Here is a 223,206-nt window from a genome sequence, read left to right as displayed (position 1 = left end):
CCTATGCAGCTGAAGCTGATGTATCAGGACATCACTGTCTTCTACACATTGTAGATATGTACAGTCACATATTGATGCTGTGCCTCACTTACTCACACACACACACACGGACACATAGACACACACGCCTTTTGCTCAGCCCTTAATCTGAAGCACGCTCATTTTCTCTTTATGTTTACCCAGACAGATCGATACAGCTGATCCTGCTGCTGCCGGACCTTGACCTTAAACTAACTCTGACAGATAGAGCTCCTCTAAGAGGATGTGCTCACTTTACTGTGTGTGCAAGCGCGGAGCACACTTAGTATGTTTGTATGTGCCATAACTATGGATGTGATGTGTGGAGAATGTGTGTGTGTTTAAGAGGTGACTGGTACTAGCTAACTTGAATGAAGAGGTTAGGTGTATAACTAATAGTGCACGCAGTGGCCACCCTTGTGTCTAGTGGTCCACTGAGGCTAAATTCATCGTTAGAGGTGTATCATTATGTGGGTGTTCTTGCACATGTGTATACATTTGCATCTGTCTGCATGCTTGTAGGCAGAATTTTGTTTCTGTCTGCATGTGTATTGGTTTATGGTTGCACATATATATTCTATTGTGTGCTCAATCTATACATGCGGCTGCATGCCTGCATACTGTACATGTTTCAAGCCATCTGTGTGTGTGTGTGTGTGTGTGTGTGTGTCTGCCTTTGCATGTGTGCGCCAGGAGCATGGGTTGTAACTCACTCTGACTGTGAGCCGAGGCCCCTGGCAGGGAAAGCTGTGGGTCTGGCAGGTCTCAGCAGGGCTCTAAAGCAGCTCTGCAGCTCAGCTCAGCTCCGCTGGTGGCTGCAGGCCCGTCTCGCTGTCACAACGAAGAGGTACTCAAGAGAACTCCTTACTGGGCGGCCTCTGTCGTGAAAGCGGGACAATGTCATCATGTCTTATTGTTGGCAGCCATGTTAGTTCCACAATAGGGTTGGAGGCACCAAGCTGAAAAGAAGCATGGACATTTATGCCAGTTGATTTGCACAGTGTTTGCCATTTTGCCATGATGAATGGTAGAAAAGAGCACTGTTATACTTGCTGCAGGCTTTCCAAGTCAGCCTTAGAGAGCAAGCATCAGTGTGTCATCTCTTAAATCTTAAATCAAATCTGTCGCTGGCTCTCTAATGGTTTCTGAGCAGTAATGTATCACATTTCCCATAAGCATATGCAGATTACTTGAAGAATATTAGATTGTAGTAACATGTTGGGAGAATCAAGCACTGAAGCTTTTTACTGACCAACACCCACTTCTGCGAGTTTTGTTCGAGGTTAACTTTTCCCCTAGAGATGAATGATTTTCCCCTACAGAAGATGATTTTTTAAGCCTATCAATCCTAATTCTCAAAAATACAGCTCATTCCTCAGCAGCACCTGAATTTTTAGCCCTGTGTAAGCTATGCAGTGACAGTTTGCTCTTTGTTAACTTTATGAAGTAGAACTGAATAGACTTGTTGTAACACTCATAAGTCATCTGGCTGCCATTGGACCTACACATGAATCATAAGGCTGTTCCTTGCACCGCCTCCAATTTTCTTAATTCCTCTTGGGAAAACATGAAGTTAAAAGTTAAAAATCCACCATTGTGCTCTCAGCAATTCTAGTTCAGTGCAGCATTTACATATGCAACATTTTATACTGTTATTACATTTTTCACGTTATTCACTTTCAATCCATCTAATGTGATCTTCATTCGAAGATGCACACAACACAAGCAGACAGAAAAGCTGTTGCCTCTGTGGATGGCTCAGGCAGCAGATGCCAGGCACCGCATATGGAGAGAAAGAAAGAGGGAGGGAGGTAAAAGGAGGGAACAAAATGAAGACATGTGGATGTGTACAGTTGGGGAGGAGATGAAGCTGTGTGGAAAAGAGAAGACAAAGAGTTAGTGGGGTGCAGAGGGGGAGTGTAGAGCAACAGTGAGAGAGAGAGGTTACGGCTTGGACCCTGACCCAGATTTTAAATATGGTCTCTGACAACCTGATCTGACCACGCTGCTGTGTGGTCTTCCTTTCTTTCCACTCGTTATGGATGTATGATGACCACATGCCTCTCCTCTGTGCAGTCACTTGACGAGTGAAAGCACGTTCATTTAATGCAACATTAAAATCACGACAAGTTCGAGGTCAGAGCGTCACCAGGCTCTCTCTTATGGCGGTTTTCAGAAACCACATTGCTCCTCTCAACATATGCATGTGCTCATCAAATGCAGATTACACCTCAGGCTAGAAAATGCAGCTAATGTTAATTGCATTAGTCCATAGGTAGCTGCTTTACAACAGGCTTTGCACATCTTTAAGTGTTATGAATAAAAACATTTTTCATACAGGCATAAAAATCCAGTAATTCAAAGACGTAGGCAGAAAATTTCTCTATGTACCAGTAAGAGAACAGTGGGTGCAAGCTGAAGCCTTTGGCAGAGGTTGTTGGCATTCATCTTTTGCTTTTGCTGGTTTGTTGGCAATGCACTTGCCTGTTTGGTTATTTTATGGCCAAGCAGGAGCTATAACTAAGCCAATTCTTTTAGAAAAAGAAATCAAGATTTTCAATGTTTGGCAGAGTTAATGGGATTATTTTTTAATAGCCAGCATTAATAATTCATAAAATCATATCAAAGAGACACTTTATCACAATAGTCTGTTGTAAAGCTGTAATTATTATTATTTTATTATTATTCACCAAGTCAAAAGGTACATCTTTACATACAAGTATTCTAGTCTAGCAAAGTGTCGGTGTACATTTCTTGAATTTATAACCGGCCTGCCTGGATAAACATGAGCACACACACACACACACACACACACAAACACCTCCTGTAATGTGTGCTGAGATCGTTGGGAGTTAGGTGACAGATACTGAGAATGTTTGGACCTAAATTAAGCCCACTGCTTCATCAAAAACATCCTGCCTTTCTGCATGGGCCGAGACCGTGGTGACTCCTGATTGGACATGCAGGTAAACTCGTGGGAACAAACACACACACTTACTCACACACATGCGCAAGGATTCAGCACTTCTGTGCCTGGTGAGACAAGTTTAGTTTAACTTTAAACTGTTATTTTCTTGTAAATTAGAATACTGCCATAAGCACTAGTTTTTACTCATACTGCACCATGCGCTACAGGGAGGAACCACACCACATGCACAAAATCACAGTGTACTGTATGGATTCTATAATGTAAAAGATTACAGTGCGTAGGGCTTTGGCTACTCATTCAAAGACACGCATGCACACACAGAGATAACATGTGAATAGAGTGGAAAGGAGCACAGCAGAGTACAGTGTCTCAGTTCATAGTAAGTTTAAAGTACCACAGAATTGTGCAAACTTTTCAGTTTCAGTTTTTCACTTCAGTTTCAGAACCATAATCTATAATGTAGAGGTTACGGGAAAAAAAGAGTTTTACAAGCAAAATATATAACAAGCCAATAAAGCATGATGCTTCAACACTGTATTGTTAGACAAGCTAAAACTTCACAGGATAATGAATCAGGAGTTTGAATTCTGTAAGGCATCAACTTTTGCCCTTTTGACACACAAATGTAACATTGACATACATTTATGCAAGTGTGGTAAGACCTTTATTTTAAATGCAGCACTGTTCCACTGCGTTGCCGCTTTCACTTAAAGGTAAAGGTTTGAGCACTGCTTTCCATATGCTCAGTGGAAAACATATTTACGGGCGTGTACACACAATCGCAGCATGACCCATATACAGTAACAGAGAGCCAAAAAAAAGGGTGGGAGCAGGGAGCAGAGGCGATGGAGGCAGGGAGAAAGGTGGAGGAGGAGGAGGAGGAGGAGAGCTCTGCACCACTCTGCTCCAGCTCCACTTCCACTGGTGACCCCGTGGCTGTAAATCTGAAAGTAGAAGACCATTTCTTACTGCATGATTTTTTTTCCTCTCTCTCGCTCTTTACTTTCCAGCGCAGCACATATCACAGAGAAGAAGTGACTGTCACTTATTTAATATGGGCTCGTTATAACCTTTTGGCGAGTCAGAGTCAGATGTTAATCTGTTTGACAACTGAGTTCAGAAGGTGAAATCTCAGTGTTTGGTTGCACATGTTTTGGACTCGTTCACAGAAAGAATGACATTGATATGATATATATGATCTGACAAAACAACAAATGTCACTGCTGGATTTTATGTTCACAGACAACTAGGGAATTTTACTGCCTTCACATTCCGTTCAGTTAACTTTTTTTTTTTTTAAAAAAAGAAAAGAATTAAGTCATTTTTACTCTTGCTTATTAAGCATGCATGTCTTCTTATTTACACCTGCTCCAAAGCCATCTGTGTGACAGTTGCCAGTAAGAAAGAAAAAATTGAAAGAAGAGGTGAAAATAGAAAAGAATCTCGCTAATACAGTCCACTTCCAGGACAACTAGAATGTGAGTGCTTAATTATCTTGATGCCTGCAACACAACACATCGACACATCTCTCTGAGGCCGGGCCAGCCAGATCAGACACAGAACCAGACAGTTAACAGAGTGGTTAAAAGCTAGAGTGAAGTTTGGCTGAGGCCTGAGGTCTGAGTCTTTTTTATACAGCCCCTATTGGCTTTGACAACTAAGAGTGGATCGGGTTGGGGTTGAAATGACTCCCAAAATGACACTAAATATATTAGTATCTGCAGCAGTATTACCGTGCCAAAGTCCCAAATAAGTCTTCGTAAAGTAACGTAGTCAGGATGAAATACTGTTGGCCTCTAGATTTGCAGCCAACATGCAGATTTGATGTTTGCCTAACTAATTGCCTGCAATATGATCTAGGAACTGAGAGGAAAGAAACCTGCCGTAAAAGGGACCCATGTTTCCAAATCTTTAATGAGTTGGAACTTGTTGCAATAGCTGTCTACCTTAACTATATCAGCATTTGTGAAATGCAATCCCAGGTAATCCCTGGAGTCTCGGGCATGTCTCTGTTGGTTGGTATTACTGGATTTGAGTACCATGTTCTAATGAGTGATAAAGCCAATGTGCAATTTCCAGGTGTTCCATGTGCAACACTGGATATGTGTGCACCAGTCTTCATGTAACTGCTCCACTCACAAAGAACAAAGGACACGCCCAAAGCTGCTTCACAAACCTTTCTATATGCTAATTGCTGACAGCTATGTGTTGACTGACAGCAGCACTTCAACAGGAATCTAAAACAACACATGGGAAAACTGTTTTCTCAGATTTCAAATAAATCATCAAATTGCTGATTCTCCTCAGCACTGGCTTTATTCAGTGCCTTGCATTGATTGTTTGTGATGTTTGCAGCCAAAAATGAGTAATCTGTAGCTACTTTTCTGAGAAACATCAGGGCATTTTATGACTCTGTAACTTAATTTGTAATAAATTGAGATAATATTTGAAAATGGTGAAAGGGTTTCAAAAAACTGAAAGCACACACTGGCAAAAGTATAAATGGTCTTCAGATGTTTCTGCTGGTGCCTCAAACATTTATGCCGAGATCATGCTTCAGGATAAAGTATCGGCCCAAAAATGGCCCAACCCAACAGATGTAGGTTGTTGGGAATGAAAATGAGCTTCAGGTGTGACAGTAACTCAAGTGACGCAGCATCTGGGACAACTCACAGTGTCAAAGAAAAACAGACTTGTGTGTCTCTCTGTTATCTCTCTTAGTTTGAGAACTTCTGTGACATGTCCTATGATTTCAAATACATATTCTGCACCCAAATTAAATCAGCCGTAATCATCCTATAACATCCTGCATGCCATATGCAAGTTGATAGTTGATGAAGTTTCAAATGGCTGCCTTGGTAGAGCTTGTAGGGGGTTGATGCACAGTAAGTGCTGCTTTAGAAACCAACCTCAAGTGACTGGTAATCCTCTAGGCATTAATGTTTTTAAAATAACGTTTGGTTCACGTTTGATTTTAGTTGACCTTTGCTTATTGTGGTTTTTCTGAATTGGATTATTTTCTGTGAGAAAATGCAGTGGCTGGTGAAGTCTGCAGCTCTTCAGACAAAAACTGCAGACTCCCACAAATGAGGAATGGTTGGATTCATGTTAATTATTCCTGGAGGGACTGTTTATTGTATAAAAGGGTGCTTATTCAAGCTTTTGACATTTTATATAATGAAATGAAGCTGCTCAGGTTCTTTAATAGCCTTTTAGACACAGACCATGTTAACTTTGCACACTGTATTAGAGTAGGTTAATATGGATGGGGGGTTGGTATGAGGTCAGATAAGGGGAATTTGGGTGCACTGACAAAGTTAAGCTGAGTTTATCCCCGGACTCCATCACTCTCTGACACCCCCACCCCCACCTCGATCCTCCCATGCAGCCTTGGGAAAAGGGAGTGTTAATTCCACTATGTATATTTTCCTTTATAACCAATTGAAATGCCTGCAACTGTTGCTAAGTTTCTACTGGTAGGAAAAGAACTGTATGCTTGTTACATTCATTTTAGTCTCTGTCTCCCATTTTTATGATGTTGATAAAGCCATAGGCTATTTGACAATCCACACAGAGAGTTTGAAATGTCACCATGCGTGAGCGCACTGAGAGGATGTGAGATCAGACTATGATGGAGGTGATCAGTGTTAACACAACTCACAGTTTCAGAGGTACTCATAGGTGCATTTAATTTCCTTCAGACTGTGCCAGACTAGCCGTTTCCCTTTGCTTCCCGTCTTTATGCTAAGCTAAGCTAACAGACTGCTTGCAGTATCTTAATATTTTAATGTGTAGAGATGAGAGCCATATGGATCTTGTCATCTCTGAATAATTCCCAAAAAAATTAACAAGATGCAAAATAACAAAGTAGTCGATGTGGAAAGTGGTGACTTGACAGTCTGACATAAAAATGTATGTACACACAGCTCCTGCGTGTAGTCATACTGTATGTCATGCATATTGTTGATTTGACACATCCACACTGCCCAAAATAACCCATCCTGTATACCAAGGAGATGAGTCAAGTATAACAAGAAAACACAAGTAGGCATAAAAGAAGAAAAATAAAATGCTGTCAAATAAGAGTGTCTGTTCGGGATGCAGATGTGAAATATATTTCCAAAACTGTTGGTTTTGGAGTCAAACGTGTGCTGCGCCACTGTTCTTAAGCCCAAGGAATGACATGCACGTTCCAAGAAAGCACATTGCTATGCTTAAGGTTGCCTTGGGGTCTTACTGTCACATTGTGGCGCCCATCACTCTGGTGCCAACATTAAATAGCCCCTTAATTCAACGCTTTACAATGTATACTTCACAGACACAGGCAATTTATTTATTACCACATCAGTTGCAAAGGTTACAGTGAAAAAAGAAATGCAGATGTTGATATTTCACAGACCTGTCAGCTGCACATGTGCTCTGCAGTTTAATACTAGCATACAATGCCAAAGAGTATCAAGAGAATAAAAACACAGGCATGCAAAAACACAACACTCATACACACAATCTCACTTGATTCTGAAAACCAACTATGGAAGGATCATGCTGTCCTCGTGATTGATGAGTTTGCCAACACGAAGACCAAATAAAGCAGCAAATAATGTTTTCCAAGTGGCTTGAATAACTTCCATCGACAACTTCGATAGAAGCGGAAAACCTCTTTTCTGTAATGGAAGAAGGTTTTGGGGAAGATGGGTTTTCCCTTTTTGTAATATCCTGCGAGCCAAGCTTGGCACATAGGCCCTCTGGACTGGAGGATGTTGGCTTGGGCCAGACAATGGGACTTCAAGTGAGCCACAGTGATTTGAAAGAAAAGATCAGAGCAACCATGAGGCTCTGTCATGCCCCTGATTAGCTGAAAATGTTTACTTCATCCCCCTGTTAACTAAAAATATTACACAGAAGTGTGGGGAAATGGCAGCTTACCTCCCCTGCTGTCTCTTGTTATTTTAAACAAGCACCACACTGAAACAGGCCCACCACAGCTCATTGTTAGCCCTCTTAGCTCACAAAAGAGTTGTGAAGAGGTGGGAGTGAGGAGTAAAATGGCCACCTTTCCATTATCACTCCTAGAGAGGCTGGACGGATAAAACACTCACCGCCGCAGGTTTGTTTGGTGAGTTTTTGGCAGTGTAACCACTTCTTTGGCAAATGATCTTTCTGCCAAAACAAACACCCTTTTTTCCTCACCCCTTATACACATACACACGTGAGCACACACATTTCACTTGCTGACTCCGCACAATGGCATGACTGTCTGCAGCATCAAACAGGCATCTGCCAATCGCCCCGCGGAGCTCATTGTTACTCAACACTGGGGCACACAAGCACTGAGCCGAGTTCAGACTCCAGCAAATTTTGCAATGCAAAGAGAAAATGCCGATGAGGTCTGCCAACATGCATCGGTGACCCCAAATAGCCAAGAAACAACTGGAAACTGAAGTTCCCCTGTCTATGGTTGGCAAGGGATGGAGGAGAAGAGAGGGGGAATGACTTTTCAAAATATTTAGGCTGATCACAAGGTCGGGCAGTGGAGTACATCTTAGCTACGAGGGGCTGCATTTCTCCTCATACTATAACAAATAGTTTCACACAGTACATACAGTACATCATCACGAATGTACATGCAAAAACAATCATAAAGACTAACAGTGGAAGATGGGGCCCAGCTGCTGACTGAACTGAGCGCAAGCTGGTACAGAAAAGTGAAATACCTGTAAGCTGATTTGACATCCCATATAAAAAGCAAACAGAGTACAGGAGAGGTTGAGAGTCAATGTGTCTGGTTGTGTGCATTTGTATGAGTGTGTGACTGAGTATACATATGTGTTTACACAGTGCTGACCCCTGAGTCTAAAGATCTTGTTTAGACATATATGTGAGAGACAGAGACACGCCTCATACACCTATAGCTGAAGCCCAGGAGCCTCTGTGGTGTTTGTTTTGACCTTTCAGTCTTCCCTACTGCCTAAACCCACTGCAGTGCGCAGCACGGCCTTGTTGTGTTAGTTGTTATTGAAGCATTCTGCTGTTAGACCTTTTCACAAGGATCAAATGGAATTTGGGTCCTCCAGAGTTTGTTTATTGATGTTGGAATCCATAATTGGGTCTCTCAAATCAAACAGTTTCACAGGACCAGGACTGGGTTGTACCAGCTCTTCCTAAATCATAAATTAACCTGCCAATCATCTGTAGGTAGCACTTTTTATTATTTATATATGCAAACAGTGATACATTTATTTTCAGAGTTAGTAACATGTCTGTGGTTTTAAATTAGAGGGAAATATCAGATTATGCTAACATAGCCTAAGTTATGTGATCATTTACTGTACAGCATGTCAACAAAGTGTTTCAGCTACATTAATCAATCTATCTTGCTTGTCTCGCACCTTTTTATGTTTAAGTCTATTTTCTACTGTTTTATGCACCTAACCTCAGAGATTATGTGTTGGACTTTTAAACACAACCAAACGTGGGTGACTTATTAGTATTTTGCCTGAACGCATCCTGTGCAGACACAGATGGAGAACCGAAGCTACTGCTGACCTGCTAACATGCTATCGCTAAGCAGGCTGTGTATATGAAATGTGATATTTTGTAATTTAATATATACTGTGTGTGTTTTTTGAGAAATTTCATTTAAAATCTTCCTAGTTTGCATAATTTTACACCATTTTTTAAGTGTCTGGGCCACATTCAGTTTACATAAGTCATCTACTAGCAAGCTAATGTTATCTTGTGACCTATTTCACTTAGCTACTTAATAGTTACACTTAGCAGTTATTGGTTGTAAATATTCAGGAACAACTAATCTCCACATCAGAACAAGTTTGTATGATGCAACCGCTTTTAATTTATTAACACATAAATCTTCACATAGGCGAAATTTAACATCAAAATGAGGCTAAGTCTGAACTCCAGAAGAGCCGGTGCAACCAGTTCCTGAGGATCCACAAAGCCAATGGACAGAAACAACAGCATCACATGATTTTGGCATAAGGTATTGCTAAGACAGAAAAATCACCATCACAGATATATAATGGTTGATTATCCTCCTCTCTGTTTACTCTAGTCATACCAAAGCCCAGTCTCACAGACCAGGCTGATTGGCTAAAAGCAGGTCAGGAGGGTTCGTTCTCATTTTTAAGAGGGGTGCTGGAAGGATCCACACAGGGAAGGTCTGCTCCAGTTTTTCTTGCCCTCTTGCTTTTGTCTGCAGTGTTTGCTCTGGATTTGAGTGTTTCTTATGGTGCTGGAGCACTGACAGTCCACACCCAAATGGCAGCCTGTGTTAGAGAGAGATCTGGGACTGTGCCGGCACTGGTAAGAGGGGGGGTATAAACTAGTCCTATGGGTGTGCCAATTTCACCTGTTGAGTCATGCCACCATGTTGTACTCATCACCATCTTTTTGCTGCGTACGCAAATATCAAAAGTGATTGCCTGTCAGAGAACAGCTGTACAGGAGACATATACACATATAAGAATCGGGGTGAATGAGTCCGCAGTCACACAAAGGTTCTACTGACACCTTCCCCCTCCACCACTGAGCTATGTGTTAACGTCTACTTCAACACCACTCACATTCAGAGACATCTGCAGGTTCATGCTGCTGAGTCTCAAATAGATAAAGAAAAGCCGCGGTGCATGTCATGCCAGTAGCCCTTTCACCTGTTTTCTCTTCTCTGTTTTGTCATCACTGAATACGACTTTGTCATCCACAGGCTCACAGTAGTGGCACATTTATCACTGTAAAGATGGATTTACACAGCCATGAAAGAGCTGTTTTGCAAGCTGAGCGGCAGAGAAGAAAAGAAGCTACAAGACTTAAAATGTCACCCTGTGTATTCATAAAGCAGTTTTCAGTTCTCCTTTCGAAAGGTCCCTTTGATTAAATATTTTGACACTATTGTCTAATTTGGAACAAGAGAAGACCAACCTGCACCAACTTACTGTAATTTAAATCTCAAATATAATCAGAAAGGGACTGAGATGAAATGCATGACGATACATCTCATTTTTGATTTAAACCAGGACACACGTCAGTCTGGCTTCCCACACTCAGGTGTTCCTCGAAACCATGATAGCTACTCCAAACAGAGCTACTCTATGGTAGCTACCGCTGGGCCAAGCCAAACTTTAGCTCTATGATCTCAGAAAGCTGAAACATGCTTATCAGGAGGGCTGCTCAAACCTCTACTCAAATTCAAATGGTTTCGTCAGATAATGATGTAGTATTTCAGTCGCACAGAAGCTGCAGAAAGCCAGGTGACCGAGAGCAGATACATTTGGGAGGCAGGGTACGTCTCAGCGCTACTATAGTGGAATCAGCTTTGATAAAAGAGTTAAAAACTCCTGTGCCTCATGATACCCCAAGATGCCCAAACGGGACAGCATCTGGCTTTGATTTTTAAACAAACCTTTCCTGTGTGAATCTGACCCTTCACTCTGTTCTCAGTTGTTAAAAGCGTGGCTGACTGGTGTTCAGCTGGTGCCTGAGGGAGTGATGGCAGCCATGGGGGGAAGCACACTGTCAGTCCTGTGATAGCTGTATGAGATTCCACATGCTCTGATGAGTAATTCCTCCCTCCCTCCTCCATCGCCATGTGGTTCGTGGCCCTGAGTCATCGTCCACACTTTCCCTCACTCCCCTTGTCTGTCTCTCTCTGCCTCTTTCCCTCGATGTGAAGAGGATTCTTCCTTCCTTCCTTCAGCGGCGGCCGTCCCATAGGGAAACTCAACAGAATAGCCTCCCTCCGATGACTCACTCACCAACATCGAGAGCTCCACTCCACACCACCCGCTCTCCAGCCATGACAGCCCACCTCACCACACCCAGGCCTGGATCCCAGTCCTCCGCGGCCTGCTTGCTCTCTCTGCTCTCTGTGTCTCTCTTTCTGTTTGCCTGTATCACTGCATGTCTTGTTGTCTCGCTCTCTTCCGATGTCTTTCCTGGTTGCCCGGTTGCCATTTTCTGTTTTTCTATATCTCGTTGTACTGTTGCTGCCTTGTCAGGATGTTTCATTGTTTACCTGTCTTTATACTCCCTTCTGCCTGCCTGTATTTCTACCAGCCTGTACTGTGTATCTTAATATTCTCTGAGTTTGTTTAGGTCTGCATTTGCTGCTTGCCAGCCTGACTTATTTGTCAGTCTACCTGCCCTTCTGTCTCTGTTTTTCAGGCAGTCCCTTGGCACTCGATTGCAAAGTCAAAATACAGAAGGACGCACCGTCTTGACTCCCCTGTCTGCATTTTAAACTATGAGGACTTGGGCAGGAATATGATGATGGTGTAATTCATAAGTCTGCCAGAGGGAAACATTGGTGTTGTTAGTTAAGAGATGTTTTTCATTCTGCCAGTGCAGCTCCCAGATAGAGCTGTTAACACATCCGACTTTGTGGTAATCGGCAAATATGTTGTGAAACGTTCGACAAAGGTTACTGTTCTTACTGTTGGATTTCAGCAGCTCCCTGTGAGACCGGATCCTCCCATTCACGTGTTCTGCAATTCAATAAGCGCTTCTGACTTCTACAGTTGATTTAGCTGGAAATAAAGCCCTAAGTGTAACCTATGCAGCCCATACGTTCAGTGTATCTGTACCTGTACATGGCTCGGCAGTGCGACAGGTTGTTGATGTGAATCCCTGCACTCCCTTCAGAGATCCTTTACATGTTGTAACAGGAGATTTGTTGACCATTGCAAGAGCAATAAGGATTTTTAGGGGCATTATGACTGGGTTAATAAAACACAGCTGCCCCTAAAAGTCCCTCACTTTTCTTGCTGCCTTTTCTTTCTCTCTCCCTCCCTCCCTTCCTAATCTTTCTATGTCTCATTCCAGACTTTTGAGATCAAACTACAACATTTTGCTGGCTCCCTGAGTGTGATTTGGTGCATAACTTTGGTATCTGTTCAGTTATGGCTGAAGAAATGCAACAACCTGGAGTGACCACAGTGTCTGATGTTTGACCTTTTAAGGGAGCCTGGGTCATATATTTCATGAAAAGCGAGCATGTTTTCCATTATTTATGAATTGTATATTTATAATGGCAGAGTTTTATTGGGTTTTGCAGTGACGTTTTTAAAGGGGGTTGAATGAGTTCAGAGCAGAATTTCCGAGAAGGAGCCCTCTGTGTTCATTAGAAGTTCAGCTTTCACAGAAAAGGTAAACACAATCTGAAGGCTTTTACCTTAGTAAACTCTTCTATATGATGCTCACAATAACATGCACAGATATGGTCAATTTGAGGACTATGTGAACCCGGCAACCCAGAGCAGAAAACAAAGCTACGAAATGTAGGGAAAGCCTATTTAAAGTAAGTCTCACAACCGCGCTAACTAATGGCGTGAGGAGAGATTATGAGACAGCCGTGGTAGAAAATAAAAAGATGTAAGCAACACTGTGCAGCAAGTGGCGAGATGAGTCCGATTGGGCCTTTTAAACAATGTGAAATGCCACTGAGAGAGAGAGGCTTGGCAGGCGGTAGCAGCTAGCACTGTTTAATATCACAACTTTAATCAGCACACTTGGTGACTATCCCAGAGCTCCCCGTAGCCATGCTGCTTATTCAAACCAGGCTCATTCCACCAAGCCTCCCTTACTAGGCCCTCAGCTCTCATACTCGCGCTGGCTCGTGCTCTCCTGCAGCATATATGGAGAGCTTTTGGCTGGAGTGGCTTTATCTGCTTTCTGTGATGTGTCATCGTGCTTTAGTGGGCTACATTGGAGGCCCACTAAACTCATGTATTCTTTGTTTTTGATTTTAAGTGTGTTTTGTTTCATTAATTTTCTACATTTTACATAAATTAGCAGTAGTGCATAGTCTACAGTCACAAAGAGTTTAATTCGCAACAACTTATTAGGGACAAAACAAGAAATAGCAAGCTTGTAAAAAAAAAAACAAATGACCTGCCAAAGATCTGTTAATATGCAGCTTACAAATAATGTATGATCAAGTATTAACTTCTCAAATAAATATAACTGACAGAAAAATTTAGCAGCTTCCCACCACCCATGGTGTCAAAGTGGTCTGTTTCATTTACAGGTCTGTTTTAGGTGTGTTTTAATAATCACTGAGGTCTTGTGTTTTTAAAATAAAAATCCCATGCTTCAGCGAATGTCTTACTTATGTGTCACTGGCAGCACAGAGATGCCACCGTGGCCCTCGACTCTATTAATTACATAAAGCATCTAGTGTCAGGATGCTAAATTCATTAGTGAGGTATGTACGGCATGCTAGGGTCAGGACAGATATAGAAACAGGCCTCCAAAACAGCTTCTTCCCCACTTGACACGTTTGTTCAACATAATAAAGCCGGGGCACTTCGGTTTTTTTATCCGTTTCACTGTGTTCTTGTTGAGTTTGGGCCGTAAGCTTCTATAAAACTGGTTGAACTTTAGACTAAATTGCGAGTCTAAATTCAAGGAGGATGTGAGTAATTTGCTTGCAATTCAGGTTTTGATTACGTGTTTTCTTTGAATCGAATAATTCAATAAGTTAACTATGTTTCCCTTTAACTTTTCCTCCCATTTCTTCTATTTTGACCTATTTGGCATGATGAAAAAAAGTGAAATAATTGATTTGTTCTCAGAACTATTTATCAAGAGCCATACACCAGAATTAGGCCAGCTGAGGGATGCAGAGGCACTTTTTTTCTAGAGAAAAGGCCTGAGAAAGTTGTTCATCACTGTATGCATCAGGCAGAAGCAACCGCTGCTCTGGTTTTCTGTAACTCTCTTGAGAAGCAAGCATCTCTTTCACAAGGCTGTAAAGTTCAGGTCTGACTAATCAAAGGTTTAAGTCAATTATTAAGCAACGACATCCACTGTTTGACCCTGTGAGCTATTGAATATTTCATTTGATAGACCTTTTCATTTCTTCTGATTAAATACCTACAGCTGTTTGCAAATGCACTTCTTGTACTTTAATTTCTCATGTAGTGCTTACATTAAACCTTTGAAACAGTGAATATAGTATTTGTATAATATTAACTGTGGTCTGTAATGATCTTATTGTATTTATTAGTATCACCGCAAAATATACCCACAAAATTATTATTGCTCACATTTTGTGTCCGCAGAATCAAATGGTTTTTTGACCTTAGTGAGACTTTCATCTCTTGTGATATCTATTTTGTCGCAATTGCCTGCTTGTGTTCTTCCCATCTCTTCCATTCTGTCTTTTTTTTTTTTTTTTCAAGGCTTAACATGCATCAGAAATATTTTCTACAACTTGGTGGTCACATGAGCCAGAAACTGGGACTTTGTAGGCCAGTTGAACGAATTGAGAACTCACCTTGCCCGCAAAGACCCAGCCTCTGACACACACCATCATCATCATCATCATCACCATCACCACCTTCAGCCCCACCGCTGGGGACTCTATGTGGAGAAAACTCCAGAGGTTAACCTATGGATTCTGAAAAGGGTCTTTTGTTCAACAGGATTTTACTTACAGGCGAGGTAATGAAGGAATGTTAAGGGTTTACTCAGTGGCCGCGCCGATACATACCCGCTCATCTGCTGCTTGCCGGTGTCTGAATAAGTAGGTGATGCTTCCTGCTTGGTATTACCTGCGTACCGGGCAGGTGTCAGCATCCCGTAGCCGTATGGGGACTTCGCGTAATAAGCGCCGACTGTCTGGTTGTGTTGTCTGGCTGCCTGGAGGAGATCGCGTCTGCGAGCGAAGTTCAACTTCACCGTCCATCCACCGCCAGCGCCAGTACCACCACCGCCCCAGTAATATCTGATCACTTGGTGTTGCTCGCATCCCAAATTTAGCAAGATTATCCTTTTGGGGGTGGAGGGGGTGGGGTGGGTTGAGCGAATTGTCTCTTGGAAGAAGTCGGACAGTCCCCCCCCAGGCCTATGATTTTCCCCTCTGTCCAAGGAGAGAAATCATGCAGACGCAACAGTGTCGCGCCTTGTGCCAGTCTCCTCTCCCCCTCCCGCTCTCCCACCCTTCAAAGCAAAAAAAAAAAAAGCTTCTGCGTTTCCCACCGAGAGATTCCCGGTGCGCACCCAGCACCCAGCCAGTCACCCCATATCCATTCTGGGAAGAGAGACAACCGGGAAGACAGGGAGACGGAGTGAGACAGGAGTCTGTCGTTGCTACTGCATGCTGCAACCTCGATATTATGAGTAGGGTATTCCCAAACAGCTGGAAGGAGCTGATATATGGTGCTGCGCCCTCGTGTCGGGCCCTCCCCAAAATGGACCGGTGCTAAGTGGTAACCTGGTTATTTTCAGCGCGTCACTGGCTCGTCTCCAGTTAAAGGTTTCCATCGGGAAAGAGGAAGGGAGGGGGGGGGGCAGCGGCAATGTGGCCCCATATTTCCAATTATTCTGAAAAAGGACTTAAAAACGACCAAGCGCACTACACAGAGTAATGTCCGAGCATGTGTGTTTGCCTGGAACTGCACACATTCCTGCGGTGTGTTGGCTCGCCCGTCCACATGCGGCACACACGCCCGTCCCGCGCTCATCTGCGTCTCCGGCGGCTCGTCTGCGGCTCTCTCAAGGTGTTCCCCTCTTATATCGATGCTGTTCAGGAGGCTATGTACATCCCAGGTTCATCACACCTCTCATGTTACCTCCCTGAGCAGCAACATGTTAGTGTGCTGCGACCCCTGGTGGTAGCGACGCGCCATGAGGCTTCGCTATATGCATATGTGTCAAACACAACTTTATTTATTTATTTATTTATTTCACCTCACCGACTGTGGTCACGTGAAGCCACACAACAGGACGTAATTACAGTGACCCAGCTTGATGCTTTTGGACACATTTAATCAGTTGCTTTATTACAAATGTTATGTTCAGTCAGCAAAATATCTGTTCTGTTTTATTAATAAGATAGGCCTTTATTAGTCCTTAACATGGGGAAATTCACAGTGTAATGAGCTCCATAACTTGACTGTTTTTCTACACTATTCTATCACATTCTTCATGTCGTTTTTGTATTCTATTATGTTCTTCTTGCAGTGTGTCTTGTTCTGTTCCTTCTCCAATTTAGCATTTTTCCTGTTACATTCTGTTCTGCTATATTGCAATTTCTGCAATTCTGTTTATTCTATTTTGGATTCGTTTGGAAAATATTTGTATTTTTTTTTTTTATTGTGATACATTCTATTCTATTGTATTCTATTCTATTCTGTTCACGAGGTCATGCTCCACTTTTCGTGCCTATGGTGACGCGCTCATATGGCATCGGTCAGCTGCTTCACGTAGACAAGAAGCCCACAACAACACCGGAAACTGGGCGCTTTTCTTGTCAAAATAAAATATTCCAGACGTTTGAATCCACCCTCTTCGTCGAGATATAGATACTGTCACACAGGAAAACAGTATTGTCAACAGGCAAAAATAAGATAATTAATAAATAAATAATAGACAATAAATCTTGAGTGTGTAACACATAACCTAATAATATTATTAATAATCATTTGAATAGTGTAGAATAGAATAGAAGTGTAACTATGTACGTGCTGTTGTATTTCTTCCATCCATACCCCTTTATGTTCGCTTTGTAGTTGATGACGGTATACAATATTTTTTTTTTTTTTTTTAAGGGTTTGACCGGAAGCGTTGGTTTGATTCAGGCTGACTTGACACCAAGTAGCAATGTCCGACTTTGTGCCTGTCAGGAACAGCCCGGTTTCTTCTAAACATGATATTTCATCACTCCAGCTACAGCAGGACGGATGTTCAGCATAATCTGTATCGCCACGTCAACATCTGACACCAACTGGTGAGTTCTGAGTCCATTAACAAATGTCTTCGCCATGCAGCGTGTGTCTGATCTCTGTGTACAAAACAGTTCTCCGTCCTGTCCCCCATTTCGCTCAAACTCGGGTTCATTTAACACCGCAAATTCGGAGATTTTCTGATCATACAAGAGACCAAGAGCCAGATCAAGTGCAGCCACTTCAGTCCTGGACCAAGTTTATTAATACTGTAATGACGTCAGCATGTGTGGAAGGAGGCACTGAGTCGACTAGCAGGGCACTGACTCGGAAGCAGGATTGTAAAGACCTTTAAATACACAGGCAAGACCCCAAGTGATGTCTAAGTTGTGTCGCAGGTGTTACTGAAACACATAAACAAATACCCCAAAGTAAACATGCAAGTCTTATTTAAGTCAAAGTGCTGTCTTAAAGTATCAAAAGCCAAATCATCCACAATGACTGTTAAGATTTAATATGTATTACAGTGGATTACTAGTAGTGATGCATCAATGCATTAAGACATCAAGGCCGTATTTTAATGCTGAAGCAAGATGTCACATCTTAAAAGCAAAATACATATTTTGGATGAGAACTGGTGATCTGAAGAGTACATGCCAGATAAATATAGTAGTAACATAAACATGAAGTAACATAAAAAGAAATTCTCAAGTACAGTTATCTAATAGTTGTACTTAAATACAGTGCTTGAGTATGTTTCAAACACACACAAAATGATTGAATAATAAAACCACTGTGACACGCAAGAACAATGACACACAAGGAAGCGAGAAAGAGGAAATATAAAGTTGAACGTTCATCAGAAGTTTCACTCTCCCACAGTTTATGTTTGTTTGTTTTTAACAATCTTCTCAGATGAAGTCTCTCAGGATCAAATGGTGTGTAAATATGTGACTGCGGTTGCTGTTTTGGAGGCTGTGAGTATGCCCACACGATGCTTCCTCCTCACTGCACCATGTGTCACCCTCTTCTCTCTCTCTGTAGTGCAGTGGGGCCAATAAGCAGCGGCTGCGCCTGGCGCCCAGCTGCAGGCAGGCCCCTCCATGGTCTCTCCCACTATGAAAGCGTTGGTGGATGCTATATGGGCGGTATGGAGCATCGGGGCCTCTATTTATGACTACATCCACACCAACGCCATGGAGGAGCGGATCCACGCCCTGGAGAATGTCATCACCATCCACCAGTGTGTGATCGGACTGCTGTCCGCAGGCGTACTGGCCCTCTTCACCTACATCGTCTTTAAGAAGCTCTGAAGATGCGCGTGTGTGTGAAGGGGGGCGACATGGTGAAGGTGGACTGACCAGAATTAGACTTGGTGTCTAACACGGTAAAGCAAACGCTCATCGGACAGTCAAAGAGGAATTTTGATACGTGCAGGCTGATCAGAGGTGGAAGTTACATTCAGCACATACCTGGGCACACTGTCTTTATTCAAGGTGGTAGGAAGATGCAGCAGTTAATTTCTCTCTTGTAGTGCCACATTTTTCCAAATTTTGGGCAAATGCATTGAAGTTCATGTCCTCCATTATTAATGTAGTGGCTGAGGAGGAGGTAATCATGTGGAGCCACAGGGTCCAGTTGTTTTTAAAGGTCTAGTTTATCGAGAGTTTTTGTACTCATTATGACAGATTTTATGTGCCAGTATTCGCTATCTTTACAAAAATAATACCTTTAATATAATGCCTAATTGTAAAGTATTTGCTGGCTAAAATATTCATCGTTCCGCTCCTAATGTTCTGTTCTTAACATTTTAATTATAAATTAAAATACCCAGAGTAGGCACAAACACTACTTTACATCGGCAGTAAATAACTAACCAATTTAAAATCTTTTGAGTAGCCCACTTAGCTCTATATATCATCAAATCAGGGACCTCATTTATAAAATAATTCTTGGATTTATACTTGAACATGGATCTAAGATCATTTCCAACGGTGTGCTTATGTTCGACTCATGTAACATTGTTTATGAAGCTCATGCAAGTTCATCCCAGGCTTGGACACCTGCGCATCCCAACAGCAACACCCTGACACCCAGCAGCAGAAAAATTGATCGCTCAAGTCCAGACTTTGCTTAGACAAAAGATTATTTCCATGTCAAAGGAAGGGTTTACAAATACCTACATGTACATGGTCAAGTCCTAGATTTCACTGACACAGGCAAACTTCAGCAGACAGCATGTATCCAGGCATTGCCTTCACAACATAATTCGCTAATTTTCTAAAGGAATAATTATTGAAAACAACGATGTGCCGTAACAACCTCTGCCTTAAAGCAAATTGTTCTCACTCACTGAAAGCCTGACTGAGATGTCAGGTGAGAGCTCATTTCCTGAACTAGAGTCTGTGGAAAAGGTGACTGGAGAGCGCCGAGGTACTTTAATATCTCAGAGTGTCATTTCTATCAATAGATTAAATTTATATCATATACAAAGTGGGTCCACGGTTCTCTTGGGAACATGTCTTTCAGTGAATAGAGGCGTTCGGATAGTAAGATGGTAACATGTTTAAATTTTCCACAAGACCTTTTCTATATCAGATGAGAGAAAAGACATCATAAAATCCCTTGTGATACGGTTTTATAGGTCTATGTGTGTTATCTGCATTATTAGACTTCATGATGCATTACTGTAATGCTTTTTGCCATTCATGTTTTATATACCTCATGGCTGTTACATGACTGGAGGTGCCACCATTGTTAAAAAGAAAACAACAACAAAAAACAATGATTTCAAGTGTCCTTAAAAGATGTAAATATATTTAAATGCTAGCTGGCCTTTAAAATGTTTCACAGATGTGCAACCATCCCATAATACTGCTGCTGCCTAAAATTTATGGTTATATTTTTTTAAACAAAGGTGGGAATATAATTGATTCCTGGTACTGAAACATTGGATCAGCATGTGAAATGAGAATTTCAGAAGATAAAGGATGTTTTTTTTTCTCATAGTAACTTAAATTTATGTTTACAGAAGTGGTGGATCATTGAAAACTATTGCCTGTATGAGTCATGAGTTTGAAAAGAGGGTGCAGTGTGTGTTTATCCATATACAGTTGTTATGTCACTGTCTCAGAGGGACCACAGCACCACAGAATAACAGACTACTTTAATCATTATAACAGCATCAAAGTTTGTTTTCTCAACTAAATTCCAAATAAATGTGGAATTCAATTCAACTGGACATCCTCGCAATTGTACATGTGCCCAAAATCAGTCTGGTATCAAATACAGCACAAACTGCCGTAAGTACAAATGGAAAGAAGGTACAAGTTTTAAACAGCAGCTGTAAATAAAAAAAATTACTGCTTCTAAAGTTGCATTGGCCAAACTGAAGAAAATCTCTCCTCAATACCACTGGAACCTTTTGAAGACGAATCAACAGGAGTTTTACTGATGAGCAACCAACTTCAGAAATGACAACGGTACTTTTCCACTTGAAGGCCTCATAAATGAACACAGCACCAGACTCCCATAGGAGACAAGAGGAACACCTCCTCAGAAAACATGTGCTGCTTCTTCAGCTCATATAACTTCCACACAGTTGCTGAACATTTGCTGAACCTCCAGGCCATGATCTAAGCTACCGGGGCCGCTTCAGGGCCACTCATAAGTGTCCAGTCTGAAACAGGGTATATCGAGAAGTGAACCTCTCCACACTCTCCCCCTCCAGAAACTTCATGGCTCTCCAGTGGATCTTGCCACAGTTCTCCGGCTGCCCGAGAGGCCCCAGCTCCTCCTGGATGTACTGCAGCCACAGATCTTGAGGAAAATGAGAAAAGCACAGCTAAACTTAAAGCTGGGAATTGTGCAAGGATGCTCAGTTTAAATAATATGACGCTCGAAGAACAAGGGTTTTTCAACTTCCAACACCAATTGACAGCTTTCTTTGATGGCCTGGAAACCAGACTTGTTTGGGAGCAAGCCTCTGATGAAGAATGTATTTTCACTTTGACCTTCAAGACAGATCTGAGCTACATCTGGTCAAATAACTAGTAACGTATTCATCATTGACATGAATTTAGTCCTTGATACTTGAATAACAGAAATAAATACTGTGAACTAACTCTACTTTTTGTTTTCACTCTTGTTGCATTTAAACTTTGCTCACCATCATCTGAGGTGCCAAACTCCTGCAGGGCCCTCTCATAGTAGTCTCTCAAACCGTTCATCTTTGGAGTCTCCTGGAAGAGAAAACAACATTGTTATCACAGCTCCAGATTGTCCCCGCTTATCAATAATGCAAATAATCACAAAGTCCACCATCTATCCCTGCAGTTTTGTCTTTTTTGCCAGGGTTAAGACTTCAAACTATTTGTTATTTGTAATCTGTGCCCTACCTGAAACCTAAAGGTTTCAGATAAAGGTGCAGGTTTCATGTGTGACATACAGTACAGCTGCTCTACTTACTTGTTCCTTCTCGATCTGAATCATTTTGGTGAAAAAGGCCTTGGACAAGGGACGGTTTTCCTGTAAGCTACAGAAGATAAAAAAAAAAAACAAGCTTTGTCACAAAAGACCCTTACAACCTCATGAGTTTATTTTGCATTTTCTGATGCTGTGTTTTGGCCCAGTAACATTTTTTATTCCTATTGTGTTATTTATCATTTCAATTAAGGACAATGTGAATAGACGATACTTTACCTTGTAAAGGTCCTCCTTGCTTTCTTGTAGCCTCCGGTGTGGTACGACCAATCAAGGTAGCACTCTTTCATCTCCATGGCAACAGCCGCCACTGCAGACAGCACGCCTCTCTGGGAACAAACGAGAAAAACAAAACTGTCTGCGCGGCGTTCTCATTTTAGAGGACAAAATACTGTGCAGACACAAGGGGGCTGTTTATCTTTTCATCTGCAACTATTACCAAGAAGAACACCTTGAGTTGATCTGCATGCAGTTCTTACATGGCTGAGTAGAAAAGTAACATGGCTTGTGCATGGGTTTTCATTTTATGGTGCCATTAATCATCCATGTGGGTGGAAACCAAAAGGACCTGTTTACCCAGCCAAGTAGTATACACAAGCATTTCATTGTGTGTTGATTGTTTACAGAGAACAGCCCTTCCTGTCAGAATGTAGTTGATGAAATAGTGTAAATGCCATGAGAAGCTTGGATTCAGGTGGACTACCTTGAAGACGGCTTCTGTCTCCTTGGGACTCTGGTTGGACACGCTCCACTGGACCTGCAGCTGCCAAAGAGGAAGACTCTCCTGTTAAGACAGAAAAGATGCAGCTGTTAGCTTCTAACCAGCATCTTGCTTAATGGTGAGTTCACTTGAATGTGGTCCTTATGGAGTGATGAGCATAACTGTGTGACTAAGTACTTTTACTCATGTACTGCACTTAAGTATAATTTTGGGGTACTTTTACTTTACTTGTGTATTGCCATTTTAACTACTAAGCGTAACTACTATTTGAGAGGCAAATATTGTACTTTTCATCAAGTTATTTTTTCAGATTATTTTAACATTCAGATTTTCAAAGATTTTACATTTAAAAACATGATAAGTCCATGAAACAGAATATTAAAGTTTGACATGTAACAAATTACAAAAGCACACAGGTGTAAAATGACTGTATATGAATAATTGTTCACCCGGATCAGCCACAGGCCTTACTGCTGATTCTTTAACTACATGATATGGACAAAAGTATTAGGCCACCTGACTGTTACTCCCACAAGGACCTTAATGACATTGAATTCTAAATATGCGGCAGCTTTGCAGCTATAACAGCTTCCGCTCTTCTGGGAAGGCTTTCAACAAAAGTGTTTCTGTGGGAATTTTTGTCCATTCATGTTGTAGAGTATTTGTGAGGTCAGGCACTGATGCTGGATGAAAAGGCCTGGCTCGCAGTCTCTGTTCCAGTTCATCCCAGAGGTGTTTGATGGGGTTAATGTCAGGACTCTTTGTCAAGTTCTTCTAAAACAAACTCATCCAGCCATGTCTTTATGGACTTTGCTTTGTACACTCAGGCACAATCACGCTAGATTAGAAAAGGGCCGTCACCAAACTGTTTCCATAACATTGGAAACATAATATTGTCCAAATCGTCTTGGTGTGCTGAAGCATTAAGATTTCCCTTCACTGGAAGTAAGGGGCCAAGCCCAAGCCCTGGAAAACAGCCTCATACCACACCCAAATTCAGTAGTAATGAGGTGTATCCCAATACTTTTGTCTATAGTTAAAACTAGCTCCACCTTGAGCAGCTACAACAGTAAAATGCTGCTTACAAATGGTGCATCAGTAACAACAATCTAATAATTCACCCCTATCAGCCACAGGCTTTACTGCTGATGCTTTAACTATATTCAGCTGATAATACTTGTGTATTTTTACTTACTCATGATTTAAAATGCTTTTGTTTGCAATGGAGTATTTTTGAAACAGTGGTGTTGGTACTTTTACTTCACGATTTGAGCGGCTCCAAAAACTTTCAGCCCCAAAGCAAACTTACCAAAGCATCCAAAGCTTAAATCAGACTCATGTTTGCAGATTTAGCTGTCATGTTTTCCCATTATATGTAAAGATTTTAAAAACGAGTCACGAGTGAGTATCTGAGTGATAAATCACCTTGCTTCTTACCTGACAGGTCAAGAAATATTGAGAAAGTCTATGAGTACACAAGTGGATTAAGAGAGATTTTTTTTCCCTTCATTTTCAAATGCATCTATACTTATGTGCTGTGCAATAAAGATACATTTTATTCTTTGACATACCAAATGCAATCCTGCTAAGGGTTTACGCCATTTTGCAACACTTAAGGAGTGTTTATCTTGAAAGAAAAGACTTACAGTGTAGTAATCCTCCTCACATAACTACTTCTCAGCGCAGTAGTCTTAAGAACAGCTATTCTGCTCATGATTATAAAGGCCTGTGGCTGAGTCAGAGCGCGTCAGACAGAAGTATGCTGTGATGCACTGCACAACAAGAGAAGGGAAACACGTTGTTGAAAAGTAAGAAAAAGATTAACAAAAAAAAAAAGCGGCCTGTGTTTCTTTAAGTTTTTGAGTTGCGAAAGTTAAAGCATGAGAAAATCATTAAGACCACCCTCAAATGTCTGAAGGGTTGCACAGGATTTCTTTGGATTAGTTCATTCTCCAAAGTTTAGAAACCTGTCAAGAGTATAGAATTAAACAACAATCCAACAATAAATTTAGCTAATGTGTGATGAATCTGAACTCACATAACTAATAATTACACAAATTCTACACAATCACTGCATTTTCATTTTGTGTTTAGAAAGCTTAAAATGAAGTTTCTTTTGAGTCAGAATCTGGTTTATTGTCTTGGTATACAAATAATAATGTCTTGGATGTTTTCAGCTTTTCCTGCATATAGATGTGGGTGGAGGAGGCCATTTGAAGAACAGAGAATGGAATAGAGACTAACTGGGCCAAGGAGATGGCCCATTTACACGGTAGTACTGGTGACTGCATGTGTGTGTGTGTGTGTGTGTGTGTGTGTGTGTGTGTGTGTGTGTGTGTGTGTCTCTAATCTCCAAGGAGAACAAATAAACCAAAGAGTGGGTAGACAACAGATGTGGTGTCAGTACCAGCAGAGAAAATGACCAAACAAGTTAGACTCAATGTGTGTGTGTGTGCGTGTGTGTGTGTGTACATGTATGTGTGACCTCTATGCACCTTAGGATTAACATGTGTGAGGGCGTCCTGGAATAGCCTGCCCACGTCTCCACTCCCCAGCTGCGTTAGTGTCTGCAGACACAGGCTCCAAGCTGACACCGATTGGCTGTAACGCTGCGTGGCAGCTCTGGCAACGCTGGCCGCTCCCTCAGCATCTTCTGATGAGAGCAGGATCTGCAACTTCATTTGAAAATCAAAATTAAATCAAGCAAGACTTCTCCATTTTTTCTTTCAGCCTCATTTCTGCAGGTACCCAAGTATATACTATAGGAATGAATAAATGAACAGCCAATCTCCCCAAAATAATAAATAGGACTCCCAAATAACTTAAAGAGTTTTGATAAAGTGATTGTGGCAGCAAGAAGGCATCAAAGAGAGTTTTCTGTGTTGTTTTATGGACTTCTTTTCTCTTAATTAGATGATTAACAGCAGAGAGCAACAAGAAATGTAAGGAGAAGGCTAGCATGAAAGGTTCTTAGTTAGATTCAAAATCAAGAAGGCTGCAGAGCATGAGCTTTTAACCACTTGAATAGCAGGACATCCTGTTTTCTCACTCCTCGTGAGGAGGACTGAGACTGAGGGCCCCTATGATCCCAGCTGCACAGTTACTAAAGCCATTATCTCACCCAGTTCTTATAATAATCCTCCTTCAGCAGTGAGAAGTCGTGGGCACGCTGCAGCACTCCCAGCAGCCTCTCCTGCCTCTGCAATACACAACAAAAACCATGTCAGGACTTACCCATTACCCACCTCCAAAGACACTGAAGCCACTGACATTTTTCCTGTTTAATTCTTATCCTAAAGAGCAAACAAACTGTCACAATGACAGAGTTATTAAACAGATTCATTTCATACTGAAAAATGATTCTCTTACCTGTTCCTTCAGCTCTTGGACGTTGGTCTTCCTCTTCAGCCTTTCCAAGCAGAAGGCTGCATAGCAAGTCCACATGGGTTCTGAAGAAAAAGCACACAAGCAAAGCAACAGTTTCTTACTCTGTAAAACCTGTAGGCTGTCTATAAGCAGCACTTCCAAATTTAAGGCTCAATTTAAGATGTTTTAGAACTTTAGGTTCTAAAACAAGGTTACCGATATCAGATTTTTTGACATAAATTTGGGAAAACCAAATTGGAAATGACATTGCCAGTGTGTGCAAAATAAACTCAGGGAAGGGAATTAATAAGTAAATTAAAATCATATGCAGTCCAAAGAATTAGAATTTAGGATTTTTTAACTGCTTTTAATACTTTTTATTTTCCATACACAACCAAAGAGCCCTGTAGTAAAATGTTAACAATAGCCATTCATCAAAATCCACACTGCAAAGTGCTGACTTTTGGAAAATATCCCACGTAAACACGTTACGCTTTTTGTATGTATGAGCTCATACCGGAGTTAAGGCTCTTGACTCCCTCTTCGTAGACCTGACAGCAGCGCTCCTCTCTGCGGTTGATATCGGAGGCCCGACCTTTGGCTGTCTGCAGCTCCTCCCCTGCCCCCGGAGCCTCCAGCTCCCTCCTCGCCATGAAATCCCACGTCAGGCTGTCTTCTGTGTAGTTAGCCTGTAAGCTACAAACAAAAGGAAGGGAGAAGGTACTTTCACGCTGAGTGAAGTGAGAAGTTCTGTTAGATTTCAAGAACGCAGAGTGTGAGTGAGACAGAGTGAAAAAAGAAATTAGCTGGTGTCTTACTCTTGCAGGATGAGGTCCTGGAGTTCTTTGGTGAAGTCAAAGATAGCTGCTATATTCAGAAGTGAAATGACAAACTCTGCTTCTGTCGGACAAAAAAGATCAACACAAAGGTAAACTGACCTGACCTGGGAATGTCGGTTGTTAAAGGACTGTTCCTTTAGACATTTAAAAAAAAAAAGTAACATTTTCTGACTTTTTGGATTTTTAGATCTTTTTTGTTTTTGCATTGGAAATCAACTTAAAAAAGCCTACCTTTGATTTTCCCTGTTGCATCCCTGTACACGACCTCAGCCAGTTTAGCACTCAGGATCTCTGGAGAAAACTCATATTCACCCTGGAAGGTGTGAAGAACAGATGTTCAGGCACTGGATAGAAAGTAAGAGCTTCTCTACAAGTGCGTTGTTACTTTTTTCATTTCCCACATTTTGTGTCTGATTTGTAAGAAACTTACAAGATCCATCTCAGCTTTCTCCAGCTCTGTCTTCTGCTTCCTCAGTTTCTCACAATGCAACAGCTCCATACGGAAGTACTAACACAGAGTTGTTGGACAAAAGAACAAATAAATATCTGACAAATGCACAGTCATTACTCTTTCAATAGCAGCTAAAACCACTTTTTACTCTCTTTGCTTAAAAAAACAAAACATATTTTGCTTCTTTTACCTCCTGGTAGACTTTCTTGTTGTTCGGATGGAAGCGCAGGGCCCTCAGAAACAAGTGTCTGGCACTTTCAGAGGAACTTCTGTCCTCCAGCTCACTCTTGGCTGCCATGATCCACAGGGCTTTAAAAGGAAAAGTACAAAGTCTTTATTTCTGGTTGTAGGTGACTCCACCAGCCCATTTAGTCTGAGCTTATACTTGTTCTGTCCGTCCTTATGATTGGGACTACTACACAGTACGACTGTGAGTTACAGCCGACTGAAAAGCACAGTCCTCTGTACCTGGCTTATCGGGGTGTATAGCAAGCATGGCTGAGAACACCTTGCTGATCTGACCTTTGGTGGCCTGAGGAGTGAAACCCAAAAAAGAGAGCATGAGAACACACCTTGTTTGGCCTGAGTTGTTCTTAAAGCAAATGATGAGATCATCACTTACCCATTTCTTACAAAAAGCAACATGTGAGAGCCACAGCTGCACATCATCCTGTGGGAAAAGAAGACATTGGCATCATGTACATAATCAAAGCAATTATTTAAATGATACACTACATAAGAATAGCATAGAAACGTTTTGCATGCAGTACCTTCCACTTATTTGTTGCTCTTCTGAAGACACTGTTTATTCTATGGATGATGGGGTACTCAATCTCCTCTTTTTTGAACTGGTAATGTATGTGCTGCAAAAACAAGTAAGGCACAGTGAAATGATGCAACATGCATCATGCTAATACCATGCATGTATGTTAATAAGCCTAATTTAACGCTAGAACATAACAAAATATGTCAACTTTCATGTGGATCCTATCCAAATATTAACATGAGATAAAACCATACAATGTTTCACTTACCGCTCTTCTCTTCTTGATCAGCTCTAAAATGTTGATTTCATACTGTAATTAAACAAAACGCTAAAGTTAGTGTTTTAACCATATCACTCACAGCCTTTATGTTTTTGCCATGGCACTCTACCTGAACGTATGCAATGAAGTCCTCTTTTTTCACAATCAACCTGTGAAGCTTGTATTCCAGCGCTGTTGCTCTTTTGATTATGGATCTGAAATAGGGAGAGAGAGGAATTTCCCTTAGATGAAAATTAGAGGATGAATTGACTTAGCCAACTGTGCCTGAGTCACTGACTGACTCAATGGGCTCATTTATAGGTTTTATTAAACAATATATGTTATTTTATATGTGTAGGAGGACTCCAGCTGTGGATCGTAAAATGCACCTAAACCTTTACAGACACTGTTTTACTATTCATCAGTACAAGAGGAAGCACTGAGATCCTTTACTAAAGTAAACGTACTGACACCACACTGTAAAAATACGTTATGGCAAGTAGAAGATCCTGCATTGAAAAGATTATAGAAGCAGAATTTTGCCGTTGTTGTTGGTTGAGGTGTAGCTGGTTTTTAATCATTTTGTATTGGACTCTATGACACTCATCTGATGTGCCGTTTAATACAGATGCCATCTTACTTGACTTCTTTCTTGGTGAACAGCCCCACTCTCTCCAGCTGCTCCAGCTCAGGGATTCTCTCCTCAATCCGTTGCTGAACGATTTCCGCCATCCCGTCGACGCAGCTTTTGCAGGTTCAGATTCGACTATTATTTATTTAAAGTTATTAATGTCAACTTTAAACTGGTATACCAGTACAATGTGGTCAAAAGGTCTGATTTTGTACTCCACACATGTGTGGAAGTTGTGATTCGCTCGCGTTTCCGGTTCCGTTCTGCAAATAGTTCCGTCAGGAAACACTGTCCAGTGTCGAAGTGGTGGCAAAAAAAATCAAACTGGCTAACATTCTGATACGTTAATACGTTAAATACTCCAATACTCTAATACGTTAAACTAAATACAAAACTGTTCAAGGTGGTGTGTGAACATATGTTGATAAATATAGAATTAGTTTAATATTGTTATATTATTTGAGGTAATTTTGGTTTGATGATAACACTCATACTCAGTGCTTTTCAAGTTTTCCACTACTTCATCCTGGCCCTCTTGACAGCATAACTGATAAGTGTCTGTACTGAAATGAAAATTGAGATTATGAAGCCACTGAGGAACCAAGGACTTTTTTTTGTCATCTTGCTGTCAAAATTTCAAAATCTTGTTTTCATCACCATGTGCTATACTGTACTGACACACGTACTCTGCATACTCCAGTAAGCTCATTTGTGCTGTTGTAAAGTTCTGTTTCAATAATGTTTTAAAAAATACAAATATGATGCAGTAAATACTATACAGTATGGTACTATTATTTGAAAAGTAATACCACACAGCTCACATTTATTCATTATATCACTTGTACTTGAAACTTATAAAGTCTGGACAGCTCGATTGTGTGATTGTAGATTGATTTATTTCAGCCCATAGTCGAATTTTGTCGTTGTTATTTCGATGGAATTAATTCCTTTAACAACATAAAATCAGATGGAAGATATTATTGTACTGGAACTTATAAAGTCTCACATGACCAAGAGACCTTTCGCAGCAGTGTCGTCTTGATGTGAATGCTGATAAACTATTTCCCGCAAAATCGTGTAAAGCGAGAGCGGGTTGTATGTCACCTCCGGATGCCAGCAGCCAATCACATCGCTACATTCTCTCAGTCTATCTCCCATTGGCTGACAACCGACTAATACTCTGTTGTTCAGTACAAATTGAAGGAAATCACACCGACAATAAATTACAGACAGATAATCAATAATTTGATCCAAAATATTCTTTTATCAAGCTACATTTGCAACAGTTGAATGCGAGGGGACCTTAAGCGCACGGAGGTTGGATTTCTACTCAACCATGCTAGCACTGTTAGCTAACTAGCAAGCGTCTCGTCGCCTCCTCTTCATGGGTTTCTGCTGCTGAGTCTGCCAGGCTTGTGCTGGAGGCAGCGAGGCTGACAAATTAATGCCATCGGCCAGGGTGGGTATCCTCTATTTATCCCTTATATCTATCACATGCTGATTGTAGGCCTTTCGTTAATCGTAGTCTGAATAAAAAATTGAATACTACCCTGAAATACCAAGAGAACTAACATGTTAGCATTGTGCTTTTAGCTGAGCTAGTTAGCTAGCTCGACTGCTAACGCGAGTACTTGCCTACTGGCTAAGCTAACATGTTGTGTTGCCACCATTTGTTTTATAACTTGTGTATTGACCCGCGCTGTTGTTTTACTCGCAGAACTCAGGTCATATTATGAGTGGGGCAAGTTGCAAGGCTAACGGCGCTGTGTACCCCGCCTCATCAGCAATGATGAACTCTGTGAAGAAGCCGAAGATGGAGCAGATTCAGGCCGACCATGAGCTGTTCCTACAGGCCTTTGAAAGTGAGATTTCACTACTCGTCACTTTGTAATGCGGCTTATCTGTTTCGATAACACGAGAGTAACTTTTCTATGCTTTCAATAACCATTTCATTACCCGCTTAACTTTACAGTTACTTATTTTATTTTCAAGATCTGGTTTTGGCTGACATGCCTGCCTTGTTTAACTGGTTCTAATTCTAATGGGAGCCCCATATTTTGCTTTTTTTTTTTTTTTTGTAAATGAACGTGTCTCACCGTAACTGTATTTTGGTAGCAACCGTCAGACTGGAATTAATAAATACAAATGTGTTATTTATTGTGTGCTCTGTTATTTCTTTGGTTGCTGTATGTTATGTCTAAACAGCCACCACCTGTTAACACCCCTTCTTATGACATTTGTTGGCAGTAGTATGGATTAATGTTTCTGATGCCTGATGTTAAATGAATGACAGCAGACTGATGGAGGACTGTCCAAATTAAGCATCATAGTAACATTTTTTCTTTTTTCCAGAGCCAACTCAGATATACAGATTTCTGCGCACAAGGAACTTGATTGCAGTAAGTGACTTATACATTCCTTTGAGCCACTTTGTGGATTAGCCAGCCCGATTAAAGTGAGTGATGATTTTTTTTCTTTAATTCTATGTTTTCCCACCTTTCTAGCCCATATTTTTGCACAGGACGCTGACCTTCATGTCTCACAGAAATGGTCGAACAAATGCTAGAAGGTATGAAATCTGGTGATGTGTTTGAACAGGGTTCCTTTCTGCTACTTATGATGATCCGTTGACAGAGTTTTAAAAGGTGTATTAATTTATGTTCTGTCACAATACTTCCTCCCAGGAAAACATTCAGAGTGGATGACATGTTGCAGACAGTAGAGAAGATGAAGGGAGAGCAGGATTCCCCAAGGTGAGACCGCTCTACAATAGCTGTTGGGCCCCTTTATTACATGATCATTTTGAGGGACTAAACTATCAGAGAAATCGTAGTGACACAAATTCTGATTATTCATTTTAACAGTCAAAAAACATGATATTTCTTTTCTTTTATATTTATATTTCTTTAGTTTGTCTTCACATCTACAGTTAACCTTCACTGGGTTCTTCCATAAGGATGGTAAGCAGATTTTACTCATCACTGAGGAATTATGTGTTTGTGTGTTTGTTTTAAATGGAAGCACCCATAAATTAGTAGAAAATTGGCTGAGAGAAAAATGTTTTTTTACACTTAGACATGCTCTGGCTGGCATCAGACATTCCTAGAATAACCAGTTGTCTCTGACTGCATTTACCTGCACACTAGTGTTCTCCCTGACAAACCTGGATATGCCACCTGTAGTTCTCTGATAGAAACCGTGATGATCGTCGTTTGTCACTGCAGAACATGGTAGCTGAGATGGTGAGAAGTCAGGACCCCACAGCTCAGAAATCTGGATACTGTGACTGTTGGCTGTTACTGTTAGAATTATGTCTACAGTGATATACAGTATATACACAGTGAAGATCTTGTGCACTTCATTTGGAAGTTTTGTTGTGTCAGAAAATGGACTGAAGAACTAACTAAGCTTTTGTTGTCTTGAAACAGAAAAGCCATCTCAGAATTCAGAAAATGAACAAAATTCCGTGTCCTTAGAGGTGCTACTTGTCAAAGTCTGCCATAAAAAACGCAAGGTAAAGTAGAATATTGCTGAGCCAGTCGTTTTAGCAGAAACTTATGTCCATGTGTCTGCGTTTGTTCAATTACATTTAGAAATTTGGTCTTTTTCCTTGCAGGATGTCAGCTGCCCGATTAAGCAAGTGCCTACAGGTAAAAAGCAGGTGCCTTTGAATCCTGACAGTAACCAAACCAAGCCGGGCTCCTACCCTTCCTTACTGGTCTCAAGCAACGAATTTGAGCCCAGCAACAGCCACATGGTCAAGTCTTATTCGCTGCTGTTCAGGGTGTCGCGCACAGGGAGGAGGGATACTAATGGTCTGGTCAATGGAGAGGCCAATGAGAACATTGGTAGGAAATCTGCGTTGATGACTTTCCTGTTCTGTCTTCTTTGAAGGAGAGTTTGTGTTGGGATGAATAATTTAACAATCTGTATTGTTATGAGATCAGAATAAAGAGATTGTTATAGCTCATACCTTGAGCACAGCAAGCTGCTCTTTTTAAGGTGCCAGTTATTCTCTGTATAACTGTGTACATCATGTTCTCTGTGTACATCATCTAAAAAAAACAACACCGGATGTAACTGAAATCGTTGCATATGAAATTTCTCTCTCTGTTTTTCTTTTTTTTTTTTTTTTTTTTTTTTGGTGCAAAGATGTAACTGATACTCCTACTAGAAAGAAGAGAAGTTCATCCCACAGGGAGGAGGGAGAGACCATGGAGACTTATGTTGCACAGATGACTGTCTTTGATAAGAATAGGTGAGTTTTTATTACAGAATTTGTGAAATCATTTTTCTTTTTTGTCTGCACCTTTATAATCACTGCTCTTGACCTGTTCTCTGCAGGAGATTGCAGCTGCTGGATGGGGAGTATGAAGTTTCAATGCAAGGCATGGAGGACAGCCCTGTGAGCAAGAAGCGGGCTACATGGGAAACCATTCTTGATGGAAAGGTAGGAGGATTTGTACATGTGTTGGTTCAGAGTGTCTACAAACCTAACCCTCTGCACACCACCACACAAATGACCCTTATTCTATGTCCCACAGAGACTGCCACCATTTGAGACATTTTCTCAGGGACCCACATTGCAGTTCATTCTGCGCTGGACAGGTGATGCTAGCGGAAAATCCACTGCCCCCGTTGCCAAACCCCTTGCTACTCGCAACTCTGACAGCTCTGGCCCCATGGAGACTAGGACCAGCAACCACCGAGCTGCCCTCATGAGTAAGTAGGAAACCACCCCAGGACACCTTGAACTTTAATTTAAGATGAAGCTGATTTTAGAAATGTGCTGTGCTAGGGAGGCTCTCTGTCAGTAATCTTGTATGAAACCAGCAGTTTTTACAAAATCCTTTTATATTACAGCTTGAGTTATGCTTAATACTGTATAGCATTAAAGAGCAGAAGGTGTAGTTGAAAGGTGGGAGGGGACATAGTTTACAATTCTACCTTCTGCTTTAATGAAAGTTTAAAAAAAAAGGTGTTCATAAAGGACACCGAACAAAGAAGATCATTTATTTTGTGCCAGATTCTGGGCAGTGCTGAATGGGTCATGGTTTTGGATTTTTCACCCACTGTGATATTGGTGTGGGATGGTCTATTTGTAACTGAATCTGGCAAAAGCCACTGTGAGTCATAGCTGCTGAGTCCTTTACAGGCATGCACTTCACTCCATGAATGTGCTGACAACTTAATGTCACTCTTTCATTAAAGACCTGGCCATGTTTCAATAGAAGTCATGACGTAAGTGTGTTTGAATGTCCAGCAAAATGCTTGTATACTGAATGTTAGCAAACAGGAAATATGAGACATTAACTAATGTGTTGTCATTTTTAACTGTTCAGGCTGTGTGAAATGGGCAGTAGATTCTGTATTATGTATAACAAAAGAAATTGAAGAACTTTGTGAGAAAATGTATGATGGTGTCTATAGAGTTGCTTAGGAAAGTGAGAAGTGAGGTTGAGCCTCCCTCCAGCAGTAATGATGCATGATGTTTATGGAGCCACAGAGAGACATTGATTTAGTTTTAAAATAAGTTTTTAATAATCTAATGCTGATTCAAACCATGAGAGACCTGTAAACACACTTCTTCCCTTTTAGTACATTCAAAATGTTGTGGTTGGAAGTAATGGGCCTTTTTGTCACTCTCTTGTGTACCAGAAATACTACATAAACATTGCTGCTCCATCTGCAATAGTTCTGAACTTCTTGATAACGGAGACCCATGTTTGAAAGCCACAAAGCCCTTTTTTGAACAGCCAGCAATGTCTGCAACTCTCTGCAACATAGTCTTTGTCTGAAAGGGGCTTTTGCAGCAGTCGTGTGTGTGTGTGTGTGTGTGTGTGTGTATGTGTATGTACTGTAATATCAAACCTTGATGTTACGAGTGAACAAATGCAATTTCCACATTTTCTCAAATAGATACTTGATACATTCCAATCAAGTCGAATTCATGATTTGGTGATTATCCAAGAAATAACCTCCATCTGTTCCCGTCAGCAGTGAAAGAGTCAGTCAGCACAGACATTCAGACGAGGAAAGAGCAGGTCCCGTGTGAGCCGCGGCAGAAGCTACGTATATTTTATCAGGTACACCACGCTACAGTAAGAAAATCCTTTACAAGACACTGATTTTCAAGAAAGCTTTGGTGAGGTGGCTGCAAAGCAAAATGTCATTTTAAAAATACTTGGAATTTCTGTCACATTTTGAGACCCTTTAAACATAGTTTTAACGGAACTGGTTCGACCTTGTTCGGCACTCGGCCCTCAGGGTTGGTGTACCAAAATGTGACAGTAACTCTGATGTTATTCTAGTCCTCTCATTCACTCATTTACGTCTGCCTTCACTGGTTTACCTTGTCACTAATGTTATCTGTCCTTGCTCAGTTCTTGTACAACAATAACACACGGCAGCAAACGGAGGCAAGAGATGATCTTCACTGTCCCTGGTGTACCCTGAACTGCAGCAAGCTGTATAGCCTGCTCAAACACCTCAAACTCTCCCACTCCCGCTTCATCTTCAACTATGTGGTAAGGAACAGAGTGGCTTTGTCTGACTTAATCATGTGTCCTCATAAGACACGGCCTGATTTCAAGCAAGTCTATAAATATAAAATAACCGAAGATTCTGTCTGTATCAGCTCTTGTCTGCATTGGTCCTGTGTGTGTGTGTGTAAAGCCATAACTCGGTATCGGTACTCAGTATCAAGCACATACAGCTTCGTGGATGACCGGTAAAAGCAAGAAACCAGTGTATATTGGTTAGTTTACTCTCAGACTACTCTTGAATGATCTGTATCAGAGAGACATCACTGCCTACTCTGAGGGACAATAATGTGTTTGCACTGCTCAGCTTGAACTGAGAGGAATCAACAGCACATGACTACAGGTACTTTGTAATGAAAAGTGCAGCAGCGCTTGTGCATTTGCAATGTGTTTTGCAAGAAGAGTGTTTTATCATACTGATGAAGCTGATGAATGATGAATCTATACCAGGCTGTATCTGCACAGACAGTACTGGTCGGGAGGATGGAAGAATTTCGGGTTTTGCCTTTTCTTGACTTTTGCTTCAATACTCAATGACTCAAGTCAGTATTGAGACACTGAGTCAGGATTGCCTCTGCTCACTGTGCTTTTACACAGTTTGCAGACCACCTACAGTGGACCATTAACTAGCATTATGTGGTGTCTGTAGAGGACCTCTTATTTCTCCCATGTCTCATTTATTTGAATAGGCACTTTAATCCAAAAGCATAAAGTTTGAATAAGTGTGAAATATCTCACTTCTGAATTTGATGGTTAGTGCCAGATTCCCCTTGATCGCAATAAGTACCAGGCCTAATGTGTTTTTGCTGCAGCTGTGAGTAGAATTTCACTTAAAAAAAATAAATGTTTTTTCAAAACTGCAGCCTCACCCCAAAGGAGCAAGGATAGATGTGTCCATCAATGAGTGCTATGATGGCTCCTATGTTGGCAACCCTCAGGACATCCACAGCCAGCCTGGCTTTGCTTTCAGCCGCAACGGCCCAGTCAAGAGGACAGCTGTAACACACATACTGGTGTGCAGGTAAACTTGTGACCTCTGAATGTAAACATTGCTACTGAGCAAAGTTGACTCTTTTCAGACGGTGTGATTAACCCTATTTTAAATGACTGCTTTAATTAGCTTTTCATTTAGTCTGCTTTAGTGATGAATTGATAATTGATTGAATTAGCTTTAATGAACTGTTCATGAGCAATGAGCTGAGTTAAAAGGCATTCAGTACACGAACAGTTTGTGGCAAGAAGATGACCCTAAACAGATCAGCTCCTTTCGGTTTGGCAGGTTTCTCATATGGGTGTGGTAAATAAAAGCATTAGAATTCAAGATGTGAAGTGGGGTTGGGCAGTATGTTAATATTTTCCAACCAGCCACCATCAGCCCAACAAATAAACCAAATCACCAGATTTACACTGAGCCCATATAGGTGCAGCCAAGTCATTTTCCCCTTCACTCACTGTAGCATCAGTCCTGAAGACAGCGATGGTTCTTTGTTTTATAATAACTCGGGAACCATTGCTCAGATTCATTTGTTCCCAGTAGTTACTGTGTAACATATCGTATTCAAGTGAGTGTGTCATTTCGTTCTTTTTAGAGTTTGTGAGTAAGGTCCTGAAAACAAATGTGACATGAGTGAAAATATAACCCAAAATCCAGTATTAAGTTGAGTAGGTGAATGTATTGTCCAGCAAATGAGAATATGAAGATTTCAAATTTCAGCGTGTAAGTTTTCTCTTCCCTCCCTGCCAATAGACCTAAGAGGACCAAACCAAGTCTGTCTGAGTTCCTGGAAACTGAGGACGGAGAATTGGAGCAGCAGAGGACCTATGTCAGCGGACACAACCGTCTCTACTTCCACAGTGACAGCTGCATGCCCCTGCGGCCCCAGGAAATGGATGTGGATAGTGAGGACGAGAGAGATCCAGAGTGGCTCAGAGAGAAGACTGCCACGGTGAGAGGCCATTATTCAATCTCATTTAGTGTCTGGCTTCACTAATCAATTAAGGTGTTAGACAACTCATGGAGACCACCTCAGAGACTCGCCTCTCTGTTAGCACAGCTGAATTTATGCTTTTCGTGTTTGGTTTTTAGAAATATTTGTTGTACTTTTAGTGACTTATACTAAGCAGTGATAACATAGGACTACGAGTCACTCATCAGCGTAGGGAAATGTCCCACTCAGCTTTGTGAACTTTGCTCCTGTTGAGTCTGCTACCGGGCTGGTTGAGGTTTTCAAATGTGAACGTTGACATTGAGGAAAGGGTGGAGAGGATAAACACCAGCTACAATCTTGAGAACATGCACGAAGTCATGTCATCGGAAGAAACACCGAGGACAGCGTGGGGGGATTAAACATCGGCTTAGATTCCAGCAACATGGATCCTCTCTGCAGACCATCGTGCTTGCCAGTGTACAGGCTATCAGTGATAAACTGAAGAATCTTCATGCCTGCATCACTTTCCAACAAGATGTCAGGAACTGTAATGTCGATTGTTTTACCTCAGAATACCAAATGTTGCCATTCACCCAAGTGTTCTGGCCACACAGGACTGTGGCAATAAAAAAGAGGAAGCATGTCTTTTATAACAAATAATTATTGGTGTGACAGTGGGAATATTAAAATGCTGTCCTGTTGGTCCTCACCTCATGTAGAGTTACTCTCAGTCAAGTGCAAGCTGCACTTTTTAACAATTTATTTACATCAAGGCTGTCTATGTGCCACCAGAAGCGATTGTAGAGGCTATCCTGTAACATCTATACAAAGACTCCAGCTGATCACAGAAATACCAAGAAAGCAACGGAACCAAACACTGTCGTTAGTTTGTCTGAAAGCGCCTGGCATGACACTTTAAAGGCTCCACAACGCTGAATATACCATAGGCGTGAATGATATTTACACCGGGTGCAGCAAGAGTAAGGCTGTCGGGAGGAAGGTACAGGATACATCAGACTAGCACTGAGGCTCAGGAACAGCTTCTACCCTCAGACCACGAGCATCCTAAATGGGGTCACTGCCAAAGACTTTGCCCTACCCCAAACAATGTACAAATATTTATATACTAAACCACCCCAAAACTCTGGATATATTTAATGTAGAATTACTGTTTATCCTGTCTTATTTTGTAGGACTAAAAATGCTCTTGAATATGTGGCTGTGTGTGAGTGTTCTGAGATCTTAAGATGAGGAGGCAAAAAAAAAAAAAAAGAAAACCTCCTGATTTTGGTGCCTGATTGCCATGGCAACAAAAAGTCAAAGCACACGAGTGAGCCCTGCTCCCCATAAATAACTTAAAGGTGCTCAAAGCAAACACTATTGGTAACACAAACACTTCCTTGGCTTGTTGTTATATTTTTATCGCTCCAGTATTGATTTCTGAAAGCTGCTAACATTATTTGCTCCATTCTGTGTCACCAATTTCATTATTGGAGCCAACAAAAAATGTCTAAAATGAAATGATTATCATGAAAATTGTTCCATTGCTCTCAAAACAATCTCAAACAAACAGTACTAGAGTTGTACATGTATTATGCTGTTGGAGCACTTTGCTCATGAATGCACCCAGGCTAGGTGATCCTTCTTTATTGTTGTATTTTACCTGATGTGTATGTGTTGTAGCATAATTTGTAAATATGTTTTGTTTTTGTTTTTTTAATTGCAGCAACTGGATGAGTTCACAGATGTCAACGAGGGAGAAAAGGAAGTGATGAAGCTGTGGAACCTGCATGTCATGAAGCACGGGTATGTTCGGCGCAACAGTACTGAGGACTGGCGGACGTTACTCGATCTTTATACAGTATTCCTGAAGCTGATTTTTAAGCAATAAAGGTTATGTGATGTGTATATGTCATTTAGTTTATTTTTGATTGGTAACACACTTAAACTCTAAAGATAACTTTGTTGCAGCAGGTGAAAGAATTTAAGGGCCATCAGTAACTGCGCCTAAAATTCCATGCTAACATACTTTTTAGTTGGCTTAAACAGCGTGAGCTTTTTCTTTTGAGTATGTTCAAAACCTGAAACCAGTAGTGTGCTGAATGCATATTCTTTCCTGGGAAACATTGCACTCTGCAGGCACTGGACACTGCACTGGCATAAATGTCCCACATTGCAATGCAGTAGTGGTGATGACAGCATCATAACAGGCAGGAGCAAATGGCAACCAAGACGGCTCTCGTCGAAACCCTTCTGTTCTCTCTTTTCCCTTGCAGTTTCATTGCGGACAACCAGATGAATCAGGCCATCATGCTTTTCGCTGAGAACCGTGGTGCTCACATCATCCGCCGTAACCTCTGCCGCAACTTCCTCCTGCATCTAGTCAGCATGCACGACTTCAACCTGGTGAGCACAGCCACCATTGACCGTGCCATGGCCCGTCTGCGACAGATCCAAGAGGAGCTGCCTGACGCTGAGGAGGAGCAGCAGGACCAGACTCTCGTACCAGCAGGAGCCTGCAACGGCAACGCCGTCGCCTCCGCTGGGGGCAAACAGGGCAAGAGGACAAAAAGCGCACTAACAGACTGATGAAGGGTGGATGGATGGATGGATGGATTGTTTAGTTTTTTTGTTTGTTTGTTTTGTTTTTTTTCCTCTCCTCTTCAATGAACATTACCAACCGTTTGGTGCTTCGATAGGTGGGAGATCTGGTCACTGGAGGATCTGTCCTGTAGCAGACCAGTGAACAAGGTAAACAAGTTTTTGGAACTTGAGAATTGAACCAAATATGAACAATATAAAAGTGAATCACCCACATCTACACAAACCAGGAATTTAAGGACTGGATGATGCAAGGTGAACCTACTTAATATGCATTTTGTAGGTGCCACTGATCTGTCTTTTGGGGTGAGAGTGTGAACAAACTGAGAGTCTTCTGATGTGGCACGACTGTCTTTGGTATGTCTTTGTTCCAGACAACTGTACCAAGACTACAGTTAAAACTGTACTGGTAACCTTGTCACTCTTGAATATTTGTACACATACACAATAACCTTGTTGAAAACGTATCCTTTTAGCTGATTATTTTAGCACTTGGTGTTTGTATTTAGAAAGCTTACCTTGAAATTGTCTTTTTGTTTTGTTTTTTCACGCTGCGCCAAATCTGCAGTGCGGGACTTTTACATATAAACAAAAGTCCTTTACATTCAGGCCCTCACCAAACAAGTCCACACTAAGCTGATAAAGCCTGTCGCCACCACATAAATGTCGCTATATTTTGGAATAACTGGAGTTTATAAATTCTGAGTCTGTGGCGACTCTCTCGTTCTGGCACACTGGCGGTGATGCATTTTATGTCAGCCAGTAAAGATTTGGTTTGCCAGAGCTGTAAGGGGGAGAAACCATCAAGACAGAGCAGGCTACAGCAACTATGAGCGTGGCTGTCAGCATGAATCGACGGTGTTTGCGTAATTATTGTCACTGCCAGGAAGGGGGAGACAGAAGTTCCGCGCTGCAGGTGTAAATGCAGCTTTCCACTGTCATCAGTGGAGAAACTTTAGAGGGTTTGATTTCGCTGTTGTGAATGACATTAAATTCGAAGGGTCACACAGTTAAGAGAACATTACAGTAAAAATTTACACTTGGCATCATTGTCTGGAGTATATAAGGCCTGTAAAGCTTGTGTTAGGGCCCCACAGTGTATTGTGGGTTTTGCTGGTAGTTTGCCATGACAGTAGTGTGAATACTGTAAAGCCTTGGATCCAGGACAAGAGAGAATAAATTCAAACCTCCCACTTCATCACCCCTAAGCCCTTTAGCCTGCATTGATAATTTCTCAAGGAAAGCCAGGGAACTCAACTTTTCTGATGATTTACTTACTTTAACAACCAGCAGTGCGTCACCTCGTGCATCGTATAGAGTGCATAGCATTGAAGATATAAAAGTATAAGGTATTCTGATTATACTGGCTCCTGTGGTTACTTTTCACATTGAGGTTTGAACATGTTAAATGTTTCTCTTTAAACATGGGTTGTGAGTTTGAGTAGCTGACTGTCAGAAGTGTGTATACATGTATTCAGATGTTAGCTGTTCCCTCTTCTGAATCCAATAATTAACAGATTGCAGTCATTCTCTAAAAAGCAATATGCTGTTTATTGGATGGTTGGTATTCAGGTCCAAGTCAGTTGTCTGTCTTGTTAGGTGCAGTTTATGCCAAAGGGGAATATTTTCATCAGTCTCTAGTTCTGTGTATTTTTTTTTTTTTTTTTTAGCATCTTTCTTTTTGTTTCATTCCATGATGAGTTTTTTTTTTTTTTCTTTTTCTTTTTTTTTAAATAAGGCGGTTGTAGTGTTTTGTAGTGTGCACATAAATTGGTGGTCATTATCATTAATTATTTCATCAGATTTCCCTTGTGGACAACCAAATTTTAACAATATATTTTCCTCCCTCCAGTCTTCACGGAGGGTTTCTGTTTTCATCTGGAAAAGGGACACATTCACTATTGTTCAGACAACCTGTTGAAAATTGTGAACTGTACACTCTGGCGAAGGGGATTTTTATATTTAAAGAAATAAAATACATTTGACCTTGTTCGTGTGTAATGTTTTAGCGATTTGACAATTCTTGCGACAAAAAGTTTAATATTTCATGTGTAGAATGAAATGTTTGATTTTTCAGAAGCTGTTTCATGAAGAAATGTTGAGCTACATGTTCTGTTATACATCTTTATGGCTGACAAAATCAACACCAGCAAAACACTTTGCCACTCATCAATAAAACTGATGTTAAAATTCACTCGCTTGTTCTGGAGCTTCTCGCAGCACCACACCGTCGTCGTACTTAGATTGACTTTGATTGAATGGTTGTACTCGAGAACAAGTCAGTTAAAGTGAACCTTGTGCGTTTCTTTTTTTCCTCTCAATGTTCACTTCAGACATGCAGACTCTGTTAAAGACAGAATCTATTTCTCTCACAGGAAAGAAATACTCTTCTCTTTTTGTCTTCTCAAAAGTGTTAGAATTTTTTCTTTCTTTCTCAGACTTCGGGAAGTTGATGCTTCATGTATGGTTACATAAAGCAAGAGTTAAAATGATTCTGTCCTGTTCTGTTAAATTTGTCCTCTCTGTCTTCACTTAAGAAGGTCAATGGAAAGATTAACATTGGGACCTTTTGTTAGTTTTCCCCTTAAATCCATCACTGACACGCACCTGGTTTAATTTACTGTTAAGATGTCTAATGACTTAAACTACCACATAAGCGGTGTGCTTTTCAAGGGGCAAACAACTAATTGTTGAGCTCCAAACATAGCATCTACAGCTCTGCAATGAAGGAGCGGGTCAGCTTCTCATATTCTGTCACACAAAGCTGTTTTCGTAATAAGAACAAACACAGTAAAGCAGATGAAGAAAAACACAGGGCGTATCGAGGTAAGAGCGGTCACTCTGCACTAATTCTGCGTGAGTAATGGTTTTGTAGGAAATTCCTTTGTGAGCTTTAAAGTTTATTTATGCCTTTAGCCTTTACTAACAGCGTTTAGGTTTTCTGTTTGCTTCACTCGCTAAACTGTACGTCAAGCACTGTGTGAGACTGTGTGATTTGTCCGTGAGTATACGATCTTTGGCTACACTGAACCTCGTCGCGCTTGATTTATACGTCAGTCCAGATCATTTGGGTTGTTTTCGACTCCGCACCAACAATTAAAGTGTTCTTTTGTGTATTTTTTGTGACGTATACATTTTTACAGTTTTGTGAATTTAACTGGCTAAAAAATGCACGGTTGCCTAGCTTTGTCGGTGTGGAAGAAAGTTAACGTCGCATAAACTGACGTTGCCTTCTCATGCATGACAGACAAGCGCCAAAGTCAAAATGCTACCGGAAAGCCTTTAAATTCGAAGTTCTTTATGATGCTGAATAAACTCAAACGGGACAAGAAATGCAAAGACGTTTCGTGCCCCAGCAAGCAGCAGCCGAGAAGCGCCGACGGGATAAAGGTCGAGTTATCAGAGTCGAGCTGTTCCGACGACCAAACAGACGCAGCCTCGCTGGCAGCAAAGGTCACGTATGGTTCAGACGTCGCTGCAGCAGGAATCCCCGCTAGAAAAGTTAGACCACAAAAGGAACGGATGAAGACTTTTTGTGCAAAAGACATAAAAATTGCACCTATTTTCTTGCAAACAGCACAACACAAACACAAGAGTAAACGGATCAGTGATGGGAAGCTGGATCAGCCTGCAGAGAGGGTGCAGAAACCAGTGCTCCCTCCACTGTGTGAGGATGTGCAACAGCTGAAAAGTCAACAGCAAGTACCAACAGTTTTTCACCTACTCGAGAGAAAGGGGTCCTGGAGAGGACAGTTGTCACCGTCAACTCTGTGCAGCTGTCTGGAGAGCATCCAAACATCCAACCCTGCATTTCCCGTCCGAGCAGTGTTCAGCACTTTGCAGAGGAAAGCGAGTCTGCAGGATGCAGGTGAGACCGAGCAGTAGTCGATTATTTTTCTGAATGTGCACTGAAGGTCATAATCCAACTCAACACGTGCAGCCATGACCAGTCATGTCTCTCTCTCTTCTTTCCTTAGCAGAAAACTTCCTGAATCTGAACTCCCCACAGAAGCACTTAAAAGAGAAGAGGAAACGGGAAAATGAAAGCTCTGACAGGGAGCCCAAACGTCTGAAGTCTGCTGTCATTACGGAGGGTGCTGTTGGTATGGGTCACTGCCACACGTCAGCACAGGGTGTCCAGGATCCTGGTATTGTTGTGATGGCCAGCAGGCAGCCCAGAATCAGCAAGCTAAGTCGCACTCGCAGGCTGAGGGAGCAAAGCAGCAGCTCAGCAGTCCTGGTCTACGACTGTGACTTGATGAGTGGCACACGGGACTCCAGCCAGTCGCTCAAAACTTCTGATGTTCTCCAAAGGGGTAAACTTTTCATATACTGAGTGTGTTTTTTAAATACCTATTGCATATTTATACCTTTTGAATTGCAGAGAATATACTTTTTCCCATTTCTTTTCCATCTAGATTCCAGTTTTGAGGATGTTCTCTGGACAGACAAATACAGTCCTCAGCATTCAAGTGAAGTCATTGGCAACTCTGCCTGTGTGAATAAACTGCAAAGGCAAGGTTTTTATAATGTGCTCTCTCACCCTTTCGCTGATTTATCGGATTTCAAACCTAATTTTCCCCCTCTGGAATTCAGCTGGTTGAAGAAATGGAAACTAAGAGCCATCTGTGACGAGAGGAGAAGAGTGGAGGAAAGGAAACGAGAAGAAAACAGCAATGGTATGAGCTGGCATTAGTCACACTCGGCAGTTGCTCTTATATCTGAGCTCAAGGTCAAAATGTGGCTTTTTTGGGTGTCCGCATAATGACGAGTTTCTCCTTTACAGAATTTTCTATGAGTGGGATTTTTGGCTGGAAAAGTAATAAGTGTCCTCCTGTGTAGACTCCTGGGACTGTGGAGACTTCCAGGGTGAGGCTGGGGTGGAGGACGCCAAAGAGGAGCCGCTGTGTAACACCATGCTGATTACAGGACCTCCAGGAGTGGGCAAGACCGCCTCGGTGTATGCCTGTTCTCAAGAGCTTGGCTTCAAGGTTGGAATCTTTGAATCCACGCTATCAAATAATCTGCACCCATAGGATATTTTATAGTATAACCTGTCAGAATTGTGAAGTTGTCATCATTCGAACCAAACATTAAATACTTGGCAGGTTGACAGATCAGGGTATTTGCTCAACACTGAGAACTTTTAAAAAAATATGTCAGATTTAATCCAAATTATGCCTCGAAAGGTGCCTCAGAAGAACATAAAACATTAAGGTTAAAGGATTTCCACATACAGCCATGTAATTATTGACTGTACAGACAGCAGCATTATCTTTCAGCTCTGAGGACACCTTATGTGATGGCCCTGATTGAGACTGGTGAAAGACTGATAAAATATAAACTGATGAAACAGCTTGTTCAGATCTTCAGAGATAGAAATCATTTATATACTGAAAATGAATGTTTTGCACACTGTTATTAAAATCTAACAAACAAAAAACATTTTTCATTAGCAGGAAGGCTCTTTGACATGCAGTCATCATGCATCAGTCAACCACTGGACAAAACAATTCGTAATATAAAATAGCAATATACCACATGGGTGTGTGCTTTTGGGCATTTTACTGTCTATACAAATGTCATATCAGATACTATATATTTTTTTTTCTTTTTATAAGCTCCTGCGTTACATTAAACTGATAATAACACTTTGTTTGGTGTTCAGTCTGCCATCCTGCTTTACTGCCACCTCTTTCTCGATGAGGTTTTGGCCTTTGATGGTACATGTTTTCTGTCCTACACAGAAATACAATCACAGCATGATTATTTGTGCAAAGCGTTCAGCCCCTGATGCTCATGAAGTTTATGTAGCTCCTGTGAGTCTTTGGCTTTCAAAATCAGAAGATCAAGAAGGGTTAGGGTTAGATTAACCCTAACCCTTTAAAATACTTTGTGTGGCCATTTGGTATTTATTCACAAAAATCAGCTCTCACAATACTGCTGATGCTAAATGAATCAAAGCCACATGGCAAATTTGAAAGTGATCACCAAAATGAATTACAAATATTGATATTTTGTGAGAAAACAGAACAGAAAACAGAAATTGTCCTTCTTTTTCTTGTCTGTTTCGATCAAAGGTATTTGAGGTGAACTGCTCCTCACAGCGCAGTGGCTGCCATGTTCTGTCCCAGCTGAAAGAGGCTACCCAGTCCCACCTAGTGGAGATGTCAGGGAAGGACGCACTGAAACCAGCTTACTTTAACAACTACAGCTCTGTATCTAAATCTGGTAGGACACACTGCACAGGGTAAAGACACAATCTTCACTGAAACCCAAACAATCGTACAAAATCTCAGACAATCTCAATCTCTGTGAAAAAGTGAACAACTTTATGCTGTCGGGCTTATGTAGCGTTTAAATGTTTATCTGTAGACAATAAAGGAGGCCTCAATGTCATATTAACATGCTTTACAGACTTTTCTTTTCTTTTCTTTAACAGGAAAAACAGTGCCACTGAAAAATGTCCCCTCAACCTCCAAAAAGAGAGCAGCACAGAACTTTGGCCGCTCCAGTCACAGAGGAAAAACTAATCCAGCCACAGTCACTTTGGCCAAATACTTTAAGATGAAGGCCAAAGCAGATCACTTACACTTGGGTGAAAAACCAGACAGCAAGACATTGGGCAGCCAATCGCCAGGCCCTGATCAAACAGAGCCGCAGGACAAAAAAACAGCCACTTCTCTTATTCTGTTTGAAGAGGTAAACCATTCGGCAACCCCACACTCTAAGACATAGAATTTAACAGATGTGAGAGTGCACATAACACGAGTTTGGTCTGCGCTGATCCATTTGCAAACTGCCTGCTCCCACAGGTTGATGTCATATTTGATGATGATGTTGGTTTCCTCGCAGCCATCAAGACGTTCATGACAACCACTAAAAGGCCAGTTGTTCTGACCACTAACGGTAAGCGTACGTGCTGTTATTTTGAATAGAACAGATCTGAGGACAAGTCCTGATGTATATGAACTGTCCTCCTCAGATACCACATTCAGAAAGAGATTCAACTGCAGCTTGGAGGAAATTATTTTCAAAACCCCGTCAGCGGTAGGTTTTTGTCTCCCTGATCGCCCTTGTGCTGCTTTAGTGTGAAATGCCTGCCTGCTTCCTGAGGTAGTTCACAAATAAAAAAAACTTTGCTGGCTGTTCAGCGTCCCACCAAGTGGCCCCCACACATGCAGACTCAAAAGACCAAATTTATGCAAAAATAGTCCAGTTTATCATAACTTATTTCCATCTGCCTCCAAGGTGAACGTCTGCAGCTACCTGCAGCTGGTGGCTTTGGCTGAGAATGCGCGGCTGGAGTTGGACGACGTTAGCAGCCTCCTCAGGTTGTCCGGAGGTGACGTCAGACGCTGCCTGCTGCAGCTGCAGCTCTGGGTGCAAAGCGGTGGAGGGCGAGCATCTGAGAGTGGAGGCTTGCATCAGGAACTGACTTGTGTACAGGGTAAGTTGCTTTAATAAGTCGCAGTTTATATAGAAGGATTTTATCACCAAAAATGTTCAAAAACCAAACAGATTTTCAGAAATTTTCTCAATTTTCTTATCTAGACTTGAGTGTTACTGAAAGAGGAGACAATGCAGACTCCCGACTTCCTCAGTGTGACACAGGCTGCACTGTGAACATGCTGGGACTCTACTCTGTGACCAAAAACCAGCTGCTAAACCTTCTAAAGGCAAGTATGGATAGCATGAACCCCCCAAGAGTTTTTTCCAAAGAAAAATGAATTTTCATTTTCTCTATTTAATTTGTCAGTGTCAGTCCTGGTCTGAAGTGGACATCAAGCTCCTGAGGCTCCTCGCTGAGAGCTGGAGAGGAGGTGTGCCTCTTCTGTACTCCAACCTGGAGCTCCTTCTACCCATTGCAGCCAAGGGAACTTCAGTCCACTTCCAGACAGCCTGTGATCTTCACATCCAGCACCTGGATGGATACGTCACTCTGAAGGCCACAGCCACCGACTGCAAATCTGTTAGGAATATCTCCAGGCTTAGCAGAAGGAAATCTGTCACAACTATGTTTGAAACCACATCATCTTCCAGTTTGGCACAAACTCCTAAAAAAACGTCTTCATCATCAAACAGGGCTCATTCAAGAGCTCTGAGTTGGAGACACAAGACACAACAAAACACAGCCAAAGTGGCAACCGACTGTTTGGACGCTTTGGCCGATTTCTTTGACCTCATGTCATACCTTGATGCCACGATGCTGGCTGTTTCGGGCTCATGCAGACCTGAGGCGTTTGTCTGGACAGGAGCTGAGGTAAAGGATGGCTTGTTGGATGAGATGAGGGAGGACCACAAGGCCAGCAGTTTGAGCCAAGAGACTCTTTTGGATATTCAGGCTGCTGTTGAGGGCTTGGGGTGTCGCAGGTGTCTGCTGAGAGTGTCTGATGTGTGGACTGCAGCCCAAAAATACAGACAGGAACTGGGAGACACAAAGTGGAGGAAGCTGGTGGAGGGACTGAAGTTACCTCCTGCCTCTTCCCAAAGACAGAGCCTCAGTTTTAGTTTTCCACCTCCGTGTGCACCACGGTGAGTCTGTTCTCCACGCCCAAATACTGAGCCAGTTAATTAGAAGTGTTTAAAACAAAGCACGTTCAGTGCTACAGTCAGACATAAAAATATAAAATCTGAAAATTTTAATTCAATATATAATATATATATTTAAAATATAAAATATATGACCAAGCAGTTTCCATTCATGTAATCAGTTTAAAAAAAACCTTAATAGCTCTATAGCTCCTTTTTCTTGAATCTGGAAAAGCGCACCCGAGGCCCCTTTGAGGTTGTAAACACAAAACAAAAACTTCATACACATGCTTGTCCCCACCAGTGTGTCCCAAAGGAGGTACGAGCTGAGCAGGACAGTGCTGGGCAGTAATTCCTTCGGCCTGCTGGGAAACAGGAAAGCCGTCAGCGTCGACTACATGCCGGTCCTCCGCTACATCTGTCGCTTTCAGAGAGCACAACGAAAGAAAGAGGAGCCACTCAGGTGAGGCCGACACAATACAGATGATAATTCACTTTCACTTCAGGAGACTGGCTGTCGCCAGTTCAAACAGTGGATCATTTAGAATGGTATCATGGTCTTACTTAAATGACATTAGTTTAAATCCGTTATTGTAAATCTGATCACATCCAGGCAGTCAGCATGTCAGTTTTGTCTTAAACCAAACTATTTCCTCTGTATTTTTTTTTTGTTTGTTTTCCACATCTGAGCCAAGTTACCAGTCAGGTCTTCCAGATGAAATTGTTTTTTCCAAGAATGAAACCCAAAATATGATCATTTAATGTGATTTTGTAAAAATACTCTGTCTGCAGACAAAATTCTAATGATTCTTTCCCCACATTAGGTGTCTGAACTACCTCAGCAGCCTAAATCTGGGTCTGTCAAAGTCAACCATTCAACTCCTTGCAGAAGATTTCTTGTAGAGAAAAGTCTGGAAAAATACTGTAACATGTCATATCCTTATTACATCACCTTACTGCGGTCAGTATTTATTTTACTGTGTACTCATTTTAACTGAGTACTGCCTGGATCTAATTACTGTCAAAAGAAATTAATGCACTTCAGATGGGAAATCATGTTTTATTTACATGTACATGCAACCATGAAAAGTAAATAAATGTATAATTATTTTAATCTGTGTTTTATTTAGAAAACCCTAAGACATTCTTAACCCAAATGAGGAGCAGAAAAAAAATCCTCAGACAGAAGGAGATTGTGGTGTTTGTTCTTTTATGTAAGTGTCCAAACAGAACAAGCAGGAAGCAGCAGGAATAACAAAACATGACAGCATCTGTCATGCTCAGCAGCCCATAAAAATCAGCATGACAGTGTTTTTATCGAATAGTAAGAATATTCAACCACCATCAAATGAGTCCTAGAGGTAAAACGTGTGGTAAAAGTCCAAAAGGGCTAAGAATGCCCCTCCGGGAGGCTTGTTTTCATGGATGTGGTGCATGGCTGCTGCAACAGATTTTTCGATGCAGCAGCTAACCAGAAGATTCACTGAGCAGCTCAAAAAAAGCCACAGCCTGCAGCAGGGCATCACAGAGTTCCTCCCCTGCTCTTCTGCTGCCCATCTGGAAATAATCCCTGTACTTCACCAAAAGCTCAGGGGGGAGGTTTATCCGGGGAAGCTTCTGTGTCACCGACTCAGCCATCAGCTGTCGGACTGTCTGTGCCCCACTAGTCCGCGACTCGCCCACCATGAGTCCAAAATGACGTCCCACACAAGAACGCATCATGTTCAAAACTCTGAAAGAAATGAACGAGGGAAGACATTTCATGATCCTTCATCAACCTGAACACTTTTTCAAACAACAAAAATGCCAAAGGACAAGCACATGTTTTGTGCAGAATGTTTGGTGTCTTTCATTGTTGAAAAGTCAGGAAGTGGCTTTTTCCCCACCTGGGAGGAAGGTTGGACTCGGGTGGTAGGTTTCTCGGCTCAAGCAGAGCGAACAGCATGGCCTCCACGGTCCTCATGTGTGCCATGACAGGGAACAGAGCCGTGTTCTGGACTGAGATGGAGGACTTCTCTATTATATAGAAATCAGCTGGTGGGAGGAGTGACACAACTGTGGAAACCTAATAGCAGGAAAGGAAAAACTACAAATTGTGCCCTTGTATATGGTTTCATTTCTGTTCCATGAACTCCAGCCAAATGTCAAGTTAAAAACAAAAGCTACAAAAACTTAACTCAACTGGTCAAGTTGCTATGTGTAACTTAAATAACATGAGCTCCCACAGTCATACTCACATCATTCAAGTAAGCAGAAGCCATGTATATTCCCTTCAAGAAATTTGGACATTCCAGCTGTTGCCAGTCCAGCACCGTCATTCCACGGTCCACATGAGTCCAGGCGATTTTATTAGTCCCACAAACTATTGACACAATGGAACTGGCATCCTGAGGAAATAAATACAGAATATGAGAGGTGGTCGCAGTGAATTAAACTGCCTTCTCTTTTGACATTTAACAGGTCGCAATTTAACAGCATGTGAAAACAGTTGCATAATGTCATCTGTGATTCATCAAACGATATTAGTTGAGAAATCTCAGTTTGAGGACCACACATTTTGAACAAATCCTGCATTACAGACGGGACAGTTTAAAAAGCACGGGAGTAACAAACAATAGTGATTGTGGGAAATATAGGATGCAACGCTATTGGAACTTAAGCCATACTAGGGACAACAGGTTAGGGTTTAATTTGCATTTCACAGCTTAATGGAAGTGCATCCAAGACCAAACCGCCAGATTACAAGGCTTATATAAGACCAGAGCCTGCTCTGCCACTCCTCTTAGGTTCATGTTTAAAACTTTGGCTCTGCAAGGACAGGTATGTGAGAGTGTGGTAGTAAACGCATAAGACGGGAATCTCACCTCCAACCAAGACCTGTCAACCTCTGGCCTGATAAATTTCACCAACTGAATCCTCGCTTTCCTCTCCTTCTTCACCGGGTTGAGAATAGAGTTGAAAACCGTCACTGCACTTTTGTGTTTCAGCAGCGGTACGTTCACCACACTCTCCAAAGTTTTAAAGGGTCCGTTTTTAGTCCTGTACTCAACAATGTTGAGCGACTTGCGGCCTCTGAGGAGCTTGACGCCAGCAAGCTCTGACAGTGTGGCGGTGTTGAGCAGCTGGAGGATGGCGTCTCGCTGCTCTGAAGTGTAGCAGTCATCCAGCAGTCTGCTGTCGTCTTTGCAGGCTGTAGAAGTGGAGGTCAGGGTGGAGTCCAGGGTCTCAAAGTCCAGGGTCCCTGCCACGGGAACCCGGCTCCGCCAGCAACACGTGCACTGGAGATACCGAGGCTCCAGCTCGGGGAGAGAGCAGTATTGAGGGCGACGGAACAAGCCAGGCTGTCCTCCATACCGACCTGCAGAGCCAGTACCAGAGAGAGCTTGTGTTTAGATAACTAGAATATGAACTATTACAAGTCCACAACATGTGAGTATTGAACTCTAGTTTAAGTTAATATGAACTACAAACAGATGCCACGTTGCGTAGATTCACGAAAAAAAAAATTAAAACAGATAAGAATGCCAACATGGTCTGTAAATGTTAGCATTTACATTGGCTAAGTTACATTAGCTTAGCTTTGCTAGTATGTGAATTCGAATACATGCAAACAGTGAGTACAAAACAAATCGGTTCATTACAAAAAAACCTACTTCTATGAGCGATCGACGACAGAAATCTCCTGGTTAACCACATCATCCTTAATTAAAATAAACTTAACGTTTTAGCTACATCATACATGTTACACGACTTTGCCTTCAGGTTGTTGTCCGACAGATTTCAAACGACCGGCCTGATACAAGAACACCACCTTAATTGGTTCCGGAGCTCTTCTTCTTCTTCGGATTGTGGACCGACGTCAAACGTGTATGCCTTCACCTAGTGTAGAGCAATGTATGTTGGTGCATCACTTCATATGTTGCTTCTTTTTTTGTTTGTTTGTTTTTTCTTTTCTTGCTATTAAGAAAGGTATGCTTGGTAAAGGAAAAATAACAATTCAAGGATGTGTAAAGCCTCTCAAAGTTCACAAGTCTCAAGAATGGATTTTACAACATGATCTAAAAGATTTCTACAGCTTGCAAAGAGTCGTATTTAAGTGCTTAAAGTTTCAGTGTATTTATATACAAAGTCTTCTATACTAAAGGCGTGATTTTATTATGTCTACACTGCATTGGGATTAATTGCAAAATTAATGAAGATTTTATTTTAGATGTTTACAATGGACCTCTTAGAACATGGCAGCTCCTTGCCCACACCATTTTGTAAGTTAGTCTCTTTTTTATACAGTGACGTATGTTTCACTTCCTTTCTCTGTTATTTCTGGACCTCTGTGTTTGTGTGCAGAACAATAAACTTCATGATGCTGTGATGGTAAGAGGAAATGCTGGTCCGCTGGCCAGTCAGAAGAAATTATGTTTTTCACCTGCTACAGAGCTCTGTATCATTCAGTGTGTAGAATGAATATGGAGTTAATACCTAGTAGTTCTCTTGTTGCGACTCATCTGTCAGTCTGACCTTCACCGATGGCCATTCTAGAAAGAAATAACAAAATCCTGCTGGATTTGGTGCGACAGCCAGGTAACAACTTGTGTGCCGACTGTGGAGCTCCAGGTGAGTACGCTGATTAAAATTCGTAACCACAATATGCTCCATTGGTTTATCAATATCTTTGAAGTGATTTCCAGCAATTCATGTTTTATCAAAGACCATTCTACCTGATTTCTGCGAGAACTAATACGTGTCCTTCATTAAAAATGTAAATAAAGGTAAACAATAACTTTTGTCGATAAGCCACGTGATGTTGTTTGTTAACAAAACTTTATCTAAAGCAACATTTTATAGTCCGGTCACGTTTTATAATAAACTTTCACAAGGGGAAGTGGTGCCTGCTGCATATACTGTGGCATGACCTCATTGTTCCTCCTCTGAGGACACTTAATGGATGTTTGTCTGTAAAGACAAACAAGAAATTGAATACTAAAGTTAAATCCACCTTTTAATTTACACACAGATGTTCAGCGCACATTAGCAGACACTTTATTGTATTGTGTTCTCCACTTGCTCCTGATAAAACATATGTGTTGTGCCTTGTTTTTCCCTCCCTCTGGGAACATTGGTTCTATGCATAACATCCAGCGTGTAATGTATTTAGTTCCTGCAGTGTAAACTCTATGATGTATCTGTTGCTCACAGAGCCTGACTGGGCCTCCTACACTCTTGGTATCTTTGTGTGCCTGAACTGCTCAGGGATGCATCGTAATCTGCCTGCTGTCAGCAGAATGAAATCCATACGTCTGGATCACTGGGAGGATTCCCTGGTAGAGGTATAGATTTGTGCTTTGGATTCACAGCAACAATATATTCATTGTTGACTCAAATTAAGTTTTTATATATTGAAAATTTGCACAGTCCTCCTAATACTGGGCCAACATATGTATGTGTTTATATCTTTTTGATCTTTGAGTTTTTGTTTCTTTATTTTACAATTCTTTATTTCAAACTTGCAATTTTAGCATTGCCTCAAATGTTACCCTGCACTTCAGTGCACGTATTGTATGAAAAATTTTGAATCTTGCAACCTAATTTGTCCACCAGGCTCTAGGTAATTGTTGCAGGGATTCATGTTTTCTTTATAATCTCATGAGGTTTGCCTTGGCTAACAAAGCCACAGTCGCCTGAGTGGCCCTGTTCTGCAAAATGAGGTCCTACAAATACAAAAATGAATGAATGGATTGTCTCACCATAACTTTTTAATTGTCATGTGCTGTGGTTAAAGTTCATGCGGGAGAGGGGAAATTCTGCTGCCAAAGCCATTTATGAGAAGTATGTTCCTGCCTTCTTCTACCAGCCACAACAAAAAGACTGCAAGTGAGTGACTGTCAGCGTTTTTGCCTCGTTAGCGGCTCAGTGGAAGTGCAGTATCAACTAATCGTTTAGTTAGTGAATGGGACTTATGAGTTACAAAAAAGGAATAAACACTAAGAGATGGTTACAGAGGTGAGATGGTTTTCAGCAGCTGGTTTACTTAAACTCTTGTTTTTCATCCATAAGGTAAACTGTAATGAGTGATTTGCTTTTCTTCTAGTGTTCTTAAGGATCAGTGGATCCGTGCAAAGTATGAGAGAAGAGAATTCACTGAAGAAACCAACTACTATCAGCAAGAATATTGCTCAGGTAATTATCCCTATATTGTTCCCATCACCAGAGTTCTGCATTTATTTCTATATGCATGTATGCAGTTTAATTGCTTCTCATCTCTTTTATTTCTTTTATTTGGTTTATCTAACCCAGACCTGTTTGAGTCGACACTATGGAAGAAGGGCAAAGACAACAAGCAGTTCCTCAAGAGGATCTTCCTGCTGTCTCGGAAAGACTTCACCCTCAGATACTTCATTAAAGAGGATGTGAGTAGTTCTTTTGTCATGTCATCACTTTGTCTGCCATAATCTTTTTATTCTAATCTTTTGAAATCCCTCCTCAATACTCTCATTGACACTAACCAAGTCCAAGGTTCCCAAGGCTGTCATTTCCATGAAAGACCTGAATGCAGCTTTCCAGCCGGAGAAGATCGGTCACGCTCACGGTCTGCAGATCTCCTACCTGCACGACGAACGCATGAGGAATCTGTTCGTTTATCACGACAATGGACAGGTGAGTGCTATTCAAGTGCTATTTTGGTTCCACTTTTAACTGATAAATGTCTTGATTTGACAAATGTAGCAATGCAAATGTTGCTGTTAGACCTGAGGAAAAGTTCAGCAGACCCTGTAAAATTGTCTTCCTGTCCTGGGTCCAATGGCTTGTCTTAGATGTCCTGAAATACTGTCCTCATTATGCCTTATAGGTAATTGTATCCTTGTTCAACGCTATCCGGGCAACACGCCTGGCATACCTGCAGAAGAAACATCCCACTCTTCAAGATAATGACGTAAGAAAAATATTTAAATATTTAACTCCGATAGATTTTTAAAGTTATAGAGTTGTGAACTACAGCTTTTAGTCATTTAACAGTGTTGCTTGTCTTTCTTTGTACAGTTAATACCTCAGATAACGAGACATTACCTGAAGGAGGGGTACATGGAGAAAACTGGCCCGACAGTCCGTCAACTTTCTTACAAAATTCAATTGGATTTTCATTTACTTCTGTTTTGTCTGACAAATTAATTTGATCTATTGTTTCCTCTCCGTCTTTCTTTCTTACTCCCTGTGTCTATGTCCTCATGTGTGGGTGATTTCAGCAACGGGAGCCATTCAAGAAGAGGTGGTTCACACTGTGCTCAGTAAACAGAAAGCTTCTGTATTTTAAAACTCCACTGGTAATTAACAGATAATAACACAATGTGTGTGCAAAGTAACTAAGTGAAAAAATGTGAATACCTCTTTTGTTTAATGCCAAGGTATGAGAAAATTTAAAAAATTGTAAAATATTTACCTGAATATTAAACAGTAATTCCAACACTCAGTTATAGGAAATAAAATGTTTCTGTAACAACATTTTAATCACATGCAGACATCAGTCTGATATGAAACAATACGTAGTGTTTGCAGTTAATTAGAGTCGTGCTCCTCTTTGAGCGCCTCTCTGTGTTGTTTGTTTTCACTGTTAGGATGCCACAGAGCTGGGTGCAGTCTTCATCGGCACAGAGAGCCATAACTACTCTGTTTCAGAGAGCAGCGGCAGGAGCACGAGGGGAGGCCGGTGGCACTGCGGCATCACGCTGCAGACCCCAGGCAGGCAGTTTGTGTTTATGTGTGAGCAGGAGCAGGAGCAGAGGGAGTGGCTGGAGGCCTTCAAGAAGGTCATCTCTCAACCCATGACCCCAGAGGACTATGCTAGTAAGATACTGTAATTACCCCTGATACAGCACAGCGCCCTGTGTTAATCAGAGGACATCAACATGAATGCACTTCTAACTTTCATTCTTTGATATACTGCAGATGAGGCCAACTTGAGAAGGGGGAAATGACTGAAGGAGATCTATCTGCTGAGTTGTAGGAGTTTAGGACGCAATAATTACCCTTCTGGAAACACAACAGACTGAAAGCCTTACCGGCAAAAGATCCTGCTCAACCTGTCAGTGAAAAATAGAGAAAAACTCTGCTCAACATCACTGACGAATGATCAACTCTAACTTTTCTGCTCAGACTTCAATGGGACCTTGAATAAGCATGAATTTTGAATGTTCATGAATTTATTGTTGTTACCACAGTGACACCAGAATTCTTCATAATAGATTATGAATATGCTGAAACTAAACATTGCATTACTAACAGTAAGGAGTGGGTTTTATGTACATTTTGCATTTTTTAAAAATAATTATCTGGTATTTTTTGTTAGATGCTTAACTCAGTTTGCACATTTTGTAAAGTTTAGGTTAATCTTTCTCACACACTGTTTTGTTTTAGCTGTATGTATAGTTCTGTGAAGCTGAACACTTTGTGATTTTAATAAAAATTTGATTAAATTTGCATACTGTAAGAGATGTATCATGAATGAAAGCTGAGGACTATATCAGACGTTGCAGAGATGCATCTATTGCGATAGAGTAAAGAGTCCAGGTTCCACCACATAGCAATTAATCTAAATTTGTTAATGCTGTAAAACACACTATGAACTGAAAATATCCATAAGGCCTTTAATACACAGCCAAAAATTTAGTTTAGGTTGTTCATATGCAGTTGCTGCTGTTAGTTTTCTTTAGCAGTGGAAAATATTATAACTAAGTACCCGAGTAAAGTACTTCACTGCACTTTTGATACAATTGAACTTTACTTAGGATCTCATTTAAAAGCTGTTTTCTACCTCAACTTTACCACATTTCACAGTGAAATTGTACTTTTCACTCCACTTCATTTATCCGACAGGAATGTGTGGTAGTTTAAATCAGCTCCCTTTCGACAAGCTACAACATGAATAGTAGAGCTACCATATCATACACAATATAGTGTATGATATGTTAGCATTACAATGACAGGGGGCATTCTGTTGTCTAATGAGTACTTTTACTTTTGATACCTTTAAATACTTTTGTTGCTGAATTTAAATCTTTGAACGGATAATGTTTACTTCTGACAGACCGTTTTTATAGCGTGATATTGCTACTTTTACAAAAATGAAAATACTGGGGCTGTCGAGCTGGGGAAAAACACAAGACGTCTCACTCTGCGCTATTCACCTGGTAGCAAAAACGTCACCAAGCCAACTAATCGACGTCGCAACGTCTGAAAAACGTTAGGACTTCGGCTTGTTTTAAGTCGGAATTATCATAATATTATTCGCTTGAAAAACCCCAACGAGTGTTTGTGCCGTGGGCTATTATATACCATACGTTAATCTTGTAACAATATACGATCTTTGCTCCCCCCAGTCAGCTGATTCAGAGGGGCGTGGCTGGGAGCACGCAAGCGCCCGCTAATGCTGTAACGGCCAAGTTTAGCTCTGTGGCTGTGCTGAGCGGGTGGGGTACAGTATAAACACCTAGCTGGTATCCTGGATATCTAAAGGTTTGTGCAAATCTTTAATGGCGTACCGCCTGTTCTGAACCAGCTTAAACCGAAGCTGAAATGCGAAAGTAGTCGTTAGCAAAGCGAGCCAGGCCGAGGACAGCTGGCTGGCTTTACCCTTCATCCAGACAGGAGCATAAATGTTTCACACATACCAGTTTACCGAGTTCGTCGACGTTGGAGAGGATGCGCAAGGACGTGAGGATATTATTACTGGGAGAGCGTGAGTCAAGCCGTCTTTTACACCTTGGTCAGCAGTTGTCTGCAGCGTCAGCCTGTAGTGTTCACTTTGCACGGATGCTACCAGCATGTGATGCTGACAACCAGAGCAGACCAGCGTCTCATGATGTCTGCGTTAATGCTAACAATGTTCTGTAAAAGTCCTGGAAGCGTCTTGCATTTGTCCAGACAGAAAGGCGTTTCATTTTATTTTACACTTAAAAATGTTGATGTTTGGATGTTTAGGGCTCAGTGTATAGAAAGACAGATGCAAGCCGAGTGTCCAGAATATTGAAATCCCTGCATTGTTTCTTCCTGTGTTTTTCTCTCATTATTGGACTCCTGAAACATCATGATCTTTATGGAGGCATATAGACTTATAGAACAGTTTTATTTTCCTCTGCAGGTACTTCTCCACAGAAGGCCTTCCTACTTTGGAAAGTGGTCTCTTCTTAGGTTATCAACAGAACAGTTAGGAATAAAGTTTGCAGTTTGCAGGTCTCAGACTTAGTAGCAAGAAATCACACAGAGGGCCAGTGGTTTTAAAACAGAACCAGGATCAAAGCTGCGATTGCTTGACTAAAATATTAATTTGACCTGTAAGGAGTGTAATGACTTTTGTGCTCTCACTCCTCTTGTCTCTTCCTCCATTGACAGCCAAAGTGGGGAAGACGTCTCTCATCATGTCCCTGGTCAGCGAGGAGTTCCCAGATGTGGTATGGATAAATTCTTATTATGCCAGATGTTGAAAACCTTGATTATGCCTCTCCAACTCCGACTTAATGAACACTTCCTGTTGTAGTGTTTGATTTGACTGTTGTATTGAAGTCCTGTAAGCAGCTGTAAACATGTAAGTGATAGCCAAGTTGTGTTCAACCAAGGTTCCCTACCGAGCTGAGGAGATCACCATACCTGCAGATGTCACACCTGAGAGAGTGCCCACACACATTGTGGACTATTCAGGTACTTTAAGCCCATGATTGTTTCTTCGTTTGACTTTGTTTGCAGTGACTGGCAGATTAGAAAAAGAAAGTCTTTTTAACTGTACACACGTCTCTCTCCTACAGAGGCGGAGCAGACAGATGAGCAGTTGTTTCAGGAGATCTCCAAGGTCAGCCGGTGCTTTATGCATTTATGTTAATTCGGAGAGAAATGCTGAGTCCAGATAAAAGCCTAATGGCCATCTGTGTCGGTCTCTCTCATAGGCAAATGTGATTTGCATTGTCTACTCTGTCAACAATAAGAAGTCCATAGAAAAGGTGAGTTTGCCTGTGTTGCTAGCATTCCCAGAATTTGTTTTTATAGCTATAAACAGAATAATCTGTGAGACCGTTAGCATGTACTGCTACACATTTTGTTTGAACTTTTCTGCCTTTGTTATCCATAGGTGACCAGCCACTGGATCCCCCTCATTACTGAAAACACAGACAAGGACAGCAGGTGTGAACTTGTGTAAAAAAAATAGTTTGTCAGCTCAGTTTTGAAATATGGAGCGAAGAGGCTCCCTCTTTCTGCATTTGCCTATGAGAATGTCAAAGCACAGCCGGCTCCTAAAGCACAATCAACCTTGTGAAGAGTGTGCAGATTTTCTGTAGCAAAAGGCCAGACGTGGAATTTTTCTACTCACGGCTGACGTGATGACCCATAGTCACGGCGTGGAAAATGTCTCACCGATGCTTCTCTGTAAGCAGGGAGCATCAGCGGAAGAGCAGCGCCTCACACGAGCAGATTCAGCCTCGTTCTCCCTTTTTTTGTGGTGTGATATTTTCACTGTGAAATGAGTCACTGCTTTTTCTGTGAGGGGAAAATACTGATATAATGAAAGTGAAAAGATTTGAATAAAATACACACTTGTGTCTGATGAATTTTTTGTTATTTATCTGTATTAATACAATGCCCTGTGTGCTTCTGCCCAGGGTCCCTCTGATCCTGGTGGGAAACAAGTCAGACCTGGTGGAACACAGCAGCATGGAGACCATACTGCCCATTATGAACCAGTACAGTGAGATAGAGACTTGTGTTGAGGTAAGGTGGTGCCCCTTCTGTTGATTTCTCTGATAAATTCTTCCACATTCAATTAATGAAGTGCGAATCGTGTTGATACAGACATCAGACAGACACACGTGTGTGTTGGCCAGTGCCACAAGGTCAAAAGATGTTCATTGCAATGGAAATCAATATCTTCGCCTGTCGTCTGCTCATTAAACAGAACATAAAGAAGGGAAGAAACATGACAGGAGTTCAACAATAACCGGAAACTTTGAGGAGGCAAGAGGAACAGCTTTGTTTTTAGGTCAACAATCATTTTATTTTAATTTATCCACTGACGTTACTGAAATTGAACGTTAAAATCTTGGTAAATAGAGGTCAAAAAGTTTTCCATATGATGATAATAAAGAATAGCTGCATTATATAAATTATATATATTCTCTTCTTGTGTCTTAGCAAAATCCTTAGTTTTAACACTTATATAAGCAAAAGTCTTTACAACCTCTTACATGCTTAGTCTCTACCTTGCTATTACACTAACTGAACGTGTGTTCCCTTTGTAAAGTGTATCAAAACAGTCAGTTGTCAGTAATGTGAACTTCTGAAGTGCCCAGCTGTGGAAGTCTGTGACCTTTAGATAATATTGTCAGTTATACTGATTGTTCTTATGCGTACACATGAACCTGCCTGATGTTTTACTCTTCAACACCGACTGCTATATCTTAACAGGACTTGTGTTTCTTCAGACTGGTTAATTAGACCAGGCGCGTCGCTCAGACAGATCCTGTGTGTTAATACCCTGTCTGGGCCTCACTTAGCTCACGCACACAGTATATACAGACATACTGTATACACACACAGGCAGGTAGCTAAACAGACATGACCCTACTTTGCTAGTGTCACGTAGTAAAGGCATTAAGGTTTTTATGTGCTACAGGAGTACGGACTGCTATATGTGGTCTGCTATGGAGCCGCACTGCACTGTTGAAAATCAATATACGTGTACGTGTAGTTTACCTGCCTTTCTTTGTTGTTTCCAGTGTTCAGCGAAAAACCTGAAGAACATCTCAGAGCTGTTCTACTATGCCCAGAAGGCAGTTCTGCACCCCACAGGTCCTCTCTACTGTCCAGAGAAGAAAGCTGTAAGAGTACAAGTCCACTGTGTGAATTCTGCACTGCTGTTTTGTCATCCAGTACAGCTTGTTTTACATCAAAGCCTGTGTTTGGAAAATCTCTATTAACCTAAATTTGAGAGAGTTATGTTGTGCAATCTTTGATTTTGGTTTGTTAGCCTACAATTCTGTCTGAAATTGTATAAGTCATAGGCTACTTTGGGGTTCAAATTGAAGTTTAGGTCAATAACAAAATCACTTTGCTGAAGACACTTTGGATGGGCCTCTTTCCCAGATGAAGACACTTTGTGTGAAAGCCCTGACTCGAATCTTCAAAGTGTCTGACTTAGACAATGATGGGATTCTCAACGACAACGAGCTCAACTTCTTCCAGGTAAACTGGTGACTGCCGTAGCCGAAGCTGTCGAGGTAAACAATGGGTTCAACCGTTTGCACGTGACCTTCTAGTTTTTACAACAAGGCTGTTTTTGTTTGACGGCTCTCAGAGGACGTGCTTCAACACCCCACTGGAGCCTCAGGCGCTGGAGGACGTGAAAAATGTGGTGAGGAAGAATTTGAGTGATGGAGTGTGTGACAACGGACTCTCTTTGAAAGGTAGGAGTGGATGGACTGGCCATCACAATCAGAGACGTGTGTGTGTGTGTGCACATCAACATGACTGCTCTGTTTGGTGTTTCTGTGACATTCCTCTCCAGGCTTCCTGTTCCTCCACACCCTTTTCATCCAGCGGGGCCGCCACGAAACCACGTGGACTGTGCTGAGGAGGTTTGGATATGATGACGACCTGGAATTAAATCAGGACTACCTCTTCCCTCCGTGAGTCTCAGCTCGGCCTTTTTTAAACGTGTCATTTTAATTCCATTCAAATGTACTGCAGATGGTTGTTATCATATTATTTCCCACATATAGGGACACATGTATTTGTGCACACCATTATTAGTAAATAAGGATTCATTGGTAGATTCCTTTTGACATGAGGTTTGTCTTGTGTTCTGCCTGGGCTCATTTACTTTGCACTCTCTCTCTAGGTTGAAAATTCCCCCAGACTGCACCACAGAGCTCAACCACAATGCCTACCTCTTCCTCCAGAGCGTCTTTGACAAACATGACAAGGTACAATCCTGTACACCTGGATCTGTACTTACTTTAGCCTTTGCCCCGGTGAGGCACTTACAAGAAGCCGCTCAGTATGGAGCACCGCACCAAAATACACTGCCACAGCCAACACTGACCACCTGCTGGGACGTGAGTTAACGTCTTGTCACTGAGAAGGGATTGACAAGAGTATTAGCCACGAGGTTAGAATGAAAGTCAAAGAGTGAAAGTGGCAGCTGGTGCCAAGATCTGCTTTCTGTTGTTGTTGCTGTTGTAGTTGTAGTGAATGAGTGCTTCAGTCGTGTTTGTTTTCTCAAGTAGAAATGACAGGCGTCCAGCTGAGTGAATTCTGTTCTTGAAAACAGTGGCAGCAAGGGAAGTTCTTTAAGTCTTTTAAAATCCCATTTGAATTATTTCCTGCCTTAAGCACTATTTTTGTTGTTTTATGCCTATCAGGACCGTGACTGTGCCTTGTCATCAGGGGAGCTGGCAGACCTGTTTGATGTTTTTCCCTACATGCCCTGGGGTCCAGATGTCAATAACACAGTTTGCACTAATGAACAGGGATGGATCACCTACCAGGGTTATCTCTCCCAGTGGACGTAAGAGGCCATTAATAGTCCTTTCACATTTAACAAAAAAAACCCACTAACATTCACTAACATCTGGCTTTTGTCGTCAGTGGGGAAGGGTACAATCTGCATTCATTTCTGGGTCAAATATTCATTCAAGTAGCACTCAAACAGTTTGAAAGAGAGTCTGAAGTAAAAGATAAACAAGCCCTTAAGCTTTCAGCAGGTACTTCCTGATATAACTTAGAAATTTGCTTTCTCAAACTGCATTTTATATTATTTACAAATTATATTGTTTTATATATCTATAAAAATTAAACGCTTATTTTAAAATAATATTTTTTTTCCTAATTAGGACAAAAACAAAAATTGCCATTATAGTAATTCAAAAGATATAACAGTTGCATAAAAATTCTACACATAGTGGCTTTCAACAAAAAAAAATGGTAATAATTAATAATGAATCATTGTACAAATCTGTGTGGATATAAAAGATGGTGGTTTCTGTATTTAACAAACCTTTGCCTTCAACTCACATTTGTCCAGGTTAACAACATATCTGGATGTCCAGCGATGCCTCGAGTATTTGGGTTACCTTGGTTACTCAATAATTGCTGAGCAGGAGTCCCAGGCAGCAGGAATCACAGGTAAATAACTTTATTCCACCTTTTCCAGTTGTTACATTCAAGGCAAGCTATAAATTTTTCTAAAAAACAAAAAAAATCATATCAAAATTTGGCTTTATATGTTGTTGATCTGTCTCAGTGGTGTCCGTGATCACAGTGAATCAGTGCAGTGGTGATGCAACAGTTTGCTAACTGACTGCAGGCATGTGTTGTGTACAGCAGTAGTCTAAAACTGATCCTCTGATGCCCGTGTGTGGTTTTCCCCCCTGCAGTGACCAGAGATAAGAAGATTGACCTACAGAAGAAGCAGACCCAGCGCAGCGTCTTCCGCTGCAATGTCTTTGGAGACAGTGGCAGTGGAAAGAGCGGCTTCCTCCAAGCCTTCCTTGGTAACAACCTCATGGTAAATGGAAATGAACACCAGCACTGACGCATTTCAGTGCCTACTTTGCCCTCACAAGCCACAGAGAAACTGCAAAAAGCAAACATTACAGCACATCACATGTGTGGAAAGTATTCCACTGAAATAATTATTTCATGATCTGCTTTTACCTAATTTTTCTCCTCTTCACTCTTCAGCGCCAAAAAACAATTAAAGAGGAACACAGATCCTACTATGCCATCAGCACGACATATGTTTACGGCCAGGAGAAATACCTTCTTGTGAGTATCAAAGATACCGCTAATATGGCTTTTTAATAATAGTAATGCACAAATTCGCTGATGTATTTGATGTTTTTGTGTTGTATTTAGTACATAATAATATTCAGTGTATGTGAGCTTGTCAACTGTGAACCATCAAGGCCAGCCCAGGCTGGCTGTGCTTACGTGGCTGTTTATATAAGCTTCTTATCATGTTCACCTTCGCATTACACTCCTCACTTGCAAACACCGTCGGCTTTGCATGTGTTGTTGGTGCTACTGCAATATATAGCTGAAACATGTTAGTTCACTCAAGCACATACAGCAGTACATCAACGGCACTCTTTTCTTGAAGGCTGTGAAGAATGTTTGATATGCTGGCACTTCCATCTGCTGGCATCCTCACTGATACTTCTGTCAGCAGACAACTGCATTAATACTGTCGTGATGCCTTCAGGCTCATGCTGCTGCAGGATCAGTAAAACAGCAGTCACTGAATATTCTCAGCATAAGACCCTTTATTTAAGTAATTTTATGTTCAAATTTCTGACAATATATTTTAAACTTAACAGTAATCCCATCCTGTGTGTACATAATAAGAAATCCTCAAACAATGTGCATCTTCAGCTGCGATTGCTGACTGAGCTACAGTGATGCCCCACAAAAAGCCGAGACAAACACATCCTGCAGTTCTTTGCACCACCCATTAAAGCCAGAAAACGATGGCTGCTGGTCGCTGCAGCTGGCCACAGTGATGCAGTTAACGTTCATAACAAATGTTGAAACCCTGCAGTGTTCTTTTAACACTCAGCTTATCTTGCATTCAATGTTAGAGGTCCTTTTATCCATGCTGAATGTATGCAGCTTTTTTTTTAATGAACCTCCTCTCCTTTCAGCTTCATGAAGTGTTCCCTGACTTTGACTACCTGTCTGATGCTGATCTGGCCTGCGACATTGTCTGCCTGGTCTATGATGTCAGCAACCCTTACTCCTTTGAATACTGCGCCAAAGTCTTCAAGGTAAAGCTTTATATCAAAAGATAAATATTTACCTGTGAAAAACATCTAAACCATGATCGCCCATCTCTTTCAAATCTCAGCAATACTTTATGGACAGCAAGACTCCATGCATGATGATAGCTGCCAAGTCAGACCTGCCAGAGATCAAACAGATGTATGGCTGCAGTCCTCTGGAGTTCTGTAGGAGGCACAAGATGCCACCTCCCCAGTCCTTCACCTGCAACACTGCAGCAGCACCCAGCAAAGACATCTACACCAAACTTACCACTATGGCCATGTACCCGTAAGTACACACACACAGACACACACACACACACCTGATCTAGATTTGTTTAACTGGCACTCGTTATTTTTAGGTGCTCCAAATGGAGACCACTATGAAGTCATTTTTATCAATGTGTGTATTGTGTATTTGAAGCTACAGCTGATATCATAACAAACCCAGTACTGCTTCATAGACTGGAGTTGATTACAGTGGCGTTCAAGTGACAGGACTTTCTTACCTCTTTACTAGACACAACGTTCTGCTTTAAAATGGTCCAAAGTTATAGGAAGACATATTATTATTATTTAATAATTTATGCATTAAGGTTATAATGTTCTGTTTTTGTTGAGAATATTTTAGAGACGTGTGAACTGTATTGTGTCATACTGACAGGTGTTATTTAGCCTGCATTCATTGATATAACTCAACAGTTTTGACAAAAACTGACAATTATGTCCTTCGTAAAGGACTGATATGTTTTACTGCATTGTTTTTAGGTAAGTGTATCTAAATAAACTTGAGTGTGTACAAGTAACACACTTTTTATTATTCCATTATTCTTTCCTTTTCCAGTCACTAAGCCTACCAGCTAATGAATGAACTATAGCATTTGGTTATGATGGTTCATCCACTAGAAGAAAGCTTTTTAATTCTTGCTCCCAATAGTGTTAAAAAGGGACACACAGTGTATTAACTGCAGCTTCAGTCTTTCCTTCATAGTGCTGCACATGGTCTGTGCCTTATGAAGGCCAGTGTGCACAGTCTGTGTCTTTGTGTATGCATCCCCCTGGGTCTGTGGAGAAATGGGCTGGCAAACTTACAGACTTAAAAAATCCTCAGCTATGGATCATCTGATGTAGTCGCTTAGTCACCGAGTGCTCGCTTTCTGATGTTAAATATTTTTAATTCTGTATTTCTGTACGCTGGGAAGATTTCCAGCTGATTACGAGTCACCTGCAGAAATATGAAACAGGTGGAATAGATGGATATATTTTTTTTCCTTTTGCAGTCTTCTTCTTTTAATAGACTTTCTTTCAATTAATAGCTTATACACGGAGCTGTAGTGTGTGTTATTTCAGTCGATTTACTCCGTGTCTCAGGTTAAAGCTTCTCCCTGTGGGGATGTTCCTCCTCTCTGCAAGCGTCAGTATCTGACATGATGTACTTCAGTCCACATTAACGCACTTCACTGCCCTCTAGACATGTTGCACTTGGTCTAATGCCACAGTGTTTTTCCTTGAGCGTGAACGGGTTTCCCCCGCTGAGCAGTTATGTTGATCTCTCCCAGAGGCTCACGCTCCTGCAGTCAGTCTTTGTGCAGTGGGCCGTCAACACACAGTGTCTCTCTGCACGTCACACAGTTACATACTGTTACACACACAGCAGCTATTGTAAGATTCTGAATATTTTTAGTTTAAATTCATAAATTGTGTTTGTGAATTACATTATAATTGTAGAGAAATATTTGTCACGTCCTTATGCCAGAGAGGGATGTTTTTTTGTGTGTGTGTGTTTTAAAATGTGTTAACATGTATTCCCCATTATATTTACTGATAAATTTGCTGTGATATAGTAATGCAGCAATGTCATAGTTTTTGAGAGGATCACCACTATAATGAACTTGATTCCACATAAAAAAAATATGCCGTAGTTACAAAGATTTTTTTAGTTGATTTGGAATTTATTGGACAGTTCATTCTGAATACTGTATCTTGAATTGTATCTACTGTATCAATAATCTCGTTACAATGATCTTTTAGAGATGAGTTTACACCATTCCTTTTTCCCACATAGCTTGAAATAGTTCACTGTTGTCAAAACCAATTTTCATTCTCTTTTGTGGCTTCTGGTTCCCAGATGATGAGTCACAAATGATTCATTTCATGGTGGTGGCGTCTTAAACTCTTCTTCTTCCTTTTGTGTGTTCTGTATGTAACCTGTGCGTCGGTGGTTGTCTTTCTCCGTATGTCTCCTCAGCCACGCCCGGCTGCGCTGCATGTGCACTTGTAACCGGTGCACCTTCTGCTTGTGTCAGAACTTCCTGAACTCTGAGCTGCTGCAGATGGTCAGGGCCAAACTCTACGCTGTTGTACTCAGAAGGTCTTTTATTTTTTGTTACCTTTTCACAAAACTTCTCAGTCTCTGATGACCTCTCAGATTTGTTGCCATCATCATCCAAGCTTGCCCTTTTTGTTTCTCCTCGTTTTTTTGCTTGCCTTTTTTTGCAGTTTTTTTTTTAAAGTAATAATAACAATTTCATGCTGCCACAGTCCTTTTGATGTTATCCTTTTCTGCTCAGAAGCCAGTCTAATTTTCTTCCTACCTTGTGTGACGTGTTTGCTTCCTGTACTTGCATTGAAATCGTGTACTTTTCTACATCAATCTCATTCGCATTGTCATTTGGTCAGTGTCGGCCTTCTTGTTGTCTTCTTTGCTCATGTCACTGTGTCTCAGCCATCTTATTTAGCGGATATGTCATATCTAATATCTGGTCTTGTTGTCTCACGTCGTAAGTGTAATCATACGCTTCCCTCATCTGTTTGACTGGCTTTTGTTTTCCATATTTTCAACTTCTGTCATCAGTTCACCCCTGATTTCTTTTTCTTTCTTTCTCTTTATGTTCATGTTAATTATTTAAGGATAATTTAATCCTTTGTAGCAACACTTAGACCTCAAACATCATGTGTTTATAGTTGACAGATATTAGTGTAAGAAATAGACGGAATATATTTATCTTGTAATTTATAATGTTAAAATCTCTGTCTCCGTCTTTACTGTCCTTCCCTTCTGTCTGTCTCTGTATTTATCTCATAACAGACATGTGAGCCAAGCAGACCTAAAGAGCTCGACCTTCTGGCTGAGAGCGAGCGTCGGGGCCACAGTGTTCGTGGTGCTGGGCTTCACCATGTACAGAGTGCTGCTCAAACCCCGGTGATCCTCGGGCGACCGGGGTCCACCGCTCTTTACACCCACGACACATACAGAGCTATTTTGACCAGTCACAAAATAAGGCTTTCTCACTTGCATTCTGAAGAGGAAACATTTGTTAAAAATCCACCGTTGTTTTGTAGTTTAATGGATCCCAGTTGAAAAATAATGCATTTTGTTTTTGCGTGGGGAAAATAGTGAGTAAACATTCATTTTCATTCCACTGGAAATTTCTCTTTCTGTGGATAAAAGAGAACCAAATATTTAATTTTGTACCAAAGTTGCTAATTTGCTTAATCTGTTAGTCTTCAAGTAGTTGCAAAGTAACATATATATATATATATATATTTATAATGAAAATGATGGTAAGATGCTGATGAGCCATGATGAGTAACATATGAGTGAGTTACATGTAGCTATTTTTTGGTTGCTTGCTGACTGAAATGAAGAAGTCTGTGTCAGTTGTAATGGGGATTTGTGATTGTGTGAGGTGAGCATTGCTGCTTTCATTTGGGTGAGCAATATGTAAATAGTGTATATAATATAATAGACTGTACTTTTGTTAGTCCCAAAGGGCCATGTGTGATTCACGCTCAAAACATCATCGACATCAACCGCCTGGTCATGAACTTGCACAAATATTAGCATTGATTATTCACACTGACAGATACTGGTTAGCTTTTCAAGGCCAAATGCTTGGGCGCACACTTTATTATTATTTTTAAATGTTACATGATCCAGTGTTGTATCTGAGTCGGTGTTTGATCGGTGGATGTGTAGCAGATCTGCTGCTCTCTCTCACTCTCATGTCTTCCGATGTTGGTCACTTTGTCAGCACAGGCTCAGCCATGCTTGTGTACAACCTCGAATCCAAAAAAGTTGGGACAATCTAAATTGTGAATAAAAACAGCATACAGTCATTGGTAAACGAACAGTTTACAAAGTGTCCCCAAGTCAGAGTAGTAATGACCTCTATTCAGTCATGTGTTTCACAAAGTGGCGAGCCTCTTTGTGAACAGCTGAGCTTTTCAAGGATGCCCCCTTCATACCCAATCCTATCAGCTGTTACCAGCGAACCTTTTTACCTGTGGGATGTTCCAGACAGGTGTTTTTTGAGCGGTACACAGTATATGTCTAAAGAGATTGTGAGATTATTACATCCAGTTTGGTTTTTTTTATGTTTCACACAGTGTTCAGACTTTTTTGGAGTCGTAGTTGTACTGAGATATTGAAACTCTACAGTTGTACAGCCATTCTGTACATTTTGTGTCTGCATGCCTCAGAATTACTGACCCCATTCCAGTGTTTTCACTTGTGCATTGCTGTCCAGATCCCCAATAACCCAGGGATGTAGTGAAGTTTACAGTTGGACAGAAGTTCTGAACAGAGTGTTGAGTCACACTGAAGTCTGATGTTCATTTGACCCTTGTTGTGATTCCTGGTCAGCTCTCCCGGTTACAGAACATGCAATAATGCGGCCCTGGATGTTAATTTTCACACAGCTGCGACTGCTTGCCACAAGGCTCAGTTTGATTTATTGACTCATCCCTGCCTTTCCAAAAGTTTACAATAAATAAACATGTCTGTTACATCAGGTGGAATTTATTCTTTTCAGTTGACCAAAAGAAGATTGAACATGTTACCATTACTCGCTTTCCAAGTAGCATTCTCCACAGGGCAGTGTAAGGCTGGGAAGGATCATGTGTTAGCCATAGCGAACATGATGAAGACAGCTTCGTCAGTTGTTACCGCCGTGGTGACATCCAATCACATGACCAACTTTATTTTTGTCATTTAATTAGATTTTAAATATGAAAATTTGATTCAAGCGGACACAAGAGGGCAGCATTGCCCAAAAATAAAAGATAACTCACCAGTGGATAAAACCTGGCCAAAGTGAGTGGCTGCCTTGAAATGTTGAAAACCAGTAAATTGAGGCCTTTTTTTATGCTTAAGTAAGCACACCAGCTTCCATAATGAGCCATGATGGAAGTGGAGATGGACCAGGTTGAGGTTATGACTAAGTGTTTAGACTGTGATATTGTACAAGACGTTTAGGAAGAGCTGCATGTGTAATCACATTGATGAGTACTTTATTATTTTAAATGATATTGCATTAATGTTCCAATACAGTACAAAGACTTAATCAAGACATCACATCACCTCAACTCACAAATCCCATTTTACTCAACAAGCCTTTCTCTCTCCCGATTAAAAAATTATGTTAAATATGTTAAATTATAATTTAACATTGAGTCATCACAGTGAGTGCTGGGCTAATAACAGAAATAACCCTCATGGTTGGTATTTTGTCAGATTCAAAACATGTTTCAATTCACACTGAATATTAAATCATCTTCTATTCTAGCTTTGTCTGAGTTTTACTCATTTTTAGGCACATACAGGTCCAGCTGTGGTCGAAACAACTGGACAGCATGGAGTAACATGAGGGACGTAGTAGAGGGGATTTTCTGTTTTATTTTCGTCTTGTTAGACCAAATCGCTAACCCACACACTTTTTCAAAAGCAATCACGCAGTACCCTGGGCCTCAGAAGAGACACTGAAAGGGTTGGTTTGTTAAATCCATATCGTTCTACGAGACACAGCATTTTGACGTCTGGAGCTGGGCTGTCTGGTGCAGCTGCTTTGTCAGGACATTTAAAGCCCCACTGGTTCTCTCACTAACGAGCATCAGTAATTATGTGAGACAGACACTGTGCTGCATGAGGAGTCCAATTTAACCCTGAAAATCAAGCTCCCTTCTGATAATGTCTATGTTCTGGTGATACCGCCTTTTAGATTGGGAACTAATGTCTTAGAGAACAGTTAGTGCCTGCAAACAGCTTTGAGAGCTGATGAAAGAGAGCAATCCTCCCCAGCTGTTAATTGATACACAAGCAAAGTTCTCCCAGAGCACAGCAGGTGTCTTTCCCTCCTTCTGTCTAAATCCCCCTGTCTCATCTGCCTCTCGTGTTACAGCTCCTCGGCTGGTGTTGGCACATGACTAGCGAAAGCAACCACGTCAAAGCTTCTTTTGTCCAATTAACTGCGTGATGCCTGTAACGAAACAAGTGAATAATTCCCCTCAGTCACGGTAATATGAAAGATGGGATGTGACCCGTCTTAAAGAGATTGTGACAAGGTTTATATTTAAATTGATTTATTTGCTTATAAGTCGTTTTGTAATCATGGGACTAAAATAAGAAATTTTCATAAAATTGTTAAGCATCCGGGGCATGCGGTGTTATTATTCTATCTCTTCACACACAGTTGTTTTTAGGGAAGTTACACTCTTTTCTGTGGATGAAGGATTTTATATCTGGTTTTTCAGGAGCAGTTGAAGATGAATTAAACCGAAATGTAAGTTTAAGTTCATGCAATTAAGGTAGATATTGCATCTTTTACAATCCGTACAACTTTATGCTTTTAAGTCTTTATAGTCTATTTATTTAAGAATGTGTAACAGCAATTCTCTCCCTGAAACGTCAGCCATGAACTGATTTTGTCTGAAGTTGTGTTGTTTTTATGTTTTAATGCTTATCAGTAGTTACAAATCTGAGTTTTCAATGAGCCCACAATAAGTTCATAATAAAACTTATTTCCTATCCACAAAAGACCACATAAAAATACACAATCTGAACATATGGCCATTCGGTGGGCTGATCTCTGACCTCAGAAACAGAAAGGCTCCTGGGTCTTTTTTTTTTAACAACATAACAAATTCCAACTTCAATCTAACACGGCTGTGTGGGAGTCACGAAAAGACCCCTAAGGTTAAAAATATCAACCGACCATATCGTTTCCATGGCAATGCTATCACATACTGTACTTGGGGGAGTTTCAGAGGGAGGATACTGATCAACCTACACACTGCAGACCACACCGCCATCACATAATTTCTTCTCATAAATGACTTCAACCCAACTATTAGGTTTGTTTGATGTGTCTGGAGGTAATAGGTAGGTGTTTATCTGAAATGGGGGCCCATCATTTGGGTGGATGTAGCAGCAGACTTGGAGGGGGCAGTTTATATTCCCCACAACAACTCGGAATTTACAACCTTGGACACTCCCCTCTGAGGCTTTGAAGGAAGCAATTTAAGGGTTTATGCATGCTGTTCTTGTGGGACTTGATTAAGTAGTATTTATAACACGAGATGAGATCACATTAAATGTAAATGAACCCCTCTGAGAAATTGGGCCATTGCAGCAGCAAATATAAACAAACAATTTCAACAAATGAGCAACAACACAAAAAAATGTATTTAGTAAAGAAAAAAGTAGCATGTGAGCAAAAGTGAATCATTCTGATGTGAGACAAATAGACTAAAAATGTTTCTTTTTTCTGTATTGTGTGAAGATATTTAGTCTGTATGGTAGGAATATTTTGAAATTCATTAATCATAGGACCTAATTAAGAACAACTGAGACTTTATCTATAAGTTGATCTGAAATGTAGTAACATGCAGGTGTTAAGTGCATTTGGACTAAATAATCAGAAATAATGCACATACTGAAATGGTGTAATGATTGATTTGAGCTGTTCGCCCCCGACAGAGCTGTTCCTGTGTAGTTTCTGCATCTGCTTTATTTAATACATACATTTTGATTTGCACAAACTCACTAGAGGACCATACAGTTGGACTATAGGTTTGATTGGTTGATAATATTGATGTTTAACATAGACACAGACATTACACAGTAACAACTCTACTGAAGATGAGCAGAAGATGAATTGTAGCATGCAGTTGTTTAATTCAACTGTTGTTTCCAAGGGTTCAATAAGGCTTAGGCCCAAACTGTATATGTCTAGCCCCAGCTTTGAATGATACAGCACAACCCTAACACACATTTTATATTTGCTGCTCTTCATACACTATATAGACAAAATTAGTGGGACACTGGACGATTACACCAACAGGGACCTTAATAACATCACATTCTAAATACAGAAACAGCTTAGCAACCCTTACAGCTGGGAAGGCTTTACACAAGGTTTTGGATGTTTCTGTGGGAATTTGTGCCCATTCATGCAGTAGAGCATTTGTGAGGTAAGACACTGATGTTCAAAAAAAATAAAGGTCTGGCTCACTGTTCCAGTTTATCCCAACAGGTGTTGGATGGGGTTGAGGTCAGGACTCGTGTGTGGGCCAGTCAAGTTCTTCCACACCAAACTCTTTATGGATGTTGCTTTGTGCACTGGGGCTCAGTTATGCTGGAATAAAAAAGGGACTTCCTCGAACTGTTGCCACAAAGTCGGAAGCATAGCATTGTCCAAAATGTCTTGGTGTGGTGAAGCATTAAGATTTCCCTTCACAAGAAGTAAGGGGCCCAGCCCAACCCATGATTGGCAGTCCTACCACATCTGGATTCAGTAATGAAGGTGTGTCCCACGACTTTTGTCCATGCAGGGTACTGTAAAGCTTTTATTGACACATTATAGTAATTTGACTGTAAATTTGTTGGGGTTGGGCTAAATAAAATACAAATCTGTAGTACTGAATATTTTCTTTGCCATTTTCTATTTGTCACGATGGTTGAGGCTGAATGCAAATAACAAATGTTAACTCAAACAGTGAAATTTTGTTACCTCCTAGACATTACTTTCCTGTACGGCATCCTTTAGTAAGCACTTAAGTTGTAATTAATGACTCAGTGGTTAAAAAATATTTTATTAATGCTTTATAGAACAGTTACAATCCATTAATAAGGACAACTTTGGGCTTTCCAAGTGGTGACAAATCCTTTTGACTGGAGTTTGTCCTCCTTCACACTTTCTTCTCTCTTTCATTTGTTAGACCACTCCAATGGGCCATGAAACCATTTAACTTATAGGAGAGGTTTGCAGAGCAATAGGACCAAAAACCATTCATTAACAGCTTATTATAACTGATTCGATGAATTATCGTAAAACAAGTGTGAAACTTGTTTTGTTAATGGATTACTAGCATTTATAACAAATGTTACTGGTCTCCAACTGATCAGGAAGCATTGATAAATGATTTATTTACTATTATTAAGGACTGGTTTATAAACTGCTTTATTAAGGGCTCCTTAATAAAGGATTCCACTTAAAAAGTGGCAGGATAATACATAATGGAATGATGTGTAGTAAATTACCATCTAATTATACAACTGCTAGATCTTGCACCAATAACCAAACGACCAAACACCCTCTGAGCCAGTGAGGCAGTGACAGCCAGCTGTTCACCCAGGGATCCGGAGTTCCGCGAAGCCCCAGAGCGGGGGCGGCTGGTGATCTCTCCTCATCGTCGTCCTCCCCCTCCTCCCTCCTTCTCTCCCTCTCTCTCTTTCTGTGCCTGGAGGGACGCATGCGGCTGGAGCAGAGTCCTAGAGACCCCTGGAGCTGAACCAACCATCCCAACGGAGGCGTCCGGCGTGTTGCTCCCACCCCCTTTAGAGGTTTCCTGTCGGCACGCGGAGGAGAGAGCAGACGTGTGTCCCCGCGCTGCGCTGCGCCGCGCCACCGAGTCCGACCGTCAGAAAGCAGCTTGCCAGGTATCATGACGCACCAAAAAAAAGTCCACTTGCTTGGACTTCTCTCTCTCTAGGAGTCTTCCATGTGACTGTGCCCACGCTGTTTGAGTCGAGTTTCACCGACTCCCCAGGATGCTGGCAGCCATATGAGACTTGTGCGTCATCCAGTCCGGTTTGTCATTTGTGTCCCGCGTTTCATGTTGTTGTCAGTGTTTGATGATGTCATTATTTCTTTCAGACGGATCTGCTCTCAGCTCCTGCTGCTGCTGCTGCGCTGCATCTCTCCAAGTGAGAAGACTCGCTCTGCATGCGCGTCCCCTGCCTCACAAACTTGGACCGCTGCCTCTGTTCGTGGCGTGCGGGACTCAGGCACCTCTCCGGCTCTGCAAACCTCTGACAGTAAATGTAACGATGTGGTGGATGGTGGTGTGACACTCGGAAAGGGATTTTATAGCGCAGAACTATCACTAAACTATTACCAAATCAACTTTTCCTCCGCGGATGAAGATTAATTTGTCTAGTGTATGTGGAAGTGCGCAGGGAATAACTGGAGTACGCACACCTCTTTAATTTCAGTTATCACCTGGACTCATCTGTCCGTCAAAGAGCCAAGAAAGATCCGACTTGAAGGGATACGATGGGCATGATGCTCAGCTCTCCTACCCTCTGTCGCTGCTGACGCACACAAGGAGCGAAACTGGATTGTAAACAATGTGGAGTCATTCCTGAGAACTGAATCGCTGCTCTCCGCGGGTATATGGAGAAGGGCAGCCCGAGGATGACGAGCGGAACCCGGGAGACGCCGGTGAACTCCTCTCCGGCCGTGGCGGCCAACGCGGAGGGCGAGGAGATCGAGGTTTTGGAAAGCACCGACGTCCTCCCCGTGGCTTCAGAGGACGTAAGTCTAAACACAACACAAAGAGACCTCAGCTGCACACATGAGCGCCCTGTCACCTTTTCACATTTTTACATTTACCCAGCAGGAACTTCACTTTTTTTTTCCCCTGGAGCAAATTCACGTAGAATATTGTAACATGGGGCTTAAATACATTTTAGGAGGTTGTTTATTTAAATATCAATCCATAATTTATACTAGAGATTGTCGAGAGAATACGAACAGCCAGAGGCACACAGCGCACCTTCTCTAGGAATATTACAATGATCTTTTCAAAGGAACACACACTCTCTGTCTCCCCCTCTCTTTCTGTCACACACACACACACACACACACACACACACACACACACACACAGCCTACTCTTACTCAGACCCCTTACACATGACACATGATGATCCACACTGTGGTACCTTATTATCTTTTGCTGCGGCTCATTGAGCATAATGATCAGATAATACTGGCATGTGATTGCAAGACTGCAATTAAGGTGGATGCTAGCCAGAGAGGAAAAGTCCTTTTGGCCATGATTCATCATTTCCAAACAGGTGCTCCTTTCTGCTCTGGCACCTGTTCTGTGAGATTTTTCTTAAGTGTCCACCTTCTTCTTCTTCCTCTCACTTGTTCCTCCTTCACTTGCTCTTTTCTTCTCTCTTTCCTTGTCTCAGCAATGGAAGTCTCTGTTTGACAAGGTATGTAGTGCAATTTACAGTGGCTTGAATCTCTCACCATATGCATGTTTCACTCATTGTGGAGCAGTTTTGTCCTGAAGATGCTCATCTGTGTGTGAACTGTTGGTGACCTTTGACATAATCTCTGTGATCAGCCTGAAGCAACACAGATGTGTTGAAAGGATGAAACACTGGATTATCCCGCTTAAAGGTCATGAAACATGGGGAAGATTTTGACTGAAGGGACATGCAACATTATACTATAAGCATTAGGGTTAATAAGAAAACTGGATACAGTTGCTTTTTAAAGTGATAAAAGTCAATATTTGGTGCTTTTGTGTAATGCGTACCTTTAAATTACTTTTAGTGGCTGATTTTTAGAAATGTTGTCCATGCATCATGACCTTGACATTGCAATTGTGCCATAACACTGGCTTGATGACTAATGGAAATGACTTAAATCTGCACAAGGAAATTTTGCACATTGGTACCAAGAGAGAAAAATAACTTTTAGTTAACTTCCATGCCTAGAAATTGCGCATCATGATGTTTAACTAAACACAGCTCACTTATGTTTGTTTGCTATCCTAATCAGTGCTCCCAAAGCATCCCAAAAGATCTCATGCTGGCAAATACAGCTATTCGTTGCTGTCTGTTGTTTTTATATCCCTGATTCATTTTGATTAGCTTTTTTCTGAGGGTAAATATACCCAGCATTAGAATTTCATTTGGCTAGATAAGGTGAAACTATCAGGTCTCAGCTGGTGGAGAAGGCAAAGTGTTCTCTCTTTCAGCCAGCTCGTGATTTAGGCTGATTAGACAAATGTATTTTTAGATCAAAATCTTGACTGGTGCAGCTTTAAATCCTTTGCCTGCTGGGTTACAATCATGGAATAACATGCAACCAGGTCACGGCTTCCTCGTACCAAACGCCCCGTGGAGGCGAGAGCATCAGAGGCGCGTGCTGGAGGCACGCGTGCGCGTCGTCCGCTGACATTGACCCTGATGATGCAATTAGGGTGATACATAATGCGAGATGCATTGATCTGTCAGCCCGCCTGATCTTGTAAGAAACACATACAGGCGTGCACACACACATGCACAAAGAGGCACACACTGATGCAGCCAAGAAACCCCAGGAGAAGAGAAACACAGACTGGCTGATCATGCAAGCAGAACTGACAGACGGCAAATGGACCCCCTACGATCCACGCACATGCTCTCAAACGTGCGCACACACATATGTGCATACACACATGCACATTTATATACCACCAGTCTGTGGGTTGCTGCAGCACCTGCCTGCCCCTTCCCACCTCCCTGCTGTCTATAGGGGGGGAATTGTATGCGTGCTTGTCTGTGTGTGTACGTGTGTGTGTGCAGGGGGTTAGCAGGGATGTTTCGGGTTGAGCCAGAGGCTCGTGTCAAGCTCACTCTTTCAAGGGGAGACTGAGGTCCCCTGGGATTACGGGAAAGGCTAGCTGGGGTGTGCTGTGTTAGTGGGTGTAGTTCTGATGGAGCATGTTCTATGGACAGGCATTAAGTGGGCCTCTCAGTCTGCTTTCTTTATGTGTGCAGCACAGCTTTGAATTTCTTCAAGTGGATGTTGGTCTAAAAAAACGTTGGTTTGTCTGAACTGTGAGGTCGCTGCCCGATCTGGCAGCAACAAACGTCCTTTCACTCTTTTATTCTCCTTCCTTTCTTCCTCCACACAATGAGTTGCTACATTTGTCAAGGGGCTGACCTCAGTCTCCCCCAGTTTCTGTGAAACTACTAAGGAAGAAAAATGATGGGCTGCTAAAGACATGGAAAAGGAGGATTTTAAACCAGTCTGGCAACCTGCGTCACTACATGAGTGACAAAAGACAAAGTCTGCGTGAAAGCAGAACAAGGTGTGGGCTATTATTTGACTAACGCAAAGATACACACAGCGAGGTCTAGTGTATGTATTGTTCAGATTATTTGGCAGCAGTATGATGGGGCAGATGTAAAATTAAAATTACAAATATCAAGGATATCAATATAGGACACTACATGCACTGCATTTACTGCCTTTTACAATCGGTTTTGGTTTCAATCTGAAACCAACAATCCAAACGCACCCACTTCAGGCAGTGGCCAGGTATGCAGAGGTGCTATGGTACTATGTTGTGACACCATCAGTGTCTTTGAGGAGAAACTGACTGAAAGAGTGTGTCATCATATTCATTTCATTCTACGATGACAAGCTTTTCATCACTCCTTCAAGTGTGACCAATCAGAAACTTTACAGCACACCATAGCCTTTAGATGTGATCGAACGAAACTTGCTGTGAAGTAGTTTCTTCATGCTCCATTCTTTTCCCTTCCAAATGTCCCGTGAGCCACAGTTTGACCTTATAGACAGTGGCTGTCTTATTCAGTTAAATGAAATGTTCCAGTGAGTGTAACACATTGGCAAGATAAGATGGGGAGAGATGAAGACAATGCTGCATCTCATGTGTTAATCAATTCTGGCATCTCTGCCTTGTCAAATGCTGGCCACATTCATTTCTGTCCATCCCATCAGGGATGTTTACAAAGCAGAGAAAAAGACAGCATCATTTTCTTTCCCTCATCCTTTTTTCCCTTTACACCAGGCTGTGCTGTGTGCAAAACCTTCCCCATCATATCATTTTTACCTGCTCCCATGTGAACTTGGTTCATACAGCTATCAATTTCTGGACTTCAGACCATCGGGAGCTGGGCTCAAAGTGCTGCGTTGCTCTGTTCACATTTCCCTTCACTCCTCTCTCGTGTCCCCGGGGAGGATTTTGTTGCTGTATAAGTGCTTTCCTCCGCTGTGTCCAGGAAGTACCTCTGAATGTTTTCATTCGTGTTGTCCATCCTCTGAAACAAACATTAGGACTGGACACAGAGGGGACATCTAATGAAGCAGAGAAGATGCTGGAGGATTGCAGCTGCACTACCCTCTCTCCCTCTCTCTCCCCCCCCCCCTCCCTCTTTCTCTCTCTTTCCCTCTCTCTCCCCCCTCTCTCCCTCTCTCTCTCTCTCTCTCTCTCTCTCTCTCTCTCTCTCCCCCCCTCTCTCTCATAATCAAAGTGTCCCAGCCTCTTTCTGTCCTCCAGACACAAACAGACCAATCTGGAAAGACTGCAGTCATGGTAACCAGATTACAAATAATATGTGTGTCACCCAAAGGAAGAAAGAGGGCCTGTTGAAATCTCAGTCCTGTGCTAACTGACATGCACATGGACCACTGCTCCTTGTTGTTGTTGTTGTTGTTTTTTTTTTAAGGATTTGTGGGGATGTGCAGATGGACACACAGTTTATGTCCAGGATTTATCTGATAAACCATATTAAGTGTGTTTAAATCACACCCCAAAATGAACCAAACACATTTATTTAGTGCTCCCTCGGAAGCCACATCAGATGCATTTCCTTCAACGACTGTAGCTAAATTAAGAATATTTTACAAGAATTGTCTTTCACCTCATTCTTCTCATGTTTGTTTGTAAAAGGTGAAATCTATAAGGCTTCTCTATCTCTTTGTACCTTCAGTACGGTGAGCGATTTTGTGCAACATGGAATAATTAAGGGCTGCACCTACAGCACAAGACGCACTAAGTCGTTATCTACGGAGGATGGGAATGTCCCAGCGCGTATAAAGCCTGAGACTGGAAGTTCCCAGGTGTACAGCCTGGAAATTTTGCTCAACTTAAAGTAGGGACGGGGTGTATACAAACCACTCACGCAGTTTTTGTGTCTAACAGAAACATGTTTTGTTTTTAATTGAATGGCTCTACCACTACTACTGCTAGCACCACTATCAGTGAACAGTGACATTCCTTTGAATTTGGGCTTTATGTGAGAGAAATCCTTTTGTCTGTCCAAAAATGCCTTTCTGTTGACAGCCTGCTCCTAACAGCATGTTGAAATGCCCCAGGCAAGCGCCTGCAGGAGCTTAGTGATTAAACACTTTCACATGGCTGCATAGTTTCCATTGAAGTGTTTTCGCCTTAATTTCTTGCTTGGTGGCATAGAAAAACCTCTGAATGTGAGGTGTGATCCCAAAAGGCCCTCACTGTAACGGCACAAATAAAAGTTTTTCACATCTTGCTCTCTAGCCACAGGGAAATTCTCAGCATATACGTCTGCTCTACTAGCCGTGTGGTACATGACTCACCCTGTAACTTCTTAACCTGAGTAACGACAGTGATGTGTGTTGCTGGAATAGCCCAGCTAGCGTCATTAATTAAAACAAGCAGAATTTCAATGATGGGGAAGCCACCTGTTCCCAGTGGGGCTCGTGTTTCCCAGTGTTTCTGTTGTGCCTTTCAATGAGCTTGTTAGACATTTGGCGTCCGTGGCGCGAGAAAAGCAAGGTTATTATTTAGAGTAGTTTTGTCTAGCAGTGCCGTCTCGCCTCATTGCATGGCACAGCTGGCACCTTCTCAGTGTCGTTCTCCCTCTTCTCTCTCTCTTTTTTCTTTTCTTTTTTTTTTTTTTGAGTACACTTCAAATGAATGGACCACCACCCAGGTAACAGGCACTTAATGGATAAGCCAACTGGGAACCCTCAGCTGCGTTTACTGGTGCAGAGCATGTCAGCCACACCCTGTCAGTTTTACCTACATTAAAAGCAAATGGAGGTGTAGACAATGAGATCATAACAGTGGTCACTGCAATTTCTGATGACTACAGTAGAAGAGACTATATGCAGCTGTTAAGTTATTATTTTTTTAGTAAGTCAGGATGTCTCACTTCTTATGTCCAAAATTTCAAGATACCTGACAAACAGAAAATGGTTCATATCAGAACTGTTGATGATCCTGTGACAGAAATATTTTCTCTTCTTGGGTTTTGTTCCTTTATAGCAAGTTGGTTTTTCTCTCTGTTATCCATGTAGCTACGATATACTCGTGTGCTTCTCAGCCTAATTGCCACTGACACATACACAGATGGTGGGGTCACAGTCTGCTGACCTGCTCATTTAACATAGAGCAGTGATTGACACCAGCTGAGTCTTGGCGGTGTTGAACTGGGCTGTCTCGGTTCAGAATTGTAAAAGTGGCATCAAGCTGCACCCCGCCCTGTTCGGGCTGTGTGATGACGAAATAACTGACGGAGCCCCAAACATTTTCATTGAAAGATTTAATCAGAGCTCATCTTTCCTTGCTCCTCTGCCTCTCCCCTGCTTGGCTCTAAATAGATTTTCTTAATGAAAGGCACAGTTCCAGTTGGCGGAGTGTGAAAACAGCTTCTGCTTTTATGCAGAGGTAAAAATAGCTGCTGCGACCTGTCGATCTGTAAACGGGAGGAAGAAGAAGAAGCTCCAGTTTACCTGTAATTGGCTACAGTGTGCAGACTCACAGCAGTGATGTCATGGAATCAGAGTGCCTCTTTTTATAGGTGAACAGCTCAGTGATCTGGCAACCGCCTTATGCTTTGTGTGAGTGTGTACATACGGTATATTTGTATCCACCAAACTCTAAAATGTAAACCCATTATTCGAGGTCAAAGGAGGACAGTTGAAGTGACAGCACAACGCCCACCAAGGAAGCGTTTGCGGTGGCGAGTGGGTGTGACTGCTTCCTTTGAGGACCAGTGTCACAGTGAATTTTGAAATTAGCCCTGAATTGTTTGCTTTCTACCTTCTATCTTTCATCTGCTTTTTTTTTTGTCTCTCATCTTTTTGTGCTAAAGTTCGATCCCTCATCACAGTCAAGTGGACGACACTGCAGACGTGAAGAGGCTTCGGTCTCAATCTGCTCATCGAGGCTCTCATCTCATCTCTTTTAATTAGCTCCATATACAGTTCACAGCCGTCACCACACACTTGTTCATCAGTTTTATAATAGCAGCAGAAAAACTGAAGGGCTCCAGTGGAAAAACATCAAATTAGAGTTTGATTAAGCAGCATGGAGTGTTTTTTTGCGAGGTTGCTTGTTGTGAGTTCAGTGTCTGTCAGTTCTTAGATTATTATGATTCATTCTTTGCAGTGAAGCAGATTGACTGATGCCTTATTGGTTTTTTTTTTTCATGTTTAGCTGCACCAGTTGAGGAGGCCATGAGCAGTGTTTCTTAAGCCACATTAATGTCCACACTGAGCCTGCTAAAAACTGAAAAAGCTATTTTCAGGCTTAGTCAGTCTACAGTGTCAGCATGCTCAAAACAAGCGAATTTGGTAGAAGTATTCAGGCGAAGAAAGGAAAAAACTTAGCTTGAGAGGGAAGTACATTTCCCTGCATACTTTCAAGTCTGATCTGATGTCACTGATCCTCTACAGGTCCATTCACTTGTGATGGCTGAAACTGTAATATCTTCTCACAGGTTATGGTTACAGAGCTGTTGACAGATTGCTGTGCCGGCCATGACCCATCACACTGACACCTGGGGGCTTGTGTGTGTGTGTGTGTGTGACAGACTTGTGGGCCTCCTGTTTTATAGTGGCAGCTCAGAGGTTATGGAGACCTGTGGAAAATGTCTGTTTTGTGTCACATATCTCATTGACGTTACAGGAATGTTCACCAAGTGCAATCCCAACAAACACACACACACATATTTTGGGACACATTCCTATGCCATGGGTCTTACAGGCCCACAGTGAAGTCTGGCAGGTGCACTGTTGACATGTGTACAATAACCCTGTGTTTGCTGCGTACACCTGTTTGTGTGTGTGTGTGTGTGCTTGTGCTAACTGATTTCTGCCTCTTCAATCAAGCACTGCCCATCAGGGAACAGTCCACTCCCAATGTACAACCCAGCCAACTCTTCCATTCCCCTCTGCTCTCTTGTTGGAAGAAAAGTTCAGTCTTGACCGAGACAGATGGCAGCGTCAGATGACCACTGCAAACAGCAGCTGACAACCACCAGCGCAGATGTTTATGCCTGCGTGCTGGATTTATGATGGCAGCTACACTTTTTGGATTTGAACTCTAAATTGTTTGCTGGCTTTCAGATCAATTTGTCTTGCTATGTGCTCAGCTGTCCATGAAGCACTGATCAAACAAACCGCCTCACCAGCATCTCCCTGTTTATTCCACCTTCTCCTCCTCTCCCTGGAGAGTCTGCACTGAAGTCACGGCCGACTGGAGTGTAGATAAGATAATGCGAGACACTCATTATTCAAAGATAATAGCTTTTTCTTTTTTTTATTCTTTGTTTTCTTCTTTGTATGTGCCCATGCTAAACCTGTAGGTAAAGCATTCAGTTTGCACTTCACAGCCACTGCTGTCTCTGGATTCACTCTTGCCATTTTCTAAAAACATTTCTGTTTTTTTTTTGTTTTGGAGCGATCATCTATTTTTTCATACAAATCTGTACAGAAGTGCAACCCCATGCTTCGTTTGTCATTTGTCGCCCCACTGTGCTCCCATCTTTGGTTTGTGTTTACATGACAACCCAGATTCCTAAAGCGTCCCTTGCAACCAGCAAAGCAGTGTGTCTTTACATGACATCTCATGTACGGAAATAAACATAGTCTCCACTCGGCACAAAGCAGGTGGGGTCCCAGACAGCGTTGGGCCTGGGGTAAACTCAGATAAACACAGTAGTCTCTCCCATAGCGGTCTTTCTCTCTGCAGTCCTGCATCAGATCCGTCTGTCTGACGAGATTGCTCAGATAATTTAAACACATGAGTAGCTTCCCCCAGACTCTGCAGTTTTCCTAGTTTTAACATCCCAAACAAAGGCAGTAGGAACGATCTTGTTAACATTCACAGAAGAGTCAGGTCTGTGTGAATAATCAGCTGAAAATGATGGTTTGCACTAACATATTTTTTTCTGCTTATTCATGATTCAATGCCTTTGTTTTGGTTTGTTTACCCACAAATACATGCTGATTGGCAAGTGGCATTATTTTCACTTTTTATGAAACTATTAAGAGCCTCTTTTGTTACAAATAACAAAAAACACCAAACATTTCAAGAATGAACAATTAGAGATTACTACTATATAGACTAAGAATATTTTAAGAAAATATTGGCAAGTAAGTAATTTTCCCAATAAAAGTAAAATATTTGTACAATAAGGTATTTATATTTTCTGGACAAATTTGATATTTTCAGACAGAATCGTGACATTATGAGAAAAACTCAAAAACATTTCGAGAAGTCCTAACACACAAATGCAACATGACACATTTGTTTCTGGATCGACTTCCGGTGTTCATCTTTCTACAAAAAAATTGCACGCCTGAGTTTGAAGATCCTGCTACATTATGTGGGTTATGGTTATGCTGGTTATGTCTAACTGTTGTCTTGCACATATTGAGTTAATCAGGTTAACATCATGTCATTATTTTTAGGGCCTCCATTGTGAACCTCATCAGCATGGCTTGCTGAATTTAGTAGGACTCACAAATAAAAGTATTCAGCTATTCTTGGATGCCTTGGTTGTTTTGCTGTTGTCTTGGCAACCTGGCTTGGCCCAGCCCGGCAGGCTCAGCAGATGCCCAAGGTGAGGGACAGTGCTTAGCTTTCACCCAGATCCCCGCGTTGCCTGTCCTGTCCCCTCCGTGTCGTCTTACAGGGCATCTGCCAGCAGGTCCAAAGTGCTGAAGTGGTGAACAGTGGCAAAGAGAAACCATGTGACAAAACACACACACACACACACACAAAACAGACCAAACAAAAACATAGCCATTTTTGACCCTTTACTCTCTGATGTGACATCTTCGTAGCAGTGTTGTTACTGAATGCCAGTGTGTTTTTATTAGGAGAAATAAAAAGGTAAAAAGGTTGCTCATTCAATGCATGGAATCATTCCCTCAAAAACACCTGGCCTGATGTCTTGTATATAATTCACTGATGGAAGCTCTTGCCAAAGTAGGCCAGGGTCTGAGAAGATTCTGTGATTCCCTTCTTTGAAGTATATTTATATCCTACGTCAGCCATGACTATTTATAGAATTTTTTTTCTTTTCACCATAGAGTTTAACCTCTGTCATCTGAAAATAAAATTAAAAACTGTTGTCATATTTTCACAATACAGACATGTCCGTTGTGCAGAGATTACTCCAGTATAGAGATAATTAATCACTGTCTAATATATCGTCACAGGCCTTTGGACTTTACCCCAACTTCTTGTGATATTTGTGCTCATTTCATGGCTGAGCAGGTGAGAATTCATGTAAATTGGTTGTCTGGGTCTTGAAAACAAACACTGAAGGCTAGAAAGCTCACCTTTGAAGTAACAATGTGACACAGTCCATTGTTACTGTTTTTTCTCCCAGTACCAACACCAGTATGTCAGCTCAGTAACTGCAAGTTCACCTCTTTGTGGGGGAACTTATATTAATGTTTTTTATGTAAAGTGAAATGAGACCGTGGCTGACTTTGATGAAAAAACTGAGCTGGCAGTCTAGTTAACGCAGCCACAATTTTTAAAGGCCATTGTCAAAGAAATCTCACGAAATGTGGATTTGTTGGAAAATTAAGAATCTGGAAATTGCTCAGAAACTATATGAGCTACTGGAGATTCTGGCCAGCATTAATGCTGCTGCCCTTTGAGCACATAAGTCAGTCCCTTTGAGAGCTGCTATTTTCATTTTCTGCTATGGGGCAGTAAGAACTGTATTAATTGCATCAATTTAGATTTTTTTTCTGGGAACTTCCTTACTAGCTGTTGAATTCCCACTTGCTTTTGAACTTTTGCTGTTCTTCTCGTGTCTTGAATACCAATTAGGTATGACTTTTAGGATTGGGAAGTAAATTTGGAAGGATTTCACTGTGGCAGTCTATCCCAATGTATGGTCATGTTGCTCCAAATGTGGCTCTAGTGATCAAATTCCAGCATGTCCTTGGTGCAGTAAGAATCAGATTACCCAAACTGCATGGAAGTGTGTGAAAACAGGGCTATGAAGAGCCTTTGGGTTTCCCTGTCCAGTGACAACATTGTCACCCTCAAAGTGTTGCCATGTCCAATAGAAATCTTCTCAGAGTTTCAGGGGCAAACAGGGGGAATTCTCATCTTTGATGCTGGGTTTAGTGCAGCCAGAGTTGCAGATACAGAGGCTCCTCAGGGTGCCTGTCAGTGTGTGGCACCGAGGGTGTCAATATGATAAGAATTATCTCCTTCAGGGGAACAGCTGCCAAGATTGTGATAACTTACAGTTCCATTACAGATGGAATAAGGATCCCTTTTTATCTGTCACTCCTACAGCAGAGTCTTCCCAAAATAAGCGCAACTTTTTAAAAATGTCAGTTGCAGTAAGTGATGTGTGTATTTTTGTTTGTCTGTGTACTTGAATGAAACAGCTCTGTGTTTTCTCTTTCTCTACGTTGGTAGGAGAGTTTGTTACCTTTGGACAGAGCCAAGATAGAAGTTTTCCCCTGTTTCCAATCTTAATGCTAAACTAAACTAATCTGCCCCCGGATTGACTTAGTTTGGCTTCATATTTGACATACAGACGTGAAAGTGGTACCAGTCTTCTCATCTAGCTCTCTGCAAGAATGAGCCAAATTGCCAAACTGTTTCTTTAAACAGACAATCAAGTACAAAAGTTTAAAAGTCTTGTGAATCTTGATTAAACAGATGTTTTAAACACGTTTTGGTTCTCAAATGATTTGGCAGCAACATCTTCAGTTCAGAAAGTGAAGGAAGTCATTTCCCTGCAAAAAAGATGTGCTTCATCTTGATTTCATGGAGATGCAAATCTTTTGGCTGATGCCTGAAGTGATTATGTTGACCTCAACAGCCTTTAACAGCCTGACCTCCCTTTTCTGGAAGTTTTTTTTCTGCTTCAGTAATGCAGTTTGAAAGAACTCTTGTCTTCACCTTAAAAGGAAAGAGGAGTTGCTCAGTGAGATTGTTTCTTACTCGCTGACCTCTGAGGATTATGGGAATAGGATTATGAAGAGAGGGTGCCCTAGTGAGGCTTTCCACCACCACCAAGGATCAGGGGACAGCTGACTGGCTGACCGCCTGATTGTAGCTGATTAATAAAAGCTCCTGCTTGAGAAAGTATCCCAAAGCAACCCAGGAAGTGAAGTGTCAGTGGTGGCAGAGGGCATATGTCGTGCTGTTATAATATGTGCTTTTCTCACCACAGTCTTATCCTTCTGCTAGGGAGGGGCTCTTGTTGAAGATTGACAGACAGTTTGAAGGGTCCACCACGACCCAGATGGCAACCTTGAAAACGTTTCTGACAGTCCCGCTAGCTCACCCGTCCTCACCCGCAGCCTCGCTTAGCTCCCCCCTTTTTTCCCATTTCTTTTCTTCTTGAGATTTGAAGAAAATAATTCAGGGGGCCTCCCCTTGGGGCAGCCCCAGCCTCCGGTCCATTTGCCAGCTATTAGAGATCATAAATCTCTATGCTGAATGGAACCGCTGCCATCAGTGGTGCATGGTTTTGATGGTGTTGTGGAGGGGGGTTGACCTCAGGGCAAGCCTGGAGCAGAATAAGGGACTGAATGGGAGAGAAAGACAGCCCGGGGATGGATCGTTAAACAAATGTTTCTCCCATCTTTTTGTTCCCCTTCTTATTCTGTGAAGCGCTGCTGAATGCATGAAGGGATGTTTGATCGAGGGTTTGGCCCAGCAGTAATGAGGGGTTCTCACCTCAGTGTAAATGGGAGGTCTGGGGGGAAAAGGTCGCCAATCTCCGTCTTTGTCTCAGTTCTGACCTGCCTCTGCCCTGTGCTTGAGTGACACAGATACTCACAGATACTGTGTTTGACAAGGATTTTGATTTCTCCATGTTTCTTAGCAAATAGGGCTCACGTTTGTTTCTCAGAGAGTGACATTAATAGCCGGAGTGCTTAAAGCTTTCCCTTTCTCAGGAGTGTTTGTAGGTCTGGTTTGTGTGTGTTTTTGTTTGTGTTTCACTTTGTCTTCATACTGCTTGTCTTCAGTGTGAATGCTTTCACCAGCAGTGACAGGGGGTAAAGTGTTTATTTGAACACATGCTTTGAGAGCCTGCTGAGGGTCGTTTGGCTGTCTGCTGCATGCTTCTGGAGACACCCTGGGGGTCTCTCTCATTTAGTCTGTCTGTCTCTCCCAGCTCTATCAACCTGTCTGTCCTCTCCATCTCCATGTCCGCACTAATGCATTTCCAAAGCTTTTCTCTGTTTCGTCCCTTCATTCTCTCTTAGATGTCTGCCTCTAAAATTTAAAAAAGAAAACAACTGTGCTTAAGCCCAAAGTAAAAGAAAACATAGAGACTATGAGAAAGGATTAAATTAAATTAAGCGCATTAAGTCATTTTCAAAAAAGCCACCTCAAGCTTGTGTGATATAAATTTTGCAAAACTGACCAAGGTTTTGCATGTTTTCCCTTTCCATCCATCTCTCCCAGTGCGATACATTGATAGAAACGTGGCTACCGTGGCAGTCATCTTTTGCATCCATGGCGACAGAAGCTACCAGCACAGGATTTGGTGGTCATAGCATCCAGAGTCTGTATGCTGAACAGTCTATGCCTGATGTTGAAGTATCTGTCAAATAAAAATCCTGATGATATTCTGATTGCATCTTGTCTCCCAGAGACCTGAGTGCCTATCTGTCTGTGATAGCATTAAACCTACAGGAGAATATGGCTTTAAACTTTGGGGACTGAGTTTGTAGGGAGGAAATGGGCTCTGTGCAATAACAGTGCAATAAAGTGTGTGTGTGAGTCTGTGTTAATGAATGCTCAGGATTGTGGCTGAGACAGTGAACAGGGATGGCTAGTGGGTGTGCAATCTTCTCCTGTAGTGATAGGTCATAGATCTCAGTGGCTGGCTGTGGAGCGAGCTGCAGCGATATGTTGGGAATTAGTAGAGATGTCGATGGAGCAGAGACAGAACATGCTGCTGGCTGATCGAGTTTATTGATACTGTATTTGCTAAAAACATTAATGTTGGAAAGTAGTATCAGTGCTCAGGTTTCTGTGGTGACATGGAAGATGTGGAAGTTTTCTGATGCTTTCTCTAGAAGAAAGTTTGCTTCAGGCATTTTAAAAAAAAAAAAATGAGATGAGGAGGACGGCAGTGTTATTCAACAGTAAACATTTCACACCTTCAGTGAAAACTTATTTGATGTGAGGTTTGCAGAGACCTGTTGAACGCGAGTTACACAGCATATCAGCTCTCCAGACACCATTCAAAAGTGTCTGTGACAAAGAAAGAATCAGAGTACGTCTGAAATAAAGCAGACAAAACAGTCTAGTAGCTGCTTTGATATCACCCAAAGCTTTGAGAGAATGGGACACTGATCATTATCTTGGTTAAATTGCCTGCCATGCACAGATGGACTGAAATAATGACTCTGAGATCTATTTGTCTGATTTCTAGCTGATCCAAGGTTTCACTTATATGATCTAAAGTGGATTCTTTCCACCAATATCATTATACCTTGAAGGATTAACCTTGCTAAAAAGCACTTTGTCCCGTTAAGATTTCCTCCTTCAGTCTCAACAATGTGACGAGTGCTTAATGATCAAGGTTACATGAAAGAAAGGTACTTGTAGACAGACAGCAATAGTTACTAAGAGTGAAACCGCTCCTGTGGTTTATATGTAATTTACTTGTTGGATGAGGTTTTGTCAATGAAATAAGCTGCTTTAGTCGAGGTATAGTCTGTCTGTGGCCTTGTGTAACTATATTCTTCATAGTAAGGGGGTCAGATGTCTTTGGATTTAAAGTAATACTGTAGTGTCTGACAACTATTCATATATCAAGCTCCATCTCTCCCTCTGTGTGTGTGTGTGTGTGTGTGTAGCCACTGAAGACATCTTCACACTGACCAATGTTGCCTGGTTACAAGCCAGTTGGCAAGGAAACAGTGACGGCCTATGCTAATTTCTGATGGCCTCAGACAACTCTGTGTGTGTGTGTGTGTGTGTGTGTGTGTGTGTGTGTGTGAGAGAGAGAGAGAGAGAGAGAGAGAGAGAGAGAGAGAGAGAGATGAATGAAGGCTCCAAGTCTGTCAAACAAGACAGGTGACCCAGCGCTTGGTTGATTGGCCCTGATAGATGTAATGTCTGCCACCATGAAACACACTTGTGTGTGACAGAAAACCAATTGAGGACTGTCTGAAATCTATGTCAGTTACATGGACTGGATGAGCAGTTTCAGTGACTTAGCTCAAAAATTTTATTCCATTTTTTATTTTGTTTTGTTTAAATGGGAATAAAATAATTTCAGCCAGTACTGCAGTATTGGTAAGGTGTGCCTTTCATTGCTACTGTGTGTTTTGCATTACAGTACTGAAGTTAAAAAAAGCAAAAAAAAAATGTTTTTTTTTAATAAAGAAAAGCGTGCAACAGATGTGTGATCTGAAGATTCACGTTGGTCCCCAAATACAGCTGGTGTGAAGTTGGAGTTATCTGTTTTGTGGCCAACAAGATGCAGTAAAAGAAATGAGAGCAGTACATTAGACTACATTCAAGAAAAAGCAGTTACAGTGGTTGACTATGTGCATTTCCTATCATGGAGGATGGGAAGCACTGGAGAGAGGAGAGAATGAGGAGGATGAGGAAAAGAAAGTAGAAGAGAAAGGAGATACTGCAGCAGGCAGTGTCTGCTAGTCACTTCTCCCTGTACTTATCAGAAAACTAATCTGAGTGAATATAGCTCTGCAACTAATGCACTTGAAAAGTTCAGCTTTTTGGCCTGATATTGGGAGTTCGACTTGGTGTCACTTGTAGGTTCAGGTGGGAGCAGCTGCCATGCTGAGAGAACTTACGTCTCGCCGCGGGAATGAGATGGATTTGATTACTGTTCTTTCCTCATTTAATGATGTGATTTTCCTCTCATTTTCCAAAAGCATGAAAGCCAAGTAAGGTTCTAATTTCCCCTAGGTATGATTGTAAAGCAGGGATGGAAATTCACTTCTTTGTCCACCTTCCACTGGTTAGTGCTTTCATGGCACCTCTATCCCCTGGGGCTGATTTTGCCTGTAGTATTATTCTTACCTGGATGTGGCTTTAATTGCTTGCAATTTTAAGTTTGTAGTCCCAATAATAAAACTATAAATTCTCTTATTGTCAGCTGAAGCACGTTGACAGAATGTCATCTGGTTGGTCTCCTTGCCTTTGCTTGTTTCTCTACTTCTCATTAGAACAACATTTCGTGATCTTCCTATAGGTTTTATCTGCAGACCTCTTAACCACCACGATCTAATACCACATTGTTCTTCTGCCTGAAGAAACCTGTTTTTTTTTTCAAACCTGGTGTAAATCTTTGGAAGTCTGGGGCTGTATTTAACTCTTGACACCAAATTTTAGGTCTGCTAAAAAATAAATAAATAAGTTAAAGGTATTTTAATTGCTAGACATGCGTGGCATTGAACATAAGGTTTTGTAAGGATTTGTTAACAGGGGGGCCAGAGAGGGAGACACTAAACTTTTGGATTTTTGATTGTTTTCTCTGCTATACATTGCACCTGGATTTATATAACCCATTCCTTAAAATGACCTTAAAATTACCACATCGACTGAACAGATGAGAGTGCAATCTAATGAAGCAGTGCTACTGTTCATGCCCATATTGAAGTAGCTCCATAGTACTGCCAGACTGTGAAAGCCTGAAACAGTGGTTGTCTAAAGGTCAGTGGGGATCCTGTTACTTCAAGCCTGTTCAGACCTGGTATTAACATCCATCCTGGGTGAGTTGGATAGCTGTAAGTAAAGGTATGAATGAAGCCAAGATGCTTTGTGGATGCATTTGAGATCTGATCACTCAACTCTGTTTGCTACTCCCCACTCCTGATTGGATCACCCTCTGGTGACTGGATGAGATTGGATGAAGAACCTTACAACCTTAAAGTACGTATACTCAGTAAGGGTCCATAATAAACTTTTTTGTTGTTGCTGCATTACACAGTAGACCTACGATCAGAAAACCCTGTAGAACGTAATGGAATATATTACAATAATTTGTCAGAAAAGTTAGCTTTATGAAACATATATAGCGTCAGAGAGACTGTGAGAGTCTGTGATCATTTCCATAGCTGTAGTTTGTGGCCCTGTTGCACTCTGTTGTTATATTATAAAGAACACCCAGTATTTTGCCACTTCCCCTTCCTTACCAACCTTTCTATTTAAAAATGACAAACAACACTTCACAGTCATCACCTGTTAGTGATTACTCCCGATCTTTTATTTTGCTTCCTCTTCCTGTGTCTCTCACACTTCAAAGCCTAGCGGATGTGTTCTGTCCCAATAAGCCAGGGAAATAAGAAGTTCAAGTGTGCAGTCTGAGCAACACTTGTCACTCAGTCTTTCACTGGCGTTTCCTTGGGGAAAATGCAGTCCATATTCAAACATGAGTAACAAGTGAAAGAAAGGAGAGTGGGTGAGAAACTGCAGAGGAATTTGCTGGTTAATGAAAGTGGGTTATAATAGAGTGCTGTGCTGGGACAAGCAAAGTGCTCTCTTAGCTTTCTGATCTTACTGATGTATGTTATGTCAGATTGTTGCTTAATTGACTGAGTATCTGTGCCCATCTTGAGGTTAGCCTATCAAAGGCAGTTCACCCGTCAACTGCCATTAACTGTGGCTTATTTCTGTCCAGCAAGCTATGCTGGAGTAGTTTTTAAATGGTGTAAAAGCAAAAACTGCAAGCATCATTGTGTTATCATGTTAGTTATAAGTATAGAATAATTAAAAGAAGATAACAAATCAGCAGGATAGCCAGTGTTAAATAGCAGCTTCTGGTGCCAGAATGTCAAATAATGATATTTTGTTGTTTTTCTTAGCTAATTTTTCTGATTGTATACAGGACCAGCACTGTGCATACTGCATCACATTATAACCTCCTCCTCTTTTTGATAAAGCTTTTCACTTCTTTTCTCCTGTTTTAGCTGGGCCGCAGGTGCCAGCCCAGCAGATGTGACTGTCCATGAAGTAGCTGATTAGCTGATAACGTTATATTGGTCCATCTGATGGAGCGTTGGTGTTTCCCCATTGGCCATCATGCTTTCGAATCAAGTGGTGCCAACTGTTTTCTCTGTCTTTTGAGGTGGACAGCTAAATGTAATTTCAATGCCATTTAATTTTTAAAAAAAGTGTATTTTTTTCATTCTATTGTTCATTTTATTAATCACTTTTATTTACTGTCATGTCCAGGGTTTTGAAAAGGCAGTTTTTAAGTTTAGCTTAATATGTAAAGGATGGTCACTACCACTGACCCCTGTAACAAACCAGCCATCTGCTAAGTTTTGAGCTAGTCTTGTTTCTTCTGTTGTGCTATTTATTCTGTGTTTTCTGCCTACTCCACCACTTCTTCTCCTCTGTCCTCCTTCCATCCCTCCCCTCTCTTTCCTTACTAATCAGTGACCTTGGCCTTAGCCTCCAAGTTTAGGTGTGTTTATTGCTGTGTTAACAGGAACTGCTGTGGCATTTTGGGACCTATTAGAAGTCTTGTTGAAGCATTAGTCATGTCTTGGAAGTGTGATGTGGGCAGAGCACTGGCTGGGCCAGCGGGGGCCGTGACATGCATGGCGAGCTGGTCTTTATGCGAGCCAGACGGCTGACCTTTTCCTGCAGAATCCTCCGCGACGGGAGAGGTGATGTCTGGGTAATTAATGGTGTGAAACCTCGACGGCACACCACATCCCTTCGTTCTGCATCCAACCCCGCTCTGATGTCGCTGTGTCACTCAACTGTCAAGTGACACCAGCAAGAGGGGGATTGGATCTGCCTATCTGTGTTCATCCCAGGTGGAAATTTGTTCCCAGCTGAGAGGCAGGCAAAGTTCAATTTGAATGCTTTGATGATAATGAAATTGAAAAGAGGACTGAGAATCTGAGTGACAGCTGGACTCAAGAGAGTCATTTAGTGTCAGTGTGACATAAGTCAACTTCAGCTCATCATTTTTTTGTCAGAGTAGACAAAGGTGTTATCCCCTGAGATTTAAATCAAGCACAGCACAGCACAATTAAAACAAGTTCCCTCTTGGATTTGCCCTTTTAGATGCCGCATCCTCTCCTTCTCCTCTAAATAGTGCTGTTTTTGTCAGGGTAACTCTGAATTCTCTCTCTGTCAGAGAACAATGAAACAGATCACTGGCTACTGACTGGTACCCCGTCAGCATCAGTGCCTGCCTGAGCCTGGAGCTGTCAGGTCAGACCCACACTGTGGTAGAGAAAAGACCTGCTCATGTCAGATGGACCTCTATAAGCATGGCAATTCAGTCTTACAAACTGTGATGACCACTGTGTTGGCTTATGTGTGCATTTGTGTGTGCATGGCTGCATATCCTTTTCAGTTTATACAAGTTGCTCTCATCTATACATAAAGTACATGTACACTGTGTACTATGTACACAAAGTGTTCTTTAGAGGATTAAGCATGAACAGTATTGGGTAAACAGATTGATCTGATAGCAATCTGAACTGAATAGGGTCAGACAAAATTAACTTTTGTCTCAGCAGATAAAAACCTTTGCCGATGTGACCTCATGTTCATGTTTATTTTTCTTTTTCTGTTTCTGTTTGTATGAGTATAATATGTTTTGATCCTGGCATATAAATGTTACCCTGTAATTCCTGCCTGCAGCTGTCAGATTTGTCTCCTAGAAAACATTTCAAAAGGGACTAAACAAGAGTCTACAGCCATGTTAGCACTCCCTGTGGCTATGCTTACACACAGTGGTGCTTTAATGCTAACATCAGCGTGATAACATTCTTATTTTTAGCATGTGCAATGTCCACCATCTTTGTTAGCATGCTAACATTTGATGACTATTACTTCATACAAAGTACAGCTGAGAGTCACTGGAATATTATTAATTTTGTGAGGCTGTGGTCATATATCAGTATATATATATATATATATATATATATATAATTTTGACCTGATCAGGAAAAGTTAAGAAGTCACCAAAGCTGTTACAGATCATGCTGAGGGGAACATAATAGAGCTAAATGTTATGTAATCCATCCAATAGTAACTGAGCAGTTTGCAGAGAATCATATATACCAACCTTATGGTGGCACTAGGGTAAAAGTTATAGGATCACCGAAGCTGTTACGATAGGTCTTCTGGGAAATCTAGCAGATATAGTTCACTGAATTAAAAAATCTTTGACCTGCTGGTAGCACTAGATGAAAGGTTAGAAACATTCATCCTCTGGCACCATGAATATATGCACCAAAGTTTCTGGCAATCCATTGTCAAGACATTATTAAAAGCACAAATGTCTTACATTGGTCACCATGATGACATAAGGATTTCCATCCATGATGCCTGATTGTCCCCCAGTCTTAACTGTGGTCTTCTTGGCTGTCAGTCTTAGTGTTCGACTTTTCACCTCACTTTTACTGCCCCCGTGCTTCACATTCAGAGCTGCCGCCCGCTGACAAGCTGTCGACTCTACTCAACCTGAACTAGCCTTCTGAATGAGAACTAAGTCTCAAGTCAGATGATTAGCCCCAAAACCACAGAGCACCTCCCAGCTTTTGGCCAGTAGTGCTGATAAAGTGCTCTTTCAGCTATATAATGAGACAAAAACGTGTGTGTGTGTGTATGTGTGTGCGTGTGAGTGAGAAAGAGAGATAGAGAGAGAGAGAAACAAAAAGAAGATATCACACAATTAAAAACCTCTGGTGTCAAGTCTGAAAAGCCTGATTAACGTGAGAAGGTGTGTGTGAGAGTGTTTCCATTGTTCTTGCTGTGGCAGAGTGTGTCTAAGTATGTATAAGTGATGGCTGGTGAATTAACTGCCCCGTGTTCTCGCCTGTCCTCCCTGGTGCATCAGTGTAATTAGCAAAGAGACTAACGAGCTTTTCCCATTCTGACGAGCCTGGCTTTTTATTAGAACAGCTAATTGCTTCACATCAAGGGAATACTCAGGCTTTGTGTTCAAGAGGCACCAGGAAACAAAGTAACTGCATTTTGCATTTTGTCAGTGTGTGTGTGTGTGTGCTAATGTGCTGCTTTGATCATGTCTGCATTCACACAAGTGTATTTAAACCTGCATGCTGTTATGGCTGCCAAGCTCTCTGTGTATTTAGAATGCCATGTCATTAAAACTGTTGGGGTAATGGTCAGCTGTTCCAATACTTTTGTCCACATAGTGTATAATTGTGAACATGAGTAAAATAGTGTTTCCTGTACATCTGTATGCACTTTTACATGTGTTTGTCTCCCATGACCCCAATTAACGGACAGAGAAAATCATATGAACATTCCAAATGTTAGTGGACCAATAGCTCAAATTCTGACGGTGAAATGAGTCATTTTACACGGGTTGGGACATTCAAAAAAGAAAAAAGAAAGAAAAAAGTATCTACTGTCTTATAGCTGCTTCTTTCGCAGCGTAAGAGCCTTCTTGGACAGTGAGTGTCATGTGACGTCATTAGTTTGGCCACCATATGACTCCAAACTGGTTAGGGTTCGGGCTTGTTACTTGCCCAAGCTTGTTATTACATATACACCATACTGATCAATGATCTTCGTCCCTTCACAAGGACATACACAAGTCGTTACTATTAATCACAGGATTCATTTCAGTCCTAAATATCTACTGTTTTTCCACACAAATCTTTAATTTTAGCCAGACACGCTTTTCATTTTAAAAATGTAGCAACACCAGCAGCCGGCAGTTCAGTGGGAGAACCCTTATCATTAGGAGAGTTAAACCCTGCCGGCTCCTGTTACAGTGTCAGCTACTGGTAATTAGTCTGTCTTGGCTTTAACGTAGTGACTCCTTATATTAGAGGCTTGCAATTGTAAAGAAATGCTCTATATGGATAATACCTGGATAATCCCTTGTTCTGTTTGTGGGTCAGCAGATTGAGCAGGTAGAGGCCGTGTTTTACCTCACAGTCCTTTTAATAGCAATAACTCAGAGGTGCACACTGTCTGGCTCTGTGGGAGGATTGTGAGTAATTATACTGCTGCATGGACTTTATGCTGACTGGATTTTACCACAGCAGTTATTTGTCCAGAAGAAAGCAATAATAATGTACAGAGATTCAATAATATAGTAATATACTTTTGAGATTAATACCCAAAATAACAGCATGTAAATAAATATTCGAGATAGGTACAGTTTCGCAGAATCATATTGTAATGTGACTATGCTTTTGCAGACATGCAGTTTATAACAGTAATAACAACAGGAAGTTTTCTATGTAGTGACACATGTGCTATGTACATACAGTAATATAGAGAGCACTCACAATGGGTTTATGTTCTTCTTCTGATGCTTGTTGATGCTGCCAAAAGTATGTTGCCTTCTTGATTTATTTTTGGCAGTCTGTCCTCTGTTCCACTGTCATTGTGACCATGCAGACACTCGGGGACAGCTGCTGCTCCTGTTGCTTAGGTGAATCATCATTGCATTTTCAGTGAGTCATGTGACTTGCTATGCTGATTAAACATGATGATGCCTGCTACCCCACCTCAGTCTGGAGGATGTTTTTATTAAGAAGTTTGACAGTCATGACAGCCTCAGGCAGCAGCCATGTGTTGTGCAGTGTTTTTATTGCTTTATGTCTTTTCCCACCAATTTTCTTGTTGATTTCTGGTACTGGACAACTTAAAATATGCTTTTTGGGAAGGCCTCAGTATGATAGCTCATTGGTTGTGAATGTTTTGTGGCGTTATGTCTGCACAGGGATTTGTGTGTGTGTGTTTGTGTGCGTGCCTGGTTTAATCTGAGGGATTTCTTGTCAATTTCTGGTACTGGATATGCTTTTTACAGCAGTAGCAGCATAACAAGCAGCACCTGCTGATATGCTGCGTGCCACTGCATCCCATGAGACAGGTCACACATGTTACACAGCTGAATGACTGCTTCATGCCTGTTACTGAGCCTCTGTGGTTGCATTATTTTCCTGTGTAAAATTCTGTGACTTTAAAGGGGATAAGGCCTGTTTTCCTCCCTGTCAGTTTGTTTTAGGGCATTTCAGAAGACAAAAAGGAGTGAAAGAGGAGCTGACAGGATGACTTGCGGTGAAGATCTCATACCAATTCAAAGCCAACATTTTGGGATTACTCTGTGCAGTTTTCCTGTAGAGCTCCTAGGGGTGCATCCTGTCCGAAATGTTGTTGATATCAAAGATTTTTCGGAATTTGTTTTCATCCCCTGGTGTTTTTGGGGTTTGGTTTTTTTTTTTGCCATTTCCTTTAAAAAAAAAAAGATTGCTTGAAAGCACATACCCATGATGTTGCACTGGACAGATATAAAGGAGAAAAGATTAGAGAGAAGTTTTGATTTATTCACTAATTTACAAGAAATTTGAAGCTGTGCTCTTGAGGGTAAAATGCTGTACTTCGTCTGAGTTATTCTGCAGTGTTTCCACTTCCCAGCTCTCACTACATCAGCTCTTTAGTACTTGACAGGGTCAGTGTGTGTGTGATGTAGACGTAGGGGGATTAGAAAGTGGCCACCAGTTTCCTGTGTGTAGACTGGGTTACTCACTCTTTCTCTTAATTAACTCTTCATTTACACCGCTTGCTTCCTTGTAGCTTGTGTTTACTGTTCCATATGACAGCTCAGTGGCACCCTAAGGCTTGTGAACAGTGACCCGCACCAGTCCGTGTCAAATGTCAGAGGTCAGTGAAAGTGCCAGAGGTCAGCCAGGACCGAGAGTCAGAAGTGAAGGTGATCAAAAAGTGACGTTATGCCGAGTCCCTCTCTCTCTTAGATTTAATGGGAAAACAGTTTAATAGCTTGTAATCAACCACAGAAGACTTGATAAGGCTGAATGGAGTTGTTTGAGGTAATTGAAATACACAACAGCAGTAACAATAAGCAAGAGAAATTGGACAAGCTTTTCCAGCCAGTCTAAATAGTCAGAGTATAAAAAAAAGCAGTAGAAAGTAGAAAGTTTGTTGACTTTTTTTCAAAGGTCTTTACATGACTCAGTCTGTCACCCTGAGGGCTAGCAATAATCAAATTTACGTTGTTTTGAGCCACCTTTTGTATATTTCGTACCTGCTACTTCATTTCTCCAGACTCTGTGCAAACTTGGATTCTTCCTTGAATACTTTTACTTAAATAAAACTCTCAGGCATGCCCTCTACTTCCTTACTATTCAGCTTTATGAAAATGAGGCAGAAGACAAAAATCCTTGCATTGTGTCCAATCTGACCCCACCCCCCCATCCACCACAGCCAAAACCAACCCTCTTCCCCCCCTCCTGCCTCTGCTGTTTTTCTCTTCTGCAGTGACATGAAGCTTCTGGAGAAGGTCTTAGCATGAAAGCTCATTGGCTGTGAATGTTTTGTGGTATTATGTCTGCACAGGGATTTGTGTGTGTGTGCCTGTTTTAATCTGGGGGATTTGCTCCCTTTGCCGTTTGCAAAACAAGCCCTATGGAGCAGAGACAACCTAGTTATGGAAATGAAAAATGTGCAGGGATAAAAGTTCAGGCAAATTCACAATCTGGTGAACGTTCGCACATGCCCGAGCTAAATACTTGTCAATATATAAGTACTGCATTACCCAAAGTCCCCTCCTCATCCATTTGTATGTGTAGTTTCAGTGATACTCTAACTGAGAAAATATGTATCTGCTGTATTTTTTTTTAGCTGACAATGACCCATTAATGCCATTACAAACTGTGATTAAATAGATAAAAGACAGAAATAATGGCAGCACAGTTGGTACAATTGAGCAGAGCTTTATACCAAACATATAATCAATAAATCAAAAGAAAAACTGATTCAAATTAACAGATAAAGAAGATGATTGTGACAGCCTGACTACTGAGATTTCTCTTCAGTCCTCAACATGTGCCAGTTTTAGTTTGTGTTATCATTGTATCATATAGTGTCCATCTCTGCATGGACCTCTGGGTGCATTAGACGGAAATGATCACTAATTGGAGTGAAGGGATTGGGTAAACCTTGCATGAAATTGCCGTCGGAGGCCCCATTGTTGCATGTGTGTGTCTCTGTGCTGCTGCACTCCCAGCAGTCAGCCTGTTGACTTCAGAGAGTGCTCACTCAACTATGAAGCCTGTGGTGTGGCAGCAAGGAGCGAGGGAGTGTCTGTGTGTGTGTGTGTGTTTGTGTGTGTGTGTGAGGAAAATAAAGTACGGCTGCCTGCATCTGGGAGTGACAGTAAAAAGAGATAACAGGCAAATTTATTGAGCTATTTATTTCTTCTTCTGAGGGAGCAGACATGTTGGCTTTATAGAGAGGAAAGAGATTGAAGAAGACGGGTCTGAATGGGGGCTTAGGGGGTGTTGTGTGTGGGGTGGGGCGAGGAGGGTGAGAGGAGGGTGACTGGGGTTTTAGGGGGGTATGTTTGCATGTGTGTGTATTGTGTGTATTTGAGAGAGAAAGCTGGGGGAGGTGTGTGTTGAGGGTCTTGGATTGGACTGTAATCCTTTAGTCCTGGTTAGAAATAACCCTGTAAAGGCTGGGACAAACAATGACAGGGACACACACACACACACACACACACAACATATTGGTTTGTTCACACACACTGAGTGGTGAGACTGGCTTTGGCTAACATTACTTCATCATGAGAAAATGTTCTCGGCAGAAACTGGCAGATTTACTGCAAGAGAAGGTTGGTTCTTTCTGTGAAGTTAACATTGTATGCATTGTGCATGTATGTGCGTGTGTGCATGTGTGTGTATTGATAGTGTTGTGCGTATATTGGACTCAGCAGCACAAGTTTAATTATATTCAGGTGTCAGCTTTGTTTGTCTTCGAGGCAGAGTGGTTTTGTAAAAATGCGCTGTCATTTTAAGAATATTCTCCAGTTCAACAGAAATGCATATTATGTCTGCAACACCTCCTTCCTCCTCTTCGTCTTCTGTCAGATGCCATGTCGCAGATGGCACACATTCTGACTGCTTGTCATTACTGAATCGCTCACTTTTGGTAAGGTTACGTTTGTGATCCCCATTTTGCCTTTTCTGACAGATATGTCTGCCTCTGATTTCACCAAAATTCATGTCACGCAGTGTTTTCTACATGCAATCTAGATGAGATAGATCAGTCAATGTAAAGTGGGACAAAAAGTGTGGCAGGTGATAATTTAGAGTTATGATCACATGAAATTGCTTCATCTTATTGTTGTCATTTTATTTTCCTCTCCATTCATGTATGTATTTATTTTTATTGCATGACAAAATTGAATTTCCCAGTACCACTTCAAAAATTACAGCGTGTTTTGCTTTTTTTTTTGAGTTATTGCATGTTAGATTTTATTTTACTAAATCATAAAAGTCTGAACACAAGTTATTATCTTAGGGACCATTTTCACATCATAAACCACAGACAGAACAAAGAGGAGACCTTTTACTAAAAATACCTGTCAAATCAAAGACACCTGAGCAATTTTCCACTTTTCCCTCCATTAAACATATTAGAGGTTCATGTCTTTGTCACAAATGTCATCATGAGGGTCGCACAGGACAAAATATTCCCTCTCTCCTTCTTCAAATCATGTTCGCTTGCACTTTGAAGGATTCCCTCGCTGTCTGCTGTAGTAACAGGAGTGATGGGGGCACGTTCACCTCTTCTGAGTGACTTCTAAGTGTGTCATTGTCCAGTCTTACTATACCTACCATAGTTTACTAAAGACATTTAGGAGATAAGCTACAGCCAGTGAGCCAGACTTGTGAAAACCAGTGTACACATTTAATAAAATGCAGCCACAGGAGCGACACAAAATCAACTGTCAGAACAAGTGTGAATTTACAGGATTATTCCAGCCAGATCTCAAATATGACATTGAGTGGAACGTGCACTGACAACTGTAGCTGTAACAGCAAAGGGAAAAAAAGCCTCATCACTGTTAGGTAATATGGAAAAAAAAACAACATGAGGGAGAGCCAAGACCTCTTCTCCCTGTTGTCCTTTGGTTGAGCACAGAGCACCTGCTGCCAGCCTGGCTTTACTCAGCGTCTGCCAACACCGACATATGGCAAACACACACTCGCGTACACACACAGGCATGAATGCACACAGTCACTATTTCGGGTTCAGGGATGTTGGAATCTGGCAGGCGGCTCATCGTGCCTGAATGTCACATCTTTATGCATGAATGAGCTGTATTTGCACATACAGATATGTGGTTACACTCACATTTGCACCTTTGCACGTATGCATGGCTGCATACACACACACAGGTTCACAGACAAGGAGAAGTAACAGATATTTTCTGTCTGCATCCACAAACAACATGACGTTCAAACAGTGCAGTCCTGGAATATCACATATTCCAGTTGGTCCTCAATTGGACAGACAAAGACGATCACACCGCGCTTGCTTTTTTTTCTGTTTTATCCTTCATTTAAGGGATCAAGAGCACTACTTTGATATAATTTATAACATGAAACAAACAATAATAGTAGAATTGAAAAAAATAATATATTTTTGTGGCACTTTCAATCTAAATTGCCTCTTAAGATTTGAAGCCTCCAGCTACTACGTGCAAAGGAAAGAAAAGGCTGTGTGGGACTGAGATGTCAGCGGTAAAGGAGCTGTGCAGAGGTCTGTTTGCTTTCATGTGCTCAAGTAATCACAACTCTTTTGAATTTCCAGCTTTTTAAAATATCTTTGGTTTTGTCAGAATATCTGGTGTTTTTCAAATGCATTTGAATGCCTCGCCTGTTCCGGCTATGAATGAGCAAAAAAAAAAAAAAAAAACGAAAAACAGCTTGTGGTTAAGTGCAGCTCTCAGTGTCATTTCAAAGTGAAACACAAAGCTGTTAAAAGTTACTGCTGCCTCTCAACAGTTGGGCCCTTTTTCAGCAATTAGAGCTCTTTTACAAAATGCTTATGCCTAAACCACTGCTGATGGGGTTTGGAGCTTTTCATGTTTAGCTACACAGAAATGTATGCACTGGGGGATGCTGACCGCTCATGAACTTCTAACTTGTTTATTTGTATCTCTTGCTTATTTAAAATGCAGCACACGTGTTGTAAGGTTGTCACAATACCAGAATTTCAACTGATCCAATACTAGTATAGAAAAGGGGTTATAAAAAGTCCTAGACAGACAAAATGGGATCATGTTTTGTTCTTTCTTTTTTTTTCTTTGACAACCTTTGTGTGTTGTGCCTATAATCTGTTGGCCACGTTTAGTCAGTTTCAAGCAGACGTGTGCTTGTGTCTATTCTATTCACAATTCCATATTGTTGAAATCAGTCGGGTTACATAAAATTCTATTAATTTCTGAGTTGTCTGTATGTCTTCATTTGCAGTATGACCCAGAGAATTCAGGCTTCATCAGTACAGAGCGGTTCAGGGACCTTCTAGCGACCCACGGCTCTGAGCTTGATCCCCACAAGCTGGAAGTCCTCTTGGCCCTCGCCGATGGCAACGCCGATGGAAAGATCTGCTACCAAGACTTTGTCAACCTGGTGAGATGTTTCAACCTTTTACAGGCTTACTGATAACAGTGTTCAGCAGAAATCAATGCATTATTAGCACCGTGTTTTGATTTTCATTTCAATATCAATAAATTAATTCCTCGTGTTCTCAAAGAGTTTGGTTCGAGTCATTTGACACAGAATCCGATGACTTTTAATTAAGGTGCTGGCAGTGCAGACCTACTAATGACTCCTCGATGACTCCTTGGATGACCACGTAAAACTTTGCAACATGCAGAATTTTCAACTCCAAAAGTCTAAATAAATATTAAAGTGTCACAGAAAAAATGCACCTGACCATTTTGCCTTTAAATCTTATGAAGTTTATTTGAAGTAAAACTTTAAGGAGGTATTCATTATTTCTCTGAATTCACTAGCTTTTATTCCTTTGAAAAATTTTAAACCACATTAAAAAATTTGAAGTGCGCATTATGACATAAACACATGAAACAAACAAGCCTTTGTGTACTCAAATGTTTTGCCATTTTTACATCCAAACCCAAAGGCCACATACCAAGGTTTAGAGTCTTCCTAATATGAAATGACTCTCAGTCTGGTGAAAAATTTCTCTCTTAACTCTCACCTTGCCCCACTTTCAGCTTCACCTTCAAGCTGCAGCCTGCTGCTGATTGCCCATGGTTTCACTCAAGCATCTCCAGCTGTGCTCACTGCCTCATAACCTTCTCATTTTCTGTTTTCCACTGTCTCACTGTTTGTTCCTCATGGGAGGCTGAACTGCTGACCCAGGATAGCGTGGAATGGTCTTGGTGTGGGAGTATTTGTGTGGTACACAATAACTACTGGGTGGTTGAGGGATGGTGTGTGTGTGTGTGTGTGGAGACTGTGGGGAATTCATTGTTGTCTGTGAGTGTGAGCGTGGCCATCTCTCCTTTCTCTCTTGTTCCTCAGAGCTGTTTATTGTCTGATACAGTTGGTGAGGAATGAGGCCTGTAGGAAGCTTGGAAAAATGTCAAAAGGGCTTTTCACTGTCGCTTTCCAATTGGTGCATTCATGTCATGTGGCAGGCTGTGGGTCATGGCGTGCAACTGCAAGTGGGACAGACAGGAATGGGGTGCTGGCATTTGTGTGTGTGTACATTCAGTTTTTTTCTCTTAGTCGCTATTGTGTCCACCCCCTCACTGGTTTATGCATTCATAGAGGCAGCAACAGAACAACAGAAGCTAAAAACAGAGACAGGAATACAGAGAGGGACTGAGGGAGGGACAAAAGAAGTGACTTGTATTCATGACATGTTATTCATGATAATATGATGTGTAATGAATGAATGCGCTGAAACAAACAGTTTGGATTACATTTCACGATTAGTTGTCTTTGAAATATTTGGCAAACTTTTAGCTGGACAAAACAAATATCCTGGAGTTTTCACCATCGTGTTATTGAATAAACTAGTAATCCATTAATCGAGGCACAAAGTGACACGTATTCATAATAATGTGCTGAGGAGATTTTTCAATTAATCAGTCAGTCAACATAAAGTCATTTTATGGCTGCTTTGGTTGTAGTTTAATTGGTACAGTCCGTTTGTAGTAATACCAAAAAAGCTTCTAAAATGTGAATACATGCTGTTTTTCTCCTTTTAAAATCACTTTGATTTGATTACTTTTAGGTTTTCACAAGTTTTGGGCACTTTGAATATATTACCTAAAAACAGATTAGTTGAAGAGAAAATACAGGAAAATACAGCAGATTGTCATTAATGAAAATAATTGTTAGTTTTAGCCCTAGAATCAATAATACAATTAAGACTTCTCCTGGTTATAGGATATACTGTATGAGCAGAAAAAAACAATAATAACTGAAAATAAATGTGGTCACCTGTTTCTGGCTAAATGCTTGTTGTTACTTGTTAGGACTTGAACATGTGAACCCACACTTCTGTGAAAGAGCTTGTAAATTTGATATCAGTATCTAAAGGAATGTAAGGTACGTAAACACAACATAATGGACTTTCACAGACAGGCATCTGCGGTCTCTCAGATTAAGACCAACGGGTCAAAGTTCTAATTCATCCAACAAGTTAATTGGCTGGTTTCTGTCAGTACATTTTCATCTCTTCAGGCCCTCTGCCTCCACAGAAGGAAGAAAAGGAGGAAAAATGAAGAAAAGAATTAGAGGAGAAGGCCAGGACAGACAGAGACAAACTGTGAGGGGTTTATTTGTCGCACTGTCTCTCCTTTGCACTGCAGCTCTTCCATCAGTGTGATTGTCAGTAATTGCCTGCTTGCTGCTCAGTGAGAGTCAGCATTCAAATCACCACTCGTTCCCTCTCTTCACCTCCTCCTCCCTCCATCTTCCCTCAATCTTTACCTTCTCCCTCGGACTCTCTTTCATAAGAGAGACTGAGAGAAAGCATAATCTCTCTCTCTGCTGCTCTTTTTTCCCTCCTTATTGCCTTTCTTCTTCTTCTTCTTCTTCCTGTCCCTCCTTCCCCTGCTGTCTGGCTGTTTCTCTCTCTCATGCATCACACCTTGACTGCCCTGGGTAGAAACTGGCTCAGTCATAAGTTTATATTTCCCAAAATATCTACAGAAAAGGTTGAACCGATCTGTTTTATTCCCCCCACTGGGATGAAATTGTGGAATGATCATGATGGATTCATATCAGCCCTTGCAGATGCTCTTACGTGTGACCTGTACAGTTTTATTTGGCTTGAGATACACTGTAAACTCAAAGCTGGAAATTCTTCCAGTTTCCTCATTCTACAGGAGGGCATTTTAACGCTACAGTGCACAATGATATTTTGGACAATAGCTTTCTTCTGCCTTTGTGGTAACAGTTTGGGGATGACCTTTTCTTTTTTTTCAACATCACAACACAAAATGACATCCATACAGTTTGGCGCAGAGGAACTTGACTGGTCTGTCCAGTCAAGCTTTAGGGTGACACCAGCACCGAGGCCTCGTTCGTACAGACAGTAGCTCTGTGTGAGGAAGCAATCCCTTCCTTTATTTTAATTTGATTTTTAATTTGCAGTGGGTATGCCAACACAGAGGTCCGTCTGCAAAAAGCTAATTAGAATTAATTATAAGAAAACATCAATAAACCTGTGTTTTGCAGCAGTATGTTTTGTGAAACTGTATCGATTCTCAAAAAAACTGCTTCTATTTTTAATTGTTTATCTAAAGAACACTGATATAGGCAATCGATAATCCCTTTGTATCGGACTGAACAAAAAGTAGAGCTGTGATGGTGGGCATTAAGAAAATACAAATGCAGATACCACTGTGTCACCATTACTGAAGTAAATTATTTAGATTTTATGCACATGGTGGTGTGTTTTTTGTATTATGACAGTTTTTCTGTAATTGGATTTAAAAACATATTTCATTATATTGAACTTTATCTCCCGTACCGTGATACACATCATTACCAGTTAGCAGTGATTATGCCCACATGGTTTTAATGCTCTGGTATCCACATTCATTTCACCATTTGGCGTATTTCTGTGATAAAGCTAATACACTTCTGGCACTCTTGCTTTTATTCTCTTTCCCAGTCTTCTTCATCTTCCTCTGTCTCCTTCTTGTTCCATCTGTTTCTCCCTCTCTGTCTCTCACTTATGTCCTTGTCCTCTGACTGTTTTCCATTGATCAAACTGTGAAATTGTTTCGTGCTGGCTGAACACCCATTTGTCCCCTTCACCTCCTCTCTTCCTCTCTCCCTTCTCCCCTCGCCATTGGGTAAACACACAGAACGTCATTCTTTCCTTTGTGCCGTACAAAGAGGAGAGGAATTGCAGTCACTTCACATGAAGAACTGACTGTCTTTACGGAGCATGGCTGCCTGGGGGAGGTCTGCGTGTGTTTGTGTGTGTGCGTGCACATGGGTGTGTACGGTCTGTAAGTGGCCATGGTAACCCATAATCATTTTCCCACAGCTCACTGTGCCCAGCACCAAGGGCGAAATAATTGGCTTTTTTTGATGCTTATCTTCAAACAGCGATACATTCAGACACTGAAAGTCTGAAGAAAACCATCAGCCAACTCGTCATACAGATAGTTTAGAGATATTCTGATTTTGCATCTACCTTCTTATCATGATTTCCTCCTCAGACTGTGTTTGAAATGAGTAGTGATATTTGCCTTGTGTCCACTACCTTGAAACCAAAATGTTCCTTAAACCTCTGATAAGTTTGTCCAGAAGCTTCAAAACACTGGCATGACTTCAAAGTTCTGAAGGTATAGTGACCAGTCATATTCATCCACCTTTTGCTGCTACTACTTTTATTGCTGACAGCCATATTACATTTATCTGTTTTGCCAATCTCTGCTCTTGTTGAAAACAATATCGCTCACACTCGTTGCCTTAAAATAACTGATGCATCAAGGATTTTTGCAATCCTAGAGACACAGTCACTGTGGCAGAGCTGAGTTATGCAGTGTGACTTAAACAGAGCAGAGACTGGGAAAGGAGAGAGACGGGGGGGCAGACAGATAGATAGACAGACACACGGACAGACAGAGAGGTAACAAGACCATGGAAAAGAAGTGGGAATGGAGTCATTGCATTGTCATGGTGAAGAGCACCATAACAATGAATATAAAAGAAATCTTGGAGACAGCAGTGAATTGGGCACAGTATTAGTAATATTTTCTCGTTGCACTTTTTGCTCTATCAATATGTTTCTCCGCATCCTCATTGTGTGTGCAATCTGAAATATATTTAGTATGTATAATGCATCGTTGGCTGTGCTTAATTGGTTAATTAATCACTGATCATAAAAGATAATCTGCCTTCCAAACCAACAGCTTTGGAAGCGATTATTCCCAAGGATGTGCACTCATTATTCTGCATCTAAAAGCCAAGGACACATTTCTGTCATTCAATCATAGATTCTCTCTCTGTGAACTATAACTGATGTCAGCTTCTCAGCCCATCGGAGGTTCATGAATAATTTTAACATGAGATATAGAAAGCAAAAAACATTTCTCAAATCCTCTCAGTAAGCAAATCCACTTTTTTGTGCTGGTGTTGTGCATCTACATTCAACATGTGTGTGTGTGTGTGTGTGTGTTTTGCTGCCTGTATGTTTCCCCACTGTGTGTGAGTGTGCGAAGAGATTCAAGATGAGAAGCACACCATTTGAAAAATGTGACACCTGTGCTATAAAAACGATTGCACTGAATCCAAAAAAAGATGATGCTGCTTTTGAAATGAGCAAAATGAGAGCCAATCATTCAGATTTAAAAAGAATTATACCAGCTGACAGAATCCTTCATCACTGAGAGTGATGTCCCTGCTCTTAACAAATGGGCATGTATAAGATAAGATGATATTAATCTTTAGTGGCTCTCAGTGGGGAAGGAAAGATACATTTAATATGGTAAATGATGATATAATGTGGGATTTGAGATATGCAACAGGTGGTAATATGGTGTAGCACCATATATACACAGTATAGTTCAGCTATATGACAATACAGAATACTGCATGAATACAGTATAGTATGGGTACAGTATGGTCTAATATAGAAAAGTATACTATAACAAATGATTGATTATAAGTATAATATAACATAATACTGTATATCAAAATATATTGCAAAGTATGTGATCAGTATGTTTATATGATTATATACGGTATATTCTGATCAACCACAACATGAAATCAACAGACAGGTGAACTAAATAACTGTTTACAATGCAATGCTCTGCGGGGAAACCTTTGGTTCTGGCAGCCATGTGGATGTTTTTTGACCCACACCACCCACCTTAACATTGCAGACCTAATACAACCCCTCCTCCATGGCAACGTCTCTTCCCGTCAGCAGCGACCTCCCCCCAGCTGGACAATGTACCCCGTCACATTTGGAAAACAGCTCAGGAAAGTCTCAAGTACGACAACAAAGGCCTGCAGACGTCCCAGATCCCAGGCTGATCAAGAATTTGTGGGATGTACCCGAATAAGCTGAATGCACACTCACACCTCCCACCTGCAGGCCTAATGTGCGGGATCCAAATGTTCCAACATTGTGATGCTGGTGACCACAAAATCCCCCCAGAGGTCTTGTGTTTGTTCCCCTGACAGGTCAGAGCTGTTCTGGCAGCACAAGGGGGACCTACAAAACATTGTGCTTATATATCGATGTAGTACCTGTGCGCTCAGTCTCCACTGTATGTTGAGTATTTTGTGAATATACTTTACACAGTAAAGTATCCTGAAGTGTTCTTGTGTTAAATGAAACAACTAATTTGCAGGTAAACAGCCTGGTGGTTATTATTAAGAAAGAATTTTCAGACAGGTCTTTCACCCCTCTCTCTCCTTCTCTCTCTCTCTCTCTCTCTCTCTCTCTCTCCCCCCCCTTCCCCCCTCTGCCTCCCTCTGTCTATTCTTCCGTTTCCACCCTGCACCTCCCCTGTAATCCCCTTCATTACTTTCCTCCTTCCTCCTTTTTTCCAGATGAGTAACAAGCGCTCCAACAGCTTCCGGAGGGCCATTCTGCAGGGCAGCAGGCAGCTAAAAGGCTGCAGTCTGAGAGATGAGGTAGGCTTGGGGCTGTCCCAGCGGCTGGTCCGGCATGTTGCCTATGAGACGCTGCCCCGAGAGGTTGACCGCAAGTGGTACTTTGACAGCTACACCTACTGTCCCCCACCCTGGCTCATCCTGGCTATCACCATTGCTGAGGTAGATTATGTGGGAGCTTGAGACCAACATCGTCTATACCGTCGATTATTGCAGTCGCGCTTTAATAAGCAGTCGATTTGACCAGATGCAACACTATGCTGCCATGTTTTGATAAACAGACCTGTATACATGTACACACATGGAAGTAAATATTTGGACCAAGTACAGAAGATGGTCATGTAATTGTTTTTAAATATTCTAGTAAATGCAGGTTTCAGAATTTTTTTTCTTTAAAAAAGTGTTGCAGATATTTTGTGAGGAAGGAGAATCAACACTTTTGTCATACCTCAAGGATGTACTCAGTATGTTTTGGTGAGAAACATTCAGTGTGAGCATGACTGAGTTTGTTTACAAAAAACTCTGCAGGCTACCTTAAATAATTAATAATATAAGTAACAAAAAGTCTTGCAAGGCTTTGCAATATCATTGTCTGGGTTCAAAAAATCCAAATTACAATCATCTACTCTTAGAACGTTTTTGATTGCTTTTGTTTTTTGATTTTTGTAAATTGTTTTTATGTCCCACTTAATTTGATGATAGCTCTTAAAGATAGTTAGAAAATTCAAAGTGTGCCTTCAACATTCATGTAATTACTGTTACTCTTGAAGTCACTAATTTTGTTCTGCGCTCTCGCAGGTAGCCGTGTTCATGTACTACGGCTTCCAGCTGGACCGCTTGGTCCTGCAAGTGTCCAGCCCGTCCTTCCTTAAGAGCCCCTTACCTTACCACCCCCAGCTCCGCGCCCAGGCCTGGAGGTACCTCAGCTACATATTCATGCACACTGGGTGAGTTCACATTTTGCTGCTGGATTTGTAATTATATGCATTAGGCTACGCTGTAGTTCCTGGGGACACACACACATGCAGAAAATATCTTAATGACACATTTCTGCATGACCTGAACACCCCTTTTTTTTCATCAGCCTTGCGATCGGAGAAAGAACATATTGATAGATGCAAACTAGACGTGCTGCATATATGTGATGCCTTTGTGGTTTGAGTGTGTGGCATTTAAAGAAATCAGCGAGTCAGAGCTTGCTATGTAATGATTTAATTAATAACTGACACACACCAAATGAAAGCAATCAAATCCTTTTCAGTCATGATGGAAAAATGCGGAAAAGCAAAAGCAGATGGGAGCTGCTTATGAGTCTTTGGATGCAGTTCATGAATAGACTTCATGTGAAGTTACAAAAGAAATAACTAAGCAACACACAGTCACGTCGGATACCTAAACTAAGCTCCAAAACAAGCAGTTATTATTAGATTGTTGGCATAATGTGTATATGCTGCTGCTGCTGGGTGATGATTTGTCATGTGCTTTAAAAATTACAAATATTATTTTGACATATTTGGAAAAAAAATCCCACTTCTCCTCTCCTCTCTTCTGCCACGACAAGTACCACAGACATGTTTATTATCAGTTCAGGCTAGGTCATCCAGGTTTAATTACCCTTCTGGGTAAATGTAGTCTCAGGCAATAGTGAGAACTAATAAAATGGTAATTTAATTAGCAAAACCTGGAGGTGCCAGTGGGGAGGGAGACGGTTGGGGATGACAGTGTGTGGTTAAAAGATGAACTAGGAGGGATGGATGGAGGGATAACCAGGAGGGAGGTGGCATGTTTACAGTGCACTGATTGCACAGGAACATACTGAAATGATTTTGGTCTGTGGCTGTGGGAATGAATCTAATCTGACAGAAATGTTCAGTCCAGCAGTGTGTCTGATCTTATGTGGAAATTGTTTAGTTATTTGCATTGCTCTTCAAGTTTATAATGCCTCTCAGTTGGTCCTGTTAATGTTCTTATGTGTCTGACTCAAACTAGAATAGAATCAGTCAGGAGCGAAATCTCATTCACTGTGGTCATTGCTGCGTGTTCGAGCTGCATATACCACTCAGTATCTGCTGCATGTTTCAATACTCTGAGTTGAACCCACACACTGCAAAAAATAAAAAACATGACACACTGATTTGATGGTTAACCTTAATGAGTGCATTTCTTGGCCTTTTATTTCATTTAGTTTTGCAAATTTTACATATATTTGTTCAAAGGATATTTGTGATTAATTGCTGCAAACTGCAACTCTTTGAAATGTGAATGGGCGGTGGGCTGATCAAAAAAGACTCTAAATAATTCAGGCAGTATAAAAATATGATTGCTGCCTCATATCAGATTCTTTATGCACAGAAGAACATTGGCTGTTATGTGCCAGCTGGGGTAGCCACTTCAGTCCATTTGCTAGTGCTGAAACCAGGAAACCGTCAACCAAAGGCACATGTCTCACTGTCTCTGTGCTCTAAATCAAAGAAGGAGGTGAGCTTGTAGCTGCACACACGCTACAGCGTATGTCATTCATGCAATTGTGTAATTGCGTTAATATTTTCTGGGTTTTGGAGGCAAAGTTACCCAAAGTGTCCAGATAGACACCAAAAGTTACTAAAGCAAGGCAGGATTGACCTTTAACAAAAGTCAAGAACCTGAGTTAAAAGAGGGACACAGTGTGCACGCTGATCCACTGATCCAGCAGTGCAGACTGCACTCTGCTGTTTACCCGCTGCTTGTAATCATGTTCCTTTTGTGCCTGACAGATACCGCTGTTTCCGTGTTTCACTTTTGCCTGCACACACACACACGCACATTCTCTCACACATATATCTACAAACCATGTAATCCCATCAACAGCTCAGTAAGACTGATCCCTCCCAATTCTCAACACCAAGACAGAGTGTAAATATTGGCCCCAAAACATCCCTCAGCAGAGTGTTATGCAGACTTGCTCTTTTTTTTTCCTCCCTCTCTCTCACACAAAAGCTGCGTCTGTGGAAGCTGTGCGGATTAGCATTCTGCGAGATTAAAACATGACTCAAAACATTTTTCAGTGCAACAACGTTTCTTTCCAGTTGCATTTGTCCACCTCTCATTGTCATGAAGACTTTATCCTACGGTAGTAAAGGATACTGTTGCAGTGCAATCTGTACTTGCTGAATGTTGATACACTGGGTTTCTTTATTGAGATTTGTGCAACTTGTGTCACATTTCCTCTCTTCTCATAAATGCGTCATCAGTTTGATGAGGCTGTTTGTTTGCGGTCAGAGAATTGTGAAGAAAAATGAACTGAGCTCAGCTGTGGAGAACCAGTGTTTAAAAAAAAGGAGGAAAAAGATTAAACAGTGCTTTTGTTGAGCGTCCTGAAAGACCATGGTCATCTGGACACAATAGGACCTCTCATGGGTATCCACAGATCTGCCTTACAGTGCAGCCCATCCTTCACAGCCTCATTAGCAGTATAGAAATAGATAGCTGCTGTTATCTGGAGTGGAGTTGTCCTTCTGCATTTGGACAGGCCTCTCCCAACCAATCAATATCCCCCATTGTCTCTCTGATCACTGGGACAATCTTCTCTGTCCGCGTTGTGGTTGAGGTTTCTGGGCTGTTTCAGACTGAATAGATTATTGGCCTTGTCTTGTTTTTTTTTTTTCCTGTCAGTGTTGGGGGAATTGTGTGTGTGTGCGTGTGTGTGTGCTTGTTTGTTTTTGGGGAATGTTTGCATGACGGAATCCACCGACAGGACACACAGCACTCAACGATTTGTCCCTCTTTCTCTTGCTTTTGCTCTGCCGTCTCTATTTCGGCAAATGTGAAGCAGAGATGACAATATAATCGACAGAGACAGGAAAAGAGGGAAGTGATTGAAGTGAGAATGATGAAGATTTTGAAAGAGAAGGAGAGGGTGAGAGAGAGAGGAGAGGCCGGATTATGCTAGCTCGCTGTCCTTTTGGATTCTGCTGTGACATCCGAATGTGTCTGTGCTGCTGACTGAGGTTTGGCTGGAAGGACTCTCTAGCCGTGAAGGGCACAGCGAGTGTGTTTGTGTGTGCAAGCTATCCCTTGCTTATAGCTTATAGTGAGACACATGCTTCGAGCGAATTTGGTGCAGCACCTTTTATCTCTTTATTGTATGATGTGTGTGTGAGTGCTGTGTGTGTCTCTGTCTGTGTTCTTATATAATGTTTGAGTACACTGGAGTGTTGATGATTATATGTTGACGGCCATGACAGTATGGTTTGATGAAGGAGCAGATGTTCTGCACGTGTGTGTGTGTACGTTCATGAGCAAGCATAATAACATTGTCTTGGAGAAAACAGGGATGTGTTAATAAAAAACACACACTAGACTGAAAAATTAGGCTTCTTTTTTTTTAACCTGTGCCAGTCATCCAGATTATTCTTTTCTTTTTCAGTATAGTTTGAGATATCTTCATTTCCTCTTTGCAGAAGAAGCCATTTGCTGCAATTCACCTTTGCACAGCGTGGAAAACGACTTCTATAAAGCCAGAATTTTATGTTGTCACGGTTTCTGTTTTATCATTGTATGGTGCCACAGCTGAACGTGTTTCCTGTCAATCATTTGACACATCACTCCCAAGAGGAAATGGAAGCGTGTCGTTGTGACAGAGTTCATTATCACATCCATGTTTTCACATTTTGGAGCATTTTGTTGACACGGAAATAAGTTATTCTTGAGCTGCTTGTGATTGAAACTTTGCATAAAAATCTAAGTAAGTAAGTGAAAAAATGACTGGACAAATGTAAAATATTTGTAGCCAGATGTAAAAGGCATTTGGTGAACTGCGACTAAACAGCTTTGTAAGCAGTTTAGTTGGCATTTTTTGTGACCCACGTAGCTACGCGCGCGCACACACACACGCACACACACACACACACATATGAACCCGTTCTTTAAGCCTAAAAGGCCTAAAAAACAAACCTTATTGGAGAACTGTGCAGACTCACTCCCTGTCTCGATGTCTTAATTATGTTTCATTCATTTAATCCAGGAAAAATGTTAAATATTCAAATGAAAAGATTTGTGGCTTATGTGTTTGATTGATACTGGAAAAGGTCACCTTGGGCTTTCAGATCCTGTAAATTTTCACAAATTTTTGAACAATTAATAGGTTTAATGATTATAAGAAAATGATCAATAGATAGATAGATCAGTATTCAAAACAATTAGCCACAGTCCTACAGATTGTTCATGTTTAGAGATATCTCTGATATCTCCACCCTGATACAGATGTGGTGGTGGTGCACCACAGCACTGAGAAAAATGACATTTTTCAGTTTTCACAGTGACTATTTCTGTGAAAAAGCTGTCCCAGTGAAAACTGATTGCTGCACGTTCTGTGGATTATTCAGACAGGAGCTGAGACAGTGCTGCTCGACAGACCCATCGCCAATTCATTTTTCAAATGTCATCTTTCAGTATTTTGAGCACAATAACGAACGTACCATGTGTGGTTTTACTCTGTTGAAGTGCATTGTGTTGACTAGATTGAATTTTATTTGACTATATTCTTATCTGAGTATTATTAAAACCAACAACTAGCACCAAATTACCATAAATACAACTATTGCTTTGTGTATGATTCACTTTTTACAATATTATTACTTTTTTGTTATTGTGTCTCATTTTCTTGAGTCATATAGTTAAATATGGATTTAGCTGGACTCTGTCTGACCCTGTGTGTGTGTGTGTGTGTGTGTTTGTTTGTTTTACAGGATTGAACACCTGAGCCTGAACATGGCCATGCAGCTGCTGGTGGGAGTCCCTCTGGAAATGGTGCACGGCGCTCTGCGGATCGGACTGGTCTACGTGTGTGGCGTGCTGGCAGGTGGGCGTGTGTTCTCTTATTCTCTCTCTCTTTATCTCTCAACACACACACACACACACACTCATGCAACAATTGCAATCTCAGTTGTTCCCCACTCACTGCATACATTTCCCTCCGCACACACAAAAACGCATACATTTTCAACCCCACCGTTGTTCCATCTGCTTGTTGCGTGTTTTCCATGCATTCAGCAGCCTATCATGTTACAGCCAGTGTGTTGGTGGGTACTAGTCAATGAGAAAATTTAGTGTGTGTGTGTGGGATGCTAGGGACAGATGGTCTTGTGTTTCTGTCTTCTGACCAGACGTCGTGGGATGCAGGGGGTTGTCAGTGGCCTCATCAAAGCCCCCTAAATCCCCCTATGATCATGTACAATAGGGCCAAGCAGAGAGAGTCATCTCCAATGGAGCTCAGTCAGAACAACACACACACACACACACACACACACACACACACACACACATTCACACAGTAATAATGAAATAGGAAGAGTAAAGATGAAGAGTGAGAGGAGACAGAGGAGGGGAGATGAATTCCTCAGTGTTAATAAGTCTGAGAGGGTTTGGAGAGGTGTGCCCAGGATATGAGAGACCTAGTGATGGGAGGGGAGAGGAGGTGGGAGAAACTGAGCGAGCAGTAAATGAGAAAGAAAAAGCACACACTCATACAACAAAATGTCACTGCTCCTTTCCTCTTCCCTGTCAACCTGAGGTACTGACTCAATTTCAGTGTTCAGCCCTGTTCAGCTGAGACAGTATGTCTGTATCTCTGTAGGTGTGCATGTGTGTTTTTCTTTACTGAATCAGTACAGAATTAAGTCATCCTCTCCAACTGTTGGTTTCCCAAACCAAACATTTAAGGCTTTTTCTATTGTGACGTGATGTCTTGTGGGAGTGACTATGTGGTGTGTGTGTGTGTGTGTGTGTGTTACTGATAGCAGATAAAAGAAAATTGTGGAACATGAATTGCAGTCAGTGCAATTTTGTTTAATATTCATGAAAATTAGGTCTCTTTTCTCTCTCCATTTGTCTTTGTGTGTGTGTGTGTGTGTGTGTCTGGAGGGGTCACACCCTGGGGATACCAGCTGTGGTGGCCTGTAGCATTAACCTTGCAGTGAATGAGGAGGCAACGTGCCATAAATCCCACACACTTACATAGGCACACACACACACACACACACACACACACACACACACACACACACACACACACACATATGCGCATGTCCGTTTTTTAATTAGATATCGACCACCAGCAGGAGAGAGGAGGAGCATTGTGGTTGTGTTGGCTGTGATGTTTGGGTTTGTTGTGTCTGGATGGTTTTTGGCAGCAGAAGGACTGCAGACAAAGTCACGACTCTCAGAATATTTGACAATTAGCAACAAGTGGGTGGATGCGATATGCTTATTGTTGTGTATGTGGCATCTTTGTTAGCAGTTCTGCTTAGCCAAATGTGAGAGATCATTGATAAACGTGTTTTCTTTAGAAATCGAAATGAATACATGGATCTTTTTTTTATTAAATAGATAGATTTATGTTTTCAAGTCGGTCACTTGGCTGGAGACAGACAGAGAGGCTTTCATTGCTGTCTTTGTGAAGATCAGTTTTAACGATTTTAATTCAAGGTTAAGGTAAGAGTTAGAGAATTCGTTATGTCAGCGAGGGCCTGTATAGAAATGTGTACGCTAAGAGAAAATTCTCTTGTGGATTTAATGCCATTTCTAAAGTTTGTCTCAATCAGTCACAACGCAAACAATTTACTACACGATGAAGCTGCCAGATTGTGTGAAGAAACAAAACCACAGTGCACAGAGAGGGGCTCAGCTGGCACATCCAGGAGTCAGGCCAGAGTTCAGGGGTCAAGTAATGACTCAGAGAGAGGTCGATGACCTACTAGGGCCAACACAAACTCCAACACTTTAATGGAAACAATGGATTTAAACATTCAAGTACTCGCATGTGGCGTGTTACTACATTTATCAACAGCTGACATGCAGACACAATAAGACATGGCCTGCCTTCACCATCAGCAAAAGACGGGTGCAATAGCAGGAAAGAACAAGCGTACAAAAATAAACATAAAACAGACATGTAGACACAAGTCACATCGTCCCAGACTCGAGCCGTATGGGGTAGATTCAGTCAGCTCAATATGCAGCCACAGCTCTTGATTTGTTTCATTATGAGTTCTGATGTGCATTGTTATTACCCCTCATGTCCCCTGTTCTTTCTCTCCAGTTTGAGCCAAGAGCAGCCAAGATAAATGAGATGCCACTTTTGACTCTAAAAACTGCTGGCCTCCTGGGGCCCGCTGAGGAACCGTGAGAGACTGTGTCCTTGTCTGGGTGTGTGTTTGAGTGTCTTGTGTGCACACGCAAAATAAAATAACGTTATAAAACCCAGTTAATTACAGGGATGGAGGTCACCTGCCCAGATTTCCTAAACCAAAGGTGGATGTGTCTTGACCCAGGTGTGTGAGTGTGTCTTTGTGTGTGTTTGAGGAGGAAGGAAGTAATGTAGAGTGCTTTAAAAGGGTATAAGCCAGGGGATTGTTAATCTTTATAATAATCAAGCATTTGTAAATAAAATAATAATTTTATTATTGAAGGTGACTATTAGATTAAAAACTAATGCTTGATTTTAAATGTCTTAATTAATTAAAGATGTGCTGTTAATGTGAAATAAAGTTTTTCATTTGAAAATCAATTTGGAAATGTAAAAGCAAAAGAATTTTGATTTTGCATTAATTATCCCGATGTCTGAGAGGAAAACAGCGTGTAAGCTCATTGGAGTGTGTGTGGGTGTGTGTTTGTTTGTGTAATCACATAGCTTCTTAGATTACTCTGCAGTGTTTAATGACCTGGTGAGTCAGATGCTGTTATTACACCACCTCGCTGTGCTGCCATTATAGTTCACACACCTGAGAGGGCCACACATTAGGCAAAGAGGAAACTGCTATTTGGTGCTAAATGTCAGCTCCAGCTTCTTGAAAGGTCCTTTCATTTCACTTTTAGTCACATATTCCTTTGAAAATACAAGGTTTGAAGCCAGCATGCTGATTTGAAACTCGCTTGTGGTTACCCACGAGAACTGGGAATAATTTCAGTGCAGTTTTGAAGGTGTATCAAACACAAAGACATGATGCAGTGGTTTATGGATTTTACTGCTCCATAAAGAAATTGCTGAAGCTATTTCGTCTTTGTCTCGATGCTTGGGAGGTGAGCCACAAGAGAGACTACAAGCTCTTCTGTCTGCTGTGGGTAGTTGAGCATATTTGATTGGCCAACTTTGCCAAATCAGGCAAAAACTGTAATGCAATTAGTGTATCCTGAAATTACTTTTATCGTACATTGTTTATCTTTATTAAGACACATTCTGGGATGAAATATGCATTTTTGTGACGTTGCCCTGTTGATTTTTTTTTTTTTTTGAGATAATGAGGCCACTATAAGGACATGAGGATCAAGGGAATTCAGTATTTGTATGTTTGCATGGTGTATGTGTGTGTAATAGACTGTAGACTGTGTATTGTGTAATGCATATGTGTCCACATAAACTATATAGACAAAAGTATTGGAACACCTAACCATTACACCAACAGGGACCTTAATGACATTACATTCTAAATACTTAGACAGCTTTGCAGCTCTGACAGCTTCCACTCTTCTGGGAAGGCTTTCCACAAGGTTTTGTGTTTCTGATGGAATTTTTGCCCATTCATGCAGTAGAGCATTTGTGAGGTCAGACACTGATGCTGGATGAAAAGGCCTGGCTTGCACTCTCTGTCCCAGGTTATCCCCAAGGTGTTGGATGGGGTTAAGGTCAGGTTCTTCCACTAATCCAACCATGTCTTTATGGACTTTGCTTTGTGCACTGGGGCACAGTCACGCAGGAATAGAAAAGAACCTTCCCCAAACTGTTGCCACAAAGTTGTAAGCATAGCATTGTCCAAAATGTCTCAGTGTGCTGAAGCATGAAGATTTCCCCTCACTGGAAGTAAGGGGCCAAGTTCAACCCCTGGAAAACAGCCCCTTTCAGAATACTTTTGTCTGTATAGTGTGATTTCTTTACTTGTGTATGTGGACCGTTGCATGTTTCTGTGCGTGTCTTCTTTCACCTCATGCACATGCCCACTCCTATAAATATCACCATGATTCATGATTCTGTGGTTTATTCTGTCCTCCCTCCTGCTGATGATTTGATATCTGTGAACTCCACAGCCCTTTCTGTCTGTTGTTTTCTACTGCACTCTACTCTGCTTCCACTACACTGTGGGCCCATTTATCTTGTCCCTTTGAACAAATGCTGTATGTCATTGCTCCAGTACTATTGCACCAAGTGGAATTATTAATCAGTACAGAGTAATATTTCAAGTAAGATCCAGGTTTCCAGATTAGATTAAACACACTCGTGCACAACCAGCTGCACATAACCTTTTCAGCTACATTTAAAGCTGGAAATAACAAATCACTTTGCTGATTTAGATCATTTTGTTCAGTTCAGTTCACAGTAACTGAGCTGAACTGAACAATAGCTAAGTGCTTGCATCACACAGATTTTATTTCTGATTCCTTCTCTCTTCATTCCCGTAGTGTATTCTGTCTGTTTGTGGTTCAAACCGTAAATGCTGTGCAGTCTGTTATTTACGCCACACTTATCAGACTATGATTGTTTCAGTGACTTCAAAAGGCTTTTCATAAGAAAGTAGCATGCTGTGCTTTACAGCTGAGCAGACAACTGGTGAGAGGAGCTCTAAAATCCACTGCTTCAGTCAGTGATAACGGTAATTCACTGGTGAGTCAATTCAGTTTAAAGATGTGTTGTTGAAGATTTGCAGGTTCATGAACACCTCTACTAGTCCTACTTAGAATTTGGATTTTGTTATTCTGCCTTTATTGTTATAGCACAGTGAAATATTGGGTCCTTGTTTTAAAATCAGTAATAAAATGTGGAAGCTCACATTGCTGACTAAATTCTTCACCTTAAATACAAACAGAAAGACTCCATAGAAACAGAGAATAAATTGGAAGATCTGCAAAAGTTGTCCAGACTCTCACCAGTATGATTCATGGACACACCGCACACCATAAAATAACTTCTAAAATCTGTCTTAACCATCCACAATGGATGGATAATGAGACTAAAATTAACAACAAATGACAGTGAAAATTCTAATGTATAGTATGTATGCATGCAGAGAAAGACAGGGAGAAGGTGGGTGAAAATAGAGGGAAAGTTTATGACTATCCATCAACAGCTTTGTGTTCTCTCCTATGCAGTGTGGACAGTTGTATTTCATGTACTTAGCATCAATAATGTACACAGGTCAGTGCCATGGAGACAAGGGAAGGAAAAGATATGCGGAGAAATGAGATGTGGATGGAGTTTGTGCACAGTAGGGATAGAGAGAGAAAGAAAATGAGCAAAAATGAGAGAGAATGAAAGTTTGTGTTTGACTGATTTAATGGTCTCAGCATATCTTTGTCTCCTGTTCTCTTTTATCCTGTCTCTTGCACCCATTTGACAATGAGAACATGTTTCCTCTGGTGAATCTGTATCTGGACAACCCCATATCCAAACTTCTGAATGCATGAATAGAAACACAATAGAAATGCTTGATTGTATATTTTGTGCATGTGATGAATTGGTACCAAGTTGCTAAAGAGCAACTCCCTGTTTGTGGAGGCTAATTTGTATGAATACATTTGTTTTCACATTAAAATCGCACTGTGTGCTGGTACTGTATGAGCAAGCCTCACTTCATGAGGTCTATTTATGATGCACCCACGGTAAATAGCGAGTAGCAAAGCAGCCTTTATGCCATTCAAAATAGTCTTTCAATGCACAAATAGTCACAGTGTGTACAAAACCAGTTTAAATTAGCCTGTTAGTCACAGTGTCTGTCAGTATGATCCTCTAAAGGAAACATTCAATTTTCCTCCTGAATAGTGGAAGCTCAGAGTCAAAGCTATAACAAGACTCATTTCAAATACACACCATCATTTAGAATTGTATTATATATAAATCTAGAAAATTTGCACAACATGTATTTATCCATTTATCCCCAAAATGGCCAACTGCCAGACCAAAGAAATCTAATCCAGTTGAGCAAACACCACAAGGCCCATGAAGTAAATGTAACTGTAACTGAAACTTTCGATAATGTCACACGATTTTCACTGGGGGGGCAGTTAGGGGGTCAGGTGCCTTGCTCAAAGGCACTGGTCGAGGGAATCAAACTGGTTACACAGCCACAAGCCACTTCTCCAACCTGAAGGCCACGGCTGCCTTGTAACTGTTGTAACTAGGCAACCGTGGCTGTTCTGAAACTTTCATTAATGTCACATGATTTTCATTGGTAAATGAAGTTTGACCAGTTGGCAAGGATGATAGATTTCACTTAATGCAGCTGTAAATCGCCACTGTGCACTACCTGCTCATCACCACACAGTAGACAGACAGAATTAACCTCCCAGCTTGTGAACATTTAGCAGTTAAAGAGCCAAGTATGTTCATCAGGAGTTGGTGGAGAGGATGGACACTGGACTTTAGGTGAACACATGTGTGACTCCAAATGGATGACAATGCTCCTCTATATGTGTTAAAAGAAAGCTGTTTGCATCTGCCAGGGCAGCCGTGGCCTAGAGGTTGGAGAAGCGGCTTGTGAGCGGAGGGTCACTGGTTCGCCTTTGAGCAAGGCACTTAACCCCCAGTTTGCTCCCCAGGTGCCTGACAATGGCAGCCCATTGTTCCTGTGTGTGTGTTCACTGCATGTAATTTGCTGGGTGTTGCATGTGTGTTCAACCAAGGATGAGTTAAATGCAGAGGAGAAGTTCAGTGTGTGCAAATATATATACTGCCAATAAAATTTGATTCTTCTCTGCAGCTTGCTTGTGCTGACTCTTAGATGGTCAAAAAAGGTTGTTTGCCATGTTGTCTTAAAAGATGAGATTTGAAAGTAATTCTTAACCTTCAGTATGTTAGAATTCAAATATACACTTATGGGGTGTTTCCTCCCATTTCCCTTCACAACCTTATTATTATATTGCAAGTTCATGATTTCAGTTTTTGTTTATGTTTTGAAAGAAACAATAAACCAAAAGACAAAAGTTGAATCCTATTGTATATTTCTGTCCTAGCAAAAGTTCAATGCCATTGCTTAAAGGTGAAACATCCACCTTCCTGGGTATCTTGTTGCTTTTCCCTTGGTTCAGATAAGACAAGAACACCCTCAGTTGTTTATTCACCAAAATCAATTTCCTTTATCATCACTGCAGGGTCACTGGCGGTGTCTGTCACCGATATGACAGCTCCGGTGGTCGGGTCCTCTGGTGGAGTGTACGCTCTGGTCTCAGCACATTTGGCCAATGTAGTAATGGTAGGTTTTTGTATGTGTGTGTGTGTGCGCGTGTGTGTGTGGATGATTATCACATCACTCAGTTGTCACATCTTCAAAGCAGCCTGGTCTGGGGCCCAGCAGGTGCTGCTCTATCTACAGATGCCATACATTCCTTCCCATCAGAAAGTGTGTGCACACAGTTACATGACTTCACTCTAAACGCCCCATCCGGTGGCTCATCACAGACACATTAGGCAGAAGGCACTCAGGTGAGCCTCTGTTATGTGTAATAGAGTACTCATTATATACCCTGCCAGATCATCCACAACATTCTTGGGGTCACTGTGGAGGAGTTTGCCCTCCTCCCCACAAGCTGAAATCATATTATCTCACACAACAAGAACAGATTGCAGGTCAGAGTGTCTCTGGGGATTTTCAAAACTGAACTGAGACAGAGGGCAAGGTCTCATGTCATTTCATGTCAGCTTGTGTATGTATGTGTGTGTCTGAAGAGGACTTGACCTTCTAGCACAGTTTGTTCTGTCTTTATGATCAGAAGTTTAAAATGTCCTTATGAATTCTCCATCCTCTCCTCTCTCTCTCTCTCTCTCTCTCTCTCTCTCTCTCTCTCTATCTCTCTGTAGAACTGGTCTGGAATGAAGTGTCAGTTTAAGTTATTTCGGATGGCCATGGCTCTGGTTTGCAGTAAGTCTGAATAAAGTTGCCTCTTTCACCTCATCTTAAGGAGAGTTGTGCTTCATTAATCTGTTTGTGATACTATTCCATCAGCAGAATTTTATCTCACAACAAAGGTCTCTTGTTAGAGACATGTGATTTTGCTCCAAAGGTAACAATATAAAACTTTTTGACAGTGCAGCTTCAGCACATTTCTAACTGTGAAGACCCTATTAATCTTTTATGTGACACCAGCAAATCGCTTTGCCAGCCAGCGTGGGATTCCGGCAAACGCAGGACTGACCAGCGGCACAAAAAAAGGGGAAAAATTTAAAGGGATTTCCCAAAAAAACTGGCAACAAAAAAGTAATCTGGTGGTGGGTCAGAAAGTTTAGTGTTTATCTGCTGTGGAGAAGAATATCAGTACTGCTCTTTCTGGGATGTTTCCTTTGTCTGTCCTTTGCCTCCAAGTTTACAGATCAGAACAAAAAGGAAGTTCTCTTTGGCACAATGTCAAATAAACTGTTGGAACAAGTGGTGGGTTGCTCACTTACACTGCAATGAGATACTGAAGAAAATACTGTAAGGTCTAGTGGGACTCTCCCCAGTTTTGTTTTATTTTAGATCATTTAGTTGGCTATTGGGTCAGTCTTCTAGTGCGTCCTAACCAGAGGATGTGTTTGATCTTGGCCCATATTGATAAGTAGAGCTGTGGCTTTGAGCCAGGAATTCCAGATCTTCAAATAATAGAAAGTTGAAGAACATAAACATTTATGACTTATCACCTCAGACTGTCTTGGAATAAAAGATAGCTTAGATAGTTACTTTCTAAACAGTAATCAGGTGCCCAGATGAACATTCTTCTTGTTCATGCTAAACATTACGGGATCCCTTTGTAATGCTCTTCCAATATCAGTGATGGGGCATGAAAAAAAATCAGTTAAAATGAATCTACGGCAGCTTGAGTTAACCAAATCAACTGAGTCGCTTGTTTACAATTTTTTTTTTAGTACCGATTCCTTTGTGTTTCCTCCACCTCAGCTCACCTTGGAAACGCTGATGGAATTTTGTGCTGCCTATCTTGTAAATGCTTCTTTGTTGCCCAGTATTGTTCTTGGTAACCGAAGAACAGCTCTAATTATTCAGAGGAGAGGAGAGACTTACAGAGACTTACAGAGGAGATTGTTTTATTACATTTTGATTTGTACAGTAGCCTTTAAGTACGTACTGCCACATTGTTATTGTGTTTTTCTCTCTGTCTTCTTACAGTGAGTGTTGAGTTCGGTCGGGCGGTGTGGCTGCGGTTCTATCCTCCAGCCTTCCCTCCGTGCCCCAATCCCAGCTTTGTAGCTCACCTGGGAGGCGTGGTGGTCGGTCTGACACTGGGTGTGGTGGTCCTGCAAAACTATGAGCAGCGACTCCAGGAGCAGTCTCTGTTTTGGATTTTCTTCTGTGTCTACACCTTGTTTGTGCTCTGTGCTGTCTTTTGGAACATCTTTGCCTACAGCTTGCTCGACGTGCGACTGCCCCCACCACCGTGACTCGCTCATTAGAGGCAGACAAGACAATGCATCCACCTAATTCCTCCATTGTTAGATGTCTGACCGCCTGGCTGGATGAATCACCTCAGCCCTCGTGGGGTAATCAGTGTTTTCTGGCAGCCACCCTGTCCCTACATCCAGCGCTCCGAAGCACCTGACGTACAGCAGCCCTTGTTGTCTCTGCCATCATACCTTTCTCAGCTCACCTGCTACCTTTTCAGGTTAAGCCTTGTCATTGTTCTTGTCTACCACGCAAGCTCACCTCCACTTTTTCTTTGTCTACATTTCTGTTGGACGTTTATTTCAAGTACATCAGCCGGATGGACATTAGCTGAGAACACTGTTTTGACAAATGAGAGAAGCCTCGGATGTATAACACAACAGGAACAGGAGGAGTCCTGTCCACATGGCTTAACCTTCTCTGCCTCTTCTCCTCAATCCAGCGGTGCCTTCTCATGGAGACGTCAGCATAATGAAAGTATTTCTGCACAGTTCCCTCTTGTGTTGATTGACAGCAGTGGAACCCAGTGGTACAAACCGTTTTCAGTCAGAGAAGTTCCTGAAAATCCTGTAATCAAACGGCACCCTCATAATCAGTAGGTCATATAAAAAGTTAGGCTTAACTGGTGTTCTTGTCATCATTACAAGCAGCTCATACTCACGAGAGGTTAAGATTAAGTGGACAGTAGGATAAGGAGTGCGCATGGAGAGTATGATACAGCCACCTTCAGCAGGTACCGGTACTATGAATTTACCTTTGAAAGGAAGTGTTCTACTATTCAGTGTTGCCTTCAACAGCTGGCATTTCCCCAGAGTAGGATTAATTTGTGTTCAGCTCTATTTGAACCTCAAACTTGAGTCTTTGGCTTTTTTGTGTGCAACAATTGTACCATTGTGTCTACAGAAGAAAAAAAGGAGCAGAAGTGCCATTCAGACTTTAAGCTTTCAAAAATGATGCCAAAATATTGCTACAAGCGCCAGGGGAAGAGTATGTCCCCCTGGCAAGAATTGCTTTCGTGTGAAAAGAATTAATCAAATCTTGTCTGTGAGGACTTGGTCGAATGTAACAGGCAATTTTCATGAGCTCTAAAGAAAGCTTTGGGACGACTTAGAAATGCAGTCAAACTCATGTAATTTTATTGTCCCCTCCGGGCCTTCACAAGGATTTTTGCATTGGTTTAAAATTCGAAGAAATGACAAAAGTTTGTTTATTTGTTGACAGACTAAGGAAAGTGAGATTAGGCTAATGAAAACATTTACTGATGGGGATAGTTAGGTCATTCTACTGTTTTTCTCTCATTACCAAATGTAGGAGAGCACACATGCCTGACCTCGACTGCATCCTGGCTGGGGTCGTTTCAGTCTCACGTCAGGAGACAGTGGGGGAAATAAGTAAATCAATTCTCTCTCATTAGTTCTTGTCACAACTGAAATTGTTAATTGATTGAGCTGGGATAGAAAACGACCCCAGCCCTGAGCTGTAAGTCTCAAACTGTACTGTACTTTAACCTCATGTTACAGCGGTAACTGCTTCGCACAGATATTATTGTAATGTAATTATAAACAGATTAATATTTTAACATACATTTGCTGTTGATTTTTTTTTTTTTTTACTTGGTGATATTGGTACATTGTGTAAATTGTTTGGTCGGTCTGCGTTGTGATATGTTAGCTATATCCTGTATGTATTCTATTTAAGAATTGGTTAAAGATGGTCTGGGATTGTATATAATAAGGGCTATGACACAAAATGAGTGAGGGGCAAATCGCAGATACTATTTTAACATTGTGCATATTTTGTAGATTTGATATGTACATACTGGATTACATTAAACAGTTTTATACAGAAACAACATATGATTTCTTCGGATTTTTGCACTTACTTTTTACTTACTTATGTTTATCAGCATTTCATTAATGTTCCTATTCATCTTTGCATTGGTGTATCTGACTGTCCTATACAGACAGTTGTGCCTTTTATGTGATTTTTCTGTTTAGCAAGTACAGGATAGAGGAAAACTAGAGTGTGGTGGTCATTTTTTGTCAGTGTGAGTGGACACAAATGCATGTGTCTGTGTATGTGAAGGAAGGTTTTCAAGCATTTAAGTCCAATCACTATCACCTTAGCTAAGGTCACACATACTACATACGAGGTTTGTTCCAGATCCAAGTTTTGAGGCACAGGTACTGCAAACGATGCAAAGACAAGTGCTCAAACCAAGCAGGTCTGCAGCCTTGCAATCGGAGTCACTTCAAATTCTTAATCCAAAGCAGACGTCAACGTGATCAATGAAATGTGCAAGTATACGAGAGTCTGCCATATTTCATTCAGAGAAGGGACCCTTTAAGCTGTCACTGAAGGTCCTCTCTGTCTAGCCGTCACAACCATGCGGACAGTAGCATTTTGAAGGCATACAATGAAAAATTCATTAGGCGGCCAAGGAAAGCCACCTCACTTGTGTTCCTCCTTCATAAATCTGTAGCTTCAGAGGTAATCATTCACCTTGATGAGAAAAAGAAAACAAGTGAAACTGCATGGAAGGAAAATCAGTCTGGATGCATTTGTTGTGTCTCTGCAGTTATGCTGCCTGCTGAAAGCAGAACTTTTGGCCTTTTTTAATATGCATTTCACATCTTTTTAGGTACATGCAAGTAGCGGAACTTAGGTTGACAGTTTATACACTGATGAATAATTACTACCAGTGTTTCAAGCTGGATGATGGTGTGACAGTTGCATTATTGGCATAGTCCATTTTATGTACATCAGACTATGCTTTGGCTAATACATTGATCTCTAGTATTTAAATTGCCAACTATGACACTATGTGACTAAAAGTATGTGGACACCAGCATGTTAAACCTATGTGTGCACGTCTCATTCTGAAGCAATGTGTAGTCTTTGTTCTGCGTGGATATGCTCCAAATCAGCTGCATTGGTGAGGTTGTCACAATTTGTCCAAGAAATACTGATGCACCCGTGTTTGATTAATAAATAAATAAATAAAACAGCAAAATTGCCCACTTGAGTGGCCTTATGATTTATGAAACATGAGAAAGAATGCATGAAGAACGCACAACTGGTGCCCCACTGCATGCAGCTTGTGCACTTTTTATTTTGTTTGCCACTGCTCAAAGGTGTTGGATGGGGCTGAGGTCAGTGCAGACCAGACAAGTTCTTCCACACGTTGGACATTTTGCTGAAAAGGAGAGGACATTGCCCAAACTGTTGTCATAAAGCTGGAAGCAATTGTCTTAAATAGTAGTGCTTTGACAATTATAATGGATCCATCAATCCGTGTTACCATGTGTCATTTTGCACAAAATGCAGAGCCTTTCAAAAATCACAGCTGGATACCAAACGTCGCCTCCGTAACGCCAAACCAGGAGACTGAGTTTGTATATCAGAGGCGTCGTCGCCATCAAGTGGACACTGACGACATAACAAGTTTCAGTCGTGTATGCTGGGATACTGAATGCAGCCTCAAGTCCAGAATAATTGCAACTAGTGTAGCAATTATTAGCGCTGCTCCAATCACACATTTTTGCTAGTTTTTGCTATTTATGCTTGTAATCATTGTGCTCATCTCTTTTTCCCTTTTATGTTATGTATCCTTGTTATGTATCCTGTATTTGTAGTGAAGGAGTATCATAACCTCCAGGCATGTCAAACTGGTCCACAGGAGGGCCGGTGTGGCTGCAGGTTTTTGTGCCAACCAACCAAGAGCACACCGCTTGACCAATCAACTGTCTGAAGACGGAGATCAGTTGATTAAATGAGTCAAGTCTGGTGTGCTGCTACTTGGTTGGAAAGAAAACCTGCAGCCACACCGGCCCTCCTGTGGACCAGTTTGACTGTGCAACCTCCATTCTCGAAGCCGAGGGACGTTTCTGTGACGTGACGTCTAAATTCTGTTCACGCGAGACTCCTAATTCTATTACAACTTCCTCCAGCTAAGCGCCATTTTCGGCGTTGTCACGGGTCTAGCAGTATGCTGTTATCAAACAGATAATAAGATTCGTGTTTTGCGTTGTAAGACCTGTTTTTCAGTATTCCTTCAGCATGGGACGAAAAAAGAAGAAGCAAATGAAGCCATGGTGCTGGTATCCTTTGGACTGGATAACAAAATACCATCGTAGAAAGGCTACAGGCTACACGTTAGCTTGACAAAAGGAAGGCCTAAGCTAGCCTCGCCTTGGGTTTATCGATTTGTAACTTAGGCTACATTTAGTTTACCAATTGGGTAATTTTAGGCTAAGCGGTCGCTTTTAAGATCGCTTATGCCCAACCTATATTTAATGTTTGTGAAACGATAAGCGTCGACTACATTGCAGCAGTAGATTGCGTTGACTTCACGGGATTGCTAAGAGGAAACAAACCAACGTTAACGTTACATCCGCCCGATGTTAGGTAATGGTAGCTAAGCTGCTAGCTCCGCATTGATGATTCGGTTTAATGTTCAGTTATGAGTCAAGCAGCGAGGCTTTAGTCGAGTTGATTCGAAATGGGAGTGGAGACTACGCCATACAGGACAGGGTTGCTTCTTTAGCAGTAAGAACAATGTTTTAGAGGTGTACATTTGGTTATCGGAATTGGCGAAATTGGATGTTGCGCAGTGTGTTTGTGGTGTTTTGCTCACGTTTCCTGTTTCAAACATGACCCTTAACGGTTTCCTCAAGGTATTGTAATCGAGACTTCGATGATGAAAAGATCCTCATTCAGCATCAGAAGGCAAAGCATTTTAAATGCCATATTTGTCACAAAAAGTTGTACACTGGTCCAGGCCTGGCTATCCATTGCATGCAGGTGGGTTGCTTATACTTTATTATTTATCTTACTTCAATTTCTGAGTTTAGGTGTATTTGGTTTCATAGTTTTGGCTCAAAAAGTGCCACTAATTGTCCTCATGAAGATGGAAAGGAATGTGATTTTCTTCTAGTGACAGTATGCACTGGCTCACTTTGCATGCGTTTCAGGTACACAAAGAAACAATTGACAGTGTACCAAATGCAATTCCTGGAAGAACGGACATCGAGCTGGAGATCTATGGTATGGAGGGGATTCCAGAGAAAGACATGCAGGAAAGAAGAAGAACATTAGAACAGAAATCACAAGGTTTGTATGCTGACACATACTTTTTTGCCACCTTGATACTCTGTATAATAAAGCTCAGATAACATAAGGAAAACATTTTGTTATTGTTTCAGAGAGTCAGAAGAAAAAGTCAAACAATCAGGATGACTCTGACGAGGATGACGAGGATGATGACGAAGCAGGACCATCAGCACAGCAGTCAGCTGGTGTCCAGCCCCAGACAGGCTACACTGCTCCAATGGCCCAACTTGGGATGCCTCCTGTGGCTGGTGCACCTGGGATGCACCCTGGGGGATATCAAGGCAAGGACCTGTAAAAGACAGAAGTTGGGAATTTGAGCATTTAATAATAATATTGTTGTTTGACCCATTTAGGCTTAATTAGCCTGTTTACAGCATGTTATTTTCCTTTTCTTCAGTTGTATTTTGCTCTTTTATGTGAAGCGTTGCCACAGTTAGACCTGCAAGCTAATATAAAATCTAGCAAAACTGACTTCAAGAAACTGTCTGAATACAGCAGGAAAAGTTTGAGTGAGTTTGACATTATTGCACATGTACTCTTTTTGTTGTTTGTGTGTTCGTTTGCCAAGGTGTGTAAGAGTCTGTTTGGAGTCGCGTTGAGTTGTTGGTAACAGAGCATGTCCTCTTGCTCATTGTTGCAGGAATGCCTCCGATGATGCCGGGTGTTCCTCCCATGATGCATGGCATGCCCCCTGCCATGCATGGAATGCCACCAGGGTAAGAGCTCATGCATTGACTGTGCTGAATGATGCCATCTTAGAGTCTATGTTAAGTTTGCATCTTTGTTCATTCAATCATATGCCAATACAGCAACTTAATTGTTACTGTTGGCGTATATGTGACATTCGCCGTTTTACCGTATTTAACTTTATCTCATTGGTTCCATTGTCTTCTGCAGCATGATGCCTATGGGTGGAATGATGCCTCCCATGTTGCCAGGGATGCCCGGTATACCCCCTGGTGAGTTGTGATTGTATTAAAGTTACGGGAGACATTCATTCAAAAATCCATTCCACCTCTAAGTTGACTGTGTAATAGTTTGTTAGTGAACCAACAAGCCGACACCACTAAGAGCTTGTACATAACTTTTTTTGCCCATGTAGCTCAGACAACCCCGTTGTGTTGAGTCTTTGATCATAATCAAAGCTTGATGAGCTTCTGACTGCTTACATTTAGTATGTAACATGATTTTGTGAGTAATTTCTGACATCAGATTGACACATAATGAAGGACTAGTCTTGAGAAAGTCAGGGTCTTTGATATTCTTGCTCATTCTGTGCACTCTGCTTGCTAATGTAATGCAGCATAGATATGGTTATTGAACCTGTGTGGCTGATTGTTTAGGAATGCCCCCTCACATGGCTCCAAGGCCAGGGATGCCCCACATGGCCCCGGCCCCCGCAGCAGGGGCGATACCCAGTCGCCCGGCAGCACCAGTGGCCCAGCCTGCCGTCACCAAACCACTGTTCCCCAGTGCAGCACAGGTGGGGGCCAGGCAAACACCCCACACACACACACACACACACACACACACACACACGTTTCAGAGAGTATGTTGAACTTTTTAACAACTTCTTACAAACACAGCACGGAAGGATATCGGTTACATATTTAATTTTAACACTTCTGATTTCTGTTGTTCCGTTTCCTCATTCTCTATAATCATTTGTTCCTCTTTTTCTGGCTATCTGACTATCTCACTCTCATTTTGTTTTTTTAAATTCACTGTCATTATTAAGTACTATATTTAATTCTCATAACTGAATTTGAATAGATTATGTGGACATTTTACATGCCAATGCTGTGATCTCCTTTCCACCATGCTGCAGATGGGCTCTGGTGTTCATAGCAGCACAACAGCCGTTTCCTCTCCACCTGCAGACCTTCAGTCTGTCTCCTCCCAGCCTCCCTTTCCTAACACGCCACAAGTATGCTCACAGACAGGATTTTGACTTGGACTGTGGCAGCTGCATGCTTATTTATTAACCCTGCCTGTAAATTCTGAAGTTGTAACCGACGCTGATTACTAACAGTATTTGCCTTGTAAGCCTATTTGTGCATCAAAACAAGCACGGTGGCCATGATGTTGGTGTAGGTTATTTATTCCTGACAATAACTGACATACTTTGTTGTCTGTGAGCTTTATTACTGCGCATGTGCTTTAATTAACACAGAATGAGCAGATTTCCATGCATCTTATTTTGCATAATCCACCACTCCTAACCAATGTGCATTCCTCACGCTTTGAAATGACTGAAAGTCTTTTTTTCCGCAGTCTGAATTCTAACTAGTCTGCTGATTAGTTCTAATAATTACAGTTGTACATACAAATGATTTAACTAATTTCAAACAAAATGTGCATGCAAACCCTGCACATGTAAAGAGCATTTTAAAATTTGGGTCCTCAAATTAACAACACTTCACGTCATTGAATTCTATTTTCTACCTATTAAGTGAAATCTTATTACAAACTAAATATTTTGCTACAGAAACAAATGTTGGTTTATATTTTGCAAAGTAATCACATAATGATTGTCACAAAGGTATATCCCTTGACTCTTTGGTGTCTTAAAAAAGTTGTTTTTATTTTGGTAAGGTAAGAAAGCACCAGTTTGGATATTTTTTAAATGCCAGTCAGTTACCCTGATTGTTTCTTTGCACAGGCCCAGCAGAGCACTTCAGGAGCTGCCGCTTCAAACTCCCACAGTACAGCCGCCTCCTCCGACCCTCCCAAAGCAACATTCCCTGCCTACACCCAGTCCTCTGTCTCTTCTTCCTCTTCCTCTTCTACTTCTTCTTCTTCTAATCCCTCTAGCAGCACTGTGGCCAAACCCCCAGCCACAGTGACCAATAAGCCTGCCACCCTCACCACCACGAGTGCAACTAGTAAGTTGATCCACCCTGATGAGGATATCTCACTGGTAAGTTGCTTGAGCTTTCTATTTAAACCTTTTCACAGTAAGTAATGACTGATACATATAATAGTGCATTCATATAGATAAATGGCTTTGTGTGATATTTGACCCTCAGCCTGGTTCAGAATATCAGTATCACAAAATTAGATAATTCAGTGCCAGATGGAAGTTTTAGATTATATATATACATCCTTACTCTTACTTAGTTTCTCTTTTATGGCTATGTTGAATAATAATTCTGAACTTGAATATCCTCAGTGTGAAATCAGGGCTCGCCAACATTGGTACCCAATTCCTCACCAATTTTTGTGAGTGTTAATCTTGGTACTGTGAGGGGCATAGCAGTGTTTCTTTAGCCTGAGAGTTTGCTTTGTTTGTTGTCCCTGTCAACAGGAGGAAATGAAGGCCCAGTTGCCCCGTTACCAGCGCCTCATACCGAGGCCGGGTCAGGCCCATGCGGCTGCTCCCCCAGTGGCGGCTGTGGGCAGCATAATGCCCCCACAGCAAGGCATGCCACCACAGCAGCCTGGCATGAGGCATCCCATGCATGGTAAGACTTGTTAGCATACCCGTCAGATGTTCTTTATTGAGTATGTGAATTATATTTCTTATCACTTTCATGTTAAGTTGAACCATAACATTGAATTAATTTGTGTAAGCTTAAGTCTGTGTGTTCAATCCATTAACATTGCAGCATCAACATATTCTTTCTTCGTATTCATTTGCTTTCCCTGTGTTCTCTCTTCAGGTCAGTATGGCGCTCCTCCACAGGGCATGCCAGGCTACATGCCTGGAGGGATGCCTCCATATGGGCAGGGTCCTCCTATGGTGCCTCCTTACCAGGGAGGCCCTCCCATGGGCATGAGGCCACCCGCCATGTCTCCGGCTGGACGCTACTGAAGCAGCAAAGCAGCCACCACATTAGGTTTGAGGTTAACACCTTTCTCTCATCCTTGTGCTTTTACAAACCTAGCTGCAAGCAGAGAGCAGTCAGACGAGTGGTGGTGAAGACCAACTTTATTTGTTAGAACATGTGGACATTTCATGCAGCATCTGTTTTGGAACACAGCCAAACACCACATAAGTTCCTGAAAGCTATTTTGTTGTTATTTGATTACATGTGAGGATATTTTTCCCCCTTAGGTTTCACTCAGGTTAATAGAAGTGAAGTGTGTTAAAATGATTCGTATTTCTTTTGAAGCTGCTGGAGTTACATGAACGTACCAACCCCTTACAAAGGCAAGTTTCTCTTGTAAACGTTTGTTTAATTTTATTTTGATTTTGTCGGTAGATTAATTGAGGCCCTCACAGCATGCTCAGGTGCTGTTGGACTTGCGTCCCCAACCTTGGTTGGTGAGGGTCTCAGTGATGAAAATGATTCCAACTAAGTAGTGCTACGAGTTCATGACTCATCAGTCTCTAGCTTTATTCTTATTTCAGGTTTGTTTTTAATATCTCCTGGTCACAAGGGTACCTGTATTCATCCTTTGTAATGTTTTATGGATTTGTTGTAATAAAATTCATCTTGAAATCCAATGCTGGTTTGTCCTGACGTACGTGGAGGTGAGTCATGAAGGTTTGTACTAGTTGTGTTTTTAGGCATCTTATGGCTCTACAGGATTTCACCAGGTATTTAAAAACCAAGTTTGCCATCATCTTTTTTTTTTTTGAGTCCACCTGGCATTTTCTTAATAAAACTGAATATTAAAAGTATAAAATAATTACTTGAATAAATATTTAGTGTGTTTGTGCACTAACAGTCCAAAACTGAGATGTTGGCCAACTTGTGGTTCCAAGTACTGCATGTTACCTCCTGATGATGGAAATATAACTTCAGATTAAATACTTGTACATACTTGTACATATAGTACACTTATACAGCACTGGAAGAGAAGCTAAATTTCATTCCTGATACATTATTTGTTTTTTCTTCTATACATGCATACAATCCTGAAACATGCATGAATGCTACAGTGTTAGTGTTCATCATATCTCACAGTCATGTCCCCATAATGCACTGCAGGTGACAAGCAAAATAACAAACCCAGCTATACAGTTGCTCTGTGTTAAATGCCAATTTTGTGACACTTGGTTTTTGATATTGAAAAGCTGATATTGTCTTTCATTCTTTAAAGAACAGGCTTGCTCATTTATTTATTTTTAGCCTTTTTCCCCCCTATATAGTGTTTACTGCATATTTGTCTGTGGTTTATCTCTGTTAAAGTTAAATGATGGTTATCAGATGCTGGCAAGAACTACTAAATGCTAATTGACTGCAGTTGCGAATTACAGGAGCAATTCCCTGAATTGGTAGTGCATCCCCTCCTGCAAAAGTATATGTTGGAGAAAGTAAAAGTTTCAAAGTATAATGACCTAATCCAATTGCAAGAAAAACTGTTTTAGTGAGAAGAAACCAGTGACAAGGAGACCCTCCCCCACACTAATGGCACATACGTGACAATACATTAACACTTGTGGTGAGCTAAAGATAAACCGCTTCACTAGATTGGTGTTTACTGCAGTGCTAGTTGTAAGTGCTGGGTGATTTTGTGTTTTGTCCATCCTCTCTGTCCTAAGTGTTTTACGTAATCATCGGCCAGTGTCCACTGCAGTTCTCCTGTGCTGGAGATTGCTGTACAGAAAGTGATCTCTGAGAGATGCTTGAGATGTAGACACCAGCTCTGTAGTGCACACGTGGGTCAGAAAACATGGTGGTGCCACTAGAAGCCTATATGGAGGTATTTAGTGTGGCGTGAGATTTATTTTTTTTTTCCACTGCAAATATCACTTACTGCTTTGTATTTGTTTTTGTTGTCTGTAGCCCATCCATATCAGCCTTAAAACCCACTCAGCTGGCATGACAGGTCAGTTAAACCCAGTAAGTACCTGATCTTTATTATAGTGTGGGTTTGTCCTGTGTAACTGGATGCTAGGTATTGTATTACATTATATGTTCTTGTTTAAGTATGTTAATAACATTTCTAAGATATTTGAAGACTGAATTGGTATTATGTTGAAGAGATAGAAGAGTGCGGTAAGTGACATGTTTTTATGGTTTTTGTCTTGTATGAAGTGGACGAATATGGTAAGTAGTCAGCCTTAAAGGTTGTGTGTGTTTGGGTGTCCTATATGTTAGGGTCAGCTCAGCCTAATGGAGAAGAAAATCATATTTCTCTGTTAGTATCTAACACATTGGTTCAAAACCTTTTTGGTTTGTGACCACTGCAAATTAAAGCAGCAGAGGTGGATATGTCCTCACTGTCCCTCACTGCCTGATCAGTGCCCAAGTCTTTGGAGCTCCAAGCTTCCAGTTTGTCCCATGACTACTTTGACATTTTGTCAGACTTAAAAAAAAAGTCCCCCCCCCCGAGTCACAGAAGACAATACACAACTGTTTTCAAAAGCACTATTGTATTCCTTGTAATGAGCAACCAATCTTAATTTGTACAGTTGGTGGAGTGCTCCTTTTTAAAATCAATTCATATAATTATGACAAAAGTTCACATGCTGCTCTGTAAAACACAGTCCATTATTCAACACCACAACTCAAGAACAGTTACTGAATTGCTCACCCCAACTTTGGGTGTCCACCTCGAAACTGTACTGATTATATTGATCTTCTGTGCTGCGGGGTTGAATATTTGTGTGAAGGATCCACTTTGGAAAAAATTGAAGTCCACAAACTCATTGGTTTTGATGATACTGAGCTTCAGGTGATTGTGGGTGCACCATGTGACAAAGCTTTCTATGAGTCTCCACAGACATGGCTGCAAATGGCAACTTGACTGGTGTCCAAAAGCATACAACCACAAGGCTGTATTTCTGCTTAGCCAAGGTTTTAAGATTGTTTCTGCACCCCAATAAAATTGAGATAAACAAATGTTTGTTTTTGTTTTTTTATGAAACATCACTTTTCAGAAATTGTATCCCTATTAATCCAATATATCCAAAATATCCAATGAAAAGAGACATATTTTTGCAAAGAATTTTTTTAGATGTAGTTTTTCAGTAAGCACTACAGCCAAACATTTACCTCAGTTGTATTAAGGTAACTTGACAAATGAAACCAAAACTGTCAGCATGAATTGTGGTGAACAGGCTCTTCAGGTGAAAGGTCAGAGATGTTGGTAACAGCATGTACTTTAGTATCAAAATCATTTTTTTTTTTTTTTTAATGTGGATTGGCTCTTGACATTGAACATATAAAGAAAAAGAATTCTTAATAATGGATGGAAAATTCAGATTAATTAAATTTTGCCTGCTAAACTGTCATGACCAGTCAAAATGCCATCTGAGTTTTTCTTGCTCAAACTTCAAGTCATGTTTTCCAACTTTTCTTTTTGGATTTGTATTACAATGAGTTCAAGCTGGTCCACAAAGGAATATTGTCCAGAAAGTAACTTTATATTTTGATGAAAATGTGACACAATGTCTAACTCATGCTTTTTGTGTTTTTGTTTAAAAAAAAAAAAATAATAATAAAATAAAATTATTTCATTATTTTGCTGCCACTTGTTTTACTCAGTTATTGGGTTCAGTTTGAGGTCACTTGAGGCATCCATTCGTTTAGCTCAGCGTGCACCCCCTAGTGGCACCTGGGGGATATTACACAACCCTTGAGCAGATACACTTAAGAATCACTACTGCTGATGACATAAGGCCAGAGGAAGTCTGGTGAGGACACGGCCTGATAAGTTTGCCCAGAACAGTATATACTGTAGTGTGAGGGTATGGATGAATGCAAGCAGAAATAGTGGAGATAACAAATGGAGTGGAATAACAGTTTCCATAATTGGTCATTTCTCTTTTGTGCCTTTCTTTGGGAGCCGTTACTGCAACTATTAAGAGTGTTCACTCCTTAGAGACCACAAAGTAAAAAATAGACTTGAAATTAAAATAAAGATACAGTGAGAGAAGTTAACAGAAAATTAATGAAACAACATTTTATTTTTATTCATTTAAGAAATTTAATAATTCAGTTTTCATTGTTTTTGTGTTCATGCATAGAGATATTTCCTAATGTTGATTTAGAACCGTTTGACCACATGTAGAGCGTCACAGCTCTACATGTTTTGAGCAGAAGTGGGAAGACGTGTTGACTGAGTTAAAGGTTAACGTTTTTTCAAGTGTGTCTCAAGTTATCAGTTGCTTTAATCACTTCCTGTTCACATCACCTGGGAGGACTTAGTTTTGTCTTTTTAACATAACACTTAATCAGATTTTAAAGTCAAGGGGCTCTGTAAAGACCAGCTGTTGGTGTTTTATTTTTTATTATTTTTATGCTCAGTTCAGACTTGAGTCTTGAATGTTTTTGTTGTCTGGCCAGTCAAGCCTGAAAGTCACAGATATTTGTCAAACAGGCTGCTTTCATAGGTGACCATCTGGATACTGACTCAAATTATTGTCACAGGCAGACATGGCTCCGTTGAGAAGAATGAGAATCCCTCTGGGGTATGCAAAAATATTTTTGACTGTGGAAAATTTTTCTCATGTATATAAAAGGCAATTAATGCAAATTTAAAATATATGTGGGTGTAGTTACTTGAGTGTAACAGTTGGATCACAGTGCCTAAAACAAACAAAATAAGTTGGATCTTTAGAGATTTGTGTTTTGTTTCTAACTGTGCAGACGTTTCTTATCCCGATCCCAAACTTTATGTGTCAGCTGTTACATTTTATCAATTGTGCACCATACTGCCTGATCGTCCATACATGGTGTCGGGTTGGTGTTTGCTTCCTCTTGTGATCATCTTGAGGCTTGAAGGTGGAGCTTTCTGGAGTTCCTCTTGGTTTCATTTACTGTCACACAAAATTTTGACACCCAGTTTTAAGTTTTTGCATCAGTGCTGTCATGATTGCCATCACTGATTTCCAGCAGGACCTGAATTAGTGTTTTCTGACAGTATTAAAGGATGACTGGGATCAAGTACGTGGCTGGTCTGTGGACTCTGTGGTTCATCACACAGACTGGATGTGGTAAGTTCTGGTTCTGGCCTGGTTTCATTTTTTGCTTCTTTCTTTTCTGTTTGAATTGTGCTTAGAGGTGAAAAGTATGTCAGCATTTCAGAGGGAAGTTAGCATGAATCAATTTATTATTTTGGGTGTGGACAAAAAAGCAGTAACACTGCAATATAATGCACTATTGTGTCAGAAGTTTTTGGCTGTAAGATTAATTAAGCTTTATTCATATTTTCGACTGCAGTTTGTAGTGGTATGTTGGATTGTACACTGATGCCTTTGTTATTTGGTCCATCTCACTTTTGGTGAGAGGTTACTCAGAATATTACTGAATAGGATTTAAAAAAAAGTGAGATTAGCAAATTTCAATTTTTATTAAGTTATTTATTTTACGCATAAATTAAAAAAGGGAAATTTTGTCGAATCGCACCTTATTCACATACTGCATTTCTAGTGTTTGTTTCTGAATAGCAGCTTTTACTTGAAGCACTTCATGTCTTCTCTCTCTCACACTGAATATGGATGCGTTCTGACGCTTTCCTTGTCTGTTTCTCTCAAGTTTGCAGCGACTTTGTGTTCTTTGAGAGACAAGAAGGGGATTCTGTGGTTCTCCACTGTGTGTTTGAGCAGAGAGAACCTCCACCCTTCGGCGTGTACCTGAAACGCCGTTGGCTGCATGCCAGCGAGGTGCTGTTCATGCACACCAAAAGTGAAGTCAGCGTCCTTAAGGCTGAATACCGAAACCGCATCAGCGTGAGCGGGGACCCGAGCAGCCGTGCTCTCAATGTGACCATCTCCGAGCTGAGGGTCGATGACACAGACCGCTACGACTGTGAGTTCATGGTGGAAAACCCTTCCTCTGAAGACCTGCGACTGCCTGGAAAGACTGAATTCTTCCTCCTTGTGAGGGGTGGTGAGTGTCTTTGTTTTGTTTTTTATTTTATTTTTGTTTTTTTCATTCCACCCACACGCATGCACTTTCCGCCAGTTTGTCACCGACAGGCGTTTAAGCTGTGCAGTTATCACCCACATTACCACAAAACAAGTCAAAACATCCACACACGTGTCTGCAGGGACATTTGTTGAGTGGGTTTGATGCAGTTCAGCAGCACCAAGCGCCTTTGTACGGGGCTGTCAGTGATAATGATTGTTGATGAATGGGGTTTGGACCAGGTGCCTTACATCCAGGTGGAAAACTAAACTGAAGGGGTGTTATGAATTAAGTAAATATCACAATGAATATATATATATATATACAGGAAGAGGGATTTTTCTCAACTTGGCAACCTCATTGGAAATGGCAACATGAATTTTTTTTTTTTTTTGCTTAGTGGCGTGACTGTTGAAGTAATCTCTCAGTTCCTAAAACCTGATCCACGTTCAGCTGTGATCATCTGATGGTGAACTCCAAGCCGTTTGTCTTTCCTTATTTCAAACCGCATGCAACATTTGTCCATGGTGACTCACTCTGGTCAGCTGCTAGTTCTGGTTCCAGGTCTGGGAAAACAACACCACCTCTGCCTCAACCGCAAACAAGTAAAATTATTAAAACTGAGGCTGGGCTAAACTGTTTTCTTCCTGGAGAAAACAATATACAGTACATTAAATCTTAAAAATCATTTTCACTTCAGTCCCACAGCAGCCCCAATGTGCGTTAAAAATTAGATGACTTTATGATTTTATTTTTTACATAACATGAATTTATATTTAAGGGTGCATTTAAAGCTCCTTTATTTATTTATTATTTATTTCCTATATTATTAGGGGCAGCCGTGGCCTAGAGGTTGGAGAAGCGGCTTGTGATCGGAAGGTCGCTGGACGGGCAGGAAAAATTTGAGTGTGGTGGAGTGATAATGTCCCCACCCCACCATTAGCTGGCTGATGTGCCCTTGAGCAAGGCACTTAACCCCCAATATATATGCTCCCCAGGCGCTTGATGCTGCCCACTGCTCCTGTGTGTTTCACTGCATGTTGCATGTGTGTGTGTTTCAACCAGTGATGGGTTAAATGCAGAGAAGTAATTTCCCAGCTTGGGATTGATAAAGTAACTTTAAAAATTAAATATTACTGCCTGTTGACTGTACATAAAATGTCTTGGTCAAAGATTGCATTCACTTTGTACCTTTAAAGCGTTTGTGTTCAGAAGTGCCGATACTCTGTAATAATATTTGGATTATCCAGATGAAATGGAACACTTTGATAGATGTCAGAGCGCTACGCTCCCATTGATCTCACTGAATTCCTCAGCACAGACATGCCACAGGTCATATTTGAAGTTTTATTCCCTCTCCCCTCTGGAGACACCCCTGGGTGGGAGAACATAGGGTTGGTACAGACGTGTGCCGGGGGCTCGGCCACGCTCCCCTGTCTCCCCCCGAGCGGGGAAGGCTTGGCCGTGGACGGGGTGAGCCTGAAGCGGCAGAGGGGCCGGGCACCTGTGGAGGTGTTGTACCACTCAAAGCGTGACCTCGGCGGCGGCCCTCCCCCTTCGTCCTCCCAGTTCCCTGTGGAGAAAATCCAGCTGTCATCTGCGCCCGGCCCCGGCGGCATCACCTACAACCTCACCCTGCAGCAGCTGCAGCTGGACGACAGCGGCCTGTACAGCTGCCAGCTTCTCCTGCGGGGCAGGCCTGACAGCACCACCAGTCTAGGGAAGCAGGTGTTTTTTCTTTCTGTGCAAGGTGGGTCATGGCTGGACCTGCTGGCCAGGTTACTCAAACTAACCTCAGTTGTTTTTCAGGCTTTCTGAAATGAAATTAACAGTCTCTTTTTGTGCTAACTGTTGCTGTTGTGTTTCCTCTTTTACTGCTGTGCTGTCGTTTCTGTGTGTCTGAGCGTGAAACGCATGGTCTTCTACTAACAGAATCACTGATAATATCACCAACAAAGGCAGTAATTTTAGAAAACATTTCACTGACTGATGCCAAGTAAACTTTCTTGCTTTTTTTTCTTTTCAAAATAATGTTTTGAATTGAGTAGATTCAGGTTTCATGCCTCACATGCTCTGTCACTCTTACAACACTGTTCCCTTGTTTTTTGTTTTTTTGTTTTTTTGGTTTTTTTTTTACTTGAATGTATGCGTGTGTGTGCACAACTGATAACAACATACAGTCCAGTAACAAATGAAACAAATGTTTTCTATACTTAAATTTTATGCATGTATTAAGTAGGATTCATCATGACAGACTGGCATTAAAATATTTCAGTTGCGCTATTAACAAACGTACTTCTCCTAAGCAAAGTGCTAAAGGTGATGTCACAATTCTGCTAAGCAACGTTTGTCGTGAACGCTTAATTCAAAATGATCTTGAAATCATAGTTCTGTGTCATAACGGAGGAGTGTGATGATATTTCATACATTTTTTTAACTTGAAAAGAGGGAAAGCACCAATGAAATTATCCCGTTATTAAGTATTGACTGTGGCTAAGAACAATAAGTTTATTTTTGTAGTACTTTTCAAAACAAATGTTACAAGCGCTTCACAAGACAAACACAAAAAATGAAAAAAGAAAGAAAAGCTGTGACATACACATATTTAAAACGGTAACATATTAAAACGAAGCAGCACTAAGCTCAAAGTGTATATTCGTCCACAGCTGAAATTAGCCCCTGACAAATGACAGTGCTCAACAGCAGTGTTGTGAAAGGGGGATTCATATTTTCTTTTAATGTGTTTTATTTGTTCAGAGTTGAAAAAATATTGACTATCACCACTTTTTGAAATATTCACATATATAGTTCAGGAGATGCATTATTTAAAATAGGTTGGTGAAATTTCACAGAATGTCAGAGATGTGAAAAGTACGTCATTTCTTGCTTTTACTGAGAAATCTAAACGGATACCTATTTGATTTTTCGACTGACGTTTGTGTAAACAGGTTGGACGTGTTCGACACAGGCCTTTACATACATACATATATATATATACACAGTAAATGATTCCCCCCTCAAGTTAACGATTATGAGAATTTGGCTGCAATCCCACTGAAAAAGGTCTTGAACTGCCTTTTAACCACTTTTTTAACACGCACTGCTTCTAGTGTTGCTTTTGTTTTATAGTATTTTTATGAATGCATATTTCGGGGTCAGAAATGCGAACAGAGTGCAGCAAGGAAGCTGAATGGTGTCTATGCGGTTTCTTGGGGGTGTGGTGTGTGTGTGTGTGTGTGTGTGTGTGTGTGTGTGTGTATGTGTGTGGTTGTGGGGGGTGGGTTGGGTGGCCCCAAGTATTTGTATCCTGCAGCAGCAGCACTGAAGTCGACTCTTGTGTTGAACGTTTCTCTCTCTTCTTCTTCACAGGAGGACAGTGTGGCTGTTCCAACTACTCTACTCTGCTGTATGCTTTGTCTTCCGCTGTGGCTGTTCTCCTCATCCTCCTCATACTAGTGGTGATTTACAGAGTGAGTGGACTTACAGTGTGCTGCTCTCACATAAACACATGACTAACAGAGAAAATAAAACCTTACCATGAACAGCACCTGCGTGCTGAGAGCATGCCATTGACTTCCTCTGCAGCTCACCACAAAACCACTGCAGTTTCACAACTTGATGCTGTCAGTTGTCAGCATGTTTTTCTTAAAAATTAGCAAGGAAGGCACAACAACCCCCATGCTACTTGTTCATTTGCTTTAAACATGTTTATACCAGTGCTGAACCACACAGATTGTTAAAAAAAATGTATTATTAATATTTTTGGTTGCAAGTAGCAGTAACACATGTCATAATGACGATTAGACTTGGTTTGGATGACTTCCTATTGAGGATGCTGCCTCGAGAGAAAATGAAAAGCTCTGATTTTTACACAGGAAATCGAGAGTGTGTTAACTGTGTGTTTGTTTCGTTCACTGATTTGTTTCTCCTGTTTGTGTGCCTGTCAGGGCAAATCTCGCCGCAGTGGGAAGTCACGCTCTCAGGCCCCCATCTACGAGGAGATGGCCGGGGTGCAGACCGCCAGGGGAAAACTGGCCTCTCAACATCTGGAGGAAATGCAGTTTTCTGAGTACAGAAACTGCCCTGTGAAGAAGTCCTGCCCTGAAAACCATTACGAAAGCCCCACTGGGGCCCTGTACCCCAGGAGGGACTCTCGCAAATGAAATATTGAAACTGCCCACCAGCACCGTGAACAAGACTAACTTTACTCGGCTGCCTGAACCTCAGTGGACTCCTGCTAATACTTTTCTTCAGCAGATTTCAACAGCTAAGTTTCTTCTGATACAGTTTGTTCTTATCTCCTGTATCTTGGCCTTGCAATAGTTTGAAAGAGTGTTTGCATTTCATTTACGTTTTCTTAAGAACCTGGGTGATATGGATATGGATGTTTTTCCCATTTTTCTTGAAAATTAAGAAGTCTTTCATGTCATCATGAAGTCATCTTGTGTCCTTGCACCCTTAACAAACAAGTTAAATGCATTTTTCTTCCTCATAAAACGCCCAGAGCAGATTTTTGGGGGAAAATTTGAAACTTATATTAAGGTGCCAGTTTATTAGATTTAGTTTTTATGCTACATTGCAATAAATCCTCCCTTCATGAAGGTTGTAATGTTCAGTGTTTTGTTGAAACTGATTTAGAAACTCAATGATTCAACATCATTAACACTTTGGAGGTCGCTTGTGGTGCTGTGATATAAATGGGATGGACAATATTGTATAACAGAAACACCTGTCAGTATAATACAGCGGAAATCATCAGCACAATTAACTGCATTATTTAAAATGCAGTGATAAAAAAAATGGAGCATTGTAACCTTCATGATTTATAACAGAAGTGGTGTATTATGAGTACATTAGTTCTAGCTAGGTGTCCCTAATTATAGTATGGTGAATGTGTTTTATAACGGGGCATTTAAAGTTTAGATACTTGGGAAATACGGGACCAACTGTGATATACACAACATAATAAACTAGCAACTGAGTGAAGCCTACATTGTTTGACCCATGCTTGTTAGCAGGCTGCTTCTTCCCTGCATGTCAACAGATTTTGTAGCTGTTCTGAACGGCCAGACTCAAAGGAGGGATGAGAAGGAGGCGCACGAAGGATGGGGGGTAAAGGTGCTGTCTCTCTGTCTTTCCTGGAAGACAATCATAGTGTTGCACTTGTTATAGAAGTATTTCTGACAAAGTATAATAGTGCCTTAAAAAGAAAACAAATAAAAACATGTCAAGAGTTTAAAAACTTCAGTGTGTCTTAAGTAATTTATCACACTGATGCTAGTTCCTGTTTACTGATTTGCAATCTTGCACACAATGAGCATAACCAGTGAAAATACACAGAAAGGAAATCACATCACCCGCCTGTAATATACAGCATGTATGACTGAAGCACTTTAAAAAAGGGCAACAAGACACACATTAACAGCCAAGAAAATTTGTATTTTATTAATATAGTCGGAAAGAAGCTCCATAATCCATGGAAACATTTTTTTTCCGGTGCATGTCCTTAACAATCACATTCTATGAGGAGAAAAAAGAACAACATTAAAAGCCACAACTTTGTATTTCAGTTACAGACATTTTTCATTTTCCATGTTTTTTTTTTTCTTTTTTCCAAAGTAAAGAGAAAGGCAAAGGCAAAGTACCCCCATTCCCCCACCCGCCCTCCTCCCCTTAAAAAACAGACAGCCTTAAAAGTCATGGGCTTTTTTTTCAGTACAACCCACAGTGCTTTAGCAGAAGGATAAGCGCTCATTGGTTAAGGATTACACAGCATGGCGACGCAAAGTTTTGCAAAAACATTAAATGAAGATGATGATGTTGAGGAGGAGGGGGGGAGAGAGAGAGAGAGAAAGTAGAGTGGAGGAAATTTGAGCAACAGACAAAACAAGAAGAACCCTACATCAAACCCTGACCCCCCCTCCCCCAAGTGAGTCGACAAACACCCGCAGTACAGCAGCTGGGCCTGGACTCTTCCCTCCCACTATGTGCATAGATCATGATCCTTTAAAAACCAGCTTTAGTCCTCCACTTCAACCTGCCTCTGAAAACCCATCCGATACATGAAATCTCTCAACTACTGAATACCTGTCACAGGAACACACATGTTAACAGGCAGGAGAGATGATTAAAAACAAACAAACAAACAAACAAACAAAAACTTCTTGCACGACGCTCCTGAACTACAGTATGGAGAAATAAAGAACAAACTCAAAACAAACAAATGCATCTTCTGTCACTGTCTTTTTGATATTCAAACCATTGATCGTTGTTTAAATGTAAAGCAATTTCTACTTAGATTTCACATGTAAAGCACTCCACTTTTTTCAAAGTTGATTCTCAGTCTTATTTGGTAAATATATAACTTGCTACAAATTTTTTTGTTGTTGTTTCAAAGAAACAATGGTAGTCTCTATACTCTGTTAAACACATAACCTTCAGTGCTTGCTTGGAGTTTAATTGTTTTCAGTTGCCTTTTTTTTTCTTTTTTTTTTTTTTAAATTCCACGCAAACCTTAAACCTAGATATGATGGAGTCGGTATCTGGAACCCTGGCCTTCCTGAGACAAAATCCACGACTTTTTTTTTTTCTTTTCGAGTGTGCAAGATAGTGAGCAAACTGCGTCGCTTCCAGAAAACATAAAATCACAACTCATTACATACAGATAGTGTGTCGACAGAGAAAGAGAAATTCAAAACTGAAATATGACACAACACTGATCAATCCCAGAGTTCGTTAAGTAGCATAAATCTTCATTTTGCAAGATTTTCACGTCCATATTTGATGGAAGATGAAATTTGTCCTTTTTTTTTTCTTTTTTAAACAACATTCCTGTTATAAATTTCTATCCTATTTCCTTGAACTTCAGACAAATGAAATGCTTGTAAACGACAGGTGGCTTTTGCACAGGAAAAAACAAAAACAAAAACAGAAAAGATAGGCACCTCTGAAATGAGTCTTGTAACAAACTCACCTCCCACACTTTATCCCTTTTCATTTCTCCATGAAGTGTACATAGGGATTACTAGTCCTTCTACAGCTAGCTATGGCCACAGTTCTTTGTTTTTTTTAAACCTTTTTTTTGTTTTTTTGTTTTTTTTTCTTTTTTCTTTTATGATTTTTTTTCTCATTTTTTTGTATAATTGAAACAAAATGGTGCAATACTCAATGATAATCCTTGTACTGGATCATTCCACAATAAAAGCCACTATAAGGTAGATAAACTTTTTACAGATAGAATGAAAAAAAATCCATTAAGTCCTTGAGTAAACATGTACACATGAATTGTCACCATCTCCCCTCCGTACTTATACTCGTTCATCTACGATTAGCTGAGTGAGGGGTAGAAGACACTCAGTGCAACGTTAGAAGATAATAACAATGTCTATCAGAATAGTTTTTGACTGAACAACAAGAAAAAGGAGAAAACAAAAAACAGACACAAAGCATAACATACTGAGTGGAACATAACAGCAGGCCATGTGCCCGCTACACACAGTTTCTTGCGCACACATTCATACAAACATCTGACTTTCAAGCACATATCTAAGATGACTTTTGCATTTTTCTCAAAGATTTTGTATTTGTAACTGAATGCAATACATGTTTAATATTCTCTAAAAGCCCCTAAGTGTACCTGTCAGATGGAGAAAACAAAAAAAGAATTACTGACTTCACATTATGTTATTGGTGATCCATGATTCAAGTATTTGTGTTCAATATTTTGTTTTGTTTTGATATGTCTGTGATTTTTTTTTTTTTAAATCTTTAGATCATCTGGTTGGGTTGGGCTTTTAGACAGGCTAATTAAACAAATACACATATAAACAGTACAAGCACTTCAAAGTACTGCAATATGTCATCAAAACCAGAACGTGCATAACCAACTCCGTGTAAGAAAGACGTAGCTTTCAGTCAATCAAGTATCAGTTTACACCCGACCCGAATTCTTTCCTTCGTATCACTTATTTGCGGGGAAAATACATATTGCTCATTTTCAGTTGTATCAAACCAAGACCTTTTCAACTACAACGAAAAGTTTCAGAGGTTACGATCCAAGAAGTCTGAAGAGGTGATACCACACACACCATACTCACAGTAAATATATATATATACATATATATATTTACTTTTATATGTATGTGTATATATATATATATATATATATATATACATACATACATATGTGTGTGTATGTGTATATTTGTAGTGTATACATATATACTGTTATCTAGAACAGAGCTGTAGAGAGGAGAGCCTCTCAATGCTGGTGCAGCATGGGAAACCCCCTTCACTGTCAGGGTTCTCCAGTTAGTACAGGATGCTGGGAGGTCCTCGGCTATTGGGTCGTTCTGAGCTTGGATCAAGGCAGTTACAGAAACAGGCAATAGTGATTTTTGCTTGTGTGCTGCAGGACTGAAAGTCCTGAAAAGGTAGCCTTTTCCCGTTTTCTTGTTTATTTCTATTTTTTTAAATTTTTATAATTTTTTTTTTTTTTAATGCTTTTAAGACTTTGTACCTCTTGAAATGTGCCCCTCCCCCTCCTGCTGATGCAGAGCAAGGAGAGTGAGGCTGATACAGTGGGCCCAAGCCATCTGGGTCTGTGGAAATGTACAGTTCAGTGGGCCCGCTTTGAGCAGGACACAAACGTAAAAACAAGATAAATACAGCATCCACAAAAAAGGCACCCCGGCTATCAGTCTACTCCCTTTAGATGGTGATAGTAGAGGCTGATGACCGGAGACGTTTCAGCTAGAAGTGCAGAGCTTTAACATATTATAGATTTTTTTTTCTCATTTAGATTTTTTAGCATTTTTAAGATTTTTATGTCAAACTTCATAAAAATGACGTTAAAATGCGATTTCATTTTTGGTTTTAAAAAAATATGTACCCGGGATTACCCTCATTGACTGTGCACTGTAGCAAACTGGAATCCCCAACTGAGTAAAGATTTTCTCCTTAGCATGGGGTATTCCCCACAAAAGCATTAAAAAAAAACCAAAACAAAGCAAACCAAACTCAGTCGTCTAAGGGTGTGATGCTGCCGCCCATTTGTTTGATCCCTCCTGTCCCCCAATGCACTCTCCGCAAAAGTTATCAAAGCTCCTCCGAACAGGGGACAGAAGTGCTCTCTATAAAGATACAGCGAAGATCAGCAAATTTATATTGGCACATTACACTGGCATCTTTTACATGCCCTAAGAGGCCCCGAGATAGTAATGAGAGGACACCTTTTGAGAAAAGGATTCAATACAAGCCTTTTCCTTTCCGATCAGGATTAAGTTCGAGGCATGAGGTCTGTACATATTGTTGCGCAGATGGCCTTTTAATTTAAGACTTTGCTCTCACAGTACAAAGGACAGATATGGAGAGCTGCAGCTCATACTTGGTATCAACTCCCCTACCCTGAGATCAAGCTGGACAGAAGTGTCTTCAGCGCAGAGAGAAAGGCCGACCTTCGATAAAGTGTTTGGAGTTCAGTTTATGACAGTGCTCTGGTGGCTTAGCCTGACGTTACAGGAATGGCGGCCATTCTGAAGTGCTGACAGAAGTGCACGTGGGGGGAACAACTGTTAGGGTTTGCCAAGATCTGGGAGGAGTGCTCATTCCCAAGTCAGTTTTGGCATGCTGTAAAGGGCCCCAGCTTCTAGTCTTTTTTGCATAGAAAACAGATAGGAGGGCCTGTTGGTGCCTGGCCAGGAGGGGGGCTACTGGGTCTAGTTGAGGTGGCGGAGGAGAGGAGGTCATGGCGTAGCAGCTGGGCAAAGGGCAAGGGGGGACAGCCTGCGGGCAGGCGGAGCAGCTTGGAGCGACAAACACCCACACCCTCATCTGACACACCCTAGTTTTACACATCTCAAGATACTACCTGGAAGTACTACAGAATACTGTCAAACTCAAAAGCGTGATCAGTTTAAAAACAAATAGACAATCAATAACGCTCTGTAGTATTGATCCTCGTTTTGCATTCAATACACAGGATGAACATACAGAGGCACCTCTGTCCAAAGTGTTTCTGCATATGAACAGTGAAGGGCTAGTTCAGCAGCCAGTACTTTGTAGACCACTGCATGTAGGCAAAAAAAAAAAAAAAAGAAAACACATTATAACACATTGAAAAAAAAAGATCTTTTCAAAACAAAAGTACACTGGCAAAAATTCCAGAAATATGACTATTACATCTTCCAGCTAAAGTGATCTTTGTGTCAAAGAACTGAGAGATGGGGGAGAGGGCAGGAACAACAGCAGGGCTGAGCGGTGGCAAGCCCCCCCCTCCCCCTCCCCCATTGGAGATGCCGTTGTGTGGCAGAGAGCCATGAATGGCCAGACTTGGAGGAGCTGCTTCTTCTTGCAAGAGTGAGGGAGGGTCAAGTGGAGCCCAAAAGGAAGTGCTGCACTGTGGGACTGCCGCTTGACACTCAGAGGACCACAGCAGAGAGGCACTCGGTGGACGCTCCCCCTCCCCACCCAACTCCGAATGACTGGCCAGTGGGTGTCGGAGACAGCTGAAGTTGCAAGTCTAGTGCCTCCAAACAGAACAAGGCTAAACATTTGGAGTAACAGTGATATTCACTTTGATATTGTTCAAAGAAGGAAAAAAGAAAAATCATAGACTGCAGTTTTTTCCCCCAAAGTCCAATGGTACATTTCAGTTTTGTTTCCCTTCATCCTGCCATCAGAGGAACAACGCCAGACACATTTCCAAGGAACAGATATAGTACATAAAAGAGCAGTATATTTTTTTTCTTTTTGTTGTTTTCAATGTTTTCGCTGCTCCTTTTCTGATTTATTGGATTGCAGCTGAAGCGATTTGCTCTTCGTAAGTGCTATGATAAAACCCTTTGAAATAAAAAAAAAAAAAGTCTTAGTCTCTTCTGTTTGTACAGTACCAAACGCAAGGAACACTCATAGGTCTACTGCATTAGGAGGAACCCCTCTTATTTGGTATTGTGCCAGATACCCAGAACCATCCAATCCCACTGTGGATTCAGTCTCTGTTGGGTGTGGCTGTGGCATGCAGAGAGGAAGTGTGCATTATTGAGTACCCAGTGTCACCCTTTAGTACAGTTTGTTGCATGCACAGTTCAACAGCTGCTTTTTTCCTCTTTGCAGAGTTTTTTCCCCCAACAGTTTCGGTGGGAATGGTGGCCTGGGGGGAATCCAAGTTTTGAAAAGGGGTAAGGTTTTTGAAGTTCCAAAGTCTTTTGCTGCAATCGGCAACAATCAAAAAAAAAAAAAAAAAAAAAAAAAAGACAAAAAACCAAACAAAAACAAAAATGAAAGAGAAACCAGCTCCGGTGGACATAAGAGTATGGACGGAAGAAAAGTCTATGGTGTATATTGCACAATGTAACTGTCTCGTGATGGTGAAATTGTGGTCGATTTTTTTTTTTTTTCCCTCCGAAATCTGGCTGACCATACAGACCGCTGGGCATCACACCAAACTGGACATTAAAAAATTCAAGAAAGCACCAGTAAGTGACTGGGTTCCAAGTTGAAGGTGACCAGAAGGATCTGGGTTTGCAGACATCAATGATTAGGTGCCACCAGACATACATAGACATGTATGGAGACATGTAGCGAGGTTGACAAATAATCTTCTCTCAGCTTATATGTTGTGATAGATATCAAAAAATGAGTTTGGGTCTACGCCCTACAAAAAAAAAAACTGCTGGGTCAATCCATTTGAGAAGACAAATTAAAAATTTTAAGCTGATGATTGGTAGGGCCAGTTGTGTGGCCAGGCCTTCTTACTGCCCAGTGACAGAGTTGGACACCAAGTCATATTCTGTACCACTTGCTGGTTCAGGGGGTGAAACTGTGCAAGATTTCAGCTATTTCTTCAGTTACAAAACAAAATTAAAAAAGTGGCTTAGGAAGGACCTGGGCCAGAGAGCACTTAAGGCTAATATTAGTGCTGAGAAAGAAACGTTAACATAACTAGTAAAGGTCTTTGAACCACATCATTGGCCACGGACATGCTGGGAATGGTCGTTTTCAGTTATATTTTGGGATGAATTTGTTTTTTGGAGGGAGAGGAAAGTCTCAGATGGCAGCTTTGATTGCTTCTCCGAAAAACACTTCACACAGAATGTCATGTCTACGTGTATGGAAACAACTAAAAACACTTAGATGGTTTCTTTGTGTTGTGTCTCATTTCAGTTTCTGTTTATATATAATGCATTTCAAAAATACAAAAAACTTTTTCCCCCAATAAGTAAACCAAACAAACAAACAAACAAAAAAGACAAAAGTAAAACAGAAGGACTGGAGTCTGCAGTCTGTGTGGTAGGGACTCTGGCCTTCTGATTCACAATTCACAGTTCATAACAGTTCAAACTGATACTGATTATCACCACATGATTCGCTTGGGTTTTGCTTGCTCCTGTTTTTTTGTTTTCTTTTTTGTTTGCTTGCTTGTTTTGTATTTTGTTTTCCATCCCAACCTCCACCAATGGCTTAAATGACCACATGGTGGTGGTGGATTGGTTATTTAGTGTATCGTGGCATCACCCTACATGGACTCCCCACTTAGCAGATCTCCAGGCAGCAGGGTGTTAATAGGGGTAGGGCTCCCGATAACGCGGGCGTCCTCTCCACTCGGAGGTCCCCATAGACTGGAGTACTGGGGCACCCCGCCCCACAGCAGGTCTCCTCCGCTGGTCTTCCCTCCACCACCACCGCTGTTCCACTGGCCAATAGAGTGGGACTGTGCGGCCGCCATCCGGTTTTGATTGGTTCCCGGGTTGGCTTGCCAGCTAGTGGTGTTTGCCCCTAGCGACTGGCCTTGTGCAAAGAAGCGGTTAACCTCTTCCTCCCCAGCAAACTCCGCCAGGATGGTGGTGTTTCCAAGCACACACCTTACAGAAGACAAGAGGAGGAAATCATTGGTCTTAATTCAAACAGGAATAAGTAGCTAACACTTTTCATGAAAATGAAAATGTGTTCTGTTAGTTGTATAAAGATGGGACAGCATACACCAGATATTTTTAGAAAGTCTGATCATGCTATCATGCGTAGTTGTGCACTGCCACAACCACAGTGTGAGCTGCTGATACTGAAAAGTGGGTCACATGTTTTGCATTTTGTTTCCATGACAACCAGCTGCAGTGGCTGCCACTAGCAGCCTAGCAAACAATACTAAGGGACAAATCTAAATGGCTCACTGTAATACTACAGCATGACTCTTCACCTCTTCCTCCTCCACCATGTGACAGTCCAGATACAAAAATAATATTGTCTGTGCTTTTCCAAAGAACTGACCTGTTCTGAACACAGAAAAGCATCAATAAGAAACCACAAACAGTGGGTTTTCCCGAGGTGCTCCAAGTTTTCTTTCTCTGTTATAGCTACTTCACTTTAATTTTTAAAAAAGTGGAAGTGGTAAAAAAAAAACATGGGTGACCATTACAAACCAATTTTGGTTTGCTAAGCACACTCTTGGCTGATGTAGGAGTCTTCAAGGATTCAAGGAGCTTTATTGTCATTTCACACATGTAGAAACATGAGGTGGAACGAAATTAGTTTCCACGGTCCCGGTATAAGCCCAATTACCTAACAAAATACCTAATGTAAATAAATATAAACAACACTATATAAATATAAAAAAAGCAATCAGAATTAAAGATATAAACATCAGAATAAAGCTATCTAAACAGTACTGCAGTATTGTGCAAATGACAGAGTAGTGCAAATGACAGTAATGCAATGAAATGAGTAGTTCAGAGTCTTTGCTGAGTCTTACATGTGCAGAGACTTCTGGGCCTTGGCGGCCTCGTCCTTGGAGCTGTAGCGCACCACAGCATTCCCCTGGGTCAGGTTGAGGTGGAATGTGATCAGGGGGCCGTGCTGCATGCACAGGGTCCGAAGAGTCGAACCATCAATCTGGAGCACAATAGAAAACAAAGGGCAAAAAAATGCAATTACACTTTATACTTTAAGTAACTGAGCTTACATTTTATCCTTAATTGTTTTCATGTTTTTTGAGTACCATTATGCTACATCTGCCCCAAACCCTTGTTTTTATCTAACATTTCACTTTTATTTTCTCCACTCTGCAAATAAATAAATAAAGAGAAAGAAAGAAAGTGTTTTGTATCACACGTACTAACATGTTTGCTAAAAGCACAGAATTATTGGTACTTTCTGAGCATGTCACATCTAGGCCATGATACATGAAACTGATCAGTGACCAGATCTATCTTTTGAGTTCCTAATATTTTACATGCTGGCTCTACACATAACACTATGCACATAACACATTAAGCAGCACAGAGGACGTACTTGTGGGGTGAGATTCCTTAGCACCAGCCAGCTGCTGGTCCTGTTGGAGCTGTCAGTACTCCAGGTGGTTCCCTCTGCAAATGCAAACATGGAGAAATATAGACACAGTCATATATAACATGAAGTACTGAGGAAAAGGAAAATTAGTGGAGCTGCAGAGTTTTTCCGTTCACTTTACACTCATGTGACTTACTAAGTAAAAGAAAGTTGGTTCAATAGTAAATGTAAAACAAAGAGTACGTGATAGATAGAGCAGAATTCTCTAAGGGAAACTGCAATTTCCTGTCAAACCGCTGTCAGGACACATTAGCCCTGGGATGAAGGTCAAAAAGTTTTACTCTTCAGAGAAAAATGTGATCTCTGCACACAATCTCTATTTTCACACACAAGATCTTGTCTGTGTTTCGAAAAGTAGTATTTCCTCCTCAAATTTAGACATGTCATGTCAAAACAAGGGCACGTTTGATGTTCGACTGAGGCCTCTCGCTGAGCCGGTAAACCTCAAGATGTCAGTTTAGCAGCCTGTGTATTGTGTGCTGTGAGCGAACAGTTGCAGCTGTGAACACTGCCACACCTATGCATCTCCAGTCATGTTTGTATTTGCTGGGTGTGAAATATCAGAATCAGAATCGTCTTTATTGCCATGTAAGAGAAAAGTTTTCACATTACACATTGTTTTGGTGATTGGTGCAGACATAGAACGTAAGAATGAGTAACATATAATAATAGGATAAAATAAAATAAAATAGAAAAAAAATAAGTAAAATAAATATGGTTCTGGAGGTAGTACAAAAGTGAGGTAGTACAGAGTGGAAGTAGTGCAATATGTCATGAAGAGAATGTCATACATGCCATACTTCACTTTAGGAAAAGTTGCCTTCTATTCAAGGAATTGTTCTTGATGTACTCTCATTAAAAATAACAAGTTTTGTAAATAGCTGTCAATTCTTTAATCTCCGAAAAGGAGTCTTGATGATGATGGTTTTTTTGTCATAACTTAATAAACTCAAGTTGTGATATCAGAGAAGAATGCTCACCAGAGGAGTAGGAGCCGCTCCACCCTTGGGCCAGGCCCAGCGAGTTGCCGCCCCAGGTGGAGGTGGGCTTGTTGTTGGTGAGGCCCGGTGGGGGCCGTGAAGGGGCCGTGGTGTTGCGTGGCCCCTGTGGGACTTTCCACAGTTCATGGGACAGAGAGGCTTGGCTTTGGGAGATGGGCCCTTGGGACCAGGTGGACTTCATATCAGACAGTTTACCTTTACATAGAGAGAGGATGGGGACATAGCATAAAGTTGATCGAAATTATTAATGGACGAAGATGTAACAATACAATTAAGTTACAATCAACAAAAGTCACAGACAGAGGTGAAGTAGAAGCAAACACACTTTTCAGTTTCCAATACCATTGTTCTGTATTTGCACTGAATCCCTGCCTTCCTCCATAATGATTGTAAAGGCTAAAACTACATAAATAATGTCTATAAATAAATGAGACAAAATATTTACGAATCACATAACTGACATACACAGTAGACATCTGAAAAAGATCCTAATGTACGTGCCCACACACATACACACACACACACACACAGGGTGTGTACTGATGTCATGACTAGCTGGGGTGAAGCTTGTTTTTGTATGGGTTGGATCAAAGAGGCACAGGTAGTTAAAGGTCATGGTATCGGTACAGGCTTAATTTATATGCATTGTGGGAACAAGTTTAGGTGTGACTTGGTATAAGAAGACCATGAATATAGGTCAGGATAAGGTCAGGTAAGCCAAGGTGAAGAGTAAGCAGGGAGTCACTGGTGTCCCAGGGATCTTGTTTGGATGGGGAGAGGTTTAGCAGGTCCACACATGGAGGGAAAACACTCTGGATGTGTACCTGAGCTGTCTCCATCAGAAGATGACAGACTGAAAGAACTAGAGTAGCCACTGACTGACCAGTCACTGCTGGTTGGAGGCAGAGGGCCATTCTGAAGTGGAGCAGCTGGGGAAGTGGCTATATGGTCATAGAGGTAAAAGTGACCAGAGACGGAGAGGGAAAAAAAAACAAAAATAAAGAAATTCATGTATGCATCAGTACAGGCACATGATGTTGTGGGATAATAGAGATAGGAACTTGGATCAGCTTGTGTAAGTGAAGTAATTTGATTCACTTAACAAAGCATGTTTTTGGTTAAGGGCTACGGATTGTCTTAAATTGACATTTGCGTCCCTGGCTCTGTTTGTACCTCCATTCCTGTCCCGCAGGAGGTATCGATTAACGTCATGGATGTTGGTGTTGATGGTGGGACCGCTGGGGACGCTGCCAGGTGTCATGTTGGGGTCATTCTCTGGGTCAATGTTCTGAAGGCCCTTCCATGGCACACCTGGGCAGAACTCTGACGGAGTAAAATAAATTGCTCAATGAAGGGTTTCTTTAAACAATGCCACAACTTGAGGAACTCAAGGAGCCATCTCATGACTTCCTTAAAGTTTAAAGACTTAGCAACCACAGCTTTCTACATACTCATTCTCAGACTAACTGCTGGTGAGAATATTGAATTAATCAGATGATTCTTCTTTTTTCATGTTGTAGCACCGTATTTTCACACACAAAAACTTGTACTGGTTTTTATTAATGAAAAATATCTGTGGGTTGCTACAAAGCAGATTTGCTCCAAGGCCAACATATTTATGTTTACGTTTTGCATTTTTTCTCATTTGGAGACACTTTAGCTGATGTTCTTTGGACTCTCAAAAGTCTATCTGGAATTGTAGCTGACCACAAACATTCTGGCATGTCCCAGGAGTAAAAGCACTGGAGTAAAAACTAACATTATTAATGCCTGACATTCCATTTAGTTTCTTCGGTTCATGCTGGCTCACTGTTTCACTAACTTACTGGGACACTTGAACAAAGCAGAGCCCTTGTTAGAGTTATTAATTACACCTGTGTTTCTGAGAAGAGAGACTTTCACATGGTGAAAGTGAAGACACCCCCGGGGTTGACTGAGGTTTATAGAGGCATTACCAGTTATTTTGCTTGGATATTGTCCTCACCTGGGGGCCAGTTAATGTTGGTCCCGTTGGAGATCTTTTCACTGGGGCTCTTGCCCTGACCCCAGCTGTCTGGGGGCACCAGTGGGCTGGTGGCAGACTCAGAGCTGGACATTAGATTGTATGGGCTGTATGAGTCCTCCAGCTGGGGGGGTTTCCCAGGGGGGCCCAGGGTAGAGGCAGCAGACATGGCACCTATCATACACACAGACAAATAAGAGAATAGGAATTAGCTTCAGTTTATAATGAGGGTAAAATGTATGAAAGTGCTGTGAAGTTAGAAAGGAATACACAGTTCTTCATTTTGCATGGGTTACTTATTTTGCTATTATTTTGTCTGTCAGGCTCTAGTTAAGTTCATACCTAACTGTATAGAAAGTTGATCCTCTGATGCTCTGAGTATCTTAAGTTTGTCAGTACATCTTTCAAAGTTCAGAATTGACACTGATAAAGCTTTCACACTTTTAAGTGTTTGTTCCTCATAAGACTCTAACATGGAAATCAGTTTGAAGACAGAATGGGTGTGGGGAAAAAAGACCCCGAGCAGACACTGATGAGATCTCAGATGTTTTCAATTTTAACATTTGAGATATCATCAAGGGAAACTGTAGAGATGAACAAGCTGGTGTCAATAATCTAGTTCATCACCACAAAACAAAATACAACGCAGCCATCAGTGGAAAAACACACTGAGAAAGGGCAGCTTTTCTCTGAGCAGTAAGTGCAAATGGGAGGCATTTTGACACGAGGGTAAGTGTTTCTGGCTGTGAATGACTCTGCAGTCAGAATGTGAGAAAAAAAACAACTGAACTGACGCTGGCTTCTTGTCAACAAGCTCTGCGTCAGAAGAAGCCAGTTCAGTTGTTGTTCACTTGAGTTTCTCACTGATAAAAAAGTTCATGAGGCTCAAATGTGTGAAGGCATGTAATGATAGTGTCCTAGATAATTTTAATAACATTTTACAGCTCTTACCCACAACTGAAGCCCCATCATTGCACACTTAACACTTAACTTAAATATCTCAAACAAATGTAAGGTCATTATTTGAAAGTCAATGTGTGCATGTCTGCTTATGTTTTTCTTGAACATACCGTGCTTATTGAGGTTGCTCTCCATGTTTGAGGAGTTGCCAGAGAGGCTGTCCATGGAGTTGGAGTGTGTCCACTGGGACAGGCGGGACTGGGGCTGAGGGGGCTCCTTCAGGGACAGACCCCCAACCTCCATGCAATTTACATTCATGTTTGGATTCAGTCCAGCTGCACAAGCACAAAAAAAATAATCTTGAATTTATTCAAGTAGACAAGTGCAGTTTTTATTAATTTAAATAAATCAGGAACAATCCACATTTTATTGTGTCAAGAAATTGTTTTTGATCCTCATTTAGGGGGTGATATAGGTTGTCCTAAAGCTGGAACATTGTCAGAAGATGGAGGAGCCTAAATGTAAAATGTGAATTTATTTCTTAAAAAAATGGACTGATTGTGCTTTTGGTGGGGCGCAATAGGGGTCCTCGTAACAAATTTATGATTTGTGGATGGCCACACTGTATAGTGTGAGCACAGATGGATACACCACAGGGTTGTTATCACAGCAAGCAAGTTACATTTTGTCAGATTCACATTGTTTGATGTTATCCCAAAACCCAACTCACAGAGAGGGTAGGTGCTGTAGGCGTTGGGCGAAGACGGCGGCTCTTTGGTGTGTAGTGTGTCGGCAAGGCCTGGAGCCTGGTGTGGGCCTGTGAAGGGATCCAGGGTTGATTTGCTGGATCCAGGGCCTCCAGCTGGGCCACCAGGAGGATGCAGACCAGCAGAGGAGGAAGATGAGGAGGAATGAGAGGGAAGTGGCTGCTGTTTCATCAGCAGCGCCTGGTACAGCTGACGCTGGTGCTGCTGGATCTGCTGCTGCATGTTGGTGATTGTACGTGCAACCTGGGTGAGAAGAGAGAAAGTTGAGAAAAATGGTGGGAGAAACTACAAGCATTTGCTCACAAAAGCATCCTCTTTCAAAAGTACTCGTCTTGCAGCAGGCTGCTTATATCTGTCTACAAAGCAACAAAAATTTCAAAAAGGGAGAACAAACCCTTTCTCCTTTTCACAACAGGAGGAAGACTGGTTGGCTTACATTCAATGACAACTAACATGTTTCTATGGAAATATCTTCAATTTTGAGCAACTCATGCTGTAACACACAATTATTTCCTGCACTGTTGTTTTTATGTGGTCAGATGAGAATCAAAGTATTTGTTGAGAAACAAAAATGAAGCTGTGTCATTGTTTTGAGTCAGTTCTCACATGGAGAAACAAATTACCTTTATGATACTTGTTGTGTGTGTGTAACGATGCACTGTGTTGACTCACTTGCTGCTCTTGTTGTCTAATGGGGCCGGAAACATTGCGTTGCGCCTGCATCATCTGCTGCTGGATTTGTAAACGCTGGTATGCCTGAATGAAGGAAACCAAAAGCACAATTCAGTGAAATGAAAAATACATTAATGGAGGGAACGAAAAGGAGTAGTAGGAGATATGGATCAACTGTTACCATGTGATAAAACATTCAATTTTAGCTGTTGTTTCTCAGACAGATGTATTATTTTTTTGTTGAATTGTCAGTCAATATTAGATCATTGGTCGGCTTCTATTTATATTATAGGTCCATAACACACAAGTTCTCAAGGTCATTGAGCACTACAAATAAAAATGGAAAGCAGACTGTGACTCACCATTTGCAGTTGCTGAAGTTGGTACAATAGAGTCATTTGTTGAGGGTTTATTGGTGAGGTTAAAAGTGCAGGATTCAGACCAATGTTTTTTGCTGCAAACTGCAAGAGTTGTGCTTGGACCTGAGGGGTGTGGCGATGAGATGGAAAGAATGGGGAAGCAGAAAGTAGGGGTGATAGGTTAGTTACTGAAAATCACATAAGCAGTATAAGCACAACTTCCTGCAAGGCAAAATTAGTCACTTCACTACTACACATGCAAGAAGAAGAAGAGAAAGTGTCTGCTAAAGGAGCCAAGTATTCTTTCCAAACAATACCAGTCTTCACAGTACTTTTCTACTGCTTTACTTTCTATAACATTTTTAAATTTAAAAGCATGTGATAGGCTGAAATGATGCTACTTGTTATGGATTCTTGTTAAGTATATCACTCAGATTGTGGATACTATGTTAAATGTAAACAATAGTTGATAAAAATTCTCATGAGTAAATAAACTGTGAGTTATTGTTCTTTTTTTTTTTTCAACAAATATTTACACATCCCCAAGATCCAGCATAAATAAATCACAGTCACATTCACACAATCAGGGGACAGTTTTAATATTTTAAGAAATAAAAAGAGAAATTATGCAGAACAAAGACACACCAGTAGAGAAATCAACATTTGAAAATATGGATGTCAAATAGTGTTATAGGACAAACACTAATATGCCAGCTATTAGACATCCGATATGTACATCACTAGGTGTGCGTTACCTACCTGAGGGGAGAGAAACTGAGGCACTTGAGCACGTAGACTAGGCTGGGAGGAGCTGAGAGGTGGCACTGGTGGCTGAGGAGGCTGCTGCTGCATGGCCCGGGTTTGTGCTGCTCCACTACTGCCAAACATTCCACTGGGTATCTATAAGCAGGAGTCATTAAGGCACACTGAAACTTCTTCAAAACCTCCACTTTTACTCAAATAACTAAAGCCATTCAATGCCATTTCCTCACTCAAGAGCTGAGCCACTGAATTGAGAAAATGAAATTCTCTGCGACATCAGAGAAGAGCTACAAAACACCTCAAGCAAGACTTGAGCATTCAACTGTCAATTTGATGACTTTGTATAATACATGAAAGAGTGCACTTGAACTGGATGAAAAGGAAAATTTCAAGTACACTCAAAAAGGTGGATAATCGTCCCAGCACACATAGCAATGTCTAAAAACATTTTTCAAAGCATTTACCCTGGAGGTATAACTTCACAGTACACCTTCTGCACAAAACCATATGAGGAACAGGAACTAAGAACAGCTAGTTGTCATCAGATTATGACATTATGAATGGTCTGATAAATCAGTTAGCCTGAAACAATTAGCCAGTGCAAGGCAGCTTTGTGCATTTCCAGTTCCACATTGCTGAGGAGGTATTTCTGTCCAGTGCAAAAAAAGAAGCCTGCTTAAAGCCTGCTCTTTGTTTGGTTTCAAGGACATGCTGCAGTTTTTCTGGGCCATGGCTGCCTCTAGGGGTGATATTTGATAGAGCATAACTATTTGATTTCAATGGGCACTTCAGGCAAGGTCATATACACATAAGTGAGCAATGGAAAAGGGCAGAATTGGGAGAGCACGCAGGTAGAGTGGTGTGTGTAAAACATATTTATCTTTTTCTTGCCATCTCTACGTCATATACACTTAAATCCAGCATGAAGTCATTTTATTTTATGCATTGACTGGTGACCAAAATGTGTTTTGCACTGACCAAGGTTTGATCGTACGATCAGACAGCATATTCTGCTGTCAGTAAAGCAGCTGCTCAAATGTTCTTGTTGTGTTCAGCTTACACTGTTGAAATTGCGGGAATTGTGGGATAATATACAGAACAGCAAAATGCTTGTTGTTGTTATTTTATTTTCTGCTGTAATGAAAAGTGAATAAACTGAGCCAATTTTCACCAACAGCATTGATACAGTGAGTTTGTCGAGTGTTTCTGTAATTTTTCCCAACTCATGTTGAGCTCTGCATGAGTGTGTTACCTGCTGTCTGTTGTTCAAGTTTTGCATGGCCAGCCCCGGGTTGCCCTGTCCCAGACCCTGCCCAGGAAGGCTACTGTTGGCCAGGGGGAGCTTCAGGCTGGGGGAAGGCAGAAACGGTGATGGGGGGGCATCATCTGACAGAACACCATCCTGGAAAATAAAGAAAGAAAAGAAAGAAAAAGGTTGAGATTTACATCCAAGTCACACAACAACAATCACCTGAATCTCAATATCGGCACAGGTGAGCTTGTGGTGGACTACAGATGTACATGTAAAAAGTTCACTAAGATAAATAAAAAATCATAGTCAAAATCATTGTTTGTGTTCACATGCCTGGCCAGTAAAGAAGCTACAAATCCTAAAATGGGCATGCTTCACACACACACACACACAGTGTAGGTTTTCATGCAGGTAGGTGAGTCCCCACGTGTAGCTGTGTAAACAGGTTTTTGTCACCATGAAATCAGAAAAACATCTGTGCTTGCGCGCGCGCACACACGCACACACACACACACACACACACTTCAACACGACAGCACAAAAGATCTATACAACCAGAAAAGTGTCGAGGTGGGCACCCAACGTTAGTGTCACCAAGACACTATACGACCAAATGTGAAATATGGTCACAGTCTCCCCTTTTGCCATAACTAGCCTATTAATCTTTTTGGCTATGACCTTAAATGTGTGTTGTAAGGCCCCAGTGGCCTTGGCCTTTGACTACCAAATCAGTTTATCTTTGAGGCCAAGCAGGCAAGGTGTTCCTGAAATATCACATTCACAAGAAGGGGAAGGACTGATAACCTGAAAACATAATTCTTCTGGCCACAAGTGTTGTCTTTGTGGAGGCCTAAAAAGGCAATTGCAAAAATGATGCAATGATGGCCTGAAGGTGTGTCAGTTTAACGTCTTACCTTGTCAAGAAACGTGTTGCGGTCAGAGGGGTCTTTGGAGAGCGCAGAGGGCCGACACACCATGGGCTTGTTCATGCCGTTGCTGTAATCAGACATGCCCATGCCCCGCTTGTCCAGGTCCGTCTTCTTCTCCAACAGGGCGCCTGGGAGCAGAAAGGGGGAAGACACAATAATTATTAAATCTAGACAGGGAAACACCCTGTGACCTAAAATGAAATGATGATTTGGAGAGATGTATTCAAAATGCCACATCATTATCAATATATCTGTATAGCATTTGGGTATGCTGGTGTTGCACAACAAGTAAAAACTTGCATTCACTGAAGTTAAATACCCCATTTTTAGGAAAGGTAAGGGTTGGTAGTACACCCTGTTGAACTGAAAGGCAAATGTGCAAACAGTAACTGAATTCTGGTCTTAACTCCTCACAAGTTAGTCACATACTAGCATACACACACAACGATGAAATCCACACAAACATGTTGGTCAACTTACTCATGGCCTGGTCAAGGTTCATGTTGTTGCTCTTCAAAGCCTCCTCAGCAGGGTCTCTCTGTAACACAAAGAACACATACGCCTGTCACTGACCACCGTTTGATTGTGTATCTTCATGTGTTTCTGCACTGTGCATGAGAGGATTCTGTACCGAATCCAGATCTTGTAGATTTATACCTAAATGAAAATGTGTCGATTGTGAGAACTTCTCTCTAAATATATATTGTCACATACCGGAAAGCCCATGTCAGTGAGCTGTTTGATGAGACGGTTCATGATCCAAACCTCATCTGGCTTGTTGCCTATCTTACCCTGACAACACACAAGCAAAATAGACAAATATTGTTTTTTTTTTTTTTTACATGACAACAGTTCCCATTTAAAGCAGTCAGGTGTGTTCTCTGACCTTGCTTTGACCCTTCTTGGGTCCATTGCCCCAGGAATTGCAAGAAGAGCTGCTCTCCTGGGAGGTGGGGCTGTTCCACATGTCCCCATCTTCTGCGTCCCATTGGCCAGTAGACATCCCCATCTCCTCTCCTCCATTTCCCCAACTATCTTGCATAGGTTTGGGGCCTGAGAAAGAGATGAAGTAACATTAAGAAAAAAGGAAGATGTGAGAAATTAGAAATGAAAACAACAGAAAGTGTGTTGTTCACCTGTGTTACAGTGTTTTAGTTTTTGTGATATATCCTACATGCACACTGACAATATGCAAACAATTTCAGAGTGTGAGCTGCAGGAGATTTTCAACCTGACCACTTGGTGCCACTGTTGCCATGTGACACTTGTACTTTGCCTGTGCAAGGTTCAGACCAGCAGCACAAATAAGCAAGACCTACTGAGGTGTGGAATTGCTTTAATCTCAGCAACATGTCAGTAGCACTAACAAACACCTTTACAAGTGGAACAATGCTACAGAGGTCTAAAAAACTTCCTATATAATATATCCTTAATCTGAAGTTTGATAGCGCACACATACTGGGACTCAACATTGCTCAGTCTCTTACATGAAGTGTGGTACCACTGGACACAACCCAAATCTCATGTCACACAATCCATACCATAAATCTGGGACGACTGTGTAGTTTACAAGGTGTGGTAAATTTAAACCATTTCAGATGGTGGTGAACATAGTTCAGCATCTTGGTACATGCGTCACCGAAAATATTATTCATCCGTGGGTGTTACCTGACTTGCAGGGTGCAGAACCTGGGGGTCCACTGGCCCTGCCATAAGGTCCAGAGGAGTCGTGGCCACCATCTCCCCATCCTCCTACACCACCTGGGGGCTTTCCCCAGGCAGAGGTGCCATTGTCCACAGTTGATGTTGGAGCTGCTGGCTCTCCCCATGCAGGCTCTGACTTGGGCTGAACACTGGGAAGTTCTCCCCAACCTGAAAGAGAGACGGGAATTAGAAACGAACTGTACATTAGTGAATTTTTACTTTCAACATGCAGTTATACATTATGCCACTAAACTTCACCCTTGAGTACTAAACAATGGATGGATGGTTCAAAACAGAAATAAACTGAATCTAAGCCATGTTTAAAAACACCTTGCCTTTAGCCTTGAAATCTGCTTGGTATTCATACACAAGTGAGATATTTCTTCAACTGTTTATTATCATAAACCAAGTAAAAGAGAAACACCGCACTGCACGAATCTACTGAAGTTTCATGGCTTCCATGATTTTTTGTTACACTGTCTTTTCAGACCCTCTTGATGAGCACAGTGACATGTTAATAAGAGAGACAAACAGTAAGCTTGTCAGTTGAGATAGTCACATGCTGTCTATATAGAGAGGCCTTTAATACCAGCCTCCTCCTGACAGCAGCAGGTCCTTGACTATCTCTGTTGACCTCATCAAGTGGGCTGTGTGTATGAGTGCGCGCGCATGTGTATGAATGTGTAGGAGATGGATGAAAGCAGCAGCTCAGGCTAGTCAGTATAAACTCTTTAACTCCATCTATTCTTCCTCCATCTGTATTGGTTTCAGTAGAGATGGGTGATGAGTTTAATGGTGTTCAGCACAAGGCAGTCATGAGGCTTTGGTAGGTGCAGTGCAAATGGCAAACAGCAGGGGGCAATGGTATCATTCATAATCAAAAATGTTGGCCATTTAGGCAATGCCATGTATATATGCATGGCCTTTGTCTTCACATAGACTTATCTGAATTGACTGCAGCGTTAACTTAAGCTTGATGTACAGTCTTAATTATGTATGCATGACCATTAAGAGGCCTTAAAAAACTAATAGACTATCTGCTTAATAACAGTGAGAGAATTCTTTTAAGAAATAATATCCAAACAGACTAACCACCACTGCCAACAATGTGTTTTATTAATAGTTTAGTGACTGTACGTGTTGATGAGTGAAAACAACTCTCAGCTGAATGCCATTTAATAAAACATATTTATGCTCTCAGAAGCTCTATTTTTCAACCTGCTTTTCACACAAACCGTGCATTTTTAAACATTCAGTGTTGGTTTTAAAGAGAATAGAAACTTTGTAAGCATTTTCAGAATATCAAATACAGACAGCAAAGCCATACTATGTTACCTGGGTTGGCGAGGGGGGGTCTACCCTGGGGGCCTGCACCTGGATGTGAGGCACTGTTGGGTGACCCATTGTTGTTTCCATGGTGTTGCAGGTGAGTTGGGGGTTGCCCATGTTGAGGATGGTGATGCATGTGGTGAGCAAGATGGTGATTGTTGTTGCCAGGGCCGACAGAGTGATTGCTGTTGTTATTGTTGGGGATAGTCATTCCACCATTCTTACTGGGAGGTGGGCCGCTGTTACCTGGGTTATTATTGGGATTGTTGCGATCCCACATGTTGACAGTCTTGTTGTAGGTAGTGGGATCTCCCCAGGTGGAAGTTCCGTCGTCAATCTCCATCTTCCTGCGTATGGAGGGAGGAGAGGGTTCTTCCCAGCCTGTGGGCTCCATTCCCTGGTCCTGTTTGCTGGCATTGCCCCAGCTAGATGTGTTCTGCTTCACAGAACCTGCACCACCCCATGAACCAATGCTGCCACCTCCTCCGCTGCCAGTGCTGCTGCTGCTGCTTTCTTGGGGCTTGGAAGAGCCCCAGCCTCCCTGCACTGGGCCATTGGTGCGTGGTGTCTCCCCCCAGCTGCTATTATTCACAGTGGGAGCAGGCTTACTCCAGCCCCCTCCTCTATTTCCTCCTCTGGGGCTTTCTTTCCATCCACCACTTCCTCCTTCTCCTTCCCACATGCTGGAGGATCCATTGTTCTTCACCTCTGCCTCTCCCCAGTCCCCTGTGCTGGACCCATTTGAGACCCCATTACTGTTGCCCCAACCATGAGAGCTTTTGGGGCCCTCTCCCCAGCTAGTAGACTGACTTTTCATCAGGCCATCATCCCAACTGGGTGTTTTGTCCTCAGAACTCCAGGATGGTGTGCCTCCATTTCTAGGACCACTGGTAGGTAAAGGGTCTCCCCAGCTACTGGAGGTGCCATTTGGGGTTTTGCTGAGTGACTGTGAGGAGTCTCGCCATCCTGATCCAGTCTGGACTGGCTGAGGTAGGGGAGCTCCCCAGCCAGAGGATGATGATCCTTCACTGTCATTTTTTCCTCCAGACCCAGGCCTCTGACTAGGGCCAATGTTTGGGTTGATGGTACCTCCATTGATGGATGAGGGTCCGCCATTAGGACCGGAGCCTCCTAAGGTGTCTGAGCTGCTGTTGCTCTTCCCATCATCAGAGTTGGCTTCTTCCATCTCCCATACAGTGTGCTGTCGGATGGGGGTCTGTCCCCAACCAGTGTTACTCAGCACCCTAGGGTCCAGGTCCTGCCGGGGTAGTAAAGGGGCAAAATCCATATTGGAGGACCTGTCTCTGTGGTGGGATTGACCTTCGTTGCTGTCCCCACTACCCTCGCTTGCTGGTGCTGTTCCAGACTGCTGGCCCCATGAGCTAAGTTGCTGGTCCTGGCCTGAACCAGAACTACCAGCGTCTACTGAGTCCCAGCCTTTAGATGCATCACCAGAGGATTTACCCCATTCACCCCAACCACCACTTCCACTACTTCCACCACCACTGCCTTGGCGGCCCCATGCAGAAAGGCCTCCAGAAGGAGTTGAGTCCCAGCCTGAGTCCTTGGGAGAGTCAGCTGCCTTGGTTTCTCCACTTCCCCATACAGAGCTGCCTGTTGTGTCCCCATTGAGCTGGGATGATTCAGTGGGTGATTGGCCTCCCCAGCCAGTTAACCCATGGATAGGGCTCATAGGCTCCTGAGCTTGCTGTTGTTGATTAGTGTGGTTTGGTCCATCAGTGTTAAGGTTAGCAGGTTCTATATTGAAGGACAAGTTTGTGTTGGTTGAAGGGTGCTGTTGATCATTTTCGTTAGCATTTATCATGCCAACCCAACCTCCCCCACCATTATCTGAACCTCCCAGGTTCCCATTTCCAATGTTCCCATTGCCATTAATACCTGGAGGGAGGGATGAGGAGTTTGACACCCCACTGGGGCCAATACTGCCACCTCCACCACCTTCATGGCCGAGAACAGGCCAGGCAGATGGGTTGGCATTGGGATTGAGGTTCAAGTTAAAATTGGGAGAACCCCAGTTATTGGGTGCTCCTACTCTGCCACCATTTATACCATCTTGTTTCCCATCTGAGCCCCAGCCCCTATTACCAGCTAATGTACTGGCTGACCCAGGTCCCGTCATCATATTACTGTTAGCTTTGAGCGAGGGATAGTGGGCCTGCTGGCCTGCAGCACCTGTGGCCATACTCAGAAAACTACTGCTACTGGTGGTAGTGACAGCACTGGTGTCTTGGTTAGAGCTAGCTGAGCCCAAGGGGCATTCTGGTGCAGTAGGGTGATTGGGGTCACTGCTGCGGCTGATGGAGGGCCAAGCTTCTGCGTCGCTTCCGTCAATAATCACTTTGTCCCAGGTGGTGGCACTGGAAACGCTGTCAACTGGTAAAGAGGCTCCCCAATGAGACGTCTCATACTGGGCAACAGAGCCACTATGGAAAGATATGTCTAACGGCAAAAGGGGAGAGAGAGAGATTGAGACAAAGGGGAAACATAGTAACGAAAGAGAAAAAACACAGAGAGGGGAGGGGGGGGGGGGGTAGAGAGAGAGAGAGAGAGAAAAAAATACATTATGTTAGGCCAAGGAACATCACGTAATACAGTCCTGTTAGTCTCCTCGACCAATTCTATCTTCTTGGTTGGTTAATGCTAGCTATCAGACTTGGCAGGATGAGATGGGCACACACTTGCACGCTCCACAGTCCAACACATAATCAGGATGCACAGCCAAGCGTGCTACATGTCATATCAGCTACAACATATCCATATATCCTTGCCCTGGTGCAGTCAGCCAAACAGAAATGAAGATAGGGAGCTCTCATGTTCTTTTATTTCTCAATCCTTCTTTCCTCTTCTTTATCCTCACTTTCCACTTCAACCTACTTCTTTACAATTCATTTTCTTGCACCTCGCCATCTTGTTTTGCCCCTTACTTCCTTCTCACAATCTAACTGCCCTTATACATTATACTTCCCCCTTCTTCCTGCTTTCTTTCTCTTTCCACATCTCCTCTCTCACTTCCTACTCCCCCTCTTTCTTCACCTTTTAATTTCTTCCTTTCTTCCCCCTGCTCTCCTCTAACACCCAGCAGTGAGAGGCCCATCCGTCTCCATCGTGGCTTTGCTGGCTGGGGCTGTGAAGGGAAGCCCAAGTGGAACGCCGCTCATTTATTGGAATGAAACCAGGATGGCTTCTCATCCATCACTCCCTACGCTCCACCAGGCCTACTCCTCCTCCAACTGCACTGCACTAAGAAACCACATAACATTTCCTGTGTGTATGTTGGCTTCTTACGTCTCGTATATACATAATACTGTGTGTGTACACACGCTTGTTGTTATCACAATAAGGGAACTGAGGACCGCATGTAAATTTTTTCCTACTACTTACCAGCCTTCAAGCACGATCTATCAATTCAGTATCAGACTACCAAAAACAGAACACTTTGGATGATTTTCTAATCAACATAATATCTTACACAAGAAATTTCATTATGCACAAATGCATCCCATCAGAGGGGGAACTAATAATAGACTGATTTTATGCTGTAAAAGGGTAATCAATCAGTGGGAGGCAGCTAATCAATGATCCTATTAATGCTAGTGGGTGAGAGCAGGAGAGGCTATTGATCCAGCACACAAACATCCTAACTGCTAGGCCATCCTCACGTAATAGGCTAAAAACCAATGAGAACTGCTATGAATCTCAGCACCATAGAAGCCAACCAAGCACGCGAGGGGAGAAATTAATCCAGTAACTCCTGGTAGAGAAAGGAAAATCAATGAGTCTTGTGAAATGGCCAAAATGTGTACATGTAAGCTACACATTTACCTGATATTTTCCAACACTCAGCATAACTGAATGTTTCAGTGATAAAATAGCAGATATGTTATGCATGTAAAGGGCTATAAACATCACATTCCCACTGATAAAATGCAAATTCATTAAATATGGACAAAGTGCAATGTCAAACCATATATAACACAAGCAGTCCATTTCAACAAGCATTAGTTGCCTAACAGACAACAGTACACTTCACGCTAAACTCCTGCGTAACTGCAGTAAGCATGGCTCACTAACCTTTAATTATAAACCCAGGCTGTGTCTAAAATATTTGCCTTATTTGGTAATTAAGCTGCCTTACCTTCCATTACTCTGGCATTATTTTCCATCAGATTGTTACAGTGATTTCCATAATAGCCATAAGTTATCCATCATGAGATAAAGACCCAGTGGTCAAAACAATCCAGTCAGATGAGGGAAAAGTCCATTTGTTTGAGATGTGTGGACACACACACAAATACTGGCAGATATGTGGATTTAAGATACTGCACAACATGCCACAGAGTGGCTGAAAATGCAATTTTCGCCTGAACACACTTATCTCCACTCCCCAGGCAACGTTATCGCACAGGGTCGTCAGACTGACGGCACACATACACACACCAAAACCGCTCTGCACTCAGTTCGCAATCAGATGAAGACAGAAAAAAATCCCACTAAAACATCATAGCAAAAGTGACCCTTCACAACTGCTGCAACAGTGTCATTTCTGAAGGAAAGTTCAAGTTGTTTAAACTTTAAAACAAGTCAGATGTAAGTCATTCAATTAGAAAGCCAATGCCTAATCTCTCTGAGCTAACGGAGTAGATACAAAATTATGAAGTGTATCTGTATCTGTCATTGCACACTGAAGGATGAGATGTGTTGATATAATTTTTAAAAGAAAAAAAAAGCAGTTTAACTTTGAGGAATGTGTCAGATGTCACAATAACTGAAACACTGTATTCGCTAAACAAATAAGTCAAAGAGGTTCCAATAGTTCGAATATTTATTCTTTAGGGATTTGACATATAGGGATAATCTTGCTCTGAAAGGCTGTTTTGGAACCATTTAAGATCTACTAATTTGGTGCATGCCTGCTGCCACCCACTCTGTCAAAGGGAGCTTTCTGAGCACAGAGAAGTGCCATTTTATCAGTTTTGAAACATAGCCAAGAAGCTGAGGCTGCAGCCTCAGGAAAATTTTGTTTGGGCGACCCCTCACCCACCCAGTGCATCTTCCTCACTCTGTCTTTGTCTCAGTCTCATTTGCACATTTAGTGCCATCTTTGGATCAGTCCTTTGACAAACATGTACATGATATAGAAAATAAATTTCAAACAAAGACCCGCATAAAAAAAAGGTAGACAAAAATGAGTGTATGCTGCAGGCAGTGGAGAAAAAGGGGTCAGTCAGGGAAAGAGTGGGAGAGAGTGGAAAAATACCTGAGGAAAGGTGCACCAGCGCCACGCTCAGAGTGCTCACACAGATCCATGCAAGGATGGGAAACAGCAGACATCCTTAAAGCTAAAATACAAATATTTCACCACAACTACACACTGTTGTTACTGGGGTGACTGAGTTGTGATCTTGGACCTACAGTATGTGCAGTGTGTGCATGCATTTGAGTAACTGTGTACAGTGCAGAAAGCAAATGTGGGCATCTGCCTCAACAAAAACTAACAGCTAAAGCTGTTGTGTCTACCTCTGTAAATACATACATGTGTGCTTTAATGCAAAACAGCCTCCATCTCCTTACTCCTCAACATGCTTCGACTGCTCTGCTTTCAAATGTCTCCCCAGACATTCCAACAGAAAGGTCTTACTGATATTTGGCAAAGCAGTGATTTGGCAGGGCGAGACGAAAGCAAGCTGAACGTGAAAAACAAAGAAAAGGGGACAATTATTTCCATCCACCATTTGCAATCATGTGTCAGTAATGTGGTGCTTTCATTCTGGTTGCAATTAGGAGGGCAGTCTCTGATTACGCTTTGTGAATAAAAAGGGTCAAAAATAAAAACTCAAAGAGCCTTCTGTGCCTCTTCATGCTTCCAACTGGGAGCAAGGATGCCTTTTTGTGTGCATGTATACGCAAGTCCTTGTGTGCAAGATACAGGCTTGCTAACCTGACCAGACTGCCACTAAATAATAACAACAATTTCTTAATGATGAGCACAGCCATGCTTGCGGTGAAGAGAAAGTGACATTAAACAACAGCCACAACATACTGAGACTTTGATGCCAGCTTGCCAGAGTTGAAACAAAAATAAGCCAGAGATGAGCCTCTGATAATGAGATGAGCTGCCATCATAGAAATGGGCAGGTAGCCAAGAAATAAACGCCTCCCCTCCCCTTTGAATGAAATGAAAGGCAGGGTGACAGAAGCAGAGAAGGAGAGGGTGGTAGGGAGAAATGGAGGAAAGTCTGGGGGGATGGGATTGGCACTTGCAATGTCAAGGGAAAAGAAAGGGAGACGGTAAGAGAGAGAAAGTATGAACAGACTAGAAGAGATGGTGTAGTAAAAAATGGATTCTTTATTTTGACCATGAGTCGAGAGGGTATGCTTGGTTTTCTCAGAGCACACTATAGGGCGACATAACACCAGAGCCAGAGCAGGAGGGGACGGTTTAGTAGTCTTTTGTCCCCAAATAGACCCTCTACATCTCTCTATATCTCTTTGAGGGATGCTTTACGCCCACTCGGATCAAAGACGCATGTACTTGTTTTTCTGGAAGAGGGAAAAAAGAAAGACTGAGGAAATGGTCACAGGAGGGTTTAAAAAGCTCATCATTCATGTCTGTTTACCTCTACTGAGAAAAGAGAGAAAATAGGAGAGCGAGACCATGGTGACACCTCTGGTTTCCCTGACACAGGCTGCATTAATGAAGCCACTAGGGGGTTCATGTGAGCCTATGTGTACGCAGCTGGAACACATGGGGCAATCTATACCTACCTGGCTTCATTACAGCCAAGCAGTGATGTGATTATTTGATGATTTAAAAAAAATACAAATTGCCATGATCTAAGCGGCAGTTATTCTTTCACATCTTAATGGTACCATGTTTGAGGAAGTAGATCTGCTTTTGCATGAGATGGTACTTAACAAACATTAGGAAATTAAGCCTTTTAAAAAGAACCCCCCCACATTTTAAACATTATAGTTTCTGCCTTACTCAGCAGAGAATATTTTTACTAAGAGCGAGCATTTCACTTGAATAAAAAACCAAACTACTTTACCTGCAAATGAAAATGGCCCGAATGAAAGGGCCAAGTGTTTTAACAGCACCCAGCAGAGTGCCTTCTGGATCTGTCTGGGTGACCAGCAAACAGCTGTTGGGCTGCAGTTCCCACAGTCTTAAGAGACCCCCACTCCAGCACCTGCTACTGGGGAGCCTGTCTGGATAGCTGCTGGCTCCTCCAGACTACTTAATGGTCCCCAGTCAGCTGGAGAAACGGGGATGGTGGGTGCAACAGTGGGAGGGAGAAGGGACAGGGGGGCTGTGTCTGGTGTTTGGGACAATTAAATAGGCTTCAAAGAGTGAAGGTTGTATGGGATTGGTGTGAATGTCCTTGAGCCTGAGTGGGTCAGTGAGGGGCTGCCTTTCAGACTTTGCTGATGGTGTGGTGTATATGTGTATGTGTGTGTGTGTGTGGACAGCATGCTGGAATGTTACACATCGCGCACACACACTTAAGTCACTTAAATGTAAAATGGTATCTAAATAAAATCAGTTTTTCTGAAGCAACTATACGCAAATTAGCAACAAAATTCATCAAAAGAAATTCATTTAACCACCTTAGGAGAGCTATCCAATAATACCACAGCATACAAAATGTGTTTGTGTGTGTATACATTCCCCTTTAAACTCTGAGCCAGCTGGCCTGCAAGGCAGACACAGATCTGAGAGGACACAACTAGGTCAGACTAGTGTGTTCCTACTGCTGCACAGCCACTACATCTGTGTCCATGTGTCTGTGTTTGCACGTGCACAAGTAAAAAATTGTTTGAGTATCCGAGACATCAAGAACCAAGACATCATCACATCCCTCTGGGCCCAAGTAACCTCAACAGAGAGGTCAGAAATGTGTCCTTAATACAGAGTTCATCACACATTGAGCACAAAAAATTTGTATCTGTGCAGATAGGGTACATCAAACTCTACAAAACATGATACGGTAATTTTGATTTTGGCTCTATAAATTTAGATTGAGAAAAAGTTATAAATTATTCTACCTATGACAATGATTAAATTAATTCAATGTACTTTGTTTACATGGACGTATAAGTGCAAAAGACAGAGTTGCATATATCTAGCAGAACTGAAATAGAAGTACTACATACTTTATATTAGCAGTTCTGTTGGAGCTCCATTTGAGACACTTCATATTACTACAAACAGCTGGGCCTGGTATTTACAAAAGCACGACATGGTGTAGTATTATCTTCATGTAAACTAGTAAATTAAGTTATTACTCAAGCTCTTCTACTGTAAATTAGAAATGTTTTATGCAGCTAAAGCAGAGGCTTGGGCTTACATCTTCAAGTGCAGAGTAGTAAGTTTTTTTATAATAATGTCCACTCTTTGAATTATGTATGCTGCAATCATCGCAACAACAGGGCCACTAGCTTGAGGCTATTAGCTGAGCAGACAACAAAAAACAGGGTGTAAAGGAGAAGCCTTCAGGACAAGAACAAGAGGGGGAAGTGGGGAGAAACCCAGCCCATGGCTACCCTGCTACTGGCTGTGCTGTACTAAGAGCCCCCTGGGAAAACCAGGCTAAGGTAAAGCCCAGGAAAACAACTGTTGGGGAATAATATGGGAATTACAGGTTAATAAACTCACCCAGGGGGGGTTTACATTGGTGAGTAAGGAAAAGAAGAAATATATTATTTTAAATCTAAAAGGCTTTGAGGTATTGCTTCTCTTGACAGTTAAGCCTATAGTCAAGTTTAGATAATGCTCCACAGTTGAGGGAACCTTGCACTACACAGCAGAGGAATGGGAAGTTTCAGATTCTGAGCTGATTATCAATTTAAAAAAATCCACAATAAAGGAAACAGGTTTCAATGCTTAATGTTTAAATGGTGTTTATGAAATGCTAAAAGTAAACAAGGAACAGAGACCAATTCACATTTTCCGTTAATTTACTGCAAACTTACTGCAGAAAACACATTTAAAAAGCCCTAAAAAACTGTAGTAAGTATTTGGACTGGTAATCATGAAAAGGCTTCATAGTCGCAGGATTCCGTTTGAAGCTGTGATTGGGCAACTAGACAGAGCATACAAGGACCAGTTGCCTGTGTGATCCAGAGGGATGCAGTCTGACTGGCTAGCCATGCGCCACAGCTGCTGCAGTTTTGTTTACTGACTGTCCTGTGTTCTCCCACCAAATGTTGAATCAGTAATGAAAGGCAGTGTAGAGCAGCAAAGAAACAGTGATGAAAAGAAAGAAGAAGAAAAAAGAGAAGGCTACATCTTCAAAGTTATAGCGTTTATGTTAGAGGATATCGGTATGACCGCAATTGACAGAGGAAAATAAACACCTTAAAAGAACGCATAAATGTGAAAAGAAACACCGCTATGCTGATTAACTAAGAGTAATACAGCTGCAATAATGATATAAATTACTCATGACCATCCTTTATCAACACACTACTTGCCTACAAGTACACACAATCTGCCACACAATGAGCACCTTAAGGCAGGTTCAGTATTAGTGACCTTAGGGGGCCACCAGTGAGTTCATTAAACAGATACCGCTGGCTACAGAGGTCTGAGTGTGTGTGTGTGTGTGTGTGTGTGTGTGTGTGTGTGTGTGTGTGTGTGTGTGTGTGTGGTCCTCCAAGTCAAGAAAAAGAGCATGCAAAAGCTAAAACAGCTGAACCATGTTCTTCTAACTTGGACAAAAAATCTAAACTACATTTTCCAAGGATTTGAAAGAATTTGGTGTTTGCTGTTGCCAGTGTTATAAACAACAAGATCCAGACTTACAGACAGTAACAGCACAGAGACTGACTTTGGAAACAGTAATCAGAATCTTTTCAGAAGGCAAAAGGAAGGAAGGAGAAAAGCGGGTTCAGCAGCCAAATGAAAACAGCTTAGATCTGAGTCTTAAATTTTAATTTAATTTTAATTTGGTCAGCCTACCCATAATTTAGAAGCTGCATGGCATCTTTATTTTATACCAACAGGAAGTGAAGGTGTGCTGTTAAACTACAATTATAGCCACCATAATTTATTGTGCTGCCTCCAATGCAGTAAATCTGTCAATGCTCCTTTTACATACCACTGACGCTGTGCCAAGGCAAACTGAAAACAAAGCTCAAACAAAGCTGAATGATGTACTCCTAATAACTATTTATAATTCCAAACATGTTACATTTGTCTCACAAAATCTGAGGAAATCAAGGTGGAAATAAAAACAGTTGAAGCTGAATGTTAGATTTAAAAGGACAATTTTCAAAGCAAAATGTTGTTAAATATGCAGGCAACATACATTTTTTCGGCATTGGTACAAACCTGATTGGTGTTTGCCCACAGTGGACGTGGCAGAATTTGGGATAGTGCTGCTGGTAGTCGCAGAGGAAGAAGAAGCGTAAGACGATGAGGGCGAAGAGGAGGAGGAAGAAGAGGAGGAGAGGGTGAGAGCGCTGAGGGCTCCTGCAGGCAGTGGCTGGCCTCTCTTCAGTAGCTGCTTGTGCTCCTGCTGGCGGAAGCGTGGGGGCACCTCTCTGGGTGGGTAGCGAGCACTGGCAGAGGACAACTGGCACTGCTGCTGAGGGGGAGTCTGAGCTGGGAGTTGGCTACTGGAGGAGGCACGCTTGCCATTGCCAGAAGAAGAAGAGGAGGAGAGGGGTAGCACAGGGCTGGCGGGGTGGAGGTGGTGGGGTGGTGGGCCAAGACTGGGCTTAGTGGGAGCAGGCTCTGGCACTGGATGGATACACAGGTGCACACACACAAACACACACACACACACATAGAAAGACACATAAACATAGCAAGGTATTAATGTCTGGGTAAACTACCTGTCCTTTATATGACAGAAATTATATTTAGTTGGGGATTGCTGACGCTGGACATTGGCTGACAAAAAATCTGTAGCTTAGATTTCTACAGTAAATCAAGATGTTGAAATGTGTGACAGTCTCTAAACAGGTTTGTTAGTCTTGTTTAATCAATTCTTTGGTATCCCAAATTGTGTTTTTTTCATGTTATAATACTTTATGTGGAAACAGCTCAGAGAACAGCAACCTTATCAAGTCATATTCTAAAGATCGTTAAAGACCGGGCAGCAGACTTGTTATATGTAAGTATAGCACTCAGCAGGTGTGAATAATTTAATCTGCTTGTCTGCACTGTGTGTTGGTGTGGACTATCCTTTTAAGTTCACTGCCTCATGCAGCCTTTTGTGGAACATATGTTACTGGACCAGACGCGCTCTATGAAAAGGTCATATTTTTTCTGCTGCCTGAACACTGATGCACACATAAACACAGAGAGACACCTCCTTTCCCCTTCATTACACTTTCTTCTGTTGCTCTCCACACACACACACACACACACACACACACACACACACACACACACACCTTTCCCTGCTGGTTCGGCCTCAGTCTGACCCTTTCCCTGTGGTTGCAGTGACCAGCCAGCCGTCTAATTGAGCGTTAGCCTGAAGGATGTTATTATTAGCAGGACCTGGATAGCTAGCAACCAAACAGATTGGCCTAGCTAAAGTTCCCTCTCCAGGGTGCTGCAGGATTCAAGAAAAAAATGTCTGACCTATACATTCTGGATAATTCTTACTGAGGAAGCTGAAGATGCTGGTCTTAGTCAGAGTGTGTACACACCTATGGGTAGGAGTTTAGGTGGAGAGGGAAAGTGAGCTACATGTGGTACAGTAGGACTCTACCTGAGAGTTCCCTGCTGCACAGAAATAGCTGCTTTCATAATGACTGCCAATAGCTAATGACCTAAAAGCTGCGGTAAAGTACAGTTTCTTGCTCCATGCGTATATGCACAATTAATCAAGCTGATGATGGCCCTTCTACACAACAGCTGAGACTGCCTTCACTCAAGGGAGAGGAGAGAGAGAAAAAGACAGTCTGTGTGTGCAGAAGGATTTTAAAGTGGGAAAGAGATGACACAAAAATAATTTAATTAAAACCTTACTATGTCCGGTGTGAGCCTGAATGTATAGCAGTCCTGTGCAGCAGCGCTGGCAATTAACCACACACTGACATGCACACACAGGCAAAAGCTGCCACACTGGAGGTTAAAGTAAATTCAGAGCACAGAAGTATTCACTACACCTGCCAACAGCTTGTCTGAAAGCACACCTCTCAGTAAGCACAACACCAATCCAGATGGCAGCCTACCTGCTGACACATGGAAACTGCAGTGAAATGTAGGAAACTCAAATTTGCATTAACGTAGACAAATACAAAACACCTCTACACAGAGGAAAATACTCATGTCGAAGTATTTCAAAGAAAAACATATGGTAACAGTCTTTGTTTTGTCCTTTCTTTTGTTGATGCCCTTCACAGAAACACACACTTCCATCACGGCACAAACACATGCACGTCTCACAATGTTTAGAGAAAACACACATACATGTAAAAGGACACGTTCACAGTTGTTGGAACCCCCTTTTACGAGATTTTAAACACATATGTTAAGAGAAAGAGGGAGAGTGAGGGAAACTGGCCTGGAACTGCAGCTGGTGACGCACATCTCTGATTAAATTCAGCCCAGCCCGGCTGATGCTGCCTCAACCAATCAGAGAGCAGGATGGTGAATACACACTGCCCTGCCCCCTCTCCTCTCCTCTCCTCTCCTCTCTGTCCTCCCCACTCCATTTACCCCCCCTTTCCATCAGCTACTTGCCTCAAAACTCCACTGCTCACACACTCTCACTCTCTCTCTTTCTCTCTCTCCCTCTCCCTCTCCCTGTCATTATTCTGTGTCTACCTGTCTCTCAGTTTGGTGTTGTGTTAGTTCTCCCTCCGGGTCTTTATCTTTCTCAATACCTCATCTCTGGTGCTTCCGTCTCTTTTCTCCTTTTTTTTTTTTCTGTCTCCTTACTTGGCCGTTTCCAGGCCTCCATCTCCCCAGCTCAAATCGCACCCCTACACCGAGCCTCTCTTAGCTCCAGTTTTGCTGTTAGCTGTTAATATAGACTGCACTGACTGAACCTTTTAAGAAACCGGTAACCTTTCTCAGAACTCAGAAAGCTTTGGTTCTTGGGGTCAATGGCTCAGCGACTATCGGATCCAGATTTTATATTGCTCACTGCACATACAGAAGTCTGAGAAAGCTTTTGTGCAGAATTCATTCAGATTACAAGCACATATTGGTTGTTGATAGAATGAGACGCGAGTGGGAGTTTAATTTAATGTTTTCTGAAACTGAAAAGATAATGTGGCCAAGACCCAACTAGAAACAAAACAGAAAGTTGACTGTATTTACTAAAAATTTGGGTGTGGTTACTTACATAAGCAGATAAGTAACTACCAAAAAAATGTAGTCAGAGACCTCTGTCAAAAGTGCATTTTAAGTTCTTCTGTCTCTTTCAGTTTCCTCCACCTTTGCACGCAATTTTCATACCTTTCCTCCATCTTTCTGAAAAACATCATAGTCACACAGTACTTTGTCTCAAACAAAAGGCATTCATTTTCTGTGTAATAACAATTAACAAAAAAAATAAATAAAAAAGATACATATGGGTGGTACTCGGTCAGCTTACTGTTCATTTCTGCTGCCAGTCTGGTACAAGAGGCAGATGAACCCTGACCACAGACATGAAAGTCCCCTCACTTAAGCATGCCTCATACGCGCCCAGCTTCTACAGCCTGTGTTTGTGCTGGTGCAACAGGGGTGCATCCACGCTAATTTCATCTGCACATGCAGTAACATCTCAAGAAAAAAAAACAAAAAACAAAATAAAAATTCACACTGTACTTAAACCCACATTGTCACAAATCTGTTCATTTACCTGTTCATTTACATTATTCTACACTGGCGGAAAGAAAAGTGCTGCTATAACACTATCTGGCTGGGTAATGTGTAAGCATCTATGGTGTAATCTGTATCTAACAAGTGTATCAGTAAGAATTAATGTTCTCCTGAGAGGGAAAGAGTGTGTGTGTGTGTTTGTGTGTGTGCAGACTCACACAAACGCTAAACTGTTAAAAAGGCAGTCTGCATGTGCAAGAGATGAGAAGAATAGTTGTGTGAGAGACACAGCTCCCCTCTGCCCAGAACAAACATAAATACATTTACTGAGACGGGTCTTTCATTTGGAGGAGGAGAGCTCTTTTCGTAATCCATGATGGATGAGTAAGTGCTTTTGAAGAGGTGGGGGTGGGCTTTATTGAAAAAGACTATGAAGGGGGGGAAAAAAGGAGAAAAGTGGGGAAATCCCTTAGATGAGAGTGTGTCTGTAAAAGATTAAATGAGGAAAGTGAAGGGTATGCTGGTTACACTCAGTGCCAGCAAAAGGCAATGAAATCCACACAGTAAATTAGTGAGGTTGCAAGCTTACTGAATTCAAACTCAACTGGATGACCCACAGCACTGCAGAAAAAGGGTTTTTCTGCTTATTAAGAAAATACTGTAGGTGAAGTATCTGTCTGTACTACTAATTTACTTCTAATAGCAGACATATTTTTTTATCTACTCACAGGAAGCTTTTGAATAAATCTACAACCTGGCGTGTAGATTGCTGTTAAATGAGTCGAGACAGCATCAGGCACTTAATATGAGGTATCTGTTCAATCAAATAAGACACTGGTAACTTTTAGATCAATTTTATATAAATAAAAAAAAACAATATATAATGCAAAGAGACAAAAACAAACTCATTGTCAAAGGTAAACATAGACATATTTAAGTTAAAGAAGCGCAAGTGAGCAAATTTAGATTTATGTGGTGTTGACCTCAGCGCCTTTAACTGAAGTTGAACAGTAGAGTCAATTAAATAAGTGTTTGTATCAAGAGCATAGTAAATTCCATTAAACCCTTCAGCTGAGGCGCTCTCTGCAACCTCGCACCAAACTTTTAATTACAGTCCTACTTCACACTAAATGGTTAATTACACACAATAAGAGAGAGTGAGACAAAGGGCAATGGTTTAAGAATAGAGAGCAAGTGAGCATAGATGAAGGGGGGGGGGGGCATACAAGGCATAATGGGCAAGAAGGTAGGGTGTCTGTTATTGGAAAGAACCCCTGTGATTGGTTCCCTGAGCTTAGTGCCAGGCAGCGCAGGTTCCCACATCCCTTCTGTCTATTGTCTGCAGAGCCACTTTATTATGCAGTCATGTTTATAGAAGGGGGAGGGATGGACACAACGTGCACTAGCCTATATGCCCTACACAATGGGGCATTTCTTAATCCAATGAGAGCAAAGAAATAGGGAAGATGAGGAAAATACAGGGTGTTTTAAAGAGGGTTTACATCTGCGTACAACAATATTATACAAGCTGCTTTGCAAGTGGTTTTACATAGATCGATTGTGTGCATCCATGTTTTCCTTTAAGCTTATTGAAACAGGATCCACTCAATTTTGTCCAAATAAGATCAAAACAATTTAGACGCAGAGGTACAAACAAATGGGCTTGCAGAGTGCATGAATTGAACACACTAAAAACAATGACTTTAGTTTGACTTCATGACTTTATCTATAGCACACCTGTCATTTCCTTCCACAAATTCACTACTTCCCTTTCTGTGGAAGTAGTTACTCTTTACGTTACTCAGTATTATTGGTTACCAGTCAAATAGCAATACCCAGTGACTAGAAATTCTAAAGTAATAAATGATGATTGGAACGGAAGACAAATCGCGACACATCGTACTGAAAGTATAGTGTGTTTTTGGGAAACATCGCTGTCAAACAAGTTAATAAAAGTGAGTACAGGCACATATAGAAATGAGACTTGGTTGTTTTGACAGTGAAACCAACGGGACCTTTTAGTCACAGAAGGCAAATGTATATGTGTGTGTGTTTATGCACACAAGGGAGGGTTAAGTGGGTGTGTCTCTACAAGGTCCCATCTGTCAGTGTTAGTAGAGAAAAACAGAAACACCCTCACTCACACACAAAATAAAAGCAAAATTTCTCACCCATCACCCTTCCCATATCAGGCCGTTGTTATAGAGAATGACAGTCGCCTAATGCAACCCCTCAACCCCACCCCCCCGTGTCTTCTGTGACCTCTTCCCCTACCATGCCTCTTCCACCCTCTCCCTCTAATTAGTGCCCCCACCCCCTCCCCATGCCAAGCTCTTCTTTTTCTCTCTCTCAAGTCTCCATCATTTATCTCAGCTGTGACTCTCTGGCCTGTTAAGATTATGAGTGTCACCCCAAGAAAACTTGTATTTGCTTCTTTTTGTTTTAGCCCTAATAGTAGCTAACTCACTCTCTGGGTAAGAGCTTTAACAGGATCATACCACACCTCCATCTGAGATCAGTGCCTGAGGGCTACAACTGCCTGAGGATACATGCGTTTTTACTTTGACAGATATGTAGCATGACTCAGGGTACCTTAAACTTTTTAAGGCTCACATTCTGTGTTTCCCCTGTATGAATCCACTACCCAAAGTATGACCACCACTGGCAAACTTAATTCAAATTTCATCTTTAGAAACTAACACTGAATTATTTTGAGCCAAGATGCTTCAGATCCACTTCAATTCATAAACCTGTGATGAGGTTAAAGTATATAAATGAGAAACCTTTAGTTTACAGGATAATACCAGCACAATGATTATAACAACAAACACCGGGTAATGCCAGCAATGAAGCAAGCAGTGCTGATAGGGCAAGGCAGATTATTCTCTAATTACATCCTCTCTACTGTCAACACACCATCCAACTGCCCACCTCCAAGCCTGACCATTTCCTGGAGCTGACAGCAGCACACTGGCCAGACTACAGGAGGTAACTCCGCTAGTTGAGAAACACTAAGCTTGTCAGTTAGATGCAAGAGACGTCACTTGGGTTTGTTTTTAATATCCGTGGATATAATATGACTAATATTCAAAGTCATCATAACTTTCCACTTATACAACTAATACAAATCAGTTCAACTCAAATTCAATTCAACTGTTAGCGTAATATGTTAATTTCTATAATTTTCTTATATATATATATATATATATACAGTGGCTTGCGAAACTATTTGGCCCCCTTGAACTTTGTGACCTTTTGACACATTTCAGGCTTCAAACATAAAGATATAAAACTGTAATTTTTTGTGAAGAAACAACAACAAGTGGGACACAATCATGAAGTGGAACAAAATTTATTGGATATTTTTAACTTTTTTAACAAATAAAAAATGAAAAATTGGGTGTGCAAAATCATTCAGCCCCATTGAGTTAATACTTTGTAGCGCCACCTTTTGCTGCGATTACAGCTGCAAGTCGCTTGGGGTATGTCTCTATCAGTTTTGCACATCGAGAAACTGATATTTTTGCCCATTCCTCCTTGCAAAACAGCTCGAGCTCAGTGAGGTTGGATGGAGAGCGTTTGTGAACAGCAGTTTTCAGTTCTTTCCACAGATTCTCAATTGGATTGAGGTCTGGACTTTGACTTGGCCATTCTAACACCTTGATATGTTTTTTGGTGAACCATTCCATTGTAGCTTTTGCTTTATGTTTTGGATCATTGTCTTGTTGGAAGACAAATCTCCGTCCCAGTCTCAGGTCTTTTGCGGACTCCATCAGGTTTTCTTCCAGAATGGTCCTGTATTTGGCTCCATCCATCTTCCCATCAATTTTAACCATCTTCCCTGTCCCTGCTGAAGAAAAGCAGGCCCAAACCATGATGCTGCCACCACCATGTTTGACAGTGGGGATGGTGTGTTGAGGGTGATGAGCTGTGCTGCTTTTACGCCAAACATAACGTCTTGCATTGTTGCCAAAAAGTTCGATTTTGGTCTCATCTGACCAGAGCACCTTCTTCCACATGTTTGGTGTGTCTCCCAGGTGGCTTGTGGCAAACTTTAAACGACACTTTTTATGGATATCTTTAAGAAATGGCTTCCTTCTTGCCACTCTTCCATAAAGGCCAGATTTGTGCAGTATACGACTGATTGTTGTCCTATGGACAGATTCTCCCACCTCAGCTGTAGACCTCTGCAGTTCATCCAGAGTGATCATGGGCCTCTTGGCTGCATCTCTGATCAGTCTTCTCCTTGTATGAGCTGAAAGTTTAGGGGGACGGCCAGATCTTGGTAGATTTGCAGTGGTCTGATACTCCTTTCATTTCAATATTATTGCTTGCACAGTACTCCTTGGGATGTTTAAAGCTTGGGAAATCTTTTTGTATCCAAATCCAGCTTTAAACTTCTCCACAACAGTATCTCGGACCTGCCTGGTGTGTTCCTTGTTCTTCATGATGCTCTCTGCGCTTTAAACAGACCTCTGAGACTATCACAGTGCAGGTGCATTTATACAGAGACTTGATTACACACAGGTGGATTCCATTTATCATCGTTAGTCATTTAGGTCAACATTGAATCATTCAGAGATCCTCACTGAACTTCTGGACAGAGTTTGCTGCACTGAAAGTAAAGGGGCTGAATAATTTTGCACGCCCAATTTTTCGTTTTTTTATTTGTTAAAAAAAGTTTAAAATATCCAATAAAGTGTGTTCCACTTCATGATTGTGTCCCACTTGTTGTTGATTCTTCACAAGAAATTACAGTTTTATATCTTTATGTTTGAAGCCTGAAATGTGGAAAAAGGTCACAAAGTTCAAGGGGGCCAAATAGTTTCGCAAGCCACTGTATATATATGCTAGGACCACTGCCTCAAAGCACAGGCTAAACTGGCTGAACTATTTGACATGAAGCAGCTAGCAGTTGGTAGCGCCAGGAGAGATGCTGAGGGAGGGGCATGAGCCACCCAATGGGCTCCTCTTGTCAGCAGCTTGAGAATGACCATACAACACAACAGAGAGAGGAAAGCATTGTTTGAGTTTGTGCGAGTCCTTCTTGTTTCCTCACTCTGCCACCCTCTGCCATCTCTCCCCCACCCCTCGCTCTCCTCCAGCATTTGACATGCATGCGGGGTGAGCACATGGGGGGTAGAGGAAAGACAATTATGTATGGCAGTCATAAATCCACAGGATGTAATTCATAAGCTATTTACTATTAATTCATAGTGTTTATAAATGTGGTTAACAGAAGAGAAAAGCAGACCAAATGCTACAGTAAATTGGCTTCTAATTAGATTGCGATTCATGAAATTCCCTTTCAAAAGTGTCTGACGCAATTAAGAGCATGTGAAATTGCACATTAATCTGATGCAGGATTATACAACACACTCATGTTTATATCCATCTCTTGCCACTTTGAAAAATATAATGTTGTTATCACCGTGGTGGCACCGTGTAAATATGTTTCTCCGCAGATGTGGTCGCTGGGGCCAAGCACATCAAGAGGGAAATGAAACAGGCGAAAGAAACGTGGGTAAGGAGAAAAGTGACAGACGATGCTGTGACATGCATTATGTTCTCTAACCTTTAGGCGGTGAGCAGCAAAATGGAGATTGCAGATTTTCTGATTATCAGGGTGTGGGACTGCAACAGACGCACTGTGGTATTACAGTGGCTTTCTGTGCCCGCGTGTAGCCACCTGTTTCATGAATTTCATTTGTGTAACTTCCTGTTTGGGCCATGTTTTCTCATAACTTCAATAATGTGCGTATGTATGTCTATGTGCATGCCAACACCAAACACAGCAAATGTAATATTGCCTTTCCTGTATTTCACTTTCACAATGTAAGCATCTGTTTTAGTCACCGAGAACAGAATGAAAGGCACCAATTAGCTGTAAGGAGGAAATGTGCATGCCATTTAATGCGACTGTTAGGTAGATATGTACATTCGTCATGCACTTCTGTGTGTGTGTCTTGGCATGTGCATGTTTTTGCTAAAACTGGTCGATTTGTGTAGCAGTCAAACTGACTGATTGTGATTGCAGTGGTGGCAGAGATTGTGATGAAGCTGCGTGTGTGCTGGGGGTGAATAATCAGCATCCCTCTGAGGTAATGGAGAATAGGAGGGTGGGAGGGCCCTGCATCAGAGGTCCAGCCTGTGTGTGTGTGTGTGTGTGTGTGTGTGTGTGTGTGTGTATGGGGGAGGAAGGTTGGGGCAGTGGGACACTGCCTCCTGGAACCCTGCGTTCGGTGAAGCTCCATGCCTAATGGGGGGCAGAGAAGTTAATTCCACTGCACCGAAGCTTTATCTCATTTTCATACATATGAACGCGCCAGGCCGAGATCGATTACCGCAAACAAATTGAAATGCCTGAGACCAAGGAGGCCTGCAGAGAGGAGGGCAGAAAAAGACGCTGAAGATGGGGGAAGGTGGTGTGCATGTGTCTGTGAATTTCTGAGAGTATATAAGGAAGGCAGAATGCACTGATAGGAATGGAGCAGCACAAATCACTAGCGCATACTGATTTTCTCCCCCTCCTGCATACACACACACACACACACACACACACCTCTATTATTTAGTGTCACGCTTTAAAACTCAACTCATTCCAGTCGTTGCCACCTTCCTTTCAAGAGATATCGCAGATGGGAGGTTATGAGCAAACTCAGAGACGTCCTGATGGCTCACTGAACGATTAGTCTTCAAACAAGTCCACTTTTCCCCTATCTTTCTGCCTGCATGAGTACCCACTACATACACACACACAATCAGTTTCTCATTCTATGTCCCTTTCTTTTTCCATCTCTCATTAAACATACCATAAAATAAATGTCCATGTCATTAGTCCTCTTCTATATTAGCATTGTCATTGACTCCCGACGGTCATTTTTGGCACGCGTCTAAAGTACTCACTGCTTCATTACTTTCTTTCCTCCCTTTCCTTCCTCCATTTTTGCCATAGAACGCCCTGTTACACTTCCTCTCCTCTCCTTCCTCCTCCCTCCTTGTCCTTCTTAGTTGTGCCCCTGCCCATGGGCCTCTCTCACAGGCAGACATTTCAGTATTTCCCCCATGACTCTCCTTTGCTGCTCCTGCCAGTAACACCCCATACAAACACACACTGCAGTCAGAAAGTATTAAGACTACTACAGTTTCAAAAATGACTATGTTAATGTCAGCTTTACACATTTTAGAACAAACATAGACGTCAAACAAAAAGACAACCAATGAGATTGTCTACAAGCAAAGTGATGTGCCCTACATCCACCCAAAGTAACTTGTTGTCCAATGACTTTCAGTCCACTATAATTGAAGGACTATGTTTAAAAGTGGCCACAACTCCAAACTGTTCATCTACTGTCTATGAAAAGCCTCTAAAGCTGAAGGTCAGTACTTTAAACTCACAGTTGCTTCATTTCAAATACAATGTGCATCATCAAAAGCACTGTAGCTACAACCAAACATTTAAATACAGGATACATGTGGACAAACATGCACAGACAAACACGGAGACAGATGCAGTGCAACATGCAAAGGCCCCCTGCCTTATTATCTATATTAATATACTGTTGAGCAAGGCATTCAAACCCCAACCGCTCAAGCAAAGCTTTTCATCATCTGCTGCAGTAAAAGGCTACCTACTATGCATAAAGATTTTGATGGATCTGATCATAGGTCCGATTTATATTCGCTGAATAAAGTAAGTACATCGAAGCACAAGAACGGTGGCATTAAATGCCCGTTCAAATCATTAGCAGCAAGCTTTGTACGGAGGCTTTGAAACTTGGTTAATAGGCTGAGCTCACAGTCAGGGCAGCGAAACACAGGGAGGGTAATTAAATAGACAGGTTGTAGTTCAAGGCAAGCTGTGGTGACCTTTGTTCAAGCCCAACAGTTATATCCAGATGGCCAAGCTGCTGCTCAGACTGGGGGAGGAAAGGCGCTAACGGACACACCAGGAGGATTTAAAAGGTTGCCACCTTGCTCAAATTTTGCGCCAGATCACGGAATAACAAAAGCTGTTTCAAGTCTCTTGCATTAATTGCATCATCTACAACTGTAAACCCAGGGATCAAAAGACAACAACAAAGGGGAAAAATAACAAAGCAGGATGTTATGTGTAAGCCTTGGCCATGATGGGTGAAAATTCAGGTCTAAAAACAAAGGACCTGCAACTAAATGCTGATGCTAAACGTAGCAAAAGTGTAAAAATCAATTAAAAATCAATTGATTATAGAGATGCTTAATAATCTCTTGCCTCAACAAATCACACGTATTTAAAGCACAAGTCCATCACTGAGACAACTGAGAGCAGCAGAAGCAGCCCTAAGTAAATTATTTTTAGCATGTTAAGAGAACACACCAAGGGCACGTGAGGACGCTGTTCTTTTAGTCCTTCTCTCTCTGCATTAAACTGAACGCCATGCCGTTATTTTATTCTGGTCCTTCTATGCCTTCCTCCTTCACCCCATCCCCCACACTACACTCAGCGTGCCGTCTGGGTGCCCTCACGCTTCACTGCCTGGTGCTGCAGGCGTACTGGGCGTCACTCGGCATCACTCTGGATTAGACTCCACTGTATTCGCTCTGCTGTGTGCGCATGTGTGTGTCTGAGAAACAGAGTAAAATGGCACAAATGTGCATGCATGTGCAAACTGTGTGTGTTCATCTGGGTACAAGAACACTAAATGCTATGTGTGTAATGTGTGCATAATATGGTGCGTGCATGCGTGCGTACGCCTTTACGGGTCAATGTGTGCTAATTAAGGCTGATTAATGTATAATCAGTGGTTGGAATTCAGTTTTAGAAAATGAGGTAGATGAGAGGGTGCAGTTTACTTGATACTCACCTTTGGGTTTCTGATCAGCAGCCTGCAGGGAAAGAAAAAGAGTTAATAACTCAATACAGTGAGGGTGATGCTTAATCATTCATTGTAAGTAAAAGTGTCATGACAAAACCTAGAGCTTTATTCAACAGGAAGAGGCCTAGTGATCAAATATCGAATGGCAACAGACACTGTACCAAAGTGACTTGTCATTGGTTTACTGGTTTTCTGCTGAAGTATTGATATTATTACCAACTGGACTGCAAAAGAGGAAGTTTAAAAGTTCAAAGCATTCTCCTTATATGTGGCTCTTTATCATTCTCACCTTTTTCTGAGCAACGTCCGTCTTGGTCTTTTCTTCTTGTTTTTTCTTTTTCTTTTCTTCCATCAAATGGTTCTCGTTCTTCTGTTGCTAGCTTCTCTCAGCTGTCCAACAAAAAAGGGAAACAGTAATGAGGATCAGCTCAAAGTGTCCTCTACTTTTTCATGATCACGATTGTGCATCACACATTAAACATACGGCCTCCAGGCACATTTACATTGTCTGCATTACAAAAAACATTACAATTCCACTCAAAAATGCACAATGATGTTCACAAGCACACTTAAACACACACGCAATGCACTGATTTTGATCTATGTGTATGTCAGAGCCAAAGTGCTCTCAGAGTCTGGAAAAACTTTCCATCCACAACAATCAGTTCATACCAAAATCATGGAACACTTTCTCACACGGTCAAAACTGAGAAGGAGAATGTAGAATTAGGGGGGAAAGACGTGTAAAAAGGGGGAAAAGAAAAGGAAAACAGAAAAAAGGACGCATATAAATTAAAAAAGAGAGATAAGGACAGAGGGAGACAGAGAGAGAAAAAGAGTGAGAGAGAACAGTAGGAGTGAAGTGTAAATGACTGGTTTAAAGACAGTAGGAAATGGCAAGAAAATAAAAAGGCAAGGGATTAAAAGGACACAAAGGAAGTCAGCTTAAAGGCCCAAGACTTTACAGAATAAGAACCAAAGCCTTTTTCATAAAGATCTCTTTCCAGTAGGCGTGAGTCAAACTAGCTAGATAGCTAGCCTGAGGGCCAGGAAAAATAAGTGCTTCATTTCAGCCTCTATTTCCTTTGGCACAGCTTTAGTGACAGCTCATGGAAACTATCAGAGGCATGAGGTGGGCCATAGGGACTGAATGTGTGCCTTTAGTTTTCACAAAGTGCAATTCATGCAAATCTGTACTATAGAACCATGTTGGCAAATTAATGACAGAACTCTCTAAATGTGTGAATACATCTCTGTGTCAATCTAAAATATATATCCATGTATACAGGCAAGCATAGAGGATCTTGCCTAATAATGTTGGCCTGTATTAAGGGTAACAGCTAAATGATGATAGTCAAATGTGATCTGCCCATCAGACAAAACAAGAAATTCCAAGGTATCACCTCTAAGAAAAGTAATGGACATTTTTAATCAATGATGAAAATGATTACCTGATGCCCTAATGTCAGTTAATGTGTACCTAAGTCAGCCTAATGCAAAATACAAAATGTGTATGCACAGGCCTGTGATATGAATCAAAATATGAATGTATGAATGACTCATAATGCTCATAACAGAAGATTAATGAAAGGCCTGCCTCCCACTGTGCTGCCCACTGGCAGGGGAGGGGCTGTCAATCAGAACGACAGGAGAGGCCTCACAGAGACTGTCTGATGGTATGGTGATATCTCCGTGACAGTAAAGGAGAGAAAGAACAAGGGAAAGTAGACAAGGGTTAGACAGACATACAGATGGTCCACAAATGAGAGATGGAGAAAGAGAGACACTGAACACCGATGTCAACAGTGAGTTTGGTGCCAAAGCCTGGAGACGACTGCCTGGCTAGCGGCCACGGAAGCAGGGCAAAATGAAAGAAAGGAGACAATCCCCACATTATTATTTTTTTCCTCCACCATCAGGATTTTCTCTTCCTCATTCCTTTTTCCTTCTTCCTTCTTTCATTAATGTTCTCTCTTTCTCCTGCATTCACACAGTCCTATTTTTCATACTGAGGAGTCTGTGTGTGTCATTGTGCTATCTCAGCAGCTAGGGGAAAGCAGCCCCCGGGTAATAAATAGAAGCTGAAATTATGTGCGTTTCTGTGCATCTGCATTCGGATAATGTGTATGTGCACTAGTTTGTCAGTCATTCCCTTCCAGTATTTGAGGAAGTCAAGTCTCTCCTTAGCCATCTAGCATGATCGTAACACACAGCTACCAAGTGCAAAGAGGACCGACCAAAACCCATTCAACACTGCGATATCAACAACTAGAAAAAAGAGGATTGAGACCGGAGGGAAAGGATGCAAACCGACAAAGAAATGGGGGGGTTCTGCCATTTACTCTGTGAGCTAGATTTTTCTTTGACCACAAGTTGCTGATGACAGAGCCTTTCTACTACAGGTGACAGTGTTCCCCCTGTAGTGTCACCCTTTACCCTTCAGATGACAGCGGGCTCACCGTATCTGGTTACTACTGCTGCTGTCACAGAGGAACAACAAGGAATTAGGGTTTGGAAAGCCTGGTAGAAAAACAGCCGTCATGTGAAATGTAAGAGACTGGATGGTTGTATTTTGAGCTGATGTAGTCAACGCCAAAGTTAGTTTCCCTTCTAAGTTCTGTTGCTCCCATATACTTACCTGTCTCTCCTTGTCTCTCTGTCCCAGTACTGCTGACACAAGCACCTCCTCAGCACTGACCCTGGGGTGTCCCTGTGCTGCCTTCTAGCATCAGGTTTACCCTCACTGGCAGTATGATGCTGCACTTAGACAAAATATGTCCTGTTTTGAGGTTACTGACCTACACAGCCACAGTGTGTCATTCAGTCTTCTCCTGCATTGAGGGGCCTTAGATCACCATTGCCAACGTAACACTGCCAGTTAATAAAAAATGTACTAAATGTACTAAAAAAATGCTTCAAGGTGATGCAAAAGTGTTTTAATTACATGTTGTATCATGTTATCTAGCAAGATGTTCAACGGTATGTTCAAGTGGCAGATGTACTGTCCAAAGTTAGAAATGAAGGCAAAACTGCCAGTTGCTTTCAGTTTGATGGTTTTTAATTGAGGAAGGTAGCAGCTTTTTAAAACACAATGTTTTTTCTATTTTGACATGCATTTAATACACACATACAACATGAAAATGCCTTTCAGTTGTTGAAAAGGACCTCTGCCAAGCTGGGGATAGCAGTTTACTCCAGTCCTAGCGAAGCTAGCCTAAGCACAAAGCTCCCTTTATATTGAATGCATAGCTATAGAATAGGCACATAGAGAAGCTGCAGTCATACAGGTCATACAATCGACAAGGCGCCCCTTCCTTCTTCCATCTTAAAGTCTGACCTATCCGGTGGTCCTACACTGACTTAGTGGCCTTCCTTAAGAATACAGAGTTGAGCAGGAAAACATCCCAATTCTCAGCAAACTGGAAAATTGTGAAGAAATTGCAGAGTGAGCAAGTATCCTCTCTTCCTGTGCCGCATCAAACAATTCCATATCCTGGGACTATAGGGCTAAGCTATAGAGAAGGGGGCATGGGAACAGGAACACACTGTACGGGAATGACAAGGCTAGAAACTCACACAAACCCTGTCACACAGAAACACACAGGGAGGCCTGATGTGCACAGGCAGGAGACAGTCTGTCTGATGCCTGTCTTTTTCTGCCAGAGATGCAGAGGAGAAGGAGGCAGTGAAGGAGAGATGGGGGGGTTGAAAAAACAAGCGAAGGATGAAAGCAGACGTGGAGAAACACCAATTAAGACCGACAGCCACCGGAGAACCTCACTGGAGAAATGGAGGAGCAGGGAAAAAAACTGAAAGAAGCACTATTGAGGCTGGCAGACGAGGCGAGACAGGGAGATGAGGTACAGGGAGAAAGACACACTGAAATATCCATGCACCTTGATCGGCACTATCTAGACATGCAGGAATAAAAACGAGGGGTGAGGGGGAAAACATGCAAGGGTGATAGAATAAGGGGAAGGGAAGAAGAAAGAGCTGCGCCCATGTGAAGACTAAGGAAGACAAAGGAAGAGAGACACCAAAATCGAGAGGAACTTGAAAAGGAAAAGAGCTGCACGGAAAACATGCAGCTTCACGTGTTTTGAACGGCTGTCAGATCAACCGCAGACACAACACCAATCATATAGGAGAGGAGGGGGAGGAAGAAGAGACTTTTCCCTCTCAGCACATAAAAAAAGTAATATGGTCAGGCCCTGGCCATAAAATGTGGTAAATCCACTCTCCACCAACATAACCATCCAGGCAGCTACCCATTCCTGTGGCATTAGAGAAGCCACAGGGCTCCCCTGAGCTTTATTACACGGAAAATTATCATGGACAGCCCTGGGGAATAGTTCAACACCTGGGTAATGGTTCCTCAAAACCTGCTACTGCTTCTACAGACCAACTACTCTCCACAGATGTCTATGAGTGTGCATTTCCGCGAACCTGAGCAGCATGGAGAAAACAAGCCTGTAAATTCCACAGTTGATAAGCAGTAATAACAATGTTGTCGTTTGTGAGTGTTTCCATCCCACAGTCAAACTAACACCCTCACTGACCGCTCAGTTTGTAAGCATTCTGTGCATACCAGCTTTGCTTTCAGCAGGTGGAGAGAGTGGCTTGTGAAAATATACAGCACACTTTATTGCTACGAGACTGGACTTGCTCAATGAACTGTGGAAGAAATATTCTCAGTTCTTGGAATAGGTAGATGGGGAACCGACTGCGAATGAAAGGGTGGGTGGAGAGCCGCAATGAAGGAGGACGCAAGAAGAAAGTCAAAGAATCAGATAGTGAGCGAGTCAGTCACTATAAATAACAGCTTTGAGGTTTGCCTCCAGAAAATTAGCTCTCAGTGTCTTGGCTGCTTCCTCTGCCAAGTCGATATGAAACTTTAACACGACGGCAGCTCATTAAATAGAAAAACAGCACAATGCACAAGACCAAGCAGGCCTGCTCCCTGCCAGCACCACCGCTAAAGCTCACTAAATTCAATAAGAAGCTGTCAAGCCAAGTGTGTTGGTGTATGCGTTTGTCTTTGCTCATGACTACTTTGTGTTTTTGAGACTATGCGGATGTGCATTTTCAACATATGCCAGCAAATTCTGTGGACATTTCTTTTAATCTATGTGCCTGCCTGGTGGCTTAAAGGCTACGAGGTGAATCCCCATCTAAAGATCTGGATAGAAGGGCTAGGAGCAATAATACAATAGCTGACTTCACATGATTAACCTTAGGCAGGAGCTGAGGGTCACAGGATGCAGCAAAGTTAGCCAGAAAAGTTTAGATTCTACGTTTTGTGTTCTTCGTTAGCTGTCATGTCAGGAACACAAGATTACACTTATGTTGTCCCAATACAGAAAATAACGGACTCTGTTACATGTAAATGAGCTTAAAAAGCCTATTTTTTTAATTTATTTATCTTACAAAACATTACTGGTTGACTTGTAAGTAGGGCGTTGTAATAATAATAAAAATAAATACAGTCATGGTAGACTGGTGCCGGCCTGTATCTGCTATTTAGATAAATAAAATTTCAGATGTTAAGTTTCTTGTGTATTGTAACACTGACAAAATGTATTTATGTCTTTCTGTTGATGTCAAGATGTTGTTAAAGCAATGTTGTGTAATGAGGAGAGTTCAGGAAACAGGGTTTATGATAGCATGCAACTGTTTTGTGAATTCCTTAACTAATGTTTGGGAGATTGAGATGAGTTAGACAAAAGCATGATCTGTGAATGGTCTTTAACTTCTGTTTCAATCGCTGCAGAGCCATCTTCAAACTGTCAAAATTAGAAAATAATAAGGAAATTGAACAATGTGGCAGGGTCACAAATTCAGTTTTTAAAACTAAATCAAACTAAATTCTCCAAAATGTGTTCTAACAATCAAAATATACACACATCAAACAGCTTCTCTGACTGTACACCAGTTGATATTGAGGCAATAAAACAGTCCACAAAGCAAACAAATGACCTGAGCTAAGAAGCCCAAGCCATGGCCCCAGCACAGGGACAAGTGAGAGTACTATTTACCCAGCTTTAAATGAGGGCTGCAAGGCCTAAGTCCTTTGACATAATGAGTAAGGCGTTTTAATGCTGGTTTGGAATAGGAAAAGGGAACATTGTAAGTTGGATGTCCAGCATATTCCCTGTCAGCTACCAAGTGATCCCCCTGTTCTTCTCTCCACGTCGCTCCAATTAGTCATCATGGAGTAGAGGAGGGAAAGGGGAGCCGCCATCAAACCTCAGCACACTGAACATTCCCTTGGACCCCTGCCAAGACTCACAGGCCACAGCTCACACATTTCGGCTTCGCGTCCCCCATCCCCCTGCTTCCATCCAGTCCTGGCTTACCCCTGGTGGGCCCCTAAGCCCCTGCCCCCTCTATTGGCATACAAGTTGGACCGGGGGGGGGGGGGTTAGACAGCGCCTCCCCCTCCCACCACACACCCACACAACAGCCATAGGACGGTTACAACTCTCCTACATCTCGTTCATGCGAAACCTCTGTGTATGACATAAAAACAAACTGGAGTTTAATTGTATACCAGAATACTGCTGTTCACAAACAAATACCAGGCTGCCATTCAAACCAGTCTGAAACTATACTTTAAACCCCCCTCTGAAAGACTATGCATTATTTTATATTGTGTAAAAAGTGATTGCAGCTTTCACTCTTATACACTTACAATCAAGAAATGTCGAATTCACAGCTGGGAACACTAGAAGGTAAGATTTTGACTATAATAAGATAACATCACTGTCTCATACCAAAGCAGATCAGTATCAGACCCGCGGTGAACACTGTTTGAGACACCTACCCAGGTTGCATAAATCATATGGACCCACTCACATCAAGACAGTTTTACTTGAGGCACTACTTCACACTGAAAAAACAGAGACTTGACCAACTTTACAGTCCATAGTCACGGACATACAAAAAAAAAAAAAACAGAAATAAAAAAACATAATCTGTAAATGTCAAAAGTCAGTATGGGCACCTTTTTGCAGGGTGACATCAATATAACTAAGGATACAAGAACTATTTTGGTTTCCACACACCATACACAAACACTCCTCATTTAGTACAATCACCACACCAAACACAATGGCCTGTCAAGTCTTTATTCCCCTGTACAACTTCAAAATAGCCACCCATAGGGCAGAGGAAGAGGGTAATGGTTTTTGGCAGCCTCCAATTGAATCCAGCTGATTCTACTGTCAGCACCTCCCTACCAGTGCAGCACCCTGCGGCAGTGTTAAGCGTGTTATCTATCAGGACTGTGCCAGTCATTTGAAAGGCCTCATAATCACAGACTCAGTAACTACCACGCTCAGGCCTAGGCTAAGGTCAGCGAAAAGGAACAGACAGAATAAACAATGCAAGCCATTTTCCCAAAGCACAACTAAGTGGGATTAACCAGGGCAAACACAAAATGTCTGACAAAGGATAGAAATAGTTATTTTTTTTTTGCTTATTTGAAATCTCCAGGGGAACTAGGCTAACTGCTGTGCAGATGTAACCAATGTGTGTATGGGGAATACAGTGACATAGGACAAGCAGGGTCATTTCCACTTACATTTGGAAAACAGGCTAATGATAGTAACCTGAGGATTGGACTAGTGTTTTTGTTTTGCCTGTAAAGGGTCAGATGAGGGGAAGCAAGCGTTGGGTTTCCTTTTAAACAAATGACCCTGCCCCTTCCATGATAAGAGGGCTGCAAATGGAGCTAGTGCCAGGGTTTGTGCTCACGGCTTTGTTACATTAAACTGTAATCAAAACAATGTCTAGATGCCAGCCAGCCTACAGCCTGGTTGGATCCAGTGCCAGCATGGGTTATGGGCGTCCTGCTAGTGCACTGCCAAAATGGTAAGAGTAGCAATATAAGTTATTGAGTCTGAGCCCTGCTGAGAGACTGAATTTCTCACTTTTTTGCATCAGGAAAGAACCAATTATTCTGCAATTTCTCTGTCTAGATTTGTAGATGTCGGCATAGCTTGATAGACTATAAATATTCTCCTAACTGTCAGTGCTTCTAGTGGATAATTCATGCATTTCAAAAATTTATGCAACGAAAATAACAAAGACAGACTGAACCGGAGAGAACATTTGTAAGAGGGTTACAAAAAGCATGGTTGACATCTTCACTGCAACATACCATGTTTTATTGCAGAGGTAACACGACTACTGGTGACCTAACACACATACATACCCCCAATTTACCCGAGCGTATTCCTGATGAGCCACCTGCTGTGGCTGCAGTGGTAGCTACAGTGCTAAAGCAGCTGGGTCTGGAAAGGGTAAACCTAACTGTAAGGTATTTAAGACAACTAGCAGATTCCTTACTTCCTTCTCGTACCAGGCTTTAGTTTTTTTCTCCCTATTCACTAGTTTTGCATACACACCAGAGGGCCCCTGCAACATCTTTTCACAGCCACCCCTTACTGTGTGCTCTTCAGCCTTTTGGAAAGATGGGCGTGCATATGGGAGGACCCTTGACCCTGGTTAAGAACAGAGCTCTGTGTGTGTCTGCGAGTCAGCTGGGGTGTCTGTGGCATGCAGGAGGCAGCTTGCGACCTGATTAACAACTGCGAGGCATGAACCGACCGCCGGATCTTTGAGCTCGATATGAATGGTCACACACTCCCGTGGAAAAAACGACAAGAATTCCCACGTGTGTGTGTGTGTATTCTCAGGCTGGCTGAGACACAAACATACATCTGCGACAACACACATTCCCAAACAGGGCACAAAGGCATACATGCCAATGTGTATGTACTGCACGCAGGAATAGATGTCTGAACAATCTCCCCATTTCACTGCAAATGTACACACGTATGAGTGCGACTGCCGCTCGTGCACATTTTTCATTTCATCACCTCACTGGTGTGTGACGATAGAGATAAGACAGTGGTGACAGAGATGTCAGAGGGGGTAAAGGAAAAGGGGGTTTGAAATTGAACGGGAAATTATGTACTTCAATTAAGACATGCAGAGGAGATATTAAAAGCTATACACCAGTGCCTAGGGACAGGGTGCAGGAAGGGGGGATGCAATGCAAGGCGACAGTTCAATCAAAAATCGTGGCTTTCTCACCGAGCCGCAGGGTGAGGAAAGGAGGGAAGGGAAGAGACAGAACAGCCCGCTTTAATAATGTACTTGGAAGTAGTGCAGAGGAATGTACAATAATGTGCAAGATACATGGTGCGATATACAGCTACAGAATGAACCAAAGACTAAAGAGGAGTGACGATGGAACAATTGCAATAAACTGTAAGAATATGTTTCATTGAGAAAATATTTCAGCTACAAATTACAGGCACAAAACATCTAGCAAAATAACACTGTCGCTGTCACAATACGGTCCAAATCTGTCAACAATCAAACTATAGGCAGTAGTGTGGGAGGATGTCAATACACCACTGCCTTATAATAAGTAAAAATACGGAAAAGGGTAAGGCTGCCCTCTCAGTCAGTCCAGGCAAGCACCACATCACAGCTCACATGTACAGAGTGTGTTCCAGTCCACACAGCCAATCATGAAAGAGCGTGATAGAGCGATGATATAACACAAAAGTTGCCTGCATTTTTCCATGTCAAGCCCCCTCAAATAAATACACATCAAATTTATTCAACAACCTCGTTGTGAATATTCAAAAGAAGCACATGGGAGAACACCTCTGCTCAGTCAGTCTGGGGGTTTTCTCATTTCAACATCTATTCTTAATTTTGTAGTGGACCCCCTCAGTTTGGGTGCTCTCCAAGCAGACCAATGACTTTAAAACTATTTCTGAGGACATGCGTGTATAGCATGTTGAAATCGCTGAATTATGCCACCACAAACAAGCATGTTAATGAATGTTTTAATTATGTAGCACTTGACGTCGCCTGCTGTATTATCAGTGTTGTAGATGTAACTGGTCTGATTTGAGAAAAAAAAAAAAATCACAGACAAAATCACGAGCTAATGCTATGAATAGCACAGCTGCGATATAGTCAGTCTTTTTTGTTTTAATTTAGTCTCAGTCCACTTTCATCTTCCTGCTGCGACTTTAATTTTCAAGCACTGATCAGCAATGACATTTGGCAATCTTTTACATGAGGAAAAAAAAAACGCTTCTCTTTTGAAACTTACCTTGCGTTAACCACAGCTTTGGCAGCTTCCATTGAAGAGTCGGTGCATGGCAGAAAAAACATGCAGAAAAGCATTCTCCGATGTCTTTTCTTAAGTTACCCGTAAAGAGATGTAGCAGAGATTCAGTCGCAATTTAAGTCAGACTTGGCAGATAAGCCGACTGCTGCTAAAGCAGCTTGGTGACAAGATACCGAGGTAAACAACGGCTGCTCAGTCAGATACACGCACACCAAGTACGTCAATTTATGCTTTGAGCAAAAAAAAGAAATAAAAATAAAAATGTGCCGTGAAATTACCACTCGCCGAAAGCAGTTTGTTAAAACGTCACAATATAATGGGGACTCGGGGAGGGGAACGAAGCACCACTAACAACAAAAACAAAACAAAAAAAACGAACGTGAATAAAATGACTTTTGAAAGCAGCTAAATTGTGTAAGGTAAGCTAACGTTTGCGCTGGTTGGCGTCTACCGTTGCGAGGTTTTGCAAACCAGAGAAATTAGACAGTTTTCGTTAAAAAAAAAATCGCCGATGAGTTCTTGCGTATTGGAGCAAGCCGACTGCAAGTCAGCCAGCCAACTTGTTTTAAAGTGCAAAAGAAATGTTTTCGTTTAGGTCGCCAGCTGGACGAGTAGCCACGGGCTGGCTACCGCGAATGCAAAGTGAGAAACGACTCCGGGGAAATACATTCTGTGTGGATCCAGACAACGGAGCGGACAGTCATGGTAGGCGTTCAGTGAGCTCTCGTTGACAGTGGTCTCGCAGCCATTTTGTTCAAAGTAACAACACTGCAGTCTCCCTCTCCTCCTCCCAGAGAGCAGACAGACCAGGAAGTGGCTCCAGATACGTCACTCCCGACCAACCAAACCACCAGAAACTAACTCCGCCCACCGCCCCCCGGCCCGCCCCCACCTCCCCGTGCTCCAAACCTCCAAGCTGCCTCAGAGGATGGACAGACTCGAGCTCATATTTCCGAAGTGACTGCTGAAGCATGCAGTTAATACTGCGCGCTTAAAAAACAAGAAACAAATGTCACGCTGTTATAGATTTTGGCAGGATGATATTGTAAAGGTAGCAAAATATGAACCACGTTGCTGTAGAAATATGCTTTAAGATATCATTTACTATGTCAGGTATCACTGTTAATTTCATGTAATAATATATATTATGTATTTTTGCTCCTAGAGGATACAGTGTTCAGAGACTTTACTCTGAGCTTTCTAATAAGTATACAATATCAACAGTGGCTCATATAACTGTGTAATTTTAAAAGTGTTTCTACAAATACACAGAGAATTATCAGCCAGCTGTAGCTCTACAGAGCTGTTTATCTTTTAACTCACTGTTTTGGATTTTAGGGCCTGTAACTTTACTGTATTGGTTCACTCTCACTATCATCATTCTGACACTAACACATCAGGCTGTGTTGTGTTTACAGCTTGCCCTCAATTGGTCAATAATAATTAAATAAATCACTTGCAGCACTTGCAGTAAAAGTGGCAATACCTTGACGTAAACATGCATCATTACAAGTAAAAACTCATTATTTTCCTACTTTAAGTAGGAGCCATTTACCCCTTTTCAGAGTGTTATATTACAATATTACTAATATCACCATGTGTGCTGCATTTTACTATTGTGTGTGGTTGAAATAAAGTAATCTTAAATTATTTTAAATTGGGTATTTTAATCCATAACAATATTTTCTAAGATGGTGATGTGCTTTATTTGTAAAATCATAATCTTTAATGAAACTACTAACTACAGCTATTTAACAGATGCAATGGAGTAAAGTGTACAATATTTTTCTAGTGAAATGCAAAGCAGAAGTACAAAGCAGAAGAAAATGGAAACACTCAAATTGAGAACCATTGCATCAAAATTGCACTCAGATAGCCAGTTACTGTTTAAATAAGCAGTAACTGGCCCCTAGTTATACAGTTACATAATACTCAGTGTAGAAGTAAGACACCAAAACTCATGTGACTCTTCACCAAAATAGTGAAAAAAAATTACAGACATGGATCAAATATAAAAGTCTACAAGCAATTAGGAGCTTGCATCATGAACTTTATTTAGCAGGTTCAAATGTCTCTTAAAGGGCCCCTCCACCCTCCCAACTTTCTCTACCCAAGATGACCTTTGTCAAGAATCTCTTGATCACATGATGTCCAGAAACACGGGGTGATAATTCCAAGTTATTCTCAACATGATGGATGAGGTCGCCCTTGTGCCCCCTGAACCAAGTCTGCAGTTGTCTCAGAAAAAAGAAAATGCGGCCCCTGTCCATTCTCCGCACTCCTTTCTTATGGAAATGACTGCTCTGTGCACAAACACACAGTCAGTCACACACACACACACTGAGGTGGGAATTGGTCAAGGCTGCAGTGCACACAGAGGAAGGCTGACCAGTGAGAACTCTCTCAGCAAAGCTCTGGGCTCCTATACATCACTGGAAGAGACTGCTAATGAGGAAGCCAGGGGCCCCCGGCCAAAAGTTTTTTTTTTCTCCTTTTCAAGGCAAGATGCCCAGAGCTATTAAAATAGCAAGCTCTAACTGAATGGAGAAAGCAGATGTTCCGTACCCAGGGTTAAGAGAGGTGAGAGCAGAGAGGAATGCCTTCAGAAACGCCTTGAGGGATATGTAGTTCAATGTGGATCACAGACTGTTAAACTGTATGCAGGGATTTACTGTTCATTCATGCCACATAAATAAACTGTGTTCTGTGTAAACAATTTGTCTCAGAGTTAATTGAATGTGCCTGTTTGAGGCATCAGTTCAGTGATTCAGTTCCATCGCACTAACTAAAATACCAGCTTTACTTGTAGCTTAAATAACCTTCATGTAGACTCACAAGAGTTATCAAAGATGGAGATGGAAAGCTAAGCACCACAGAGGAGATCAAAGACTTGAAATAACAATAGTGGTTTACATGATCTTAACCATCAAGGGGGAAAACTACTGAAGTGTGTGTATTAATGTTAGCGAGAATAAAAAGGCCAGGGAGAGCGTATTTGTGTTGTGTGTGGAGGCATGCACATGTATTTATGTGCATCCTTCCTTGGGCGCTTCCACTCTCCATCTCATCACAGCCATTTTTTTTAGGTGTCTCTGAAATGTTTCCTTGACTCCACCAATTTCCCCAATTGCTTTCACATTTAAGCAGACGGCTGACAGGAACGAGCCAGTGGGAAAGGTCCGTCTGACATCCTGATAAGAAGCAGCCCAGACACAGGCTGTGGGAGTGATCGCTCACTCCTTCCCCTTTCAGAAAATATACTTCTCCACTCCTCCTGCTCTTGCCATTTGCCTTTCTCTCTTCTCCTCTCTCATTTATTTCAGTGTGCTCTTCTGCCTTTTGTTTTAATTCCAATCCAGTCATGAGGCCCTTTATGCATAAGGTTTTAATTTCAAGCCTGCCGCCAGAGTCTGCCAGACACAGTAAACCACAGATCCTTACGCATCCCATACACACACTTACTTCCACTCACATTACAAATACACGCACACACACACACACATACACACACAGCGTTATGTGGCTACATGCATATTTAATGCCTGTGCTCTGTGGCTATATTTTATCATTTAAACATGTTTCCCATGAGAGAACGTATTTCCATCCAGAAACATTAATAATCACACACATTCATAAAAGAGGCAGACACATCGCCAGAAAAATTACATAAAAAGAATCCCAACAGGCTATATTTTTACTTTACAAGTCAAAATATATTCTATACTTTATGACAGACCAGCTGAATTTATAGGATCATCAAAGAATTTTTAGTACTCTGAATCTATTTTTTGCCTTACAAAGTTCCTCTCCAAATGCACCATCTTAACATTTAATCTTGTGGAATTAACCAAACAAACATGATCTGAGGGGTAGCCACACATTTCATGACAGCACAGAGTACAAAAGCGTTTTAAATCATCATTCCCTAGACGCTGCATTTTTGAAGAGGACATTTATAGTTTGCTGTGTGATGCAGAATGACTAATGTGTTTTTTTTGGGGGGGGGGGGGGTATTTTAGTATTGATTATGAATACTCAGTCCTCCTCCACAGTCTGGACTTTATGCATGTGAGTAATCAAAATGCAGACAGCAAGCTACTGCTGCTTCGCTCAAAGTGACATTTCCAAAGGCATGACTTGACATATGCAAAAGGACCGTCATGATGATAATTCTGACAGAGGAAGGAGCAAAATGAAACCATTTCCTAACTGCACATAAAAGATGAATGTTGCGTAGCAAGTGTCCCAGTCCTGCTACTTCAAGGCAAAATTTGCAAGTGGTGGCTGTGCTATCGAGCTAAAACATTCATTGTGAGTTTTTCTCACTCTGATTAGCAATGTGATTGAAGTGCCTATCCATTAAATAAAAGGAAGATTGGTAAAACCCTGCTGAGTTGCTTATTGCTCATCTCCAAGGTCTTCAGCATTGCAATGAGAGATAAGACAGACTGCAAGAAGCTGAAGGCATGGAAGTCCATAAGAAGAGGAGGGATTCTTTTCATTGACTTTAATTAAAACTAAAGAGTGAATTACCCTGAACAGAGGAGGTCCAACACAAAAAGCTGCTACATAGGGAAATATGTATACACTATGTACACACTCCCTGTACTAAAGCACACACACATACATGCACAAATACATACATGCAGTTACTGTTACATGTGCTGTTCATATAAGCACACAGATACACTTATTAGACTATTTTTTGCATACAAACACAGTGCAGACCTTGGCCTTTAATCCTCCATATACTGCTGTGCCTCTGTATAGCACATAATATATTATGGGGAAGGCCAATAACAAGAAGAAACAGTCTATACAGATGCTGGTAAAGGGGCAAAGCTAGGGGTGGGGAAGGGGATATGCAGCCTCTGTGTGTATGCGCTGGTGTTTTTTGTGTGCATGCATGCTTGTGTGTGAGCTCATGCCCACAGTCTATGTGTATCTGTGTGTGTCCATATGTGTGTGCTGTATGTATGGGTGGAGGGAAGCAGGGCAGAGTGGAGCGTTGCAGTGCAGTAGGACAGCATTTCTGAGCTGTGGTAATTTCCCCTGAGGACAGCGAGCAGGTAAAGGCCAGCGAGAGAGAGAGGGATGGAGGGAGGGAGGGAGGGACTGGAGAGGGCTGGAATAGCGGGAGGAAAGTGGAGAGGCAGCAAGCGTGCATGTCAGAGAATAATGAGGAATGATACAGCGGTGGCGGAAAAAGAGGCCGGAAGATTTGCCCAATCAAACGCACATGCATGCTGCATTAACAGCAACTCAAAGCTGAATGTAGCTCTCACTGTCAACACATTAACGTTTCAATTTTCGTTTCAAATGCCTTATCTTGTTAATGAGCGTCTCTGAACTGAGTCATTGTTTTTGTAATGAATTCATCTATTAATTACAAGTGCGCCTTTTCCTGATGACCTTGCTTTATTTTGTTACAAGCTGCAGACCTTAATATTAGCATACATTAAGCCCTGCTTATCTTTCATCCCCAATAGCTAATACGTTAAATTATCACACACACACACACCCCTCCCTCACAGAAAATATGTCAACCACAACAGTGGCTTGTATACAGAGGTTTGTGTGCATGTGTGTGTGCGTGTATGTGTGTGTGTGTTTGTGGGTGTGCACCCTCACTTATTAGCCCCTTCCCCCTCCCTACTTACAAACTCATTACCAGGGTATAAGACCTGCGTGGATTTTATGGTGTTTTGGGAACTGACTGGTTAATCAGATTTATTGCACACTTAAGCTTAATTGATTGCCTTTATGGATTCAAATGAATAATTAAGTGCTAACAAGCCTAGTTTCTGTTTCATCATTCTGAAATGATGATAATGACCCATAGAGACGGAAGGTAGTGGAAGTGTCAATCAAAAAATGCTAACATCACAGGATACACTTTCATGGCTTAGTCCTTTGTTTGCTGCAGAAACTGATGATAACAATGCCCTGTGTGAACTATTCTGCTTGCCTGTCACACAAAACACATTGTCCATCTCATCTTTATACTAATACTTGTAAAACCTAAAACCAGAGATTCATTTTTCTGTCTGCTGCTTTGACCTTTAAAGGCCCTCCGCTGTTATAGTTGGTGTTTCTATAAGAAATTAGACAGTGTCAGCTGTTAGGTACCTGCTGCGAAAAGACAGTGTATTAATATCAAGGCGATCCAAACAGAGACAACATATCCTGACCTTCAGATGATCTTCACCAAATCAATACTATCATCAGGGTAGACGAGCAGTCACAGATTAACTCAGCCTTCTATAACCATCCCCAGCCCCCAACCCAAATACTCTCTCTCTCCCTCTCTCTCTCTCTCTCTCACACACACACACACACACACACACACAGAAACAGAAACAGAAACACACACCATCCCATCCAGTAAGGGCCCTGGGTGTACTGATTGATTTGTATTGACTGACAAACATAACTACCTCATGTACACACTTGCTTGTTGACTTTTTCACTGGCTTGCTGGCATTGCCTAGTGGGCAGGGTGCAGGTTAAAGCTGTATATTTGTGTCAGGAAGTCCTCTTGTAGGTGTATGGATTCCAAACAGGAGGGATTGATACATTGGCACTGGCAGCCTTCAAAATGGCCAAACCAACAGTAAGATTTTATGGCAGTTCTTCTAAAAAAAGGCTGAAAATGACTTGTATACTTACATCTGCATGTCATTTTTCACATTCATTACATTCACACATGCATTCAAACAAACACCCGAATCTGACTCCCCACTAGCAATTTCTACAAAATGTGCACCAAGCAGTGAGTAAAACAAGCAAATCCATATCTTCATATCTGCGAGTGGCCAGAAGGCAACTAACTCAATCCCACATCCAATGTAAATGTTGGTGGCATAACCTCAGGCAAGGGCTGATATTTAGAAGTCCATTAACACGGGGTGGAGATGGGTTAATTCAGTGTTTGTAGCTTGAGATCCAGAGAGTGTTTAGGGCATACAAACAGGAGGAAATAAAGAGATAGATGAAAGGAAAAAAAGCAGGAGAGAGATGGGAAGAAAGTGAAAAAATGAGAAGAAGATGATATGTGGAAAGCAGAACAGCAGAAAGACAGCAAGTATAAGAATGCAGAGGAAGAATGCTAATAAATGTGAAGGGAGGTAGAGGTGTATGTGAGCAGGGTTGGGGCGGGGGGGGGTTGCCGGCGTTGATGGCTGGGTGAGGGGGTTGTTTTGAGCATTGCTGCCTGCTATCATCCGCCTCAGCCTGGGCGTCAGTTTGATTAATGCTGCTTTCCTCCAACTGACCTCCAAGGTCACTGGAATAGTGGGTACTCAGCCTCTCCCATTCGCTGCCGCACCAGAGGGGGGTAACGGCCATATAATATGTGCCCCCAGAGGATCTTTCTCTCTGTCTTTTTTCTGTTTCCCCTTTTCTCTCCATCTGTCTTGCGTTCCAAGTCTCTCTCTCTCTCTCATTGTCCCTGTCTGTCTGTCTATCTGTGTCTCCGTCTCTCCCCTTGATCTGTCCTTCCTGTCTTCCTATCTTCTCTGTCTCTCATTCTCATCCATCTCTTCCTCTCCGTCACCGTTTCTCTTTCTCTTTTCCCCTGTCTACCTAACTCTTTTGCTCGTGTTCTGCCAGCACTCTCTAATCTGAAATGCAATCAAAAACGTGAATAATGGAATGTGTTTGAAGACGCTGCATAGAGAAAGGGGAATCAAGCCTGTGAGGGGGCTATTAGAGCACCCACTAAGGTTTAGATAAACACATACACATTACACACATGCCTCAAACTACAGCCACAACCACTTTTCCTTCCCCCCCTCTGTTCACAGACTGCCAAGGTAAAGGCACATGAATAGAGTTGTCCTACACCAATAGACACTGACAGTGACACACTTCCTGTGGCTGAGAGGCAAATTATTGTGCCAACCGGTCTGCCCTGGCATGGTAGAGAGTGAGAGATAGGGGGAGGGGGAGAGAGAGAGAGACAGAGAGAGAGAGACAGAGAGGACATAAGGATAGGAGAGTGTGACACTCTCCTTAAATATCAGTTTCAAACCAGATTTTTAAAGTCATACTGACAGTTCCTTTGCATTAATTCGTGTTAAAACTGAACTTGGCCATCTCTAGCATATTGCCAACCATTAAATTCTTGTGTTTGTTCCTTTACTGCAGTGCAGGCAGTGTAGGAACAAGTTTGTAAATAACAGGATAAAAAGCTAGACATCAGGCATTTGTATTTTGTGTATGTATCTCTTAAGCGGTGTCCAGACCAACATTAAAACCACAACCTCCTTATTTATGATTTGTCAGGCTCTGGCAGGGTTTTTTTGGTAGATACTTCTTGTTTACTGGTATTATAAACCACTGTGTAGTGTTCTGATAACTCACTTCTGGATTTGGTTTCAGTATCTGTAGCAATGTGCCAACACAGGTGCTTGTGAATTTTATCACAGTGCAATTGGTCTGAACTCACACTTAGTTGAAAGAAAAGGGGCTCAGGTTTGTACAGGTGAGTTAATTTGTATATTTTCACTGAAAAGCAGCTGCATTGCTGGTAGCTTGGAATGAAAAAAGAATTGAAAAGAATTAGAGGTGTTTACGAGTGCTCTCTATAAAAATGAGAGCCAACCAGAGATCTGAAGTGGGCCAAAATATGCTCAGTTTAATTGGGTCTTGGTAATCTTTTTTCACTGTCAAGCATCTCAGGCTGTGTTTATACCACTTCTGCTAAACCTGTACCTAAAAGTACCTAAACCCTGGATCTGTTTTGTGTTTCCATTGGCTGGTCTTAAGAAGCTGCAGCATTTCACAGCAAACAACTGTACTTTACTACCAGACATAATGCTTACTGCTAGTTCCTCTCCTGCACTTGCATTCATACCATCACTTTTCTGCTGCTCTCTTTCTATCTCGCTCAATCTCACACTCGCTACTCACATGCATAGGTGGACACCAAAGGTTTTCTTTCTTCTCTGTAAGTGGTTGTTTACTACAACAAGGACTCAAGCTTTATTAGAATAAAGGCTGTAAAAAGACCGCTGAAAAAAGCGTGGGAAATCCTTCTTCAGAAAGCAGGTGACGAGATACAGTAACTCTGGTTGTTCCAATTTTCAATGGAATCATAAGAATTACTTTTCTATGTTGTAACAAACAGAGCTGGACTGGACTTCTTTGTGGAAATGTGGCTCATAGGTCTGAATGGATGTGGAGCGTATCAGCTCTGATCACAATGCTATAATTGGGAAAAAATATTTTAGGAAATCATGAGGCTATGTGAAAGATTTATGGTACTAAATGACATGAGTTTTCTGATTCACGGATATTAACTTAGTTAGGAAATGATTATATTCTATCTATAGGGTGGCAGGGCAGTGCAGTGGTTGGCACAGTCACCTCACAGCAAGAAGGTTCTGAAAGCCTTTCTGTTTGGAGTTTGCATGTTCTCCCCAGCCTTCAGCCCCTCCTGTGGCCCTGCAAAGGATAAACTGAAATAGACCATGGATGGATGTATATCTATAGCCTAGCTGGCTACAAAATATTTTGCTCTTGGTACAGGAAGTGAAAATAGGAACCAGACTAAAAATCAACTGCAAGTTGTACTTGCCAGGTTCGGGTGTATCCATTGTATGGTTCTAGATTGGATTCAAAAAATCTCTCCTATTTATTTCCAAGTGCCAATGTCAAGTGGAGCTTCGGTTTAGCTGAAAAAATTTAAAAATTCCCAAATTTGGAGATACATGGCTCTCAGTGGACACAGACAATTTCTGTTGCAAACTTTTATCAGTGGTCATTTCTGTAAGGCAGTCCTTAACAAGATGGCATCTGAAAATGCAAAAAAAAAAAAAAAAAAGCCACTAGTATAATCGCAGCATGGAGAGTCAGCCCTGCCGTCCTCTGTCGATTTGTCTCACACTCTGTACCCTCCATCCCCCCACCCTCTTCCTTTTTTCTCCATCTCTCCTTGTTCCCTTTTTCCAGTCAGTGCCTGAGAGTGAGGGACACACATACACACACACACCCTTCCGAGTATCATGAATCTTTCATGTGAGCGGGCTGTATAATCCCTGAGGCGTGCTCTTCGAGACCCACACACACCCGCCTCCATCACCTTGCACCAGGAGACAGAGAGAGAGAGAGAGAGAGAGGCGAGTGACAGAGAGAGAGAGACAGAAAGATAGATGGAGAGAGAAAGACATGATAAAGGAGGGTTGGAGCAAAAGACAAATTGAAGGTGTGAAGTAGGACCTGGCTGGAATTACCTTCCTTCTTTTGACCATTGAGGGAGGGATGAAAGCAAAGGAAGGCTTAACAATGGAGAGGTTTGCTCTCTTTCTTCTTGGCCACTGAAGGCTGCAGTTGAAAGTCAATTGGCTTCACATTACTAGTTCATGTCTTAAAGAGGTTCTTATAGAGGCTTGCTTAACACTTTGTCCAACACCCCACCATACCCCACAATTACTGATGGAGAAAACTGGAAAATCAAGTTTGTCAAATAAACTCCCTTCATTACATAAAACCGCATCTGTGGATTCAAGGTTAGACTCTTACATGCGTATACAATTAGAACAATGCACACACACACACATTCAGGGTTCCGAATTTTGAGATCCAGTTTGGAGATGTGCATATTCAGTTCAGCTCAAATATTGTGTCCTTTGCATTTTCTCTTGCAATGTACGCTTATTGAGATAATTCAGGAAGAGATTTCTTGTGGTGCACAATCCCTTTTCATTCTCATCCCTTCGATGTGTTCAGATAAATACCACATAATAGCATCTGCAATAGACTACCAACACAGTTGATTAGCATCATACTGGCTTTCTTTGGTGTGTGTTAATCCAAATGCAGGTTGTGCAGGTTAGTTGCTAATGGAGTGACAATGGAAGACTCACGGGGGACTGGACGGCACAGTTGTGGCTGCTGCTTTAATTACCTGTGACCAGTCAACACAGCAGCAGAGAAAACCTTCTCACTGGCCAGATGAGCCTCTGATTTATTATGACACTGATTAACAAGGATGTCCAGGAAGAAAAGGGGCGTGCGCATGTACAGACGCATGTTTAAAAGTATGACTGGAATCATATTAGCTATAAAGATGCAAACATTTAGCATTTTCATTGTGCATTATGTAAGGTTCCCAGCATACATAAACAGCCCATGAAAAGGTTGAATAAAGGAGAAGGGGTACAATAACTCCTTCATGCACTGCCTTCATGTGCATTCATGAACAACTATTAATTTGTGCACATGTATGTGAAATGGGCAGAGGCTCTAAGTACGTGGGTTTGAGAGGATGTTTCCAGTTTTTGTGCCCTAACACTCATATACTTGCATTAGTGGATTAACATGAGTGTGTTTTCATGCTTTCTATAGGTTAGGCTGTTTGTGTGAGCGTGTGTCCACCCTAAATGCATAATGTGTTTTCAGGGGCCAATAGGTCCATCGTTTCCCTCCTTCCCGTACCTTGCCCTCACTCCCATTACTGCTCTTTCACAGTCTCAGCTACATTTCACTATGCACTCTACGTCTGAGTGCCACCTACGAAATACAATTAAGTTGAGTTATGACCACTCCATAGAAGGGGCAGGGAGGACGGGGTGAAGTGTACTGTGTGTGTGTGTGTGTGTATATATATGTGTTTGATATATACATAAAGAATGGGAAAGAGAGAGAATGCATTACTTGGGCATGGGAAACAGGACCATATGTATTTTCCTGTAGTACAGACACACACCACACTCTCAGTGCTGACATGGTCCCTACCAATGGAATGGAGTGGAGGGGGCAAGTGGGCGGTAGGTTGAGATTGAGGGGGGTGGGCTGGTGGTGGACGGTGTAGTGCCAATTTCACGCCTCCGCTCATCTCTGCCTCTTCCAGCTGCACGCTGCATGCTCTCCTCTCTGGCTCTCCTCCCCCAACTAAGCTTTACCCCCTATACACACACACACACACACACTCTACCCTTTCTCCAGTGACTGTACCCTACAAACCCCCACCCTGTCCATCCCTGCTTGCCCCTCCCCATCTCCCTCCATACGTTAGTGTGACAGCACAGTGGCATGGTGGATCCATCTCCAAATAACAACCCAGAACACATAAGAAACAACATTGGAGCTGCCTTGGAAAGAAAAAAGAGACACAAAGAGACAAAATAGCAACTCAGCAGCAGCACGAAACAGCGTGAGAGAAACTTTGTCCCTGTTCAATCCTTCAGCACTCGCATCCAGCTCAAGATGGATGCCTCGGTGTGCTCACGCCTCGTGCTTGGCAGAACAAGGACAAAAAGAGGGCACAGGAAAAAAAAAAAAAATAACAGCTCGATTTGCATTCGAAAAGGTAACATTTGTTTATGGCGCGTGCGACTCCTCTCTTAACGACCCCATCGCTGATTGAAGCAAGCTTCCTAATTAAGCATTAATTACTCAACAATAGAAGTGGCAATTTGGTGGTGGAGGCGCAGCGCAGACATATTCCCACCTGGGCTAATGTCAACACAGCATTATTACCATCACCACCTGCTGTGGTTATAGCTATCTAAACAGTCATAAACGTCAGCTCCAGCATATTGTACCAAAGTAGCTATACAGCTAAGCAATATGTTTTTCCCTCTCTCTCCTGCTCTGTGTCTGCCTCTCTCTCTCTCTTGCTCTCTCTCTCTCACATTCCCTTTCTACTGGTAAACACCAGCCAACGGCACACCAGCACTTCTTTCCTGGTGTTAATTGGTAAAAGCAGTGGGATTTACACAGACAGACAGGCAGCTAGGGTTTCCCCTTTGTAGTGGCACAGTGTTTACAGTCCTGCTGCAGCGCACGCAGGGGCCGCATGGACGCTGCCTTTTGTTTGCACCACATCACACAGAGACAGAAGAACCCTGCTGCTTTTCACATCACACATAAATACACGTGTATACACAAAATCACCCAGACAGACACACAGAGACAAACAAACACACCTGACAGAGAGGGAGAGAGAGAGAGAGAAGGGGGATTAGAGAGCTACTGCAGAAAGGGAAAGCAAATATGAGCTTGTGGGGGGCACTTGGGAGTTCTGCAGACACGAGGTGGACTCGGTCTCATTTTGAGATATAGTGTTTATGGGTTTATGACCACAGCAAATTGTAGAGAAGAACAAAAAATTAACAAAAGTGGAGAAGAAGTTGGTCAACCGGAGTGCTTCACTGGAGTGTGTCTGACATCTGCGGGCACATCACCTTGGAGATATGATGTATGTGGTTGGGCTGAGGGTGGACATAGTAAAGTTGGTTGCTGAGAGGGTGAGAAAGAATCTGGCAGTGGAAAAACTGTCAGGTACTTACTAGTGCGATACCTTTTCAGAATTAGGAGACATCCATTAGACAAAATCATGAATACATTCACTACTCATCAGCTTGCATGATTAGTGTGCAAGATACTAAAAGGCAAATGGTTTATTAAGTTAAATGTTACTTTAATCAAGAATTTTCCATTTTCCAACTGAGCCTGAGCATGATGGTCGTTCCTGTTCTGTGGAAAACAACATGCCTGGTCCTGGTGCTGAAGAACAACCACCTAAACTCATATGAAGTCACTGGAGAGGCTGGTCCTAAAGCACATCGGATCAGTGGTGGAACCATACCTGGACCCCCTACAGTTCACATACCAGCCACCTGCTGCACAGAGCCTACACACACCTGGACAGGGCAGGCAGCACTGTAAGAGTCATGTTCTTCGACTTTTCCAGTGCTTTTAACACCATAAGACCTGCTCTACTCTGCAGTAAGCTCCTGCACATGCAGGTGAATGACTCACTGGTCACCTGGATTGGGGACTACCTCACTGGCCGGCCACAGTATGTGAGGCTGCAGAACATCACCTTGGACACCATATTGAGCAGCACAGGGGCTCCTCAGGGGACGGTCCTCTCGCCCTATCTGTTCACACTGTACATCTCGGATTTCAGGTACAGCTCACAATCCTGCCATCTGCAGAAGTTTTCGGATGACTCTGCCATTGTTGGCTGCATCACTGATGACCAGGAAGCTGAATACCGAGGTGTGGTGGAAAGCTTCATGGAGTGGTGTGGACAGAACCACCTGCAGCTAAACATAGGGAAAACTAAAGTGCTGGGGGTGGACTTCAGGAAGATGAGTACCCCCCACAACCCTATCAACCCTATCAGGGGTACTGAGGTGGACATTGTGGACTGCTACAAGTATCTAGGGGTCCACACAGACAATAAACTGGACTGGACAGTCAACACCAATGCCCTCTACAAGAAAGGGTAGAGTCGCATTTTCCTCCTGAGGAGACTCAAGTCTTTTAATGTATGCAGGACAATGCTGCAGATGTTTTACCACTCAGTGGTCTCCAGTGTCTGGCGCTGTGGTGTGCTGGGGCAGCAGGGTGAAGACAACTGATGCCAACAGGCTCGATAAGCTCATCAGGAGAGCTGGCTCTGTCCTGGGAGTGGAAGTGCAGTCTCTGCAGTGTCTGAGCAAAGGATGCTGAGGAAACTGCTCAACATCCTCAACAACAAGTCACACCCCCTGCATGCCACACTGGAATCCTACCACAGCACCTTCAGTCATAGACTGAGACTGCCGAGGTTCTCTACAGAACGCCACAGGAAGTCCTTCCTCCTTGTAGCTATCAAACTCTTCAACTCATCCCCTTTCTCCACATAACAATTAATACAGTTTAGACAATAACAATTTATCCTGCACTACAATTAACACTTTAAGATTGTATCTGCACCTTATCCGTTGCCCTTCTGCAACTTATCTGCCGTTATCTATACCTTATGTATATACTCTGTTATTTTCAATAGTACTGTGTTGTTTTTTTTATATTACTCTGTTATTTTTATATTTTGTGTGATTACTTGCTACTTTTGTGTGCTTCTTTGTATTGCAACCCTGGCACAACAATTTCCTGCGGGATCAATGAAGTTCTTATCTTATCTTATCTTAATTATATGCTGAATTTGCCTGTCTTGCTTCACTGAATGCATGAATATCACCCCAGGTATTTAGCAGCCTAAAAACCCTTATTCAGAAAAAACAGCTCATAGGAAAAGGAGATAGCAGCAGTACTCAGGAAATACATTGTGTAACTTCTACAATATCTGGTGAGATTTCTGGTGCATCCTTTGAACCTAAAGGGTAACTGAACTCTATCTTATTCCTAGAAAAAGCTCAGAATGAGGATTTCACCCATGGACAAACTTTGCTTTTATCTTCTATCCCCAAAGGCATCCGCTTCTGCCTGTGGGCTAACTAACCAATGGGAGAATCACTCCAGCTCTGCCGTTTCCTTTGGCCAATTTCCCCATCCCTAAATTAGTGAAATTTTCACAAAGCGGGAATACATTAGGGAGGGATCAGGGCAAATGGCACATTATGAATACCGTCAGAAGTGGCCTATTAAAGAGAATTCAGACATTATCGACGCCTACGTATCTGGAGAACAATCTCAGTTAAGTTAATAATGTGCAATTAATCATAGGTCACTTAGCGCAGGATTGGGTATAACATGCTGCTGTAGAAGCAGGCCTAATCTGCTGTCCATCCGCCCAGACGAAGAGAGAGATGGATGGAAGCAGGCTGACAAACTGTAATCCAGACAGGGAGCTGGCTTTGCTTTTTGACAGCTATCCAGATATGGAATAGCTGCTGCTGACCACTTGTCACTAGCTTACAGCTTTGCTCAGCAGGTCCTTGGCATACTTCCCATTACTTTTGTTACAAGTACAGATAAGCCTTTTCCATGAAATTTGAGGTAGTATTGTTTTTTAGGCTATTACTGATGTCCTCCTAGGCTGGGTGGCATGATGGAGAGAGGTACAGCTCAGTCCTTCAACACCTCACAGTCCGACAATCAAACGTGAATGGGGCCTTTTATTGAGTTTTTTTCTGCAGCCATGTAAGTTTTCTGTGGGTGTTCTGGTTTGCAAACATGCTGGGTGTTAGAAATACTCCTGACAGCATTGGGTTAAATGCAAAGAATTTTCATCTTTCAATGCTGAGCTGTGATCTAAGTTCGGATGTATCAAAAGAAGAAAACAGGCAACTTCAACATTCAGAGAGACCTTGTTATTGTCACTTTTGTCTGAAGCACTTGCTCTGAAGGTGGAGAGTTTTTTATTACAAAGGCTGTGCCTTCTAATGGAGCGTAGCTGATGGTTTTCACTCAGAATGGTACTGAGTCAATAAGGATGCCAAACCATATACCAAGTGGTGAGAAGCCCTTGTCCCAGACACAAGGAGAATTCATATTTGAAATGCATACATGCGTGGAACCCAATACTGGTGTAAATGCTATAACTATATTAGCATAAATTGGACTGTATGTACAGTATTTATGCCAGCCTCTCTTCTCTTATTTAGGGATAACATCTGATCAAACTTGCCGTGCAGCTTTCTTGGAGTGACCCTAATTTAACTGTCAGGACACTCTTAAATGTGTGGCTGTATTTACTGGATGTAAACAATATGCTTTTCCTACTGTAATCAAATTTCATATCAGTCTGACTAGTAACTGTCAAGATAATTCTGCCACAAAGTGTTGGATGAACAGACGGATGCAACAGCCGCTGAATTCACCATCCATCTGAACTTCATTACAAGACATAATTTACTAGATTTTTCACTTTTACATATTTTACTGTACAATATATGTTCTGGATATAATTCAAACATTCATCTGTTAAAAGGATATACTTTTCAATATCAAAAAGACTTTAACTATAAAACAGGCAATACAGTGACAATGGAGAGGCATGTACAGGAAGGCAGACAGGTACAAGTCCCTTACAGGATAAAGGACTTTAATCTGATATCACTACAGCCCTGGAAAAGAAATAGGAATTTAAGCCATTGCTCAGTGACAGGGAAGAGGCTGGAGGGACAGAGTAGTTGGAAGAGAGGGGGAGAAAGTGCAAGACAGAGAGGGGGAGGAAGCGGGGGAGTGAGGGGAGACAAGCAGAGGAAAAATTCACTTCCACAGTTGGCTGATCTAGGAAATCCTGCAATCTCGCAGCAGTCAGAAAGCAGAAGCAGATGAGCCATGTCTCTCCATCTCTCATCCCCTCTCTCATTCTATCTTCCTCCCTTCTTTTCCTCCCTCCCTTGTTCTCCAGATGAGTTGGTCACTATCTTTTTCTTTCTCTCCTTTGTTCTCTCTGCTCTCACTTGTGATTTTTTTATGCCATATGTTTTTTTCAGTTGCCTCCACCTCACTGAACTCGCTCTGCCCCTACCCCATCTCTCTCCCTCTCTCTCTCTCATGATGTCGGGAGCTGCTTGACTAGTGCTCAAGCCAGACTATAGACCCCAGTGGGCTCATTTCACACCTCCGGGTCTGATGCCAACCACACGGCTAGCAAGTGGTGTTACAGCTGACAGACAGACAGCACCCGGCACTCCGCTGGCCCTGATTAGGATGCATATAGTGGACTGGAAGGCAGTACAGGAGGAAAGAGAAATGCTGAAGTACTGCAGGTCTCACCTATCCAGATGAGCTGGGCAAGAGGAGTTTGGGTAGAAAGATAGAGGTTTGTGGGTCTACATGGTGGTCTGTGTGCATCTGCTAATTGTGTGTATCCACCCTGAAGATTGTGTGTTACAGGAAGTGTCCACATTTCAGGTTGAGTGTGTACATGTGTGTGCTACACCACAGAATACCAGTTGGCAGTGACACAGCCACAGTCTTCCGACTGCCTTGTTGTACTTTGTGGCAAACCACCCATCACCAGTGAAAGCTCACTTCTCTCCATAAAGACAATAAAGACAACTCTCCATGCCTTCAGAATAATAAGTGGGGTGGGGGGGGGTCACATATTACATAGCAGGTCAAGTACGGATGAGCATGTGCATTGTATAATGGCAGGAGTAAACGGTGCACAACAAGGACAAATTGAGATGCTCTAACAAAGCAATTACATCTTCTAATAAAGCTGTAATTGTGTTTCATTATGGCTAGACGACATCTATTTGCATCATCTTTTATTCCCCTCCTCATCGAGTGGTGCCTGCTCACTAACCTCTGACTGGCTCAAACAATGCTTATTATGCTTACAGTGGTGATCACACACAAACACCAGAAACACATAAATGCATGCGTGCACACACACACACACAGAACTAGACAATGAAGTGAGGGAAGCCTCCAGCGTCACAGCGTAGATCTCTCCATTGAGAACCTGTAATTATAGACCCTGTCTCAAGATAAATCAATTAACGCCAACATATAGCTTTTAATTTAATCCGGAGCTAATTAAAGTGAGGAGGCATGCGGGAGGATTGGAGGGAGGGAGTGAGGGAGAGGGGAGGTGGTGGTGGAGGTAAGACAGTACAGGAGGTGTGTGTATCTGTGGAGGATGGGGGATTGTCTCAGTCCCCAGGTTCAAGAACATACAGCAGAGATGATTGAAATGAATTCCGCTGGCAGTCGGGTTCGGGGATTTCTGCTGTTGGCTCAACATTACAGAATACCACCTGGAGCTGTCTGACTGACAGGTGACGCGTTAATTGAAATAATTTAGTTGCTCATTGAGGGAGAAAGACTTGTTCTTGAAGGAGGAAGGAACAGGCGAGAATGAGAGAGTGTGCATGTGTGTGTGAAAGCAGGCATACAGACAAAGATAATGGGCCACTGAGAAAAGGAATCTTTTCTCAGGGGCCTGCAGATGCAAGCAAAAACTGACAAAGTCCTTATTGCTGCTGACTGAGTCTCTTATTACACAGAATGGAAGAGGGAAAGCCATTCTTAGCCATGCTTTTGCCATGCCAACAGCCTATTTCTGGGACGGCTTTACATGGTGACCAAACAGATACATTTTCAACAACGAGACACACTGGATATGGACTGTGTGTGTGTGTGTGTGTGTGTGTGTGTGTGTGAGAGAGAGAGAGAGAGAGAGAGAGTGGATGTATGTGTTTGCTTTTTCAAGATGTTTTATTGCAGAGACTAGGGATATCTCATACATCCCCTCCCTCCCTAATCACGGCTTGAATCTTCACTGGTTGCAGTATACAGCCCAGGGCTGACCGGAAATCGCACCAGTCTTCAATTTAGCCACAGCTGTGGTTTATGAGACGTAGTTCCGGTCCTGCTGATTATCTGCTTTCTCAGTCCTAACACCCCACACCACTATCAGCTCCCACCTCTCCATCTAAGCACATTAAACATACACATTAAACACAGTAGCAGCTGTATGGTCTCAAATAATGGACAATCTAGACTTGTATGTGTGTGTCAGATATGTATAAAAGATAAAAAATGCAACTCCAGGTCAAGTCTCAAGTCTTAATATTTGTCCAGATTCTATTACTGAACTGTTTCTTAAACATCCACTGAACATTAATTACATCCTATTGTACTGAATAAGTATATACACTGACACCGACATGCTATAGCCACAACATGAAAACCACTGACAGGTGAAGTAAGTAAAATTAATCATATGTTTACAATGCACTGTTCTGCTTGAAAACCTTGGGTTCTTTGACACACACACACACACACACACACCACCCATGTAAACACTGCAGGCCAAATGGGCACCCACCTACAAAACATTAAGCAGGTGGTTTTAACGTTGAGGCTAATAGGCGTATGTACAGTACAGTAGAGAACAAATATATTCAATGACAAGCACAATGGATTTATTTATCATATATTTATTTCTGACTCAGTTCTGTTCACGTGTCCCTGTAAGTCCTAACGGTGTGACGGGACCATTAAACTGAAATGGCTAAATGGAATTCAACCATTATTTACATTTGTGTCTTTTCTACTGTCAAAATGCCTTTCATCAAAATCACTGTTTTTATATCGTACATTCAGTCCTTTCCTTAGCGCTGGAGCCTACACACATTCACCACAAACAATCTACAGTTTCCATTTCATCTAAGTTGCCTGTCTTTGGACTGCCAGAGGAAAACCCAGACAAAGAGACAACATACAAAACTTCTGAACACTTCTGAAAACCAATGCTTTTCACTATTAACCGGACTCCAGTGCATACAATGGTTGCATCCATACTGTGTGACACCATTATGTGGTGGGCTGCATAATGCACTGGGTGAATAACTTTGATGTGTTTTTGCCAAATTGTAACAAAGGTCTTGTAATATGACCACGATCGAGAACGTTCTTCTTTTTATTATGATGAGAACATTTTATTTGATCATTCATTTGTAACTTGAGTACGATTAAAAATATTACTCCAGATTGTTAAAGAAAACATTTGCAAGTGGTAACACAAATCAGAAAGAACCAAAGAGAGAAAACACAGTAATGAGTAAAAGAAAAGAAAAAACACTGAGCGACAGAGAACAGTGACAGATCTCTCTGCTATGCTCTCTCATTACTTGGCCCCAGGACACACTGAGGTGACAGCACATATGTTGCATGAGCACACACATGCATGCACACACACACACACACACACACACAAGCAGATACAGAAACACAACAAAAACAAAGGTACAAGAGCACGTTATATCCCACACTGCTCTCACTGATCTTCATCTTTCTTTAGTCTGCCTCCACACTGTAACTGTAAAACTGGCTGGCATTAATGGCTTGCAGATCATTAGAGAAAGAGACAGAAACGGCAGAGTGTAGTGAAAGGACAATTTTTTCATCAATTAAGGCAAACTTTTGACTGTGTTTTGTTAGTTCATAGTCTCATGTTTAGTTTAATTTCATTTGCCAACATTTCGCTTACCCCATCAAACAATAATGTTTGACATTTCATTGCCAGTGACATGCAGGAATTAGGCAAAAAAAAAAATACATCATTCACAAGGTTCCTACGAGCCCTTGGAAATTTCGTAAGTTTGTGAATTTGAGGGGAAAGCAAATATATTCTCTTTGATAGTATATTACTTTGTTAGTAAATAAGATAAATAGGCTCATCTACATGTGTGTTTCTTGCAGTTGCATCATTGTTTCACAGGCATGTGAGTGATTGAATGATGCAGGTTACAGCAAGCAACTGAGAAAGCTAATGCTAAGCGAACCCTCAGCTATGACTGAAAAATGTCAACTCCAGGCCTAGTGGCTCAGTAAAGACAAATGGATTTTAGGGAACTGGGCCTGGAAAGTCTTTGAAAGTCCTTCAAATTTATGTTTAAGAAAGAGTGGGAACACTGCATGCAGAAGCAACAAGAGAATTTTATAAATAAAATAATCTAAGGGGAAAAAAAAATCACAGCTAGTCAGAGTTGTTTATCTACACGTCTTTAAAATTACACCAGTGCGTCATGTTCTTTAGTTTAAAATGACTGAAGATGGAATGTGGCTGGAGGGAAGTGGCGTGAAGCATTGCCTGGCCATTTGACTGCAAGAGCTGCCTTTCAGACATGCTGGGCTAATTAAAGTCACAAATGAACGAAATTCAGACAGATTTGGGAGAAAAGAGAGAGAGAGAGACACACACACACACATACACACACACACACACACACACACAAAAGAATTAAGAAAAAAGGACAGATAGAGAGAAGGAGAAGAATGGAAAATCAAAGACATAGAGAGATGAAAGATAAATAGATACCATCTGCCCATACTGCAGTATACATCAACCTGCTACACTGCTCTTATGTTTCCAACAAAGACATGAAATGCCTATTGTATTTAATAGCTCCCTATATCATATTCCATATGGACACAACATATTATATGTGTGTACATAGAGCGCATGACCATTTTCACCAACCCTTTCTGCCCTGGGGGATCATAAAATGCTCATTAATTCCTCAAATTAGCTTAAATGCCCTTATTGAACGCCACCTTCATGATTATTTTTTTGCTTATTAACTATTCCCTAAGTGGGCTGCCGAGGGTCCTGTCAGGTCAAAGGAGTGCTCTGCGTGTGTGTGTCAGGGGAAAGTAGAAACCAGTGTAGAGGCATACCTCACCCCCCACCCTCCACGTCTCTCTTTCTCTCTCCAAGCACAGGGGCCTATCGCAGTTGCCTTGGTGACGCTGGCTGGCAGCCGATAGGAAAAGAGGTTGGCAAATGGAAAATGTCAATTACTGCTGAAGATATGTAGATTTGAGTGAGACTGATGCAGAAAGAAAGAAGCAGGAAGAGAGAAAGAGGGGAAACGGCTGGGAAGAATATCAAATAAAAAAAGGTGTGTGGTGTTAGACTGCAGCACGAATGAAACAGAGACGGAGACAGGGATTTGGGGGGGGGGCAAAGGTAGCAAGAGGTTATAGAGGAAGGAGGGGTTGGAAGGTGGTGGAGTGAGGAAAGGAATGGTATAAGGGTGTTAATGCAGGAGATGAGAGGCTGAACTGAGCACTGGCTGCTGACAGAGAACGTCTGTCCACATCTATTATAACACCTTTGCCGCTCTGAGGTAGAGTGGAGCTGCTGTCTCTATCTCCCCATCCACAACTTCAGCAAGAGCCTCTACCTCTAACTGGCAATTTGATTAAGCCTGGGAGATAAGGTCGCACAGGAGAGGAGCGAGCAGGGCGAGGGACGGGGTGAGAGGGGGGGGGTACGACACTAGACAGAGCTAGAGCCATTCTGGTGTAATCACAGCATTGATCTCCTAAGCATGTGGCCAGTGGAGATTATAGAACCGAGTTAGGGCCATCATGGGCTTTGGAGTCAAAGATAAGTGTGTATGTGTGTGTGTGAGTGTGTGTGTGCCTGTCTGAGTGTATACATTTGAATCCAGTGCAGTTAATCATGCATGCGTGATGCATATGTGTCCACCAAATGTGTATGTGTGCATATTTAGCAGTTTTAGGTGGATGGTGTATGGAAGTGTGCATTTGTGTGCGCTTCATGGAATGAGCATATCCTATTTGAGTGTGTATCACTAGACCTAAGTTGAATTAATGTGTCCCTACCCCCATTCCAATTTCCATCGGAGGTCTCTTGACCCTCCCACTCTGCAGGCACATAATGGTCCATTTGGGGTTTAGCAGCAGGCATTACCAGGGAACATGGAGACAGTGAGCTAGACTGTATTTCCATAAGACTGGGACACAGAGGCCCTTCTATACATATATTACTCCCTTTGTGTCTGAGAGGTCTCATGTGGGGCTTGTCTGCTACACTGATGCATGTGCTGCAGAGGCAAGTGTGCACTCCCACACACACATGCTCATAAACACAAAAACGCACCAGGGGACGGGATGCATACGCAGCTTGACGTGAAAACACACATGCATATACTATACACACAGGCGCTCCTATAGCAATGTTATCACACATACGTAAGCACATATATGCAAACACACGTGGATGCAGACATGCACACACACAGGTACGACAGTTATAAAGGGACCCACACAGCAGCCTGACTGTGATTGACACTGATAAGCTCTGAAGGGAGACATCCCACCTTTGCTGTCATAATACTATGGCTGTGCACACTCACATAAACATTTGCAGTCATGAATGCATTTGCTTGACTTTGTTGCCTTAGAGATCTGTTATAATATAATAATGTAATCTTTTGCATTTTAATCCACATACTCTTCCAAAAACACCTTGCAGAAACAAAGTTCACACACGGGAGGGAAGGGCCACTGAGAGCAAGCTGTCTTTTTCAAGGTCAC

At 41.8% G+C, this 223,206-nt stretch overlaps 10 protein-coding genes and 1 long non-coding RNA gene across 23 annotated transcripts; 8 read left to right on the top strand and 3 right to left on the bottom strand.

The window, feature by feature from the left end:
* Positions 1-15,914: 15,914 nt before the first annotated feature.
* Positions 15,915-21,756, top strand: LOC124070780. The gene is made up of 2 exons (XR_006845240.1): positions 15,915-17,693; positions 18,673-21,756. It is a non-coding gene; the product is annotated as an uncharacterized LOC124070780 (long non-coding RNA).
* utp6 (UTP6 small subunit processome component) lies at positions 20,776-29,426 on the bottom strand. Its single transcript, XM_046410957.1, has 19 exons — positions 29,153-29,426; positions 28,643-28,727; positions 28,522-28,563; positions 28,258-28,350; positions 28,110-28,157; positions 27,956-28,019; positions 27,678-27,796; positions 27,467-27,544; positions 27,268-27,349; positions 27,016-27,097; positions 26,715-26,893; positions 26,201-26,280; positions 25,953-26,030; positions 25,327-25,506; positions 22,814-22,894; positions 22,330-22,439; positions 22,096-22,162; positions 21,797-21,869; positions 20,776-21,447 (listed from the first exon to the last, which is right to left on the bottom strand). The coding sequence occupies exons 1-19, from the start codon at positions 29,242-29,244 to the stop codon at positions 21,293-21,295; spliced, it is 1,788 nt and encodes a 595-aa protein (XP_046266913.1). The 5' UTR covers positions 29,245-29,426; the 3' UTR covers positions 20,776-21,292.
* Positions 29,427-30,286: 860 nt separating this feature from the next.
* suz12b (SUZ12 polycomb repressive complex 2 subunit b) lies at positions 30,287-42,204 on the top strand. 2 transcript variants are annotated; one of them, XM_046410943.1, is made up of 17 exons: positions 30,287-30,602; positions 30,861-31,005; positions 31,496-31,542; positions 31,648-31,712; positions 31,828-31,896; positions 32,054-32,103; positions 32,572-32,657; positions 32,760-32,991; positions 33,296-33,401; positions 33,488-33,593; positions 33,688-33,865; positions 35,144-35,229; positions 35,527-35,670; positions 36,549-36,706; positions 37,433-37,631; positions 39,340-39,419; positions 39,890-42,204. In XM_046410943.1, the coding sequence occupies exons 1-17, from the start codon at positions 30,588-30,590 to the stop codon at positions 40,200-40,202; spliced, it is 2,079 nt and encodes a 692-aa protein (XP_046266899.1). In that variant the 5' UTR covers positions 30,287-30,587; the 3' UTR covers positions 40,203-42,204. The 2 variants fall into 2 exon arrangements, with proteins under 2 accessions (XP_046266899.1, XP_046266890.1); XM_046410934.1 differs by having other exon boundaries at positions 35,141-35,229.
* Positions 42,205-43,130: 926 nt separating this feature from the next.
* Positions 43,131-49,710, top strand: atad5b (ATPase family AAA domain containing 5b). Of its 2 annotated transcripts, none has more exons than XM_046410913.1 (14): positions 43,131-44,082; positions 44,192-44,530; positions 44,633-44,729; positions 44,811-44,893; positions 45,057-45,205; positions 46,295-46,445; positions 46,657-46,916; positions 47,030-47,123; positions 47,200-47,264; positions 47,466-47,664; positions 47,769-47,893; positions 47,974-48,749; positions 49,051-49,209; positions 49,571-49,710. In XM_046410913.1, the coding sequence occupies exons 1-14, from the start codon at positions 43,455-43,457 to the stop codon at positions 49,647-49,649; spliced, it is 3,204 nt and encodes a 1,067-aa protein (XP_046266869.1). In that variant the 5' UTR covers positions 43,131-43,454; the 3' UTR covers positions 49,650-49,710. The 2 variants fall into 2 exon arrangements, with proteins under 2 accessions (XP_046266869.1, XP_046266878.1); XM_046410922.1 differs by having other exon boundaries at positions 43,133-44,082; positions 44,195-44,530.
* Positions 49,711-49,939: 229 nt separating this feature from the next.
* Positions 49,940-52,561, bottom strand: tefm (transcription elongation factor, mitochondrial). 2 transcript variants are annotated; one of them, XM_046410969.1, is made up of 5 exons: positions 52,400-52,561; positions 51,611-52,113; positions 50,984-51,133; positions 50,633-50,811; positions 49,940-50,478 (listed from the first exon to the last, which is right to left on the bottom strand). In XM_046410969.1, exons 1-5 carry the CDS (start codon positions 52,443-52,445, stop codon positions 50,214-50,216), a joined length of 1,143 nt encoding a protein of 380 aa, XP_046266925.1. In that variant the 5' UTR covers positions 52,446-52,561; the 3' UTR covers positions 49,940-50,213. The 2 variants fall into 2 exon arrangements, with proteins under 2 accessions (XP_046266925.1, XP_046266934.1); XM_046410978.1 differs by having other exon boundaries at positions 51,611-52,104; positions 52,400-52,556.
* A 143-nt stretch (positions 52,562-52,704) lies between these two features.
* Positions 52,705-57,215, top strand: LOC124070771 (arf-GAP with dual PH domain-containing protein 1-like). The gene is made up of 11 exons (XM_046410990.1): positions 52,705-53,357; positions 53,940-54,070; positions 54,523-54,614; positions 54,832-54,920; positions 55,038-55,150; positions 55,251-55,397; positions 55,591-55,674; positions 55,782-55,844; positions 55,985-56,062; positions 56,354-56,582; positions 56,685-57,215. Exons 1-11 carry the CDS (start codon positions 53,270-53,272, stop codon positions 56,711-56,713), a joined length of 1,143 nt encoding a protein of 380 aa, XP_046266946.1. The 5' UTR covers positions 52,705-53,269; the 3' UTR covers positions 56,714-57,215.
* An 870-nt stretch (positions 57,216-58,085) lies between these two features.
* On the top strand, positions 58,086-70,327 carry rhot1b (ras homolog family member T1). Of its 2 annotated transcripts, XM_046410889.1 has the most exons (20): positions 58,086-58,473; positions 59,127-59,185; positions 59,351-59,432; positions 59,537-59,580; positions 59,675-59,728; positions 59,857-59,909; positions 60,386-60,494; positions 61,499-61,600; positions 61,866-61,964; positions 62,077-62,185; positions 62,287-62,407; positions 62,620-62,704; positions 63,143-63,288; positions 63,805-63,905; positions 64,157-64,287; positions 64,464-64,547; positions 65,423-65,545; positions 65,626-65,828; positions 67,788-67,910; positions 68,628-70,327. In XM_046410889.1, the coding sequence occupies exons 1-20, from the start codon at positions 58,437-58,439 to the stop codon at positions 68,743-68,745; spliced, it is 1,983 nt and encodes a 660-aa protein (XP_046266845.1). In that variant the 5' UTR covers positions 58,086-58,436; the 3' UTR covers positions 68,746-70,327. The 2 variants fall into 2 exon arrangements, with proteins under 2 accessions (XP_046266845.1, XP_046266854.1); XM_046410898.1 differs by lacking the exon at positions 67,788-67,910 and having other exon boundaries at positions 58,094-58,473.
* Positions 70,328-74,566: 4,239 nt separating this feature from the next.
* rhbdl3 (rhomboid, veinlet-like 3 (Drosophila)) lies at positions 74,567-127,948 on the top strand. 3 transcript variants are annotated; one of them, XM_046410860.1, is made up of 10 exons: positions 74,567-75,257; positions 75,475-76,134; positions 76,800-76,823; positions 103,882-104,040; positions 110,470-110,694; positions 111,331-111,479; positions 116,259-116,371; positions 123,649-123,749; positions 124,355-124,415; positions 125,655-127,948. In XM_046410860.1, the coding sequence occupies exons 2-10, from the start codon at positions 75,994-75,996 to the stop codon at positions 125,924-125,926; spliced, it is 1,245 nt and encodes a 414-aa protein (XP_046266816.1). In that variant the 5' UTR covers positions 74,567-75,257; positions 75,475-75,993; the 3' UTR covers positions 125,927-127,948. The 3 variants fall into 3 exon arrangements, with proteins under 3 accessions (XP_046266816.1, XP_046266825.1, XP_046266833.1); XM_046410869.1 differs by having other exon boundaries at positions 74,567-75,391; XM_046410877.1 differs by lacking the exon at positions 76,800-76,823.
* A 1,905-nt stretch (positions 127,949-129,853) lies between these two features.
* znf207b (zinc finger protein 207, b) lies at positions 129,854-135,489 on the top strand. Of its 2 annotated transcripts, XM_046410797.1 has the most exons (11): positions 129,854-130,027; positions 130,604-130,730; positions 130,901-131,039; positions 131,132-131,320; positions 131,680-131,755; positions 131,937-131,998; positions 132,383-132,522; positions 132,868-132,966; positions 133,702-133,959; positions 134,347-134,503; positions 134,702-135,489. In XM_046410797.1, the coding sequence occupies exons 1-11, from the start codon at positions 129,987-129,989 to the stop codon at positions 134,851-134,853; spliced, it is 1,440 nt and encodes a 479-aa protein (XP_046266753.1). In that variant the 5' UTR covers positions 129,854-129,986; the 3' UTR covers positions 134,854-135,489. The 2 variants fall into 2 exon arrangements, with proteins under 2 accessions (XP_046266753.1, XP_046266762.1); XM_046410806.1 differs by lacking the exon at positions 132,868-132,966 and having other exon boundaries at positions 129,857-130,027.
* A 139-nt stretch (positions 135,490-135,628) lies between these two features.
* On the top strand, positions 135,629-147,345 carry cd7al (cd7 antigen-like). Of its 3 annotated transcripts, XM_046410825.1 has the most exons (7): positions 135,629-136,691; positions 136,775-136,831; positions 139,857-139,929; positions 140,471-140,824; positions 142,212-142,592; positions 144,212-144,312; positions 144,790-147,345. In XM_046410825.1, the coding sequence occupies exons 3-7, from the start codon at positions 139,866-139,868 to the stop codon at positions 145,003-145,005; spliced, it is 1,116 nt and encodes a 371-aa protein (XP_046266781.1). In that variant the 5' UTR covers positions 135,629-136,691; positions 136,775-136,831; positions 139,857-139,865; the 3' UTR covers positions 145,006-147,345. The 3 variants fall into 3 exon arrangements, with proteins under 3 accessions (XP_046266781.1, XP_046266774.1, XP_046266792.1); XM_046410818.1 differs by having other exon boundaries at positions 135,629-136,831; XM_046410836.1 differs by lacking the exons at positions 135,629-136,691; positions 136,775-136,831 and adding an exon at positions 137,921-139,404.
* Positions 146,261-200,476, bottom strand: tnrc6c2 (trinucleotide repeat containing adaptor 6C2). 4 transcript variants are annotated; one of them, XM_046410760.1, is made up of 22 exons: positions 199,642-200,476; positions 189,793-189,893; positions 189,492-189,513; positions 177,214-177,624; positions 166,866-169,319; positions 165,495-165,698; positions 164,713-164,879; positions 164,541-164,618; positions 164,307-164,364; positions 163,812-163,954; positions 162,898-163,047; positions 161,643-161,783; positions 160,887-161,006; positions 160,525-160,608; positions 159,816-160,095; positions 159,256-159,420; positions 158,168-158,359; positions 157,357-157,506; positions 156,163-156,378; positions 155,126-155,199; positions 154,587-154,726; positions 146,261-153,702 (listed from the first exon to the last, which is right to left on the bottom strand). In XM_046410760.1, the coding sequence occupies exons 2-22, from the start codon at positions 189,853-189,855 to the stop codon at positions 153,357-153,359; spliced, it is 5,658 nt and encodes a 1,885-aa protein (XP_046266716.1). In that variant the 5' UTR covers positions 189,856-189,893; positions 199,642-200,476; the 3' UTR covers positions 146,261-153,356. The 4 variants fall into 4 exon arrangements, with proteins under 4 accessions (XP_046266716.1, XP_046266724.1, XP_046266733.1 ...); XM_046410768.1 differs by lacking the exon at positions 177,214-177,624; XM_046410777.1 differs by lacking the exons at positions 189,492-189,513; positions 189,793-189,893; positions 199,642-200,476 and adding an exon at positions 169,914-170,120 and having other exon boundaries at positions 177,214-177,344.
* Between the last annotated feature and the right edge of the window lie 22,730 nt (positions 200,477-223,206).

The sequence above is a fragment of the Scatophagus argus genome, chromosome 2, assembly GCF_020382885.2.
Source record: "Scatophagus argus isolate fScaArg1 chromosome 2, fScaArg1.pri, whole genome shotgun sequence".
Taxonomy (NCBI): domain Eukaryota; kingdom Metazoa; phylum Chordata; class Actinopteri; family Scatophagidae; genus Scatophagus; species Scatophagus argus.
This window is presented reverse-complemented; position numbering and strand designations above follow the sequence as displayed.

Excerpts from the sequence above, each read along its gene's own strand:
- rhot1b (XM_046410889.1), top strand. The coding sequence starts at position 58,437 with ATGCGCAAGGACGTGAGGATATTATTACTGGGAGAGC. Across the intron at positions 60,495-61,498 it reads AGATAGAGACTTGTGTTGAG|TGTTCAGCGAAAAACCTGAA; the intron begins GTAAGGTGGTGC and ends TGTTGTTTCCAG. Across the intron at positions 62,408-62,619 it reads CAGGACTACCTCTTCCCTCC|GTTGAAAATTCCCCCAGACT; the intron begins GTGAGTCTCAGC and ends CTCTCTCTCTAG.
- cd7al (XM_046410825.1), top strand. The coding sequence starts at position 139,866 with ATGACTGGGATCAAGTACGTGGCTGGTCTGTGGACTCTGTGGTTCATC. Across the intron at positions 139,930-140,470 it reads CATCACACAGACTGGATGTG|TTTGCAGCGACTTTGTGTTC; the intron begins GTAAGTTCTGGT and ends GTTTCTCTCAAG. Across the intron at positions 142,593-144,211 it reads GTTTTTTCTTTCTGTGCAAG|GAGGACAGTGTGGCTGTTCC; the intron begins GTGGGTCATGGC and ends TCTTCTTCACAG.
- atad5b (XM_046410913.1), top strand. The coding sequence starts at position 43,455 with ATGACAGACAAGCGCCAAAGTCAAAATGCTACCGGAAAGCCTTTAAAT. Across the intron at positions 47,894-47,973 it reads AGCTGCTAAACCTTCTAAAG|TGTCAGTCCTGGTCTGAAGT; the intron begins GCAAGTATGGAT and ends TTAATTTGTCAG. Across the intron at positions 48,750-49,050 it reads CCACCTCCGTGTGCACCACG|TGTGTCCCAAAGGAGGTACG; the intron begins GTGAGTCTGTTC and ends TGTCCCCACCAG.
- utp6 (XM_046410957.1), bottom strand. The coding sequence starts at position 29,244 with ATGGCGGAAATCGTTCAGCAACGGATTGAGGAGAGAATCCCTGAGCTG. Across the intron at positions 27,545-27,677 it reads ACAAGAAAGTCTACCAGGAG|TACTTCCGTATGGAGCTGTT; the intron begins GTAAAAGAAGCA and ends ACTCTGTGTTAG. Across the intron at positions 27,098-27,267 it reads TGCAACAGGGAAAATCAAAG|AAGCAGAGTTTGTCATTTCA; the intron begins GTAGGCTTTTTT and ends TTTGTCCGACAG.
- LOC124070771 (XM_046410990.1), top strand. The coding sequence starts at position 53,270 with ATGGCCATTCTAGAAAGAAATAACAAAATCCTGCTGGATTTGGTGCGA. Across the intron at positions 54,071-54,522 it reads GGGAGGATTCCCTGGTAGAG|TTCATGCGGGAGAGGGGAAA; the intron begins GTATAGATTTGT and ends CTGTGGTTAAAG. Across the intron at positions 54,921-55,037 it reads TCAGCAAGAATATTGCTCAG|ACCTGTTTGAGTCGACACTA; the intron begins GTAATTATCCCT and ends TATCTAACCCAG.
- tnrc6c2 (XM_046410760.1), bottom strand. The coding sequence starts at position 189,855 with ATGGAAGAAAAGAAAAAGAAAAAACAAGAAGAAAAGACCAAGACGGAC. Across the intron at positions 164,880-165,494 it reads TTCTGCACCCTGCAAGTCAG|GCCCCAAACCTATGCAAGAT; the intron begins GTAACACCCACG and ends TCTCTTTCTCAG. Across the intron at positions 155,200-156,162 it reads GAGCGGCTCCTACTCCTCTG|AGGGAACCACCTGGAGTACT; the intron begins GTGAGCATTCTT and ends TTGCATTTGCAG.
- znf207b (XM_046410797.1), top strand. The coding sequence starts at position 129,987 with ATGGGACGAAAAAAGAAGAAGCAAATGAAGCCATGGTGCTG. Across the intron at positions 130,028-130,603 it reads CAAATGAAGCCATGGTGCTG|GTATTGTAATCGAGACTTCG; the intron begins GTATCCTTTGGA and ends GGTTTCCTCAAG. Across the intron at positions 132,967-133,701 it reads CCTTTCCTAACACGCCACAA|GCCCAGCAGAGCACTTCAGG; the intron begins GTATGCTCACAG and ends TTCTTTGCACAG.
- suz12b (XM_046410934.1), top strand. Across the intron at positions 32,992-33,295 it reads AGAGGCCAATGAGAACATTG|ATGTAACTGATACTCCTACT; the intron begins GTAGGAAATCTG and ends TTTGGTGCAAAG. Across the intron at positions 37,632-39,339 it reads TCAGAGAGAAGACTGCCACG|CAACTGGATGAGTTCACAGA; the intron begins GTGAGAGGCCAT and ends TTTTAATTGCAG.
- rhbdl3 (XM_046410860.1), top strand. The coding sequence starts at position 75,994 with ATGGAGAAGGGCAGCCCGAGGATGACGAGCGGAACCCGGGAGACGCCG. Across the intron at positions 110,695-111,330 it reads TGGCTATCACCATTGCTGAG|GTAGCCGTGTTCATGTACTA; the intron begins GTAGATTATGTG and ends GCGCTCTCGCAG. Across the intron at positions 124,416-125,654 it reads GGCCATGGCTCTGGTTTGCA|TGAGTGTTGAGTTCGGTCGG; the intron begins GTAAGTCTGAAT and ends GTCTTCTTACAG.
- tefm (XM_046410969.1), bottom strand. The coding sequence starts at position 52,445 with ATGATGTGGTTAACCAGGAGATTTCTGTCGTCGATCGCTCATAGAA. Across the intron at positions 50,812-50,983 it reads CTTCTGCTTACTTGAATGAT|GTTTCCACAGTTGTGTCACT; the intron begins GTGAGTATGACT and ends TCCTGCTATTAG. Across the intron at positions 50,479-50,632 it reads GAGTCCAACCTTCCTCCCAG|AGTTTTGAACATGATGCGTT; the intron begins GTGGGGAAAAAG and ends CATTTCTTTCAG.